The sequence below is a fragment of the Macrosteles quadrilineatus genome, unplaced genomic scaffold, assembly GCF_028750875.1.
Source record: "Macrosteles quadrilineatus isolate MER2022 unplaced genomic scaffold, UCM_ALF_1.0 Scaffold_4__1_contigs__length_99947679, whole genome shotgun sequence".
Taxonomy (NCBI): Eukaryota; Metazoa; Arthropoda; class Insecta; order Hemiptera; family Cicadellidae; genus Macrosteles; species Macrosteles quadrilineatus.
Genome location: NW_026542597.1, coordinates 96,432,884 through 96,690,578, shown reverse-complemented (window position 1 = coordinate 96,690,578; position 257,695 = coordinate 96,432,884). Strand labels below are relative to the sequence as shown.

Sequence of the window (257,695 nt, the reverse complement as noted above, 5' to 3'; positions counted from 1 at the left end):
TAAAACATTTTTTCCTTACAGATTAATGTTCGTTCTAGAGCCCTCATACATGATATATCCAAGAAAATCAATAGTAGTAAGTACAGAAAAATCTTAAATGTAATGTAAATTGGGTCACTTTTAAACCCTAATGAAACTAATTATTTTTCATTAAAATTTTTTTGAGGTATAAGAGCTCTAATATAACTAACTACATTGATACCACTTTTAAAAAAATCGGTTGAAAAATATGTGCGAAACGAGGGACGAAATTAACATGTTTTGTCGGAGGATGCTGCGCTACTAGCCTTTTACAGAACTTGGCTCAGGCGGCAGATGAATCACCGACGTATCGATTTAGTAGTCGTGTGTTTACGAGTGTCAATTTAGTAGTCGTTTGGTTACGATGTTTTCAGAATGGCACCGAGCTACCCGTCATCAACACCTTCCCTTCCAGGGCCGTATTCCCAAAACACAACTACACCGAGGCTGATGAAGACTCTTAAGAAACAGTTGACATCACCTCCACTAGTATTCAGATAGATTTGTACAGGAAGTAAAACATGTTTAGCATTGTGAATTGTTAACCAAAGAAGAAGTCTTCATTAAAAGGATTTTGTCACAAAAAGTGATGGCTTAAGAAGTTCTCATGTTCAGCCAATTGCCTGGTTTTAATTTATTTCAATTTCTTTTTTTATTTAGCGTATTTTGTTATATACGTATAATTTAAATAATGATAGAAGAGAGATTAATTATAAATATTTATTTTGGACAGTATGGAACATTTATATTAAAGGTTTTAGATAATGGAAGGTTTTATAAATATTGCTGTGATAACTATGACACGGTTTTTGTATCCATTGACTCTTTATGGTAACTGATCCTTAAATATAAAATCAGCGCTCTAAAGGTATTCAAGACTTTAAAATTACCTAAATAGATTACGGGTATATAAAAAGTAAACTTTTTATTTTAAGTATTAGAAAGAGGTAAATGAATTAAAGATAGAGTAGAAACACACATTCTTCCATGTTAAAAACAGGTTAACATATTAATCTGACGATGTACAATCTATTTATCTTTATACCCTGAAAAGGAGCAACACAATTCCATTTAAAATAAACAATGCCTTCAAATAAAGTATAAAAAATTTCAGGATTAGTGACTTTGAATTAATTAAAGGAAAGGTGAGGAAGCAGATGTGATGTATTCTCAGCAAAATTACAGTAAAAGCATCGCATCACAGAGTGATTATATTCATCAATGTAGGGCGCCTTCAAAAACATCAATGCAAAATCGATGCATCATTCGAATTGCTTGTGAGCGTTTGAAGGCGCTGTTAAAACGTTCGTACGGTTTTTATTACAGTAAATGTAATACATTACAGATCGTACCCTGTAGTTGTAAAGAAAATTGTTGTTTACTACAGGGTGTCCGATAAATAAACAGCTAAACTCCGGGAAACTGTTTTATGGGTGAAAATAAAACGAAAACTAGGAATAAATTTTTTTAACCTTAGTGAAATATTTTCCTTTTTGTTCTTTCGTGTTGAAAATCTTATCTCTAAAACTATTTAAGATGTCTTTATAAAATTTGGTGAATGATTTAAAATGGCAATAACAAATTAACAAAATAAAATCCATAATGAAATTGTTTGGTTTCAAAATGGTGGTCGTACTAGACAGTATTTTATTGCCTAATATTCGTGGATGTCTGCTTAAATCTACATGAGTCGCTATCGGTTAATCGAATCTTAAGACTAAGAAAGAATCTGAACTTTAAGCCACACACAACCGCAACCGCATACTTGAATGAAAGGTCTTGATGCGAAACTTCCCAGTAAATATCAGCTTTTCAATAAACCCTCTCATAAAGACAGAAACCTCAATTAAAGGGCTATATTTAATCACATATACCAAAGATTACAATCTTTGCATATACCTACGACTGTATTTTAAAGTAGCCGTTTCAGTGTATTCTTCATTGAAAAGTAACAACATCATTTACATTCATAACAGCATAGTTTTACTCATAACAACGCGGGTAACGGACCAATGAGGTTACGGTTACATGATTGAGTGAGAAGGAGTAAAATTGTAATTATTTCGAACTTCAACTAATCAGCTGTCCAGACCAATTTAATTGTTGAGTGGTGCAATCAGTGTTTGATACAATGTTCGTTAGCGTTGCATCTTTGTTTTTTTTGTTTTTTTTAACTTTATTTTATTTTACAATCTGTTCAGTACAACTGTGAACAATTAGTAAAAGGCGTAATATAAGTAAATGGCTTGACCAAGAATCTCCCCAGTGAAAGATCTTGGAAAAATAAATAGTCATATCATGTAACTAAAACTATGCAAATCGGTATGGGAGTTCAAGAACTTCACAATTTTTAGTCTGTTGGGAAATTCACTATTGTCCAGCAAGTTAACGGCTAAATTGTTCTGGTGGGTTTCGAGTTTTTCTTGATATTTCTTGCTAATTCTCGTTATTTCGTCAATCACTGTAGGTATTTTTAAATCTTCATGGATTGTTTGATTCGAGACAAACCACGGAGCATCAATTATTCTTCGCATCGCCTTTGACTGAAATCTTTGAATAATTGCTAAGTTGGATTTGCTTGCCGTTCCCCAGATCTGTATCCCGTACGTCCAAATAGGTTTGATCATATCTTTGTAAAGTGTGAGTTTATTGGTCAACGAAAGCTTTGATTTTTTGCCTAGAAGCCTGTTGAGTTTACGAACCTTCAAGTTTATTTGTTGTCTTTTACACCAAATATGTGTTTTCCAGGTTAATCTTTTATCCATGTGGAATCCTAAATACTTAACGCTTTCCACTTCTGTCAACGCTATGTTGTTCAAAGTAACTGGCAGTTTTCTTGTCTCGGCGTGAATGTAATATGTAAAGATTTTGTTTCATTAACTTTAGTTTTTTTTAGCCACAGTTCGAAATCATTTGATGTAACTTGCAAGGCAATGGGAGGTTATAAACGAAAACATGACCTCTCTTGAAGGAGTAGTAAGTTTTAGTAATTAAAACACTGTCATAGGTAAAGTAGTGTACGCAACTCGCGTAAATAGTGTTGACGACACTCGTAGACGTTTTTAAGGCACTCGCCAAAAGGCTCCTGCCTTAAATTTTATACTCGTGTTGTTAACACTATCTTTACTCAATCGTTGCGTGAACAACTATTACAATTAATACAACAGCTGTTAGATTTGTTTTGTTTTGGTTAGTTTATGTGTGCATTTCCTTGAGTTAACCTTTTTATTCTACCATAGATTTCTATAAAGAGAAGTGTTTCATTGCGTGTTAGAGAAGTAAGTTAGTTGTTCTTATAATGTGGGCAAATGTTGTATAAATAATTAAGTGACACAAGAACCATAGAGTTTGAACGGAGCCTTATGTTTTCCAACTGGGGAAAACCACATCTGCAGACTTTTCCCTTGTGACTTGGACAATCAAATTAATTTACATCAAGAGCAAGCGCTTAATGAACAAGCAGTTTGCATTGGACGAGGCAGGTGAAGAATCACCATCTCTGCGTTTTCCTCCCGTGGCGAGGCACGGCAGAACAACTTTATTTCAGTAGTTATTATAACGTCTTTTTGTTAAATGTGTCGCGTTCAAAGTGTGCTTTGTGTTCAATTTTGCTTCGACGAATCGAATCGTGAAGAGGATAAACCTGAAAATGTAGCAGTCACCACGAAACATGTTTTAACCAGACATCCAAGGATATCGTAAGGTAACAAAATACTTTCTATTAGGCTAATTTTATAAAACAATGTTATGACCACTATAATTTAGAATTTGATAGGTAAATGTCATTTAATAAGAAAATAAATAAACATTTGCTATTTTAATGGTACTCCAGCCCCATCTTCAAATTCTCTAAGTGTCCTCCACTTCTTTCTTGTCCTCCTTAGACACATGCTGCTGGCCCTTAATGTCGCATAGATGGTTTTTACCTTTATCCAGTTCATCTTTAAACTGTAAGGTTCCTTCAATTTTTCTGTTAGTCATTAGGCGTTCTGATTTAACATTTGATATTTCCTATCAAACTACACCAAGCTCAAAAAGATCGAATAACAAATAACTGAAAGCTGTAGAATCGAAATTTTAAAATCTAAAATGAGACGCATCAGACAAGCTTATCCTCATTTTATCCACAAAAAATCGCGAATTGGTTAAAAATATCCCCTATTTGATAGAGTTAATACGGTAATTCAAATCAGCGCACTCCGTCGTTGGATTAGGTTTAGAATACGATAATTTTTATTCTTGAGAATGAGACGCCTTCAATCCATAGTCAAAAGTCGTATACTCATTTTAACCTAAACCCGATTTAAATATTTTGCACCATAAATAAATTAAAGATTCTCCTTTAGATTTATCATACTTCGAGAACAGCTGAAGACAATTTAAAAACTATTAATGTCTGTTTCACCCAGTTCCTCCATTGCCATTAACTTTTCATATTTTACAAAACTGTACGTTTTTTCCACTCCACACACACACGGACGTTGGATTGACACTATCACCTCCAGCGCAGCCCCAGCGATGATGGTTGTTGTCTGTTTCGGGCGTCTGTTTTGAGTTTCACCCCCATCCCCAAAGACGCCGACTTTGCTAAGTGGATTGTCTTGTTGCAACCCATTTCCGGCCGCCATTTTATTTCCGCTTCTCGTGAATGAACCTTCGACCTCTTCAGATGGTGTCGTAATTTTGGGGTTGACACTCTAAGATGTGCCGCCGGCGTCTGGTGTCTCTATCTCGAAGTGTTGAGGGGGTGTTGAGTGTTGCTATATTTTTTATGTTCTTTGTTTGGGGTTTGTTATTCAATCATTGTACTGGAATGGTTTGTGGTACGGTTTATTTTTGTATGTGCTATTATAGGTGGTTTAATTGTTAGAACAATGTACTAGATTTAGGTTCAAATTCCGCCAATGGTAATTTGTATTTATGTAAAAAATTATAAGTTTTATCAGGAGCATATGATTGGAGTCACCTTAATCAGTGAACCCTCTATTAATGTAAAGGGACCTCTTAGACCTGTCTCTTTATTAGAGATATTTCTTCTTACAACTTAGTGGATTATTTTAATTACTTTTTGGTATTTTATTTAAAACTAGCTGTAACCCGCGGGCTTTGCCCCGTTTAACTTCTTAATTTTCAAGATGATCTCGTTCGCATGGCTCAATCACGTCCTGGTTGAAGTTCGTTCGCTACGCTCACTCACCTTTAGGTTGGAGCTCGTTCGCTGCGCGCACTTGCCTTCAGGTTGAAGTTCGTTCGCTATGCTCACTCACCTTTTGGTTGCAAATTAGCTGTTGTCATAAATGTAAAAGAAATAATAGTGCTGCACCCTGTTGGTAATCATTGTAACTTTAATGCTATTGAACATCATAGAACAGAACCAACCTGTTTAACAGCTGTTAAGATTCATTAATTCCATTTCTCATAAGGTTGACATGGGAAATTCAGAGCCACTGGGGCGAAGCCGATTGGACGGATCATGAAATTGATGGTGTATAAACCTATTCCATGAAATTCTACACGTATGTACCAAGTTTCGTGGCAATCGGTTCAGCGGTGTCTGAGTTTATCACTGCCTATATATATATATATATATACAAACATCCTCTTTTATACTTATAGATTGACTCCTAGAGTTTCTGCCATATCAAATCTTTTTTAGGCACGTGCTCACAGTGATGAGTTATTTTTTCCTCCTGAGGTCCCAATAAAGAGTCACTATCGTCTGTACAAAGAAAGACTGACTTCCCCATACCCATTTGCAGTACATTTCAACCTCCAAGTAAATAGAAATGTTTATAAATCCATCCCGATAACCACAATTGCAGACTACATTTACTAGTAGAACTAATTCTATAATTCACTTGTACTAACTTGAACTAATTCACTTGTAAATCTTAGATTTACAAGTGACATGCAGATCCTCAAGGAATAGGCTTGGCTTTAACAAATCAATTTCATACCATGTGGTTTAGTGTAACTTTGTCATGGATTTGAGAGCTGGATCTAGCTCTGCAACGTTACCAACATTGATAACCGGAGAGCAACAATCAGAACATGGAATAAAGGGAAGGGGAGCTTTTATATGTTTTTCGTTTTTGCCAAACTGAACACCACCGATTCAAATTCTTACCACTGATATTCATATTGGGTTTTCCAACACGGTTACAGCTAAGACTGCAAATATTTTGTACTACACCAGTGGTGTTATTTAACATTTTTGTAAGTAATCGGTCCGCACTTTGGCCTAGTTACAGTGTCCCCTTGTACTCCAGTTCCATGGTGATCTGTCTGGGCCGGTCCCGACACGTACGTGCTCGCGGTCGCTTACTATTCCTGCTCTTGTTATTTTTGTTGCACCCGGTTACGAGGAGAGAACGTGTTCCGCTGCCGCTATCAAATCGCTCTACAGCGACTGATATACGAGCTGGCTGTCGATCTGTGCTGTGGTCACTCGTCACTCATTGCACGACCGTGACAGTTCTAACAGCTCGTCTCTTAATCCGTTATGCCAGTTAACGCGATTTGTCACTCATTCCATCACTCGTTGCGTGACCGCCAACACTAGTTCCGTCACTCATTGCGTGACCGCCAACACTAGCTCCGTCACTCGTCACTCATTGCGTGACCGCCAACACTAGCTCCGTCACTCGTCACTCATTGCGTGACCGCCAACACTAGCTCCGTCACTCGTCACTCATTGCGTGACCGTGACAGTTCTAACAGCTCGTCTCTTAATCCGTTATGAAAGTTAACGCGACTTGTCACTCAATCTGTCACTCATTGCATGACCGTTAGGAGTCACTCGCTCCGTTGGGAGTCACTCATTGCGTGACCGTGACAGTTCTAACAACTCGTATCTTATCACGTTATGAAATTTAACGCGACTTGACACTCGTTTCGCCACTAACTCCGTGACCGTCAGGGGTCACTCGTTGAGTGACAATTATTTGTTGCTAGTCTCAACAGTTGTGACACAACTTATCTCTATATTTGAGAATTTTTTTAATATTATAGTTTATGTATCCTTAAGAACTATTTGGTTACTCAATTTGTCACATGCTTCATTACTCCTTCTGTGTCAATTGCATTTCGTCGTAATAAGCTACTGTGTTTTCATTACCGACATTTTTTACCACTAGCCCCTTCCTCCCTTATTCCCGTTGTCTCAGTCGTTTTGTTACTCGCTCCCGCGAGTTAATTGTTGCGGCGTAATCACCTACTGTGTCCCGGATCGTCAGTCACTCAGCTGCGAGTCTTTCGGGTTTTAATTCACTCTTATCACTCACTGCTTGAAAAATTTCTACCTCGTGGATTTTACACAACTAAATAATCCCCGCGATCCCTTGCCCCATACGTTTCATAAAAGAAATCCTCTAAGGAAAAATCCTCTCTCTCATACTTATTCCAAAAATTATACTTTGGATGATAAGTTTATAAGTTGAAGAATAAGTTCGAAACTCATGAATAAATGCAGTAATTATCCTAACAAACATTTATCTTTAAATAAATTAATAAATTATCTTTGACTTTGGATAGAGAGAGTAGACACTCGTATACGCTGTCAGTTTTGGAGTAGACTAACTATTTGGGATAATAAACTAGGACAGATTATGCTTTTGTGCTGCTACAGTGCAATCACTGATTTCTGTCTTGTATGCCAACTTTCAACCAAGCTATAGTTAGAAATTGTAGCAGCATCTTTTATTTCACATAAATGACCAAAGGGGCAAAAAAAGTTTAATCTAAAAGAGGGAAAAGGCTACAGCTGGTTCATAAGATCAAGCTGGTATCCAACATGATATAACTATACCTTAATTTAATTCAATTTACTCAATCCCAAAGTCATCTCACACTCGGTGGTCTAGTCCAACTCGAACTGTTGATATTTCTGGAAACATTATATAGGACCTGTTTAGTAAACCGGGGCCTGGCCGAGTGCCGAGGATTTGGCGGGATTTGGTCTCCGGACAGCTTTATTAGTGAACACTAATAGCGGGTGTTAGTGTTTATTGATGCACTAACACTCAACAGTGACTGGGCGAGTTACAATCGCACTGCTCTTTGTGGATTTAGAGAAATACCCTTTGATCTTGGATTTGTTGTTGTGCGATTATTGTTGTAACTGGTTAGTCGTAGCATAGACATAAAAATAATTAAATATAGACGGTCAGCCGTGCTGCGGTTACCATGGTTACCATAGGTTCTGGCGCACACCGCTGGGAACGCCGAGTTCGAGTAGTTACGTTGCGCGTACGCCGTAAATACATGGTGCTCCCAGTGGTGTGTGCCAGAACCTGTGGCCATAGACCTGTTACCGATTAGTTGTTATTTGGCTATACGTTAGTGATATCAAATTTACATGAGATATGTAGTAACAAGAGCTTAGTGTAAACCTTTACATTACCAGCATACATGTGTCAGTGGAATGGTATCTCAAAAACAATACTAAAATGACTTCAATATTAATTAAACACGCTCCCTCTTTAGTTATCACAATCAATAGTTTTCCTACACCTTTATTGTGGGTTCATTCTTCTATTTGTTATTATATTTCCTGGAAATTAAATGTTGTAAACTACTTTTCTTCTGCTTGTACATATGACGTGACGAAAAAATCTTCAATGAAGACCACACAAAACTCCCCAAAAACCTTTGTAATTATTGAAGGCCATACGATACAAAACTTACTTTGTGGGGATTGAACCCTTTAAACCGAAGTCCAAGACACTGAAAATGTCCCTCATCACCCCATTTATTTATTTAATTTTTGGAGGAAGAAACGTTAATAGGGGATTCCTAGTTGTAAAGTGTATTACGTACTGTAGTTGTCACCTAACATAACAGTTTAACAAACTCAGGGTAAATAACAGTCCCAACTTAAAAAAAAGTATTTTATAACACCTATTACACAAATTTACACAAAAACATACAGTTTGATTTGGAATTCACCAAAATAATCGACTATCAATAGTATACATAAGTACCCTTATAAACACAAAGAACACATTTTATACCTATAATACTGATTTACAAAACCATAATCGTATGCTATATACATAGTTGTGGTGTATTAAATGAGAAAAAGATTTACATATTTGCTGCTATGAAAATTATATGAAAATGGTATTAGTCGAGGGAATGCCTTTAAATGTTATTTTTCTTAAAAAGAAAATACTTATAGTGATGTAAGTTTTTTTTGTATGCACTTTTTAAGCAGTAAAAATAAATGTGGATTCACGCAAAAATCGTCTAAAGTAAGAAAACTCAAACTTAAACATTGAATGGACTGATGTATAAGGGTATCAAGAATGTTATGAAAATAATATACATTAGTAAACAATAAAAATTAATCACTATAACATTATTATCATAGAAGTCTTAAAAACATTTTTATTACGTAAATTTTTTAAAAAAGCTTTACGAAACATTGACTAAACAATATACTAAACTAGTATACTTAACAAATAAATTAAAATGTTACATGATACGAATGTACACCTAAAACATACACTTTACATTCTTACATTAATAAATAAATTATAACTTGTGAAAGCTATCTCTAAAATTAATATTTGGACAGTAAAAATATAATCTTTACACAGCCTTATTGATTTCTATGTTCAATAACTTATCTTGCAACTTTGTGCTCAGTCCATTGCTCAGTTCAATTCTTAAATAGCACTTTTCTAGACGAATTCTTGTTCAACGCATTGCAGAATATCTGATGGACGGATCTGAAAGTAGATAATAAAATTTAAAATTTAAACTTAACAGTTTTTGGTAGCAAAGTAAATTCTAAAATCAGAGGACTTCCAAACAAATCGAATTCAAAATGAAATAAAGACAAGAAATCTTGAACCCAATGTCCTTCTTGTAACAGCTTTTGTTGATGCAAATTTCTAACTGTGAAGGTTTAAGAGGCGTTATTTTATTTTATCCAGTAAAGCACGACTAGTCTGGTGGGGAAACATTGGAGTTTAGCCTTGAGGTCCAAGTTCGACTACCGCAAATCAAAACTTGATTTGACATTTTTGTAAATTGTGTATTCACCTCTTATCAACTTGAGTATATCAGGATTTAAAGATGACAATGATTAATCATTTCCTAAAAGGACTGTGGAATATGGACTCACATACTCTTTTCGTAATATACTTAGTAACCGTTAGTATACGATTCAACTGAAAACTTAATCCTGGGATTTTACAAGATAAAAAGTACTACTAGTACTAACTAAGAAGAAAAAGATCACATGATCCTCTGCTTAGCTTACTATTGTGCTACATCCTATTTTTGTGGATATATTAAAAAAATATTATAATCAAATGACATGTAAATTAAAGTACAATTAACTGTACTTACATCAAATCTAGAGAGAGGTGTAGATCACATGTACATCTTGTGTCTAGAGGCTAGAGAGAACTCCATGGAGGGGTAGGAGAGAGACCCTGAGCTGGGGAGACTCACACTACACACTGGCTCCTCCTTGACTGTCAACACACACAACTGTAGTACAACACTGACATCAGTTCTAGAGAGAGGTGTAGATCACATGTACATCTTGTGTCTAGAGGCTAGAGAGAACTCCATGGAGGGGTAGGAGAGAGACCCTGAGCTGGGGAGACTCACACTACACACTGGCTCCTCCTTGACTGTCAACACACACAACTGTAGTACAACACTAACATCAGTTCTAGAGAGAGGTGTAGGTCACATGTACAGCTTGTGTCTAGAGGCTAGAGAGAACTCCATGGAGGGGTAGGAGAGAGACCCTGAGCTGGGAAGACTCACACTACACACTGGCTCCTCCTTGACTGTCAACACACACAACTGTAGTACAACACTAACATCAGTTCTAGAGAGAGGTGTAGGTCACATGTACAGCTTGTGTCTAGAGGCTAGAGAGAACTCCATGGAGGGGTAGGAGAGAGACCCTGAGCTGGGGAGACTCACACTACACACTGGCTCCTCCTTGACTGTCAACACACACAACTGTAGTACAACACTGACACAAGTTCTAGAGAGAGGTGTAGATCACATGTACATCTTGTGTCTAGAGGCTAGAGAGAACTCCATGGAGGGGTAGGAGAGAGACCCTGAGCTGGGGAGACTCACACTACACACTGGCTCCTCCTTGACTGTCAACACACACAACTGTAGTACAACACTGACATCAGTTCTAGAGAGAGGTGTAGATCACATGTACATCTTGTGTCTAGAGGCTAGAGAGAACTCCATGGAGGGGTAGGAGAGAGACCCTGAGCTGGGGAGACTCACACTACACACTGGCTCCTCCTTGACTGTCAACACACACAACTGTAGTACAACACTAACATCAGTTCTAGAGAGAGGTGTAGGTCACATGTACATCTTGTGTCTAGAGGCTAGAGAGAACTCCATGGAGGGGTAGGAGAGAGACCCTGAGCTGGGAAGACTCACACTACACACTGGCTCCTCCTTGACTGTCAACACACACAACTGTAGTACAACACTGACACAAGTTCTAGAGAGAGGTGTAGATCACATGTACATCTTGTGTCTAGAGGCTAGAGAGAACTCCATGGAGGGGTAGGAGAGAGACCCTGAGCTGGGAAGACTCACACTACACACTGGCTCCTCCTTGACTGTCAACACACACAACTGTAGTACAACACTGACATCAGTTCTAGAGAGAGGTGTAGATCACATGTACATCTTGTGTCTAGAGGCTAGAGAGAACTCCATGGAGGGGTAGGAGAGAGACCCTGAGCTGGGGAGACTCACACTACACACTGGCTCCTCCTTGACTGTCAACACACACAACTGTAGTACAACACTAACATCAGTTCTAGAGAGAGGTGTAGGTCACATGTACATCTTGTGTCTAGAGGCTAGAGAGAACTCCATGGAGGGGTAGGAGAGAGACCCTGAGCTGGGGAGACTCACACTACACACTGGCTCCTCCTTGACTGTCAACACACACAACTGTAGTACAACACTGACATCAGTTCTAGAGAGAGGAGTAGGTCACATGTACATCTTGTGTCTAGAGGCTAGGGAGAACTCCATGGAGGGGTAGGAGAGAGACCCTGAGCTGGGGAGACTCACACTACACACTGGCTCCTCCTTGACTGTCAACACACACAACTGTAGTACAACACTGACATCAGTTCTAGAGAGAGGTGTAGATCACATGTACATCTTGTGTCTAGAGGCTAGAGAGAACTCCATGGAGGGGTAGGAGAGAGACCCTGAGCTGGGGAGACTCACACTACACACTGGCTCTTCCTTGACTGTCAACACACACAACTGTTGTACAACACTGACATCAGTTCTAGAGAGAGGTGTAGGTCACATGTACATCTTGTGTCTAGAGGCTAGAGAGAACTCCATGGAGGGGTAGGAGAGAGACCCTGAGCTGGGGAGACTCACACTACACACTGGCTCCTCCTTGACTGTCAACACACACAACTGTAGTACAACACTGACATCAGTTCTAGAGAGAGGTGTAGATCACATGTACATCTTGTGTCTAGAGGCTAGAGAGAACTCCATGGAGGTATGGAAAGAGACCCTGAGCTGGGAAGACTCACACTACACACTGGCTCCTCCTTGACTGTCAACACACACAACTGTAGTACAACACTGACACAAGTTCTAGAGAGAGGTGTAGATCACATGTACATCTTGTGTCTAGAGGCTAGAGAGAACTCCATGGAGGGGTAGGAGAGAGACCCTGAGCTGGGGAGACTCACACTACACACTGGCTCCTCCTTGACTGTCAACACACACAACTGTAGTACAACACTGACACAAGTTCTAGAGAGAGGTGTAGATCACATGTACATCTTGTGTCTAGAGGCTAGAGAGAACTCCATGGGGGGGTAGGAGAGAGACCCTGAGCTGGGGAGACTCACACTACACACTGGCTCCTCCTTGACTGTCAACACACACAACTGTAGTACAACACTGACACAAGTTCTAGAGAGAGGTGTAGGTCACATGTACATCTTGTGTCTAGAGGCTAGAGAGAACTCCATGGAGGGATATGAGAGAGACCCTGAGCTGGGGAGACTCACACTACACACTGGCTCCTCCTTGACTGTCAACACACACAACTGTAGTACAACACTGACACAAGTTCTAGAGAGAGGTGTAGGTCACATGTACATCTTGTGTCTAGAGGCTAGAGAGAACTCCATGGGGGGATATGAGAGAGACCCTGAGCTGGGGAGACTCACACTACACACTGGCTCCTCCTTGACTGTCAACACACACAACTGTAGTACAACACTGACACAAGTTCTAGAGAGAGGTGTAGATCACATGTACATCTTGTGTCTAGAGGCTAGAGAGAACTCCATGGAGGGATATGAGAGAGACCCTGAGCTGGGGAGACTCACACTACACACTGGCTCCTCCTTGACTGTCAACACACACAACTGTAGTACAACACTGACACAAGTTCTAGAGAGAGGTGTAGGTCACATGTACATCTTGTGTCTAGAGGCTAGAGAGAACTCCATGGAGGGATATGAGAGAGACCCTGAGCTGGGGAGACTCACACTACACACTGGCTCCTCCTTGACTGTCAACACACACAACTGTAGTACAACACTGACACAAGTTCTAGAGAGAGGTGTAGGTCACATGTACATCTTGTGTCTAGAGGCTAGAGAGAACTCCATGGAGGGGTAGGAGAGAGACCCTGAGCTGGGGAGACTCACACTACACACTGGCTCCTCCTTGACTGTCAACACACACAACTGTAGTACAACACTGACACAAGTTCTAGAGAGAGGTGTAGATCACATGTACATCTTGTGTCTAGAGGCTAGAGAGAACTCCATGGGGGGGTAGGAGAGAGACCCTGAGCTGGGGAGACTCACACTACACACTGGCTCCTCCTTGACTGTCAACACACACAACTGTAGTACAACACTGACACAAGTTCTAGAGAGAGGTGTAGATCACATGTACATCTTGTGTCTAGAGGCTAGAGAGAACTCCATGGGGGGATATGAGAGAGACCCTGAGCTGGGGAGACTCACACTACACACTGGCTCCTCCTTGACTGTCAACACACACAACTGTAGTACAACACTGACACAAGTTCTAGAGAGAGGTGTAGGTCACATGTACATCTTGTGTCTAGAGGCTAGAGAGAACTCCATGGAGGGGTAGGAGAGAGACCCTGAGCTGGGGAGACTCACACTACACACTGGCTCCTCCTTGACTGTCAACACACACAACTGTAGTACAACACTGACATCAGTTCTAGAGAGAGATGTAGATCACATGTACATCTTCTGTCTAGAGGCTAGAGAGAACTCCATGGAGGGGTAGGAGAGAGACCCTGAGCTGGGGAGACTCACACTACACACTGGCTCCTCCTTGACTGTCAACACACACAACTGTAGTACAACACTGACATCAGTTCTAGAGAGAGGTGTAGGTCACATGTACATCTTGTGTCTAGAGGCTAGGGAGAACTCCATGGAGGGGTAGGAGAGAGACCCTGAGCTGGGGAGACTCACACTACACACTGGCTCCTCCTTGACTGTCAACACACACAACTGTAGTACAACACTGACATCAGTTCTAGAGAGAGGGGTAGATCACATGTACATCTTGTGTCTAGAGGCTAGAGAGAACTCCATGGAGGGGTAGGAGAGAGACCCTGAGCTGGGGAGACTCACACTACACACTGGCTCCTCCTTGACTGTCAACACACACAACTGTAGTACAACACTGACACAAGTTCTAGAGAGAGGTGTAGATCACATGTACATCTTGTGTCTAGAGGCTAGAGAGAACTCCATGGAGGGGTAGGAGAGAGACCCTGAGCTGGGGAGACTCACACTACACACTGGCTCCTCCTTGACTGTCAACACACACAACTGTAGTACAACACTGACATCAGTTCTAGAGAGAGAGGTGTAGATCACATGTACATATTGTGTCTAGAGGCTAGAGAGAACTCCATGGAGGGGTAGGAGAGAGACCCTGAGCTGGGAAGACTCACACTACACACTGGCTCCTCCTTGACTGTCAACACACACAACTGTAGTACAACACTGACATCAGTTCTAGAGAGAGGAGTAGGTCACATGTACATCTTGTGTCTAGAGGCTAGAGAGAACTCCATGGAGGGGTAGGAGAGAGACCCTGAGCTGGGAAGACTCACACTACACACTGGCTCCTCCTTGACTGTCAACACACACAACTGTAGTACAACACTGACATCAGTTCTAGAGAGAGGTGTAGGTCACATGTACATCTTGTGTCTAGAGGCTAGAGAGAACTCCATGGAGGGGTAGGAGAGAGACCCTGAGCTGGGAAGACTCACACTACACACTGGCTCCTCCTTGACTGTCAACACACACAACTGTAGTACAACACTGACACAAGTTCTAGAGAGAGGAGTAGGTCACATGTACATCTTGTGTCTAGAGGCTAGAGAGAACTCCATGGAGGGGTAGGAGAGAGACCCTGAGCTGGGAAGACTCACACTACACACTGGCTCCTCCTTGACTGTCAACACACACAACTGTAGTACAACACTGACACAAGTTCTAGAGAGAGGAGTAGGTCACATGTACATCTTGTGTCTAGAGGCTAGAGAGAACTCCATGGAGGGGTAGGAGAGAGACCCTGAGCTGGGAAGACTCACACTACACACTGGCTCCTCCTTGACTGTCAACACACACAACTGTAGTACAACACTGACATCAGTTCTAGAGAGAGGTGTAGGTCACATGTACATCTTGTGTCTAGAGGCTAGAGAGAACTCCATGGAGGGGTAGGAGAGAGACCCTGAGCTGGGGAGACTCACACTACACACTGGCTCCTCCTTGACTGTCAACACACACAACTGTAGTACAACACTGACATCAGTTCTAGAGAGAGTCGTAGATCACATGTACTTCTTGTGTCTAGAGGCTAGAGAGTTTCTTCATATGATTGTTTAATATAATGAAGGAGAATAACATAATTAATGTAAATATAATAATTGGTAAAGGCAGTACTATTAAGTAGCTTCCCATAATTTAAATTTAAAATCTAATTACCATCAGTGGGCCAGTAGGGATATCTCATGGTTGAATCCACCATGTCTTCGGGTCGAGGGACACTGCAGGCGGAGAAATTTGGCGCGAAACTTCCCCCATTGGTACCAGCTGTAACAGAAAAACTCTCTGTAAAAACTAACGTAACTTCACATAACCTAATTCCTCTTAACAAAAATTGTACATGCAATACACCATTTCGTAACGTGAATATCTGATTCTTACCTGCAAATTAAGTGTTTTGAAAAAAAGTTGGATGAAAACATTTGTAAATAAATATCTAGTACGTACTTTGATATAATTTGTAGATATATCATAAAGTAGTCATTATGGATCGTCAAATAAAAATTACGTTTATAATTTCGTATTAACCACGAAGAAGTTGTTTGAAGTTTTGCTATTCAAAAACTTTACAAGGAAGCCAAAAACTTTACAGCTTGACACAAAAAAAATAAAAAAATGTATTTCTGCGGAACGATCTATATTAGTGATCTATTGCATGTAATTACGATAAATATATGTCAAGGCATTTCAGAATAATAATAATTTACTTATAAATACGATGAATATATCTACGCGTTTTACAATAAAAAATGCATATACTTCTATGTCCATTTACTTGCATTTTTGGTGGACGAAATAGAAATATGAAGCACGATTTTACCAAGAGTATGCTCAGCATAAAGAGCTTTATAGTAATTTTACTTACAAAATCCTGATTGCAGCTGATTGTATGAATTCATTGTGGATATTTGCATCGACTGCACGGGCTGTAGCTGATTCTGCAACTGTACAAACAATAATATTAGTTCAGTTTTAAGCAGTATACTAGTTGCTCTGCCCGTGCTACGCTACGGGGTGAGAACGCAGAAAAGAATAATTTGGTTTTACTTTAAGATACTATAATATACTATAAGAAACAGTTACAGCACACTTACCAGGAAACATATAGGCAAAGGCTCAATCGTACCTATTGATTATTTAAATGAATATCTCTTAATAGTACCATCATTTTATATAGTGTATATCATCCTACTAATATTATAAATGAGAAAGTTTGGATGTATGGATGTATGGATGTATGGATGTATGTTTGTGACAAGTGAACGCGAAAAATACTGGTCGGATTGGGCTGAAATTTGGCATGATGATAGCTCACATTCCCGATTAACATATAGGCATATTCTTATTTCAAAAATCCTTTCGGGCTCCGCCCCTGTGGCTCTGGAGTTTCCCATGTTAACCTTATAAGAAATGGAATTATTGAATCTTAACAGCTGTTTCAATTAAACAAGTTGGTTCTGTTCTATGATGTTCAATCACTGAGCTATAATTCTAACTGGAGGTAGCACTGAATGTCAAAGATGCGTGTCGCCAGCCGCCATGTTTGCGTGAGGTGTGAGTTATAAGAAGCCATATTATTGCTATGGCTATTATTATACTTGGCTTAAAATACCTACTTTGTATGGTCGCCATTTCAAAGAAAATTATTAAAGTATTAAAAGTATTCAAGTATGACAAAAATACTCACTGCTATACCAACCTAGTTATAAGAAGCCATGTTATTGCTATGGTAAGAAAACTTACTGCTATACCAACCTAACAAAATCAGCGACTCGCTTTTGACAGACTTCTGCCATGGCAGTGCTACCTCCAGTTATAATTTTAGCTCAGTGTGTTCAATAGCATTAAAGTTATAAGGATTACCAACAGGGTGCAGCACTATTATTTCTTTTACATTTATGACAACAGCTAATTTGCAACCAAAAGGTGAGTGAGCGTAGCGAACGAACTTCAACCTGGAGGCGAGTTAGCGTAGCGAACGAGCTAACCTGAAGGCAAGTGAGCGCAGCGAACGAGCTCCAACACAAAGGTGAGTGAGCGTAGCGAACGAGCTCCAACCTAAAGGTGAGTGAGCGTAGCGAACAAACTTCAACCAGGACGTGATTGAGCCTTGCGAACGAGATAATCTTGAAAATTAAGAAGTTAAACGGGGCAAAGCCCGCGGGTTTACAGCTAGTTTAAAATATATGCAAAAGTATAACTCATTGACCACATGGCACCAAGAAACAATTCTCCTTGTAAACAAATTAAATTAAATAGCAGAACAGCATTTCTGACAACAGCTGGAGTTTTATAACAATGTTTGTTTCCCATGTTAATCTTATGGAGAAATACGAAACTTTAAAGGGCCCCAGGGCCTCACTCTCTAATTATTTCTCTACAAAAAAAGTTTCCTGCACAACTTCACGTTACGCTCTTTCCAATGACACCAAAAACATGTCGATCGGTTCAGTAGTTTCGGAGGAGTAATTGTCACAAAATATCTGCTTGCGTATTAAATAAGTATGTCACAAAATATCTGCTTGCGTATTAAATAAGTATAGATTCAATAGTATCATACAACCCCTTCTCGAATAAATATTTCAATTTAATTATAAACCAGTGTAAAATAAATATCCTAAATTTTTAACGGACATTCGATTAGTATATTGGTTACCGGTAACCGAAATTAAATGCATTTTAAATGTTATCCGAAGTACAATGGAAATTCTTTATTGTCATCAGTTGTAAATTAATCGTTATTTATTGTTAATTGGTGTCGATTGACTATACCTAATTAAAATCCTAAACACAATATATTGTTTATCGTAATCGAAAGTAAAATGAATATTTTCTTGTCCATCTGGGACAAATGAAGATTCTTTTTTAAATTGAAGAAAGTACTCGTAATATTATATATCCTAAATTTAATTACAAGTTGATATTATATATGTTTTCAACCGGTGGAAAATGAATGTTTGTATTCTTGACCGATGTGATATTTATTATCTTTATGGTAAACCAATTCAAAATGAATATTCCGGCTTTAAACGTGAATATTGTTTATTCAAAATCTAAGTAAAATTAATATTTTTACTGTCCATCTGTCTGTGTAAAAAAATATTGATGGTAAACCAATTTAAATATTCTTTTACTTGTAAATGAATATTATTTGTTGTCAGTTGGTGTAAAATGAATCCTTAATTTTTTACTTCATTCCAAACAAACACACCCAAAGAACCCTTTTATTATTAAAAACAATTTTTGGATGCATCAAAAGATTTTGTAAACCACTTACCTGTGTCTGCAAGGGGTATGAAGATAACGAAGTAGGGGTGGGTACAACACCTCCCTGACATGAGGGGTAGGCTAGCTGGGGCTGCATCCATGCGTTCCTGTTGGCAAAACATCATCTTTTTGAGTCCTAAATGGGGTAGATATTTATAAAATTAAAATCAATCACAATAAGAACCGATATTCGTAAATATCTCAATTGAACTATGTGTATAATTTAATCGTATTTCCGTAGAAAATGGATTATTCTACTTCCTAACAAGTTTATTGGTTGTCTAAAGTACAAATATCTTAAGATTTTCGTTGGTACGGTTTCATGATAGACAAATGATTTCTTTTACGGTCGAAATCGGGCTCAAAGAGCAATTATTGTAGTACTGGGAGGTAAAAATATATAGGCTACATAACTTTTTGTGAGGGGAAAAGCTTACACTTCTATTCTGTTACGATGACAGTATCATCAAGTTGGCCAAGAGTCGCTAATTTTGTTATTAGTTTAGCGAGTTTCCAACTGAACGATTTCCTTACTTTAGCTCGTGTCGCAAAAATTCACATGTGGTCCCAATAACTGTTCGGCCGCTTAGAAAACGACCTGCGCGCTAATGCTAAACCAATGCTGGAGGAGGTCGCTTTCTAAGCGGCCGAACTATAGTTTTTTCATAGACTAACTAACACAAATAGGGATTAGAACTTTTGTAAAATCTGAAGAATGTTTTCAAATTTGGTTCATGTTGGCAACACTTTTGCGAATTGATAATTTATTTTTCTCTATTGTTTAGGTAAAATGGTAGAACATTATGGCTATGGTAGATGTGTAATACTATAGAATACTGTAAATTTAAAAAAGCAAATTTTATCAAACTGTGTCCTCCACCCATTGCAATCGCAAAGCTTGAGTATAACTGCAATAAGCATTTTATACTTATATTCCAACCCCGTACGAAGGACGGGTACTCTGCTAGTGTCTTTATATTTTTTAGCGTTAAATATTCTTGTGATGTTATGGCTTGTACTTTTTTTTTGTTATAAAAACCAGAGAGTTATTGGTAGTTTTATTTGGTTAAACTAGTGTCGACACTAAAAAAAATGTAAACATAAACACACATAAACACACTTCTAGAGGAATTGGACGGAACTAACATTAAAATCTTCAGTTGATCCATAACAATGACAAATACAGAGTGTGTATTAGTGCATACGGGGTTATGTTTAATCTATGCTATCATCTTAGTCATTCCATCAACTTTTTAGAGCAAATTGAATGTATTTAACCATACTAACGTGTGGGCGTAGGGGTGATATCTGTAAGGATGGTAGGTGTTGTCGTACAACCCCTTGCCGTAAGGTCCTGCGTTTCTGTAAGGCCTCTTCATCCGCTTCCTGCGTCTGTAGTTACCGTTCTCGAACATGTCCTTGTAGTTAGGGTCTGCAAAGAAGTTAATATTAACTATTAGCGTGGGTATTTCGACTTAAACCATTCAATACAAAACGGTAGATGAATAACTTCAGTTTGTCAACTTGACTATTTTTTAACCTGTGCATCGCGTACTCTTGCATCATCGAGTGTACTTTACCCTCACAATACTTCCGTCTAAAGCTCAGCGGATTAATTGTTGACGAATGCAACCTTGACTGTACAAAACCTACGCGATTGATCAGCAAGAATCAGCACTTGTCAATAGTGCTGATAATCAAGGTTAAACGATTACGAACTGACAGAACGGGTGGTGTGACATATAGTCTGTATGATGGGACCTGCCACTTGACCCTACCTGGGGAATGGTTTAATGGCTGGGCCAATCCCAGGCAGATCAGGCAGGTCAGAAGACAGTCTACAGTTACATACAGACTATAGTTTTTCAGGAAACTGTTGCACATAAGTAAAGTCCTAAAGGGATCATACGAATGTGAGACTGAAAATCTGAGATTAAACTATACTGCGAATGGTTCGCACTTAACGCACTTTTCCAGGTGAACTTTACAACGCGGAAGTATCGTTTAGTTTGGTGAGTTAGAGCCCTGTTCTTAACTAAGTCCCTATAGTTAAGGTAAGCGTATTTATTTCTTCATTTTGAGAATTGTGGATTACTTCACAAAACATCTACAATAGGTTAACATAGCTCCAAGTACATAGTAGAAGGTAACTTAACCTCTTGTAGAATTTATTTCTCTTGGCACTCTATGCTGCTCTTCAAACGTGAATTTTCTGCTCACCACCCAGAACCGAATAGTCTTATTTTACGTGTATGTCATGGGACTACGTATCTTTAACACTCTAGTATTTCACATCCAAAATCATCTAACCATCCAAAACCTTACAAATCATAGCATTAAGTGTTTCTACTGTCCTCACTTATCCTATTCCTCACCCAAAGCCCAATAGTTTCCCTTCCTGTCAGCTCCGCCCTCCCGCGGGATCTTCAGAAAACACTCGTTGAGGCTGAGGTTGTGCCTGATGGAGTTTTGCCAACCGGCTTTCTTCAGTTCGGCGTAGTAAGGGAACCTGCTGGTGATGTAGGAGTAGATCTCGCTGAGAGTGACCCGCTTCATGATGCTGTTCTCGATGGCCATGGTGATGAGGGCCACGTAGGAGTAGGGTGGCCGAGGAACGGACGGCTTGGAGGTCGAGGTGGAGGAAGGTGCTGGAGACTCTGCGGGAGAGCCTGCTTGAGGAGCCGACGAGGAAACGGCGACTGTGGAAGCTGACACCGGGCTGGACCTGGAGGTAGACAAGATTATTAAAAGAGAGACAAGTTAAAAAGCTTCTGAAAAGTAAGAGACTTTGCTAATGTTGGACTGAGAAGAAATCACTACTCTGTCTGCTCTCCCGAATTTTTTTGGTGAGGTTAAGATTGTTAGCTTTCTCCCCCAAGGTTGTGCTGAATACCATAGCCTTGTTGAAGAAGCTTCGTTTGACAAGGTAAACTTAGCTTGTTAATGATGGGAGAAAATGTTTCTGCAATAGGTTTGCAATTTCTTTTAGATTTGAAAGAATTAAATCACACTAACTTGAATAGGAATATTTTAATTGCGTGTGGTTGGTACCATGTGCTTAATAGAAAGGATAATGGCATTACCAGTCCTTCGATGATTTAATTAAGATTTATCAATTGATCGGATGCAATTGGGTCTATTGATATATGGCAAAGTGTCTAGAAAATAGAGTCTTATCTTTGTGAGAGGGCGGAATCAATCTTTGGCCTATCGCCGAATTTGGACCACTCTCCTTAAAAATCTTGCAATGTTATCTGTTCAGAAATGCAAAACAAACCAATAAAATCAGGTACTCACGTTGATATGACATTGTCTTTCGGTATAAGCGACTGGTTGATGCTGTGAGGTATGTTGTAAGCTAGGGGTTGTGATGACGTCACTGCTGCCTGAGGTCCAGGGCCGAAGTCCAATCCTGTCCTTCGCAAAGCTTCAGCATCCAATGTGAACTTGGCTCTTTGCTGGTCGTATACTGCAACACAGAGGATGGTGAGAGGTTGGGAACATTTGTTTGTTTGTTGGTGTCTTCGCTTCGGCCACTGACGTTTTGAATAACGAAGACTTTTGACAGAGGGGTTACTTAATGCCTCAATTTGTTTTGGATATGCCTGGATTCTATTAACTCTGGATATGTTTCACTCGTGTACTGAAGTCTGAGACCCTTTAATAGGATAAAAACACAACAAAAAAAATTTAGGTATTATTTAATTTTTTTTGTATTTGACAATTTAACCCTTTTCTGTCCAATACTTAATAGTCTGTAAGATACTACCTGTCCCCCCCGCTACCCCCGCTCACGGTGGCTTAACCCTCCGTCTACCTGGAACTCGCCAATGGTTTAAAATAAAGAGAAGTCCCAGTTCCGCCATACAGACTATAATGACTGCGTCCAACGCAATGAATGAGAAACCGATTATTTTCGATTATTTTTATGACCGGAGGCTCACGTCTTTCCAGTCCGATTTTGCGGTCTTTATAGTAAATAGTGGTGATTATTGGTTGGAAAAGTGCATTACAGTGTTTTTGCTTTATTATTTGTCATTAGAACAGACAAGCGCATCTAACAGAAGGTCAATATCGAATATAAAGAGGTTACATTTTTTACTACTTGGAACTAAAGTCAATCCACAGTTTTGCAGCAATTTTAAATCGATTTCCAACACAGTTCCCTTAAGCCACCCTAGGAAATTCGAGCTGAAAGTATTAACTATCCTGACGAAGCTAACAATGCCTCACTTGAACTCTGATTAATTAGTGAAAAGGTAAGCAAAGATGAGCTTTTAAAACTCTGCCCCGGGCGCGTAGAGCCGCCCCTTGCGCGCGTAAATGATACTTCTCCCTCCAAAACTCCAACCCTCGCTCTCTGCAAGGGGCGGAGTGTAGTTTTTCACCCCTTCGAGCTAATTTGAGATCCAGTAGAAAAATTGGTTTAGTAATATTATTTGTTGTGATTAGTCTGCTAGATCACATCCAATGAATTGACCAGCCTAATAAGTCATTACATTCTAGTCTTGCTTTTGGTCAAACATTTAAATTATTGTGCAGTATAAAACATTTTTACACGATTAAAATTGGCGGGTACTCAACCTAGGCCTTTAATGCTTTACAAGAGGTTCTACCCGCGAATTCACGGGTGTACATAATCCACCCAACTTTGACTTTATATTTCATTTAAAGTTCGAGAAATTGTCATCTGAAAGGATGTTAAAAGCAACAGATCCTTCATACCTTACGTCCAAAGGTGGCCGAGATGGGTACGGCTGTACCTGAACTCGCCGTTCTCCTTCACGACGTCTTTAATACTTTAATACTTTTCAATGAAATGGCGACCTGTTAAAGATCGGTGACAACCTCTTGGAACGAACAACATACATGGTTTGTTAATCTCATATTTATCGTGTTCGAGCACTTTTAATCACTCACTTGTGTCAAACAGCCAGAAATAGCTTCACTGTCCATTCACCACACCTCTTTTAAGATCATAAAAGTAAATAAAAAAATAAGTAAACAAAAATGTAAACAAACTATATTGTCAATTGCATTGGCCAGCTGTTGTTCACTAAATTAATCGAATAACTTCCAAAACATGCAAGGCGTAGCCCTCTGGAAATCAGCCTGTGGGGCAGAGCCCTTAGGGAGTTCGTCCATATCAATACTTTTCGGCAAATCTACACACTCTAAGCTTCATTTTGATATGCCATATGCCTATATTTTTATTTGCTAAATGACCTTAACCATTTACATAAAATTTCATTGTATCACTTTAATAATATCCTAATAGATTCTGGGTAGGTATTTTAAGCCATGAATGAAGATGGTTGTTGGATGAGTGGCGCGATCTTGTAGTCTTGTTAGTGACTAAGGTCGACATATTCTTTAGACACAGTTTTGTTAATTAATAGCCCATACAACCAATGGCAATTAGGGACCTATAGTTTATAGTGGAATCCGAACCAAATATTTGCCTTGTAATTAACAAATTGGTCTAATTATCGGGATAGTACTGCGAATCGTCGTAGTACTCACTAGTGCGGACGTTAATCCACACTAGGGAGTATCGCATCCACACTGCAAACCTATAAATATCCACAATTTGTACATAAGTTTTATCCCAAGTCTGACCAATAGCTGCTTATCCCCCAACATTAAAATACATAAAATATTGTATACATATTACATATTTAATTTGCTAAAGTAAAACAATGTTCAGGATGCTGTAAAACAGAATATTTTCAGCGCAAGTTGTATTCGACCTTGACGTCAAGATTGGGTTTTGTTTTCACAAATCTCTCCCAATCTCAAATCGAAGCACGCGCTCCCCCTTGTCCATAAAGTTATTTATAAATGAAATATTTTCCACGATGTATGTATGCAGCTGCTTTACACGGCTATTTTGCCATGCACACCGTGAAGACTATTGTTCACTTCTCCCTCTCTTTCCCTCGCAATCGTTCCCTCTTTTTCCCTCTCAATACGTCCGTACGTCTCTTACCCACTTATTGTGTTTCTTTATGACCGTATTTGTTTCGCTAAACGATCCGCGATGAATCGATTTCTACTCTTCATGCTGTGGTTATGCGGCTTAACCTCGGTGTAAGGATTATTTAAAGATTAAAGGATAAACAGACTTGATGTATCAGCTGTGAGTTTGGAGTGTAATGTGTATTGTCAAGTTTGCTCCAACAATTGTTTTCATAATTTTTAAAATTTTAATAAGACTCCGACGTTCGCCATTGGTGGACGGTTACTATGGTGATTGAACGATACAAAATGACATCTGAGTATCTGTGAGTGACTAGATATTATACCTGTATGCTAGCATTGCTTTATTTTCTGTCTTAGCATTGCTAAGAGCATGGTCGATATACGATTCTTTTTTTCTATTGAAAATGTTTAAATCAAATAGAACCAGTGACTAATTTGTTGGACCACCATGTTATGTTAGGGATCTCAGCTGAATCTTGTTTTAACCCAAATGTGAGTAGGAAGTTGAATGGAGTAAGATTACATGTTTGGCTTTTTAATAACCCATGTTATTTAACCAGGATAGTTTAAACCCCAATTATCAAGGGCAGTTGGTTACAGTTCCAAACCATCAAAAAGCTATTGAATTTTCTCCCGATCGCACCGGAAAATGTTAGTCCAGATGTTTGTCCAGTGTATGCTTATTTAATGTTGTTTGATGTATGCATCAGCAATAATCTCACTATAAGACTTATATCACATTATTAGGATTGAACCGGCTAACCAACGGTCTTGTGGTTCAATTGGTGTTTACAATGTTTAATGCATGTTTCAACAGTCAAACCTACACTTCTCCCATGATTGAAACGGCTGAACTAAAACGGTCATGTATATCCCATGATGTTCGCGATGTCTAATGTGTGCCTCAGCAATCGTCTATGTGACTTATATCACATTATCGAAGCTGACTCATTGCAGATTCCGCGAAGATGGCGTCAGCAACAATTGTGAGGAGCACATGTTGCTGGCCATCTTTATACACCATTGCTGATTCCGCCAGTTTCAATGCTGATGAACTCTGGATGCTAATTTGTTGGTGGCGCTGGTGCAAGTGGCTAAGATCAATAATAATTGAGATGGATGTTCTAATAGCCACATAATTATTTTCGAAGAAGTACTGTATTATTGTTGTAAGTATTGTTTAGTGTCTGAGGGGACTTATGAGAAAATTAGAAAATCGTAGGAATAAATTTTAAACGCAAGGGGAGCAAATACCTAAATGAAATTACTGTTTTGTTACCTTCCTTCGCTTCGCTACATAATAAGCTTTTAAAATGACACCTTAATCGTGAAAATTGGTCAATTCGGACGGATAAAAAAGGGGATCTTACCGAGAAACCCTTTATTGTATTAAGTAGGGAGAGATGTATTAAATCATGGATGGTGGAAGAGTTTACTTATAGCGAGTTCATCTTAAATGCTCTCTGAGGTTACGAATGTCTGTAGCTCTCTAGCCTTAAAATATAAGGTTATAAGGTATAAGATGGTTTCAACAATTGACTTTTAGATAACAGGATATATATCCTACCTTCATGAACCAGCTTTAACAAAAAATTTCAACATCTGACATAGCTGAATGAATGACCCAAAAGCGAGTTACTTTCAAAATTATATTTTCTCTCTAACACTGAAATCACAAAAAAATTGATAGTTTACAATAAATAGGCTTTTTGTTGGACTGAATTGTTTCGGCTCAGTTTGGTGCTGAGCAAAGATCGGAAATACATTTTGGCCCGTGTGGTGAGCTATATTTTTCGTTTAACATTCTTGCTAATTGACACAAAACATTAAACTCTCATGCATTGTTAATTTTTGTAAATTAGCTTACATTAGCTCACATGTATAAAAATTTAACGAACGGCGTTTTTAGCCTCTGGGGACATCAAAATGAAATAGTAAATCGGTCCCGGACCTAGGTCTTACCGTGCCACCTACGGTAATAGCTACTTCCCTATAGGGGAATTCGCTAACAATATTGAAATGTATGTATACAAATAGTTTAGAACGAAACACTATGATAAACAACTTAAATGTCAATTATATTACTATAATAATGGTACAATACCTCGTCAAGTAGTCCAAATGATGATTGAGGTTAGCAACCTACATGTTTCCAACCATTGGATGGATTGGTTCCTACATGTTGGACTACTTGACGAGGTATTGTACCATTATTATAGTCATATAAAGTAATCCAGGGGCCATCAACATGGAATTTAACCAATTATATTAATAGTATAAGACACTTAATTAACCGTGATAGTCAATTAAATTAATTGGGACTATTTTTGGGGGCAAAATCAACGGGCGAATTCAACAGTAAAAAATTCAACTGATGTCTTCGATTATAGCTTTTGTTCAACAAAAGCAACCTTTATTCTGAGCTAGTTTTTGGTAGCTCTGCGCTGCATGCTATCGCAGTTCTCACTAATGACGAAAATCGAAAAGTAGTTTTCGATTGTCAAAGTTTTTAGTCGTCGACTTGTTTGTTTTCTGCGGGCAGTAGCACATAGTGCCGGGCAGCGGGCACAATGCCCATTGTGTGTTTATTAACACTCGGGCACTTCGGTGTAGACGGCAGTAAATCTTTGGTCCACATCTCAAACCAAACATACAAGCTATGTCAGCTGTCGACATCGATAAAGTCTCCGGACATAGTTTGATATCGATGACATACTTCTGACGTATGGAAACGGTCAAATTCAGTCACAAAACCTGTAATACATTCAGTGTGACGTTTTTGGGGCATATTCCCACTGCTTGAATTAAAAACTTAAGCAAATCGTAGGTGAAATGTGTGTAAAATAGTTAATTTGAAAAATACACATAAAAAGCACACATTTAGTTAGTATTGTCCTTGTACGAAGAAAACGCAAAAGACAGTTTGGGGTAGTGGTTACGTCACCAGCAAATGAATATGTACTTTGATTCTTACATATAAAATAAAATATTTTTGAAAATTGGATTGACATGCGGGCATAGAGATTAATTTGAAGAATGGGAAGTTTATTCCTAAGTTTATTAGTTAGTTTATTCATGAATAAACGTGTTTTATGAGGACGAAACTGAAAATTTGCGTCACGTTGGATAAATATTGGAAATAACTAGGAAAAACAGTAACCTAAAAACTTTAATGAGACAGTTTCACATCTACAACTACTTATCTTGAAATTCTGGCTAGAGGTAACAGTAACACAAGAAAATCTCGTATTTAATAAAAGGTGATATAAACGAAGCTACATTTATGCTAACTTTAAAGTACCGTAGCCTTTTTATATGCTTAAAAACTTTAAATATATTACATGTATCTATATTTATTTTTTGGACATTAACAAATTTTACATTGACGAAAGGTTAAATGATTACATACTTAAGTCGAAGGCTGTATGAAGTGTAACTAGAGTCACTATTTGATTCGATTTCTTTCTGGGCGCGAGATGTTCTATTATTTCTCCGAGGATGGGGGTGGATGTAGTGTTAAACTAAATTAATCGTTAACTGTTCGTTTTCTTACAGATTACTTTTTCGCGACCCCCCTTGACCATTATAGGCATGCATTAATATAGGCCTACAATTGTTATTTTGTAAAGAAAGACTCAAAAGAAATATTGATGAAATTGCGATAGTTTCCCTATATAGATATTAACCATAAATCAATTTTATTTATTTTTATTTTGTAGATGTTTAAAGTGATTACAACTGTTATGTTTAAGCAACTCATATGATGGCATTAGATGAGAGATAGTTTATGAAACTATCTAAGCTATTTACCTTAGTAGCCTTTAAAAACATTTTACTTAAGTCTTCAAATCAAATCAAATAGTTTATTCAATCAGAATTAACAAAATACAGTACTTTGTTGCAATGTCTTCTAACATTCCAGTCAATTGAGTTCAAGTACTATATACGTCAATTTCTTACGTCATCGGTGTTGCTTACGTAGGTAAGTCGGATTAGATTCCCTGATAAAGGGATGATTATCAAATGTTTGTAAATATACTACGAGATTTTGATCGATGAGACAATTTCGGAACATTTCAAAACTAAAGAATTCTGTATCACCGGTGATAGATAATTTTTTGTTTGAATAAAATCACACATTACTGTAACTGATAATTAATCAACAAGACAACAAGATGCGTATTTGGCAAAACATGTGCGTCAGGTACGTCTGCGATCTGCGAAAATTTGATCGAATTTCATCAGACCTCACATCTCTTGGCTTATTGCCTATGGCTGACCTGTGCCTTTTACGCACTTCCTGCATCATCCGGAGGGTCCTGTCAGAGGAGAGACCTCAGTACCTGAAGGTAAGACTGAGAGCTCGCTCAGAGATGCGATCCCGATGCACACGGCAGGATGACATGCTGGAGATGCCCCGTGTGCGCTGTGAGTCCGACCGTTGTGGGTTTTCTTATTTTGCCCCTAAAATCTGGAATATATTGTCATCCAGGACTGAGCCAGGGGTGTTGGACAGTGAAAAGTCGTTTAAAAAATAAACAATATAACAAATGGCTTGAAGAATGGTAAAATAAAAAGGAATAGAGAACATATTTTAATTTTTAATTAGCCTAACTTAAGATTTGAAAGTTGCCTTTGTTTTATATTATTTATGTTGACGTGAGTTGTTTTGAAAAACATATGTTGTAATATGAAAAACGCTCAAGAATAAAGACGATTTTCATTTCATTTCATTCATTTCAGAAGAGGGAATGGTAGTGAATAAGATGTCGGCTTGTTACTGACTAAGATCAGATGATTGTAACAAGGATCATTGAAAAAGCCTCATGATCAAGTTTTGAACCATTAACTTTTCTCATGGTCGACAACCAGTCCGGATATATTCTAGACAGCCAGTGTTACCGCGACACATCCATCAAGTAGTTGGACTGACTGTCCAGTTTCGGCCAACAGGGAACCGTATATCAGGCGAATTTCAAACCTGGGACTGAATGTCCTCCCAAACCTGGCTCCAATCTCGAGACCGAGTACACCCAAACAATCGAGCTCAACACAATCTAACACCCTAAGGTAAATGCACCAGTAGCTGACAGTGCTCCAGAAGCTGACAGTTTGAGTTTCTTTACATTATAATGTGGTCTCTTAAAAATATTTACACATGATTGCATTGTTAGAAGAACATATGTTTATTCTTGATTTGTTTACAAAAAAATCAGTGAAATTTAGCCCATACTCGCTGAATGGTGGTGGTTTGAAAGCGACCCTGTCTGTACACATCACATTTAGTCGATTCCCTTAATGAAATTGTTAAGAAGGTAAGTTTGGTTTTTAGTCATTTCGCTAAATTTCTTAAATAGTATTAATGATTAGGCTCATTATTTTTATCAATTATACCTTTGTTGACAATTTCATGATAAAATTGGGGTGTTAGGGGTTTTGGATTAAAAATTATATCAATGTCAGGCTTTGGTACACAAAAGCCATACAAGTTCCAATAGCTGACAGGGGATATTTGCTACTTGCACAATATTAAATTGGTTTTACCCATCGAAATTTGCATGCTATTTATAATTTATGTGATCTCACAATTTTATAAAATGATTTTAATTTTTTAATTAATAAGCCAAATTATCTAAAAAAATGTATATATGTTTTAAATATAAATAAAAAATATAAAAATTTTTTTTAATCTAAATATTTTTTTATTTTAAAACATGTAAAATAAATTTTCTTAACAACGTTTTACATGATTTTATAATTTAATTATTAAGTTAGATTTTATTCGTCTTATAAATTATAAAACCCTTAGGTTTAGCAGCTAGTACATGTATAGTTCCAGTGTCAGCTACTGGGACAACTGACTGTCAGCTACTGGTACAAGCACTTTTTTCACTGTCAGCCACTGGAACACGTACAAACGTTGAATTAAGTTTAAAAATGTTATAAAATATATTTAAAAAACCCTTTTTGTATGACAAATTTGAAAACTACACTAAATTTAGAATCACATAAAATCCGTAATATCTCTTTAGTTCCTATTTATTCAAAACCACGGATTATTAAGTGCGTATAGTTTCTTATACTGTCAGCTACTGGTGCGTTTACCTTACTTACCACGTGTTATCAAAATAGCCAACGAGATGGAGACATAACGATCTGTTAAACTGATATAAAAGCCGGGTGAAGAGAGCGGCAGGTGGACCCGTCAACATGCAAAGTTCGGCGTTCGGCGCGCTGCCAAGCGGCTAAACGCTCAACTAATGACTCGGTAAATTAGTCGCTAAGTGGGGGAGGGGCGCTATTTATAGGGGACGGGCCGCGTTTGGGCAGTGATATATATCTTTCTGATTCCCTGACAGTGGTTATTTGGGGATGCGCCTCGAGAGACAGGCGCCGTTGCAGAGTTTCGGGGGTGGAGATGCGCAAAGAGAGAAATTGGTTGGATAAAAAGAAGTGAAATAAATCAAAATGCCTACAATAAACGCACGGGCGATGGGGTGGTCATAGTTTCCACACTGATCTCATACAGCTAAACGGTTCGGGTTGTCACCGACAATCTGGTCTGAATATCACCGGGGACAAAAACCTCCGGTGTTGAGCCTCTCCCTCTTAGATATTGGGGTGGGTGGCCGTGACGTCACAAATCCGGAGCATTTTGTTGTTTATGTACATTTTAAATCTATGATCAAATACACTTAAGGACCATTTGCTGTAGATTGTTGCAAATAAGATAAACTCTAACCTAAATTTTATTCGTTCAGTTTTCATTTTGATTGGGAAAAATAAAATTTTGAGAAATCTGCTAGCAAAATAAATCAAGTGAAAAAAATGCCACTTGGTAGGACAACTTTCAACAAAAGTTATTAGATTTTTGCTAGTTAAAAACTGGACCCAGCTTTCCTAATTATCATGACTAAATGGTCTAACTGGTCTAACCTAACTAAAGAAACACTTCACCAGAATCACAGCAACACAAGGCATCTCACTCCAGTCTAACTCATTTTGCAATCCCAACACAGCGTTGTAATTCTATCTAAATGTAGTGATAACGATAATACCCAATAACCTCAATTTAAAATCCACCGTCATCTTACTAATATTATAAATGTACATAATGAAGTTTGTGTGTTTGTTTGTTTGTTTGTTTGTTTGTTTGAAGTTCAATCACGCATAAACCACTGGACGGATTGGGCTGAAATTTGGCATGATGATAGCTTACATTCCCGATTAACATATAGGCATATTCTTATCTCAAAAATCCTTTCGGGCTCCGCCCCAGTGGCTCTGTAATTTCCCATGTTAACCTTATGAGTATTCATATTTAGGAATTAAAGAATTTAGTCAGCTGTTTCAACTAAATAAGTTGGTTCTATGATATGGAAAAGCATTAAAAAGTTATAAGATTTACCAACAGGGTGCAGCACTATATTTTTTTTGCATTTATGAAAACAGCTAATTTGAACTAAGAAGCAACAAAAAACTGTGATTCGCAATGAGAACTGTCAAAGTAGGATTGTTTACAGTTATGTTTATGTTTTTCATTTCATGAATAATTTGTAATATTTTGCGAATTGTTGATAATTTATTTTTCTCTATCGTTTAGGTGAAGTGGTAGAACATTATGGCTATGGTAGATGTGTAATACTATAGAATGCTGTAAATTTAAAATAGCAAATTTTATCAAACTGTCCTCCCTTATTGCAAACGCATAGCTTGAGTATAACTGCAATAAGCATTTTATACTTATATTCCAACCCCGTACGAAGGACGGGTACTCTGCTAGTATGTGTATATTTCACAGATAATCTAAATATAAACGAAGCGAGAAAACTAGCACGTGTGAGAGTGAGAAAGCGGGAGACTTAAAGAGGCGCTAATGTGAGACCTCCGAACTGTCATCTACTGGAGTGCTTCAGTTTTCACCATGTGGCCGCGCGGTGACACCAATGATGCATGCAGCCCACCTGTTCCCGCGCCATATGTATGAAAGTCACACGCGTCGGCACCTTTGACGAGGCTACTGATGATGTTTTAGCAGGACGTATTAATATTTTGGTTTGTGAAACAGTTCGGCGCTCTGGAGAATTGTGACGTTCCTAACGACTTGCTTTCGTTTCTACTAAGTGTAGGCGGTTCGCTTTGAAGTTTAGATTATGTTTGTAGTTGGTTTGTGGATTGCTACATTGTGGTTATCTATGTTTTGGTCAGTTGTATTTATATTCTATGCCATTGTATAATGATGTGGATATTCCAAATGTACCAACTAGTAGCAAATCGGTTAGTTTCTTACACAAAGAGGCAAAGAGTTTACGCATAGTCTAGTCTACCGTTAAGTAATGAATAGAACCATTGATTTGTATATACTGACCTCCTATCACTGACTTTGAATATAGCAAGATGACTTCAAATCTTAAGCGTGATGTTTAAATTATCTAGGTAGGGATCCAAGGCTTATTCAAGTTAGAAATGCAAATGTATGGGAAACCATATTTTAATGGACTGTAAATTACCGTAAACATTTATTTCCAAATCAAGCATGGTGAAGAGAAACTGACAACAGGAATCAATTAATGATCCGATCTAACAAAAGTCCGAAACTTCACATAAACCAGGATTTGGGCCGAACTTCCACTAAAGTAAACGAAAAGACACAATGAAAAGGTATGAAAATCACGTTGAAATGCAACAATGTATGGAAAGCTAGATTTAATGTACCGTAAATTATTAACAAGCACCTGCCTTATCTCTTGGCACTTATCATAAAGCACTTATCCGCCTAAGTGCTTGGGAAGATATAGTTGCAAGTTAACACCTTGCCTAGTCGTGGTGTTGCTACAGTGTATCAAATGTTACACTTCGGTCGGTTTCATCCGAAATTCCTAGCTGTATAAGATGTTTCAAGTTTCAAGTAACTGATGTTTGGAACTACGAATGTTAAAAATGTCTCTAATATCTCTAATTGCTAAAATTCAGACAGTAGTTAAAACTTTATTGGTTGGTTTTCCATCAGTCAAAGAATACTTTGCTCATGTAGGATGGTATGATGTTTTATGGACAAGTTTGAAATGTTAAATTCGTTACTGATGGCAGACTTATGATTCAAATTATCGAGTGTATAAAAATAGGTGGTGTCCCAACTCGTGAATGTTAAATGCAAATCTTTCATAAAATACGAAACACTGTTCTGACGCAACACAGGATTTTTTATACAAGAGTTGAACAAGAAAGATAGCTTCTCACTAACAAACATGTTTTCATTACAGTTAAATAAATAGATTTATTTTAATTATATTTGGTTTTTATAAAAAAAAATATACATATATTCAAAGGGGGCAATGAAATGGGTATATTAGAGAAGGACTTAGCCAGACGATCTGGTATTCTGCCAACATTTTACTGGATGGTTTTGAAAAATAAAATCTTTGTTGGTAGAGTTTAGTTTGGTACTAGTATTTTCTGTAGAAGATTCATCAACTGTTGCATTGGGTAGATTTAAACACAGTTCATTCAATTGTTTTCAAATTTACCAGGGCACACAAAAGAATAGTACGAATAGTAGAATAGTAGCAAAATACGTAAATAATGAGTTGAGGTTGAGGACATAAACCCAAAAAGCTTTACCAAGCAGCTTAAAGTTGGTGGCCAACTAATATAAAATTAGTTATAAAAAATCTTTTAGTTTATCACTTACCAGGAGGTAGTCTGGGAGAGAAGGTCTTGCCCCGGAGGACAGAGTTGTCTTTAGCTTGTATTGCTGCTTCTGCTTCAGTTTCGTTCAAAGTCTGGAACCAAAGAGATTAATTTTACTAAACATGTGAAGCAATGACTTTGAGTAGAGCAAGTAGACTCGTCTAAATCTGGTTGCTTTATAATGCTGAGAAATGATAGTGGCGTTTTGATGTTTTGCTCGCCTAACAATCTAAAGGTTGCCGGATCGGTCCTGAAGAAGTCGAAAAAGTGTTGATGGTTCAAAACTGGATCAGCTGGTTAACCAAATGCTCCTGGTTAACGAAACAGCTGTCGACAACGTAGCTATAAAGATCATCACACTTCATTCTGCACTCATCCTTCACTCATATTTTGGTTAAAACACGCACACAAATGGCATCACAATCTTAAATGATAATGTTGAATATGATGATTGTTCTTAACTTCCCCAGCTGTCCTTAATCATTGGAAGTTTTATCAATAGCAAAAGAAAAAGTGTAACACACGTACAAAAGGTGTGTCACTTCATCAGCTGATTTATTGATTAAATCGTCTGACCAAGCCATTCAAATCTAAACTAATAATCTTAAGTCATCTAAAATTAGCCTTGTATTATTTTATGCCTAAAGTACGCCGATGTACTTTATGTAGTCTTATCAAGATAAAAATAACTTCTTAGATAGGTACGATTTTAACATGTTTTGTTCACGATTAACCAATACTTGGTTGATCTATATTCACGCAAAATTGGTATTTTTAGCCGCAAGCATAAAGATATTTGTTGATTGACTACTTAATGCTTCAGTAACAAATATACGCAGATCATCTCAATCGATTCCATATCCACCCTGCATTTTACACAATGAATATTTAAGCTTGGACCAAAAATGAATACTATTTTCGCAAGACCCATAACCTCCTCAACCTTATCAAAGGAATCCCAACAATTTCAACTTGTAAGACATTGCTACACCTTTGTTCGAGCTACTGTTTTGCGCACTTCTTTGTTGCAAATCCCTACGAGCTCGGCGTTCGCACTCAAATGTGCCATAGGATTGGCGCCGAGCCGTTAAATAGCGCAAACGTGGCTCACGAGCCAGACCGGGTCACATAGGCTGATGAGGTGGCAACTGGCAACTGCAGACGGGAAACTGCAAATTGCAGCGAAACTGGGCTTTATCAACTGGAACTTTGTCAGGTGTCGACTGCGCTGGTAGTTTAGAAACGCGGTTGGCAACTAGATGAATTGTAAAACTTTCTAGTCTAGCTAAACTATACAATATGTTAGTGGTTGTGGTTTAGAATTTGTGGTTTTAGATAAGTTTAGATTTGGACGACGTTGAGACATCAGGTTGCGTATTTTAAGGTGAAGACGAGGGTTCAGGGTTGAATGAATGACAGCTGTTTTGCTGACTAAGATCAGCTGTTTCTTTAGCCAGCCATTAAAAAAACCTAATCATAAAGGACAGCTAAAGCTGAGTCCATCTTAGAACGATGATAACGCTACTGACATTTCTCAGGATCGAACTTCCGAAATTCCAATTTCTAGACGAACACTGGAAGTTGGCCACTGCATTGGCAAACGCTTTCAAACGAGGTTAACTTAAGCATGTAAATCTCAATGTGAATTATTGAGATTTATTGTTTAAAGTTGGCAACTAGATGTATTAGAAAACCCTTTTAACGGAGATGTGCAACATAACTATGTAAATCTCTAGTTCGTGGTCCCATTTTAGGGCTTGAGGATTGCATCTGGATACATTGGGAAAGATTCGAATAGAGAGAGAGAGTTATGCAACTCAGCAATACAAATGTGAATTTTAACGGTTGAGGCAGAGAAAATCTTTATTCAAATTATCTACTGGTGTATCACTCTCACACAGGTCTACGATGTCTGATGAACAGGGTATACAGCAAATACATTGTCTGTCTGTTGTCGTGCGTGCATAATCAGACATTTGATTTGTGTGACGGCTAAAATCACCGCGCAAGTCTTCTAGAACCTTGTCAAGGGGTATACTAGGGGTGTTCCAAACCCCTAAAGAAAGGGGGTGTCCTCCCTTGGAAAAGTTGGTATTTTTAAAGCAGTTTAGTGTATTTCTAAAGCCAGTTTAACTGCTAGTACTGTGTACAATGCCCTCAGTTACGTTTTAGGATGAAATTTATGTTTAAATTGATATTTCCAGAGACAAATCGGAGAATTGATGACCCCTCTTCCACCCTTGGAATAACCACCAAATCAAACACGCAATTCAAATTCCCCTCCTTCTATTCAGACTTCACTTGACCGAAGGGCTTTTGATTGCAGAAATATTGAGGTGAAAGAACGCTGCCACTTCCCAAGCAGATCCGCTAGTATCTTAGCCCCTTGGATGCTCGATTGTGTCATCAGAGCCTCAATGTATGCTTTGGTATACGACAATCGACAACCGATCACTGTAACTTGTACACGTCCCGTGATCGACGTGTGAACGTGTCGCGCGTGTCGTATGACGTGTAGACGTGTAGACGTGTTGCGTGTTGCAGACGTAACACGACCAGCTGGTCAGAACTGCTGACAGGTTGTCTGCGACTGACCTGCCTCACATAGTCTCGTAGTGGCGAGTCGTACAACTGGGCATATACTCAGTTCATACCTAAATTATAATTGATTCTCGTTGTGTACGCGAGAAATCGTGAATCATAAACATAAAGTTGCACAGCAAGGATTGAGTGGGAGCTTTAAAAGGCACAAGACGAAATGATGGGTCCTCAAGTGTCCCAACATTACAGCAACTAAATCGGATGAATTAAATTCTCCCGGTGCTACCAATGCCAGTCTCTACAGAGCCAAAAACAGCGTCGCTACAGTGACGATTCTAAAAAAATCTGTAACCACGCTCTTCTTTAAATAACTTTGTGGAATCTTTCTAAAACATCATAAAATATTCTTTACTTTAACCTTTGCTTGATAAAACATAGATATAACACTGTTGATTTTCACTCGCTAAAACTATGCTTTCTATGTATTCTACTTGGTATTATCAATTTCATTTACTAATGCTAATCCGTTTTCCCGAAGCAAGTTTTAATCCTAAGTAAAACGGTTGAATATTTGTTGTGCCGTCAAATGACCCGTTTTTGTCGAGCGATCATGGTTTCGAGCCTAAAAGCACAATTTTAAGTTGAAGAAAAGAATACAAAGTAGAAACAGCTCTTCTTCATCACTGGTGTAATTAAGTGAACACTCTCGTTCCGTAATTGTTTAAAAGTGGTACCAACGATCAAAAAAGTGTATTTTCTTTGGTTGTATTTTGTCTGATTAACCTGTTGTTTTTATTGGTAATGGTATTCAACCTTTTTTGTTTATATAATTGTGATCCAAAGGTTTAATATTATTAATTCTGATAGCCCCTGGACTACGAATAATGACTTATATAGGCTTACCTCCGTCAGTAGTCCAAAAATTGTGTCTTATTCAACTAGTAGTTGAAAAAGACACAATTTTTGGACTACTGACGGAGGTAAGCCTATATAAGTCAAAGGTTTAAGTTGCCCTTTAGGGCAACCCACTCGATATTTCATTGCAAATATACATGGCAAGATATAAAGATACAGAGAACTGGTTGAACATATAATGAAAAACATAGAGGGAATGAAAACTATATCCTAAACTAGAACACGTTAGTTGGAAATGCAGTATACATGTATATGTAAATGCTGTATTACATTTCTAATCTATACAATGCTGAGCTATCCTTACAACTTAGAAACTTTGGATATGAATTTAAATTTAACAACGGTTTTTAACCTGGCGAATCTAGTTTCTTTTCGCCTGCTAATTCAAACACGTATTGGGCAATTTGTTCAAAATAGGTGGAAAACTGAGAACATACTGGAAAATGTTATCTTTGGGTGGACCGATGCATCTAGGTGTCAAATGAGGCAACTTAAACTGAATTATTCATGTTCACCCCAAAATGATTCAAGTAATGATACTGGAAAATGTTACGACTAAATAGAATTGTTATTGGTCGATGGTCAGGTGAGGTTAGGTTAGGTGACTACTCGGCTGCTTGAGATTTAATAATTTTTGTAAGCCAGCAATACATAATGTGCTCGGGATGAACAATTTTCTGACTCTTAAAAATTACTAAATTTGTTCACTTTGTTTTCTGTCCTTAACAACTCGTTACACGGCAATAACATAATAAATAAAAACATTGACTAAAATAATTATCAAGATATACACTATACAGGCCTACAGGGTAAATTTACCTTCAAAATAAATTCGGTAAACGCCTCAAACGTTATCTTATTCTTCAGTACATCTTTCAGTACATCCATCTTGTAGATTGGCACAACTAATTACAGTAATACGTATAATGTGCTACTGGGAGGTACAGGAGGTATTGGTCCGTGCGTCAATTGATATCAGAAGTACGTAAGCAAAGGTAAGCTGGACTCAATATAGTAAACAGATCAAGAATGAGTTTGACGTAAGCACGAGTTGAGGTCAGCATGTTTTAGCCAGTCCATTGATAAGTTCTTATCAGTATTTGATCTAAATCTTATCAGTAAAATTTTTAAACCCGACCTGGACAATGGTTTCCATTAGAGAAGAGAAGACTAAAACAATAATTATGAAAAAATACTAAATTTTAAAATTATCTATTCTGTGTATGGTTTTAGAGATCTCAATACGGTTCGGAAAAATATGTCAAACATTTTTTGTTCAGCCTTATTAATCCTTAAATATTTAACTTGTTGGTATAAACACCACCTTAAAAGTACATGCTTCATAATTCGGCGTACAATAGCGATTTGTAAATTAAGAGCGCAATGATCCATTCCCGCTCTAGAGCAGCAATGAGCTATTTTGCGCACTGTTTACAGGTATGGCAATGTGATAATTTCCATGTGTGGTAGGAAAATAATTATATCTCACTGTACGTTGTGATGTCTCGTCCCGTATTAAAACCAATGGATGCAATCATTTTCTGTTTTGAAGTCAAAATCTTGTTCACGTACATCGTTCTAAGTTGTATAGAAAGAATGATAAGAATGATCTTTTAAGTTCGAGACGAAGTCGAGAACTTAAAACGATCGAGAGCTGCAAAAACATTTCGGTCCGTGGTACGAACGCTATTTTTTACCACACTATACCCTATTACCACTATTCACCACTATAATAACACACACTGATAGTCAACACAACTACAACTTTAAGGTTTTGGGAAGAAATAATTTGAGGAATCAGCAAAAATAATAATAAATAGTTGCTAGGGAGCGGTGACAATAAAACAATTCTATTGCAATGCTATGGATACTGATTGTGTATTTAATATGCATTCATGTTTTAAGAAAGTAAGTGAGCAGCTGATTTTGCGGCCCTAGGGATGTAAAAACCTGGGTCCCCAAATGACGATGACAGCTGGCATTGCCAGCAAAACGTAACTTTCAGCCACCAATTAACGTATGTAAAACAGCTAAAAACATCATAGTGTGGTGAAAAAAACCTAATATACCGTTAAAAACAGAAATTATTTATTACTTTAACGAGCTATTTACTTTAACGAGTGTTTTTGATCCACAAGTAATGGCCTTAAGTTACGCCTATCAATGGTATAGCGTGGTTGGTCGAGTTATTTACGTAACAACTGCCACCGTGATCCCGTCGCTGTATTTCTACATTGTACATGATCTAAAGGAAAATACAGTAGTAATATTTTTTATTTTACCTTCCAATAATCGAGAATTAATTTACATTAACTCTTGTTGCATAAAAAACATTCTTTCAGTCGGTTAGGTGCAACATCTTAATCTTCAAGCTTCTGGTACATTTAACCTGAATCTCTTAGAGTATTTTTATGTGACAAAATGTTTCAAATATTGTTTACTGATTGGTACAACCCTTTTAAATCGTAATTATGTGTGTAAATTCAACTATATTTTGAGTGATATAAATTATTTGTGTTTGACGCATCACTGCCATTAAAAGGCAAATCAGAGTGATATATTTAATTACTTAACCCCCAACCTATCTCCCTCCCCCATTAATAAACGTCCTTGTGAATATTTTATTGCAGGGGCACAAAATTGTTTTTTGATCTTAACTAATCTTTTCAAACTCTGTTTCTTTTTGCTCGTTAAACTTAAGCTAGTATAAAAAAATATTACTGCAGGTATTAGGTATGTCACTACTTTTTACCACTGAAAAGTGGTTAAAAACTATTAATTGAAAAACAATATCTGTATAAAACTGCTTTGAAATGTTTGAAATAGAAATAAACATCTCCTGCGTACCACGATCCTATAAATATAGAGTTGAATTAAAGTTATACAGTTGTTGAGAACTAAATACTTGTATCTAGTTGAAAATATTACTTGCTTTATTTTTACAAATAATAGTTTTGTGCTTAAACTGTAACTAGGAAGCGGGATATTACTTACAGTAGGCCTATCAGAAAATAGAAAATTTTAGTTTTAAGAAAAAATGGTACAATTTTAATTTGTTTTCTAAAGTCAATTGTGGTTTTTACGTGATTGAGTAACTAACATTGGTCTACAGACGAACACCGTTGGATTGTTAGATAATAGTACAGATAGATTTGAAGAACCAATTTTGTTCTCTCCCGTGTCTTCTTCTCGATGCAAAGCACGGGTATATTGGCTGGTTAAATACAAAGGAAAACTTACCATGTTAGCAAATACTTATAACGTGTACAATCTAATGATAATTTGCCGAGCTCAAACCTGTGTAGCGTAAACTTATATTCACACAAATTAAAAAATGACAAAACTTGATTTCGCGAAAAATTTTGGGGTCTACTCTGAAAAATAACAAATTTCCTGAAAACACAAACCCTTTACGGTAGGAAAAAATTACATTTAGTACGATCATAAAAAATAACCAACGATAGCTTTTTGTAAACTACTTGAAATGTTAACATTTTAGTGGCAGTTTGCACAAAGAAACCCAGCTGTTCGTTTAACTAAAATATATTTCACTGAAACAAACTTAAAATGTTATCGTCAGCTGCTACACGTTTTCCAAATTAAAATTCCACTTATAAAATTACCTTTCTTTAATAAATATAATCCTGCAACAGAAAAATTGTGCAAATCCGTCCAGTGGTCGATTCAGAATCATCGATTAGAAAACTCGTTCCACGTTTAATATACATAGGCAAGAGGTCCAAGTTAAATATTAAAAAGAATAATACAGATGAGATACTAACCTTGGCACAAAGTTACTGGCCGTTAAAATCGTTTTAACACATTATTCAGTGATACGCTACCTCTTTAGGGGGACGGTCCGCACATAATATTAAAGTTAGCTAAATGCCACAAACCCAAACCTTTGACTATCCAAACCCAAACGGACCACCGAATAAAAATGACAGCCGTTTGAAGATTGGGCCTACTTGAATTAACAATTCATTTTTTACTCAGTTATTCTTTTGAGTTCAAATTCGCGACATTGTATTCGTTCAAAATTATTATATGTTTTAAGCTTGATGACTTTCTACAGACTTCTAGCGGTCGCGTCTCTGAGTAGATAATCGTTAAGCGGCTGTCATTTTTGACTCGGTTGTCCGTTCGAGTTTGGGTTTGCGGCATTTACGTTTAGTTTTAGAAATTATAAATTTTAAATGTATTGTAGGGAAACTGCTCGACATAGCATCATAGAAAAACGTCCAGTCCATGTTACGAAAAATGTAATTCAGTGTTTTAGATCAGTTAAAGATCAAATATATGTAAATCAATCTTATAACTAATAACAAAAATAACTTGTAGTGTTTGAGTACTTACATGTACTGTGATATTCCCCCTTACCAAAAATAATTTTAGAAATTTTCCGAAGGTGTCCATACATGTTGTTTGGTAAACGCTATGCTGTACGGGTAGTTGATAAGCATTGCGAATTATATCAATTATAGAAAAGGATTGATTTGTTCGAAAAAGAATATTAATATTCATTAAAAGAGCCATTCAAAAATATAAATACTCGGAAAAGTCATAAGATTATTTCGGTAGAAGACACCTCTTCAGGGTTCCATTCTCATCTCAGATAACATAAAAATACAGTATGTCTTATTAAATACGAGCTGTTGTATCCGTGCTTTGGAACAGAGAGAAGACACGAAATAAAAACAATGGATCTTTACAGCTGTTGTATAAAATAGTTACTCATCCGCCAACGCTTTTAAAATTCAACCTTACCATTTCATTTGATAAATGTTAATGGGTTTTCAATGAGGTTAAGTAGTGGTGATGGACATATTGGTTTTGATTAATTTTAAATCTTGTATAGGCTGATTTGAGAAAATCTCACAATTTTTTTTTAAATATACATATTTTAAACTTATTTACCTTCACTATTTAAGCCTACTTATCTTTTTTCTTTTCATTTAAATAACTTCTTGATTAGCGATCTTTACATTTAACGTTTTAGATCACAATATATTTAATTTCTTTGAATCACCTGTCTGAAATTGTGAAATAAACATTTGGCAGCTCTTTTTGTTTACATTGAAATGTCAAAGCAAAGATAAACATAATGAATTTTCCCAATCTGCCATAGATACCAATCAATATTTACTTTTGAAAACTTTAGCTCAAAACTCCTGACATCCACGGGGCGAAGCCCGAGGGCAACTCAAGGAAGTGAATAGGCTTCTTGACATTCCTAGATATATGGACCATCTTTGCATTAATTTTTCCGATATCGGATTGATATAGTCGTGACAGCCACACAGACAAACAGACACCACCCTCAATTTTATAATTGTATGGATACAAATATAAAAATAACTATTAAATTTTATCAACATTAACATAAGATATTAACATTTGATTAATTAATCCATACACAAAGCCCATCGCATGTCCATGACTTGTTTGCAAAAAACTCACGGACACCTTAGTAGCATTTAAACATAGTAATTTTCGAAGTTATTTCTTTAAATAACAGAGGTTGACTGAATTTTCAGATAGTTTGATAATTCGTTGAAAAACAGCATGTTTTTGTGGTGACTGCAGGCTTTGGTATTTAAAGATTGAGACAGTTCCGTAAAGAATATTAGCACAGTCTGGAGCTTGGAAAAATAATAATGTTTTTTAATAGGGTGTTTAAATCATGTTTATGCAAGAAAAATACCAAATATTTGAAGATTGAATCAAAAACCGTTCCAGGAACTTTACTCAATCCAAATACTAGTCTCAGGTTGTTTTCCTGAGTTTTTTTTTTATTTGATTGGTCTATAATTTAAATTTGTCTTTGTTTTGGATTATTCAGCACCTCATATTGGGACCAAATAGGTCATATTAAATAAAATCAGGCAAAGTAAAATGCAAGAAAAATTATACAGTCAGTAAAATACACATACCTGCAATGGATAAATAAGCCATTGATTATCTTGATACAGACTTCACTTTGTCTATGTGCTCAAAACAAAGTTGTGAATCAATGATTAAACCAAGAAAGCGTTTGATGACATGAATCGATTTTCCTATCACCAAGAATAATGAAGATTTCATTGTTATTTGTGAGCTTGATGTCAATAAAATTGGTTTTACCTACGACAGTTTTTTAAAGTAGCCATTTCAGTCCAGTTCTTAGAATTGAAAAGTTTCACTTTACAGCTGTTTACTTTCATATCCGCATAGTTTCATTTCATATCCGCATAGTTTTCTCATATCCACACAGGTAATGGACCAATGAGGTTCAAGTATTGAGAGAAAAGAATTAAAATTGAAATGCTTCGAACGTCAACTAATCAGCTGATCAGCTGATCAGTTGACCAATTTAATTGTTGACCCGACTTGTTCATGTTGATACTCGCGTATTCTTAATTAAGTTGGTGGAAGTCCAAAAATAAATGAAATATTTGCCGAATTGTACCTGATACAATATTATTTATGGTAAGAATGCTGCTAGCAATGTAATATTTAACGAAGTTTAACAAACACGTAATTACAGGAAATCAGCTGATTATACAACAAGTCGTTGCATCACTTTCAGTGGCAATGACAATACACGAAAACATAACCTCTCTAAAAAGTTATCAGTAGTTATTGTTAGTAATTAAATCCAGATTGATAGTAATTAAAAAACGATCGTAGGTAAAGTAGTGTACGCAACTCGCGTTAATAGTCTTTACGACACTCGTAGAAGTTTTAAAGGCACTCGCCAAGGCTCGTGCCTTAAATTTTCTACTCGTGTCGTAAAGACTTACTTAACGCAATCGTTGCGTAAACTACTATTACAGTACAGAGAGATTATTTTCAGCCAACCAAGCAAGAAACTACTTTGAATGAGCGCGATTTCAAGCAAGATTCAATCGATCATTATCTCTGAAGCAATTTTGAAGAAGTTTCTTAGAATTAAGACTCATTTGGTGCGATTTCAAAATTTTTCTCGCCGCTTCGCAAAAACATGAGTTGTACATTAGCATGAAATGATTTAGGATACTTAATCTAGAGTTGTATACTGTATTCTTGTTTCTCATGCTATTCATGAGGGGTAACTTGGTTTTTGCCGAAACGAGTAAAATTGTAATACATGTCCACTTTACGAACAAGTGACTGTAACAACCAAAAGTGTATTGTTTTTTACAAAATAATATTGAGTATTAACTTAATGTTGTCGGACACGAGTTAATTAGTTATTATTCGTTCTATACAAATTGTTAATATTATCTGTATTTTGTACCGTAGTTTAAAGGACATAATATTATGTTCCTATACCCCGTGACCACGTACAGGTTAAGCTACTGGCTTTTTAAATTAACTTATTTATTGATATAATAAATTATCTTCTTAAATATGCTGCAATTTTATAGAATCGTTTATGAAAATTTATTTTCACCGCAAAATAGATTCATGACAATAGATTTAACCGATATCCGCGTTCAATAGCCGTATAGTATAAATTTGGCTTCTACACTTAAAAAACCGGAGCTAAAAGACAACTTGAGCTAATAATCATTATTAATTTTTTATATCATACAATGTTTTTTATGCATGCTTTGTAAAACTTTCCAATGTTATTCTGTAATGTTTAAATGTGTTGTGTTATTTTTGTAAACTTTGACGCGACCAATTCAAGAATGGTTTAAGTTCTTCAAGTTTGTGACCTGATGATGATGCGAATGCATTGAAACGCGCGTAGTCCAGTATAGGAACAGAGGAATCACAAGGCAGTTACATGTATTTTAACCTTTTTACAATATTATTCTGTAAACTTGTTGTAACATGCTACTGTTTGCAAGTTTCTTATATTGTACTGTAGACTTGTATCATATCCCTGCTGCAAATGCACTTTGTCACTTTCATCACCACGTGGTTTTCCTACTTTTCATAAATGGTTTCATTAATAAAAAATAAAATGGCAGAAAATACCAGATGGAATCAGCACATAAAATAATTACAACAGTGAATCGACGACAGATAAACAGAAATCGACAGAAAAAATGTAGAAAAACGAGTATAAACTGACTGCAAACTCATCCTCTAATCATTAATCTAAATACGAAAAATCATAAATGAATACAATGGATACTGAAATGTTAAACAATAATGCAATTCAATTTAATCTTAGATAAATTTATCATTATAAATTAATTTGAATTAAACATTCTTCCATAGATTTCATTTCGAAGAAACCTCATATTTGACGTACTCCCATGAATTTTTTAAACACATTTGAGTCAATTTTAAAGTGAGTTACTATCTAACGCTAGAAGGTGAATTTCTTTATATGTTATTACACTTCCGGCACACTATATAATTGACATAATACACATAAGTATAACTATACTTTCTACACCAATGAGATGCTACTGGACATTGAATAGATTTGAAATACATTTTGGAAACAATAACTCGCGACAAATGATTTCCGATTTTGAGTTCCGGATCACGTGGAGTATTTAATATTTATAGCGGGGGTTTAATTATTTTTGATTGATTTCAACAATTAATTTTATAATGTTTCGTTTTCGCTTAGCTTATTATGATAAAAATTAACATAATTTTTTCATCTATCAACATTATGTAAATAAACAGATTACTTGTATACTTGAATTCTTACTTGTATACTTGAATCCTTACTTGTATACTTGAATTAGTCATATTTGACAGAGCTAGTCTGATAGAATGCGTTATAAAATAATTGATAATCGACCTGATTGAAACTCCGAAACAATTAAAACCAATATCCTAAATGTATCTATTATAATGTGTGTTCTTTGGTTATAATACAATCCTATTCTTTTTTAACTGTTTATACAGATTTATCTGTTGTTGTTGTTTATCTATTGTTAGTCTACATTCGCTCAGTTTACTTTAGTTTGTTTTCAAGTTATTGCTATTAATTCATTAAGACAATGTCCCATTGCATGTTTGCCTTGACCGTCACTCATAGTCATCTTGAAAATGAATTGTTTATTGTAAATCTCATTTTCTTTTTTGACGAGGTTAAATTAAAATTACCCTTCTACTTTTGATCTGCATAAATATTGTATGGAATTTAAATGAACATGTATTTTGTCTACTGTTGTATTTACTTTGTATATTGTTGTATGTATTTTGTCTACTGTTTTTGCATTTTTAGAGTAAAAGCAGCGTTTTATCAATTCAAGATTATTAATTCTGGTCGAGTTTTGATATTTGAGCGAAATGGAATTCAAAATACAATTCACATACATAAAGTTTTCAAATATTTGCCCTTTCGGTTGAGGTCCGCCGAAGGAGACATTTTCTTAATATTACTGATTAATAACTAAATTGTTTTTACAATTTAGTAAAGTCCCCTAAGTGTGAAAACAGCCCGTTGAAATACAAAGTAAATAGAAATGTTTATGTAAACAATGTAAAAAAAAAATACTTTGTCAGTTTTCCTGCAAAATATTTTCATGTTAAGTATATATAATGAAACAAAATACATAGTCTAGATCACTTACCGAACCCTGCATTAGATGAGAGACCATCACTCTCTGTGGTCGAAGTATCTTCTCTCACTTCACAATATCTTATTAGTTAAAATAGTTATGATTTAGGAAATAATATTTCAAGTTCTATGCATGATCCTTAACTTCGTGCAAGAAAATGACACAATATCTAAGCACTCCCGTTGATGGTAAGGTGGAAAGCTATAAATACAAATGTTATCACTATGTTGGACACAACTTACTGACGTTAGGAATTAACTAAAATTTAAAAAAAATATTGGTTGGTGAATTTGGGGAAATTTTTAACACTTTAAAGCACAAACTTTAAACAAGTTAATGAGTTGAGTAAAATAATCGGAAATCGTATACCGGAATGTTTGTTATAGATCTGTTAGTGGTTAAATTGCATAAACTTCTTCCAATTTCGAACGCGAAAGAGTTGGTTTTAGCGCTAATTTGTAATATTACCTTTTTCGCGCGCGCGGGAAAGTAAACAATTAATTCACCTGTTCCGGAAGTGACCGAATTCGCACGATATCACACGATTGATCGCGGCAATCGCTGTGCGTTTGAATGTCCTAACATGACAACATTGCAAAGTCAACAAGTTCCACGGTTACACAATCGAAACACTACAATCGGTAGTTGTGGCCTAGATTTGTGGGAAAAAAATTCTAGGAACCGGGTTATTGAAGGAAAAAATATTCTTAAATCGGGAACTGATTAAAGCTGTAACATAAAAGCTATTAACACAGAAAATATAGTTTTATCTGTCTTAGGGGGTGGTTTAAAAATTAATACAATCGGAAAAATCCAACATTAAATTCAACCTGTAGTTGAAAAATAAAATAAAATAGAAATACAAATCACAAATCTAAACTCCCTTAAGAAAAAAGTAAAATAAAATTACGCAGAAATCCAACAGCACACCAAGTCACAACTCAAACCGCGATACAAAATAATTAATTGCGAAACTTTACGCGCGAATAAACAAACTCAACCGATAAAAGACAAATTTAGCACCGCTTGTTGACAAAGAAGCTTCGGAAATGTTGAGGAAATAGTGTCAAGCAGTGTTCAACATAGATAACTTTGTATACAAACACTGGGCCACAAATTAAGTACTTTAAAGAGCACTGTTAACACACTCACAGATGTCAAAATATACAGCACATAATCAGAGCAGGACTGTAAACATAGTGTGGCTAGGCTGCTGGGGCGAGGGTAGTGCGCATGCGTCGGACTTAGCCACGCCCCCCGCCTCTCATTGGTCCACGGCCGCCATCCCGCGACGCCATTGGCCCGCTGATTTATTTGTTGGGTAATTTTTTCGCGCAACGAGGTGTAAAGTAGGTCTCGCCCTTATTTAACGGCGTGTTGTCGTTATGCCATCCGATATAGTGTTTTCCTAGAAGAGTTTCCGCCTTGTTTGAATTTGTGGTTAAATTTAGCCTTGTTGAGGTTTTATGGGGCATCGAGGAGTTTTTGTTTTGGTACTGAAACATAGGTATAAAATGTATTTAAAGAATGAAACAGTTGTACCGTGTAGGCAAAATAGTTCATGTATGTTGTGTTTATCAGTTGCGCAGCTGTACTTTCTATCTAATTTTGTACAAAAATAGTGATGCAATTATTATTAATTCAATCGAGGGTGTTGTTGGGGTCAAGGGTTATTTATTTGAAGGATTTTTATCTGAATACATTATTTGTGGGTAATATAAAACACAGATGATTGACCAAATGAAAAGTACTTTAATTCATTAATTGTTGGAAATTCCCTTTTACAGGCTTAAAAAATATGAAGATATTCTACAACATTAACTACCAACTACAAAATTGATAAATTATTAATAAATAAAAGAGTGATCGAGAATTTTCAACAATTGAGTGCTGTCCAACTTAATTAAAATTTAATCCAGAAAATACGCAAACTACCATGAAATACAAGAACAATAAATAAGAATAATAAATTCATTGAAATATTTATAGCCAATAAGTATAATATTTTCTTTCCCGAAACAATCATGTTACTTTGACATTAAACAATGTGTGTAATTTTTATTCAAAAAAATAAAAGAATTTCTCCTGTCTAAAAATGTAAAATATAACTACTCCAATGGTTATACAACCTATAAAAATTGGCACTTTATATAATTGCTCTTTTGGCACACGTAACGTATAAAATTGCAAGTTTAGGTTACTCTAAATTAATGGTGTGAGATTAATCTTTTTTGTAAAATATATTATGTGGATGTACAGCTAGAGTAACCAAAACACACTAATTGATGCAGTTACAACATATAGTAATATTTTGATTAAGATATTCTTCATTGAAATGGACACTCCATGATAATGATACAATAGTTTTAAAATTAAAAATAATTTAATTAAACCGAATCACCGACAGAGTTTGTTGCCGTAAAATACAATTTTATTTCTTATACAACATAATTTTAGTAATGTGAAACTAAAAAACATGTAGAATAGCTTCTTTTAATGATCCCATCAAATGTTATAGTTTGAAAACTAAAAATTCGAAAAGAGCATCAAATAAAACACTACGTGAAAAAAAAACTAGTTCACTATTGTTTGAGTAGAACATTGATCAGTGATGGATGTTTATTTTAATCCAAAGGTCAATTGTATAATTTGTTTAAGGGTTGTTTCATAAGAAGCAGAAGTATTTAGGTCTACCTTTTACAATTTATACGTTTTCTTCCCACATAAGATGAGCTATGAGCTACTTCAGTACTACAGTTTAACTACAAAAATATCTTCATTCTTCCCAAGCCTGCGTCTTCTTATCTGCTCTCAACATTCTTGTGTAATTGACTACTTAATCTGTTCACCTCTTCTTCAGATGTCCAGAAGGCGTTTGGTCCTTCTATATTTGCTCTTAAAACAGCCCCACCCCTATCACACATCTACATGATATTCATATGAGATCCCAGTGCATTTCATATGCCTGATTTTTGTTACAGCAACCGCGTTTTGTGCTTGGAAAGGCTACCTGTTCCCAATAATTGATTCTTTATTGTCTTTAAAATTTGAAATTCCAAAGAAGAAATATCTCACGGACACAAAGTGAATCGCTAATTCTACTAAAAACTAGAAACTCAAACCAGGATAAACTTTTAAAATTGTTGGACTATGGAATAGAATGATGACGACTTAGTCGAAATCGATGGCCATTTCATGATCTTAATTTATATCTATATCATCCATCCTTGTCCATCTTGAACGTTTGCAGTAAAGGTAATGCTCGAGTAATGTAGGAAGGCATTACGTATTAAGTTATATCCTTAAAAGGTATACCTTTTAAAATTTCATCAAAAATGGCGACCATACAAAGATAGGTATCTTAAGTCAAGTATGAATGGAGATGAGTGGCGCGATCTTGTAGTCTTGTTGCTAAGGCCGACATATTCCTTAGACACAGCTGTTAATTAATAGCCCATACAGCCAATGATAGTGGAATCTGAACAGTATTCTACGAATTGGCTTAATTATCAGGATAGTAACTTACTGCGGTAATAAGGAAGTTATTTATTTTAAGGACCTGACCTACCCCAAGCTTCTTGAAGCATTCATTGGGTCAAATGAGGAAAACTTAACTCGAATTCGACCACGTGGTGAGAACTGGGGCAAGTTCGGGCCAGTTAAGTAGGTCTGGGGCGAGCTGACTCTATGACATCACGTGCTGACGATGGATTGAACCATCAGCAGTATGAACAATGGTCACGAGTCTGGCGATTTAAATGTTTAAAGAGTTTTAGTGGACGATATTAAATGACCATGTCAGGTCTATTTGAACAAAATTTGATAGTTTTGTTTCCCACACTTATAAGGTATTCAATAAATTTATCATCAAGGTGAAAGGGTGTCCTAAAGTAATACAGGATTTGACACAGAGGACGGTATCCGGGTAACTGGTGTTATAAAATACCATATTATCGTTGTCAATATAATTATCACTTGAGATGGGGACGTGTATAATAATGTTATCAAACAGGATGCATCCGCGCTTCTAAAACAAATGAATATACAAAAATTGTGATTGCAAGAACTAAGAGAACTTAAAATAAATTGTTATGTTAGTGGAAAAATAAATGATGTCTAAAGAAATGCCGCTTGGTTCCAGGAGTATGAGGAAAAATATATAATTGTTTTTATGACCTAGGGGCGTAATTTTGTAAAACAATTTTTTAGGTGAAAACTACAATATTATTCAAGAATTTCCTGACATTTCCTTGCTTAAGGAATGAAAACACCGTAGTGAAACATTAGGCCTAGTTGGTCTATTTACGTCTTGGAGAAATTTAACTGAATTTGCTCCAAAACATTTTATTTAATTTGCAATTGGAATTATTAAACTAATGAGAAATCTAACGTTCTTTACGAGTAAATAGTACAAATAGAGGGTGCTGTGTATTGTTTGAATACAATACAAAACTTTAAATTTTAAACATGTTTGCTAGATTAAACCAAACAAGTGTAATACTTGGTTTTTAATTTAAGAATGATTAAAGTCTTTGTTGGAAGGAAAATCGACCGCTAAAACGTACCTATGTTATTATGGAAGTGTGTTTTGTTTTTTAAGCCCAGCTGATTTTCGTTTACGGGGAGACATCAAATAACAGATACAACAATGGAAATTAATTTACGCCCCACTACACTATTTTGACGAACTTCCCACGCAAGGATTTAGTCCAGAAAACAGCTGTTTGCCGCCAGCTATGGGGTTTCATTGCGTACTACTGTACTGTAATGAGTTTTACCGGACACCAATCAGCTGATTATACTGTATTTGGGTGGCAATGAATGGTTATAAACAAAAACATAACCTCTCTTAGTGGTTATTGACTAGTGATTGTTAGTCCTTTAGTTGGTGGTGATATGTAAGGATTTGTACAGATTTAGTAGTATAGCGTAAACTATCGTACGTAAATCGTCCAAAATGTGTTTACCGGACTCGTATGGTAATCCCGTACTCGACTTCGTCTCGTTCGGGAACAACCACTCTCGTCCGGTAAACACTTATTTTCAGGACTAACGTAATATACTATATCGTATAATCTCTCATCAAGTAGTTGAAATCGACCTATCGTTTTGGGAAACAGGTAAAACATATATTATTCAGTAATTTCGTTATATTATCCATTAATATAATACTATTATGGATATATTAATTAATATCAATCAATGAATATATTAATTAATGCGTTTATCATCATCCATTAATATTGGAATATAGGAAAAGGACTGTTGCAATTATTAAAATAAACCTCATGAAAACAACTAAATTAAAATATACATTAAATGTTTACTCTAATTTCCCTATGAGGAAGTAGCTATTACCGTAGCCATGGCAAGGCGAAAAGACCTAGTAGACACGGGACCAATTAAATTTTTCATTTTGATGTCACCAGAGGTCTAAAACACCACTTGTTCAAATTAAATACATATGTATGTGTGTGAAATTTAGCATGAATATGTAGAGCTGAATAAACTAGAATGAGTTTTCTAACGAATAATGTAGAGTAATGGGGAGTTTGGGGGTTTGAAGTTGTTCAAAAATTGTTTTTTTTAATATTTGCCCTAAGAACATGGAAATGTACGCTTTTCATTGCATACATCGTGAGAAACAAACGTTTGAACATTGTTGTACAATTAAAGATTACGGGAAAATTAAAAAAAAATTGTTGTTATTAAGGAAAGAAATATACTCTTGTAAGCCTAGTTTGTTTGTTTATGGATTTAATGAAATTTTGCAAATTTATTTATTTTATTATATGCTATTAATATGTGATCAAAAATCTATGTATTCCATCCCCGTAGCACCTAACCTAAGTATTCTTAATCTTAGGTAATTTAAATGATGAATAATATGACTTGTTTATAGATATATTTTAGTTAAAATTCAAACAGACAAATTTGAATTTTCTTAGTCTGAGTTTGATGTGGTATTTAATACTCTGTTAGGGTCTAGTAGTTGGGTAAAATAAGACACTTTTCAATGAGTTTTCCTTTCAGCGTGGTTTTATTCACAGACATTGGTGTACTAAATATGGCATTTTCCTACACCTATTGAACTACGCTAATTCCAAAACACACTATTTGAGAAACCTTAAACCAAAAACTTAAACGTGAGAATGAAAAACATATTTGATTGAAGTTATCTATGGTCAAAACCACCACATTTTACATAAAAAATAGAATGAAGTTTAACATATCCAACCTCAGGCGTCACACTTTTCTAGGATGCAAACTATCTTTTCTAGTATTTTATATTTTTAGTATGTATATTTTTATACGAAATCGTTATATTGTTCAAAAATCAGAAACATAAAGAGTCGTATGTTATTTTTCCTACAGTTACCTAACAATGTACATGTTCTCTCACTGATTTGAGAAAGCAAAGTGGCCAATTCGCTCATCAGTGAGACAATGTTAACATTGTCTCACTCTAATTACTTTGTCTCACTCCAGATTTGCAACGTGAAGTCACGAAATAGTGAGCGCGTAACATGCGGGCAACGTCGTATGCGCGCGAAATACGTTGGCAGCACTGGCTGTAAATCAGCTGGTCTGCTGATGTACTGTTGTATTTGTCTCTTCACATTAAACGTTATATTAAAAGTTCACTTCTGTGTAAAAATAGGTTATGTTTCTTCACAAATTTATTTGTTTTATGGTAACTGTAGGAAAAGTATAATGTGCAACTCGAGTTCAAAGTACAATTGCCTCACTCGAGAAACTATTCCTCACTCGCCTACGGCTCGTGAGTAAGGATTTCTCTCGAGTGAGTCAATTGCTCACTTTTCTCACTAGTTGCACAAATAACTATTTTTTTCTGAATAATCTATGATGAGTAGGTCATATACAAATAAAAATTAACTTTGTGAGCTTGCTGTAAAACTATCCTCAAACATTGTTCGATTTTAATCAGGTAAAATGCATGTTTCATACAATGAAGTTGGTGGAATTTTTAACCCTCGTATTACTCGTCTACATAGACTTCGGGCATTTGCATGCAGCTATAGCACAGCTAAGCACGGGGTGAGCCTGAACAGTACGAGGGTGATATGTACTATACCTCAGAGACTATACTGATAACATTATACATTGGCTTTATCTCATTTCAACTATTAAATCAGCTGTTACAATTGTTGCTGTTGGACCAGCTGTTACATTGGCTATCGGCTCCTAAAGATTCACGGAAAGGTAATCTTATAGTACATGACGGAAACATCTCCCCTTTGACGCAACAATGCCAAGTCAGCTGTTACGACACAGCTGATCATTTGTCACTTACAATCAGCTGATTCGACGGTAACCTTGGCCTTCTTATCTGACCTACTTGTCAAATCCAGGTCTCGTCCTAATATGGGTATTATCCGTCGATTTTTGAATACTGGAGTAGAAATCTCCCATTTATATGAACCTGGAGCAAATTTTCCATTCAAATAGAACAGTCACCCAAAAAGCGTGCTACTGACAAAATTGTATCCCTGTTATAATTATCGATGCTTTAATAAGTGATTTTACATAGGATATGCAATAGTTTATAGCAACTTGACCATTTAGTTTGGCTTCGTTAAGAGTTCTTATTACGATATAACTAAGTATTTGCAAGCATCGCACACTATGAAAGTAGAATTTTATTCTAAAATCGGTTAAACATTTTACATAGGAATATCATACTCACCGTTAAACGTTTAATATTATCCTCATGGTTGTTAGATTTTCACAAATATTCAACTCTAGAATTAAAAATAGAAAAGCTACATATTAAAAATAATTATATTTAAAAAAAAATCAAAATTAGCAACTGCCTTGGTGTATCCTAAACCTTTTCCAGCTTGTATTTTTAGGAGTTGGAATGATATAGCATTTCGATCCCAAAATAAAAACCCCAGCCGCAGCAAACCTACTAAGCGAATTTCCATTTACTGGGCTGGATCTCTACTAAAATATTCGCTTTAAATTGTCAGATTTATTTCCTATTTAAATGACATTATTTTAATGAGTACTTAGGTTTGCTGCTACAGTGAAGGTATTGAGGTGTTTTATTGAAATTTTGATAGCTTAGAATGAAATAAAAGAAAATTGAAAAATTTGATTATTGTAAAATATATCCATAATTAAGCAAACAAAGTTTTTTCCATAAGAATAAGATGGGCATTTTTAATTACAATTGTTTTTAATTATCTCCATAACCGTAAGGGATACAACAACGCTTCAATGTATACAATTATTTATTTTTTTAAGCTCTACAAAATGGTTAGAAAAGAAATTGTGAAATTTTGTGTTTTCAGTGTCAAAAATGGGAAAACAAATTTTTACCCCATAAACGCCAGTACCCATAGTCCGATCATGCTGGTTCGTGAACTCGTTCGAATAAACGTAAGTTTACAAGTTTGTACCAAATTTCATCAAAATCGGATCAATTTTGCTCGAGTTATCGCGCTAATGGACACACATATATAAATAAATGTATATAAAGTATATGAATCTGAGCGGAGGGTGTTTTTGGCCTCTGGGGACCTCAAAACGAAAAATTAAATCAGTCCCAGGTCTGACCATGAGACCTACCGTAAAAGCTTATTCCTTATATGGGCAATTCGCTGTAAATCTTTTTAATAACTAGTTTATGTGTGAGCTAGAAAGCTAAATAATAATGGTTAAGATTAATTAAAAGTTTTAGTAAAAATTACTGGCAAATATCTTTAGTATACAATACATTAATAACTCAAATAATAATATCAAAGTTCAATGACGTCTAAAAAACAAATTTAAGAATCCATTCCCATGTCCATTCAAACGAAAATAAAATTTATAAATTTTGTCTAGTAATTTGTTGTTTTCTTTTATTTATATGACGTATTTGTGTTATTTTTATTGCGGATGTCTTGCATGGACGAATTTAATCTTTTTTACTGTAAGAAACTTGCATAATGCAATTAATCAAACAAATTATAATTGTTATCAATACCTGCTGAAATTACAATAGACACCTTTAAAATACAAACTTAATTGGTGCTAAATTATTTAAAGGTGAGCCACAAATATAATATTGAGTTATCCAAATAAAATTTAACTATAAAATTAGTAGCAATTTTCACAATTTTCTATATTTTCTTTAATGCATTCAGGAGGACCCATTTAAACATAAGTAACACCATAAAAAATCAAAATCATTATCTTATTTGGATCATCAAAGAATTGTGGGAGAGAGCATTTAAAAACTATACGACTTAAAAAAAAAAACTTGTTTAAAATATAGGACTTTCGTTCTAAAGTGTTAATTTTATTTTAAGATCTGAAGATATATTGTTTACATGGATGAATAATCCAATACATTTTTTAAGTTTTTGTTAAAAAAAAGAAGTGTGTCGCTACTTTAGATACAAGTAGACCTTCATCATCATAGGGAAATATGAACGATTCCATGAGATGAGCTAGGATTATAATCACCTTGTTCTGTGATAATATTTAATTAAAAATATATATTTCAGGTTAGTTTAGTAAAAAATGTACTTATTTGATTTTAACTTGTTTATCTACACATTTCAATATGCTGCCATATGCCGTTTTATCGTAGTCTATTGTAAAATCGAGGGGATAATGTTTTATGTCAAAATAATAACATATTTTATATGTATTTATATAATTTATAGTGCTGCAATCCTTATTTTTATCATATTATGTTTTTGAACATTTATTTGCAATTATATTTAATGTTGGTAAATAAAATAAAAATACAAAAAAGTTATTACTACCACAATAGTGTTCATTGGACATGTATACACTGCTGTCCCATTGACACTACTGTATTTACAACTATATTATATTGAATATATACAATTAAATATATAGTCAACTAGCAGAGTACCCGTCCTTCGTACGGGGTTGGAATATAAGTATAAAATGCTTATTGCAGTTATTCTCAAGCTTCGCGTTTGCAATAACGGAGGACACAGTTTGATAAAATTTGCTTTTTTAAATTTACAGTATTCTACAGTATTACACATCTACCATAGCCATAATGATCTACCACTTCACCTAAACTATAGAAAAAATCAATTATCAACAATTCGCAAAATATCACAAATTATTCATGAAATGAAAAACATAAACATAACTGTAAACAATCCTAATTTTACAGTACTCATTGTGAATCACAGTTTTTTGTTGCTCCTTAGTTCAAATTAGCTGTTTTCATAAATGCAAAAAAATAGTGCTGCACCCTGTTGGTAAATCTTATAACTTTTTAATGCTTTTCCATATCATAGAACCAACTTTTTTAGTTGAAACAGCTGACTAAATTCTTTGATTCCCTTTAAATATGAATACTCATAAGTATAATTATTATTTATTATATACAGTTAATTATTTAATTGTTGTATTGAAAAGGGTGATAAGAATACATGGATTTAACATAAAGAGACATTTTATCAGGTTTATTGAGTTGTTTCGTGTACCTTATTATTTTTGGTTAAACTGCATTATCGACAAACAATGTAAAATCCTGGAACTGCCTGCTACCTGGTGGCGACTGAGGGAAGCTTGTCTGCAGCATTGAGTATAAACGTAACTTTACGTCTGCAGATACTTTTAAATAAAAATTAACGTGGGCTCCATGGGTGGCCATGCTGGTAACGAAATGACAACGAAATATAAACAGAAAATCAAAACCAATGAAAGTAAATTACAATCACAAGTTTTTTTTACAGAGTGGGGTGGAAATAGAGTAGTCTGTACCCTACATTAAATATTTTTAGTCGAGTTTACGACCACTGTACGACCTCTTGATTGTAATTCAGTTTTTAGCGTAATTTAGTTAATTTGTAAAAAAGCCTATATGTCCTAAATACAAAATGTCTAAGATGGTTTTTTATTCCTAAGAGGAATCATCATTGTTAATAGCTCCCAAGATGTACCACTCTGACACAAATATGGGGCATTTTTTAAACTCCCTGTCTGTTAATTTTCCTATCAATTTCCTTTAATTTTTATTGGGGGTTTTCACATTCTTTGCTCAATTTTTTTCTGCCCATTCAACCTATTATCCATAGTAAATTTCCATTTGCCGATTTTCATTCTCAAATAACTTCTTGTGTAATATTTTTCATTTTAGCGAATTTCCCTATAGGGAAGTAGCTATCGCCGTAGGTCTCATGGTAAGGCCTAGGTCCGGGGGTGATTTACTTTTTTGTATTGATGTATCCAGATGCCAAATACACCATTCAAAGTCATAAATATGTGTCCGTTAGCACGATAAGTAAAGAAAAATACCCCCGCCGCAGCAAACCTGCCGACTAAGCGAATTTCCATTTGTCTGAATTGATTTTCAGTTAAATTATATTTTAATAACATTAGGTTTAACGAGTACCTAGGTTTGCTGCTACAAGGAAACAAATAAAGTGTGTTTTTGAGTAAAATATTGATAGCTTAGTACAAAATAAATAAATTTGACAAGTTTGATCAAAATATATTCATAAACAAGCAAACTACAACATTTGACAATAATCTCCATAAGAATAACATGGGAATTTTAAATTTACCATTTTTTTAGTTTTCTCCGTAACCAATAACCGTACAAAAACACTTTGATATACTGAATTGTTTGTTTTTTTAAGCTCTTTAAGAAGGTTTAGAGAAAAATTGGGAAACTTTGTGTTTTGAGGGGCAAAAGTGAGAAAAACCAATTTTTACCCCATAAAACCCCCCGTAAAGCCCCGTTCCCATGGTCCGATCGTGCTGGTTCGCGAACTCATTCAAGTTTATCCCGCTTTACACCTTTAAACCAAATTTCATCAAAATCAGACAAAAATTACTCAAGTTATCGCGTTCACGGACGTATATATATATATATATAAGTCTATATATATATATATATATATATATATATAAATACATATATAAAAATTTGAACGAATAGTGTTTTTGGCCTCTGGGGACATCAAAATGAAAAAGTAAATCGGTCCCGGGTCTAGGTCTTACCGTGCCACCTACGGTAATAGCTAGTTCCCTATAGGGAAATTCGCTAAAAATATCCGAATTTGATAAAATTCGCTATAAATGTGTAATTTAGACGAGTTCACGAACCAGCGTGATTGGACCATGGGAACGGGGTTTTGGGGGTTTTTTGGGATAAGAATTAGTTTTTATCGTTTTTAACCCTCAAAAAATTAAATTTCCCTTTATTGTCTTTAAACTATTTTGAAGAGAATAGAAAAATAATTTAGTATATTGAAGTATTTTTGTACGGTAATTGGTTACGGTTAAATTTCAATGGCATGTAAATTTGAAATTCACATGTTATTCTCATGGATAATAACAAAACTGTTATATAGATTGCTTGTTTATGTATGCATTTTGATAAAATTTGGCAAATATATTTATTTTATACTAAACTATTACTACAAAAAAATAAAAACAAGTCATTACCCTCCCTGTAGCAGCAAAACCTAGGTACTCGTTAAAACTAATGTTATTTAAATAGATTACAGTGAAAATCAAATCAAAAAAGTGAAAAATTTTGCTTGACGAGTCCACCATGGTCAAATGTTCCACCTGCGTCGCACTTGAAAACGGAAACCCCAATCTCAACGGTTAAATATCACCAGTTTTGCTCCGACTAACATAAAACTATTGACTATATATACGTACAGGTATATGTAGGTAATAGCCCAGACAACCGAAACCATTAAACATTAAAGTATTATATTGTCTGTGGTAATAGGTATATATATAGTCAATGATAAAACTCAATCCTCATTGGTAGAATAATAAGCCAATCGTCAGTCTCACTCGGGTAAAGACTCGACTCTCGGCTTTTCAAACAAAATATTATTATTGTCTCGTTTAATTGCAACATATAACTGGAAATCTGCGATGTTAGAAGCTATAGCATTGAGTATAAACCTAAAATGGCTATAGTCATGTTCTAGCTACTCATAACTCCCTGCGAGTGTCAACGGACTCAGAGGACTCATATTAAACTACCACGGCTTTGAATCTCAAAATTGTTCTTTAGTTTACAGTTAATGAGGTTAGTTTTCTTTTTTAACTCAGAGATAAATTGTTTTTGTACCTTAATATTATTGAATAATTAATAAAGTTGAAAGGATTTAGATGTATCTGTTTCACTGACATCTAGCGGTGAATAGGTGAACTGGCTACGCTGGGTGGTGACGTCTAGCGGCGATTAGGCGAACTGTTGCGCGCCTGGGTTTAACAATTTTCCCATATGTTGCTAGCGAACAAGAAGAACATTGATAGCAGTATCAAATATGCAAATGAGAGTTTTAACATATTTTTTTAGTAGTTGTAAACTAGAACATTTTAATTTCATTACAATTATTTATTCACTCAAAATCAGCCACGGAAAGAGGTTATCGAACTCTACCATGCTTCAATGGAGAAAATACAATTTTACAGCCATTTTGTAAATATTTAGTACAGCAAAACTGCTTTATAAAACGGATTAGGAAAACATATTTTTATCAGCTTTATAATAATGAAATTTACACTAAAAACCACACCCAGGATAAACTATTTTGGCTTCGTGGGTCTAAGGTTCACTACGACACGAAACTATCGGTTTTAGCGAACTTCCCATATAGGGATTTCCCTCATTGTAAGACCCGGACCCGGGACCGACTTGCTTTTTAATTTGAGGTTCTCAGAGGCCAAAAACACCATCCGTTAAAATTTATATATAGTCTAGGCTATATATGTGTGTGGGTGCGTGTAGCGCGATAGCTCGAGCAAAAAATGATCCGATTTTTATGAAATTTGGTATAAACGTGTAAACCTACGTTTATTCGAAATAGTTCACGTACCAGCATAATCGGACAATGGGAACGGAGTTTTATGGGGTAAAAATGGGTTTTTCTTTTTTGACCCTAAAAACAACAAATTTTTAAATTTCTTTCTAAACCATTCTGTAGAGCTTAAAAAAATGAAATAATTTAGTATGTAGAAGCACTGTTGTATACATGACTGTCACGGCAAAAATTTAAAAAAAGTGTAATTTAAAATTCCCATGTTATTCTTATGGAGAAATTAAAACTGTTGTAGTTTACTTGTTTATGGATATATGTTGATCAAATTTTGGCAAATTTATTTATTTCATCCTATTCTATTAACGTGTGGTAAAAAACACGATTTACCTTCCCCGTAGCAGAAAACATAAGCACTCGTTAAATCTAATGTTATTTAAATTGGGAAAAGTATGTCTTATTTATGGAATATTAGTAAAAATGTAATCAGACAAGTTTAAATTCGCTTTGTCTGCTGGTTTGCTGCGGCGGGGGTATTATTCTATACTAATTAAAGTTGAAAGACGTATGCAAAATCATAGAATAGAATAATGTAGTGATACATTTACCATTGATTATAAAATCCCCCTCCGCAGCAAACCTACAGACTAGATAGCCGAAACCCTCAGACTGGGGCTGTTTGGACCAGGTCCCCTTCGGCCATGAAAAATATTTTATTATATATGCCAGGAATTGAACCCGTCACCCTATACTGATTCTTGTATTGTTTGTTTAAAAAAAAATTAAAAAATAATTGGTTTATTTTATTTTTTTGTAGTGCCAACATTGTTTTTTCATTTCCTTCACTATGTTTGATTTCATTCATATTCTGTATCTCATGGCAGGCAAATGTCGTAGACATTGTAAGTAAAGCTATTATTATCCATTATAATCTAGAAAAGTTAAATCTGTAATTACAATTTGAATCAAAAATACTATTGGACATATATGGGAAAATAATATTCACTGTTGGTTAACCTCAAATACTATTATGTGATTAATTAGGTTACAAGTATGTTAACTAGCAAAGCACATGTACGAAAGAAAATGTTGATTGAAATTTATTTAGAATAGTTATATTAGTAATATTTATGGTTTGTATATTTTTACAGACGAGTTCCTGTTTTAAAATAGAGCTCTACGGCCAAGCCATCATAAAGTAAGATCGTTTCAATTTAATAATTATTAAGAGCCGAGATACAGAGGTATAACTTAACTAAATGAAAAGTATATATTTATTGTGATTTCATTCATTTTATTAATAAAATGTCAGTGGTGTACATGAAATTGAAACGGCTTCTTTTTAACTTTGGCTAAATCCTATTGAAGTTATATTGTTCTGTGGTATAAATTAGTACATTTATACTTTTTTATTGGACCTTACGAGTATAACCCGTGCACCGAAGTCCGGAACGGTAAATTATAAACGGACAACCAAACGCAACGGAACGGTAAATTAGGATAGCAACAAATGAGAAATTGTTTAAAGTACTCAGGCCATCGATCTCTATTAAGGGGGATTCACCAACGAATCAGTGAAAAATCCTAAAATTTAAAAAAAGTCTTTTTGCCTGATTATGTCATTTTGGACCCTACAGAACAAGAATATAGTACCCTAAGACCTAATATCTTAACCCTAAGCATGAAAAATAACATTTTTTGCATACACGTTAATGTCCGAAATTTTACATTTTTACTTTCAAACCGGTTTTCCGAAAGTTTGAATTTCATCAAATTTCCTGACAAAAATCGATATATCTTGAGAACCAATTGAGATAGAGAGTTTATATTTTCACCACATGTTAAGTAGATCTTTTACTAAATATTTAGGTAGAATTAGACTTATAGGTAAATATGTTGCTTAGAAACATAATTTTATATGCATGACTAAAAGTCCAAATTTTACTCTACGATTTTTTATAAACCACTTATGCTACCATGATAAATCTACCTAAATATTTAGAATAGATCATTATTTTCAAAATTAGACCATGATCAGTGCAATATGTTGCATAGTTTCTTAGATATATCACTTTGAAATACGGTCTAAAAAAGTGCAAAAAACTGTTTGTATTCGCTGTAGCCTGTATGTGACAACTTTTTGGCCGTTTGAATTTTTTTTATTTTTTGGTTAGCTCTAAATAAAGTATTTTATCAGTGGTGAATCCCCAACTCGTATTTAGAGATCGATGACTCGACGCGCAACAGTTCGCCTAATTGCCGCTAGATGCCACCACCCAGTGTAGCCAGTTCACATATTCACCGCTAGATGTCAGTGAAACAGATACATCTAAATTCATTCATGTATATTGATTATATTGATTATTTTATAATATTAAGGTACAAAAACAGTACAGCTCTAAGACTTAAAGAAAAACTCGAATTCATACTATCAAATAAAGGACGATTTTGCGATTTAAAGCCGCGGTAGTTTTACTAAGAGTCCCATGTATCCGTTGACACTCGCAGGAAGATTTGAGTAGCTAGAACATGACTAGCTTCTAAAATCATAAATTAAAAACAGTTTTCAAGTTATGTGTGATATAACTGACTAATTGTTTGAAAAGCCGAGAGTCGTGTCTCTTACCTGAGACCGATGATTGGCTTATAACCCAACTGTATGTATCTCTCCAACCACTCACCATCAGCAATGTGATATGGGTGATATGTCGTAATCTAATAATTCAACAGTTCAACAACTGTAACTTTGTTGGTGTCAGACAAAGTATTGTGTGTGTAGCAAAAGTAATGTTTATGTCAGGAAAAGCCAGCTGATCATTATCTGTTTTGGTGTATGGAAATTGACGATTTTCGAAGATCTCAGATGTATGGAAATGAGCTATTTTCGAATACAGAGTGATGAAAAGATAAATTAAGATTTATGTTGGCATAATGAGGCTTCTCAACCAACTCTTATGCCAAGGGAAGGGAGGGAAACAGGTCCACGACGTAGGAAGTGGCAATGGAAGTAGTAAAGGGAGTCAAGGCAAGCAGTGCGGAGTGTGGAAACCGTTTGTGGCAGTCGGATTTATGTATCTGCAATATTAAAATGCTATGGGAAGGGAGGGAAACATGTCCACGACGTAGTAAGTGGTAATGGAAGTAGTAAGGGTGAGCGGTGCGGAGTGTGGAAACCGTTTGTGGCAGTTTGATTAATGTATCTGCAATACAAAGACCAACAAAATGATGAAAGTAAACTAATTATTTTTCTCCGAGCAAAGTTTGGTCCCAATGTACTAAGTAGAATACAATGCCGTAAATTTGTGCTCAAAATAACAGCTGGATAGAAAATTGTAGATTCAGGAAATATTTTACGGTTGCCATTTTGACTTGGTTGTCCGTTTGGGTTTGGGTTTACGGCAATGTATCTAAATAAAACCTTAAATTAGATACCAAACTCAACCTATGCTGATACTATTCGTGGAAACTCATGTACAGTAATAACATTATACCGATTTGGTTGAAATTAAATCTTTAAATAGGCCTATAAAGAACTTTTGCAAAACTTATGACATCTAGCCTGACTATTATTAGTTTTAATTTAGCGCCTTCAAAGCATCTGACATATTCGCAGTACATTAAACTATGTATTGGCATCCAAGAGTTTGAAGGCGGTTTGAGGTCCGGTAAAACAAGACTCAAATTGATGAAAATATTTTTTAAATTAGTGTCAGGTTGTAATCAGTGAATAATCACCTATTTATACTCTACTAGAGGTCGTACAGTGGTCGTAAACTCGACCAAAAATATTTAATTGAGCGGAGCGAAGCGAAGCTCTTTGGACCAACTTCAATGCATTCTTTATAACACTTAATCTCAACTATTTTTAGCAGGCTCATAACAAAAAGGAGTTTACACTAAAAACCACACCCAGTATAACCTATTTTTGCTTCGTGAGTATATCATTTACTAAGACACGAACCTGTCGGTGTGTTTTAAAGACGTATGCAATATCATATGGATACATTGTGCTAGCTGATTTAACCTTGGTTAAAAAATAGAAGAGATTAGCGTGGTTACACATTTACTTTTGATTATAAAGCCCCCGCTGTAGCAAACCTGCTGACTAGATAGCCGAAACCCCCGGACTGAGCTGTGACCAGGTCCCATTCAGCCTTGAAAAAATATGTCGTGAATGCCAGGAATTGAACCCGTCACCCCCACACCGATGTCCGAACAATAAATAATATTATAATAGCAACACATGAGAAATTTGTAAAATTATCCAGGTGCGCAACAGTTTCCATAATCGCCGCTAGATGCCACCACCCAGTGTAGCCAGTTCACATATTCACTGCTAGATGTCAGTGAAACAGATACATCTAAAAATCCATTCATCTTTATTGGTTATTTTATAACATTAAGGTACAAAAACAATTTAGCTCAATGCTAAAAGTAAAAGTAACATTCATACTATACATTCAAGTACGATTTTGCGATATAAAACCGCGGTAGTTCAGTATGAGTCCTTTGTATCCGTCGACACTCGCAGGGATTTTTGAGTAGTTGGAACATGACTAGCTACTAACCTCTCAGCTACACAATGTCCAATATTAATATTAGCTTTATACTTATCTATATATCTAATCTATATATCTAATTCCGTAAGCCCAAAATTTTACAATGAAATTGTGAGCGAACGGGAGGCCGTAGAAAGCTGGGAGAGGTCTCATTTTAAAGGTCTGGGCATGAAGTTTTGGGGAAAATTATTCATTTTTCTTAATTATGCACCAAAAGGTCGTTACGTAATAAAATAATTTACATTTAAATAACGTGGGAATCCAGGTCATGTCTGCTTTGGTTACTTAAAACATGTGGTTTATTTAATTTAAAGCATATGGTAATATGTAATATGTATAAAAATACAACTAGAAAAAAGATAAAGTCACCTGAGGTTACGAAGTTTAAGGAACAGCTGTTTGCCCTATATAACAAAACAAAAAATCTTGATTCGTCCCACTACTTGGTTCACCATTACAAAAAGTTAAAAAATCAGTATAGACGTTTAATAAGACAAATAAAGTCAGAGGACACTTTAAAGAGAATTGAGGGTTCAGACAATAAAGCAAAAACTATATGGAACATAATAAATCAAAGACGACCATCCACCAAAACGAATCCCACAGAAATAATTCTCAAAAATGATAGTGGCGAAGTCATCAGAGACCCCAAATGCATTTCCAATCAGCTTAACAACTTCTTTTCAGATACGGGTAAATACTTAAGACATACTTCATCCAATAATACAGATATTAATAAAAGAGCTGTTGGTTCACTCTTTTTACGTCCAACTAGCGAAAAGGAAATTTTAAGTGTCATTAAAAGTCTAAAAAATAAAAAGTCTTCAGGGGCTGATGAAATATCTCCGTATTTACTTAAAAAGATTGCACCATATCTGATAAAACCCCTATGTCATTTAATTAACACTTCATTCTCTAGTGGATCGTTTCCCCAAGCTCTGAAGGTGTCAGTGGTCAGGCCTATATTCAAAAAAGGAGATCCAACGCTTTGCAATAGCTATAGGCCCATATCAGTAGTGTCTGTGTTTTCAAAGATATTTGAAAAAATCATGGTGATAAGGCTGTGGGATTTTTTCAGGACGAATAATATCATATCCGAAAACCAGCATGGATTTACAAAGGGCAAATCTACCACTTCAGCGATGTTTAAATTAATAAACAAGGTGGTTTGTGAATTAGATGCTGCAAACTATTCTGCTGGTTTATTTTTTGACTTAAGCAAAGCCTTTGACATGGTGGACCATAACTTATTGCTCAAAAGAATGAGCAATGTGGGCGTGAGAGGATTGGCTTTGGATTGGGTCAGGTCATTTCTTTGTGACAGGAGTCAATATGTAGAGATAAGGGCAGTAGATGAGGCTGGGTGTGTTAGATCCTACCCTTCTGCTGAGAATTCTGTTGCAAGGGGGGTTCCTCAAGGCTCCGTCCTGGGACCAGTCCTTTTTCTAATTTTTATTAACAACCTTTCTTCCTGCACAACATCCTCAAATCTATCATTGTTCGCCGACGACACCTCTCTTTCGATTTCTAGCTCTGATTTTCTCAATTTAGAACAAATTAGTTTTTTGGAAGCAAACAGTATAATCCAATGGTTTGACGACAGCTCATTGAAAATCAACACAGAAAAAACACAACTCATTAACTTCCGCTTATCAAATCGCTCAAATGGATTCAGTCTCCTTCTCGACGAAACTGAAGTTCATCCAACACCAAATGTCAAGTTTCTTGGATTGATCTTGGACGAGAGACTTAGTTTTCATGGCCATATGAAACACATTGCAAAGAAACTTAGCTCTGGTATTTTCGTTTTGCGTAACCTCAAGAACAATGAAAATCTGGAGGTACTGCTGACTGCATACTATGGGCTCATTTATCCCCACTTAGCATACGCCGTTCCTATTTGGGGATGTGAGTGCCAGCAGACCAACATTTTGTTTAAACTTCAAAAAATGGCTATGAGGACTATTTTCTCTTTGCAGAAGCGTAAATCATGCCGTAAATATTTTGCTCATTCAAAAATTTTGACATTTCCATCCATTTATATTCTTGAATCCTTAACATTTGTAAAACAAGAACTTGCTCAATTTAACGTTTCTGTCAAAAACCACTACACTTTGCGAAACTCACACACATTACCAATACCTAAACATTCTACGACATTTTTCAAAAGACACTTACAGTACAATGGAATAAAACTTTTCAATTCTCTCCCACTTTCTCTTAAGCTAGAACCAAACCTTCCAAAATTTAAAAAACGATTAAAATCTCTTTTGATAAATTTTACCTCTTACAGCGTCCAGGAATTCATAAATCATATCAGCTCTAGGAATGCCATTGTAAATGTTGATCTATAAGTCTTTGATGCAATTTGTAGTATAATGTAAGCCATTTTGTAAATACTTGTATATATTGTAGATCTATGTAAGGCATCTTTTAAAAATAATGTGACTTAGCTAATGCAACTCGTTTTGTTAAAATTTTGGCTAAATAAATGATTTGATTTGATTTGATTTGATGTACTGTAATATGTATACTATTATAAACTGAAATATAGACTTTTTCCAGGGTCTGGATTAGTTAATGGAATAAGATTAGTTGTGTTAGGTATGTCTGAAAAAAGTGTAAAGTTAGAAGTAATTACTGGAGTAGGCAAAGGGAACATATTTTTCATGCCAAAAATAAAACTAACATCTAAAGATCCTAATATGCCGTTTAAGTTTAGGAATTCAATTCCTATTGCGATTAGCTTTCGATATTACTATAAATAAAGCGCAAGGCCAAACCTTCAAAAAGTTGGCATTTATTTGAAAAAAAACCCGTGTTTACCCATGGTCAACTTTATGTAGCTTTTAGCCGGTTAAAGTTGCCAGATGATGTTAAAATAGTACTAGAACAAAATAAAGACCAAGGATTCGATTAAAATGGATACTATACTCTGTTGTTTTTAGAGAGATTTTGTTATAATTAGCATTATACAATTTGGAGGATGACATTATCTCTATGTGTTTTATTTAAGTGAATTTGTCTATATTCAAAGGAATTGATAAATATTTAATTAATAGTCATAAAGATTATTATTGAAAATCTTCCTTAGACGTATATCATGATTAGAAAGTTTGTATTATAAACACACTACATGAACAGTCCTTTGGAATCTATATTTTAAACAGAACAGACATAAAAAAATTGCATTATGCAGGTATGTAATAACTTTTATACATATTATAATATACAAAAATGTTAAACGATAATTCAAGGTAGGGTAACCCATGAGACTAATAATTTGTACAAAATATTTACTAGAATATATATATATAGGGGCTATTGCCCCTACAAGCCACTAGTTGTTTGTAAAGCCGAGAGTCGTGTCTCTTAACAGAGGCCGATAATTGGCTTATTACTCAACTATCGATTGAGGACTAATTAATTGTAGGTTAGGCCGGACCAAACTTAACTTATAATATTTAACCCTTGAGATTGGGTTTTCCGTGTTCAAGGGCGACGCACGTGGGGGACTCGTCAAGCAAATATTTACAATTGTGTGATTTGATTTCCAATTTAATCTATTTAGATAACATTAATTTTAACGAGTACCTAGGTTTGTTGCTACAGGAAGGGTAATGATGTGTAGTAAATATTAATAGTTTAGTATAAAATATTTGCCATGTTTGATCAAAATACATCCATAAACAAGCAAACTATAACAGTTTACTTGTTCTCCATAAGAATAACATGTGAATTTCAAATTTACATTTTAGTGAACTTTCTCCGTAATCAATTGCGGTAAAAATACTTTTAATATACTAAATTATTTTTCTATTTTTTCAAAATAGTTTAAACAGAATATAAGGAAATTTAATGGTTTGGGGATCAAAAACGAGAAAAACGTGAGTTTACACGTTTATAGCAAATTTTATCAAAATCGGATGATTTTTGCTAGAGTTATCGTGCTAATGGACACATATTTATGAATTTAAACGGTGTATTTGGCCTCTAGGGACCTCAAAACAAAAATTAAATCGGTCCCGGGTCCAGGTCTCTTAATGAGATCTATGGTAATAGCTTATTCCCTATGGTAAATTCGCTAAAACATCTAATCAAACAATAACTCGTCTCCTAGTTATACAAACAGTAAAGCATAATTCGTGAAGTAACCCGTAAAATAATAGAAACAAAATTTCATCGACTCCAGCGATCAGTGTCACCGTACACGAACTAGACACGAAAAACGAGCTTCAAAATTTACAATGGGATGAGATGAGAATTCTACTTTTGTTGTTTAGTCTGTAAATTATACATTCTCTTATATTCCATCAATTGAGCGACAGAATAAATCTTGAAACTAGAATCAAAGACTAACGAAAACAAATAGACTTCTCATCCCGTTGTAAATTTTGAAGCTCGTTTTTCGTGTCTAGTTCATGTACGGTGACACTGCAGTGTCAACGAAATTTGTTAATTTTTTATTTTAAAGTTAATTTGATTTGTGCTTTACTGTTTGGTTATATAACTAGAGGACAAGTTATTGTTTATGATTATATAGTTTCATTTGGTTAAACGGGGGTTTTAAATGACTGAAATAACAAGAAACAAATTGTAAACAAAACACGACCTGTACAGTGCACCGTACAGAACTATAAAATTGACTTGGTTAGCGCTCAAACACTAAGCCTTGAAAATATTAACAAAAAGCAAAACAGTGTGAACTGGAATTTTGAAATCAAACCATTGTAGTAAGTTAAACACAGAAGCAACAATGAATAATGTCATGTACGGCTTATAAACAGCTGATTGTAAAAAGTGCTCACCGGCGATTTGTGATTTGAATTGAACAATCAGCTGATTTAGCAAATCGCAACAATGGTTACTTTCCTGGCCTGCGCATCGTCGCATTCTTAGAACAAGTTATTCACTTTGTCACAATTGGCACGGTGGTAATTTTTATACATTGGTTTTACATTTTAATGCTTTTAGATTGAATGAGCAGAAAGTGAAACAAAAATAATTGTATATGGTGGCAGTTAATGTAATTTGAAACAATCAATTGTTCGATTCATAGAAGAACTTAACTAATGAGTGTCCACTCTGTACAAATACTGATTTTTGGATGGACCGGAATGGAATTTAAACAAAATTCTACAAACCCCCAGCCATTATTCGAAGGCTTACAGACATAACAAGTACTGGACTTAACTTAGCAATGGTAAATCCAAATACCTCCGCCGCAGCAAACCTGCCGACTAAGCGAATTTCCATTTGTCTGAATTGATTTTCAGATAAATATATTTTAATAACATTAGGTTTAACGAGTACCTAGGTTTGCTGCTACAAGGAAACTTATAAAGTGTGTTTTTGAGTAAAATATTGATAGCTTAGTACAAAATAAATAAATTTGCCAAGTTTGATCAAAATATATTCATAAACAAGCAAACTACAACATTTGACAATATTCTCCATAAGAATAACATGGGAATTTTAAATTTACAATTTTTTTAATTTTCTCCGTTACTAATTACGGTTAGTAATTAGATTGAACAAAAATACTTTTACATACTAAATTATTTATTTTTTTAAGCTCTTTAAAAAGGTCTAAAGAGAAATTGGGAAATTTTGTGTTTTGAGGGTCAAAAGTGAGAAAAACCAATTTTTACCCCATAAAACCCCCCGTAAAGCCCCGTTCCCATGGTCCGATCGTGCTGGTTCGCGAACTCATTCAAGTTTATCCCGCTTTACACCTTTAAACCAAATTTCATCAAAATCGGACAAAAATTACTCAAGTTATCGCGTTCACGGACGTATATATATATATATATATATATAAGTCTATATATTATATATATATATATATACATATATAAAAATTTGAACGAATAGTGTTTTTGCCTCTGGGGACATCAAAATGAAAAAGTAAATCGGTCCCGGGTCTAGGTCTTACCGTGCCACCTACGGTAATAGCTACTTCCCTATAGGGAAATTCGCTAAAATATAAAATCACACATTATACTGTATTTATACGAATCAGAACTACTGTACTTTGTTCTAAAAATATGAATGTGAAATTCAAATAATTTAAGATATACAACAGCTTGGCCTCGTTAAATCATCCAACTGATAAACAAAAGTTACAAATAAACTTTACAGGGGGTTTCTTTATTTTAAGTACAACTTATATATCTACTGTAATGCGTTTTGTGGGAGGCATTTTTTAGTTTGATATTTTTAATGATTTGGCTAACAATATCATAGAATAATAAAGTTAGGAAAAATCGCAGAAATCTTCAACTCTTGCTGGTCCTTTTTATCCGCATTAAAATTAAAACTTTAGATTATAGTGGTTATCGTGTAATTTAACAGTTTTCGCTGCAGTTGAACAACAAAATACGTCAGACAGACAGACAGACAGACAAACAGACAGACAGACGGACATACAGACGGACAGACAAACAGACAAACAGACAGACAGACAGACTGGTCGCTGTCAATGACCTGGCAAGGTCATTTGATGTCAGCTGTCTTCAAGATCATCTAGGTCTAGGTGAGGTACCTGACTGGGGATTGCCCAACTCCGCGCAGTGGTCAAATTTAATCCGAGGAAAGTTTTATGGCCCCCGAAGGGTTCTGCCCAACTCCGCGCGGTGGTTACTTTTAGGGCCGATTCCAACTCCGCGCGGTGGCCACTTGTAATAAGGTTAGGTACCCGTCAATTACAGACCCATCAAAAAGTGTTTGAGACAGGGTAAAAAGTGTGAAATGTTAATAGTTAAGTGTAAAATAAATGCATTTGACAATTTAATCAAAATATGTTCCTTTTACAGGAATTTACAACAGTTTACTTATTTGCCATAAGAATAACATGAGAATTTAAAAATAAGAATTCTTTGGCATTTTTTCTGTAACTATTATGGCGCTTTTACGCTTCGATATACTGAATTATTTGTTTTTAAGCTTTACAAAGTGGTTTCAAAAGAAATTTCAAACCGTTATACTTTCATAATATATACATAAGCCCCCGTTCACATGGTTCAATCGTGCTGGTTTGTGAACTCGTTCGAATAAACGGTTTACACGTTCACACCAAATTTAATGAAAATCAGATCATTTTGCTCGAGTTATCGTGCTAACAGACTTACATATATCCACATAAAATATATATACCGGTATATATATATATATGAATTTGAACGGATGGTGTTTTCGGCCTTTGGGAAATAAAAACGAAAAATTCAATCAGTGAGTCCAGGTCTTACCATGAGACCTACGGTAATAGCCTATTCCCTATACAGGGTGATTGATATAAGTGTGCCAGCCGTTTTATTCGAAAACCATAAGAGATATCAAAAAAAGTTAACACCCTGTATTTCATGATGTATTCTGGTAGAAAATGTAATTTTAAGACGATTTTATTCTTGTAATTATTTTCATAAACCTAACCGTTTCAAAGATAATAATGGTTTAAGTTGTGAAATTTTGAATGGTTTTAGAATAAAACAGCTGGCATGCTTGCTTAGGCCTCTATCGAAACTCTTTCTCATGCAGAAATTTCAAAACTTAACCATTATTATCTTTGAAACGGTTAGGTTTATGAACAAAAATTACATGAATAAAATCGTCTTAAAATTACATTTTCTACCAGAATACATCATAAAATACAGGGTGTTCCATAAGAAAAATCAAAGTTGGCGGCCATATTGAAAAAATGGTGGCTAAAATAATTTTTTTGACTTGACTACCATTTTTTTAATAAAAAATCCAAGGCACTTACCATTTAACTTTTTTTTATATCTCTTATAGTTTTCGAATAAAACGGCTGGCACACTTATATCAATCACCCTGTACATGGGAAATTCGCTAAAACGTTCGCCTGGGTCTGGATTCAATGAAAACCCTCTTCATAGACGTAAAATTTGCCAATTTTAATAAGATGTAAAAGAAATATGCTCGTAAACCAATTTCAGCCAATTTTTTCCCCAATTTGAGGTGTATGGAGCTAACTGTTTTATGAAACAGAGATTACAGCCAATTTGTTGAAGCAATCTGTGGTTGTTTACAAGACTAACATTTTTGAATTTGGTACTCAAGTTTATCAGTAAGCTCATAAACCCAGTGCTAATGTGAATGATTGAGTATTGTAGACTTTGGAACATATAAATTTACAGTCACTCTTTCTCACGGGCTTTTTAAAACTTCTTATATTAGTGGTTTTTAAGCTTCGTCTCCTGTTTTGGGTAGGCATATACCTTTTTACTTTCCCTTTCTTATAAATGATTAAAATATATCATAATTTCAAACTTAGAGCACAAACTCTCATCCGTCAGGGCTGTGAGAGCCAAAATTGACCACTGCGCGGAGTTGGGCATGTGCCGCGAGGGACCCGAAGTGACCACTGCGCGGAGTTGGGCAGTCGGTTTTGACAGATTTCTGACCACCGCGCGGAGTTGGGGTAAGCCCACCTGACTTGTTGTTGTACCTTACCTTCAATTCAGGTCAATGTCCCCCTCTGCCAATGTGCCATTGATTTTGGATACTGCAAGTAGACTGTTATAGTGTTTGCCTATCAGAGGGTGCTGGTTAGAAGTAGATTTTTGATGGTTCAAAATTGGATCCAGCTCTCCTCGGTCGTTGGGTCAACGATTAAGGTTTAAATAAAATTAAATGGACCTGGTTACTGTTAAAAAAAAACCTTGGTCCAACGACTACAGCCGCTCCGCAATGACTACAGCTGTTTTGTGCTGTCTTCTACAGACACATCAAAGAAACAGCTGATGTTAGTCGGTAACGATGCTAAATAGATCATTGATAATTATTATGTACATCTTGCATTTATATTTAACCTAAAGTACATATAAAATGTATTGCTTTGTGAAATAATTAAGTGATCATGAGCTGAAAGTGGATAATAGCAAGTTCTTAACACCTCCCTTTTTTCGACAAGATAAGAACATTTTGGTAAATTAAAAAAAATAGTAAAAATTGAAACTCTCCTAAATTTACTGGGCAGAAATGAAACTTGGGGACTCTCTTAAACTGGTTCGTAAATATTATGAATGTATAAGGGAGTAGGTTCGGTCTATAACAATGGGGACTAAAACAAAATATGTCTTTTATTCTGGTAGACTATACGGGGTAAACAAAATATATTATATAATAAATAAATTCAAAAAAATCATTCTGACATTAAGAAATGTACCACCACTTTGTTTATCGGTGTTTGTAAAATAAGAGTATGTATTTCACTTTACAATTTAATTATATTTTTGTATCACGGAATGCTTCAAGCTTCGTCGGAAATTACATTATCTTTAATAGCTGTTGAAGGAATGTGCATAAAGAACAAAGATTGCCTAAGGGATGGACCGTCCGTTCAATTGTCCTTCTCTTTCTCTGCAGATGGAAATATTAAATTAATTTAAAAGAATTTTAATAATACATTTTCCTAGAAAGTTTGATTCACTTAAAAAGTGTTCCATATATATATCCTTAAAAAACGTGTTTATACTGGTTATTGTTTACAATTTGGGAATAACATTGCAATAAATATTTTATCCAAAAGTTTTTAGAAGATAATTAGAAAATATGGTTCAAACGAGTTGTTTTTTTTAAACACAATGAATAAGAATCGAGATCCGCGGGGAAAACCGAAAGGCAGAAAGATAGAAATATTATTTTGATTCTAAAAAAATAAATCGCATTAAAATTTTACTCTAAAGTAATGTTTTTTAACACAGCATCAAACATCAAAACCTGGACCTACGCAACATCTTACTATGAATGGTTACGGATCACCTAAAAATCAATGAAACTAATGTTTATAAAACACTCCAAAAATCCTATTCATCTCTTCATATTAGCATCAAACAATGTAGATCATTTAGAAACATCTCTGCAGCCGAGTTCTCGGTAGAGAGTGGGTGAGAAGTATTGCTGATGCCTGAGTTGTTTGTTGATTGTTTGTGTTGTTGCGGGTCATGAACTAGGAACCTTGGTTCGATGGATACTCTATATATTTACCACCTCGTCTTCATATACTCAGTTCGATCAGTGTGTGACATAGGGGCAAGATGTGGATTGTGTTAGGTAAGTTGGCTCTTGTGGTTAGAATTGTTGCTTTCGAGTATAATAATTTTATTTAATTGCTTTTACATGTAGTGTTATTTGATTTTTTTCTGGCCGTATGTTGTAATAATCTTTAAAGTGATACAGCCAAATATCAATCATCGTTTAAGGAAAAAACTATAGACACATAAAAATGAAACTTAGATTTAGAAAACTATAGTAACATACCGATTTTAAGGGATCTTATATGCTTCAAAAGTTTACATTAATGAATCAATTAAATGAATCAGCTGATCAATGCAACTAACAGCTGATTGTTTATTTAAGCGTTTTTACTGATGAGTTAATTATGTTGAGGACATTTTTGAGCTATTTAGTTATAGGGTCATATTCGGTTACAGAATCGTAATAACAGTATTGTAGACATTTGCTTATATATGTCTTTGTAATTCATATAATAAGCTACAATAAAGAGTCTTGACAAAATTTGGAGTATTAGAAAACACATTTTGTTAAATAAAACACCAATATCAAGTTATTGAATTTATCGTTAAAAGGTATGTTGTTGAATTTTTTATCTATTGACTTAAAATATAAATAGGTTTCTAAAGTAATGATTATAATATAATACTAATTAGTATTCTAAATAAAAAAAATAGAATACTATTGTATGATATTGATTTATATCCATCAAAACATCAAACTAAAATTTTATAAAAAATTGAACAAAACATTCTGGATGATTAATGAAATGAAAAACTTAATAATTATAGTAATTATCTAAATATTTTTTAAGAGCTATGCAGATTGAATCACTATTAATTTGACCTTTCTAACCTACTTTTGAAATCTGGAAAAGGTGAGGTTTAAATTTAAATCTAAGTCTAAGAATGTGGTTGTAACTTTATCTGTAAAGACAGATATTTATTCATTTTATGTTTTAAAACGTTACACCTCATGGGACATGTGACAGTATGTTAGAGCGCTTTAAGAATTCCTCAGTAGAAATATTTACAATTTTACACACTTAAGCCTGCTACTATCTGTAATTGGACTCGTGAAGCCAACTTTTAAACCCAGGTTTTATCCATATAACTGTGTGGAGTCCATCAGTTCACTCTGAGGCTTACGAACACTTGAGCTCGTGAAGCAGATATTTTAAGCCTCGGCGCAAATACCGGTTATTTCCGGATTTTAGACTAAGGTTACGATAAACGCGAGCTCGTGAACCACCTCAATGATTCATAGTATATTTGGTCATTATTTTTTCTGCACACAAAAATTTATCTAACGATGTAACATTTATGAGGAATTAAGAAATATTTTGATTTGAATTCAATGTAAACCATATATAAATCCCAAAGTACCCATGAACTTTTGAGAAGACTAAATGTCATACCCCTATAAACCATATACTTAAAATGTTCGTCATGACGAGAAACCTTGCGCAATCCAATCCATTATTTCATAGATTGCCCTTTAAGGTCGTAATTCCTTTGTAAAGGGAACTTTCCATATACCTAATGTTAAAAATGCTTCAGCTGTACTAATTTTTTGATACCTATTCTTTCAATTTATTATCGGTGATTGTTTGTTTGTATTACTGTATTCAGTTTTGTTTATTTTAGCTTAACTTAACCTTAATAGTTTTATTAATACTTATAAAGTCAAACGGGGTGAAGCCCGTGGGTAACCTGGTCAAGGTAATGTGTATTGGTTAAAACGCCATTTAAGGTTAAACAGCTATGTGATTTAAAAGTAATTTAATATACCTTCTACTATTTTCCAGGATTGACGCTGGCGTTAGCAGCAGCAGAGGACACTTGCTCCTCCGACGAAAAAACACATAAGCTGGAGTTGGACGCGTTTTACCATGATTGTTCGATGTTCAACGATCATAAGTTGTTCAACGGTCCGGTCTGTGGCAGTGATGGCACTACGTACGCTAACTGTGTACACTTGGCCTGCATGAACCATTGGAGAGCCGCGTGCGATAGTGAGTACCAGTTGACCGACATGACAAGTTGATCGAAGTGACAGTTGACCGAAGTGACAGTTGACCGAAGTGACAGTTGATCGAAGTGACAATTGTTTGAACGAGAGTTGTCTTTGGTACCAGTTAATGGAAGTGAGAGTTTTTCGACTTGTCCAAATAAAAGCTTTCACATATATTAAATTGGTGTAGATTACCAGTTAACCAATACGACGAGTTGATCGAAGTAATAGTTCTTCGAAGTACCGTTTGTCCGAACGAGAGTCAAATATTAAAAATGTATGTGAATGTTTATTTATTGGAAAAAGTGATCTTTTTAGCATTATTTTGAGTTATACCGGGTGCTAAAAGCCTATAGACCCATTTAGATCACAATTAAAATTATTAATTGAATCGTGAAGCTTTAGGATTACGTCCTCAGCGTATTGACATAATAGACATTTTACTAGCTTTTTTCCGTGTTAGAAGTGTTAAAATCTTAAATTTAAGCTTACGTTAAAATATGCCTTATTTTAAAGATATTTGTTAGAGTCATGAATTGTGACAACTAATTTTATTCTCACAGTGTATATTGGCTATTTTAGTATAGGTGATCTTTCATAATCTTCTATTAGTTTGGAAATTTAAATATATAAAAAAATGGGGTTGGCATATTTGTTTCTCAAAGGCTGGCGATATTTTGTAATTCATTAAATAGATTTTTTAAATTTCAAACTTGTTAAACTTTGCGTTATGTTCTCTCTCAGGATTTTAAAAGTTAAATTTCATGAGTAATTTTCTCTAGACCTAGTCAGCTATGCCTTTTTTTAAACACACTCTCTTTCAATCGTTCTATCTCATTCTTCCAACCCTATATTATTACTATAAATACCTTGGCCGTCTGTGTACCAAAACTGATGACTTTGTTTGGATCTGCACACAACCAAGGGATTTATTGTAACATAATTATCAAAGTGCAGTTCAGAGACTATACAAATATCTACCCTCTACTGAATCTGATGACATATATAACTTTATTCCCAAATTTTCAACTAACTTAACACTCCCTTGGCCATGTTCCAGAGGTGAAGATAGTCAGTAAGGGTGTTTGCCCCGACTGTGAGGTCCCCTTCAAGTGGGCTCCTGTGTGGGACCCTGTCTGCGGAACTGACAACGTCACCTACGCCAACACAGAAGCTCTGGCTCTGCACAACGATCGTGCTGGCAAAGGTGAGGAACTCTACATCTTCATAACCTGGTTAGGCACTGGTGGAATTTTGGTTTGATACTTCCGTAATAGTTTGAGATTAGTCTTAGCCTCCTCTCATAACAAGGCCTTGGTGAGACATCCCCGACCTTCTGAAACAGCTGTTGTGCTAATTCATAAAGGAACTCTTCCACAATGTTTATATAAAGTTTACTTGCAAGTACTGATGACCTCGTCTTTTTGCAGCTATCAAGGTTTACCACGACGGGGAATGCATCGACCCCACCGTAGGCTGTTTCGGCATAGACTACGCCCCCTGGGAGAACGCCGTGTGTGGCACGAATGGAAGGACGTACCAGAGTGTGCAGGCCATCTCGGACCTGCGCAAAATGGGGCAATGTAAGTTGTAGCCTCTGTATAATGTAACCTGTCCTCTGACCCTGTGTCTACCTGGTGGCTGGCCAATGGTAAAGTCCCAGGTAAACGGAGGATCAAGAGACAGGTTCCATCATACAGACTATACCATCTAGAATTTATGAAGGTGATATGTCAATGTGAGCAAACAAAAAAACTATGGGACGGTTGTCAACATTCTAACTGTCAACATGTTGGTTTGCCTCAAGAATCTCAAGTAAAGAGTTACTGCGATCGTAACTCTTTTTATTTTGTGTCTTTTGGTTATGCAAGACCTTCTTCCAACCCTGTCTGTGGGGATTATAGAGTGACTTGTGCAGGTGTGGACGTCCTCCACGATGGAGGGTGTACCGTGGACGAGGTGATGGAGAGGGTGAAAGGCAGAATGGAGCTGTGGAACCTAGCCAGGATCTTCTACGAGGTCAACCCTGTCTCTGGGGATGATAGATGGACCACTGTCTTAACACATTTCTTGTGCAGGTGTGGACGTCCTCCACGACGGAGGGTGTACCGTTGACGAGGTGAAGGAGAGGGTGAAAGGCAGAATGGAGATGTGCAACCTAGCCAGGACCTTCTACGAGGTCAACCCTGTCTGTGGGGATGATAGAGTGACCACTGTCTTAAACCATTCCTTGTGCAGGTGTGGACGTCCTCCACGATGGAGGGTGTACCGTTGACGAGGTGAAGGAGAGGGTGAAAGGCAGAATGGAGCTGTGGAACCTAGCCAGGACCTTCTACGAGGTCAACCCTGTCTGTGGGGATGATAGAGTGACCACTGTCTTAACACATTTCTTGTGCAGGTGTGGACGTCCTCCACGACGGAGGGTGTACCGTTGACGAGGTGAAGGAGAGGGTGAAAGGCAGAATGGAGATGTGCAACCTAGCCAGGACCTTCTACGAGGTCAACCCTGTCTGTGGGGATGATAGAGTGACCACTGTCTTAACCCATTCCTTGTGCAGGTGTGGACGTCCTCCACGACGGAGGGTGTACCGTTGACGAGGTGAAGGAGAGGGTGAAAGGCAGAATGGAGATGTGCAACCTAGCCAGGACCTTCTACGAGGTCAACCCTGTCTGTGGGGATGATAGAGTGACCACTGTCTTAACCCATTCCTTGTGCAGGTGTGGACGTCCTCCACGACGGAGGGTGTACCGTTGACGAGGTGATGGAGAGGGTGAAAGGCAGAATGGAGTTGTGCAACCTAGCCAGGACCTTCTACGAGGTCATGTAGGGATGATATAGTGACCATTGTCTTAACACATTTCTTGTGCAGGTGTGGACGTCCTCCACGATGGAGGGTGTACTGTGGACGAGGTGAAGGAGAGGGTGAAAGGCAGAATGGAGATGTGCAACCTAGCCAGGACCTTCTACGAGGTCAACCCTGTCTGTGGAGAAGATGGAGTAACCCATGGCAACCCGTACATCATGCGATGCTTCAAACCTAGTTAGTATGCTTTTATACTAGATAGATCCCGTATTTGAGTAAACAACGTGTCATAATTTGTACCTCTCTGATTAATTAAAACACTTTTAATGCAAAATAAAATTATTACTCCTTCCTGATGCACACAAAAATTTTAAAATAAATAATTAAGAAGTACTAGACTGCATGGTTTATCTAATAGATGAAAATAAAATGAAATTAGTATTTTGCTCATTCTGAAGGGTGAATTTAATTTGTAATAAAACAACTACATAACTAACAAGCATTTCCCCCTAGATGTTGATGCCAGCTACATGGGAGAGTGTGACTCCCCGTTGCACCGCGCCTGTCAGGCCGCTGTGGACATCGACAAAGGTCTTGTGAAGTGTCCTGGAGAAGTCTGTGGCAGTGATGGTCTAACTTACAAATCAGGATACCATCTGGACTGCGCTACAAACAACGACAAGTGTAAGTGTTTTTGGACCACTGATTTGCTTATCTACTCAAGCTTGTTCTGTACCTGCTCATTCCTTGTTCTGCTTGATACGTTTCATGCAGATGACCGAGGTCCAGAAGGAAATGCAAGGTCAAAGAAGGCTACAAATTTCTTAATAAAAATCACTCTACGTAGAGAACCTTTGTCTTGAGTAAAGCTTGAATTTGAAAACTTAAGGCCGTGGTTGAGATCTGCCCCATAATCGTCGTTTGACATTTACAAAATGGTGTAATAGTGTTATAACTGTTTTAACAGAAGAAGAAATTTCGTTAATCAATGGATACTAGCAGATATTGGCCACATATAAGTATTAAAATAGTAATGATAATTTCAAAAGCTTGTGTTTAAATTTTAAATCTGTATTTAATGGCCCATCTGTGATTTTTATACTTACATATTTGTATAATATATAAGAATTACTATCACGTAATAGTAGTAGGCTACTATCACGGGTTTATCAACCCGTGATGATCAGGAAAAACAAATGACTTACTGAACCTCTTTTGGGTATATTATAAATTTCATTTCGTAATAAAGAAGACACTCTTATGTCACCTGGACAATACCTGCATTCACAATATGCCACCTAACTCACCCTCATTCTTGACTTAAATATTTTATCCTTCTTTCTATTTCCTCCTTCCATCCTGACTCCCTCGATTCACTCACAAGATTCTACTTACCTCGTCAGTCTTCCTATCCTTCAGCAACCTTCACACAATTCTTGTCTCCTCAACCACCTTCACTCAATTCTTCACACCTCCCATCATGACTACCTTAATAATAAAACCACAATATCCTACATATAGTCTGTATGATCTAACCTGTTTCCTGAGTCATGACCTTTCATCTAACTGGGGACTTTCCTATGGTTTAAGGCCATGGCCAGACACATGTAGATGGAGAGTCAGGAGCCATGTTCCATCATACAGGCTAAAGGTAGGATCTGTATGATGGAACCTATCTCCTGTCCTGACCCACCTTCATGAGTCTGGCCTAGGCCTTAAACCATTGGGAAATGCCCAGGTTGATAGAGGGTCAGGAGACAGGATCCATAATACAGATTATACTACTCCACATGTTATATTCTTGTTGCACCCTTAACACATTCTTCTCTCCTCACTTTGCATCCCTCACACCAACCACTTATCACTCTTTCCTCTGCCAGATCTCTTCATCCTCCACGAGGGCTCGTGCACCCCCGAGGACAACCCTTGTACCAACATGCCCGAGGTGACAGACAAAGCGAACCCGATCTGTGCTTCTGATGGGGTAACCTACGTCAACAGCTGGGCGCTCTGGTGCATGCAGAGGAAGGAGGATCCATGTAAGTACACACACTTTTACTTTCATCTAGCAATTGTATATTTTTTGTCACTGAACGACTAAGTCGTTTGTTAAAGGGCTTGTTGGGATTAGTCGACAATCCAACGTCAAAACGTAATTAATATACAGGATGATCAACTCAATGAGACCACCATTATGGTTTCAAAAACCGAACTAGAGAACTTCCTTTATTTTCCGTGGCAGTTAAAAAATATGAAATTAGTTTTTCGCATTTTGATACTTAACGATCACAATTTTTGAATGTTTGTCTCACTATATTGAAGAAAGAGGAAAGACACTTAAAAACACCACCGCTAGCTTAAGACTCAGGGGACAGTTAACACAAATCCAAACAGGTTCTTTTATCGAAAATTCAATTCAATTCAATTCAATTTTATGGATAAGATGAAAAGGATGAGATATCCACTAGTAGTATCTAAAATCGGCAATACATTTGAAAAAACCTCTCCTAGTTTATCAACAGGTAAAAAATGTTTCGTACAAAGTAATTCTAAAAGTCAAGTTGCATCACCAATTTAATATAATCAAACTACTTAAAATTGAAGGCGAATTTACCGAAACAATCATAATTCTGGGAATTCCCACGTAAAATGAGGTGCCACCGCTTCCGTCACTGCTGACTCAATACCTGCTAATTTCACTGATTACAACAATTTAGAAGGCAGTGACGTCACCGGAGTAGCGCTTATCGTTTCTAATTGCTAGTTTCTGTTATCACTGCTTGTCGTCGCCGTGGTTCACAGCTGTAGGCTGTACGAAGGCCTCGAAAACCTCGAAAAAATGTGTGAAGGCAAAACCTGGTGTCAAGTAGTGATAAAAAACAACTTTGACAACTGATGTACTAGTAAAAAGCAATATTGTCAATTAAGCTTTAATATTTCTCGTTCCATAAGATCGTAAATTAAAAATATTTTGTATGTGTGTGTTTCGTGTTAGGACTAAACCAACTTTAAATTCGTCCTCAAATCAGCTGATCCATAAAGACGACAGATCTAATATAAGGGAATATGTTTAATCTATGGTAAAAATTTAACTTCATGATAAATCACCCTCTCTTCAGCATATTGGAAATGATACGAGAAATTTTGACGAAATGTTCCCCAATTTTTAGTAAAAGTTGTGGTGTAAAACCATTGAATATATACACCATTGACTTTGGATGAAAGTCAAGCAGACTTATTTAATTGTAAAACCTGGAGCATGTTTGATTTCTCTTACATTATCGGTGTGGTTAGCGGGTACTGGTGGCAATTAATAGTATTTTATTTTGTTTGAGAGTAAATTTTACAACTTTGAAAAATTATTTTTTCCTACATAGAGTCATTTTCTAAAGATCAGAGTACAAAAAACAAACAAAATTTTAAAAGAGTATTGAGAATATACACTGGATCTGTCATGTAAGAATATTAGTAGTCTGTATTTTTATTGGCTTCTAAAAACACAATTTCCACTTACATTTTATACTTTCACAAACCTAACATACATGTTAACTTTAGTTACCTTCTCTTAAAACTAATATTCTTTCCAACCATTTTACTTTTTCGCAATACTTGGTTGCATTGGACTTGATTTCCTAATTTATTAATCTTTTACAGATTTAAAATTCTTCCACGATGGCCAGTGTCTAAGGCGATGCATTGAATGTGGACTGCCCAACTGTCGGGGGTGCTGTAAGGCCAAATGAACTTGACACGAACAGTAGACTTTAAACTGCTGTTCCAACAGAACACGGACCAACCAGTACCAAGGTCATAGGAAGGTCACATGAGGAAGAGTCGTTGTAAATACTGTACAAAGACCTAGGTATATTTTTATATGAATTTTTTATAAAAACATTTGTTTAAAGTCTGCATATTTTATAAAACCCTAACTCTTTTAGTAGTCTAAATTTTTGTAAATGCACCATATAACTTGGGGAAATAAAAGTTGAGGAGTTTTTCAAGAAGGTGGAATTGGGTGTAAAATTGTCCTACAAAAGGAAAATTGTAAGTAAAAGTATACGGGAAATTTCTCAAGACTTTGCATAAGCAAAAAATTTTGGCATTTAATAAAAAAAAATAAAAAAAAGCATCGTATGACATTTTATGATTGGATCAAACTGTTCTCCACAATGCGAAAAGCTCAAATTTTTATTTGTATTTCTATGATATGTAAGATGTGTAATTTTTTTAGAGATTGTTATCCTAAAATACTCACAGTTATAAATAATTATATGCAATCCAGATTCAATTACAGGTATTTGAACTCTTCAAACAACAAACGTGTTAGAAATAACCAGATTCAATCTGAAACCAGTTTGCAAAATTACGACTCACCCTGTACAGTTAGCCAGGAATAATGTCAGTAGGTAATGTGATTTGCCAGTCACCTACGGACGTCCTCAGTTGTAAGAACACCTCTGGAGATATTTGTTGTGTGTAGTTTGTCTGGGATTGACTATAAACTGTGTGTAACCTGTGGTGTAACTGTCCATGATTGTCAATAGTTGCAGGTAGTTGTCTATGGTTTTAATAGTTGTGTGTTATAGTCTATAGTTTCTGTGATAATTTATAGTAATTTGTAGTTGTTTTTCACCACGTCAATTATTGCATATGGTTTTCTGTGGTTCCTTATTCTGTCTGTGATTGAATATAGTTGCCTGTTTTCTCTTATTGTCAATAGCTAACTATAATTATTTGTTTCTAGTTATAACTGTCTATACTGTTATTTTTGGTTTTTCATGTTTGTGTGTGTGAGGCAATTCACTCTTTGGAGATAGGTATTGCCTATAATTATCTGTTATTTAAACTCTGTACATGTTTGCTGTCTATAATTGGGATTGTCTTCAGTTGTCTATCGATTGTCTCTAGTTATCTGTGATTATCTATAGTTGTCTCTTATTGTTAATGGTTGTCTAAATTGTCTACACACGTGTGATTGTCTGTTTCTGTCTATAACTGTCTATAGATGTTGAATATAATAGTTCAAACCCATTGCTATCTTCGATTGTCTTTTTCTCTCTCTGATTCTCTATAATTTAAGTTTGTCTATATTTGTCTTTGATTATCCATATTCATCTCTGATTGTCTATAGTAGTCTGTTGTTGTCTGCAGTTGTCTTCATTGAATGCAGTCTTCCACTCTGTAGTTGACAGTTAGCTACTAAGTGTCAAATACAGGAAGTTCCACATCAGTATTCATCATTTAGCTCTCTTCACCTCAGTACATAACCTCTCGAGCTGTTGGTAACACGTATTCCGTGTTTAATTGCGAGTTTCTATCTACAGTTAGGAAGAAGAGACAACAAACTGGTTTTCACTTTTTAAGTTTTGTGGCAAAGTGTTGAAAACGTTAAACTTGTGTTCGAGTTTTACTAAAGCAAGAATTGAGTGAAAATTTAAAAACGTACGTTTTCATGTCCCTGGCCTTTTATTTCGTAGATACTGGATTTGTAGTTTATTATTATGTGTTTTAATATTTTTTGGGACGGGGGCAACATGTTACACACATTTATTTGGTTTTAAATAGGTTCTAGGTATTTTTTTCGTATTTTTAAAGTCTCGAAATTCACGACCATAACGTGTCCCTAGGGTAAATTTTCCAACTTTCACGCTGTTTTTAGACTAATAACTCATGCCAAAATATATAATGCCATATTTTTATGTGATCAATGGTTATTAAACTTACAAAAAAGGAGCATATTATAATTTTATTGTCATTACAAACTGACTACCATGACAAAATAAGTCTGTCCCTCGATTTGGCGTCACGACCATTTGGGAAAAATTTTCAACTTTGAAGCACGACAGTGGCAAGCCTGGCGTCGATGGAGTCAGTTGGTTTTAGAGACTAGTTCGGGGTGTACGTCAGGATTGTAGTGCCGGTCGTTTCGAGTTGAAAGGAGGAATTACAAGATTAATAAAGGAAAGATTGTGTTTTTTGTAATTTTGGTGTGTCCATGACCGTATGTAGTCATTCGATGAAGTGGACATGGTGTTAATTTTTGTTTATAAGATATTTCAATTGCTATTTTAACCTAGAAGTCCACTTTGTATCCTCGAACATGAGGTGCAGGGCTACCGCCAGAACAGAGCCAAATAACACGTAATTTCACGACCAAAGTTTCACGACCATCGCGGGTTTTTTCACGACCAATCCAGCCTTATGGATTATAGTGTGTTTGGTCGTGACAATAACTTTAATATAATTGTAAATTGAACAGTTTAGTTCAATTAAAACACATATTTTTACTATAACTAACAGGATAATTGAAGGATTGTTTAGAAAGATTTAGATTATTCCAGACAATTCACGACCGTACCGCTTGTCCCTGACCATCACGTTTATGATTTCTATCATAAAAATTTCAAAAATTAAAATATCGTCATATTTCAATGTTTTATAGACAAAAGAAGCACACCTCTATACAAATATAACGATTTTTCGGGTCTCAGGTAAGTTTTTTCAGAGTTATACAAACTTAAAAAGATTTTATTGGCTTTTTTTCAATTTTTTGAGTTTTTTTATTTTTTTCTAGAAAGACCAAATATACAAAAAGCTCAGTGACCTTTTTATTGTATAATGGTCATAAAAGTAAATTAGTTTATAGCAAAACATAGTTATAAAAATAATATTAACTATTTTTAATATTCATTTAAACGTCCGTTATGGTCGTGACAGGATTTTGTGTTTTTCCACTTAAGATGCTCTTTTAAAAAGAAACTACCAAAGATATTGCGTTACCATGGACATTTTATGAAACTTCAAATGTTAATGAAATAAAAATAATAATAAAAGTTTTGAAAAAAGGGGAAAAAAATTTGCAAAGTGCTTTTCCTGAAAACGTACGTTTTTAAATTTTCACTCAATTACAGTGATGTAATATTCAATTACACGTTGAAGGTATGTAAACACCGTTTGTTATTGTTTCTGTAAGCTATGATTGTGCTAAGGTTTAGTGTATAGGAATGGGATGTGAGCTTGTTAAGGGGTAGAAAGCATGACTTTGGTATCCGATGTCCTGGGTTCAAACCCTGCCAATCACCAACGGATTTTAAATATGTGATGATACCGCGACTCTCTTCGGACCTGCCTGAAGTCTGTAGTATTGTGTTGAAAACCATTTCAAATAAAGCAAGGTTTGAAAGAATGACTGTATCCTACGGCTTGTCACTTAAAACACTAAGCCACCTCTTTACTCGATATTTAAAACACTGATAAAGACAGCGGGTGCATTTAACAATACCTACTTGTTTGCACTGATTTCATTCCCAGCTATGCTTTGTTACCTGTATTGTATTATATTTCGTTCGAACCTCAGCCTAAAAGTAGTAAGGAATAGCAATAGTATGTAACTTATACAACTCTATGTCCTACCGTCAATTCATAAAAAACATAAAACCAAACATAAATCAATTTATAAAGTTATAAGCTATAATAACAAATTTAAACTAAAATATACCTTATTATATCCATAACCATCCCAAATTGTAATGTTTTGTAATTTTATATTTTCCATAAAGTAACGTAATCAAATACGAATAATCATAAAAAATAATTTAAAATATTGAAAACTTTCCCTAAAACAAATATTAAACTTATTAATTTACTTCTTTATTTTATTTCTTCACATTACTTGGAAGAATAGATTAAGCAACAACCACACCTAATAAATTAACAAATAGATTAGATTACTATTTCTGATCGACAATGAATCAGCTGTTCAAACTCCCGCCAAGATCTGGGCGTCTGCGCGCCAAACAACCGTCCACTTGCACAGCTGTTTCAGCAGATCGAACAGCTGGTGTCCATACGTTTGTTTTGTTCGTTTGCGTGCGCATTCACCGGTCGTAGCTTGTTTCTGTTGATAATATTAACAAGTCTGTAGTAACAGTTTAATGAGTGTTGATAGTGTGGTGTAGTGTTTTGTTTATCTGTAGCTTTGACCTGAAAACTGAGAAATATTTCCAGAAGTGTTTATTGATTCTTCTGACCACGTGTGGTGTGGACCTGCGCAGAAGGAATGTAGGTTAAGTAGCATATTTATAGTTTTGTAATAGTTTATTTATTTTATAAATTTTTTGGTTAGTTTAGGTAATTAGTTTATGCTCCTAAGACTTTAATTGATTACATTTTTACGGTATTTAGGTATAAATAGCTCTAACTGAAAGAACTTAAATAACGTACATAAGTTGCTACTAACCTAAAAAAATGTAATACAAACCGCATCAAAAAAGTATTAACTTGAACTAGGCCTATTCAAAGTAAAGATAACGGTGTCTAGATTTTCAAAAATTGTAATGATAATAAGGTCTAACCGTCTAACATTAGCAATTGTTATGAGCAGCTATAGATATGATGACTAGGAAATAACTACCTTAAACTTATTTAACGAAAAAATTCAAGTATTTTTCAACACAAAAAATTAAGTTGTGTTTAATTTAGTTGAGTTTGGCTGAAAATAACCAAATACTCCCCAGACAGATTTATATAAACCAAACAGCTAACCTATACAAACATTTTTGCTCTAGAGTTAAACCACCGTAAAAAATGCCTTTATTTAGCATTTTTAAAGTTTACACACAGAACTGCTTTTAATAAGGTTGTTAGTTTAAACATTTAAAATCACTTCAAAAGCTACAGTCTAAGTTATTAATAATATAAAAAAAAAATTTTGTTAAGTATTTACAGACAAACCCCCTTTTATGATAAATAAATCGTAATAAAATTAAAATTAGTAATTAGACTATTGTATAGACTTATTCGCCCAAAACCGCCTGAACAATTTAACTGAATTTTTTTCAAAGAAAGCCTTTGTAAAGAGAAGTAAATATTCATTGGACTCCTTGGTAATGAAGTCTTATAACGACACAGCTGTAATTACATTATTTTAGTCTTTGAATCTTACACTGCCACACGGTTCTATATATAGCCACTCAAACCAATAATATATGTATACTACTTTTTAAAATAATATAGTAGGTACGGCTTTCTATTCTGAATGTATTAATACACTTAATGCACTTATCGACTATAAAAGTTGGTAAAACATAGTAAGGTTGCTAATTTTTACAGTTTGTTTTGGTGCGTATATTTTTAAGTTTGTTAATTATTTAGTTCCATTAACCTTGAAAAGAACAATAATAAAGAAAATTTAACGTATGTTTATGACCGATTCATTAAGAAGGGTTTAATAGTTAATTCTTTCTTGTTTATGTAAAATGATTGTGACTATTTAACTAAATACCTATATCAATTTATTTGTTAACTGTTGATTGCCCTTTGTGTCATATTTTTGCATTGTCTGTGGTAAGACATGGATTGTAAAATCTACCTAAAATAAAAGAAATAAAATACAAATAATCGACTTAAGCTTACTCAAACCAAACTAAACATGAAATAATCATAATAACTTTTGATTTTAAAATGAGAAAAGCAGATATATTCTTTCTTTGTAAGAATATAAATAATATCAACCACTTCTGATTTACAGTAACATAAGTAATTGTAAATAATACCAAATAGGTAAAATTAATTCCTCCTACGTATATATAGAACAAAATCAACATACATTCAGAAAATCAGAAGACAAAAATTATGTCTCAGTAGAGAAATTGTAGGCCCAAATGACGTATGACGTATTTCATTGTTGGTTTCTGAGTTGAGATTCCCAGGACAGTAGAGTTTGTTTTCCATTGTTGTTTTCCTTTAGGAGTCAAGTACAATGGGAACAATACACGCAACAATGCTATTGTACTCGCCTCCCCTAGAGGCTAGAGGTCCCTGGCGTGGATAGTAGGTTATTCTTGATTGCGAAAATACCGAACAAATACTCAAGTTTTTCTAAATCATTCGTGGTAAATTTTGTGAATTTCAAAGAAATCAGTTTGTGGTATACGTAGGCTACAACACTCTTAATTATGTATTTATTTTTGGTAATTTTCACATATAAATGATTAACTTAGGTGTCATGGTAAAACCTTAACCCGGGGCCATTTTTTTTCGTTTCGAGGTTACCAGATATCAAAAACACCAACCGTTCAAATTCATAAATAAATCGAATCGACAAGGTAAATATTATTGCACAACTTTTTATATTGCACAATATTATTGAACGTGTGTGGACTTTATTGAACGTGAAAATCAGATTGTGCAATATATTGAGTGAATACAAAGGGTTTGAAAATTATTGCACAATCTTCAGAATATTGAATATTGTGTATGATTGGTATTATTGTGCAATATCCTGTAAGTATGGCCTTTATCTACTCTAGGTAGGTTGTTTATGCGATAAATTGTGTTCAACTTTGTGGATTGTTTAGTATCAAAGGATTTTGCGTATAATATAATTTTTTTTAACTCATTCGATTCACCTATCCGAAACTCAGTCAACAGTCTTTCATGAGTAAAGTCACTTTTTTCAACCACTCCTTCATCCATATCTTCTTCTTCTTCTTCTTCTTCTTCTTCTTCGGCTTCGTCAGCTATCGGCTACCACACACGCTGCAGCCAAATCACACATGATAACCTAAATAAAACGTTTTACTGTCCTAAAACTAAACCAATATTTACGACTATAACCACAAATTTATTGAACTGTGTAAGGTCGCTCTGCAATAAGATTGCGCAATATATGACAGGTACAATTAATATTTGTATTATAGATTGTATTATGTATTGCATAGAGTTTGTGAAGGGGGTTTTGCGTTTTTACGGGTAAAAAATTGTTTGTCCCATTTTCACACTCGAAATATATAATTTTAAAATTTCTTCCTAAACCATTATCCGTCATATATATTTTGGAAATCCCTTAGCGTAATTTAAATTTTTTTATTTACTACAAGAACATTAATTTTTCTTAAATATTAAATCAATTTAACGCTATAAAAACACCTGTTATGAGTTTAATAGGTAAATATTGAAACACTCTTTGTGTAGATAAAACCAACACCCCTTGTCTATAAAAGCGATAATTTCCTACTAAAAGCAATACATTTCATATAGTACGGTCATTACACGCTCATAACAGGAAGGCTGTGGCCATCGCTATCTGTCTTGTGGCATTGACGGATGCAGTAATGGCGGGAGTTACATTCTGGTCACGTGACGCTTTTCCCGCGCCCGCGGTAACGACCCACGTGACACGCCAGCTGATCTGCCACTTCAGGAAACGGACATAGAGTAAATATTTCTGGGGTGGATAAATGTTATACACAGAGTAAGCATGTGTTTGTAAACTTTAGTTTTTGGTATTTTAAAACATATTTTTGAGACTATGAGAAAATAAATAGTTTGTTAATAAATATCTCTAACCTAGTGTTACGATTAGCCTTAGGAGCCCCTAAGGTCTAAATTGATCGCCATTGTAAAATGATTAATTTTTACCGACTATTCGTTTGAAAATAAGCATTTATTCCGTCATTATTATAAACTAGAGGCCGTCCAGTGGTCGAAAAAATGAACAAAAATATTTAATGTACAGAATTATCTATTTCCACCCCACGCTGTAAATAAAACATGTGAATGGAATTTATTCCATTTGTTTTGATTTTCTGTTTATATCTCGTTGTGATTTCGTCACCAGCATGATAATCCATAAGACCCATGTTAAGTTTATAAAAAAAATCCATTTTGTGCTTTTTTAGCCTATTTTAATTTAACAAACTTAAAACTTTTCTCGTTGTCATCAGTTGGTTACACTTCCTAAATTCTTTAATTAATCCACAGATAAAATAAGTAAAAACAAGTAAAAATAACAAATAACAGAATTAATCGTCTAAGCAAAGAACAATCAACGGATAGCTGCGACAAAAATGTTACAATTAATGATCTGACAATTTAAGCTACTTAATCAATTTCCAAATTTTACAAAAAACTCAGACATTTTTAAAGACAACCTCCAGCTAGTTGGATGTTTGAGTCGTACATTTTATTGCCACTCAACCTCTGATCTAGAGGCGTTTCAGTGTGAAGGTCTCCAATTAGAATGTGTGTCACCAATTCCCCATGGCCAATGCAAATCGTAGAGTGCACAATAAAATGTAACCTTGCCGTGTTTGATCGTAAAATAAGTCGTGGAATCTAGCTTTTGCTTATAAGTAATCAATTCCATTGTATAAAAATTGTCTTGAGACGCAAAAAATGGACTAATCGAGATGAAATTTCACTAAATACTAAACCTTGATAACAAGACTCTCATGGGGTTATCAAATATACTTATTTATTAAATGACGACCTTCATATACGGAGATGAATAACGACGCCTTGTACGGCCTGAAGATGATTCCCTGTGAATTGAAACTATAGTTGCCACAAGCAACATTTTGGATTACTGAATGCAGGTATTTAAAGCATTATAAATATTCAAACGTAATCCGGAGGCTAACAACTCTTGAAAATGAAATGATCAAATATGGTTTCTTATCAAAGTTGACTTGTTATCGAGGTTGACTTGTTTAAGTTCTTAAGCTGAAAATAAAATTTGTTTTAAAGGGTGTCTTTTTATCAAAAACGGGGGGGGGGGGGGGGGGGTGGTTTCACTGCAAGTTATCAGCATTGTTTGTAGTGTTAATTTTACGGAAATTAAATACAAATACTTGTAATAACACTTGAAATATATATTTGTAACTTAGTTAAGAAAACAATATATTGTTTTTACTTTCCGCTAAAACTTCATCTAAAGATCGCTATAGTTGCGAGCATTGTACGTCTTTTTTATTGACCTATGGCTTTGCCCTCTGGGAGCTTAAAGGTCTGTGGTGGTTTGGGAAATTTTGATTTGTCCTCGTAGAATAACACATAAATATTGTATTTACAATGTTTACTTTTATTAAATGATATATATATTTTACACTTCCAAACAAAAAGCTGATTTAAAAATTAAGCCAGATTAGTTTTTTGTATTCCTTAAAGATCCCAGGTGTGTATAGAAAATAAGCAATGTTCGATTATCAAGGTGGACACCGTAACTGGTTACGTAAAAAAAAACTCAAGGACTAAAAATGTTTTCAAACTTTGTGCGTATCCCATGAAAAAACAAGGATAACGCTTAGTATTGTTTATTATTGTATTCAGTCCTGTCACATTGAATCATTAATTATGTAAGTTTAAAGTAGTTTAAAATAAAAAAATAACAATCCATCAATAAAATTACTGTTTTAAGTAAAACTAACGATGCCGTTTTACATAAACGGTAATTTTAGTAGCGTCTGCACGAGAAACGTGGGTTTGATAAGGGAGGCAAACAAGGTTTAACGTTTTCTGTTTTATGATCTCGCAAACTCTGGGTTTGTATCCCATTATTCACAACGACCCAGTCTGGTTGATTTGATCGCCGTTACAATGACGCCTGCAGAGAAAGTTACAAGTTTTTTCAACTGTAAGTAAATTAGGAAATTACTACAAATAATACAAATTTTCACACGTAATATTTAATACAACTGTCTAAAATTACTAAAAAGAGAAAGTTTGAAAATAGTAAATTAGCCTACTTTGTAAACATCCTTAAAGTAAACATCGGTTCATAAACATTTCTTAGTAACGAGGTAAAAGAATATACCTAGTTAAGATCATTCCAGTTTCATTGTTATAACATATTTTTGGATAAAAAAAATAAAACATGGAGTTCGAAAGATAGAGTGCATTTATGCTGCAATAGACAAAATGCCAGTTATAAATCAATTATAACTTTTTTGTTTATCTCGACTCTAAAAAATAATAATAATTTTAACAAACATATGAAGGATATTTTTAACAAAATTTTTAACACCATTTTCAAGAACATATTACTCTAATAGAGAAAATAACTTAAACATAATATTTCCGAAAAATCTATCAATGCTACCTGCTAAAGATACTACATACATTCAAGTTATATTTTGGGTACCGGTAATAAATATTAACAAAAATCGTAGTTAATGTTTTGTTTGGCTGTTATCAATTATGTTTTGCTTATCATCTCATAAAATGTGGCATTTCTTTTTGGAAAATGTTTTAGTATAGTTGCTATAGTTGTAAAAAATTGAAAAAAATCATGATTTAATAATATTAGCAATTTTGAAATAATGCCATGAGTAGTAACAGTTTAAATATGTTATTTTGTAATGTAACAAATCTAAAATATTAATTTCATTTAGGTTTGTTATTTTAACTCCCATTTTTCAATAAACGATTTAAAAAGTAAAGTATCCATCACAATCGTTGTATTTACTATAATTACAAACTAATTGATCTGAAACAAAAAAAATTGTAGCTTATAAAAAAAAATTCTACCTTTATATGAAACATCCAAGTAAGTTTACCGTCAACTAACTTTCCTGTTTAGTCTTTAGTTTGCCAAGGGTTAGTTTATCACATAACCTTCGAATTAAAATTCCATTCCGAACTCAAATTTGCGCAGGAAACAAAACGTGACAAGAATGCTTAAAAGTTCGATGAGTTTTACGGCCTTAGTCTTGTAAAAGCTGAGTTTTCACCAAACCCAAACGTCTAAAAGAGTTTAAGAAGAACCTAGATTTAAATAAGTCGATCACTTGCAGAGTAGAACTATTTATAATATTGTGTGATAGGTACACTTGTTTGCCATGTTTGTACCTTAAAAATCTTGTCATTAGTTGCTAAATAATTTTGTATAGAGCTTCTTAAACGATTTACCTCACGTATTTTAAATTTATTTTTGAATAATTTTACAGAATGAGTAAAGTTTCTTTGTATACATTACTGTAGATGCTTGTTTGTAAAGAATTTCTTGTTTAATTGATATATTCACTATACATATTGTGTCTGGTATATGACTGCTAAAAAGTACGTACTCCTGTATTGTTATATATACAAAAAAAAGTCAGTGGTAAAATCATACTACTACTTACTTTATTATTAAAGCTAATTCAAATAAATAAACTTAGAAGCTCTTAAGACAGCTACAATTTGATAAAACTTCAATTTAAGCTATACAAAATTAAGAGAATTTACAAATGATTACACCTTATGGGCAAGAGAAATGTAAAATTTGAGTAACCACTTTGAATGATTTAGGATATTCAATTATAGACACACTTAATTTAAACCTTAGATACACTTTATTTATTCAAATTATGCAACTCTAGGGGAAACTAAAGGGAGTATTTCATTTGGTCCAAAATCGTTTGGTCCACAAGTTGTAAAACAGTTCGTTTGGTCCAAAATCGTTTGGTCCACAAGTTTTAAAACAGTTCGTTTGGTCCAAAATCGTTTTATGATCAAGTTGGGGAGTATTTCATTTGGTCCAAAATCGTTTGGTCCACAAGTTGTAAAACAGTTCGTTTGGTCCAAAATCGTTTGGTCCACAAGTTTTAAAACAGTTCGTTTGGTCCAAAATCGTTTGGTCCACAAGTTTTAAAACAGTTCGTTTGTTCCAAAATCGTTTGGTCCAAAAGTACAGGCAAAACCAGAATTACAATTGTGTATTGTGGAGTAAACTTATGAAATAGACTGTACGTTTCACTGTGGACCATTCGATCGGGTCGTTTTATTCAACACTCTATTACGAGTTCGTTTGGTCCAAAAGTATGAACTATTGCGTCCCTCACATAGAAGGCGTTCAAATAATCGCCGTCACGTCGTCAACCCAACCGCCTGCCTTCCGAGGCCTATTATTTGTTGTTTTGTGATATGTTTCTAAATAATATATATGTTTGCATTTCTAAACACGTACATATACATATATTTATTTATATATAATGTGTTTGTGTAATGTTTACTTTTTATCCCCAGTCAATCTTAAAACAACGCGTTTTAATTCCCTAGATTTGTGGATAAATATTGACTTTGCTTTGAGTTTGCATTTAATGTCAAACAGATGGTTTATTTTTTAATCTTACTAATATTATAAATCTAAAAGTTTGTGAGTTTGTGTGTGTGTTTGTGTGTGTGTGTGTGTTGCTCAATCACGCATAAACTACTGGACGGATTGGGCTTAAATTTGGCATGATAATAGCTCACATTCCCGATTAATATTAAAGCATGTTATTATCCCAAAAATCCTTTCGGGCTCCGCCCCAGTGGCTCTACTGGCGCAGATGCTACTGCAAACCATCTGTCAAGATATAGGTACTACTGTAATTTAAGGTTTCTGTGTTTGGATGTTATTAGACACGATAAGAACACAATGAGCTTCTTCTGCAGATGAACAATCTGTTGGTTACGAGAAATATAAGCCGAATTAATAAATGCCACAATTCAAGCGCATTAAATTGACTTTGGTCTGAGAAACTGTTTATAGTATGGAGTTTGGGCCTTTTTGATGTCACCATCTGGGTAAGTAACTTTGAGAGATCAATAATTTTTGTTGCTGAGTAGCGCCAGTAAACATGCGCATCACTTCTTTAGTTGAATAACATTCACTGACTCCATTGTGTATTCTTTCACTAAGCTGAATGAATGCATCAAAGTAAACTCTCTAAAAGTATGTAATAAACTGGAATTTAGGATTAATAACTTTCTATAACTTATCATGCATTTATTCATAAAATTATGAAAAATGTTATCCAGTTACTGAAAACCACTATTATTAAAAAAAAATATGGGCAACGTGCCTGAATGTTTGTCTCAGACAATTACGCATATCACAAAGAGTAGACCTATAATTGATGTACCTTAATGATATGTCTATGATAAATAAAAGTAGCCTATTTAACATTCATTTTCATAGACTGTAAAAGCCTTCTGCACTTTTATTATTCTGTATCGTATTACATAGCCTAATGGGAAATTGTCCAATGATTAAATGCACATGTATAACAATAATCTCGTGATGATCTGTCAGTATTGAATAATAAGACAAAATATCGGCAAAAGTAGTCAAAAAGGCAGACACCAACCAGTACAATAGATATAACATAATGCAATAAGAAATGATTGAAAGAGTTACTGTAATATTAAGATTATATAACTGTTCGTAATGGAACGTTATATTGCTAAACATGACATTATACAGAAGAACATCAATTTTAAAGTAAGAAAATAAGATCCTTATATATAATTCTGCAAGACAAAATTTTTACCAGGAAATTGTGGACGTCCAGAAAATATGAGTAGGCTAATTAATGTAATTTTCATGTTCTATTTTAACCTTTTGATTAAGAATTATAGACAACCATGATCAATAGTAAACACTCCATTGTAAATAGGTACCGGTACAACAATACAAATTAAGGTGTATGATAAACATTTAAAACACGTTGGTCCACTGAACACTCTGTATATTAGAAGGTCGCCAAATGTGATAAAAACTGTTAATTTATAAGATTTCCAACCGTATGATACACTATTGAGCTTTAAGTTTGTTTATGTACGCTTTAGTGGTTTGAATACAACAAAACATGGCGTCTTTAACGTTAAAAACATAGAAACTCAACATGTTTAAAGCAAAAATTGTATTAATATTATTATTGTATACGACGGCGGATATTTGAATGCCTTCAATGTGAGGGACGCAATAGTTTATACTTTGGACCAAACGATTTTGGACCAAACGAACTGTTTTACAACTGTTGGACCAAACGATTTTGGACCAAATGAACGGCAATATAAACGTACAGTATATTTCATAAGTTTACTCTACAATGCAACATTTTACTTCTAGTTTGGCCTGTACTTTTGGACCAAACGATTTTGGACCAAACGAACGTGTTTTTAACTGTTGGACCAAACGATTTTGGACCAAACGAACGAGTTTTTAACTGTTGGACCAAACGATTTTGGACCAAACGAACGGCAATATAAACTGTGGACCAAACGACTTTGGACCAAATGAAATTGGATAAAACGATTTTGGACCAAACGAACGCGTTTTTAACTGTTGGACCAAACGATTTTGGACCAAACGAACGGCAATATAAACTGTGGACCAAACGACTTTGGACCATTTGAAGATGATCCAAACTAAACCTTATCTATCGACATGGTACGGTTTTAAAATTTAAAGGGACAGCTATGCAATAGAAGAAATGTAAAATTTAAAGAAGAGTGTCAAATCAGTTCCACTGAGCTGTAAAACTACTTTTGAAAACGTTTAGAATATACTAGAACTAATTATAAACTGAAGAAAACACCTTTAGCACAACTGAATATACCTTTCAAAGTATCGTTTCTTTTACCCAATAAAATATGAAAATCTCTAGTTCCCTTCGGGTAAAAAAACTAATTAATGAGTTTTCATAGTCCTTGTGCTACAAATGAAAAACGCCCGTGGAGTTTTCCCTCTTGTAATATGCTCTTTGATGAGAGGTGCTAGAGGCGTTTTTCATTCTGTTTTACATTATCGATTTCCGCGATGCGCACACTTTGTGTGTGTGTGTGTGTGTGCTTTTGTGTTAGTGTGAGAGCTTGAAGCGATTTTCATTGTTACCTGAAGTACATTATGTGGAAACAAGTTCTCCCTTCATCTTTTAGTATTGTGCTTCCTTAAAGTAATCTTTGCTGCAGAAATCTGACTTTTGACGGTTTAAAAAGGTGAGTGCTTAGGGTGAAAATGAAGGCTAGAATGGGAATAGGTACTAGGTATGGGGTTGAACCCACTTAACCCCCAATAAATTGGTACATTGGTTGATTTAAACTCAGAATGAAATTAAAGTCGTCAGTGCCTTTAATAGTGACGTACTTAAACTACGACAGTTTTCTAATCAATACAAATCACAACTCATATCTTCTAGGAGAGGTTGTGTTTTCGTTTGTAATTCCTCATTGACACTGATTGTGATGCAACGACTCATTGTCCCAACCACTAACTCATTGTTTAATCAATTAAATTTGTCAACAGCTGATAATTTGACGTTCGAAGTATTACGATTTTATATATTTTCTCTTAACTCTTGACCCTCATTGGTGCAAACTTGTATCATAAAGTAACAAAACAATACTGTAAAATGGATCTTTTCACATTCTAAGAACTGAATTGAAATGGCTAGTTTAAAAACGACCGTAAAATCGTAAAATTGCCAAATTTAGGGTTTAATTATTACATGAAATAATATTGAGGTAGGAGCACAATTTCCGATCATAAACACTTGATTACATTGCAAGAGTAAAATACGAATAAACAACCATAGACTACGAGGATATTTAATCTATGAATCAGCTGTTGCATACTTCTTGTTCAAACATTGTTGATCAGCTGACAGAGTGTGCTATTGTCACCATTTTATTTGATCTTTACATTTCCAATACTGTGAAATAATATGCTATAGTTTTCCTTCTGCTTTAGGATTGGCTGTTTGTGATATTCTACACACACATGAATGTAAATTTTTTACTTTTATACGGTATTAATTTGTAGAATTAAGTGAGCAGCTTTATCACTATTTAAGACTAGCTATTTCTTTTGCTAATTATCAAAAATACAATAGACAATACAGTACTTCTCAAATTACCTTTAACTACCAACAGCCAATCAGCCAATGTTTTAACATTATTTATTGTAATACATTTAGAGCTCTGTCTTATGTCGATGTGTAAATATTTTTTTAAATTATTTAGAAATAACCTTCTCAATAACCACATTAGCTTGTGTTAAGTTTAATTTACTAAGTTTTGTGAGATAAAAAACAATTACCTATTTATGTATTTCTAGATTGGTGTTGCTCCACTATGCCTGGGCCTCCATCGACTGCTTATTCTTCTAACGGAGATACGAAAAACCCAGGTAACACAAATATGTTTTAAGAAAATATTTTACTGTTTTAGCCTAAACTCATAAGTATTTTCAACCTGTGAATTTTTCTCAATGGCAAGATTAATAATAGATCCATGGTAAATACAGTAAATGTTTAATTTTTTAATTATTGTTGGACAAAATGTTTTTTTTTCATTTGCTATGGCAATTCTTGCGAATGAAGGAATGTTAGAAAAATAAGTTTGTCACGTATAATTTCATTTAAACAAATGCATATGGTTTGCAAGAAACATTACCTAATTAATAACTGTTGTACAACCATACGCTAACTGTTTTCGAATACCCTTTGTGGATATTGTGCATAGTTAACATCGTATTAGTTAATTCCTACGCTAATATTAGCTGTTTCCATCATACGGCGTTGAAATTATGTGTTTTATTTGTCCAATTAATAGCATTATTGAAATGGAAAATACAGTATGTAATGTAATTATGAGAATTATGTTATGTAATTATCTTTGAAAGTCCACGTGGTTAAAGGCCTATTAACTTTGTATACTTTGTTAGCCAAAAATATTCAGTGAGGTTTTCCGTTCATTCAGAACGTTGACACAGTTTTTATTAGTCAACCAACTTAATTACGTGGCTTTTAATAAATATGTTTTACGCCTATAATTTTGTAGCTTTTATAACCTCAATTATAAAAATGTTGTGAAAATAAGTTTCTTAAACGGATTCATCTTTTGACCTAGAATATTTTTTATCTACGATAATCGTAGAACAATCAGCCAAAAGAATCTTAACATTTTGCCTGTGATTTTGTTGACTTTTGCAACGTTACTTAAACTTAAAAAAATTCTTGAACTCCTCCAATTTTCGCTTACTAAAGTTACCAACTCTACAATCAGGCCAAACATTCCACAATTGAACACAACTAAATTTTCATTTAAAGAAAGTTCTGTAAATAATAATGCTGTTGAATAAAATAGCCACATTGCAGTAGCATTGCAGCTAGACAAATTCCCATCAGAACAGCTTTACTAAACAAAGAGCAAACTTGTTCTCTTTGTACAATAATTCTCCGGGGGGAAAGTTATAATACAGACGTGGTCTTGGTGGGTTAATAATGCAATGCTGTGTTCGATCTACAACGTTCTGTAGCTTGATAGTGTAGAGATGTTAGCTTTCGTAACAACGAAATAAGATATTAATTGGATTAAATATTTTTTTAAATATAAGGATACAAAAATATAAGTGTGTTTGGAACAGTTTGATTTTAAGTTGCTTATGGTATACTGTAAAATATTTTTTCTTGAAAATGAGAATTTTTCACTATTTCCGTGGGTGATATGTATTCAGTTTAAAACAGGTTGAACGATCTATAAGTGTTAATTTGATTCAATGACGTAGTATATGTTTAAAGAAATATTATGTCGATAAAAAATAAATATTCAAAAATTGAACCCAATTGAAATAGTATTCTATTTCGCTATTTCGATGAATAGAGATGAATGTAGGATGAGTGGCGCGATCTTGTAGTCTTGTTACTGAATAAGGCTAGCATGTTCCTTAGACATAACTGTTAATAACCTATACAGATAGATAATAGATTTAAATCAGTTTGTTATTCCCTCAGAATATGAAAGAATTTACTCTCCCTACGAAGTTAGATACTTTATTCAAATTTAAATCACTGAAACATTAGAGAGTCTGAATGTCATCGAATATAGTTGTGATGAAATTAATTTTAAACTGAAACAAATATGTAATCATAAATAACACAATGATATTGTAATTACTTACTTACTCTTACTTCTGTGGCCATTGGAAACCTAGGTGGTTTTTGGCCTCGCCAACCATGTGCCTCCAAGCTCTTATATCCTCTGCCAGCTCCAAGTCTGCTCCCATTCCTCTCAAGTCCTTCGTCACCTCATCAACCCATCGCATTCTTGGTCTACCTAATGGTCTCCTTCCTTCTGGTATACCTCTGAGTACCATCTTTACCATCCCTCTCTCACTTCTACGGTTAATATGGCCCATCCATCTCAACCTCCTACTCTTAACTATTCCCACAATATCTGGTTCACCATATATTAACTTTTAACTCTCTATTTTTCCTTATTCCTATATTGTAATTAACTTTTCAAAAACGACAGTAGATGTTTACTTAAGCTAAAAATGTAGAGCTTATGTCATTGATTGCAGTGACTTAATGATAAAAGGAAACCGATTTCACCTTTTGGTATCGACCAGTTTTAGAAAGTATTAGTCTTAAATGCAGATTCAATAAATTACCAAGTCCTCGTATGTTTTCATAGGGTAGCACTACAGTACCGTAATGTTTTAAGTTGTGTAAGACACGCAATACGACTATAAACAGAAAGAATCTGCTTGTGTGTGTCTGTGTACAACCCAGCCAACACTATGGCTGACGCAGCGCTATAGTCAGCAATGCTGAGGCAGTGTCAGACTATAATTGTATTGACACAGACAACGAGTTAATGATGAAAACTGTCGTTTGGGTGTTGACTTTGAAGATTTATGTCGTGTGACATCCTTAGGCGTGAAAAGCTTATAACAGCTGCTCTACAAGTAACAGTGCTTTAGTTCTGCTTTATGAAAATTTTCTCAGGGTTTTAGGCAGATTTTACATTACAATTCAATTTAAAAAATTGTAAGTTGACAATTTAGCATGAATACAGAATGTCCGAAAAAATGTCCCTAGTTTTAAAATTTATTTATTGTACAATATACAAATTACAATGACTGATACATTAAATAAAAGGTAATAAAATAAAGGTTTTTCTAATTAACACTAGTCCACCTAGATAATATGCCAACTACTTATAACCCTGGAGATATACAAGCGTTTTTACAAATTTTTATCATTATTTCTTTATTCGTTTTATTATGATATATTACCAAAACTATGCTAAAGGTCAATCAGATGTACCAAAACTTATGGCCAACGTACGAAACTAAAACTTACAAGTGCACTCTACAGCAACAAAGGATTATTACTCATACATTTAAACTAATACTACCGTGAGGTATTTTTAAAACTAGGGAGTTCTTTTCGGACACCCGGTATAATACACATTGTGTATTTTTGTATTGGGTATTAATCAATATTTATTTTTTAACCTTAGGTTCCTTTATAGTACAGGTAAAATAGGGTTTTATAAACAACAAAATTTGTACATTCATGAAACTTCACCTGTGAGTTACTAATAATACGAGAAATGAAGATCCGATGAGTCCCCAAAATTTTGGGCGTCCTAAGGCCCTTTTTGGGGCCCTTTTTGATCCGAAGGGCCCCCTGTTCCTGAATAATTTTGTTTTTACGTTTCAGGTCGAGTGAGGTGTGGTTTTCGATGGTTTTAGTTAGTTTAAATTGATTGGGACTAGTTTTAAGCGTATTAAACCACTCCATACAGGGTGTTTCGAAATATTATTACTTTTTACGATATTTAAACATTTATTCATAAAGTAATAAAATTAGTTACCTCCATGCTCTATATAAAAGGGGATTATTGAAAATAATTGTAATTCTTTACTACTTAAGGGGAAAGGATCACAATGAGTAAGAGAAAATATTAAATACCCCCCGTCACAGCAAACCTGCAAACCTAGCGAATTTCCGTTTTACTTACTAGATTTTCAATTAAATCTAAAATAGCATTTCGTTTAACGATTACCTAGGTTTGCTGCTACAAGGAGGCTAATAAAGTGTGTTTATAGTAAAATATTAATAGCCTAGTATAAAACAAAAAATTTGACAAGTTTGATCAAGATCTATTAACAAACAAACAAAATCATTTTACACTATTCTACATAAGAACACATGGGAATTTTAAATTTACAAATTTAGTATTTTTATCCGTAACTAATAACCATACAAAAACACGTTATTGTACTAAATTATTTGTTTTTAAGCTATTTAAAATGTTCTAGAGAAAAATTGGGAAACTTTGTGTTTTGAGGGTGAAGTAAATCAGAAAAACCAATTTTCACCCCATAAACCTCGTTCCCATTGTTCAGGACAAAAATGCTTGTACCGACAATGCTGCTCTGATATCTTAGTGCTGTCCTGGTCGTCATAACCACGAAAGACAACCGTACTTGTATTGATTGAAAATAATTTTGAGGAAATTAAGATACAAGCTGCAAACGTCAGTATGTATGAAAGGTGTTTTTGCACCACATTGTTCGTGCTTTAAGATTGGTGTTGCCTGTTCTGCAATATACAAGGTTTGTAAATGGGAATCCTGCTTGAACACAACTTGGACAAAATCAGTAAAGATTGACAAGTTGCTAAGAATAATAAAATTTTTAATGAGTTGTCTGAGAATAATTATTGTGATGATGGATTTGTAAAGGGAGATACTACGGAAATTGTAGAAAAATAGCTTTAGTTTAAGTACTTCATTTTAATATGTAATGTAAGGTTTTATACAAATACAATTGTTTTAATTTTTAATAAATGTAAAAAAAACTTAAATAACTACCTAAGAAAAATACATATAAATTTGAAATTGGTCTTAATAGATTTGCATGAAAAACACATTGACACGACCTTAAAAGTTGAAATTTTTGCGTAGTAACCTATATTATTTTGTTATAGTGTAAAACTTAATCCATCCCCTTTTAGCGAACTTCCCATATAGGAAATAAGCTATTACCGAAGGTCTTATGGTAAAACATAGACCCGAAACCGATTTACGTTTTCATTTCGATGCCCCCAGAAGCCTAAAGCACCCTTAGAGGCTGCTGTTCAGAGGGTTGCTAGATAACTCAAAATATTATATATGTGTTTATATACATAATATATAATATATTATATCCATGTTACATACGTAAACATGATAACTCGAGTAATTCTGGTTCAATTTTAACGAAACCGGCATATACGGTCCTTGGAACAGGGTTTTATGGTATAAATTTGTAATCTTTGACCCTCAAAACACAAAGTTTCCCAATTTTTCTCTAGAGCATTTAAAGAGCTTAAAGAAAACAAATAATTTAGTATATTAACGTGTTTTGTAAGTGTATTAGTTACGAATAAATTTCAAAAATTGTAAATTTAAAATTCCATGACATTCTTAAGGAGAATAATGTAAAATGATTTTGTTTGTTTGTTTTTATATATATGTCTTAATAAAACTTTTCAAATTTATTTGTTTTATACTAGGCTATTCATATTTTACTATAAACACACTTTATTAGCCTCCTTGTAGCAGCAAACCTAAGTATTCATTAAACTCAATGCTATTTTAGTTAATTGAAATTGGGCAATGAAAATTCGCTTAGTCTGCAGGTTTGCTGTGACGGGGGTATTTAATATTTTCTCTTACTCCTTGTGAGCCTTTTCCATTACGTAGTAAAGAATTACAATTATTTTCAATAATCCCCTTTTATATAGAGCATGGAGGTAACTAATTTTATTACTTTATGAATAAATGCTTAAATATCGTAAAAAGTAATAATATTTCGAAACACCCTGTATGGAGTGGTTATTACGCTTAAAACTAGTCCCAATCGATTTAAAATAACTAAAACCATCGAAAACCACACCTCACTCGACCTTAAACGTAAAAACAAAATTATTCAGGAACAAGGGTCCTTCGGACCAAAAAGGGCCCCAAAAAGGGCCTTATGACGCCCAAAATTTTGGGGACTCATCGGATCTTCATTTCTCATATTATTAGTAACTCACGGGTGAAATTTCATGAATGTACAAATTTTGTCGTTTATATGGAGTGTTTTTGTATTATTTTACCTGTACTATTAGGCAAGTTGAAAAATCTTGCCAATCATCAAAGATTTTAAGGTATGTTTTAATCCCGGACGGTCTGGTGTTTTGGAGACCTTGTTAACCTGTCTAGAAAAAGGATAGGTTTTAGGAGGCGATAACTTTTTCTGCGATATAAAACTCGTTTCTAACAAAAAATATTTTTTTATCTACCTTTTATTGTTCAGTTTTCTAACACAGTATGATTAAGCAACTCCAATGCAACAATAGGAAGCAATATGATGGCGTTGACAGGTTCGTTTAACTTTATTAATTTAGATCAAATCTCTCAACGTTCTGCACACATGTTCTCGTTTAACTTTCAAAACTACCGTATCAGCCCGAACCCTTCAGCAGTGGAACAAATTGTAAAACTTGCGGGAAAGTTACACGCGTTGTAACATGGTGCTGGCAAAGTAATAAATTGTTGCATGTTAATCTTTAAATTTGCTTTTGCACTAGTATTTATAAAGGATAACCTTAGGGCCTGGCTGGATAAATAGTAAAAGGTAGGAGTTTCTGTCTGAGAGGCTCAGGTTCAAATCCTACCAATCACTAACGGTTTTCAGCGAAGTGTGTTCGAAGTCCACCTATAGCTGTTGTTCATTCTTACTAGAAAATCAAATGGGATTTCTTTCAAGTGTAAGGAAATTTTCTGTCTGACGATCCTTCCTAGTCCTTGCTATATTAATTCTCAATCATTTTACTTTGCCCAGTTTGTCCAATATTGTTTGAAATTCATTTTTGGTGATGGTGAGTTAATGTTGTTCAAAGGTTTATTGTGGACATTTTCCATCACAAAGGTAAAAAAAATCCAATATTTTTTAACGTCCACTAAAAAAACAACTAAACAGGTAAACAGAACCTTAAGAAACATTCATCCAGAATTTTGTACCACAAGAGCAAACTTATTTTTCCTAAATAACACAAACTTAACAAGTTTTCCAGATGAAATAGACAAAGCGGGTTTATGATGATGAGTTTGCAAATCGACACCCGCCATCTTTAATGCAAACAGCGGGATATTATAATGACAAGGGTAATGACACAACAGCAGATAAGGCCGCAAAACATTGTGATATTTACCCTTGTCTTATTACCTGGAAATAACAACGCTGAATAAATAGGCTGCGTTTACTGTGGGATTCGGCAGCGTTTAGTTATCATTGTTGCTTTTAATTTTGGAACGCCATTTGTGTAAGAGTTTTTTTTTATCACAGTGTATTAGAAAATAACCCATTTCCATACGGCTGATATCTACGAAAATCGTCAATTTCCATACACCAACAACAAATAGTGCTCAGCTGGCTTTTCCTGACATAAACTAACTTTACTTTCTCTACACAAACAATACTTTTGCCAATCAGCTGATATAGCTGCATTGTGTTTAGATTAGAAAAAAATAATAGATTACGTAATATGAGATATTTTTTTCAGTTTGATGAAGTAGTTTTTTCCATCTTGATAAAGAGAATGGTTCAATACTTGTCGCAAAAGAAAAATTTCGGGGCGAGATATTGTTTTACATGCGAGTCTAGTAGTGAAATATACTATCATAGATAAAAGGAGTATAGACACCTTTTATCTATGATACTATTAAAGGATTTGGTGTAAGGGCCTAGCACGGAGTAAGGAAAATGGAAGAGGTAGGGATTTATTTTGTAATTTTTCATATGAGTTAACTTTTAGGCTTCATTCAAACTTGAAAATGCACGTCTTGTCCATCAAACCATGATTGAAAATAATAAGTGCATTTTTAGTGTAAAATTTTTGTGGTTTCAATTAAAATTGGTCTTATGGTATCCAAAACCGTCAAACCATCACTTATGTATGGCAAGTAAAATTAGTAATTCAGTCAAATTAAACTCAATTCAATTTTGTTGGGCTTTAAGTAGTCAACAATGACTGGTATAGTTGGTATAGCGATAAATTGAATTTCTTCAAATCGATTCCACAACCCGATCTGAAGCCATGTTTTTCACCTCTGGGAGTTCATGAAGAATCGTGTGTACGCCTGGCGGAACTAATTGAATTGAGAATAAATTGAATTAGGCATTCGAACAATGATTCAAAATATACTTAGGGATGTTTGTATAAATCATACTAATCTATCACATTTTCCTTTTGAAGTATTTTGCTTACATTCAACACTTAAAAAAAGGAAAAAACTATTACAGTCACTCTTCCGATTGAGGTGTCATTTATAGATTTTGTGTATTGTACAAAAACAAAGCACAATAAAGTCACAAAAGCATGATAACACCGAAGTTAATGTTTATGTATGTTAACACCCTGTGTATTTATCAATGTAGATTTTTTTATTATCTGACAATTGAGCTATATTTTTCTTCCATCAATTCTATCAATGCATATCTATATATGCAACTAACATCTCCATTTCCGAAGAAAAATAATTTTAGTTTCAAATTTTACAAAACCTACTTATCATGCTAGTAGTATTTCACAACATATAATGGGCCTCTATACAAATAGATGGCATAAAAATTTACTATTTATATGTGCATATAATGTTTATGTTGTATATGCAGAAACTCTAACTGTAGAACAAGTAGATTTTTCCTTATACGTTTGAATGGATTTCACTGATAAGTATGCAGGAGTTCTGCGTTGGTGGTATGGAGGATTACAATAACAACAACAACAACAACTGTATTGAGTTTCTGTCAGAGTTCTGTTAAATATGGATGAGCTGTAGCTGTCAGCTGGCACTGTAAACATGTTGTCTGCTAGACCAGCTGATACTGTAGTAGCACCACAGCTGATAGTGGTTAGCTTGTAACAGCTGATACAGTATGGATTGTTGGTAATCAACTGAAAACAGCTGACATTAAGGTAACACCAAATCATACTCTATTGATAAAAGATTTTTGAAAATAATAATTACAAATATTATTACTTATTGAGGTGGGGACGCAACGGAACGTATTTTAAACCCAAATATAAATTAAATGTTAGATATTTGAGCTGCACTTACTAAGATCAGCTGTTTATTTAGGTAATATATTTTATAGAAGTACCAGTTATTTGGACAGCCAAATTAAGTTTCAAACCATGAAATGTTTATGATTTTATTCAAGACCAGACAAATAATATTTGCATTGTTACCAATGTAGCTCATCTACCCATCTACTATGATAAACTAGCCATAAAATGTAGCTGATTTCAGAAGGCAAAAAGTTACGGAAAGTAATCTTTTCACTACTATTTTACTCTGTGGTTGTATGTATTTTGTATATCTCTTCTGTCATTTACGTTTACCAATCTTTCCATCCAATTGCCATTAAATATTTGTATCTGAAGCATGGAATGCTCTTGTACTTACGTTGAATGGACACACTGATTTTAAATTACCCTCCAAAACTTAACCTTGAAAACTCTTATCAACAATACTTAATGATTTTGAATTTATTATAGCGGGTTTTAAATCATTAAAATCGCAAACTATAAAGACAGCAAACTGTAATTTAAGTAAATTTTAAAATCACGAACCACAAAGATCGTGTATTGATATAGTTTACTATTAGGATCGCAAACAGCAAAAATCGTTTACTGCAAAGATCGCTTATACAATTGATCATTGCTCCTGTTTTCATAATCGACCACTTGGTGCGCTAGTAGTTCAGCAATCCACAAACAGCTGTCAATAATTATCTCCACACAAGTTAACCAATGGATTTACATTCAGCTCTTGTGTGTTAGCTTATGTGTTTTGCCACTAAATATCGTATGCGATTCTATCGGATAGGGACTGTTTGATAAAATGTAAGTATTAATTAATTTTCATAATTGGAAGATAATTCGTAAAGTTAAGAATCATTAAGCTAGTTATCATTATTATTGTCATTACATCAAGACAGGGACACAATAAAAAGTACGAGTATTTTAACCTGGCCATGAGTGATAAATATAACTGTAAGTAAAGGGGGATCACTTGAAAGATTCTTTTCGCTTAAGAAACCTATACTTTATAGATAAGTGAAAATATTTAAATTAAATTAGGCTTAGTACCATCGTGTCACACCATTAATGCTTAGCATAAAGTGAATAGTGAATAGCTAGATTTGAACCAGGGCCCCCAGGACCTAATTCTCCCACTCTAACCATTATAAGACTCTTTAGACAGCTGTGTTTCCATAGCATTTATTATGGCCTTGCCAGTGTTTAACAGCTGTGAGGTTCTAACTATCAGCTGATCGATTAAGAGGTCATCTGATGATAAACTTTTGATCTCCGCTGTAGCCAACCGTTATTAGATTTGTATTTTTAGTCGTTTGCGGACAGTAAAATGTTCAATTGTGGATGGGTTTATTTGTTTTGAAAATATTTTACCGCAGTGAAAAGGTAAATTTAGAAACAAGTAGGAAGTTTTTTTCTGTGCTTTTTGAGCTTACATAGTGGTATGCTAATTTTAATTTCTCCCCTACATAGTATGTAGTGACTGTATTTGATTGTATGTGTCAACATTTTACCCTTCATAGTAAAAATATAAAGCAAAATAGTTCTTTCCCGTCTTATTTAGTTGAATCATACACATATTACAACTTTTGTGTATTTACCTAAAACGGAAAGTATTATCGTCAACATTTTATTCCTAAAACAAGTTTTAGCAAAGAACTTTTTTTTTCTCTTCCCATTTTGACCATTAGCTCTTTAAAGCTCAAGAGCCGTGTCAAATGGTGCCACTTGTAGCAATTTGTTTCGGTATTTAACTGTATAGTTGACATCCTGCAACAAACGTTGTTGTTGACTCCTTTCGTCCTGCAATCTACACATAATTTTATAACATTAAAGAAAACTATCAAGTAATTGAAAACTCCATGTCAAATGGATTTGTTGAAAAATTAAATTACACTTCTGTTTATAGTCATTCCTTCAATTGCTGTTGAAATTGTAGCCATTTATTTAGGATTTCCTTAGTAGGAAACTCTCTGGACAGTAATATGTCTCGGACTTAATAAATGAAAAAATAAAATTTAACCGCCTTAAAATATTTAATGTTAAGTCCGAAACATAAATTTTAACAAATGAATAAAACGAATTAATGATGAAATTGATTATGTGAAACGAAATTACAATGGCTATTAAAAAAATATGTGTGGCAAAACTATATGTAATAAATTTAATTATGTAAATGGTTTATCCTTGAAGTTCCCTATCCAAGAACGCTTATAATTGGTAGGGGTAGCAATGCTATTTCATTGTTAAAATTGAAAATATATGGCAAATTTTGGACTGAAACTTTAAAAGTACAGGGGGTTGGACAATTTCGTTTAGAGGTTTAAAGTTCATAACATTATAAATTTTAATCAAAATCGTATAAGCCATTTTTGCTAAGATTTGATTTTTCCGTTTGTATGGGTTATATGGGAAATCACCGTTAAAAATCCAAATTTCAATAATACATAACACTTCACTTAAAAAAGTGAGCTTACCGACAAACAAATGACGGATCTTCTTTACCGACAAAATAAACAATACAATAAACATCAAACTGCTTTACCGATGCCATTCATTAGTTCCACGCTCAGCGTATAGATAGTGCGAGTGAGGTGTGTTCTCCTTGTTTTGGGCGAGTCTAGGATTTATTCAAATCCGCGGGATTTGGGATTAGAAGAGGGATTTGTGATTAGAAAAAGAAATCCTAAGGATTGCTATGGGGATCAATCGTTCCAGAATCCCAGTATTGGGATACTGGAATCAATCTCTATGTTCTGTTACTGTATTTAACTTACAGTAACTCGAGTTATTAAAAATTCCCTTCTTCTTCAATATTGGTATGCTATTCTAAAAGACGAGACCTATGGGTTAATGTTAGTTTATGTTATTATTATTTACTACAATAAACAAACGAACTAAATAAGAATACAAAAAATATAAATTGCCTAAAAAAATCTTTTGGTTTCGAAATTAAACCAATAAAAAATCAATTAAATCAATTATTGATCTGCCTTGTAAACAAATCCACAGCAAATAATTTATAATAAAATATACCTTCAATTTCGGCACCAATTCAAATTGATAAAATAAAGTAGATGCTTTCCAATAGAGAAATTAGTTAAAGAAAACATAGCTACTTCAAATATAGTATTTGATGAACGATGGTTAAATTAATAGGATATAGTAAGCGGTAAAAGTCTATTAAGAGGTTTATAAAGAAATTATAGCTAATATCGTAACTCGAGCAAATAGTATTTAATGTTTTTATTAGAGACTGAATTGTACGCTCATTAATTAAATAACAAAATGAATTACCTGTTTCCCTATTTCACTGTTAACCTTAAAAACTGTACACCTCAAAATCTAATCCTCAAAAGTTAACTTCAAACACATTTTCTCTTCAAATTAAACCAATTGCACTTTTGTGACAATTATGTTTCCAAGATAACCACTCCTTATCACGATTACTCAGGCGGCGGTTTTGTTCAAAGGCAGGAGTTGCAACCGAGGTATGTGTTATCAGTATATCTCGCGTCTGAGTCCCAAAATGATAACAACAGGTGCTATATAAGCGGACGCCTCCACGACTTACCTGACTCGACTACGGGCCCTTCTCTCTGGTAGAAGATCCGTCTTCGAGTCCTTAAAAACCAATCAATTAGTCTTAGTGGAAGCATCACATCACATTGATGCAAGACTTTTACATACGTGATGTTTTGAAACACAATCACAATGGAAAAACTTAATTTGTGTCAAATAATAGGTAAACGTTTCCAAACGCTAATTACAATCAAGATTAATGCATAAGGATATTCATGCAAATGTGAGAATAGTTGTCTCAGTATTTAGGTTAATTTGCTTATACATTGAAACACGAAAAAATACGTACATTATGATAAAAAGGACTTATCACGTAATGTTGGTAGCAAATACCAGACATAAGTAAGCACTATTGGTTTAAAATGATCTAAATTTAGTATACATACATGTTAGTGCATCTTAAGTATTGACAACATTTTACTATACATTGTTGCCATCTTAATTCTTGGTCATCTGTATAGCGATTGGTTTCGACACTCTAGATTGTCAAGCCTTAAACGTGTTGTAGCTCCTAGGAGGTTGTCAAAAAGTCTTCAAATCATATACATGAGAGACGAACAAAAATGTTTACAAATCAATACCGTATGACATTTTACTAAATTTTATGCTAAAAATGCTTGATACTGATTGCTATAAAAGCACCCCATAATAACAAGGAATAAATAAATAGAAGCAAACCCACATAAAATTATCAGACATAACGTCTAAAATCCCGGCTTCAGATTTTAAGATAGGATTAGTCAACTTGTGTTATACAAATTATGGTAATATTTTAACGAGCTATATTCCATTTGCATCAGTTGTTTGATAACAAACATTATTTCGATATATTTTGCAATAATTTCCAAAACACAAGTACCTGGAATTGTAAGCAACGTTATTCAATAATAAAACTAAACGCTTAAATTTACTGATTTCCATTTGTCAAAGATGAAGCAAAAGTTTAAAAGTTAGACGAGGAATTCTCAAAATGCTCCGTTAAGGTTTATTCAATGTAATAACCAAAACTTTATAGAGCTCGTTGCGTTGGTTGAGTTGAGTTTTCATTAAAATTCCTTATGTCTAATGGTGGAAGCTAATGAGAAAATAAATTTGTCTGGAACTTCAGCGGGAAACATAACAGTGTTATAGTTCTTTAATTAAGAAACTAAATTTCTTGGTAGACTATGTAATTACTATGAAGATTACTTTAGAAAATACTTAATGATATATTTAAGTGATTTACTTACTTATTCTAATAAAAGAAATCTAAATTTGCAGATGTTTGGTTAATAGGTATATTAATTTTCCCTATTACACCATAAAGTGATGACTTATTTCATAAAATTTGTCGTCGACGATTTAAAACTTCTAATCATTCATAGGTTTTGAGAAATTAGACAAATTTAGTACAATGTTTCATAACGTTTCCAAACAATAATTGCAATCAAAATTTAATGCATGAGGATATTAATGCAAATGTGAGAATAAATGTCTTTGTTATTTAGGTTGATTTGCTTATACATTGAAACACAAATTTAATACGTGAAATGAAGGCATAGGTGTTTGAGAAATAAAGAAAACCCAGGGAAGTTTGGGTTAGCAGCAAACCTAAGTACTCATTAAAATTAATGTTATTTAAATAGGAAACAAATCTGACAAGTTTCAGGGAATATTTTAGTAGAAATTCTGCCATTTAGTAAATGGCATTTAATTTCCATTTAGTAAATGGAAATTCGCTTAGTCTGCAGGTTTGCTGTGGCGGTGATATTTTATATCTAATTTCATTCTCCGTTATTGTTGGCAATGACGAGTTTAATTTGTTAAAAGGACGCACAGTTTCTATCAATGGTTGATGAAAAAATACAACAGGTTGGAATCTAGAATATGACTATGTTTTTGGTGAGAAGAAACCTAAAACATAATAAGATTACTGCAAATTAATAACTAATTAAATTTTACCATTGTTTTAAACAGCTGTTTTATCCAACTTGTTTGCCAGTTTAATCCTGTTTTTATGCGAACCTTGTTATGCTCCAACTTTTAATAAAGAAGGTGGAACTCAGTTTATTATTTTTAGTTCCTCCCACCTGAATACGGGGTCAGTTTTTATAGCTCGAAACAGAGTGAAATATCTGTTCCAATAATAGAAAATATCCGAATAATGTTATATATTGTGTTGCAATAGCTAAACGTGTTAAAGAGAACCATGTTTTCGATTCCCTTTCTCTTTTGGGTAAACGTCTTGTTATTTATATCACTTTATTGGTGGTTTGTCAAGCACTTCTATATAATGATAACCTATATTGTGTAATGATTATCTGCCGAGTGACGTCACGGCCAGGTGACGTTTAATGACTCATTACAACCCGGTTATAACGCGTAATGAAGTTGGAAATGAAGGTTGGAATGACGCCACATGCTGTCTACCTTTATGGCTATACGGTTAACTATAATGGTATAATACGACCCAAAACTAATTATTTTATTGAATAAGTCACCAATCTTTGCAACATTATATAGTTCGTTTAGTTTTTGGAAGAATAGTAATGGAATTTTCGAAATCAGTGATACTATGTTGCCAAAAAATTATAAAAATTAAAAATGTGTCCAAAAATTTAGGAATATAACTTTTACTTCGAAATTACTAGTGATAAATTATTTACTAACAAAAAGTTTAGTATTTTATGACTTTCAATACAATTCAAGTTATCCTATCTAATATACCTATCTTTCTGTTGTTTTTCCATGTACACTCAACCAAAAACGAATTCCAAGCCATTGGGTTATGGGAAAATCACAAACTATAAAATACAACAAAATATCCAGTAGTAGATTTATAGTCAGTGCTAAAGGTCCTTATGATTGGCTGGATTTGAACCCGAGCTGCTGAAACAAAATGGCCACTCTCCAAAAAGTAAATGTTAAAGCATGTAAATCAATTATTTCACTGAAGTCGAGCACCATGCTTAACCTCAAGTTTTACAATTTGTTCCACTGTTGGAGGGTTCGGGCTGATACGGTAGTTTTGAAAGTTAAACGAGAACATGTGTGCAGAACGTTGAGAGATTTGATCTAAATTAATAAAGTTAAACGAACCTGTCAACGCCATCATATTGCTTCCCATTCTTGCATTGGTAGTTGTTTACTTATACTGGGGTAGAAAACTGAACAATACTTTCAATTTACTTCATTGCTTGTTTATCATCCTTTGGGATCACCTGAAGACGATATTTTAATGTGTTGTTATGTCTGGCAATTCTTGAGTGTTTGTTTTTATTGTCTCTCTATTTTATTAAAGATTTAGTACAACCAAATATGATTTGTAAACTTCTGCTTGTCTTTTAGTGTTAATTTATAATGAAAAAAAGAAGACAATTAAAATGTTTATCTACGACAGTTTTTTAAAGCAGCCATTTCAGTACAGTTATTAAAATTGAAAATTTTCACATAACAGCATTGTTTACTGACTTAACATCATTGTTGTTTTACTTAACAACACGGGCAATGGACCAATGAGAGTCAAGGATTGATAGAGAAGTAAAATCGTAATGCTTAGAATAAATAATCAGCTGTTTAGAACAATTTAATTGTTAATGAGCGGTGTTTGGTACTGATTCGTTGCATCACTATCAGTGGCAATGAGAGGTTATAAATGAAAACATAACCTCTCTTAGAAACTATGAGTAGTAATTGTTGGTAATTAAACAACTGTTGTAGGGAAAGTAGTGTATGTAAAGTAAATAGTCTTAACAACACTCGTAGAAGTTTGTAGAATATTTCTACAAGTTTCGTTAACGCTATCTTTACGCAATCGTTGCGTAAACTATTACGTCCTGAGGATGCATTTTAACCAAATGAAACTATACACACTATTAGGGAAACACTGCTATTAATATAATGTTTTTGTGATAGTGAATTGTTTCTGTAAAATGATAGTTAGTCATCGATGCACTCAAATGGTACGGTACATTAAAGGTAATTATAATAACCTTCATCTAATGAAATAGAAAACACCCCTTTATGAGTGTGTGTATGAATGAAATAGTCCATGGTAAGTAGAAATCTCATCTGTATGAAGCAGTTAAAGAGATTTTCGCAGAAAAGAATATACTTTAACGAATCACACACAGATGAGTTACTGACAAAATAGTTTTTGTTGTACTAAAAGTGGTACGACATAAAAGATAATACAGTTTACAATAGGTCGATTTTTCAATTTATATATTTTTAATACATCGGTGTATACAAAATAGTTAATCTACTAACAACAGCACACTCTGTAATAAATGCAACTTAATATTTTACTCAAAGAAGAGAATTCTACTTGCAGTATCCAAAGTCAATGACAATTATTTTTACGTTGAAACAAAACGTTCACTTTAAACTTAACACGTTGAGAGCCAATTTGATATCACTCAAGCGCTGAGAGGCTTATAACCTGTCTGTTCTTAAGTTTTGATAAGGTTGTCATGAGCAGACGTACCTTGATGCATGTGAACACTTATTTCAACGAGAACTGCTTGTTAGGAATGTCCTCAGGGAAGGAACAAATAAGGGTGTGTGTTTTCCTCAACTTTACAAGGTATTTGTATTTTGCTTGTTACAGTTATTATTTTTATTGTGAAATTGTTTTAGAGTTTAAAAACTTATTTTGTAAACCGAGTATATTAATGTAAGTTTTATAGTTGACGGTGGGATACAAAAATGTCAAGTTAGTATATGTGGGAAATGCAATGTTTAAAAATTAAAATGTAATACTGTAATACGTGAGGATGTGTATACTGTACTATAAACAGTTTTAGATTTCGTATAAATATTAGTATAGAGAAAGTCCTTCTTCTAAGATATCTTAGGGTCCGGGCTTCGAACTGATCCAAACGGTGATCTTAAAGGGAATTGGTACGCCTTAAGTCTCCTGGATGGAAGTCCTTAGTTACCTTTCCGCATGATATAATTTAAATAGCATGGTCCATAATTCTACAATAATAAATCTTTTAACGCAAAAGCACTAAAATGGAGAAACGTAAGTGATTTAATAGCATAAACAGTTTTTAAACTAATCATGAACCACTCTCATCCTACTCGATGCTCAACCCAACATCAACCAGACCAACTGTAGGATCTGACTAAACGTAAGTAGTATTGAAATATAAATTTTGAATATATTCCATGGCATGTCTCTAATTTGAAGCTAAAACTTCTCCATTACAACGCTTCGTAATAGTCACCTGTCAACAATACGTTTATCTCGGTAGTCTAAGTCTTGTTATCACTGAGCACTTATCTCGAGAGGTCACGTGAGTCCCGCCTCTTATCAGTGCGGTGGCTGTGGTGATAGAGGATGCCCGGGTATCCAAGGCCTCCTTCGTTGACGTCGTACAGCCAGACGGAGCTAGGAGCCTTCAAACCGTTCCTGGAGAAACCGAGGAGTTTACACAATAAACATGTGAGAGTCAAGATGAGGAAGAGACGAGGTTGGTGGAACATTAGATTTGTGAGGGTTTTGTATTGAGCTGGTTTAAAAGTATCTGGCTTTTAAGAGTTGACATCTTGTGTGGGATCAAAATTTGACAAGATAGTTTGTTTGCATCAGGTGGTTTGTACTCCCCTAAATGCTGAAAATAATTTTCCACAGAAATTTTTGCTAGAGCTAGTAAGAAACTTAAAAAATATCATCGTCATAATTGGGAGCAGTTTTTCTACTAGTTGATATTTCTATTAGGCTGTTGAAGAAATTCCCTAACAAGTGTTTGCCTTTATATACGTTAAGAGCTGCATTGTCTTGTTGATGATTTTCCTATTTAACTCCATGGTCCATGGTCATTTGATATAAATATCAAATAGGTCTATAGTAGTTTTCACCTTACATTACTTTAAGTAAGGTAAGGTGGAAACAACTATAGTCCTTTTTTCTGTTTATAGACATTATAAAACTGTTAAAATATGGATAGAAAGTAGATTGGATGAAATACACAAGATTGTACGCAGTTATTTAAAGACACTTCTCCAACATCACAACATTTACAGAACGTTTTGAAACAATCGCAATTTATATTGTAGCCTTGATAATGTGGTTGATATAGTCTGTATGATGGAACCTGTCTCCTGACCCTTCGTATACATGAGGACTGGCCCTGGTGAGTCCCAGGTTGACAGGATCTGTAGACAGGTTCCACCATACAGACCATAGTTGATGTTCTTCTGATGTAATGGTCAAAACAATCAAATATCATAGTAACCATGTAATGTTACAGAGATGCCTAGTCACCGCCAGGTGTCAGATCACCACCACAGATGGCGTCACCTGTTCTGGAAGATCCTGGAGGTGTTCCTAGCCGAGACTGTAGGCACGGGGATGTTGTTGTTCTTCGGATGTATGGGACAAGTCAACTTCGTGCCTGAAGTTGAGCAGCATCCACTTCAAGGGGCTGTAGTGTTTGCTGTCGTAGTTGCAACCATAATACAGGTAAACAGGAGAAACTTAATCTGCATCATTTGGTGATTCGATGGTTCAGTCAACAAAACGGACTACGTTTTTTTTTGCAGCGATGTGATAGGTTCGCGTTCTTGAGTCCACCGCTGAATTTTTCAGTACAACTATTGTACTGTACCAACTCACACCTTAAAATAGTTTGGAAGCTAAGTGGTTTTAGTACAGTACTCTCATTCGAGTATGAAAGTTCTTGGTTCTATCAAGCGGGTAGATTTTTGCCCCGGACACTATTTTGTAATTCATACATTATTAATGCTATATGGAGGACGCTAAATAGTCATGAGGTCATGGTTTGGACCGTTCTAATGGCTTGAGAAATTGAAAAGTTCCAATGGCTTGAAACACAAATAGACGATAAAAGAACCCCACAAAACAAATGCAGATGTTACTTTTAAAACCCGTTATTGAGGTAGACACCAGAGATGTAATGCAATATGAAAGTAATCACATATAAATCCCCCACGTATCCAAACCCCCACCTGAGACATGCATGTAACAAATTATGTAGAGATTCTCCATGCAGCCTGTGACAATTTTTGGAAATTATATAGTTTCTAGAGACTTTAAGATTGTTTTTGACAGATTTTTGGACACATCAGTAATGCCCATCTCAATCCCGCTGTCACCATCGCCTTCCTGATGTTGGGGCAAGTGACAGCTCCAATGGCTTTGGTCTACGTTCTCTCAGAAGTTGCAGGGGCTGTACTAGGCTATGGACTACTCATGGTGAGTTTTAAACAGTAACAACTGGTAAGCAGGTAAAATTAAAAAGGTGAAATTCTAAAAATCCTTAAAACATCCGTAACATGAAAAATAAAAAGTACCATTGATTCAAGCGTGATTCCATTGAAACAAACTAAGTGTGCTGACATTACATACACGTGAATTTAAAATGTAGGTCTGGTAATGCTTTGGTGATCTAGCTAAAAACTTAAATAATTATTGCTGTTGACCCTATAAAGACCAAAGACGGACCTTGACGTCAACTATCTTGTAAAATACTATAGAAGAAGTAATATGCAGATTACTTTGTGGACTCAGAAACGTCCTGCTGAGTAGTACGTTAGATAGTTTTAGCTGAACTCAGCTATTTCCACACCAAGCTATACAGAGCATATTAACCGTCAGCAAAATGCTTACTACCTGTCTACACTTCGGCAGTTATGTGTATAACACTACGCTCTTATTATCCTCGATATTGTCATGATTAAACAGTGATAAGTATTTTAATGTGTAAAATAAAATAATAATATAAATAAATAATAAACAACCACAAACCTGAATTGTGGTGTGCCTTGCCCCAGCTTATTAGAAGTCTAAGTCTGGTGCTATAGAAGTCCAGGATGTCACTGAGAATCCTTCCACCCTTTCCTAATGACGTTTGTAACATTCTATTTATCTTGTACTGTTGTTGGCACCTTTTGATTTGCCTTCAGCATCACAAAAACTCTGCTGAACCTTACATGAACCAAGGTTGGTAGTATAGTATGCCGATTCTAGGAGGTGAGAATCCTTCCACCTCTTCCCATTGACGTTTGTAACACCCTACATGTCTTGTGCAGCTGCTGACGCCTCCGGACGTACTGACCTCAGCATCGCCCAATTTATGCTGCACCTTGCCCCACTCGGGTCTCACAGACGTCCAGGCGGTCGCCATGGAGTTCTTCGCCACATGTTTCCTAGTGATGGTCGTGTGTGCCTGTGCTGACCCCAGGAACCAGGATAAGTCAGACTCGGTGCCACTCAAGTTTGGATGCACCATCCTCGCGCTCTCTATAGCTGTGGTAAGTGGAAAAGACGATAATGGTGTCGAAAAGAAATTAAAAATCCTGTATGGTTGAGGATTTACTAAAGGAGGTCCTTGAACGAGATCATTGGTCGTCGAGAGAAATAGAGCAAGGCAACAATAGTTTGTTTACCCATTATATTTAATTGAAGACATTTTTAAAATGTGGGTATAGGATTTCGAAAAAAAATTTTTTTTCGACGTTAACGTAATAAGGGGTATAGCAAAATATGATTTTTTTTATAGCCGTTGTGGTTTAAAAGCTACTCTAAATAAACTGCATCATTTGCTCTAAGCATTAAAATTATTGAATTAATATAATAAATGTTAAGAGACACAATAAGATTTTTTTTGTATACAGCCAACTCTAAAATATGTTTTCAAGATAAATATTTTAACAGTTGTAGCATTAAAAACAGATTTTACAAGTCGCAAAACTGAAAATGGAGTTGATAGAAAACCAGAAGTAAATTAACTGATGCAATAACGCTAACTTTATATTGACACAAAATATTGACTGATAAATGTGAGTTGTCAAATTAGGAAATATCCGTCAGTTAAACCAAGACTTAATTTAAATTGAAAGTTTCTTTACCTTGCCTTGTGCACAGCATTTCACTTTTAGTTAATTTTATATTAGTCTATTTTTCTGATATTTAAAAAATAGAGGTATTCTTATTGGTTTTGTAATTTAATTTCCAGGGTCCCTACACAGGCGCCAGTATGAACCCAGCACGTTCCATGGGTCCAGCATTATTTACTGGAAATTGGACCAGTCATTGGGTAAATATATATTTTATGTCTGGATAACATAATGTCTGTAAACATAGCTCGACTTACAAAAAGTGCTGGAAAACATACAGTACTTCTTATGTTGTAAAAGATTGTGTTAATACGCCATTTTCAAAGAACTATCTTGACATTTCCATACGCTATCCTTACTGTCTTTAAGTATAACCATTGACTATTGGATACTGAAGGTATAACAGATCTTTTGGTGAATGGGTTTTTAAATGGGTATGGGTAAAACAGCTGATCTTAGCAAGGAAAATACACACACTCACAGGGCTGTGGGGAGACAAAAGTGGCAACGCCGCAGTACCGGCTCACTGAAACAGCTGATATACTGATTTATTATTACTGTTGTTACCATGGCAACAGGCCGGTGCGACGTTGCCACACCAACGCCTCGGCCTTGAACTAGAGAAGACCATAGCCGTACAGTCCAAAGCATTCTGCCCTTGAAAAGAGCTTAAGTAAACAATTCCTAATGTTTCAGGTATACTGGGTAGGGCCTTGCCTCAGCGGCTTCTTCACAGCCATCTTCTACCAAGCCATCTTCAACAGACCGCAAGACCCCAATCTTCTCTATGAAGTTGAACCTCTCAACATGGTCAAAGTAAACGACCCTTCGTCCTCCAAAAGGGAGAGGGAAGAGAAGCGATAATGAGCCTAAATACAACACAAAACTGTAGAAATTAAGACTGAGATTCCCGTCCATCCGGCTCACACTTGTACATCACGTAGCTGGCATTTTGAACGGAACTATTATTGTTATTTTTATTTAGAGGATTGAAATAGGTTAATTTGTTTTGTAGTTTTTGTACAAGTAAATTGTTTTTGTTTATTAAATTTTTTTGAGGATATTTTCCTTGAAGACAACAGTTTAACTTATTGATAAGATGCAGTACAACACTTTTAACTGTGTTGTTGCTATTGTAGCCATTTTCTTATCTCAAGAACCAGGTTAGCTGATGACTTAACTCTAGAATGTATTTGTCTGTTATCAGTGCTTTTTAGGTTATCTTAAACCTCCAGACATGATAACTACACACCTACTTATACAATTAGAACTATTGTTTCTGCTACTGTTCAAAATCATACTTTATCAGTTCTACGACTCATATTTCAAGGTATATACGCAAACCCTACCAACTATTTTAATAAAACATGTACAGTACTATAATATTTTAGTTTTGTATCAAGGAGTTTAAAACATAATAGGCCAATTTGGGCCAAACAGAAAAACAATTTATCACTTTACACTGCTGAACAACTAATTCGAACCAGAGAAAGGCTACTTTCTAAACACTGTAGCCTCTGGAGATACCATTGATTATTGGAATTACGAAAAGCTTCATGATCGATGGTAATACTGTACTTTTTCTTCAGTAGTTTTAAGAACCCAATGTTTTTTACACACAGGTCATATTGATATCCCCTTGTAAATTTAAAAATATACTAGGGGTTTAAACAATAGGAATTTAATATATAGGGATAATATATAGGAATTTAATATACAGGAATATATAGGGAGTTTAATCTATAGGTACACTCGGGGGTAAACAATCATATTTGATCAATGCTACTTTATACTCTTTGGTTGGTCAATATTTTCCAAATTATGTCACAAAAATATGAAAAACTTTAACAGTATAACCTTATAGGCTATTTATAAGCTTTATCACCCTTTTACGTAATGACAGTTTACTTAAAAACAGACAAACCAGAACAGGTCAGATACCATTGCGCAAATAAAAGCTCTCTTCCACTTCAAGTAGGCTTTGATAACCTAATAAATACAATGTGTTGTCACTTATAGGATCCATTGATCTTTTAATCACTTGTGTTGTGTTGTGGATCCTAGTGTTCTTGCCTTGACACTAACAATTTATTTACACATCTTTTTAAGTATACCTGAGTTAACCTAGTTATAATTAAAACTATTTTCCAAGCCTCATGTAAGCAAAGATGAATTACCCGTTTAAAAGGTTTACGATAAAATACATAAATACATACATACAAGATATACTTAGTCAAATTTACAGACGGGAAAACTTCTAAGTCTGGTTTTTTGAGATTACCCGCATTAATTAAAAACGGGTTAAAATATTCATCCCGTCAACTGCAGGGGTAGGTGATTTATTTTAATCCTTTACAGAAGGTACTTTTTACTTATAACCAAAGGTTTTTATACATATTACGTATTTTCAAGAAGCAGTAATTTTACCATCCTACTAATCTCATAAATTTATTTTGTAAAAAAAATTCTAGTTAAGATAATTGTTTACAATTTCATACATATTCAAAGTTTTAAAAGCCAATAAGTTTTGAAGGAACAAGAATCAAAATGCTCTCCTCTTTTAAAATATGTTTCAAAGTTGAACAGTTGAAAGTTGGAAAGTTTATCTTTTAAACATGGTCGATTCGGTGAAGTAAAGTGGAATTTATGAAAGCAGCCTTGACAATGGAGAAAAGTCCTGTTTAATTCAATGAAAACTTCTATAAATCTTTAAGTAGCTATGAATTCGATGAAAGCAGTTTTGGAAGGAAGAATTTAAGTTTTATACTTGTTTTAGTTTTATAACTTCATTCTGAAGAAAAAGACTTAAAATAACCAATGTCTTTATGTATTTAAATAAGTTAATATGTATATAAACTATTTTTTCTATTTGCATTAGAAATATGAATGCAGCTGGTATCATATAGGTAGGAAACCTAAACGCCTAATGGGTAAAACGATTAAGTAATGGTATTGATATTGATTGTTTTTATAAATTAAAACCTGTTGATCATTTTATGATACCAAAAAACAACGTAAGCTGTATTAATTCCAAGGATAATGAGGCGTGGTTGATTTATTTACATTGGAAGGTTTGTTAGTTACTATGACACGTTTCAATTTAGACCAAACACCGTAAAATATTTCCTGCAGAGTCAGCTGAGCTTTAACTTTTACAGAGGTAAACAAACCTCCTCTAAGCATAGGGGTTCGTAAATTAACACTTGTATCATAACAGCCACGAATACTAGAACAGACGGTTAACAGCTGATCATTAAAACGATTTGTCCTTTAATTTATACGAGAGGTCGTCCAGTGGTCGAAACTCGACCAAAAAGATGTAATGTACTCAGTTCTCTATTTTCACCCCACACTGTAAATAAAACATGTGATTGGAGTTGCTTCCATTTGTTTTGATTTTCTGTTTATATTTCGTTGTTATTTCGTCACCAGCATGGCAACGCATAAAATCCATGTTAATTTTTTCAAATTTTCAAACTCATTTTTTGTGCTTATCTTTGAGCCTATTTAAATTTATAAAGGGATTCTGCACACCTACAGGAAAATTGCTTTCTAACGGTATGCGCAGATTTACCCAACGATGCACACAAGCTGAGAAAAAAGGTTTTAAAGAAACATGCTTGCCTATTAATATATAGATAGATTGTGTTTCGTGTTGAATTTGAATATTTTAATTAGCGTTAATGAAAAATCTAAAAATGAATAATCTAGAAATGAATAATCAATGTGTTTGATAACATAATGATATTTTTGGGGCAATAATGATAATTTTTCATAAAATCAGCAGTTTTTAGTAATTTTAATTAAAAAAAAATTATGGCCGTCATTTTAAATTATTGGATCACGATATATTTTTTCCTCAAAACGACCTCTTCTACCATACCAAGTTTCATAAAGATCCATTGAAAAAATTTAAAGACAAAAATGTTTATGTGAAAAATACAAAATGTTGGATATCAGAATCGATTTTGGAAAAATTGTTGATTTTGATTTTCTCTTTATTATAATCCATACAAATATTTCCTGGAATTTGGCTGTTTACATGCGAGACACAGTCTAAATCATGTAATCCGTTTGTACAATGTAACCGCATGTAACTGTATGTACAATGTACCGTATGTAATCCTGTAATGTACAATGACATTACAGGAACTACAATGTTAATGATGAGATGGGGGTGTTAATTGATGTTGAATTAAAACATGTTCAATAAAATCGCTCAAACCACTGGAAACACATTTGCAACAAATACGTAGTAAGTTCATAACCAAAACATAAAAAAATCCTGTTAAATCAGTCTTAACAAAAAAACTAAAATTATACAACCTAAAACAAGCTTGTGAAACATCGAAAGTTCCAAAGAGTCTTAAAAGCGACGATTTCCTTAACGACTTCCACACAAACAGAACCTGGAATAGTTTATCTTTGAGTTCCAGAGTCAATTTGGCAAAGTAAAGTGGAATTTGTGAAAGGATTCGACTCGGCAACATCGGGAAAAGTTCAATTTAATTGAATTGAAACCCCAATAAATCTTTACGCAGAAGCTGTGAATCAGAGCGAAAACCAGCGGAAATTCGCTTTCAACATTTCCTAATGTCGGAAGAAAAACATTTTGGAATTTTGTTTTGAGTGATAAATTTAGTATGCTTTTTTTTAGTATGATTAAATTTTTTACGTAAATGCCACCAAAAAAGAAAAAAAAATACAAACAACAAACTATTTTTTACACAGAAGATATAACTGGGCTATCTATCCTGACACATAGATAATTTGATTCTGAGTTTGTTTAAATATTACAATACAGTAATTTGTTTTACATTTGAGCTGTTTAGGTACTTATGTCTCCACATCCACTAGTAGAACATTAACGCTGTTGTGTATTACACATTTTATGGTTGGTTTAATAATGTCAATAGCGTCTTGAATAGCATAACATATTTTTGTTTGTGTTTTTTATGTAAGGAAACTACCCATCTTCTTACTACCTAAAGTCAAAATTTCGTTAAATATCATAATTAATTGATAGCCTAGTCACAAATTGGGTCTTGGTATATAATCGATCTTACTGATTTGAACTAGTGGTCTCTAGATTTGAAGGTGAGCACTATAACCACTCAAAAACAAATACAATTAGCATTAAACCTATTGGTGTTATGGTATATATTCAATGGTATAGGTTACGCACATAAAAAGTCAATTTTAAACACTACTAATGTAATGCTCTATGCGATTCCAAACCACTTCAGCTGTACTCCAATAATCCAGAGCCTTCAGAATATAAATTAATAATAGTTGACTTAAACAAGTTATTGATTTATTTTGAAAACTAGCTGTGTGCCCGTTCTACGCACGGATATCTTATCGTAAAAGCTATTGGCGACGATCGTAATTAAATTTAAGTTTCCCACCCGTATACAACACTGATTCAAGGTCTTCTTTCTTGTTATCAAAACTCAAGAACAATTTCATACACTAAAGAATTTCTGGTTCCTGACCTGGATGATACCAGGTTAATTAATTTCATTTACGGTTACACTATTACACTATATTATTGAACTTGCGATTAATTAAATCCGTTATGTAAGAAAAACGTTTTTAATCTCACTTCGTTGAGATTCGCTTTCAAAACGTGATCGAAAATGGTTGCGGTATTTGTAAACAACATTTGTAAACATATCAGTGACAGCTAGAAAAAATAATCTTGATCCGAACAGCTGTTTATTATTTCATAGATGATTATGTGATAAAAATTGGACGAAAACTTAAAAAAATCGCACAAAACAGCATTTTTGAACGTCCGTAATTTTATTTACAAAGTAGTGAGACCATATTTTAATGGCTAAAGACACTCTTACCAATCCAGTAAATACATTAAAACGACTTGGATCTTGATAGGTACTCTCGTTTTCCTGGAGAAGATTGCGTAAAATGCCATCTTGAGTGTTGCAGACGGACAGACAGACAGACAGAAATTTAGATGAGACTTGTTTCGGCTTCTTTAATGTATAAAACGTAAAAATAACCTAAAAATTTATGATTCTGAGCAATGTACAGACAAAACTCTAATTTTATTTATGTAGATTTTATTTATATAGATAACCAAATATATAATACATAACGCAAACACAAAAATCCAAGCACATTCATGGGCACAAAAAGGAAAAAATAATATAATAAAGTTGAAGATAAAGGAGGTAAAATCAAAACTTATGCTAAGTGCAGGTGGTGCGATCAACACGACTTTAAAGTTTTAGAGAAAGCAGTAAATCCAGAAGAAATTTTAAACAAAGCTCATAAGCCATGTTATGTTTCCTGCAAACTAAAGTAGTTTATCTTCGCAACGCAGATTCCTTGAAATACCTCAGTTTTAAATAACCGCGGGAATAATTGAAAGACTTTGCAGCACTTTTCTTAACTTAGGGATGAGTATTTACGTTAAATAACAATTCGTATATTAACATAATAATATTCTTTGTTATAACGTTAATTGTTGAGGATGTTGAATTATTATGTTTGAAATAATTATTATATACATACCTAGCAGAGTGAGCATAAAATACTTATTGGCGTTATAGGAGACGTTTTAAGAAAATGTGTTTCTTTTAGTTTATAGGGTATACTGCACCTAAACCATAGAAAGAAGTAAAGTTCTCATTGGGTGCCACAGCTTTTTGTTACTAGTTGGTTCAAATTAGCTGTTGTCATGCAAAATAATAATAATGCTGCACCCTGTTGGTAAACCTTATAACTTTCTAACGCTGTTGAATATCATAGAACCAACTTGAAAAGTTGAAACAGCTGACGAAATTCTTAAATTTCTTTTAAATATGAATACAAATAAGGTTTGGAAACTCTAGAGCTACTGGGGTGGAGCCCGAAAGGATTTTTGAGATGAGAATATGTCTATATGTTAATCGGGAATGTGAGCTATCAAAATTTAACCCACCCATTCACAAACAATCCATCCATCCATCCATGGTACATCCAAACGTTCTCACTTATAATATTAGTAGGATTATTTAACTGTAAAACAAATATTCTAGTAGGCCTAAGCTTTGAAACAAATATTATATTCCCTTTCGAGATGACGAGGGGTTGTATACGTTGTGTTCGCCTGTGACGTCATACATATGCAGATTAGTATGTCTAACTTGTAACTCCAGGCTGATGTCAGCGTAACTCTGTTAGGTAGTATGTAATCCCACTTGTTAGACAAAACTCATACGTTACTTGTATATAATTGTACTTTTAAACAATTAAAATAACAGGTTTCGAAAGATACTATTTATTAGGAAAAACTTGTTCATAATTTGGTAACAAACCACCTGTTTTCTTCATTTAATTACCAATCAGCTGATGTACAATGTTGCATTGTATACTGGGATATTTATTTAGTCTTATTGTTGGTTTATTACGAATATACTCTTTTAGTGTTTGTAGAAAAACACAAGTAAATCATTGGCTTTATGTCGGGAAAGGTTTTAAATTAAGTTTCCAGGTTTGATTCCATTATCTAATAAATCAATTAATTTTGTTCTTTAACAACTTAAGGAACCCAGATCTGTAGAAAACAGAACCGCAGGCCTTTAGTCCATACTATTTGAGATTGAGAAAACACAAAGTTGAGTCTTACTCACATAATTTCCGTACAACACTAAACCTTAGACAACAAAACAGCAATGCATATCAGCTGATCGACAATGAAGTCGGTGGAAGATACTGGGCTACCAACTTAATAAGGGCATAGACAAATATAATTAAATATAGACCGTCAGCAGTGCTGCGGTTGGGGTAAGTTCTGGCGTCCACCGCTGGGCGCACGAGATACGTAACTACACGGCACTCGTAGTGGTGGACGCCAGAACTTATGCTAACCGCAACACTGCTGACGGTCAATATTTAATTCTAATTCTATTTGTCTAACTATTCTATTCTATTCTATTGTTATTTGTGTTCTATTCTATTTGTCCTCTTATGATAAGAGCTTGTTTAGCCCTTATAGTGTTCTTGAACTTGTAATATGGATCACGAAAAAACTCCCCTTACGTTGCTTTACGAGGTGTAACATCATTATAATGATTTATACAGAGTTTTTAAGTTATTCAAAATACATTAGTAATATTAACAGCTTGACGTGTGATTTTAAAAATGTGTTATTAGTCAATGTCCAAGCGTTTGAGACTCTAAAGCGAAGGGGTTATTATACCACGACATTGAAGAAATGTATCATGACAAGCTGTTGTAACCGATTGTTTAAGAGTTTACTTTACTTAATAATTTGCTTTAAAAATAAACAAATGTACAACATTTTCCACAATTCAATCCGTGCAATGGGTTGTACAATATACCAAACAGCTGTTTAAGCGCCGCAATATTGGTTACAGTTTTAACGTAAAACCCACCAATCACAGCCAGTTTCCGTCGCTCCGACAGCCAATCAGAGTCATCCATCACTCGACCACGTGACCAGACTATTGTCTGTAATGAACCTTCACTTCTGTCTAAGGCCTTAAGTAGTCTGGAAGTACGTGACTCAATAAGTGCAATATGTTTGGACTAAGCTAAGTTTTATATCGGTGTCTCACATATCGAAATATACAACTGCTCAAACACAAGTAAGCCTGTTGCAATCCCTTTGTGAGAAATATATTAAACCCTCTAAGCACTCATCGACCATCATGAATAACATATAAAAATGATTAATGGTAGTACAACCACAACTCAACAAAAACTTTGGGTTTTAAATATTGCACTAATTGCACGAAAGTGAGGTATTGAAAGTGATATGTTGGCTTTTTGAAAGGGAAAAAATATCGTTAAGAACAAATCCGGCCTAGGTGAGGTATGATGTTATGCTAACAAAAGTGGTTGACTTTTTGTGATAGAATATATAAAATGTTAAAACATTGTAACGACTAACTATGAGCATTTTTATTTGGAATTATCTCTGCCTTGGCAAAAGTGTAGAAGTAAGCTATAATGAAATTATTGGCTGCATTGGATATGGATTTTAAGAGACCCCAATACCAGTAGATTATGGAACTTCAGGAAGTTCGGAAGGAGATGTCGGACTCCTAAATAAGTTCCTGAAGAACCTGGTTAAGGACTGTAGCAGGGTTTGGTGGCAGAGACCCTCTTAAACGTTGGGTAGTTTAGGTATAATCAATCATGTATACTGTATAGTCAATGGTATAAGTTAATAGTAGTAGCTTATTCGAGAATAGCATTTAAAACCCGGCGTATTGAAACTTTCCAGCCATATATTTTGAAATTTTAGCGGACAAAGCTGAGACAATTAACAGACCCTAGCCTACCACTCCTATAAGAGTCACCGATGTTTCTTATCAGTGTTTCGTCTAAAGATAATGAGTTATTTAGTTCACTAGGCGCCTCCTGGCAGGTCTCGGAACAACACAAAGGAATACTCGAATTGAGGTAGGCAATGGAAATAAAATATCAGATGTATATCATTCAGGTTGCATAGAGTCCAAATGGAATATTTCTCTCAATTTGCCAAATTTGGTTTTTATTTTAAGAACTGTATCTTGGTAGATAAAAATGTCCACTGACTATAAAAATGCATCAAAATTAAACGAAGGTTCAGTAAGAGTACGTAAAGCTTTACAATTAAGCTACATCATTAAATTGAATTACGTATGTTATATATTCAATAGAAAAAGGCCAAATATAAATTATGCATAACTGTATGACATGTTTTATTGCAATATCATGCAGTACCTACCTGTACGATATCAACAACTATAACTGCAATTTAGTTGTTTTATATGGATGAAAGTGCTGTCTTTTAAAACGGCAATATAGTAACTACTGCAAACGTTGTTTGCAGAAAAATAGTTTACGCCTGACATTATCTCAATTTCCATAACACTAGTAAACATTTACCAATTTGTTTACGTTTAACTGAACTATCATAACTAATGAGACAACACTAGACATCCAAATATGATCGGATTTTATTATAAGGTTTTGAATATACCCAAGTCAATTCTCATTATAGTTTGCCTACTTATCTTCTACTTGCTGGTAATAAAGCATTATCTAAAGCTCTGAATTTAATCTCGAACGATGTTGATGGGGGACAAATGTCTGTCTTTGCACGAAAACCAAGTAATTAACAAAGGCACAACCTTTTATCTAGTGTTTTAATAAAATAGTAATGAAGAATCTTGTTTGACAAGGGGAATTTTAATGTGTTTCTTCTGAGCGTGTATAGAGTAATACCCTAGGTATGTACAACCTTAAAAATTTAATTGCTTAAGATTTACTGTATTACCATTTAGTAAAATTCTTATAATTTGGCCTAACATGCAAGTTTTTAGTTCTAAGGCATGAATGTATTGAATTGCTAGTATACTGAACATACTACATCCAAGATTTAGAGAAAATGGAACCACATAAAATTCACTTGCTGTGTAAGTTGGGGATTCAATAGTCTTACTTTGTAGTCTAATTATGTATTAAAACTAAAAAAAAATATTCAACTTGTTGATGAAAATGTAACGAAATCCAAACTCCTAAATCAGAAACTGCATCAGAACTGTTCTCAATCTCATGATCCATTATAATGATGAAGTTATTTTTAAATAGTTTTAAAGTAGTCATTTAGTTGACACGTGGTAAAACGGTTTTCTATTCTCTTTAACCCAATGTTAAAACTATAAAACGTTGGATGATTAAGTCTTGCAACCCCTTCTCTTGAAGTACGGTACAAGCTTGAGCCATATACCGATTTTAAGCAACGATTTAAGAAAACATTTTCAGAGTCGGTTGACATCTGGAGTTTTTACTTATGTTTAGACCTTTAAGTAGGCATACACTTATAATATTCCAATGGCCATGCCAGTTCTACTTCCACTTTTCTTCTGAATGAATCAGATTAACATTTTGCAATATTCCCCATGAATTACTCAGGATGTCCAGGACTTCCCTACAATCCAATGACTACAGATGGCAGGTGGCCGAGGTGGTCTTCGCCGAGGTGGCAGGAACTGCTCTGCTGGTGTTCTTTGTCTGCATGAGTCAAATAAATTTCTTCCCAGAAATGCCTTTGCCAACGTTACAACCTGCCATCATGACAGCTGTTGCAGTCGCTACTATAATACAGGTGAGTTTACAACAAAGTTGTTTTGCTTTTGCATACTGAGCAGATCCTAGAAGAACGACAAAATTAATTCTTCCCAATCAAATCCAAAAACGATTTATTCATTCCAAAGTTCGATGTAGTCAACAATGGGCTGCTTGAAAACAAACTTTTCTTTTAAAGAGTTTGTTAACATCTGAGTTTATTCCTGATGGAGCTAGAACGAAACTTTTCCAAAAAGAGAAGTCTTCATTAAACCGGTCAAGCTAAGGAACCATAGTTGATCTTTCCATAGATGGGATTTTAGAAAATTAAAATGCAGAATGAAATTTGATCACTTTTACAAACCAGAGTATGAGACTTTACAGCAAATAAATAGATTATTGTGATTTAAATTATTTTATGAATGATCTGGTAGTATGTACAACAAAAGCATCATGAGACTGTTTGGTCTTCAATAGCTTAGTTTTGGATAATCCTCCGAACCGAAAGTATTTCGTATAACTAACAGGATTTTACCCATTTTCCTTTATCAGGAGTCTTTTCAATGGTTCTCAGGTGCCAGGAGAAAGAAGTAGATTAGAATACAAGTTGAGGGGCAAACATGCTTCAAAATCTCCTTCTCACCTCCTCAAACTCGTAGCAACTTAACAAATTCCGTGTATTCAATTCTCTCTATTTTACAATGTAGTTTTATTTCTCCAGATATTCGGCCACATCAGTCAAGCTCACATCAACCCTGCCGTGACCATCGCCCTTCTCACCCTTGGTCACGTGACTCCGGCCATGGCAGGGGTGTACTGTGTGTCCCAGATAGCCGGGGCACTGCTGGGGTATGGCATGTTGTTGGTGAGTACCTCAATAGGCTATAAGAACGTTTCAGTAAGCCTTCGAAAAAAATATTTGTGTATTGAATAAGAATCTGAAAATTATTCCCAATGCATTGAAAGAAACCACTGTTTTGTCTTTGAAAATAATGTGATTAACCTCAGATTATTTTAATCATCTAGTTGAGTTAAAACGCACATTGTTGTATATTTTAAGATAAATATGAACAAAGGATGAATGACATAGAGCAAAGTGTCTAATGTTGTTAAAAGTTAAGCCAAGCTGTTCAAAATCAATGATTTTCTTTATGTTGAAACCCAATAATTAGATAATTGGTTGACTTTTTTCCTAACCCGGTTAAAAATGAATGAAAGAAGAATGAAAAGAAGTAACGAATAGAAACAGAAAGAATAAAAAACCATTGACAGTTTATCGTCTATTTGATTCTTGTACTTTTTGACAAAAATTTTTGTTTTCAAAAGTCAACTTGGTTGTCAACCTCACCTCTTTAACGATTTAGCTACCAAGTAGGCCTATCATACGCTATAAGATGAAAATGTTCAAACATAACAAACTCGGTTGTTAGTGCCATGGACAAAAGTAGTGCGTTGTAACTTCATTTACTTTATATCCTCATTTCTTTAGGCTGAAGACGATTACGTCTCAGGAAATACGTAATGTAATTTTCCCCACTGAAACTTTACTTTACGCTTTGAGCACAAACAGAAACTGCCTCTAACTGGTCCACATAGAAGATTTTGAGTTAATTACGATACATTACTTGCAGAGCTTCACCCCTCCAGATCTGACCGCCTTCAAGACTCCCGGGTTCTGCTGCACCCTCCCCCACCCCAGTCTGTCAGCTGTGCAGGCGCTAGGCGTGGAGTTTGTGGCGTCCTGCGTACTGATCTTGGTGGTCTGCGCATGCGTAGATCCCAGGAACGCCCACAGGCTTGACTCCGCCCCTCTCAAGTTTGGGACTACGCTGATGACGCTGTGTGTTGGAACAGTGAGTGTCTTAAGTAGTAGTTATATCAGCATAGGTATGTTATCTGTGTAAAAAGTGAATAAAATAAATAACTGACAAACAATAGAAATTGTATACTAAAGAAAATTATAAATCATCGGTGTGCAGCAAGACATAGGTTTGTGGATTTTCAAGACTGAGTTTTTTCACAAAAAAAGATTTCTGAACCTAAACAAGAAATTAGTTGAACACATTCAAGCTGAAGATTATCTTATTTATTTTAAATAAACACCAATATTTTATAAATCCCCTCCCAATAGTTTATAGATAAGATTGCTTAAAGAAGAGATCCGAAAAATTCTCCAGCGGTAAAGCTTGTAATTAGTTATTAACAACTTTTCGTCAAAATGATATATTTCACAAGAGAAACACACACACTTTAGCCTCTTGCGGGTTGGTAAATCTACAAAGGGTTCTAAGCCTACACATGAAGCCACAAAGGATGTAACAAAGGTAAAGAGCATTAAAGAACTTAGTGGATTCTAAGCAGCCTTAAGACAACCCAAGAAATATTTCGTGGTTATAATTTTATACACATTTTAAGGGGTTTGCGTATATCTCTTTGTCCTTGGTATACCTACACGAAAACTAAGAACCCGACACTGATTACATTTTCTACGATAATGTAGATAATCAATTAATCAGCTGGTTAATATAATAGATCTATTTATGTCCTCGATAACTACAGCTGGGCCACAAGATAGGTGTAGCTTTTGGAAGTAAATAATCGGTCTCCATGGCAACGAAAAGAAAATTTACTGTATTTACGTCTGCTTTATTTTTACATTTCAATGAAGTTAATATTAATCTTACTCTGACTAGCTGCTAATGAAATTGACACAAAATAATACAATAAAAGTGGAGTAGAGTATGTTTCTTTTATTGAATTGTAGTGTGTGACATTACTCCGTTGCGAAGCACAAACCAAGCAACAATCTTAAGAAATTTGTAAATAAAATTTACAAACACATACATAACATAAAATACTCTATTATTGTCATTTACCTCTATACAAGTACATTGGTACTTACTTAAATTGTACATTATAGAGTAAAAAATGGTTTAATGTGCTATAGAGTAAAGTAAAAGTAAAGAGGGTTTAGTCCAAATTGTAATTGGATATTTTCAACTTGTAGGGTCAATACACTGGTGCCAGCTTCAATCCTGCTAGAAGTTTAGCACCTGCACTCTGGACAGGTACTTGGACTGGTCATTGGGTAAGCACTACTCAAAGCTTTAATTGATTGAACATTAACGTTTAATATTTATAAGGACCGCTTCGATTTGAATTATTTGGCTTCTGTAATACGACTATGACTACAGCGGGTCCGATGGTGGTTAGAGTGCGAGATGTCTTGGGTTCGAATCTCAATACTCACCAATTTTGATATGTGATACGACTCGGTGGTTTGGAATCTACCATCCTCCGACGGTCCTCCATCTATAAAAAGGATGGGCCATCTAAACGAAGACAACAATGTTTGTTCGATTTATGATATTACAATAATTTATATTAAAACAGGGGTTTTAGTTTTTTTTACCAAGGTGGTAAGCAACAGAAGCCTTATTTCACATGCGTTTGGACACAAATTCTTCGAGAAAACAATAAGGTAACTCTGATTTAATATGTTTTCTATAGCTTGTGCCTCTGTTTCACACTCTTCAGCATTATAACTTAATTTGAATAAAACCAATTGGGGATGGGTGGGATTTGAACCCGCTCTAGAATTTAGACTTCCAATTACATAATATGTCTACCCCAGTTAGACCATGGTCAAGTAAAATTATAGCTTCCGTAGAAACATAGAAGATTTGTTTCCTGCATTACTAATTCCCAATTTAATTTCCACCCAATCTTCTTCACAGATATACTGGCTGGGGCCGTTGCTGAGCGGAGTCACCACAGCGTTGTTCTACAAAGCAATATTCATTCCCCGTGCTCAGCAATCCTACTCAGAACCTGTCGTCAGCATAGAGGCTGAACCGTTGAACCAGGTCAAGGTCAGAGCATCAGCGTCTGACGGGGAAGAGAAGAGAAATAGTAGATAGTGACATGAAACACCAGCTGCTTGAAGCTCAAGAAAATACTCATAGGACACTACAAAAATTGCTACGAAGTGTAGTCTTTTACATTGAGAGAGATTCATTAGACTTTTTAAGGAGTGAACATTCAGGTAGTGATGAGACTTAAAGGAATTCATGTGATTGAAAGAGAAAATTGGAATATATTTTCTTAGCGATAATGTTTAATGATAAACATCAAACAAACCTACTGCGTTGAAAAAATCTAAAAATTTAGTGAAAGAGAAATATTATCATTTTTGGATGTTGTATCATCAATTAGAAAAGCGATCATAAATAGAATAAATGATTTATGATTGAAATAATTGTAACACTTAATGGTATTGCACAGGATTGGGTAGGTATACCCTTTTAATTTAAATCGGGGACAAAATTTGTCGTGTAACTGAATTTTATGGTTTACAAGTTGGGTCATGTGGGTAATGAGTCTATGTGTCAACGATAACAAACAGCAACAACAACAAACATCAATGTTAACAATGTTGTTGGGGGTGTTAAGTTTGCCCTTTTAAAACTTTATCTGATACTTACCCCACAACCTAGAAGGAACAGTGCTAACTTTGGTTAGAGAGCTGAATTTTTATTTGAGACTACAAGGCCGATATTACCACAAAAAGTTTGATTAAAAGTTAACATAGGTTAACACACTTGGCCACAGCTATTTCAATTCAATATGATTGGTAACTATAGTGTCATACTTGAGATTTTATTGTGGCGTAGCTTCTGGATCACTACGATTATTACAATAGTAGTTTATATTACCTCATGTGTCGCCAAGTGATTTAGCTGTTGTATTTTAACTGTCATTGTTTCAAAGGCCTTGATGGCTTCATTTTACATGGTCATTTTGAATAAGATAACTACTGCTTAATGTCCATGTAAACTTGAAAAATGAAGGCATCAAGGCCTTCGAAAGCATGATAACAACTTAGATACACACACAAGATAAATTATTGGGGAAATTAAATGTAATATAACCTAATATTTATTGTTAGCCAATTGATTCGAAATATACACCAACCGGTATTGTAGCATCGTTCTATTTCTACAGCTGATATGACCAAAACAAAAACATCGGTAAAAACCAAATGGAAATGTCAAAAAGTTGCAGTTCATTCATCATTCATCGGAGACCTCCGGCGACGAACAACAATCTCTCAACATTTAATCATTTCTGTAACAAGTTTGTCCAAGTTTAAAATAACTGACAGTGTTTCTCTTTTCCACCAAACTTTTTCTCCAATTTGTACGCAAAAACTCTGTGGCGGAGTGAGCTTTTGCTGTTTTTAATTTTATATTTGATCAAGTATTTTCGTATTCCCAAGATTTTTATCTGATTAATTATCATCAGCAGACTTGTTAAATAATCGACTGTATTGATTCCAAGTAGATTTCTTATCCAATTATGAAATCACAGCTTGTTTTGATACATGTTAAATGTTGGACACGTTCGAGGAGATTGGTAACTGTACTACGGTGTTACTCTCCTTATGGTGATTTTATTATATAAACTGTACTTCTTGGTTATGATAAAAAAAGTAAAAGAACCAATTGCTTCAAATAGGTTGTTTTGGGTACAGTACCATAAATAACCTAAATTATCAGCTGAATTTTTATTCGGATATATACAAATCGTATTGGACACAGTTTTCATGAGATATAAATACTGATGTAGGCTATGTATTGAATATGAATATTGATATTATATCATAGGTTTACTGTTGAACTGTGCCCCTATGGTGGACAAAACCAACATTAAAATACTAATCTAAACTCTACAAGTGATACAAGTATTTTGCTAAATAGGTGCAAATAAGGTGTGTACAGAATGAGTTTTAAATAAGAGTAAAAACTTGAACATGATGGAATTTTGTTGCATAGTGTCATGTTTGTACAAACACACTTAACACTGTCCTACACTATAAATTATAAATCAATAACGATGTCTTAATTTAATCATGTTGCTAAATAAAATAGGCCTACTCATGTTTTTGATCAACTAAGTGTGCATTCGGTGTTTTTATTTTACTAAGCAAGTACCGTACTATTTAATTACATCAGTACATAAATGCCACGGATTTAACCTACTCGAGATTCAGAATTAATTTCACCGTCCCCCCTGACCGCAGTCATATCTTATATACACTGTGGTTGGACTATAACTGGCTTTAAGGATTATGGCCGTGTATCTTTGGTCATGTTTGCATGATTATCCAATGAATAATATCATAGACTAACGAACACGGGAGTATGTTAATTTTATTTTTATTTTTGAACAATAAATACTAAAGTAAAACAGCTGTTTTAATACACACGTTACTGGTCTAAAGTACAATTGTTTACCCCCTAAAAAGCCTTTTTAGTCCCTACGAAGTAAAAGTCAGCTGTTTTAAACAAACTTGTAAACTTTAATTATAAGTAATCGCACGTTTCGAAATTATATATCGATTAATCGGTTGTAGCTTATTGTTGCGTTCTTGTCAGTAGTTCGACATATCGATAGAATGACGTATACTAAAACATTCATAATGGACGAAATGATTGAGTCATTTACTACAAATAAGTGATAGCAGTTGTGAAACTGCTTATTAGCATTAGCAAAATTTAAAACCAGTTAAAGTAATTTTTATTTACGCACCTCTACTGAGTGTATCAATACTTTATTGATAAAACAAAGTTAGATTTTTATTTACAGGCAAGACCAATTTTTAAATTATTTTCCAAACTAGAACGATCTTTTTTAAAGACTTGCCATTTTGCATGCAATCTTATGTAATTTTCTCCTAGTCGTTTTCTTTTAGCTTATTTTATTTTTCACATAAGTTATCTAAACGTTTTTCCAATAACATTTTAGCACATTCGCAAACGAATTGCAAGAAAACATATTATATTCAAACGAATGTTTTCACAAGCAAAATGTTATGTTAAAGATTTACAGTTATAGAGATGTCAGTTCCCTGGAGGAAAGTTTAAATGGGTTTGCATGTTATTCATGTTTCTTTACTATTTTCGTCTGGGAATAGAAATAAGTTTTTGACAGTTAAAATTGCAGTTAGGTTGGACGTAATTGATATTTGTATCTTATAGATTTTCGTTGTAAAAACAGTCTTAAGTGTAAGTGTTTTAAATGTCTTAAGTCTTAAGTTTACAATAACTGAAACCATAACAAAATTGAAAATTAATAGTTATTAATTTTTTTTTATTTAAATAGTTAATAGTAAAATGTTCAAGATAACGGTAAGTATCACATGAAAAAAGATAAGATTCAAACCTTACTATCCTCAATATTAATGTAAAATATTCTAGAAATGAATAATTAAAATAATAGTAAAGTAATATCTAAACCCTAAGTTTTTATTTTGCATGACCGAATATAATATTCATAGAGCTTTTAATGAAGTGTACTGAAACAGATTAGGAATTGAATAATTAGTAAGAAAAATTAAAGAAAATCTAAAACACCAAAAGGTTAGAAGTTTGATCTTGGGCTGGTTATGAGACCAATTATTTATGTTCATAAAACGAGTGTAGCAAAATAAATTCTGGAGTGTTCAAAGTTTACTAAGAAAATTATAGTAAACAAAAACATCAAGTTGGAATTTGGCCTCGACAATTCAATACAAATTTCGGGTTAAACAACAGGTATAAGTTATTTCCAAACTGTTAATAATTTCCTTATCAAGTTCAAGATGTTGAAAATAATATTAGTTCTGTTTAGTTCATCAAATTCAGAAGAAATAAAACTAACTTGTTGCTATTCTTTCTAGCTTAGAGCACCATAGTGGTAGCTTAACTGTAAGCAGCTTATTAATTGTAAACACTGACTGACTAATTGATGAAGTTGATATTGCCTCAAGTCCAGATACACAAATGTCGAGTTTAGCAACAATAATTGCATCCTAGAACGTTGACTTAGCTACTAAAGGGGCAAAACTATCTAATATTGCAATTGATGATATTGAACATTGACTTCTGAAACAATTCCTTAAACTAGTCTTACTTCGAAACATAGATTTCTTCAGTTTAAATCAAAGCTTGATGAAGAACAAAACAACTGAAATATTGAAAGGGTGCCAAATGCGGTAGTCCATTATAAAACCAAAGATTTTTAATACAAATTCAATCCATTTAAATACAGAGATATGACTAATTCAACAAACTATTTGCTGGCCAAGAGATGAGTGAATTAGTGGAAAAAGTATAAGATTGGGAGAAATTTATTAATTGCGGAGATCTCTTTAAACTAATACCAATCTAATAATTTTACAACAACTCTAAAACAAATACAACATAATCTTTCTTAAAAGTAAACTTAAAGTCAAATTTTGGACCATAAAACATCACAGTAAACCATCCAGACCCGCCCCCTTATCATTAGTTTACCGCAGTCTGACTTACCCACTTTGGGCCAAAATTTATTAACTCGGGCCACTGTAGGGTTAGGCCCCACCTAACAAACTTTTGATTGCGTTTTCAAGAGTCGACTTTGAAGGAAGGTGATATTTTCTAAACTTAATTATTAGACTTATTCTATCCCTCAGTAGCCAGATGTGGAAAATATTTTTTGTTGATTGGCATTTATGTATGTAAATTAAGCTTTTTAGAGGGATAAGGTAGTTATACTTTATCTATCAGGCTTTATAAGGTTAATGAAAGATGATGTTTTATACCAATCTCAAGAGGATTTGTAAATTTAACTTTTAATTGAAGATATCGTGTTGTTGAGGATTGTATGAGTGAACTTCAATGTAATACATCAATAAATTATGAAAAAATAACTTCCTAACTAATATTAAAGTAGTACGGTATCTATATATTAAAACGCAAGCATGTTTCTTTAAAACCTTTTTCCTCAGCTAGTGTGCATCGCAAGGAAAATATACGTATACTGCCAAAAAGATATTTACCTGTAGATGTGCAGAATCCCTTTATACATTAAAATATGCTCAAAAATAAGCACAAAAAGGGTTGCCATGCTGGTAAAGAAATAAGAACGCAATAAAAATAGATACTCAAAACAAATGGAAAAATTCCAATCACGCGTTTTATTTACAGCGTAGGCTAGAACTAGAGAAGTCTGTAGATTACATATTTTTGATTGAGTTTTCGACCACTGGACGACTTCTAATTAATTTATAAACAGCTCATGTAAAAATTGTGCTATTTAAACTAGAAAATGGACAAAAACACACAAAAATAATCTCAAACATCCATAAACTCAAAAAGAAAGTAGCCTAAAAAATACGTTTCATACACAATTATTTTCAATATAAACCACAAGAAGAGAAACAATAGAACGGAAAATCCAATACATTCTACGAATTGTGAAACGGTAGTAACAACTTTTAAGCATTTTAGAATGTAGAAAAGTATAAAACGGTGTTTATCATTTTGAGGTAATACAATAATGGGTAGCATTGTGTAAGTCCATGCCACAAATGGCCCGTTAGTCTAAGCATTACCCTTGCCAGCAGTGACTGTAATGGGTTTAATCCCCACAGATCCATAATCTCGCACTACATAGGGACATTAATGCCACACTACGGGGTACAGTATTAGGCAGAGAGACAGAAGTGCAGATCTGTTAAGTAATGGTTTGAATATTAGGATTTAAAATGCTTGGAAGAATCGTAATAGTATTATGAAAACTTTAGACATACTCGTTCTTTGCAATGGGGTGTGATGAAAATAATAAACAGTTAGCTCCTTGAAAATCATTAGTAATATCAGTTGTAGTATCATAATCAATTTAAAGTAAAACCATAACAATATAAAGTATTACCTTGTTTCTATAGAGTCACTAGAAAAAGAACAATCGAATGCGTGCAATTAGGTTGTACCATTTCTGTGTATAGTCAATGGTTGTATGAAGTATTATCTTTGTTTAGTCAGGTAAATGATATATCGTGGTTTGGATAGCGGAATGGATTTTATGTAATGGTATTTAATTTAATGGATGGTATATAACGGATGTGGTGAAAGAATGTGCTTAGTATTGCTTAATATTGCAATAATTTGAATTATTACTTTTTTTTATAAGTTACGTCATGTTAGTAGCCGAAGATTCTTTTAACATTCAACATGTGAAAGGAGTTTAATGTTGATCGGTTCTGGCTTTCCAGGAGTAAACATCGTAAATACATCTTGTGCACCGACAGACAGACAACCGCACAAACAGGGAGACAAACAGGAAGAGATAAATGTAGATAGGAAAAGTTTCAGTTTTCTTGGGGTATGAAACGTTAAATTTTCAAGATGAAACAACACGACTACGCAATGTACAGACAATCAAAAACGTTTACTAAACAAATATTTACTTAAAACAATTTTACAAAAAGGCTGTTTGAAACATTTTTACTGCCTTTTATTTCTCATTGCCCACAACCTACTACTCGGTTTCACTATGGTAACCTCAAAATATTTTTCACAATTGTAATTTTCCTCCCATTTCTTGATTTGTACAGAGCTACAGATTTCCCCTGTTATCAGATTTTGATGAAATTTAGTATATAAACCACCTGCAGATTATGGTTAAACAGTTATAGCAACTTTCATGATTATATCCACAAAATACTATATTGTTACTCCCACCAAATGTAAACCCATGGTTGTTGACAAGCTAATGGGAGGAAACTATGTGTCAGATTGCTTATACAGTTTATTATCATTATGAGAAATAAATTCCCTATAAAGAAAATATTCTCAATATTAGACAAATCACTTGTTAGCCAATCACGTAGTACTAAATTGAATGTAACACATTGTCGGAAGTATTTGTAGATATTGCCACATCTGACAGTTGAGTACGTGTGGATGCGACAACGTGTGATTTATAGCTGTGGATATATACGTGACCATCCTAGCGTTTAATGGATTGTAGGGGGCCACGTAGTTGAAAAACGCGGGATAAAAATATAAAATATTTGGTATCTAATAGTTGTAATAATACTGTGTCTTTACCTATTAGGTGTGATTTAGTAAAAGTAGTGTAAATCCAGTTAATAGTAACCGTCGTATGGTTTATAATATAACACCTTTCCTGTACTTACGTATTATACCAACCAGACCAATAAATCGACTTCCGAATAAGATTTTAATTACTTTAGATAACACAATCTCCTTAACCTAGCATAACCTAGCCTAACCTAGCCTAACCTAACCTAGCCTAACATAACCTAACCTAGCCTAACCTAAACTAACCTAGCCTAACACATTGGTGTGGTCGGTATAGTAAGTGCCACTTTTCCTAGGCTGGGAGATTTACTCACTTTTTTCATTTGATGGTGTAAAACTACACCTTTATACTCTTAACTCACATTTTATATGTATTTCTTATTTATTTAAACAAGTTTGCTTAAAAGAGAATCCATAAACAATAAAAAACTGCGTTTTTATCAGTTAATTAGATAATAATTTAATCCAGTGTAAAATACCATTACGTCTTTAAGTAATAAATTGTTAACATACTTTAAACCAATAAGATTTTCGCAGTATAGTTAGTGTTAGAATTATTCACCTATTGTGTTGGTACAGACTATTACAAGCTACATAACACTAATATGCATTATCACATCACCCTGCAGTGTAACAGCATAATCAGTGTAATGTATGTTTAGCATGTTGCTGTGATAATCTGTGATATGTTTGGTTTATGTAATCCCAGTGCTGATCATATGTTGAGTAACCGTCATATTTCAAACATCATTATTTTGTGTTTCTAGATATTTCTTTATGTATTTTGATATTCCTTGTATAGTAGTTTTTTCTCCTTGTCAGGGACGACGAAACCTTTACTGTTGACTTAAAGAGTGGTCAATTTAAACATTTTTTTGCACAAAATATCTTGAAAGACAACAAGATAATGAAAATGCAATACTCTGGTTAATAATTTGGTGCTGAAACTCAACAAAGAGCTACATAGTTAATGATTGTCCTTTGAACGCTTTACCAAGTAGACAAAATCGACTCTACAAACCAGATTAAACAGCTGACTTTATTTGAGAGCTGTATTTGGTTTTTGAATTACATGATGTTCATGGTTATACAAGTTTTAAACTGCACAACCTATACTACAATCTTAGAAAATATGTCCCTTGTTTAAACAAGGGAAAAATCAAAATTTTATTGATCTCGACCCAGCTATTTTTGCTGTTTTTGGTTTGTCTTGCAGATTTTTAATTAAAAAAATCGTCCTGGCTAATCAAATTCCCTGATTTTAGTCAGTAAAAAAGTCGCAGTCTAATTCATTGAACACTTGTTGTCAATTATTATAAAACCACGCGAAAAAATGTAATGTTTTTATACTATTATCAAATAATAAATACGAATCCTTCGTGTGCTAGCGCAGTAAAAATAATATAATTCGATGTAACCGTACTATTTTATCAAGAACACACGGATTCTTTTTTGAGACCATTTTTACTTTTCTTGACAAGTAAAAAAAAGTTGCATAACAATACATTAATTAAAAAAAACCCCGAAATACAACCCACCAATCATTATCATACAAATGTTTTCATTATTTCAATGATTAAAAAAGAATATGTATTTTCAACATATTCTAGATCAATTACTTTGTATTTCCACCTAGGTTTCTTCTCTTGCAACATTATGCATTGCAGGTAATTAATTCCTTTGCCTGTCCGGCACCACGGGTACCACAAAGGAAGCACCACAGATTGGCAATTACAGCTGCAAAGCTTCCAGTGATTGCGGTATCAAAGCTGTGATATTTATGTAGATAAACCTTGCTTTGAAACCCGTGTAAACATGTTTCCAAATGGGTTTTTAGTTTTAAGCTTCTATAGTGTTCGTTCGGTATTTTTCTTTTTAGACATGCATTTGCATTAAAGAAGTGTGTTTAGTTAGAGCAAAGGATTGCTTACAATTTATCTTGACAAAAATAACAGTTTAGTTTGCATAGATGAGAGCCTTTAAAATCAAGATTCTCCAGTAACCCAGTTCGATCCCATTCATACTAAAACAAAAAATCATTACCTTTAAAATACAGTATGTACGTAACCTCACGTTTTACGGTGACAAAATTGAACTATTCTATGTTTTATACTGTACTTTATTATAAAATGTAATATTATATAAACCAGACCCTCTTTTAATCAAGCACGATCCCAGTCCTACAAAAATAAAAACCATTACCTTACCTTAAAGATACCCTATGTATATAATCTCAAGTTGTACAGTGAAAAATATAACTATTCTATGTTTTATACTGTAGTTTAATATGAAATGTAATATATTACACCAATAACTGTATCTAATCTCTGATTTCTGAATTCTATTGTACCATTGACCTTTTAAAGCCTTTAGCTACTCAAGTAGATTTCCCACATGGAAAAGCTGTCAACATTTCTTAATAAAAAAAACATAGTTAGTTCTGTAAGATAGTCACAGAATGTACTAAATTTTATATTCTACCTTATTTTTTGTTACTGATATACCTGACGCGTCCTGAAAGATGCTGTATCTTACGATGAGTTGTCCTAGTTGTTCGATTTGATTAAATAGTTGGCATATTCGATAGTAATTAGTAATTTACATTAACGCAATCTGTCGGTGGCTAACTTCAGGCTATTTCCATTTTGATTATAAAACTGGTGACAGCTTTAACATGGAGATGGAATAATTATCTACTTATAGTAGTCAACACACACTTGACCCCCTCTCAATGTTTATAAAAAGGCCATTGCTCCAACACTGCTATTGTTACTGTTATAATTTTTTTCACAACATTGTCAGTCTTTGCTCTTCAAGCCCGGCACATAAAACAGCAGTGCATCTAATAAGCGTTTCTATTGCTGTTCACAATTCGCAGGAACTTAGGCAGTCTCAACTACACTAAAGGTACCTCTACTCATAATGGTTCTGTCTATTTCTACGGTATAACGATCATCAGATTTTCGTTTACGCCAACTCTCGAGGTTTTTGTGTCTTAAAAGATGGTCAAATAACAAAATACATAGAGCAAAAAAACCCTACATAAACCAACAAAGCTAACAGTAAAACTTTCTTAATTTTATACAAAACAATGATGAATCAGTAAGATGTTTAAATATGAATAAAACATATCAACAATCGAGTTACCAACATAAAAATGTCTAGTAGTTATCGTCAGCTGATTAATAAGGATAAAACATAATAAAATAAGTCAAAGCTTCGATCTTACATAGTTTTTCAACGACCACTTTGAGCTTAAATAAATATTAATTTGATTGAAACTCTAACATATCCACAGCCTAACGACCATAATCCTCTAAGCTGAAAACAGCCACAGTTTATATAAGAGACGGTTGTGGTCAGGTAAGCCTGCGAAATTAATTCTGAATCCCGAATTTAACTGCGTATTTCCCCTGATATCTGGATTATTATAACTATATTTTACTTTAAGTGGTTTAAGCTGGATTCATACGGTAAATAGGGTAAAATATATAGAAAATTGTGTTTTTATAGAGAATTTATAGATGATTTAGCTATTTTTCGTTTAACGTAGAATCATAAAACACTTACAGGGAACTTTATTACTATGCTTACTCATCTTACGTGATTTGTTAGATTAAATCTAGAAACGTAAACTAATAGAAATCTATACTAAAGTTTTGTCAAAATATTCATTCGTTATTTATAATAAGCTATAAATAAGCTATAAATAAACTATAAATTATAAACTATAATCGATTTTGTTAAAACAAATTTTTACAACAAACTCTTTAATACAAGATGTTTATTACGTTGAAAATACGTTTTTGTTTAGAAACAAAATGATTTAAGTGATGTTGATGATCATGCAATAATATGGGCTACTCTCTTAGTCTACTTGTGCGAAAATTTTTACGGTTACTTAAGTGAACTGATTTTGACCATGGAAAGCCTACTTGCGGTATCTAGAATCAATACTTTGTTACTTTCAATTAGGACGCAAATTTAAAAATGGAAAGTAACCAATCAAGTAATGATCTGAAACAATTGCAACAATGAAACAGCTGATCTTGTTTAACAATCTTTCGATGCTTCATCATCACCCAATTAACTTAACTTAAGTAAGATTGAATGTAAATTGATTTTCTGTTGAAACCATTATATCTAATTCCAACAAATGTGACCATTGACTATAGATTATCGAGGGTCTGAACGCCGTTATCACGTGGCTTATGTTAACGGGGGATTACTGAACGGCTTGGCGAATAGCCGATAACGGCACCCAGCAAATGGTTATAGTCGGTAATGGTTTGTAAGTGCATACCTCGATTGAAACTGTTGTAATAAACTTCACTCGTGCAAACCTATATTGGGGACATGTGTTGTTTTGATAAAAATGGAAGTTTGTTACCCTAGGAGAGAGGTAATTGATGAATTGAAATCCATATATAAATCCCAAACTACCCATGAACTGTTTGAGAAAACTACAAGTCACACCCTCATAAACCATATACTTAAAATGTTCGTCATGACGAGAAATCTTGCGCAAAAATATCCATTGTTTTCATAAATTTCCCTTTAAGGTCGTAATTTCTTTCTAAAGGGAACTTTCCATGTACTTATGTTAAAAATACCTCAGCTGTACTTATGTGTTTGTTATTCTTTCAATTTATTACCTTATTAAAATCAGGTGTGATTATTTGTTTGTATTACTGTATTCTGTTTTGTTTATTTCAGCTCAACTTAACCAATTGATAGTTTTATTCAGCTGGTTATTTATCCATTACAATGTGTGAATGGTAAGTTTAGTTGTAGTGTTGGTAAGTATTAAAGGTAATGTTTGTTGAGCAAATTTATAGGTTATAGACTCTCTAGATATAGCCTAGATATTGTAAAATCTTTTAAAACGGATCCGGGCTAGAATCTAACGTCCTAGGATAAAAATGTGGGACATAAATAATAATAAACAACCAAACATATATTTGAGTAGGCCTATAACAAATGTTAACTTAAAATTCCAAAATATACTTATTCTTAAACAAACTGAAAATATTTCTTCTCATACATTAAAAAGACTTGTCAATTACATTATTTTCTGCAAACAAATCTCACATCTGTAAATGAAACCTATGATTGATAACATCCGTCAAAACCGTCAAAGTGGATTTTTACCAATCAAACCGGTGAAAGATTTTACACGTGTTTCCATTGTGTCGAAACGCAATAACTCGAAATCATTTGTCATTGTTTTACTGGTGAAGCTTCCGTGCGTTGCAATACTTTAAAGTGCGATATTCCATGTTATTCATCCAACTGTTTGTAACTGATATTGAACATTCGATATTGCTTTCAACACTTTTAATCGAAACAATTACGATGAGAAATTCTAGTATGGAACATACATGCACCTCCATACGACTCAGCTAAAGTGTGTGGTATGTTATATTAGTAGTAGAGTTCTATGTGTAGGCCATGTAGTGGAATATAATATTAACGTTTATATTGAAATTCAGAAGATTGTTAGAATATTCATGGGAAATTTCATATAAAAGACTAAAAATGTACAATCCTGTAGTATAGTATTAAGTCTATTTTATTCAAAAGCTTGCTTATGATGGAAGGATTTGTTTAAAGAGCATTATATTCTTCACGCCACTAATCTCGAAACAAGAACATTTTCTCGAATCTTTCGTAATCGCTTTTATTATACTTGTTTACTGAGAATATTATTTGAGCTTTATCTTGTGAAGATTTCAAGCAATTTGGCAAGGTTACGGTTGTAATTTAGGTACTTTAGTATTAGCCGGACCATGGGTTAGGTTAGGTTTGGTTATGTTAGGATTAGGTTAGGGTTAGGTTAGGGTTGGGTTAGGGTTAGGTTAGGGTTAGGTTAGGGTTAGGTTAGGGTTAGGTTAGGGTTAGGTTAGGGTTAGATTAGGGTTAGGTTAGGGTTAGGTTACGTTCTCATAATTACAAAACAACTAACCTAACCTAACCTAACTACCCCAGCAGCTGTATAAGGATGTGGTCCGACTAGTACGTAAATAATGTAATTTATTTGCGTGATTGTAGGATTTATAAAAAAAATAAATAAAGCAGGTAGAATCCAATGTAGGACTTTCTCATATGACTTATTTGTTCTTAGATTTATAATTATTTTGTTTAAAGTTTGAATGAGTAAATTAGAACCGTATCAAGCAGCAGCAATAAAGCAGGGCTGTTAAGCAATAAAGCAGATTAAACAAAGAAGATGAACGACTTTCAATAAATCTGTCAGGGATTTGATGCTTGCGAAATTAATTTCAGTTAGATTTTCTCTAATTTACATTCCGCTCTTAACTCTCTCCTTCATTGGATGGAATTTACGTTACTGATACTTTTACCTAAATATTTTGGTATCCAAAGTGAATTAATGGTTTTATTCTTGACTTGTCGTTTTTAATAAAATAATTGTTTTAAAAATAACATTTTTAATAAAACAAAAATAATTTTAATATGTGTATCGTAATCTTTTCATCACCTAAATGAAATTGTACAGTTGCAAATATTTTTATTTCATGATTCAAAAATCCCTAATTTGCTTTCTTGTTGTAAGCAAAGAGGGCTCCTATCAAAGCTTGCTATAAATGTGATAATGTTCTTTTGCTTTAATTGAACAAATCCAAATCATCCGGAAAACGAAATTTGATCGATAGTTTAGATTTTCCTTAAACTCCGATTAAACTTATCATTTTTGAACGAAGTTTTCCTGGGGTCTTAAACAGTTCTGTAATGACACAACCACAATTAATTACACCCCTCCCAATAGCAAAACAACAAATGCCTACTGACATGGTTAACATGGGTTTATAATAGAAAGGTGTTGGGTGTTTTTGCTAATATATGATAAATAGGAAGTAGATTCACCTTAGGTGGCTTTGTGAATTAAAATAATTATTCGGTGATAAAACGCGTACCTATATTAACTAATCAAAGACGCTATGTCTAAACTTAAACATCTATTAGCGAGTATTAGCTTGAAAAGTCAACTTTTTGGTTTGAAGTTTTGAAGGTAATTTCCTGGTTTGACACAAACTTGGTGAGGGAAAGACAGTCACGTCAAATTTAAACTTTTAGCTTTTACATTGTTATCTTATTTGTCTTTTGATACATGTACGAATGAGCGTCATATGCTAATGAAGTTTGTTTTTTCGAATAAAGTAATTAGTACTGTAGTGCAAAATAAAAAAAGGTTTACACAAAAAGGAAGTAAGTAGAGAGAGAGTATACAGAAAAGATTAATATGAAATCTCTCTAATGTTAAGTGAACTGTATGACAAAATTAAAATATGAAAACTACAAGTTGAAAAAAAATTAAATGAAATTCTTAAAAATCCACAATTTTAACTTTTGATGAAAAAATATTTAATGATAATATTTATATTCAAATACATCGTAGCATTTTAAATCTTACAGTACTTAACTTACTTAACTTAAATAAATTTATTGCATCAAGGTTTGTAAAATAGAGGGATAAGATATATTTTTAGAACTCATAACATAAGCACTGTATTCGGAATAAAATGAGAGTAGTTCATAAGCTACAATATTTATTTGTAATAAAACTGTATAAAAACGTGACAAATTTGTCAAACCATTATTCATTACCTAAATTAGTGAAAGTCTATTTTATTTTATAAATAATTGTATTCAGCGTGAAAAAAACTGTTTAATTGTTATACTCAGACTACTTATAAATTACTTATAAATTTTATACTTTTTATAGAGAAACTCAATAAGCCGTTAAATGTAATCCATTCATGTTTCAGTAAATTGTAGGCGATCAAGTGAAAGAAAACGTGTAAAGAGATTAAAATTACTGAGGTGGAACCAATCAGATAAATCTTTTGGAGATTTGTTAGATGCGAGAACTAATTTACTTCTGATAAAATATGAGGCTATTTACGAGAATGGCGTCTTAAAATTGTGTTTTATTGGTATTTAAACATTTTTAACTATCTAAAATTGTGATGTATATGATCTAAAATATTTTACTTTATATCGATGATATAATTTTTGAAAAAAAGAATCTTGATCCGAACAGCTGTTTGTTATTTCATAGATGATTATGTGATAAAAATTGAACGAAAATTTGACAAAAATCGCACAAAACTGCATTTTTTTACGTCTGTAATTTTATTTACAAAGTAGTGAGGTCATATTTTAACGGCTAAAGACACTCTCGCCAATCCAGTGAATACATTAAAATGACTTGGATCTTGATAGGTACTCTCGTTTTCATTGAGAAGATTGCGTAATTGAGTGTTACAGACAGGCAGACGGACAGAAAATAATGTACAGACAAAACTCTAATTTTATTTATATAGATTTTTCTCATGGTTATGCAGATTATTTTTATTATTATTCAGAGGTATAGGGTAGGTTGGGTTTTTATTAGCTTACGGTAATGTTTCAAATTATGTTCACTTTACTAAGCAGAAACCCGTATTGCTGTGACTTGTATGTTAATTGTTTCGTAATTATAAAATAATGAATAGGCTGTAGAAGATACTTATTGAAAACGGGTATTCACTAAACATAATAAAATAAGGTAGAAATGGACTGCAACCCAACACTAACATACAATAAAACTTCATTAGCAAATGGTGCTAGTTTGTACATGTATCAAAAGTCAAATAAGATAATAATGTAAGGCTAAAAGTTAAAATGTGACATGCCCGTCTTTCCCTCAACAAGTTAGGGTAAAACCAGGAAATAACCTACAAATTTCAAACCAAACATAAGTTTTACAATGAAAAGTAACGTAATAAGTACACTTATTCAAAGGCAGTATTTAATACTGCGATGGCAAACTAACTGTATGACAAAACGTGATCGGAACACTTATGTGTGTATATAATTAACATTAAAAATAGTTAAGATATTCGAACATGTAAGACATTGATTTTGTTCAATGACGAAAGATCGAAAACTACATGGAGTCCCTACATGAATAATTAGTGAAATATACTATTGGCTATATTTCCTCTTACCATCGGCTACTATTGGGTAGTTTCAGGATAAAAACTCTTTACCGAATTTCCACAGAAATTCCTCTTCTGAGTAGGTACAATAAATTAAGAAAACTTATTCAAATTTTTTTTGTCACATACATAAAATAATATAGGTCTTTCAGTTAAACACATTCATTACGCTTTCGTATTGAAAAACAAGTAAATTTTCCTCAAACAACTTTTGGTCCAAAACATTTCCGACTTTGTTTGGCAATAAAAGACCAGAGTTCACCACCATTAACGAGATGGTACGTTGAAACAACGTGTGTTAATGAGCGTACAGTAACGACAACGAGTTCTGGACCAGCTCTAATGTGGGTTTAAATGTGTTGCTGACCACCACAGTTCGTAAATGTAAAAATGTTTCGTCAAACTGCTGTATAATTGGGAATTGTCCTACATTTGGTGCGCCAAAGTTGATGTTTACGATTAATATTGTCATTATAAGGTGGGGGACGCCACCTAGTGTATTTAAAAAAAATATGGGTGAAAGATGAGAGTAGAAAGTTGTGAGATGTGTGTAGGTATCTTACTGACTAAGATCAGCTATTTCATTAGCCAGGATCATTAAATTTAAACCCAATGATCAAGGACAGCTGGGTCAAGTTTCGAACCATCAAAGAGCTACTGACTTTTCTCAGGATTCGGCCGGCGGACTTTTGATTGTAGGCGAGCTCCGTAACCACTCAGCTACCCAGAATGTGTTTTAAATTATTTTAAATATCATAAGGTATACTTTATGTGCAATGCTGAAGTTGCAGAGTGCATATTTTTAGATAGGTTTTAGTGAAGGGTGTAAAATTATAGTTCTGTGACTACCTACTAGCAGATTTTTTAGTGAAATCTGTTTAATAAAGATTAGTTTAAAACGTGAGGAGATTATATATTAAACGTGTAGGCCACTTTGGACAAATTTACTGAGTTGAGGCAAAACTGATACACTCTTGCTATTTAGATACGAGTCTCTAACTATAAGAACTAGAGGTCGTTCCAGTGGTCGAAAACTTGACCAAAAATAATGTAATGTACTTTACCTTCTTTATTTTCACCCCACGCTGTAAACGAAACATAGGATGGTCTTCCATTTGTTTTGATTTTCTGTTTATATTTCGTCACCAACTAACCCATAAAGCCCATGTTATTTTTAAATTTTATTTAATTTTGTGTGTTTATTTTTGAGCCTATTTGAATTTTTAACGGGATTCTGCACTTCTACAGGAAAATATCTTTCTAACAGTATGCGTAGATATTACCTGCGATGCACACGAGCTGAGAAAAAATGTTTTAAAGAACATGCTTGTCTATTAATATTAAGATGATCAGGCTCATATTATTGTATAGTTGTTATGTATTAATTCCTCGTGTATTAGTATAACAGATAAGTTAACCCGTAAAGTAGGTAGGCCTATTTTATTCAATTCAAGTATCAATTTCAGCGTGATTAACTCTAGAAAGGAATTTTAATTTATCAAAAGTCAGAATTCCCGAGTAGCATATTAAAACTCCTCTCTGATATTTGATGCCAAATATACTCAATCTCTTCTGAGTAAATTGAATTTCCCGAGCATTATTGCTGTCTTGTTCTTACAATGGAGTGCGTTACTCAGTGCCAACGATCCCGAGACAGTTTATCTTTACTTTTGAAATTAAATTAAACTGGTTCTGTGAAACAAGTAAATTTCTTTCAGGTTCAAGATTTTTTTTATTATTTTGGGGTAGACTTCCGTATCTGTTAGCGAAAACAACCGAATGAAAATATCGATTGATTTATATATTATTTGATATATCGTTTGGTTAGTTAGGTAAGGCTAACCTAACCTAACTAACCGAACGATATATCGAATGAAACAATCGAACAATCGATATTTTCATTCGGTTGTTTATGCCAACAGATACGGAAGTCTACCCGGATTTTGAACAGGTCATTGTAAGTTAATTCAATAGGATTATTTGGTGCAGATAAGGATGAACATATATTAAAATCACGTGCTCCAATTGATTTCAAGAGCAATTTAGCACAATAGCCTAATCTTTGGTGGATGCAATATTTTTCATTTGAATGTAATTTTCAAAGAGTTGATAATAATTTGAGAAAGATTCCTTTTTATGGTCAAAAATGTCAAAGCTGGGCACATAAGCCATTGTACGAGCAATTTCAGATAGTTCAGTATTATTTGGCTGTATGTTAAAACATTGTGTAGAAAGTTGACTTACCAATGTTGTTATCATGGCTTGTTGCAGAAGAAATGCTTGAATTGTTTTGGATCCATTTTGATGAGATTCTAGTTGAAATGTTTCTAATTGGTAGCTGAAAATGCAGTTAGATGAAAATATTGGTAGATAGTCCTGGCCTAGATTGCTTACAGGTAATGTTCATACTGTAAAAGTCACTCACTTCAGGTTTACTCGCCGCCAATCAACTTGTCGTGGTCTTGTGTGTGCACACGTAGTTTGTTGAGTTTGATAATTGAAAGAGGATGCTTCATTTGAAAAGATTTATTTCACAGAGTTTAATTGATTTAAAAAAGTGTAATGTTGTTGATGACTTATTTAACACTAATATTATTAAATTAACATATGATAGATATTTCCTTGTTGTCAACATAGGATTATTGAATAACTATAAAACATGTGGTTGATATACTATAATTAGGTTAACTTGTATTCGATTAGTGAATAAGTCCTCCTAAATGTAAATTTCTATCACAATTTCGCTAAAACTAACATAAGTATAGTTTATAATTGTGGTATAATTACAGAAACTTACCCAAACATAAGATGCAAGGTGTTGGAGCAAACTCTCATAGACTGCTTCCTCAATTAGCCTTAAGTGACAATTTCCCCTTCAGGAACTTAACGATGCAATTAACATTGATTATGTCTTGTGCTGGTTTGCGTTTTGATTATACCACTTGTCATTGGTCCATTATTTTTTATACCGTTATTTTCTTATCGAGTATTATTGGTACTATTGTTATTGGTTTTAGGGGGTTTATTTTTACCTTAGACTATGGATAGAACTATTGAATAATTGGTTTTCCTTTGGGAATAGAAAGAATAACTACAATATTGAAAGTGGTGTAAAATGGTGAGTAAAACATATCAAAGAAATTAAGGGAAAAATAGTTTACATTATTTATACCAAACAGGGTTACTAGCAAATGATAATGATTAAATAAACATCAATAGCTTTAAATTTAAGTTACTAACTTAACTTAATGAATTCAACTACTAACAACTAATTATAAAATATATAGCTGCCACAAATGGTTTTTTGTAATGAATCAGAAGAGGTTCCATGAATAAACGGTAATTTATGAACTTTTTAACTGAAGCTGTAAAGCAAAGAAAGTCTGTAACTTGTGACACTGACTGATGCGTTTTATTATTAAAACAAGATGGCGAAATTCGTTCAGACTTTAATTTATTTGGAATGGTGAGTAAATTCATAATTGTAATGTTTGTTAGACATTTTTTATCCCCTTGGTTGCTAACTAATGAAAGTAAAAATGAATTTTGATTATAGTTTGATTATATTTGTGTATTCTTATGTCTTGTGTATTGATTATTGATATTCTTTTCTTTGTGAGAACCTGTCCAATTTGTCCAACAACATTTTATCACCATCACGTGATGAAACAATTTTTCTGCTTAAGAGTTTTTGCAATAATTTAGGCTACAGAACTGCATATACACATGTCCAATAAATAGTATCAACGTTAAGACAGATTAAAGTTTTAATGACTCATTTAATCCCTCCCATGCATGATTTATTGTAAACCTACATAGTAATGGTGAAATAGCATACAGTATATACTACAGAATTAAAGTATAAATAGGTTATTTATTATTTTAGCTCCATCAATAAATCCTAGGTTAGTAGTATACTTCTATAGTTTCTGAATTAATTGTTGAGTCCATTTTAAGGTTTATTAATACATTTACAGTAGTTATTCGTGAAAGTTAGGCAGATCCGTGATAACCTCTGCAAAATGCACTTATAAAAACACACGAAAAAAATACGATAAACAAATAAACATACTGGCCAGTACGCTAACACGGTGAATATGAGCCATGAATACATTTGCAATTATGTCACTTCTCCCTTCACAGCTGGCCAATATATATCACCAACAAACAACTTGTATGAAATAATTGTCTTTCAAGGTTAATGATGTCCTGGATAAGATTCATGTTCCAGACCTTTATTACTTCCATTAAGACTTCCTTAATCGTGAACCCAAGACCCCTTCCTATCCATCATTTAACTAAAAGATCATCGAAGATTGTTGATTATAATACCCTGGATACGATTCATGCTCCAGACCAAATGCCTTTACTACTTCCATAATGGCTCCTTTATGGTGAACCCATGCTCACTTCCTATAGACCGTCCCATAAAGCCATCTAAGATGATTGACCCTCTATTTGTTACACGTCAGTTTTCCGAAACATTTGCGTCATTTGTGAACTGTACAAATCGAAATTCTGACGCATTTAGCAAAACCAAACGTTCACCGTTTGCATAATTTTAATAATTTCGACATAGCTTATTTCCTATTTGAAAGTATAAGTCATAAGCTTTCTTATAGTACCACTTTGTATGTTTGGCGACGAATGTTTTTATTATTTAGGTAGCAGTGGATATGCGACGAATTCAGCCCAGCTGTCAGATCGGCAATGTAGTTGTAGTTGTGTTTGATGTCTGAGTTGTTAACGTAATGATTTGTACAAAGTGTAAATATTTTTAGGATTAGACAATAATATTGTGTGTTTTGAAAACTAGATTTTATTTCCTACAGTTTGGCTATATCGAAACTTTCTCTTGGTGAAGTGTGTTGAAGTGGTGACAAAGAAAAGTTCAAAAAATTAAAATTATTTAAAAAAAACGTTGGAATTTAATGCTGGAAATTTTTCAGTACCAGGTTAGTGCCATTATTATTCTCCTGCGTTTTTAGGACAAAATTATATACATTAGTTTATATTTATTCCTAAAATATGTCTAAAAACGTGTAAATAAATGAACCCTAAAATTTCTGGAATCAGTGTGACATTTAAGAGATTTTTTACGACAGAAAAGGTGTCCTGGGCACGTTCATGCTCTAGACTAAGTGCCATTATTACTTCCAAGGTAAAGTATTGCGACAAAATTGAGAACCCATTTTCCCTTATAAGTCTCTTGTTGATTAAAAGACCATATACAATAGTCAGCATAATTTTAGAATACTGTTGGTTGACTCCAACAAAGTAAATTTATCATTTAAACCACCTTACCTTCCTATAAATAATTTTACACACACTGTACATACACTATACTAATTTCTTTGAAGGACAGAACAAGTACAGTTCTACAATACTCTGAATACAATAATAGTATCCACAAAATGCGTAACTGATTAAAAAAATACAATAAATACAAGTTAAATTACCGTAGACTATTTCTTGAATTATACATTAACGATGATGTATTGTTTTCTGATTATTTTCATATAAATATAGCATACGATACAACAATTAATTGTATACAGCACACAGTATGTTGTAGCGTATTCAAATGTTAGCTAGTATACTAACCAAAAACCATTCCGAACTAAACAGCTGATCAGCGAGTCATCTACTCGCATGTTGCTAGTTTGCCATTGGTTCATTGTTGTCATGTACGTGTCGTTAACGAATGTGATTTATTTTCAGGTTACTACTTGTAGTGAGTGTTAAATCTTCGTGTAGTGTTTTTGAGTGTTTATCAGTAGACTACCTAAAGTGTTAGTGTCAAGTGACTTTTTCGGTGATATTTTTGGGCTGATATTCCTGTGACGACATGATTCTACGATGATTCATTCCAGCATTCTGGTTAGTATTTTTAATTACTTATCTTTTCAATAAGGTTAACTTTTTCAAACATAGCATAAGACCAAAGGGTATTGTGCAATTCTTTATTAGCTGTTATTATCTGATGATATCATAGCCTTAATTAGATTACTAAATAGTAGTTCTATGATGCGTACAACATTTTTCATCGAGAAAACTGTTTATGTTATGGAATTTAATGCTTTCTTTACTCAAACAAAATAAAATTTTGGTTAGAGAATGTTGACAATTATGTAGGCTACTCATTTCGGTTACATTACGTTTGAACCAATTTTTAACCTAGGATTAATGGCATCTTGTTCCCTTACATTAATTTACTGCGTTTTTAATGTTCGATTGTAAGAACTATCTACAAATCCTGGTTAGGATTATGTTATTTTAGGTTAGGTTAGAAACAAGACATTACTTACAACATCAATTGTGTACCTACTGTATTTGTATACAAAAGTATTGGTAGGTAGTCAGTAAACGGAAAACATCCTTGTGTATTTTATTGAAAACAGTCCAACAGTTGCAAAAATTAAAAGAAATTAAAACACTCAAGAAGTATTTTATGAGCTTTGTTTTTAAAATATGATTTAGCCTTAAGGTTCGATGGATTTATGAACATAATTGCATTTAATACACTCAAATGAATACAATATTTGTGAGTATATGTTTACGAAACCATGAATGTAGTTATATTTCTTTTGCACGTTTTAAAGTAGGCCTATGCTCTGATCGATATTTTATTAAAAATTCATGAGAATCCTTAAGCTTGAGTTCTTTGGCAATTTAGGAAAAATCAACATTAACTTAAATCTGTGCTGTTACATTGTCATTAATGTCTAAAAAGAAGGATTTATTTTGTAGTCAGTAGCTTTTGTCGCTCCAATTCTATCGGCTCGTGTTGTACTGAAATGTTATTTAGTGTTAACATTTCTATGATTAATTATGAAATACAAAAAATTATTAAATGATTCAGTAATAGGTAATAACTCCCGTATGCTAAATGCTAGGCTTAGACCTCCTGTTAATGTAGAACCTTAAGGATTCACAGTCAACCGTAGAATGTTTAAAGCTCATCTAAGCTCATGAATAACATACTCAATTATTTGCAGGTTAGTGGTTGCAGTCGTACCAAAGGTAAGACTTTATATTTGTGTGCACGCCTTTTATGGTGTTTTAGTTGTTAAGAAACTCCTTGAATCCAGGCTTCGGGTAGGTTTAAAATACGAACCCCTTATGCCGATTTGAAACGCCTTTTACAAACAAAATAAAATAAAACGTTAGTAGTATTTCAACCACGTGAAGAGGAGTGTTGGTCAGTTTTCATTGTTGGAAAGTTAACCAAAGAAGCAACAGAAGACGCGTTAATGTACATTTTCTGACAACAAGACGGACGATTTTAACCACCGATATGTTGTTTGAATAAAATCTGACATGATTATAGTAAGAATTAATATTAGTCGTTGAACTTGTCATATTGTCTCGCGTCTACGCTAGTTTTAAACAATGACACTCTCTTAATATACGAGAATGTTTATTGGATGTATTATGGTGTAGTATGTGTGTTTCCATATTATTGTTTGTATGTTATATCTTATTTGTAAAAGTCCAATATGATGTGAACAACAACCATGAAGTCCTACGGATTTTACATTTTTACAAACCACCACTTAAGATAAGTTTTTGTAACGTACACGTGTATTGGTAAATAAATACAGATAGTAAGAGAGTGACTAAGAACTTGGAAAAAAATTTAAATTTCAACTTAAAAACTGCATCTGAAACTAAATAACTTAGAAAAAAAGAATTTCTGGTTTATATTGGATTAGCAGCTATACCCGTGCCTTGCAACGGGGTCAGTATGCAAAAGAGACAATGTTGGTACTTTGAAAATGTCTAAAAACGGGTTAACTCCTACCATTTAATTTAGAAACGAAATTGAACTGTATTACTTGAGGACGGTATGTTTTGGCTACTAACTTTCACAATTTATAAATGGATTTTGAGTTGACGTACTTATTATATGTATTATGAGTACATAAATATATATATTTACATCATATTGGTCAAGTTTCAGCTGAAGCCAACCAAAGGTAGGAATCACTCAATTGTGTATACCTTAACCCTTAATTTGGCAAACAAATCTTTTTTTAAAAACTACTTTTTCCTTGCAATATTTTTATCAAAAGGGTCCAAAGGAACTTCAAAAAAATAGTTTTAAAATTCTTATAAGTATTTTTCACAATTTTTTCATGTGTGCCATTTTTGGCACTTTACCAAAGATGCGGAGATTTCTCTAGGAATCTTATGTTGAATTAAATACAACAAGTTTATCTGTATAGCACTTTAAAATAAACTTTAGGGTTTGAATAAGTCGACAGTATCACATATTGGATATCAAAATTGTATAACTATAATTATATGTAAGATATAAACAAATCAATTACTCCACAAAAGTTATCAATCCAATATAAAATGGTATAAACGTCATTATAAAAAATGAACTAAAATGTATACACATGTAAAACCTCTACAAAACTATGTGATTACAATAGAAAATACATTATTATATAATTTATTGATATTTCATTAGTCATGCCTATCAGGAAAATCGTTTGAAATTTCATTAGAGTATGTCCATCAAGAAACGTAATCTACTTTTGGTGAAACCCCACAAAACAATTTCTATTTTCTTTCAGTTACAGCCTCGCATTGCACTTTGAACACTCTATCGACGATTTGTTATTTTTGCAAAATCTGCATCGACCTCTTGATGTATACAAAGAAAGGGTGTTGTCCAACACCATCAAAGCGTACATCTTCAACATACATCAGAGCAGCTGGTGTGAGAAGAAGTAAATCCTTGTCTTTTAGCACTTGTCTTTTACTTCTTTAGTTAGCGATTCAAAAATCCCATAACTAAAATTTTTTAGTGACATATTGTCTTGCACTTGCAATGCGTTATTCCACGATATGTCGATACGGTGTAATATTTGTAAGTACCAAAGTCTTTATCGGAATGCACAGTCAACTTTTATATAAGAAGATTCAATATCAGCAGGAAATAAAACTCTTTTTGGTAGATATTTGTTGCCATGGATGGTCGGGATTTTTTGTAAAGCCAAAGTCTTTTCTAAACAGCCTAGTGAAAAAACTTTCGTCACAAAAACATTTTTATTTTACAATTTGTGGAAATAAGAGACATACATTTACAAATATAAATACCTTTCACTATTTTATAAACAGTGTGCCACTTTAGGCGCGCTCAATAAACTAAAAAAAAATAACTGCATCTTTGGTAATGTGCCATTTTTGGCACGCCCAAAAATTTTCATTGTTCTCTGGTTCTTTGGCAATGTGCCATTTTTGTCACATTCAAATTGTTTAGTTTATAAAAAAATCAATATTCATATTTAAGCTAATTACTAACCTGGGTTATGTTTTCTCATCTTTAATCTGTGCAAATCACTTATATATATAAGTAAACAGCCTAAAATATTGAAATAAAAAGTAATTTACTAACCTACTACACTAAGCCTCCATACTTCCTTTTCTATATGTTGGTCTAAAGTGATAGTAATTTCCAAAACATCCACTATAGTGCACTAAACCATAATAGCAATAGGCAAAGAACCTTTGGACGCCGTTTTTTGGAATTAAAAAGTTAACAGGCGAACGTGACATTTTTTTGAATCCTCATGTACCAATAATGGCACGCTGTCAAATTAAGGGTTTAATGTATATGTTTTAATTTAGCCTGGATACAAGGACATCTGCTTACATAGGTCCTATGAATGATGTTTACTAATAACATTTAACAGCTGACTTAAGAGTTAAATTAATGTATGTCGTGCTCATGTATAACAATGTTATACTTTTACTAACTTCGAGACCATGATAAATGACGTGAAAGTTGCAAAGTTTAGTTGATACTAAGCCATGTTAAACTGCACAGCCTGTTTTGACTTCTGCATCATTCTAAAAAAGGTAGGTTTAGATTAAACTAATATACAGCTTATTTTTACAATTAATAATATTTATTTATTGGTATTGTGTAATACATAGGCTGAAACCTGAGCAATAATTGTACATATTTTCTAATAATGTTATCATTAGTTATTTCCAACCATCCTAACTTTGAAAGGCCCAGTAGTAAAGTATCGTAATTTTTCTATTAGGATATTGACTCAATAACATTTTTTGTATTTAAATTATGTTTAATGTTAAAACATGTAGGTTACGAAGTAACATTTCGTTTAAATACTCTAAAAAATTTTCAAAATTTAAAATATTTGACGGAAAATAACTTTGTTTTATCACTGGGCCTTCATTTCATATTTTAGTCAAGTATATACGTTAGGTTAGGTTAGGTTAGGTTGTTAAGTTAGGTTAAGTTAGTACTACTTATAGGTAGGTGTGTCTAAAGAGATCGAACTAACGGTTGCATTGGTGGAACTATTGCATTATGGAGTAAATATTTTTAAGGGAATTACTCGTTGACTGTTTTATTAGAACGTAATCTGATAAGTTGGTAAATATTTATACTGTAAACAACTTATTTAAGACCATGTTACGAGCATCGAGCTCTATTACTACTACGATAAATATCGATAAATAACGATAATCATCGATAAATATCGATAACGATAAATATCGATGGTTACGAGTCTAGGTAACAGCAGCATTTCGTGGCGAAGTAGCCACTGTTAACCCACTGGTTTAGTTTGTGAACTCTCTCTTGGAAGCGCCACTGTCGCACGTCCTTTAACAACACTTAAGTTTTATCTAAAGGGAAGATCACAATGGGTAGGATTAGGGACATTTAGGCAAAAAACACAACTCAATATTTACTTCATCTATGCTAAAAGCATTGAAAAATCTAGCTCGCCCGGAATTACTTCTTACTACATAACTTAAATCTTAATTGACTGTTTTAGTTGTGGCACATATTGCGAAATCTATTTCATGCACCATATATTTTAAATACCATGCGCAATTTAACTGTTACCGTAACATGATTTCAAAATTCAAGTTATTTGACAAGTTTTCGAAACATTTTGTCGTATGACCTCAAATAAATAAGTTATGAGGTAAAGTTCCTTTAAATTAAACTGTAAAAGCGATTTTTTGTTAGACTTTGTCGCAATCCATCTTTTCAATCTCAGTCAATCAATATATCTCAACGAACCCCTTGACGTTTTATTTATTCACAATTTACACGTCTATACAGGGTGAAAACGTGCCATGAATATAATACAAACATTAATGTAAATGTGTATTCGAAAGTTATAAGAGACTAGCTGTAACCCGCGGGCTTTGCCCCGTTTATCTTCTTAATTTTCAAGATTATCTCGTTCGCATGGCTCAATCACGTCCTGGTTGAAATTTGTTCGCTACGCTCACTCACCTTTAGGTTGGAGCTCGTTCGCTACGCTCACTCACCTTTAGATTGGAGCTTGTTCGCTGCGCTCACTTGCCTTCAGGTTAGCTCGTTCGCTACGCTAACTCGCCTCCAGGTTGAAGTTCGTTCGCTACGCTCACTCACCTTTTGGTTGCAAATTAGCTGTTGTCATAAATGTAAAAGAAATAATAGTGCTGCACCCTGTTGGTAATTTTTGTAACTTTAATGCTATTGAACATCACAGAACAGAACCAACAGAACCAACTTGTTTAATTGAAACAGCTGTTAAGATTCAATAATTTCATTTCTCATAAGGTTAACATGGGAAACTCCAGAGCCACTGGGGCGGAGCCCGAAAGGATTTTTGAAATAAGAATATGCCTATATGTTAATCGGGAATGTGAGCTATCATCATGCCAAATTTCAGCCCAATCCGACCAGTATTTTTCGCGTTCACTTGTCACAAACATACATCCATACATCCATACATCCAAAAAAATGTTATATTGTAACTGTCTTGGATTTTTTTTATTTGGCCAAGTTTAAAAAATAATTTTAGCCGTAATTTTTCCAATATGGTCGGCAATATATATGAAAAAATAAAACAAATAAATATAGATGATATGAACAGTGAAAACCCTACAGCATCCAATGAGAGGAAGTATACAGCAATGTTAATCACTCGTGCAAGTTCCCGGGGATATTGGTACTTAGAGCAAACCAAGGAAGGAAGTTATCCAAGTTTCGATGGAGCGCTTCTGAAATTGATTATTACCTTTATCAATATTAATATTCATCTCACTAATGAAACTATGTAAATAAATATCATTCAATAGTTGGACTATCGAATTGAAATTGTTCGAGATTGCTGGAAAAGAAGGACCTTTTTGATCAATAATTTCGTTAAAAGTACATTTTTTTAATCTGTTCTGTATGTATATCTAAATTTAAATAAATGGATACCAAGTAGAAACAGTCTATTTTGAGGACATAAAAAAAAAATCACTTACATATACATATACACATACTTACATATACCTTTAAGGCTATAAACCTAAAGAAAATAGGGAATTTTTATAAAATATGTCCTCCTAAGGAACTATATTCCTCTGTGTTTTTAAAGTTCATAAAAATGTGAAGGATTACTATTTTAAAAACAAAATAGTATCCCTCCCATCAGCTTCATCTATACACCTTACGATATAATGATTCTGGTGATTCTGAGTGCCATGATACATTTTGAGAGCGGCTATAAATAATTTATTACTTTGATTGTAAAAATATTCTTCTTGAGTATCTGAGTATATGTCAAGAGTGATAATATTGTTGTTTGTTAGTTGTTATTTTATCTTTGAACATATACCTGAAGAACGATTCAGAATAATTTTTTAATGCTGAGTAGCATTTCTCGTAACTGAAACGAAATTATTAAATTTAATCCGGATAAAATAAAATATTTACTTCAAAATGTTAATTTTTTTATTCCCTGATTTTATTCATTACATATTGGTCTTGTTCGGATAATATAAAAGCGATGATATAATAATAGCAAAATTTTATATATTACATTCATTAAATAAATATTGTAATCTCTTCTACATAATAATTCCATATTTCAATAATTTCATAATTAAACATAACGTTAAAAAATGCGACCAAATATTTTGGAAGTCTTAACCTAAAACCAATACTGTTTTCCGTATGTGTTCAACAAAATCATTTCCTTACTTGAAATATTAAAGTTACTTTATACATTTCAACATATCAAATTGCGTCTGTCTCATTCAAATCTACTTATTTTAGATGTGAACTAAAGATTCATAAAACATGGACAGAAATGTTTACTTCTTGTTTCGTGTTCTACTTATTCAACTTTTATAAATTAAATTTAAGTAAATAATTCAACATACATTTGGAACTAGTAAACAGTGAAGAACCCATTATCATGAAAATTCTCTTCCAATGCAAACTTGAAGCTTCAAAAAGTCAGTAACTGAATACGACGCTGTCAAGTCTAGTTATATCTAAGTTGGCAAACTTGTACAATTTGTTTATGTTAAACCATCCTCCAACGACACTTTCTTTTGTTACGCATCTTTTAAAACTTTTAACAAGAGTATTCCGAACATATAACATCCTTGTTGATAATTAACCTTGAGGTAATGTAAAATGTGTGATAAGCTAGTTGTTTTATCCGTGATTTTCGAAGGATTAGGAAGTGAAAGAAAGTAATTTGGTTATTAAAATCTAATATGGAAAATACTCAGCTAAATTACTTTGATTGATGTAATTTTTTAATCATTCTGTCTGGAAAGCAGCCGTTTTTAGATCTGTAGATCATCAACAAAATCGTCGTTTTCGGGTAATTTCAATTAGGGAATAAAAAAAACATAAGGTAATTTTTTCGCTAACCTCAATATGTTAACAGTGCTAGAGTTATGTTCGTAACATCAGAAATGTAAACATCAATCACGACTTTGTATAACCTCAAATTATTTGGTCTAATTTTGTAACGATTAGAAGGTTATTTCCACAATGATGAAAATAGGTGTTCATAACATGGAGCGAAAGTGTGTTTTTCGTACTTAATCGTAAAACACGATTGCGTACCAAAAAGTGATTAAAACCACGATAGTACAAGAATGAAATGACAACCCAACTTCAAGTGTAATCTAACAAAGTAGATTATGGATAAAGATAATATACGTTAAAATGGTGTTTTTATTTCGTCGCTATGTTGGCCAATTCCAGAGTGTTTGTGGATTTCATGTTATAAGTCTAGAATATGTTCAACGCATATATTGACATATTGTATAGCCTCATCTTCGGCACACGATAATACAATGGTTATCTATTGTCAGACCCCAATTCAGATTCCGTAAGCTATCAGACGTCTTTAAGGAAGTTTAATCCATTGGAGTGCAAGCCCGGCTAGCTCAGTCGGTAGAGCATGAGACTCTTAATCTCAGGGTCGTGGGTTCGAGCCCCACGTTGGGCGGAAAAATTTTGCTATACTACTGTATTAGTTACCATTTGTATTATTACCATCTAGTGCTGATAGAGTGATAGTATTGATTATGGTTTTTTTTTATTAATCTGAAAGTAAACGTTTCAGACCTGTAGAAAACTTTTTCAAAAAACCATCCTATTTTTGACAATGGATTTATATGGAATGTAAAAAAATATGATGATACTTTTTGCTTTCTTATAAAATTTATGAATTTTTAATATATTTAGTTATAATCAGAAACTCTCCTTTTTATGGTTCATATTTAAACGAATCTCCCTCAAAATCACATAAATACAGTATATTGTTATCCATCGAATTTTCATACTAGACTACAATTACTTAAAGGTAATACAAGGTTTTTCACATCTTGAATTTCCTTATTCATGAAGTTTTTCGAGAAGTGAATAAAATTTGTGGAAGTGGAGTCAATCGTGAATGGTTATCAATATCTGTAATAAATATATGTATATATGTAATAAATAAAAAAAACAAATTTTTGAGAATGAACTCCAATCCGGATATGCTAAAATCATCGATTTAATTGTTTTCTATTATAGTGAGCTTTTACAATGTTGGCCTTACAGTAAAACTAGTCAGCAGTGTTTTCTAGTTGAAACTTGCTCCAAAAATGTAGATAACGCAACCTATTTGAAAAAATATATATGAAAATTTCATTTTAAAATATATAAAAATTACTACCATCAATACATTTTTCTAATCAATAAATATCTTTGTGTAATTGAAATTGTATACATACAGTTTTAATTTTAATTAAAAAATCTTCAGCTAACAAAGAAAAACTTTGAAGATCCTTTGAAACAATAATACGCTATTCACTGACAACTCGAAATAACACGGATTCAGATTAAAGTAAGCGTGAAAATATAATCCAGAGATCGCTAAACTGTTTGTGTCAACAGATCTGAGAGTAGAATAGAACTTTCAGTGAAACTTCAAACTCAGTTTGTCTTTCTTCCAAGCAAGTACTTGAGGGAAAATATTTGTTCTTAATTACACGATCTAAAAATGTACTCAAAGGTAAATTGGTGAGTCGGTGGCGTTATCGTCGCGGACTTCGGGCTCAAGGCAGTAGTGTCGTGGGTTCGGATCCTGGTCACTACCACAAACTTTTATCAGTACAGTTCACCTTCGTACTGTACCGGCTCGCCCCTTGCTTTGCTGGATACGTTCCACGCACAGATCTGTAGTCTATGTGGACGGGCAAACGCAAGGTTAAAAGAGGCCGCCAACCTCTTAAAAAAGTATGTTATGTATCGTGAGCTTTATGTATTATATTGTTTTTACTAAAAGAACATAATTATTAAAGAAAATTATTGAGCTATTAGGGACTGTTGCCTTAACTGAAAACCATCTATAATTGGTATGTCTTTTCATTTATGACTGGAGCAATTGACTACCAGGCTTAAAGATATAAATAAAAGGGTGTTGAAAAAAGGCGGGGACCTAATTTACGTACGCCTAGTAATTCCTCAGGTCAAAATAAAGAGAAAATCAAGAAGAACATTTTTCCAAAATCGCTTCGTTAACCAGATAGGCTATCCACTATTATGTATATTTTACATAAACATTTTTTCTTTGAGGTTTTTCAACCCATCTTTATAAAAGACCAGGTTCAGATGTATGTCAAATCATTTTTTTTTCAATTTTTCTATAATAAATCTCACATAAAGTCTTAAATTTTCAAACACCTTATATAGAGTAAAAAAAAGTTAACATAAAGAACGGCATTCTTTTACAGTAGCTGCCAAATTAAACAGTGACTAAATAATTTTAGCTAAACTGAAATCGAGTGACAAATTAAATCACAATGTATACCTGACATTGAATTAATGAATTTAAAATACGATTTTTTATGTTTATGTTACATAGCAGCCCTTAAGGATATATATGCACCAACCTGCGTTCTGCATATACAAGCTAATAATATTGCAGAGTATCCAAATTCAATTTGCTGGATACAAATCTCTGACGGAACTGTTGGAAGTCATCCATCGCTTTAATTTAATCTACTTTATTTCATGACAGTTACTTTTACAATTGGCTTACGTTTACTTGACTGACCAGTCAACTAAATAAACTAGGTTGAATATCAAGCTAATGAACTCTAAGAAATTAAAATGTTTCACTTTATCAGGTATCAGTAAAACTCCTCCTATATACCTCCATATTAAAGATAAATACAAGATTTCTGCAGGATGAACTCTCATCCATGTAAATCTTAATGTTAAGACCAGGTTCTATACATTATTTTATATACAGTACTTCTAATAAGTATTTACGTGGGAGCGAGCTGGTCTAGTAGTTAAAGCGCGGGATTTCAGTCCCTGAGGTCCCGGGCTAAAATCTTGCCAAATCACAAATGGATTTTATCTAAGTGATAATGCCGCAACCCCTAGGTCTAGCCTGAAGTAATGTGAAAAACAATTCCAGGCTCGTGCCTAGCGTCTCAGGACAACAACAAAAAACTATTTACGCATTGAACACTTATCTAGCTTCTAGGTTGTCTTAAACTCGTGATATTTCACTTACAACCATGGTTTAGTTCAGTACGTAATTTCGAGTCGTATCTATTGCATGTGTAAGGTCAACTTAAGCTGCACTGTTGCCAAGTTGCCAGACATCCAAGATGTTAAAACTTGGACACTTCACCGGAAGTACAACTGTGTAACTCTGTCTAAGTAGAAACCATTTGTGTCACGGCTGAAATGACACGACTCCATCAAAGTACTTAGAAAAACGTTTGAAATCACCTTCTATTAAAGTTTTATGGTAAAAAATCATTGTTCCTAGGTTATTTTATTTTATTTCTAAAAAATAACACGAAAGCAATGAGTCTGGGTGTTTTAAATTTAGTCGTTGATTGGGTTTGTTAAAATTTTCAAATATATTTTCTAGATAACATACGATCCTTTGTATTTTTAAGAGTACAATTAAAGCTTGTTTTATTTTCACTAAATAACCCAAACTCACGAGTATATAAACACTATTACCTTCAGTATCCAATAGTCAGTGCATTGAACGTTTAAGATGTATTTTCTCACGGTAAATTAAATTATAGGTTTAGCCACTAAATTAAAGTAGAAAGCATGCTGTATATTCGTGGTTAGTAATAAAATCCTCGACGAAATAAGAAGCTAAAGCTGCCAATATCTTAATTCTTTTTACTGCGGTTTCCTAGTAGTTATGATTTGCTTTACGCTGCAGCCTGTGTAACTGAATATGTAAAAAAATACAATAACAAGTTTATAATTTTAAAATTCTTTTTGGTTATGAAAAAAAGTAAAGTACCTAACTTCTTTTTCGTAGGAGACTGGTAGATTCTATCTCGACATCTTTAATCAACAATTCCATCATAGACTGAATCAATATCATCTCTTTGGGGACAATGTTTCTAAGAAATTTCTTTTTGGATTAGATGAAGTATAATAAGGGTTTTCAATATCTATCTCAATCTCTTTTGAGCGATAAATTGGGTAAGGAAAATGTTTGAAGTTGGCTTTGTTCAGATTCTGATTACCTCGAATATATTTATATTACATTCAACTTGTCATGTTATAAAACAGATCTTTTATTGAGAGAGAAAACATTCTATCTTTTCCCATGATTTCGATTCCATGCGAAATAGTTTCCTGGCCCATATGTCATTTTGGTATTGGGCTTTAAAAAGGTCGACGTTAGATAGTAACAAGACCAGGGCTTGGACCGTTCCCTTTAAAAACATGAAAATGCCACAGACGCAGAAACAAATAATAATAATAATAAAAAATAATAAATAACTAATCTAAAGAAGTATGGAAGATAATATGTTTAAAGTTTACTACAAAACATCCTAATGAATATTTATCTGTTAAACGGACTAATAAATTACACAAACTAAGCCGAAAGCGTAGCTAGAACCTTTGAAAATATAAATTAGATATTATCTCTGTCAAATATAAATTACCTTTATCAAGTGCTGAGGAAATGAAAGTTGGATGTATTTTACCATTCAAGTGAAAGGATTACAATAAATCGTTAACAGTTCATTCGATATCAAATTTAATTTATATTTTAAGCCTGGCATGTTTTACTAACCAATTAATTAAAATTTTCGCGAGAATACTACCTTACTCGTTATTTTAATACAATTGACGATATCGAATGTTTTGAGAAGGACGTATTTAATTTTTAAAAGTAAGCAGTTTGCTCTTGAGTAAATCATTTATTTAATTTCCCATTCAAATATGAAGAGGTACTTTTTTAAGAATGGACAATTACCATAAAAACAATGCGTTTGAAACAACTGTTTTAATTTTTATTCTTTAATTTTTTAAAGTGTCGTAAGATTTAAGTACAATAAGTATATAGCTAACTAAATTGTCTGGAACTAATTCATGGAGAAACAGAAAGGTTTATTAATAAAACCACCAATAACCATCTGTAGAATGTTCGGGTTATTATATTTTAATTGCACGAATTTATACTACAGTTTTTGTTTTACCTAGGACGTTAGGCACGAGCTCAGGATTGTTTTCCATATTAATTCAAGCTAGACCTAGGGGTTGTGGCATCATCACATAGATCAAATCCATTGGTGATGTGGTGGGATTTGAACCCGGGACCTCTGGAACCGAAGTCCCGCGCTCTAACCACTTTTTTATATTTATACTACAGTAAATATATCCCATTACTTTTGATATTTGAGTACTCTCACATCTATATCACATCATAAACCATGAACGTTAATTGGTCGTAACCCTCTTAAGAGGATTCGGTACAATAATCTTAGTATGAACAATGAACATGACCACCTGCTTAGTGTCGAGATTTAGAATTAATTTTCAAGGATAATCTTACCACAAGCCTCCTTATATAAACCGCCACAGGACTGTAACTTGGCTCTTTTGTAGATTAACGAGTTGGTTGTAAAATCTTCAGACATGAACGAAAATGTCTTAGAATGAATTATTTTAATAGTAGGAATAGGATTGAAATGTGTTTGCAGTAATGGAAAATAAAATAAATATCAAAATGAAATGACCCTATGGTAAATTAAATATTATAGCCCATTAGAGTTAAATTAATATGAAATTAAATATGAAATAATATTAATTGGAAATAAAGTGACGAATCCCCTATGACACAGAGTGTCTGGCAATAAAATAAAAATTCCTAACTTTATAAAAAAAAAATATTTTCGCTATTTAGAAAATATTTAGTAAAAATATTCATTTATCATTTAGCTCACCTATGACTCCTATGACACCTACGACTACGCATCTATTCGATCTTACAATGGTTTCATACTGAACACATAATCAGGGAATGATCCATACATAACATCAATAAACTGTTTACATTTGTAGGGCGTTTTATCAAGGAATGTTGTTGTAAATACAATATAATTAGTAGGCCTATTTATACCAACTTTTTGTTGATGTAGTCAAATACTTCTTTATTGTTGCAATGTAGATGTCTATTTGCAAAAAAGTAACCCAAACCACGTATTACGACGTTTAAATGATGCTGATCAATATACATTTAGTCCATAGTAAATATGTTTTCACCACACTATGATGTTTTTGGCTGTATTACATACGTTAATACTTATTTAGGAAATTAAAGTATAACTAGATTACCTTAAAAACCATCTTTTTGAAGGTATTTTGGCTGTTTGGATTAGTGGAAAGTGAATTTTATATCTTTGGTTATATCATACGACATCTATGGGCGAAATAACCTTGTATATATGTTATTTTACCAACTAAAAAAAATCTTACCTTCCCAATAGGGCATTTTTGTAAACTACTAATTGTCCACATGTATTGTAACAAATAGTTAAACCACACGCAATTTTAACCTAAAATAAGATAATTGGATAATATTCAGGAGATATTTACCACTCTTATTGTTAGTGTCTCGGACTTTTCGAAGGTTCGATCCTCGGTCTATAAATATTTTAGGTGTATTGGACCAACCTTCCTTGAAAGCTTTTTTGATTCCTTTTACAAAATGGCAGTGGTGTAGACACAAACACAAATATAAAGAAAGAATTTAGACCGCATAAACTTACTTAAGCACTTCAGGTGAAACAAAACAAACAAAATTCTAACTAAAATTCGGTATGCTCTCTAATACTCCAATTTCCATAACCATAGGTATTACAAACTGCAAAACGAAAGGCAAAATACATCTGGGTCCATTCCAAAGTGTCTATAAACTACTTAAACTATTTCTTCCACTTTGTCCCAAAAAACTTAATAATCCAATTAATAACTTCATAATTTATAAGAGTATATCCTAGCTCACAACCACAATTTCAGCTTATATTGTTATGACTATTTACAATAATATAAACACAGATACACTGGGAGTCGGCGACCTGTAAATGTGGGTTACTAGAGTTGGCGCTGGGACAGTGCTATTGTGGGACGGGGATTACGATATGTCCGTCTGTCTGTCTGTCTGTCTGTCACTGGCTAATGTATGGGAAGAGGTTTTGTTTTTGGCAGCTATCTTAGGATTTTCGAAACGGAATGATCAGATATGATTGAGACGGAATGAAAAAGAGCACAGTCTCGAAATCCAACACCAATAAGTTAGTATAGAAGGTTGTCGGATTGTCAAAGACGTTGGATTACCCAAAAAAATATTAACCATTTTACGACCCCAACTTCACTATAAAAATGTATTGTGTACTCCTCAATTGTTGGCGTGTTCAAATAAATTAGAAATAAAAAATATTTATTTAGCTGTAAACTACAGCTTTACTTCATAGTCCTGATTTTTCTATAATCTGTATTGCGAATGTCGCTAAGTCAGGTAGGCCTAAGTTATTCAATTGACGAGTCATAATTATCTGTTACTAGCAGAGTACCCGTCCTTCGTACGGGGTTGGCATATAAGTATAAAATGTTTATTGCAGTTATGCTTAAGCTTTCTGTTTGTAATGGGAAGGACACAGTTTGATAACATTTGCTTCTCTAAATTTAAGGTATATGTGTTACACATCTACCATTGCCATAATGTTCTACCACTAATAATAAATTATTAAAATTCGAAAAATATCACAAATTATTAATGAAATTAAAAACATAAACGAACTGTAATCAATCCTTAACATGAAAACATGGGGAACTACAGAGCCATTGGGGCGGAGCCCGAAAGGAGTTTTGAGATAAGAATGCCTATATGTTAATTGGGAATGTAAGCTATCATTATGCCAAATTTCAGCCCAATCCGTCCAGTAGTTAATGCGTGATTGAACTTCGAAAAAAACAAACACACAAACTTTCACATTTTATAATATTAGTAAGATTACTTATGCTATTTTCATTATTTATACATTTCCTTAAACATAGAAAATCCAATCACAATTTAAAACATCAAAATGGTTCATTTCTAAAAACGGTAATTACTGTATAAGCATGTGTATACCAGTGTCATTAGTTTATTATATTCCCGACATGGTATAGTGAAATTTTTACAACACAATACAAATAAATATTTGGTTGTATTACAAAATATCTTTCAATAACTTAGACATGTAAATCAAAGATTCGCGTTTTGCTGTACGATTCACTGTGTATAATATACAAATCCCCAAAACTTCTGATTGGAAATCACGTTCAGATACCTGATGCATACAGGATTTTCGTCGATGCTTTTGTGATGGAAATTGACACAACAAGAACAAAGAGATATCTGTACTAATGGATCTACAAACTACATGACTGCCCTTGTACAACAGGTAGTCTATTGTACACAGGGATGTTTCTGTGTTCTACTTCACAATTAGGGTACACAATGGTACATAGTCATTGACGAATGTGTCTTTTGTAAACAATCAATTACAGTAATTACTGGAAATTGGTTGATTTAATTGTTTCGAGCTTTACGTTGTATTTCTACTCTTAGGAAACAAAAGGCACTTCTATTTAAGTCACTTTTAGAGGGGCCTTAATTCAGTTATCTAAACCATAGGAGAAAATACCATATTCATTGTGATTTTGCAAGAGCAGTATTTTTGAATCATAGATCTGTAATTTTTAAACCGCAGATTAATTTTGATTGCGTTTAATCTGTTCTACAAACCAATAATGTTAGCGATAACAACCCGATAAATATTAGATAATTGTTATTAAAGTTGTGTTAGGTAATCGATAAAGTACCTGTTTTGTTGCAATAGTAAAGTGACGAGAAGACTAGATTATATTGTATTGCAGTTTTCTTCAGTATCAGTACCATCGAAATTGTTCTCAATTAAAACGAGCTTTAATGGACTAGCATTAAAAGAAGTAAAATTAGTTATTAAGGATGAAACAAAAGGTAAAAGTCCTTTTTGTTTTGGAAATAAAAAAAAAATTATTAAATAGATTTTTTGGAAATTTCTATTTGACCAACTTTAAAGAAACGCCAAGTCCTATAGCAGATTTTTTTAAACATCAATGATTATAACTAGCCAAAAGGAAATTTATTTCGGTTTTATAATTTTGTAGAGGAATAGAACTGTGTCTTCTTACTCTTAACACACAGTTTTTTTTTTTACCATGTGGTGAGACAGTTTTCTCCTTAGAAGATTAGGAAAGGACCTTAAAAAGACACTACAAAATTGTAACAAAAAATACATTTATTATCTACAAAACAGATAGACAGTACAGACACACAACTTTTAAATTCAATCAAACTTCATGTTTCTATGTTATAATTTTAATCAACACTAATCTTAAGACAATTATGAACTTTACAACCTTTGTAAATTCTGCATTAAACTAAAATATAATATAGTAAAAATAGTATACTATTGGATTGTACACGAAATACATTCATCTTTGAACTGTTTCTCGACATATTTTTCAGCATATTTAATCAGATTATTTTTATTTTAAATTATACCACACCATGTAATAACGCACTTTCATATCCCTCAGTAAAGAAAAAACATCAAACTATGTTTGTTCTGTACGAAGTTTAAATGCGATAACTAATTACTAAGAGTATTTATTTGTCAAAATGTATTTTATAAAAATAAATTCATATCAGTGAGATCTTGAGTTCGTTAGTCCAAGTGCTTTACAAGGGTTGCATTTCTTCTGTGACCTCCAGGCTGGCGGGTGTGACCTTGGGTTTGACCTCTGATAAGAAGGTCTTGTAGATAAGGGAAGCTATGGTGGAACCAGTCAGAGGCCCGACCCAGTACACCTGTAAAATTACAGTAAGTGATAATTGGGGGAAAGAAGCGTAGGGGAGGGGGGAGAATTGTGGGACAAAGTAGAAGTTTGTTAGGATTTGAACTAGCAAAAGTTATGGGTATTAGAGGTTTACTCAACGGTTAGGTAAAGATATTCTTTAAGGCACGAGTATAAAATTTTAAGGTACGTGACTTGGTGAGTGCCTTTAAATCTTCTACGAGTGTCGTTAGGGATAATTACGCCAGTTGCGTACACTACTTTACCTAAGATTTTTTTTATTTACTACAATCACTACTCATGACGCCTAAGAGAGGAAATGTTTTTGTTTATAACCTCTCATTGCCACTGATTTTTATGCATCGACTCACTTTCCCATTCACCCACTCATTGTTTAATCAATTAAATTGGCCTTAACAGCTGATAAGTTGACTTTTGAAGTATTACAATTTTACTTCTTTTCTCTCAACTCTTGAACCTTATTAAGACTTGTACTGTAAAGTAACAAAACAAAACTGTTGAGTAAATATTTACAATTAAGAACTGAATTGAAAAGGCTAGTTTTAAAAACGGCTCAATCACTCAATTAATAATCGTTTTATCAATCGATCGATGAATCGATGAATTAACGATACAGTACTTACATAAAATCCCGCTGGAGGTTTTTAGAAACACCGATTCATCGCCCTTGTAGTGTAATGTACTATTAAAATTATTATTCCTTCGTCTGTCTGTGCCACAGTTAAATACAGCTGTGCAGGTCTATATAATTTATTGGATACCGTGAGTCAGGCGCCCGCAGTAGCAGTGACGCAGCCCGCGCGACGTACAGGGAGATGGCATTTAAAATTTAAATCCCTCATGAGGGGGGGGGTTGAAGGAGAGGCAAGGTCATGGCGACCGCGGTATTTAATTTATCGCATCGTTATCTACAGGTATGCGCGCTATCGCTCTTATCTCCCATTCATTCTAATTCCTAGACATTTAAATACATAGCAATTTTCATTCTCTTGATTCCTTTTCTTACTTTAATTGCAGAGTGCGTAGCTTCTAGTACTTTTGTATCCTGTTCATGTTACACGTTTGCTATTGCGTATAGTAGAGATCATTCTAAAATTTAATTACAATTCGACTGAGTAATAAAAAGTATGATTAAAGGGAGAACGCATTGAAAAGTATGTCTGGTATTCGGTTTAGGTTGCAGTATAATTTGTTATTGTTGTCTGAAACGCAATTACTGTACTTGTACCTTTGAGAAACAGCTGAGATTCAGTTTGTTAAAAAAACAGCTGTGTTTTCTGAACTTAGAACTTCTGAATTAGAAATGTAAACTAACTAACCAAATCAAATTGACAAATACAGTACTTTTTCGTAGTCTTGGAGTTTAATGGCCAAAATCGATTACCTAAATCCAGTTTGCATCTGGAAACCTAGACGAGTGTTTTAATGTGTGATGTGGAAGTTAAATTTGAAAGCATGAAACTCTATCGTTTATAAAATTGCATTTGGTGTTTTAAATGTGTATGGTAACATGGAAAGATAAATAATCGCCATGAAATATCGTCATCGTTTATATTGTTTTATAAATAAAAGCACTGTTTATGTATTTACTACAAGTACCTTGTATAGAATGAATACAATTCTGTTAAAGGATTGGATCATGATTTAAATGTTACAAACCCAGTGGTCCGTGAAGTTTCCGGCGAGCAGAGCGGGTCCGAAACTTCTAGCAGGGTTCATACTGCCTCCTGAGTATTTAGCCTGTAAATACAAATATCATTGTTCATAAAAACTTTCATTAAATACATTACATGCATTGTAGCTTCAGTATCCAATAGTCAATGATTGTAGCTAAATAGCCATTGGTAGCTTTATATTCCTTGCTAGGTGGACCCGCGGGCTTTGCCCCGTTTAACTTCTTAATTTTCAAGATGATCTCGTTCACATGGCTCAATCACGTCCAGGTTGAAGTTCGTTCGCTACGCTCACTCACCTTTTTTTTGCAAATTAGCTCTTGTCATAAATTAAAAATACCCCCGCCGCAGCAAACCTGCAGACTAAGCGAATTTCCATTTGACTGATTGGATTTACACTGAAATGTCTACTTAAAAATATAACATTTATTCCCGATTTAAATAGAATTAGTTTAACAAGTACTTGGGTTTGCTGCATCAGGGAGGGTAAAACTGTTTTTTTTTTTGTAAAATGTTAATAGTTAGTAAGAAATAAAAACATTTTCCAAATTTGATCAAAATATGTTCATAAACAAGCAAACTACAACAGTTTACTCATTCTCCATAAGAATAACATGGGAATTTTAAATTTACAATTTTTTTGAATTTTCTCCGTAACCATTAGGCGCATAATAACGCTTCAATATACTAAATTATTTGTTTTTTGAAGCTCTACAAAATGGTTTGGAAATTAATTGCTAAATTTTATGTTTTTTGGGTCAAAATTGGGAAAAACCTATTTTTACCCCATAAAACCCCCCGTAAACACCCGTTCCCATGGTCCGATCATGCTGGATCGCGAACTCGTTCGAATAGACGTAGGTTTACACGTTTGTACCAAATTTCATCAAAATCGGATCATTTTTGCTCGAGTTATCGTGCTGACAGACACACACGAAAACAAAATCGGTCCCGCGTCCAGGTCTTACCATGAGTACTACGGTAATAGCTTATTCCCTATATGGGAAATTCGCTAAAAATAATAGTGCTGCACCCTGTTGGTAATCCTTGTAACTTTAATGCTATTGAACATCATAGAACAGAACCAACTTGTTTAATTGAAACAGCTGTTAAGCTATTATTTTCTCCATAAGGATAACATGGTAACTTTGGGAGCCTGAAGGGTGGACCCCAGAGGTCGGGGGGTAAAATCCTTTCTTAGTAAGCGTCTACTCCCCAAAAGGAAGATGCCTGCCAAGTTTCAGGTTTCTAGGTCTTATGGTTTCTGAGATTTCGTGATGAGTGAGTGAATGAGTCAGTGGTATTTGAGCTTTATATACAGATTAGCATCATCACTAGTAATATTTCAATACGTCAGTAGAATCTGTTTAAGAACTTATATAACTGCTTGGATGGTACTCTAGCTTGGAGTGCCGAGTTTTTTTTTTTTTTTTTGAATAAGTCTCAAATGCATTTGTAATCACATTTTACAACAAACGTTTGGTTCAAGTTGAAAATATTATTCATTGTTAAAACGTCTCTTCGTTTTACAAGGAAGTAACTGAAGTACCTATTATTCCGGCCGTTACAATCAGAGAATCTGATATTTACACAACTGGTTTTTAAAGAAACCAACCCTAAACGTTTTACTTTAAACATTTAAAATAGTTAACAACTGTATTCTTTCGGGAAATATACCTTTGTAAAGAAGGTAGCTTTTTAACTCCTAAAAATTATTTCGATTATTGGTGAAATTTAATCGTTTTAGAATGTGTTTACTGTTTAATATATCAAATTTGGTTATAATGAATAAAAAAACATTGTGCTTGATGTAATCTCTACACAGATGAAATGCGTAATACACAGACCCATACGTGAACAGTATGGAACTGACACCATAGACAAAAAGAATTAAATATATACTGTCAGCCGTGCTGCGGTTACCATGGTTATCGGGTTCTGGCGCACGCCGCTGGGAGCGCCGTGTAGTTACGTAGCGCGTACACTGTTTTTGGATGACGTCATGCTTTTTCCGCGTGTGTTGAGCTCTAACGGATCACGACATTCACTTCTTTTATCCTAGAGGGCATTTGGACATTATCCATCCTGCTTTGAGCAAAGCACTACATAAACAGTGGAGGCTACTCCCTTCAACAACCAAGGCAAAAATGTGGTTCGGATTCCACAATAAACTGTAGGTCCTTTAGTTGCCATTAGCTGTATGGGCTATCAATTAACAGCTGTGTCTAAGGAATATGTCAGCCTTAGTCACTAACAAGACTACAAGATCGTGCCACTCATCCTACACTCATCTCCATTCATACTTGGCTTAAAATACCTACTTTGTATGGTCGCCATTTAATAAGAAAGTATAAAACATTCCCTCCAAATACCACCACAGTAACTGCAGTAATGGACCTACGGAAGTTTTATGAACGACATGATACTGGTTCGTTTTCCAATGATACCACTCTCAATTCCAATGCCTGAAGCATCATAATAATTGTATACAGCTAAATTCGGACATAACACACAAATTGAAACAAATCACTCACCCCAGGCAGGACCAAGGCGATGATGACCAGTCCAAACTTGACAGGCAGAGAGTCATGTTTATCCTGACAGCGAGGGTCCCAAGCAGCGTTGACTGCCCAGACCAGGATACCGGTACACATTGCCTCCGCTAGGAGCGCTGCCGACGTGCCTACAGCGGGGGTGGGGGTGGTCACGCAGAAACTACCCTCCGTGCAGTACCAGGGCGAGATCATCTGTGGGTATAAGGGTTAGTTAACTACGTGTTAGTCCTGTTATAGGAGAACAAGCTAGAGTCCGGATCCGTTTTACCATATGAAAAATAAATAAATATAGATTGTCAGATGTGCTGCGGTTACCATAGGTTGTGGCGCACACCGATGGGATCGCCATCTAGTTACGGCGTACGCGCTACGTAGCTACAAGGCGCTCCCAGCGGTGTGCGCCAGAACCTATGGTAACCATGGTAACCGCAGCACGGCTGATAGTCTATATACAATTATTTTTGTCAATGGTTTTACACACAACTTCAGGTTAGGGTAAGAGAAACACCTTATCACATATAAAAATTTCTTATTGGTGGGATTCGAACCCGAGAGCTTGGGGAGCGAGATTCTAAATTTACCACAGTAACTAGTTCGCCCCAAAGCTATTCACTATGTTTTGAGTGATTTCCGGAAAAGTTGTTCAGTCTACGGACCTTTTTTCATACGATACATGGTTTAAACCGATACACAAAGTAGTCTTGTTCAAGAGTCTAATTTTCACTTCGCATTTTTTATTATTTTGGAACCCCCTTTATTAGAGTATGCTTTCAACAAGGGTGTTTGACATCCTATAAACTATTCTACTCAAATGTGGTGAGTTTTATTATATTTTTATTTTATTTGAAGATTACGCATTTTTTCAGTCAATATAAATGCAGCTTAAAATAGTTCTATCGGATAAAAATTTCAATTGAATTAAATTTCACACATTTTTTGAGTTCCATTCGTATCACAGCCCCTTACTAAATCAAGTGTTCTGAGTTTTAAAATCAAGTGGTAAAATAACTGTTAGATATTAATTCAAAATCGTGGTTTTTCTAACATATACACTAGTGGAAGAAGATATAAACTAAACACCCTCACGTTATAGTGCGATCTAAAAGCAACTGTATCGCACTACGCGGGATTGCAGGATGTGAACCTTTTATTGGGGTGTAAACTGGAAGTTTTCCTCCAAGTGGTGTCAAAATAGCAATACGGTTTTATGAGGTGACTCTATTTGCTCTGAGATACACCTTACGATGCTTTTTAGAACCGATTGTAAACGCAGATTGAGAATTGGTCAGCTAAAAGTATACTAATCTAATTATTAATGTAAGATTTTGGTAATTGTGTGTTATGGGTAAAATATTATTGGTTACAGGTTGGTAGAAAACTATAAAACTGGTGATGTAATTGTGAAATAAGTGTTTAAACTGCTACCAAAATAGGATAGGGTTACCAATGATCATGTGATTTCACATATATGTTTTGTGATAAAGATAATCATCACAAAAAAGGTTTCGGAATTTTCCTTGAATGCTTGTTCTTCTGTGTATCAATAGTAAAACTATTTTTAAAAATTGGGTCTTTTTTGCAAACTAATAGAGGGCGTAACATAATCTACCTACAAGCTGTAACTGCAGTTAAGGATGGTTTGATTGGTAATTAATATTTTATCTTGCAATTAACCTCGTCCATGCTAATTTTTTCTTCCAATTAGGTAGGTTTTCTTTGTATTATGAAAAGTAATCGTCTTCAAGTGCAAGCAATGTGGTAAAATATCAGTGATATTTAGGCTGATCTTCTCAGTTTATATCTTGTTTTAAATTAAGCTCGATTCGTTGAAGTATTCTCTTCCCCTTACATCGTCATATAACAATTTTCCAATTATATGGTTTATTAACTCATGGAGCATTTTAAAAAAACTGTACATAGATTTTTTTACAATCTTTAGTTGAAACGTTAAAACCCCTCAAGGGTCAACCAAAGTTTTAAAGAAATTCGATGGAAAACATAATAACATATAGATATACACATGATTTTATGATCGCATGATTTTACCCATCGTTTTATCGTAATTTATGTTGGATCATTAACATACCTTGACTGCAGCTGTTCCCAAAGTCGCTCCCAAACATTGGCTGATCACGTAAAGGAAGAATCTGGGTAAAGATAAATTACCGAATATAACAGCTGATAGAGAAACAGCTGGGTTGACGTGGCATCCTGAGACATGGCCGAACACCTGTGAAATTGTAGACAGTCAATTATTACTATAATAATGATAAATAAATCTCAATGCTAGTTTAGGTGAAACAAAAAAATAGTTGTATGTAGAAACACACCCCTATATGGATCAACTAAAGTTGGGTTTGAAATAGGTTTTTGGGTACAATAAATTTAGCAGTATGACAAATTTTCTGTGCATTTTGGCTATTTTAATAATTCTCAAATTATTATTCCAAACATAATGATGTATTTTGAAACCACTACTTGTCCTATGGTATTATAATAATATCGGAAACAGTACTGTAAAATGTTCTAAAAAAATCAGTCAAAACACTGAAGCGTTTTGTGTATTTTGTTCAAGTGAAACTTATCGAGATTTAGGTAGGCTTCGAACCACCACCTTGTCATATAGCTCAAATCCATTAGTGTTCTCCAGTATTTGAACCCATGTCCCTAGGCAGAAATGACGAGCTTTAGAACGTCGAGTCATATTCAAAATGTCATCAAATGGTAAAATTTAACAATTAATTAATATATTGCTAATAAAATATACAATGATACACTACCAAAACAATTTAAATTGGAAGTTAACTTGATGATTAAACTCTGGACGAGGCTTCACATCACTGGCCCTTCTGCAATTTTATCAATGAGCCACTCTTTTAATTAAATCTACCAGGACCGGCTTCTTTCAAAAGTAATTTGTCAGTGACAAATCGCCTATTTATTTAGGGAGGCTAATTCATTTTACAAGTATCTGGTAGATTGTATTTAGTTTTCTTTTAGAAAGGCTTTGAACGAGAAAGTCATACAAGAATCTAATCTACACAGCATTGTTGAGTATCAATATTTCTTATCACCACCTAGGAAGATCAAATCAAATCAAATCAAAATCCTTTATTTCGTATAAAATAGACAATATTTACAAAATGTAATACATGCAATAGAAATAGGTTTTAAATGTATAACTAAAATAAACGAAATTAATCCCACATGGGATAACCCGTGCGTGGGAGTGAGTCGTATGATGTTTGATTAGAAAGAATTAAAAGGTTTGATAACAAAAAACAGGTACTTCTAATAATTAAAGTGCGGGCAAGACTCCAAAGCGCCAGCGGAGTCATGACATAGTAGATTAGGCCCACTATGTACTTTTAATCTACCATGTAGATAACAACTATCAGTGTCATGATGACCTACCCCATCCCTAACCAACCCGATCACCCCCCCCCACCCTCCCCCCACATACACACACACACACCAACACACTACCACACACTGATACACTCAGCTGTCCTCGGTTCCAACACCAACAAGCGGCTGGTAGCCCTAGGGTACTAGGGCCGTCAATGCTCTGTCCCTGTGGCACAGAATCGAGAACATATATTTGAAGTGTGACAGATGTTTGAAGTGTGTTGACAAATTGATAGTTTAGATTATCAAGATAATTAAAGACTCTGCAGTAAGCCAAGTTCAAGCATCACTGTAAGACACAATTGGCAAAGACTCTCAGGGTCAAGGAAGTAGTATGTAGTTGGCAAGACAAAGCTTACATACCAATGTCATCACCTACACCACAGGATCCATACAAACTTACATTGCAACATCTATTCATTAACCATTCCACCGTATGGAGTAAGAGTAATTTACTATCTCTCCCAAAGGTGTCATTCAATTGATTGTTAAAAAGGAATAGTAAGCTTAAATATTTGCGACTTAGTTTTTTAAAGCGACTTACAAACAAAAGCTAGGTTAGGCAAATTCTTCAAAGCTTAACAATAATATGCAAGCGCACAGCTGATTTCTAGCGTTGAACGTCGTTGGCTCCATAGAGGTATATTTTTAAGTTAAGCACTCAATGTTATTTAAATGGGTTTCATTACCTCACCGAGTGAGTTTTTTTTTTACTTTCCATCACTCGGGAAATAAAGAAGCTGTATACATCACGCTTGGGATAGGGAAGTTTAACATGGCGGGTTTGGTAAAATATTTTACACAACTATGTGGTAGGTTTATTTACGTCATTGATTATGGAAATAAAGAACGATTCTATAACCTTAAGTTATGAAAATTATGTTATTGATACATTTTTATGTAAACAGTAGGACAATTACAATGTAGGTCATACTTTTTTGTATAAATTTGGTTGCTTTTTGTTTAAAAATTCAAACTGCTTTAAAATTGTTTGGTGGTATAGTACTCATATCAAATTGTATTATTGTTATTAATTGTTAAGCTTATATTGATTTGTTTTGTTGTTACTGTTATGTTTTTTTCACTCGTTTTGTTGCTTGCCGCTGTCATTTGTGCCATCTTGTTCGCGTTTCTCATTTTTATTTATTATTAACTGATTCATTTTTTCACTCAACATTATTGTATAAATAGTTTTAAGCAATCAATATCGGTCCAATCTTATCATATTTAAACACATCATATACTGACCAGTATAACCTATCCGTTTATAAAAATCCTTTATACAATTCCTTATATGTGCATTTACTAACCATAACGACGAGGGCAATTCCGCAAGCGAATGTTAGTGCGATGTTGAGATGACTCAAGTGAGACTCTGTCCCTTCTATGTTGCCGATGAGACTGCTGCAACCGAGGCCGACGAATGTGGCTGTGCCGAGCATCTCGGCCACGCAGAGGTTCAGCAGGTTGCGGGCCTTGGCGGAGTCCAGGGGACTGAAGTCGTCACCTCGCAGTCTGGACCATACATCTGAAACACACCGAGAGGTTTACAAATGTGGCTGTGCCGAGCATCTCGGCCACGCAGAGGTTCAGCAGGTTGCGGGCCTTGGCGGAGTCCAGGGGACTGAAGTCGTCACCTCGCAGTCTGGACCATACATCTGAAACACACCGAGAGGTTTACAAATGTGGCTGTGCCGAGCATCTCGGCCACGCAGAGGTTCAGCAGGTTGCGGGCCTTGGCGGAGTCCAGGGGACTGAAGTCGTCACCTCGCAGTCTGGACCATACATCTGAAACATACCGAGAGGTTTACAAATGTGGCTGTGCCGAGCATCTCGGCCACGCAGAGGTTCAGCAGGTTGCGGGCCTTGGCGGAGTCCAGGGGACTGAAGTCGTCACCTCGCAGTCTGGACCATACATCTGAAACATACCGAGAGGTTTACAAATGTGGCTGTGCCGAGCATCTCGGCCACGCAGAGGTTCAGCAGGTTGCGGGCCTTGGCGGAGTCCAGGGGACTGAAGTCGTCCCCTCGCAGTCGGGACCATACATCTGAAACATACCGAGACGTTTACAAATGTGGCTGTGCCGAGCATCTCGGCCACGCAGAGGTTCAGCAGGTTGCGGGCCTTGGCGGAGTCCAGGGGACTGAAGTCGTCACCTCGCAGTCTGGACCATACATCTGAAACACACCGAGAGGTTTACAAATGTGGCTGTGCCGAGCATCTCCGCCACGCAGAGGTTCAGCAGGTTGCGGGCCTTGGCGGAGTCCAGGGGACTGAAGTCGTCACCTCGCAGTCTGGACCATACATCTGAAACACACCGAGAGGTTTACAAATGTGGCTGTGCCGAGCATCTCCGCCACGCAGAGGTTCAGCAGGTTGCGAGCCTTGGCGGAGTCCAGGGGACTGAAGTCGTCCCCTCGCAGTCGGGACCATACATCTGAAACACACCGAGAGGTTTACAAATGTGGCTGTGCCGAGCATCTCGGCCACGCAGAGGTTCAGCAGGTTGCGAGCCTTGGCAGAGTCCAGGGGACTGAAGTCGTCCCCTCGCAGTCGGGACCATACATCTGAAACACACCGAGAGGTTTACAAATGTGGCTGTGCCGAGCATCTCGGCCACGCAGAGGTTCAACAGGTTGCGAGCCTTGGCGGAGTCCAGGGGACTGAAGTCGTCCCCTCGCAGTCGGGACCATACATCTGAAACGCACCGAGAGGTTTACAAATGTGGCTGTGCCGAGCATCTCGGCCACGCAGAGGTTCAGCAGGTTGCGAGCCTTGGCCGAGTCCAGGGGACTGAAGTCGTCACCTCGCAGTCTGGACCATACATCTGAAACACACCGAGAGGTTTACAAATGTGGCTGTGCCGAGAATCTCCGCCACGCAGAGGTTCAGCAGGTTGCGAGCCTTGGCGGAGTCCAGGGGACTGAAGTCGTCACCTCGCAGTCTGGACCATACATCTGAAACACACCGAGAGGTTTACAAATGTGGCTGTGCCGAGCATCTCGGCCACGCAGAGGTTCAGCAGGTTGCGAGCCTTGGCGGAGTCCAGGGGACTGAAGTCGTCCCCTCGCAGTCTGGACCATACATCTGAAACACACCGAGAGGTTTACAAATGTGGCTGTGCCGAGCATCTCGGCCACGCAGAGGTTCAGCAGGTTGCGAGCCTTGGCCGAGTCCAGGGGACTGAAGTCGTCCCCTCGCAGTCTGGACCATACATCTGAAACACACCGAGAGGTTTACAAATGTGGCTGTGCCGAGCATCTCGGCCACGCAGAGGTTCAGCAGGTTGCGAGCCTTGGCCGAGTCCAGGGGACTGAAGTCGTCCCCTCGCAGTCTGGACCATACATCTGAAACACACCGAGAGGTTTACAAATGTGGCTGTGCCGAGCATCTCCGCCACGCAGAGGTTCAACAGGTTGCGAGCCTTGGCCGAGTCCAGGGGACTGAAGTCGTCCCCTTGCAGTCTGGACCATACATCTGAAACACACCGAGAGGTTTACAAATGTGGCTGTACCGAGCATCTCCGCCACGCAGAGGTTCAGCAGGTTGCGAGCCTTGGCCGAGTCCAGGGGACTGAAGTCGTCCCCTCGCAGTCTGGACCATACATCTGAAACACACCGAGAGGTTTACAAACGTGGCTGTGCCGAGCATCTCCGCCACGCAGAGGTTCAGCAGGTTGCGAGCCTTGGCGGAGTCCAGGGGACTGAAGTCGTCACCTCGCAGTCTGGACCATACATCTGAAACACACCGAGAGGTTTACAAATGTGGCTGTGCCAAACATCTCCGCCACGCAGAGGTTCAACAGGTTGCGAGCCTTGGCGGAGTCCAGGGGACTGAAGTCGTCACCTCGCAGTCTGGACTATACATCTGAAACAACCGAGAGGTTTACAAACGTGGCTGTGCCGAGCATCTCGGCCACGCAGAGGTTCAGCAGGTTGCGAGCCTTGGCGGAGTCCAGGGGACTGAAGTCGTCCCCTCGCAGTCGGGACCATACATCTGAAACATACCGAGAGGTTTACAAATGTGGCTGTGCCGAGCATCTCGGCCACGCAGAGGTTCAGCAGGTTGCGAGCCTTGGCGGAGTCCAGGGGACTGAAGTCGTCCCCTCGCAGTCTGGACCATACATCTGGAACAACCCGAGAGGTTTACAAATGTGGCTGTGCCGAGCATCTCCGCCACGCAGAGGTTCAGCAGGTTGCGAGCCTTGGCGGAGTCCAGGGGACTGAAGTCGTCACCTCGCAGTCTGGACCATACATCTGAAACAACCGAGAGGTTTACAAACGTGGCTGTGCCGAGCATCTCGGCCACGCAGAGGTTCAGCAGGTTGCGAGCCTTGGCGGAGTCCAGGGGACTGAAGTCGTCACCTCGCAGTCTGGACCATACATCTGAAACAACCGAGAGGTTTACAAATGTGGCTGTGCCGAGCATCTCCGCCACGCAGAGGTTCAGCAGGTTGCGAGCCTTGGCGGAGTCCAGGGGACTGAAGTCGTCCCCTCGCAGTCTGGACCATACATCTGGAACAACCCGAGAGGTTTACAAATGTGGCTGTGCCGAGCATCTCGGCCACGCAGAGGTTCAGCAGGTTGCGAGCCTTGGCCGAGTCCAGGGGACTGAAGTCGTCACCTCGCAGTCTGGACCATACATCTGAAACACACCGAGAGGTTTACAAATGTGGCTGTGCCAAACATCTCCGCCACGCAGAGGTTCAACAGGTTGCGAGCCTTGGCGGAGTCCAGGGGACTGAAGTCGTCACCTCGCAGTCTGGACTATACATCTGAAACAACCGAGAGGTTTACAAACGTGGCTGTGCCGAGCATCTCGGCCACGCAGAGGTTCAGCAGGTTGCGAGCCTTGGCGGAGTCCAGGGGACTGAAGTCGTCCCCTCGCAGTCGGGACCATGCATCTGAAACACACCGAGAGGTTTACAAATGTGGCTGTGCCGAGCATCTCGGCCACGCAGAGGTTCAGCAGGTTGCGGGCCTTGGCGGAGTCCAGGGGGCTGAAGTCGTCCCCTCGCAGTCTGGACCATACATCTGGAACAACCCGAGAGGTTTACAAATGTGGCTGTGCCGAGCATCTCCGCCACGCAGAGGTTCAACAGGTTGCGAGCCTTGGCGGAGTCCAGGGGACTGAAGTCGTCACCTCGCAGTCTGGACCATACATCTGAAACAACCGAGAGGTTTACAAACGTGGCTGTGCCGAGCATCTCGGCCACGCAGAGGTTCAGCAGGTTGCGAGCCTTGGCGGAGTCCAGGGGACTGAAGTCGTCCCCTCGCAGTCGGGACCATACATCTGAAACATACCGAGAGGTTTACAAATGTGGCTGTGCCGAGCATCTCGGCCACGCAGAGGTTCAGCAGGTTGCGAGCCTTGGCGGAGTCCAGGGGACTGAAGTCGTCCCCTCGCAGTCGGGACCATACATCTGAAACATACCGAGAGGTTTACAAATGTGGCTGTGCCGAGCATCTCGGCCACGCAGAGGTTCAGCAGGTTGCGAGCCTTGGCGGAGTCCAGGGGACTGAAGTCGTCCCCTCGCAGTCGGGACCATACATCTGAAACATACCGAGAGGTTTACAAATGTGGTTGTGCCGAGCATCTCGGCCACGCAGAGGTTCAGCAGGTTGCGGGCCTTGGCGGAGTCCAGGGGGCTGAAGTCGTCCCCTCGCAGTCTGGACCATACATCTGGAACAACCCGAGAGGTTTACAAATGTGGCTGTGCCGAGCATCTCCGCCACGCAGAGGTTCAGCAGGTTGCGAGCCTTGGCGGAGTCCAGGGGACTGAAGTCGTCACCTCGCAGTCTGGACCATACATCTGAAACAACCGAGAGGTTTACAAACGTGGCTGTGCCGAGCATCTCGGCCACGCAGAGGTTCAGCAGGTTGCGAGCCTTGGCGGAGTCCAGGGGACTGAAGTCGTCACCTCGCAGTCTGGACCATACATCTGAAACAACCGAGAGGTTTACAAATGTGGCTGTGCCGAGCATCTCCGCCACGCAGAGGTTCAGCAGGTTGCGAGCCTTGGCGGAGTCCAGGGGACTGAAGTCGTCCCCTCGCAGTCTGGACCATACATCTGGAACAACCCGAGAGGTTTACAAATGTGGCTGTGCCGAGCATCTCGGCCACGCAGAGGTTCAGCAGGTTGCGAGCCTTGGCCGAGTCCAGGGGACTGAAGTCGTCACCTCGCAGTCTGGACCATACATCTGAAACACACCGAGAGGTTTACAAATGTGGCTGTGCCAAACATCTCCGCCACGCAGAGGTTCAACAGGTTGCGAGCCTTGGCGGAGTCCAGGGGACTGAAGTCGTCACCTCGCAGTCTGGACTATACATCTGAAACAACCGAGAGGTTTACAAACGTGGCTGTGCCGAGCATCTCGGCCACGCAGAGGTTCAGCAGGTTGCGAGCCTTGGCGGAGTCCAGGGGACTGAAGTCGTCCCCTCGCAGTCGGGACCATGCATCTGAAACACACCGAGAGGTTTACAAATGTGGCTGTGCCGAGCATCTCGGCCACGCAGAGGTTCAGCAGGTTGCGGGCCTTGGCGGAGTCCAGGGGGCTGAAGTCGTCCCCTCGCAGTCTGGACCATACATCTGGAACAACCCGAGAGGTTTACAAATGTGGCTGTGCCGAGCATCTCCGCCACGCAGAGGTTCAACAGGTTGCGAGCCTTGGCGGAGTCCAGGGGACTGAAGTCGTCACCTCGCAGTCTGGACCATACATCTGAAACAACCGAGAGGTTTACAAACGTGGCTGTGCCGAGCATCTCGGCCACGCAGAGGTTCAGCAGGTTGCGAGCCTTGGCGGAGTCCAGGGGACTGAAGTCGTCCCCTCGCAGTCGGGACCATACATCTGAAACATACCGAGAGGTTTACAAATGTGGCTGTGCCGAGCATCTCGGCCACGCAGAGGTTCAGCAGGTTGCGAGCCTTGGCGGAGTCCAGGGGACTGAAGTCGTCCCCTCGCAGTCGGGACCATACATCTGAAACATAACGAGAGGTTTACAAATGTGGCTGTGCCGAGCATCTCGGCCACGCAGAGGTTCAGCAGGTTGCGAGCCTTGGCGGAGTCCAGGGGACTGAAGTCGTCCCCTCGCAGTCGGGACCATACATCTGAAACATACCGAGAGGTTTACAAATGTGGTTGTGCCGAGCATCTCGGCCACGCAGAGGTTCAGCAGGTTGCGGGCCTTGGCGGAGTCCAGGGGGCTGAAGTCGTCCCCTCGCAGTCTGGACCATACATCTGGAACAACCCGAGAGGTTTACAAATGTGGCTGTGCCGAGCATCTCGGCCACGCAGAGGTTCAGCAGGTTGCGTTCCTTGGCGGAGTCCAGGGGGCTGAAGTCGTCCCCTCGCAGTCTGGACCATACATCTGGAACAACCCGAGAGGTTTACAAATGTGGCTGTGCCGAGCATCTCGGCCACGCAGAGGTTCAGCAGGTTGCGGGCCTTGGCGGAGTCCAGGGGACTGAAGTCGTCACCTCGCAGTCTGGACCATACATCTGAAACAACCCGAGAGGTTTACAAATGTGGCTGTGCCGAGCATCTCGGCCACGCAGAGGTTCAGCAGGTTGCGAGCCTTGGCGGAGTCCAGGGGACTGAAGTCATCACCTCGCAGTCTGGACCATACATCTGAAACAACCCGAGAGGTTTACAAATGTGGCTGTGCCGAGCATCTCGGCCACGCAGAGGTTCAACAGGTTGCGAGCCTTGGCGGAGTCCAGGGGACTGAAGTCGTCCCCTCGCTGTCTGGACCATACATCTGAAACAAACGAGAGGTTTACAAATGTGGCTGTGCCGAGCATCTCGGCCACGCAGAGGTTCAACAGGTTGCGAGCCTTGGCGGAGTCCAGGGGACTGAAGTCGTCCCCTCGCTGTCTGGACCATACATCTGAAACAACCCGAGAGGTTTATGGAAGGTTGATTTTGTGTTGGAGAGTTGTTATGTTGGTAAATATGACGGTAGTTAGCTAAAACTGGTCTGCGATCGTTGATCCTGTCACATCATAGGTTGAAGGTACACTAGGATGAACACTCACTGTAAGGTATTTTAGATGGGGCATATCTTTCAAGCTATGCCTATGTATGGGGCATTTAGGGTGTCAACCAATTATAACTCATCTTATCCAGACCTAACCTATCTAAACGGAATTATAAAACATCTACAACTCTTAAACACTAAACCTCTGCATCATTTCGCCTGCGATTCAAGCTATGGACAATAAATAAGTCCGACTTGTCTCAAGTACTGGAACTGATTGTCTAGCCTTAAAAAGTAGGGAGGTAAATCTCATGTAAATACTAACGCTATAAGTGTCCGTCACTTGCTGAACAACGGAAGGCTGAGAAGGCACCAAAATCTAAGCCATCTTTAAAATAATCGTTTGTCTGACCTATGATGTTTATTGGTTACTTAAAAATTCTTTGAGGAGCTATTTACCATCTCAAAATATTTTTTCAAACACCGCAGCTGTAATTTTAATATCTAGTGCACTGTGAGATTAGACATTTTTATGAGTCAGAATGTCTAGGCTCCAAGTACTATTAAGTGTTGGAATTTAAACTTCCAGAAGCGAAAGTTGTAACCAAAAACTATGTTAAATAAACTCAACTGCATTCTATCAGCGAAAGTTCGTACTAAGACGAAGTTGTCGCTCCTAGTGGTAAAATAGCGAACTGCTCAGACAATCCAAACACTTTAAACGTCAGCTGGTCGTCATTATCTGTAATCAGCTGAGACAGATGCGAGCTGCTCGTGAGATGTTCTTGTAATGAATCACCAACAATCACCCAGTCTTCATATACAGAATAGTTTTGTTCATCTTCGATTCTAATATACTCTTCAGTGTGTATAGACAATTTGGAAAACATCCGGGGCTGAGCTAGAATGTGTGAATAGTTTTGCTAAACAGTTGATTTATAGTGCCACCTATATGGACTAGATAGACACTTTTAAGTTGACATAGAACTTACATCTATGTATTAATAGGCAAGCATGTTTCTTTAAAAAATCTTTCCTAGCTCGTGTGCATCGTAGGGAAAATCTACGTATACTGTTAGAAATCTGTTTTACTGTAGGTGTGCAGAATCCCTTTATAAATTAAAATGAAATCGTATCGAAGGCAATAGCTTTAGGCTTCCAGACTTTACTCTAAAATATTTTCCCTGAAACATCTTCCTGCATCGACAACAGACCTACCAGATATCAATAAGATTTCTCATTCATCTAGACATCATGACCTTTACCATTCTCAAACAATATTTCCAGCAGGCCCAAATCGAAACCCAAACCCACTTTAAAGACTGCAATACCGTACTTCTTGGTTCCTGGTTTCCACGACGCCCATGACGGTCCTCCGCGCATGTTACACCCGAGATATCTGGTCCACGACGTACAGGAAGTTGTGATGTGGCAATTAGGAAGTTAGACCAAACCGCCAGAGCGTTGTTTGATCCGAATAATTGGTTACGGACGGTTTTTTGCAATGTAAAGCTTGCCTTTTATTGAGGGTTCTCTGTAGACGATTTTAATAACCTTATTTATGCTGACCGAATATTATTAAAATAGGACCACAAATATATTAACGAACGTTGAAACACCTAATTCAATAATACAGTATATGCAAATATTTCTTGGGTATTGTTGATGATAATAACTATAGTTCCTTTACAATATACCGTTCTAGTATTAGCTAAAATGTTTCCGCCCAACGTGGGGCTCGAACCCACGACCCTGAGATTAAGAGTCTCATGCTCTACCGACTGAGCTAGCCGGGCTTGTATCTTGGTTGAATATACATCCTTAAAGAATTCTTACACTTCCTACAACATATGCCCTTTGACTATTATGACGAAGAAAATATCATACAAAAATCTTTGAAAATAAACACATCGTTTTCAGGGTTGGTGTGAACTTTACCAGTAGGCTTAGGCGTTATTATACTTATTTAAATCATTTGTGTTAAAAAAATAAGCACAGAAATATTTATGTTGACTAAATTACTTATCAAATACAGCATGTAAGACTGGTCTAACTATAGATTGTTTAGGCATGGTCATCGGGTTTTGCAAATGTCCCCTTGTTTAAAAAAAGGTTGGAATGGAATAGTAAAATTCCATTGATTCATTAACCACTAAAAAATTAAAGTCTAAAGGGTAAAATAGAGTGGATAGCGAAAGAATTTAACATGATATTGTTACAGTAACATTGTTTTTACAAGATTTAAATTAACGTTACGTTTAAGTGATTGATTTTTCTTTTATATGAGTTACCCCGCATACAAACCCTACCCTTTATTAAATTTTTCGTGATTTCTTTTCGGCAATGTGTTTTGGCATTGTTTGAATTTAAGAACAAATCGTTCAATTATTGAATAAAGCTTCCTGTTTATCACATGTCAAACAAAAGAACAGCAATCATTGTAATGACGCAAATTGGAAGGTTCAACAGAGAAAGTTGTTGATAACCTTAAACAGCTGTGTAATATATCCTATATTTTTTGTCAATGTGGTACCAATTGAAAGCCAAATCTTTGCCGATTTTTAAATTCACAATATTCAAATATGACTTAAATATTTTCAGTAGGCGGAAAAATACATAACCTTTATTTCCAATTGAAGTGTCTATTTTAATAGTTTGTAAGAGAGGAAATAATAAAAAGATGTTGGTACCGTATCGAATAAGATTTATATCTTACTAATAATATATTAAGTTTGTCTGTTTGTTTGTTTGAAGTTCAATCACGCATTAACTACTGGTTGGATTGGGCTGAAATTTAGAATGGTGTTAGGTGACATTCCCGATTAACATATGGACATATTCTTATCTCAAAAATCCTTTCGGGCTCCACCCCAGTGGCTCTGAAGTTGCTCATGTTAACCTTATCAGTATTCATATTCAAAAGGAATTAAAGAATTTTGTCAGCTTCACAAGTTGGCTCTATGATATTAAATAGCATAAACAATTTTAAGGTTTACTAAAAGGCTGCAGCCTATTATTTTTTTGCACTTTATGACAACAGCCTAATTTGAACCAACTAGCAACAAAAAGCTGTGATATACAATGAGACCTTTACTTGTTTCTATTGTTTAGGTGCAGTAGTACAACATTATTGCTATGGTAGATGTGCTATACTATAGTTTACCGTAACTTAAAAGAACCAAATTTTCTTAAACCGTGTCCTCTCCCATTGCAAACGCACAAGTATTACTGCAATAAGCATTTTATACTTATACGCCAACCCCGTACGAAGGACGGGTACTCTGCTAGTATAATATAATGTTCACACAATCTAATAGTGTGGACACAATTTAATGGTTTATCATAATAAAATAAATATTTTTAGACAATATTTTAAACAGGGGAAAGTCGTTTCCAACTACAAAAAGTTTGACTTTTGAATGTGTTTTTCGTGTTAGAGTGTTGTAAACCAGTTGAATACGACAAAGAATAAAATATGGCTGAGACCGACTGTAACCATTTGTTGGAACTTTGGCTTCTTTGACACTTGTTAACATTATTTCCGAATTCAACTTCCGTTCTCAGTTTTTCAGCCTGAGCCAATCCCCATTATGTGAATCCATCTATAAACAACTATTTATTGATCTATTGACTTGGGATCCTAATGAGTAAGTTTCTTACATATAAACCTGAAGCATGTTTCATGTTTGGTTTGTATACGGTTACGTTTCGGTTCGTTTCGTTTTTTTCATCGTTTTAGGTACACCGGACATTGTTTAGTTTTTTATTCGGTAATAGCTGAGGAAAATAAATTTGTGTTCGAAGTGTACTTTATCTTGTTGAAAAATAACAATAAATCAAATATTCATTGCAACGATTCTTTGCCTTTACATACTGGAAACCAAGTAGTTCACATACTGTACAATGGTAAAATAAAATTTATTGTTCTAAAATATTTGTATTCTTTTGTAGAACAACATTTTAATGTTTGTAAATGAGATTGTAGTTAGATGCACTAGTTAATCGCATGTAAGACCTTACACATGTGATAATGTTCTAAAATGTTGCCGCCCAACGTGGGGCTCGAACCCACGACCCTGAGATTAAGAGTCTCATGCTCTACCGACTGAGCTAGCCGGGCTTGTATTTAGCTCGAATATACATCCTTTAAAAATTCAGCCCACCATATATAGAATCAAAGGCCACAATGGTGCAATTAATTTAATTTTAATTTCATAAAACCATAAGAAGCTTAATCGTACATTTTTGTATATTTATTGAGCGATCATACAAAATTATGTGATTTTTTTTAGGTAAATAGTTAGTTTTATGATGTGAAATTTGCAAAAAGACTCTTGATTTTATTCAACGATTTGCAAAATTTACACCATCCTTAGTTATTTGTTGATAGATTTGCACTTATTGGAAAAATCAGTTGGGAAAGCTCTCATTTAGTACAATGTTTATGTTTACTTTTAATTTCATGCCGGTTGAAATTGGACAATAAGTTTAGAGTTAGCCTATTAATTAAATTTCGTATTATTTAAATAGTATTAGACTGTCAAAGGTATATTACATCTATTAAAATACAATATTGACTCAATCGAAGGCTTAACTTTCATAACACTAGCTAAAATATTTACATTTCTTATTTGTGAATCTATAGTCAAACGTATTACCAATTTCCTTATGTACATCTTTCAAAATGTACGTACAAATAACAGTTTCTGCATTCCTTCTATACACACTTAGGAACTAAACCCTTAAATATTTTACTAAACAACTTGATTAAGAAACTACAGTTAACCCACTTAACATATTTGCCTAAACATTTCCACAATATCGCACAGGCACACTTTAACTTGAGGGTTCGAGTGTAGCTTATGGGCAAGCTATACAATGAGCTATTGAGAGAAGTATGACTATGCAGCAAGTAGATATACGGATGAGCTCTCTTATTTCAAGTATGTAGGAGCTGATCTTGAAATGGCTTATTGTTGTACATCCGTTATATGCTTTACATGTATTGTTCATGTAATAATACCAAAATTTGCTTGTGCAGTATATGTATTTATGAACAGTTTTCTTATTTATTGTCTTGTGTTTATGGATATGCATGAGAGTGTCAAGCAACTTGCGTCACTTCGTGACTTCGAAATCCGTGATATATTAGAAATATATTTGATATGGGTAAAAACGACTAATTCTCATCATATCCCTATTATTTGCATTGCGTGCTCGATCTCTTTGAGGCATCTTAGGAAAATTTCTAATACTAATGAAACATAAAATGAAAACACAAAATCTAACGTAAGTCATTTTCTTCTTTACATTCTATAAAAAATAACATTACAACATTTTACTTGAATGTGGTTGAATTCACTAAAAAATCACCCCCTGAAACTACAATTATATTTTTTCGTATGGATGTAATTACTTTGGTATGGTCATCTGAATCGTTTAGAGACGTGCTAGAGACTTGAAACTTCGTCGTATTGCAGTATGGTATCTTACATTAACGGTGAAATTCGTAAAAAAACCATTTTAAAATTTCAACTCCCTAAAAAATCCAAAATTGCGGACATGTAAAAACGACAAAACACTTTTTTTTTCGGATATAGCTCGAACACGGTAAGAGCTAGAAAGGATTTGAATGGATTTTCATAAACAGGAATTAAATTTTCTACAAAACCCTCCTGGGCGTTTTCCGAAAATCACACACCTTCAACTTCAAAAATCGCCCTACTTTTAATATTTGGTAAATCTCTATCAAATGTTAACGATTTTCTCTACTTTTCCCAATCTAAGTAAATTATTTTTTCAAATATTATTAATATTTTACATTTACTCTGGTTTACTTAAGGTTTTATCCCCCTATCGTATTTACAACCACCCCCCACAAATATTAAATCCTCCCCTCCAATGTTATTCTTACAGGTGCATAAGTCAAAATAACGTTTACCCATTTCTAGATTAACTGGATATCTGAAATTTGGCATGATTTTAAATATTGTGTCTTTTTCGAAAAGTTACATTTTACAAATATAACTCCCCCCCACGAAATTTAGAATCCCCCCCCCAATGTTATTCCTACAGGTGCATCGGTCTAAATCAATTTTACCCACTTCTAGATTAGCTAAAGATCTGAAATTTGGCTCAATTGTAGGTCTTGCGCTATGGCCCATTTGTATTTACCCCCAACCAAAAAAGGGGGCGAGCCAAAGGCGAGTTCAGCATATACTGTGCCATTTTGAAAGCCTTTAGGACGAAGGGCTTTCACGGGATTTAATTCAAACCCGCAAAAGTAAGTTTTTTTCAAATTTAAGATTATGTTTCTTTCTTAATATTATGGTGATCACAATGATCGTAATGATATTGTAGTCTAACAAACATTCTTAAAGTCTCAAAAACTCACTTTCACAGGTCTAAAAGCGTTGGTTGACTACCTTAAAATCTTATAAAAGGAAGGAAGGATAATGAATTTTGTAAAAGTATAAATGAGCAAGTTTAAGTGTTTACCCATTCGGGGCAGAGCTTTTAGTGAAAGTCGAAGTACAAAACCGCTCTTATAACTTTTCTCATAAAGATTTCAAAATGATCGGGCTCAACTCTTCGAGGTTTTTGAACTTTTGTGTCTAATATCGTTTCTCGAGTTATAGGAATTATCCTGCTTTTTATTAGACGAAATACCTCAGATAGCTAAAAATTGGGAATTTCTAATTTGTAAATAATTATTATTTACAAAGACTTGATTGTATTATTTTATTTGGATCTGGTGATGCAATTTATCCAAATATTGGATGGCTAGAAGGGAGTAAACAGGTTGACTCACAAAATTGCATCATATAAAATTCACTGGTTTTCCATTCGCTATGTATATTACATCACTAGTTTCGTCAGCTTTTTTAGTAAGATGACAAAACACAACCAATGCGAACATGCATACCTGTGGAGTTTATACATATGTTGGACATTATTGAATCATATTAATACTTGAATTGTTAGTTAGGCTTCTGCTTCTATCGGAGGGGATTAACCGATTCAGAAAAATATTGCTTTGCTTGAAAGTTTTAGCCCTTTATATTTCTTATCAAGAGGACCAAGAGTTGAAGGTGGATTCCGAACCCCCGGGTCACATGTATCACATCGTCAAAAACCATTATTGATTGATAGAAAAATCGCGCTCCAACCGTCCAACAAACCAAGCTGTATCCGATAGCTTTTTACGATAAGTTTGTCCTTGAAATGATTTATTTATGCTTGGGCGTAACAAGCGCTCATTTGTAATAATGGCCCCATAAAGTACGAATTTCGTGAATTAACACTCCTTTGCTAGTTAGGTAAGAGTAAAAGGAGAGAGAGAGAGAGGGAATGAGTTGTGTGACAGGGAAAGAGATTGAACTTTTAGGTCATGGTCAAGGCTATTTAACCAGTAAGTAGCAAAGATTCAACATAAATGCAAACATTAAATAAATAAAGGATTAATCAATGCAACTTGTGGCATTCCACATAACTCTCGAGCAATCCTGATATTATCAGTGCATCTGAAAATCACAGTGTTTGAGTATTTTCCGTAACTAAGTAAATTATAAATAATTTTTTGCCTATTTCGAAAAAAGTGCTTTACGATTAATTTATAATGAAATAAATTTGTGCCCTTAAAATACATAAAGAAAGTTTTTTAGTTTTGCACACAAAAGTATTCACCGAAGAACAGTAACTAAGCCAACCAGTAGATTATGTTTTAATAGCAGATTGAGATTCAGTAGTGTCTAGTAATTTTTTCCCGTTTACTAATCCAATAGTTTCCATTAGTAAGTAAACCTATGTCAAATCTCGTGTGTGCTTATGAAGTGTCATATGTATACAGGGTGTTAAATAATCAGTATCAAAATGGTATAGCATTATTATGCACCCAAATTATACAGTAACAAAAACACACAATTCGTACAGTAATATCTCAATCTTAAAAAATATTGCCATTTTTAGATTTTAAAAATTTTTTGGTATTGCCAAAAATGTAATTGTTCAATCCTTGGCCATTACGATGATTTTTTCAATGGTAAAAAAGAAAATATAAATACATTTTCTATCAGAATAAGTATAATTTAGTACAGCCAGCTGATGTAACTTGAATAACGTATTTGGAATAATTAACAAAATGAATGCTATATCAAATGAGATTAAAAAAATAATGTTGTACGCATTACAAAACGGAATTGGGCTATTAGTTAGTTCTATATTATGATGTATCTAGAGTCTTTTTGGCCCCAAGGAAAAGAGTTACTTTACCCTCTAAACGTAAACAACCGATTTACTTATAGGAAAACATTTATTGGTTAGCTCAAGTGCGGAAAGTGGAACACAGTCCAGTTATTTTAGATGGGTTAGTTTTGTAGTAGTTTGTATTGTTTGACGACCTTCACCGAGAAATTATTCATACCTTTTTTTGCAAAGTGTGTATTATGCTGGGACATCAGATATGCTTCTTTAACATAGTAGATTACAAAAAAAAGGACGAATTCAATGCATGGTGATAACGTTATGTGTTTCGTGTATGTCAGTTGAAGTTGTATTACAAGCTTAACACATTGTTGCCATAGGAACTATTGATCAATAAGAGACTATTGAACTTGCAAACTAATATGTAGGACTATACTTAAAAAGTTTCATCATCAAAAAGGATGACAAATCTAGGTTTGATTTATGATGTAATATTGCAAAATGCGATTAATTATTTTTCCAAACGTGCAACCTATTCTATTTTTAACTATTAGTTAATTTTTTTTTAAATCATCAATACATTTTAATTTAATTTTTTTTTAATTTTAAAACAAGCTTCAGTTTATGCAACTAACGCGAAAATAATGCTAATCCAACAAATAGTTCGGTAACGAGTGTTTTTAAATAAATCTTAAACCAAAATAATTTGTTTTGATTTCTGATGGTTGATGTAATTAAATATTTGCTACGCTAACAAGTTGTCCAAACAAGTTGGTTTTAAACGCAATATTTAATCACTTTCTGCAAGTGTACTTTGGTACTTGAAACTGTGTAACTAGTTTCTCAAATAGAGTTTTCAAATTAAAATTCTACTATGTTTGTGCATGGCTTAGTAGCTTCCTGTTGAAAGCAAACGAAAAAAGTGTTTTTAGTATTTAGAATGTTTACTTCAAACCATAAATAGTAAATTCTGTTTACCTTGAAATTTATTGTGAATAACAATCAAATGCCGAAAACAAATTTTGTATTTAAGGTGTAGGACATGAGTTAATTTTTCTGGGTCATGCCAATGTGTGTTGCTTTACTTACATAAACTACCATTGAATAACAGACTCTTTCATTGATTTTTGAATTTTTATGAATGGACCGTTGTTTAATTAAGTGTTCATTAAAAAGTCCATCTATTGGTTTACAACCTATCCCCTGGTATTACAAGCAAAGAGAAAAGTGCACTTTTTAAATTCACCCTGAAATAAGAGACAGTAATTTTAACTGCTATTATCAACATCTATGGTAACCGAACTCATAACACACATCAACACACGTTTTAGACTTTCCAGAGGTTAATATCTACTCGTACTATCCCAAAACTTTGTCAATGCATAATCAATGTAAGTTATCTTCTTAAAATTGACAAATATTCCATTTACTGCTGCAAATTAATTTCACCAATAGTTTTAACAAAACTATGATAAGACTCTTGTAGTAAAACCATTTATAAACTTTGCAAATGCATTCTAAATTTTCCTTACCACTTACAAATACGCACAAATACACAGTATTAAATAGCAAATTCCAAACCTTGTTTTTTCTCGTATTCCTCCCTTTTGCTCGCACCATTGACTATTTCAATTTTCCTCTCCTCCATCGCTATCACTCACACTTCACTGTCCACTCTACGCTACGTATACGCTCCACTATACGCTATACGCTATGCGCTACACGCCGCAGCCGCTACGGTAATGCCCGCTCGGCGAGTCTAGCTAAGTATATAGCGGCTGACGCAATGTCGCCGTGAACTACAGTGGACCTCTAGAGGTTCATTCATGCCAAACTTCTCAGTTATAATCAATAGGATGTAAACATTGAATGTTTTACGTCATGTGGGGATAATCAGGGGAGGTATAGAGGTAGTGGCTTCGGGCCAGAGGTTATGGGTTCGAATCCCATCATTGACTTAAACTTTGGAAGCGGTAATGAATTAAATTCAGGATTTTTGCAGCTAGTAGTTAACATCCAATGCATACGGTGGTAAAAAAAAAATTAAAATTTTTTTTACATAAAATTGCAATCTTTAGTTTGTTTGCGTAGACCTAGATTTCAAAGTAAGAGAGGGTCTGGTCTAGTGGTAAGGCGACGGGGCAAAGTCCTGGTCTCAAATCCCTCCATTAAACATTAATTTTTTTACAATGTAATATATATTGTGAGTTAGTTACCTCGAAGAATTGAGCACTATAACTTAATAGTTCATCACGCTGTCCAAATGATTTTTCGACCTGTGATCATTACCAACAAGATTTCAGGTGCTGATTTTGAACTTTACTTAAAGACGAAAACGAAAAATAAATACGTGCTGTACGTCTATATTCTGACAATGTATGATATACATATGCATTAATAAACTCGTGACTTTTAACTTAACAAAGGGTGCAACCGTTGACTTTATAAACTGAAGTAGACCTAATGTGTGCATCTATTACAGTTCCCTCCTCTATTTAGGTTTATTAAATTACTTCTGACATTAAGTTACAATGGTGTACAATAATTTCTTTTCGGTGTGGCAACAATTTAGTGTACGAACAATAAATATCATATTAGTCTAAAAATGGTCAAAAACGTATATGGTAGTGGAATATTTGTGTACCTAACGTCAAAGATAAACATACAAATTTAATTTTAACAACTAAAAACCTAAATTTGAAAGAGCATTTCAGCTCTGAGACGCATAAATAATAGCTAAGAGAGTTTTATCAATGTAAAAAAGCTCGTTTACACAAACAATACCAGTATTCCCAACACAAATTTGCATATAAATACATAATCCATCAAAAACATCAAACACTCTGTTAATATTCGCGTTCTTTCATCAATACATTATTCAAAATACATATTTTAACTGTCATAATTATTCATCCTTTGTGTCAGATTTGTTTCGATCATATGAAACAGATAAAACAATCCACAGAGGACTGTATTACCAATGCTTTGTGAAATGCAGATGTAGATCCTTTAATTCCGGCTTATGAAAAGGCAAGTACGATGTATAGCGGGGAACCTGTCATTTGTTATTGTTACAATCCCTGAATCAACAGTTTAGAAAGCGTATCCCGATCCCCAGGGACCCTGTACCATGGTGTCAGTGACAGGGGAATAATGTTTGATAAAATCAACAATTTGTTAGTTTTGTTCGCAGCAATGTGTGAAAAGAGTTGTTTGTTTCGTGTGTTATCGGTTGATGAAATCGTTTTGGATTGTGAGTTTTGATATGGTTAACATTTGTGGGAGGTAAATGTTTCATCCAGATTTTGATTCAAAAATAGTCTGCTTATGAAATTTTTTTATAAAAGTTTCAGAACGATTTTAAATATTCGTTTCCCTTAAAATACGGTGTATGAGTTGATAGAATACATAAAATCAACACTCTATTGAATACTTAAATCAGACAACTGCTGGTTGTGATTCTTAAACTTTTGTGATTGTTAGATCTACAAGTTCTTGATTCTAAAACTTTTATTCTGTAATTTAAAATATTGCTAATTAATGAAATTTTTTTTGATGGATCTTGATGGTATACATCGACCTGTGGGGAGAAATAATTAAGGCGAGCCTTCTTCGTATTGAATATACCATTCATAGAACAGTAGTTAAAGAAAAATACTTCAAATTATTACTAAACGCACAATCTGAACCAGTTATAGTTGCTAACTTTCATATTCAACAAATATTTCGTAATACGACCCCCAAAACTTTTGAATATTTTTATTGTTTCAACTAAATTGGTCGGTCTCTCCCTTTAAGATTCTAAATATCATACTTACTGATTTACTATTCTGCCAATGGTGGCACACTGAGATTATTCACCCTTGTATACTTAAAAATACACCCCACCGCGGCAGACCTGCTGACTAAACGAATTTCCATTTGCCTGATTTGATTTTCAATTAAATCGATTTCAATAACAGGATCAACGAGTAACTAGCTTCGCTGCTACAGATAGGGTAATAAAGTGTGTTTGTTAGTAAAATATTGATAGCTTAGTATAAAAATTAATATATTTACTAAGTTCGATTAAAATATATCCAAAGCAAACTACAAAAGTTTTCTTACCCTTTATAACAATGACATAGGAATTTTTAATTTATATTTTTCAATTTTCTCTGTAGCTAGTAACCATACAAAAACACTTCCATTCACAAAATTATTTGCTGTTTTAAGCTCTTTAAAATTGTTTGGAGAGAAATTGGAAAATGTTGTGTTTTGAGGGCTAAAAATGAGAAAACCCAATTTTTACCCCCAAAAACACCCCATAAAATGCCGTTTCCATTGTACAATCATATTGGTTCGCAAACTCATTCAAGTGTATCCCTTACACCTTCAAAAGAATTTCATCAAACTCGGACAAAAATTACTCTATTTATTGCGTTCATGGACGTACATAGGGTGTCCATAAAGTCTTGGTCTTATTTAATAACTTTGCTGTACGAAAATCATTAGAGCCACACTTAATTTGTATGTCTTGTTTTGAAAGAAATTCAATCCAGTTTTATTTAATGACGTTGGTAACACCTAAACACAGCAGATTGAATACAATGACAAATCAGAAATAGTGAGTTTACAAGAGAAATCACAGTGTGTTTTGTTGTTTCACGAAACCCAATCCCCTATAGTAGTTTGACGACCTTTATTTAAATGGGAAGGTTAACAGACACATTAATTGTAGAATTTGTAGGAGTGAAAATCCCAGGTTCATGATTGAAAATGAAAGTGTCAGTCCAAAACTAAATATTTGGTGAAGTGTAATGTATGATGAAATCATTGGATAATTTTTCTTCGCGGTAGAAAATGTGAATTGGGTTTTTACTTGGTTATGTTGGAGTTGTGTGTAGTCCCTCAATTATAGGAACTGCAATCTATGATAATTTTCGAGCAAGATGGTGCTCCACCTCATTGGGCTAAATTTGTGAAGGATTTTTAAAATCTTCTCTTCCCCTGACGCTAGGTCGGGCGGGATGGCCCGACGAAATGGCCACCTCGTTCCCCCGATGTAACCCTCATGGATTTCTTTTTGTGGGGATTTGTCTAGGACACTGTCTTTTCTTCCCCGGTTCCTAATTTACACAAACTGCTGGAGTGATTCAGAAATTCTGTGGCGTCTGTAACCCAGCATATGCTGACTAAAACCTGGGACAAACTGAAAATACGTTTAGAAGATCTGCAGGCCACTTGAGGTGCACACGTAGAGTTGTGTTACGTTTGTACATAGTTATAAAATCTTCTAAAGAAGTTGCCTGTTATATATGTAAATAAATCTTTATCCTCATATTACTCGTTGTCATACTATGCGGTTTCCTTATCAGACCAAGACTTTGTGGACACCCTAACATTTTGAACTGATGGTGATTTTGTCCTCTGGGAACCTCAAAACGACCAAGTAAATCGGTCCCGAGTCCAAGTCTACCATGAGACCTACGGCAATAGCTTATTCCATGGGAACTTCGCTAAAATCAACAACAATGTAAAAGTGCGTGATTATATTCCACACAAACTTCTTACAGATAAACCGTTACAAATGTTTGTAGTTAGTGTTTGTAAAGCGCATGATAACCTTACAACTTATCTTTGTGTCGAGTTCACCGCAGAGTAAGGTCTTGATAGTCTTGTGGTACATGCAGCATGTCTAACACCAACAGTAAGTGGTTGTTTATTACTCTGTGTAATCGTTAATTGTGATCGTACTAATTGGCTAAGTAGTTTGCTGTAAGCAGATTTGAGGATGTTAAGGTTCAATGGTTTGCTGGGAGATTTGAGTGTGATTTTGAATGTTTGTTGGATGGTTTTTAAATGGTAGCTATCATATAGAATAATTATTAAAAAAGGTTCGTTTGTTCTAAAACAGTACCATAATATAACATACAGTGTATGTACGTGTATGTATTTTATTTTCAAAAGTGAGTTCATTGTTGCTGTTGATTAAAATGATTGAAAATATCATACAATAATACATTTTCAAAAGGTAAGACCATATTATAATGAATACCCAAACAATTCAAAATAATGGGTTATAATGTCATGAATCAGCAGATAGAAGTCACTCCTCTCAAGCAAAAAAGAATATTGCCTTCATTGGAAAATACTCGTAATTAAAAAACTTATGACAAATAAATAACTAGGGAGTTCAAAGGTTAGATATTAAATTAAGAAGAACTGTTTGAATAATCCATTTTAGTTTTACTGAAACTTAAATTAAAAACAGTACTTTTTAACGAAAGTGGTTAGTTTTACCTGGATATAATTCAAGAAAATTGTCCCAGTGAATATGAGTTATAAGTAATATATTAGTAAGTAGCCAATTAATTATACAAAGTTGTTAAAAAACTATTCCAGGTAAATTAAACAACTTTAACTTTCTGTGTATCGTGGGTGAGATGGTTGGAATCGAATCCTTGATGGGAGGGTATTTCAAAACAATTCCAAAACCTATTAAGGGATCCGCCACACACCGCTGGGCAGTAGGGGGAGATTGTAGCTTAGATAGAAGGTGAGGGGAGGGGTGGGGGGGGGGGGGTAAAATAAACACACTGCATCCCTGTGTAGGTCGCCTAACTTAAATCAACCTTTAGTTGAAAAGGGAGTGTATTATTTTGTGACTATAATATATTTCAAACATCTTCTTCTGCGATCATAGAAAAACGCGTGTATAGAATATGAGAACTAACAAAATTTCATAATTTATTTTAAACTACATTACAATATAACGAACCAGGTCATATCACAATTTAACACATTAAAATATAACCAACTCTGTATCTTTGGTTGTTTACACTGTGCATTGGGATACTCAAAATGGTATTAAGAAAATGTATTGAGTTTTAAAATTAGCGTATACATTTATCTACACACTTAAAGGGTTAAGTTAGTGACAGTAGTAACAATACCATTATTAAAACTAATTTCTAAGCAAGACTCATTCAAAGATTTTAATGACGTGGTAAAGAGAAGATTGTGAGCCATCTTGCTATAAATATATGTTATTATCTTGCCGGACGATTTTAACAACTAATATAAAAGGGATATTGTATGGCAAAAATACTTGCTAGTCGAGATCAACTCGAAAAATATTCTTTTTATCTCGAGCCTAGATGTTATAAACATTAAATTAGGGGTTTTCCTGTACATAAGTAATAAATAGTTTTAAAATCCCTAAATAATAGGCCAGAACTAGAAAATGTCTTTATACGGTTCAGAATTAGAATTAGATCTTATAGTTTTTACAGTTGAGGTTCAAACGACACTACTTTTTTGGAATTGTTGATTCAATATTCAACATTTTATTGGTTAGTGATGAACAGATTTAATGCACAATCAACGATATGATTATTTTACAAATACAATATTGACTAACTATAATATATTGATGTAATTAGTTAACAAAAACATAATCTTTTGCGCTAAAAATAAACTTATCATTAACTTCTCGGAATCGTCAGTTGAAAAAAATTTAGATAATTAGGATTGGAGCTTTCGTTAGCTTTCGATATCTTCTAATTAGCTTATAGGGTCATTCAGCTCGTAACAGTATCCTATAAATCATCCTATAGTATCCTTTTACTTCTTCAGCACACGCTGTAAAGATAAAAAAGCACTAATAGTAAATCACAAGGATAAAACCTGTTTTCATTAGGCAAATAATTAAAAATAACACAGCATAGGAATTTAGCACTGTGCTAAAATACGAAGATGAATATAGCAATAAAAAGTTGAGCTCGAAGCTCATATAGCTTTACGGGTTTGACGTCCCGGATACGCAAATAGAATATTTAGAGCAAATAAATTGACATTGGACGAGAGTTGGAACGTTTGTCTACTGTCATTTCAGCTTTCTATTTCAGAATTGCACAAACAGTGCATCCACACTGTTTGCTATAGTAATGGAAATGTGAATTTGTGTTTGAAGTTTGGAAATTTCAAAATAAATTCAGAGATTAAATTTAAGTTGATGATTGTGTGTGTTTAGTCATTGATAATCCTCTAGTAACCAGAAGTTTGTCAGTTGAATCCTGAGTTTGAAGCTTTTTGAGAGTCGAAGCTGAAATCAGCTGTACTTGATCATCTGGTTTGAACATATGGTACTTGGCTTATGAACCAGCTGATCGTAGTGGGCAACAAAGCTGTAAACCTTTTTTTCAATACACATTCTGGTATGTCTGCGTCATATAATCTATTTTTATCTGGTAGCTTAACGTAAAAACATGTATGGAAATTTTGTAGTTGGATAATGATGTAATTATTGCAAAATTTGATCAGTTACGAACTATATCTTTAAGCTTGGCGTGGTTGATGAGTTCGAAGTTCGAGTATGCGACAGAAATCAGTGATTGTCGAGGATACGAAATTTGTGGCTTAGCCCAACTACTTTAATGTTTATTATAAACGAGGTGTTAGCCCGTCCTACGTACGGGAATTCAGTAGTCAGTTAAAACCGTGTACAATTCAGATCAGCTAGTTTAAAAAAGACAAAGTTTCTTGCAGTTTTAATGTGAAAAATCATCTTTAAACAAATGTTGTGCGACCAAATATGTTTTTATGCATTTGAAATCCGATAATTTTACAATAAAACAGCAATCTGCAATTTTTACGATGTGAAAAACGTTGAAGTGAGATTTGCAGCCGATTCGCACAGACGCACACTGATTATAAGTAGCATACAGTAGAGAGAGACTTCTTTATCTTATACAACTTCTGTATCCAATAGTCAAAGGTAATAGTCAATTGAGAAGTGTATAGACCTAGTCAACGATACTACCTTCTATAGCATACCTGCCTCTTCCATGATTATTATCACCACAATGCCACAATACAACTAACTTACTATACACAATTTCCAGTAGGTCTGAATAGAAACGACCTAAAATAAAACGATAATATCCAATAAAATTCACAGTACACATAATTTTACTTTGGTGTCCTAACATCAAACTAATCGTCACACCTATCCTTTGTATCAATTTCACTGCATTAATTACTAAATAAATAAGTCTAATCGAAGAAAAGTAAAAACAATAACAATTTGTTTTGAAACAGCTGTTTGGTTCAAATAACATTCATTTGAAAAAAAGAACTGGTCACATGTAGCAGGAATATAAAAAGTAAACACGCTAGTAAAGCTAATGACGTAATTGTCAATGTTTATTATCCATACCGTTATCAGTTTTATCCTTGATAATTACCCACCCTCATTGAATAAATGTACATCGTAATTTCCCATATTAGTTAATTTAAACTACAATATATTCATAGTTTAAATAAAATTGATATTTTAGGCACCCCCAAACGTAACCACAACTCAACACGATTTCATAAAACATGTAAACATTGTTATTTTTCTATTCTTTCCTTGAAAAGTGGAGCAGTAAAATAATTTGCATTTATCCTTTTTTATTAGGCTCGTGTACAGAGCCTCAATTTGTACTGTGGTTTAATTAATTTTGGTCCAAACTATTTTAATCTGTGGTCTAATTATATCTACTAATCTGACTTATTTCCTATAATCAATGAAAAAATAAGAGTAAATAAAATAGCCTCATAGTTCCATAGTTTATATTTAACCAGCTGTTAGTTAAAACAAATTATATTGCTCTAAAACAAATCAATATTATAAAGATTGCTTTAAAAAATATTTTGAACATCCTAGTATTTTACTATGTATATTTAATTAATCCTGTCATCCTCTTACAGAAGAATTGAACGTATCAATGATTAGCATTACACATAGTATAAATAAGTCAACGCTAAGTATGTCTTTACATTTTTATCCAAATGCTGAATTTGTGACACAAAAGCTGAATGTTTACAGCTGTTATATTAAGCAAATTTTTTTATGCCGAAAGCTAGTTTAGAATCTTAGCGTCGGCTGCTAGACTTTTTAAAAATTAAAACTTAATTTATAAAAAACTGGGACCCAAAACTAAAATTATGGCTTCGACATTCCCTAGTTCTCAAAATTATCTTTCTTTCAACACAAAAATCATGTAAATCCGTCGAGTGGTTGATTCAGAATCGTGAAATAAAAAAACACTGTTTCGTTTTAATATTATAGATTTTCAACTTTAACATGTTAACGGAACGTATATACCTATAGTCAACGCGAATACTGATTGCAAACAAATAAATGCTAGTATTCACCTTGATAACTTGATCATTAGGTTAGTTGAAACCATGGGTCGTCCACACAATCAGCGAATCAGCCATAAGCAGTACACTTTAGATATCATAAAAAAGGTTTTGTTGTGTCTGGGTCGATAGAACACAATTGCTAGACAAACTTAATACTATATAACTACCAATAAATGAAAAAATGATACTTCTGTTTTGAGTAATAAAACATTAGACACCACTACCGCTAGTGAAATTGTAATAAAAAAACTAACTCGTTCATCAAACCATTTGACATGAGAGAGAATGAAGTTTAACAAGGACGTAGACAGATTTAAACATTGTCCAGTCATGAAATATTGGTCCACATGAACTTCGGGACAAGCATTTGTTAAAACTTGGTTCGTTTCACATCCAACAATACCGATTTGTGTATTCGTTTGAAGTGTACACAAACTGTTGTTCAATACTAAGAGATACTGTTTGTTCTTAACAATATATTGTATCTAAAACATATTTTAACTCTTGCAATTTAGGATGATCCAAATCTATGGAATTCGATGTCCAGTTGATAAAACTGTAGTAATTCAGGATCATTTCATTTTACACGAAATAATTCAGTTTTTTTTTATTAGGTGGTGAATAAGTCTTTTATACCTGCATCCTTGTTGAAGTAAATGTAGTAGTGAAATATTACTTAGAAATTGTTTTAATTTTTGAGGTGTTGCCTTCCAGATTACTAAACAATATTATTCTAGAGGTTAAATACCTTATTGTTGCCACTGTAATCCCCTGTCGTCTGGATGGTGACCGGTATCGACACTCAAGGTGTCATGTCAAGCCTTAAAAAAGCGTTCTCACTCCTAGGAGGTCGTCATAAAGTCTTGAAAACAAATACACGAGACATGCTCAAACATATTTACAAATAAATAATACAGTATGGCCATACAAGAACACTAATTTTCACGGCACGGCTGTGGGTCAGGATGTAGGTCTAGACTCGAAAGAAATTGTATCAAAACTATAATAATGTGTTTAAAGTAGCATGGTACCTTTCAGCATTTTCTATTCATTGCCTAATCAGTTTTAAAAACCTTCAAATAAACCCTTAAAACCATAAAGTATTAGTAATCAAAAGCTAGGTTGGGCCTATCTGGAAAAGCTGCTGATTAGGCTACATAATTGAAGGTGGATCTCGATAAACTGTGATTAAAAAATTAATTTGATCTAAAATGTTATTTATAAACAAATGAAATCATTGAGAATAAAATGAAATATTTTAATACATGACATATGAAATTTACCATCTATATTCATTCTGAGATAAAATAAGTCGTCTAAATTTGTGCTGGCAATGCTTACAAAAATAATATTTTATGACTTACAATGACCAGATAGTGTTTAAAGAAAGAAATATTTAATCGCACAAACGTATTTTTAGGTGTCTTTGGTATAGTTATTGTTGGATCTGAATTGAGAAGAAAACTAAAAAAATAATAACTTGAATTTGACATAATAAAAATGCGAATGTTGTATTTTTGGGTTCGTATTTGTTATTTAAAATTTGCTAGTCCCATAGTTTAACTACAATGCCAATAAACTTGTAATAAACTAAGAACCAGTAGCGCTAAAACCTAAAAACGTTTCGTCCCAAAACTTATCTCGTTTTACGTTATGAATAAACATTCCAAAGGGCTGTAAATGTTTTACAACCATCCCCCAAAATTTACCCACAAGGAAAAGTCACATAAAATAAAAGGTCGGAACTTTTACGTTATATGTTAGACATAAAAGACTTATATGATCTATATGTCCGACGGAATATGTCTAGAGCTTTGTTTGGGAGAAAATATTTACCCCAACGTGTTTTTTTGTGTTTTCATCGCATTGAAGATGGACTCCAGTAGTCCGAAACTTGAGGTATCCATTTTAGATTAAATAATTTTCCTGAGTCATGTATTTATGTACCACCATATATTTGTGTGACACACCTTAACGAATTTCTTCAAAATGTAACAGGAATCAAATAAACGGTATCAGCATTCTGACACATACTTTCTCCCATAAGTTTATCAACAACCTTTATCATATTTTTTTTTTTTTTTTTATATTGTGTAAGCGGTGAGAGTAAATATACGGAATTGGGATTAGTATAATCTTGTTCAGAATTTAAAGGACTACATACAAAATTTTTATCAAAATCGTTTAGACCAGTTTTGTGAAAATCCGATTTTTCCGTTATTTTATGTTTTTTTTTATGGGAAAATAACATAATTTACAATAACTTTTGAACCGTAATTTTTACAGAAATGGGATTGGTACCATTTTGTTTAGAATATAAAGGACTATAACATACTAAATTTTTATCAAAATCGTTCGGGCCGTTTTTGGTAAAATCCTATTTTTCCGTTATTTTATGGGGTTTTATGGGAATATTCCCATAAAAAATTAATTTTTTTAAAATGAAAAAACTATCAAAACTTTAAGGACCATAACATACTATGTTAAATTAAAACCGGATTTTTTTTATAATATCCTATATTCGTTATTTTACGGGGTTTATGGGAAAATAACATAATTTACCATAACTTTTGAACCGTAATTCTTAGAGAAATGGAATTTGTACCATTTTGTTCAAAATTTAAAGGGCTACAACATACTAAATCTTTATCAAAATCGTTCGGGCCATTTTTCAGAAAATTCTATTTTTCCGGTTTTTATGGGTTTTTATGGGAAAATCCCCATTAAAAATCAAAACTTCAATGAAAAAAACGCCTGGAGATACCATAGATTAGAACCTACATACCAAATTTCATCGAAATCGGACCACAGGTGTAGTCCCTAGCTCTGTACACATCCAGACACACACACACACAGACACACACACAGACATCACTTCGAAAACCACTTTTTTGGGTCCAGGGGGACTCAAAACGAATATATCCACTCAAAACTCAAACTCGAAAATTTTTACGAAAACAATACTTTCTCCATATACTATGGTTATAGGGGGAGAAAGTAAAAGTATAATGATGAAATCCATAAGTATATACTAATTTTAATAATATTTCTGCTCTAACGTAAACTTTGCCTACCTAAAATACAATATTTTCTAAAAAACAATTAATCTATGTTGCATTAAGTATGTAATTTCCGTATTGTATCTGTATTGTTTAAACAAACAAAAAACAAATTCTTTGGAGAGAGTCAATACTGTATAATGGTGCTACCAATATGTATACGGTTAAGTATTAAATACAGTACGAGATAGTAAATGGGCGCTAGGTAGAATTGATTTTGGGTTTGCAGGATTGTCTTCTCATAATACAATCGTATGGTATTCAGTTTGGTAACATGTTGTCATACCTTTTATCATAGAAGATTCCATTATCATGCTAAAATTGTTGCAGGTTTTTGACACTGAAATAAACGTACGGTAGCTGTATTTTATCACCGACATAGTGTGAAACTGTCAATTACTTATTAATGTAGTTTTAATAATTTTTCAACCAACGGAAACTAAAATCATAACTGACTGCAATATTTTGTACATTATGTGTTCAAAGTATCGAAAACTATGTGGAATAGTTATTTGTGTAACTAGTGGTGAAAATGGCACTTTGCTGCACATGAGAGCAATGTTTACGCACGAGCCGCAGGCGAGTGCGGAATGATCTCGAGTGCAGCAAAGGCCTTTTTCACTCGTGTTACACATTATATTTTTCCTACAGTCACTATAAAACATAAATAATTAGTCTTTCAAACACTATACAACACGTTTTTAGGTTCAGCTAGCAACACAATTACACAAATGGTGCCCTGGAGAAAGTAGTACCCGTGGTCCGTATCACTCCGCTATTTTTCCTCGGCAAGAAATGTGCTCCGTCTTTTGAGAATATAGTTCCGTATGTTTTTGTAATTTGAAGTGGTTTCCGCGCCTAAAAAAAATGCTATAAAGGTATTTTCTTGTTTATTTAGACCGTAGGAATGTTTTAAAAACGTTTAAAAGAAAAGTCCAGAAAGTTCAGAAATACCAAAACTATAAACACGAAATGACAGGTTAAATCGTAGTTATAATAGTCAATCAGCTGTTCATAGTATTATTATCTTTAAGTGTTGCCAACCTATTTCCAAGCGTACACGGATTACGTGCATAATAAAACCACGCTGTTTTGTGTTGTTTGGTTGGAATCCTGATGTGCGGCAAAGTATAAACCGTGCGGCAAAGTATAAACCGTACGGCAAAGTATAAATATGCAGCAATTAGCAGCTTTCTGTGCTATAAACAGTACAGGGAAGCCAACTTTGTCGGGTGACTGTAGGAAAATATAATTTTTGCAGTAGCACATTTATTAGCATGTTGATTTGGATGGACTTTTTAAATAGATTTCAAAAGCTTGTCAAATATCTCAGACTGTATTGTAGCGTAATAGAGTCGTTCAACATAAAGCTTCAGTATTTAAATCTGTGTAAATCCGTATTATTTTAATGTGCAATATATATGTTTATAAGTAAGGAGAGCCTAAAAGTTTTGATACTATTAAATAAACTTGCGAGTAGCAAAATCTGCATCCCGCAGTAACCAGGCGCTACCTTAAATTGTTTTGGTTAAACAATAGTCCAGTACAACCATAGATGAATAATTTCCAACAAAATGATTTAGGAGAATCCAACATAAATGTTTTAAAATTAACTCCACTGATGGTAAATAAATTAGTTGAAGAAATACAGTTGTATGATTAAAACTTGATTATACTTGTTGATTATCAAAACCTTCTTTGTTTTTTACCGAAAGTAATTGAAAATAATGCTTTTGATTCAATGTTAAGACAAATATTTCTTTGTTATTAAAAAAATCCAGCAGTTTTTGTTTTGTTATCACCTCTCTATCAAATATTTATAAACCATAGTGATTAACTGGAATAGAACATTTAACACTAATCAGTCACTTTTGGGTCACTACAAACATTCGTACCCTTCTACAAGAAATACAATAACTTAAATTTATAATTGAAAATTTTTGATGCATGGACGTTACCTACTAGATTTTAAAATTTCTAAAAATCACGTTTTGGAAAAGTTGACGAATAATGATCCCACTCAACACATAAGTTTCCAAAAAGTTAAAAGGGGGTTTTGAAATCTGCAAATCGTCAGAACACTTCTGACAGTGTTAAACGGACGGAGACAGGGTTGAACATGTCCAGTCGTGAAATATCGGCTTCACATGAACTTCAGCACAAGCATTTGTTAAAAGTTGGAACACTGAACGTCCAACAACAACGTTTTGTGTTCTACATTCTTCGGAATTTCTCAGAACTTCAACTGTGCCTCTCACAAAGATTAATGATCTGAGGTTTAAGCATTGACTTTGAATACCCCTATTAGACATGTTAGGGGTTAGTTGTCACGTTTTAGTTACAACCCCAGAGAACACGTTATACTTAAACAATTTATATTGTTGTAAATGGTAAACAAACTAAATTTATTGAAAGAAAATAAATAATTAGTAAATATCTAAACGTATTTTAGAGATTTTGTGAGAGTTGTATTCTACAAAATATGTATATTTTGCCAAAGTTTTAGAATCTTACTTAGAATTTAAATTGATATTGTTGTCCACAAATCAGTATTCTACATAATAATTGGATTGATGCAAAACTTAAAATCATATTAGATGATCCATGAAAATTGACCGGCGTTTCAATTGACCTTTGGTAAAATTATTGTGATGCTGAGAATGTTTTTACAATATATAAATGCACAGTTGCCCTCTAAAAACAAATTAAAAAAGACTGTGTTGTATTTGTTCTTATTAAAATATTAATTTTAAAACGCAGAAATAATCTACAATACATACATTTTTGATAAGTATTTATGAGTAAACTATTTGTAGGTTTTACAATTAATTCTCTTTCACTATAAATACTGATTAATTTACATTAAAGTGTATTATATTTTGATGGATTATAGACTATAGAGAGTATAAGATATTATATTAATTGTTGTGAAATCAGCTGTTGAAATAGATCCATGATGACAATCACTGTTTGTTCGAACTGTGTTCGTCATTTGGTAACAGTCCGAGCTTTATGGGGCTAAATTTGATTACTGTGCACAGCTGGACAATTTATTACTCTGTTTTGGAATTATCGTTCCATCGTTTATAAGCGGGAACCCCTCGAAACATGGAAATGTAGCAGAATCATATGAAGTGAAAATCCTCATTTCATTTTGCCATACGAGCTTAGTAGTTATTTATATTCAACGCATTAAAGTGGTATGCTGAAATTATAGTGTTATATAAAAAAGATAAGAATAAAGAGAAAAAAACGTATAAAACTCTAAACATATTATTGTTTGCTGTAAATTAGTTCTAACTACTAGTAACTTTAGGCCCTTCTCAAAATTTGATTTAATTTGTTGATGGAAGAATACTGTAAATTTTATCTTTAAACCATCACTCTATTTGTATGGATTGCAAAAATTCAAGAATATTGAAGTTACTAGTTTAAACTCACATCTTCATTATATTTCAGTATCGATTCCTAATTAATTATCCAAAAACAGTGATAATTTAGCTTTTTGTCTAACTAATTGCAACACTATCACACGTTTTAATGCTACTTAGCAAAGGAAACTTACCTACAACGTAAAGATTATTTATTTTTATAGTTTTAAATTTAGAAAGTACCTGACTGATGACTCATGTTCATCAATAAGCATGTATTTTATCTCGGTCAAGTTGTATATTATATGTTTAATTCAACATCGAAATTGCTTATTATCATTATTTAAACGCTACCTGTTACTTTTACAATAGCACTGTCTATAGCTAAACGAAAAAAAGGCTACATAGAAGGGAAAATCATTAATTTTCGAACGTAATAAATTTTGGCAGGCACTTAAGTGATGGCTTTCATTTTCATGAATGAGCGTCTTAACTCATCGTCAGCTAACACACGCTATTCCCCCCATCACCACCCCTCCCCACTAAGTATGGGGGGTGAGTAACTGTAAATGTGAGATTATATTTCACGTTGACGTCAGCCGTTGAAGGATCTTTGTCGTGAACAACCATTACGAGAGAGGAAATGCGTTTACATACATTTTCCAAAATGTGTTTGATACAGAAATATGTTGAGAGCGTGTAGTCATAATTTATTCTGTAAGTGGGCGATTTTCCATGAGATTGCTCCATGAATATTGACCTTAGACTTTGGTAATATCGGAATAAAAGAACATCTTGAGTGTTAGCAGATGATTTTCCTTAGTCACTAAATGTTGGTAGATGAATGTTAAGTTTTAACATTAAGGCATATATTGAAAGTGGAAACACAAAATTATTACAGTAAGACTAATTAGTAAAGAGTGTCTTAAGCAGCGGCTACACTTACCCGATTCGGTCCGGTCCGGTCTGGTCCTCCAAAATGCGGAACAATGCTTCCCATGTTTTTAAATGGAGGCGGCTACACTTACCCGATTCGGTCCGGTACAGTCCGGTTCGGCGCGGAACAATCGTCCAGGGAGCATTCATCCGCATTTGGCGAAAGCATTCGGGGCGGACCGGACCGAATAGGACAAGTGTAGCCACCTACTCCCGAAATTCGGATGAGGATCGGGTGATTCCGTTAGCACTCGGCTACGATAGTGATTAATTAAATTAGGAAAAATAGTTATTTGTAGGACATAGGCCTAAGAATTTAGGCAATTATGTTCATATATTGACTCGATCATGGAAGACGATAATTATGGCTACACGACCGCGGAAAATAGTCTGAATTTTGCCGCAATATCGGGAGACGATTACAATGTCTACACGGCCGCGAGGGATTATAGGAAGTTTACCGCGATTGCATGCAAATACAACCAAATTTTTTTTAATTTTTCATTTTTTTGGCACCCCCCAAAAAAGCCAAGTGCCTCGCACCCAAAGCACGTGCCTACCGAGTACCGTGCCTATTCGGTTAATCGGTCCTGACTAAACACTTTCTGTATTGCTGTACTTGTGCCCCGTGCTCGTGTGTGTCATCCAAAATATCGTACAAGTGTAGCTACCTCTTCCGGCCGGACCGAAACGATTCGTACAAGTGTAGCCACCTCTCACAAATTCGGGCCAGACCGAAACGAACCGGACCGGACCGAATCGGGCAATTGTAGCCGCTGCTTATAGAGTATTGCATTGCATACATAGGCATTCTTACTGCTTGATTTATATGTACTTATGTAGTAAAACTAAGGTAACTCAATGGGAGCGAGCTAGTATTGTAGTTAGAGTGCAGTACATCGGTACCTGAGGTCCCAGGTTCAAATCCCACCAAATCACCAATGGAATTCATCTAAATGATAGCGCCGCAACCTCTTGGTCTATCCAAGGGTAATGAGAAAACAATCGCGGGCTCCTACATCGCGTCCTAGAAAAAAACCGGGGTTCAAACCCCTACAAAGGAAATATTTATGCACGTGAGAACTTAATCTTTTCGGGTGACCACAGGGACTAGTTCGAGGGAATATTTTAGACGCGAATAAGCTTTTTAAGCTGAATTTTTGTAATAATATTGCAACACCACCTTTCTGTAAGTAACCACAGTTGATTCGGTAGTAGATTTTGTCCACCCAGAACAAACAGAAACCTAATTTATTTTATACTGTTATAGATTTGCTTGTATTAGCATTCGTTGCAAATCATTAAGCTAAGTTAAACAATTTAAATAATTAACACCAAATAAATGTGTAAGTGCATGATTGTCACCAAACAGACACCTACATGTGAGAAATCCCATTTAGAAGACGGTGTGTTTCTCGCTGAAGCTCAACAAAACATGTGAGATGAAATATAACCTCCCATGCTTACAATGGAGCTCTCCAGTAAATGGAGGTTGTGGAATGAATGTGTATGACGCGCAGTGACTGGCAATGAATTAGACTGCGTTTAGACAAATGGCTCTCTTAGCCCAGGGGAGTGTTTCTACCCCAGTTTTATTTTGGTTTTGTCTAGATTCTACATCGAAGAAGAGGTTTTTGGGGGGTATGTTTAAATATTTTGTAACCCTAGATTGGAATTTGTTAAAATATGTGTAGGATGATATTTAAGTAGGTACATAGTTAAGTTTGTCTAGTTGATTGGAATGTTTAAATTGGGAAAACATTACGAGAGAGTATACAATGCATCCAAGAGAATACAATGGGATACAAATATTAATTTTCACTATGTGACAGGGTAAATTTCGAAGGTTATAATAAAATATTACACTCTTATAAAAGCTAAAGAGAATATCATGTAATCTTAAATTAATTCAGTATAACATTTGAAAACTTCTGCAAAACTTTGTACGTAAACAACCTTTAATAAACAAGTCCACACTGTTGATAGAATAATCAACAACAAAATTAAATTATCTTTCCCACAAGGTCATCCAGATTTAATGAAAATGTTATTAGTTAATATGTAATACAAAAAATGCAAATGAAAAATACATAAATACTAATCTGTTATTAGGAGTTATAAAAGTATTTAATTTCAGATTAAGAGACAGAAATTTCATCCAGTTAAAAAAATGATACTTTAGTTTGTCTAGATCCAATTGATTACTCATGAAAAAAATCCACAGGAACTAAGCAGCATATTGGGAACTCATTTAATAAATGTAAAACTATATCACGGTAAAAATAATAAACTCAACATGTGATTTCTATTGTCACAATTTAATTACTGTAGGCACTGTAGGCTTTGAAAAAAAAAACAATGAATTCTGGTCTAAAAACATTTGAAAGATACTAACAACCCTCCTACTAACTTTGCTCATTTGTAAATCTCACTATTTTTATGCAACTATACAACTATACAATTAGAATATACATTCACACTTTTATAAACACTTTTCTTATAGACACGTGGTCTAGGCTGAGAGGAGATGAAGACTTTTACAACCTCGGTCCTGTGGAGAAGAAGAAGCTGATCAGCCAGGCAGTGGCAGAAACACTGGGAACAGCTGTTTTCGTCGGCCTCGGCTGCAGTGGTGTCATTGCTAATATTCCTGGTACAGAGACGTCGGTCAATCATCTGACAATCGTGCTGGGATTCGCCACAGCCATTGCCTTAGTGGTGACGGTGAGTAGAAGAAAATTAACATCCCGCAACTAAAAGATGTTCAGGATTTGACATATTCAGATATACTAGTCATCTTCAGTTATAATATTTTGTTACTTGAATCAATATTTATGATGTTGAATTATTTATGCAATAACTTCTTCCTCTTCCCCAGGTGTTCGGACACATCTCAGGATGTCACGTGAATCCCGCCATTTCGCTGGCCGCGGTCATCATGGAAGTCATCTCCATACCGAAGTTCCTTCTGTATTCAGTTTGTCAGTGTGTCGGGGCCTGTCTGGGAGTAGCAGCTGTCAAGGTATCAAGTCTGAAGTATTACTGTAAAGCATTTATGAGGATATACTACAGGGTACAATTAGTAATATGTTTTATGTGCTGAACATTTAAGAATAGTGCTGAATATCCAAAATTTAGTGCTAGGAAAGATCATAGGGGTTTCTTATATGCATTCAAATTTATTATCTTAACTTATTGGATGTTTTCAATTTTCGACTTAAGTTTAGACTTTGCCCTTAATTTTTAATTCCATAAAAGCGACACGTCAATTATAGTGCGTGAGTTTGTTCCCTTTTACGAAGAAACTATTTGGAATTCTGTCGTGAATATTTCAAATATTGCTCTTTTATTACGTTGTAGCTTAACGATTCATGCATATAGTAATCCTATGTTGCTGATTTAGGCAACTAGTTTCGGTTCTTGTTTTGAACCATCTTCAGGCCTCAAGGTGTCAAGTGATCACTTCATTCGAAGGTCGTTAACAAACAGAGTTCAATAAATGAAACATACAAAACACGTCACATGGAACGGACACACATTACAAAAAACACGAAAAACATGAAGGGACATTGACGATCGATCGTGACCGGGCTGAGGTAAAGCCTAGACTCTTCGAATGAAGTGATCACTTGACACCTAGAGGCCTGAAGATGGTTCAAAACAAGAACCGAAACTAGTTGCCTAAAACAGCAACAAATGATTACTATAAGCAGATTGCAAACCATTTTAAGTATAATACAGTAATCCGGATGCTAACAACTATTTAAAAAAAAAATTAAGATTCAAGTTTTGTATAAGTTGTATATTGTGTCCATCATGATTCACCTGATGAATTGAACTTCCTCAACATAATGTGTTTAGTACAAATACTTGAATCTTTTGAAAGCGAGGAGGCCAGCAACTTGAAATAAAAATCATAATCCTAGTTTTGGAACCAATGAGCGTTATTTATCGAATAGTTTCAAAAGCATGAAAATATAGGGAATAAAATAAAATGATTGTCAGTATGGCATTTTAATCTGCTCTACTGGTAGAACAATACTTTATTTGTACCAAACAATAGCAATGTTTGTGAACTAGTGCAAAAAACCTATGAAATTCCACAATACACACCTACAGTAGAGTATAAGTATTACCGTGGTTAAAAGGAGTAGACATACTCCTGTAATTATCATGTCTATACTCCTTTTATCAATGGTTTTACCCTCAATCCACCAGGTGATATCCCCAGCCTACTGCACAGCTACGGACTTCTGTGTAACTCAGCCCAATGCTGAGGTAGGTGCTGGAGCCGCTACTCTTGCTGAGGGGTTCCTAACCGCCATTCTGATCTGGGTGGTGTGTGCTGCTGCTTGGGACCGCCGCAACCTTGACAAGCACGACTCTTTGCCTATTAAGTTCGGCTTTGCTGTCATCGCCATCGCTTTGCCTGGGGTAGGGTTGTGTTTGACATGTAGATAATATATTTGTGTTGGATTATATTCTGGAGTTGATAATTGAGTTAAGACGATTCCAATTCAGCCAGAATTTGGTTTAAGGTCTTAAGGCTTAAGACATCCTTGATTTGTTTCATACTTGTTTCGTGGAGATTAAATATAGACCTGCAATCACCACAACATCCCAAGATTGTGATAATCAAGTAGGTTTAAGGTATACTTGAACATGCTCTTACCAATGTCTTGGAAATTGGGGGACTTACTATCACCTAACTTTGGGTAAGTCATCTTTTCAATATTCTGGCTACACTTAGTTGTGGAATTGTTACTCCACGTTAAACCACATAGAAGTAACATAAATTATTATAATACGATTATTTATATTACTTATCTTTGGGTAAACGTTTGATTTGGCCCTTTCTTCCGCAGCTGCATCAGGTACAAGCTTTTTTCCCAGTTACAACCATAGCATAGAGTAGAGATTGTGAATTGCACTATACAATGGTGGGAAGAACTAAAATAAGATAATAGACTAGACCTCTCCCCCAACTGACCCTTATACTTCGAAATAACTTGTTTGTGCATATATTTTTTTCTAATTCAAGAATGGACTGAACGTCAAGCGATATATTTAACAGTTTTCCAACACGATCACTCGTATTTATACTTATACTGCAAACCTTTAGAGTAAGTATAAAATATGTTGAAATGGCGATCTGTATCAAAATCACAACTATCATCAGGCCCAATCATCAGCCCACTAATGTGATTAATTTGTTTCAGGCAAAATACGCAGGATGTAGCGTAAATCCTGCAAGGAGTTTGGCTCCAGCTTTGATATCTGGCAACTGGGACTACCAATGGGTTGGTTGTTGTTGTAAACCTTTTATAAATTAGTTCCCGCTATGAGCTATCGTAAAGCAGACACAATCTCTTTACTAAATTGATTTCGATACTCGTAACATTTTACTGTATTCACTAACATAGATTTTATCTTGTTCAAATGATGGAAGTATACTCAGTTTTAAGTTCATGTATTTTAGGAAAGTCAGTCATCTCTGATCAATACATCGTTGCCGTATGGAAACTTCCCACTTATAGAAGAGATCATACTCAAGATATAGAAACGTAATGAGACTAGGGATTATTTGCTTATCATTGCTGTGTACCATTTATTGTAGGAAATGACAATAATAATTTTAACAGCGTGTAAATACTTTTTGTTCTTCACTATTCCTGTAAATCTGAACAATTTTATTTCATATTATTCAATGTTGAACGTTGAAAGTAATTTATAGAAAAACACATATAATAATATAATACATTTAAACCTTGCATGGCAGTTTGTTAGTTTTCTTCTAGTCTTGCGCACCGGTATAAATTTGAAACCCACAGAAAGATTTTAAAACGCCAGTTTTTAGATGCATACACTCTTCCACAAAAACACAGTATAGTCTATTTAATTTTATATTTTAATATTTTAATTTAATGTTTTAGTTTGTTATTTGTTTAGTAATCATTCAACAATAATTATTTAAATGTTTGTTCACTTTTAGGTGTACTGGATAGGACCTTTTGGAGGCTCCATTATAGCGTCTTATATCTACAAGACTTTACTATCAGAAGTAGATCCTCCAATGGCAGTGTCTACCAAGGAAGACCCTCAGGACGAAGAACATCCTTTGTAGAGAATATCATCACAAGAATATCCTTTGTAGAGAATATCATCACAAGAACATCCTTTGTAGAGAATATCACAGAAGAATATCCTTTGTAGAGAATATCATCACAAGAATATCCTTTGTAGAGAATATCATCACAAGAATATCCTTTGTAGAGAACATCATCTCGAGAATATACTTTGTAGAGAATATCATCACAAGAATATTCTTTGTAGAGAATATCATCACAAGAATATCCTTTGTAGAGAATATCATCACAAGAACATCCTATGTAGATAATATCATCACAAGAATATCCTTTGTAGATAATATCATCACAAGAATATCCTTTGTAGATGATATCACAGAAGAATATCCCTTGTAGAAAAGGACATTAAGTCCTAAACATAACTCTAACAGGGAATACAGGCAACTATTGCTTTACACAAATCAATTAAAGTCCACCAACATCAATATATGCAAAAAACTTTCGCAAAGAAAAAAATATGGCATGTCTAACTACCTTATCAAAGTACAAACCACTATTAATTTCCATATTTCATAGTATAAAACTGGTAAAGATTGTTTAGTAATAATGTTACTAAAATATAAAACTGAGGAAAAGAGTATTAACATATTTTATTAAATACAGGAAAGGATAGAACCACGTTTTACTAAATCATTGAAAACTGTTTAGGTTTACTCTCAATTCTTAGTAGTTTAGTACACGTATTAATTTCACATGTTTCATTTACACTGCCAATGTACTGTATGTTGTTGTTTAACTTTAAATAAACAATATATTTGTTAGTAATGTTTCATATAAACTTAATATTTGTTTGCAATGTTTTCACATGTTCTTTCCTACAACTGTATCAGTACATACCTTTACTCAACTTCACCGTATACGTATATTGCTGATAAATACTTTTGTTAATTGATGTTAAGCAGTGCATTCATGTTGGCATTTATTATGGTATAGGTCCATCCAACCCACAGCTGGAGTAACTATAATGCTTGCCTAGTAATCGGTCACCAGTTCAATCCTTAGTACCTTAGTATGCTTAGTGCCTTTTCGATCGCTCAAAACTGGTCCCAGCTGTTCTTGACAGGGGTTTGAAAATTGGTCCTGACGAAACAACCTACTAATATTGTTCGTATCGAAGTTCTAATCCTTCCGTCATGTTCGAATTAAATTATTCACTCTTGAGTTTCAGTGCCTAAATATTATAAAATCTACTGTGACATGTAAATGAAATGAAATGAAATGAAATGAAATGAAATGAAAATACTTTTTTATTGAGGCGAACATTAGGACCACATGGTCCTTTCTTACAGTTAACCTCTTATGTACTAAATATATACTAAACAATGTATTTTTATAAAACTTTTAAAACTATTAACAAAATAATAAGTAAAAACTTAAGTTATAAATCTTTGTCCCTAATATACGCATACACACACACATTCACTCTTTGCCATACCTAGGCCTAACGCACGCCATCCCACCAAGCCACGGTCATCCGATCGAGATAGTACGCCTTCAGCGCCGCCGTCAGTTGGGAACGGGATTCTATGCTCCTGATAGTGCATGGTAGTGAGTTCCAAAGGCGACATGCTGTTACTGTAAATGATCTATTATAAACTGTTGTCTTATGGTGAGGAATTTGGAGTTTGGAGCAAAGTAAAGTAATACTTTAGTCGATAAAGTAATACGAAAAATACTGTACATGTACAATGTTAACTGCTACAATTGTGTGTCATTTAAAATTAAGTTACATGTACAGTATTTTTTATTGTAATAATACGTGAATCACACTATAAAACCGGCACTGTTGTTAGATTGATCTTAAAATCAAAAGAAAGTAGTATTTCTACTAGTTTAAATCATGTTCTAGCTGTTTATAGCAATATGTTCTAGCTGTTTATAGCATTGTAAAAGTTAGATTACACAAACATCCCAGTACAATACCAAGGTAGAACTTGTGTAAACACCCCTTGTTTTATAGTGCGGTGGTAAACCAAGTGTTAATTAAAGTATAAATGGAATCGGGGCAACTTAAATTGGTTGCTAAGTCTGGGTAACCAGAACCTAACCTTTGTATTTGGCGTTGCGGCAAGTTTTACTCAAGGGTTCCCGACTTAAATTGTTTTAATTATCAACTCTATTTAATTAATACTGTAATTACTGTTAATACTGTTAATACTGTTACTGTTACTGTTAATACTGTTAATTACTGTTAATATTGTAATTACTGTACATTTTTTGTGGTTGGTTAACTTTAGGGCAGCGAATGGCTGCAATTTTTATTTATGTAAAGAGAGGGAGGGTTGATGAAACATAATTAAAAATTACGTGATTTTTGTAGAATGTAACAATTTTTTGTAGAATGTAATAATAGTCATTTTAGTACGTAATTAACGCTAGTACATTGGAACCTCAATAGCAAGACCCTCACGCCTAACTAGGTGCTCATGATACAAGGGCAATTTTTCAATACTCTCGATTTTGTATTGCCCTAAATTACATGATTTGCAAACGTCGATTCTAATTCAACCTTAAAAACTAGAACTCTGTGGCAAAAAATGTATTAATGATTTTTTTTAAGTGGACAGAATTACCAAATGTAAGTTGATTGCTATGTAATACAAGTTTTATCTTTTCAAACATAAAGAGACCGTAAACATTATATTTTCAAGTTGAAAAATTATTGTTAACTGAATCAGATCTTTTAGACTAAAAATTACCGTTAACGCTCTTTTCTGTTGGTGTATTCGGTTTTAATTTAGTAGTTGAACCATAGATGTTAAATGGGCCCTTAACACAAAAAATAAATAATATCACCAAAGTCTTTTTAAGTGTAAGAATTACACGTATTCTAGACGTATAATTTGTAGAAAATAATGTTACTATAAGTCGAGATATTTCAATACGGGTTTTTATGCATACTATTCAATGATCGATGGTAATGGTAATTTTTCCCCACCCTCAGAATTACCAATGCTAATACCCCACCCGCATAGCTATAGCTTCATCGACCTTCTACATTTGGATAGCCCACTTAAAACTTCAAACATAATCAGACCCGCTTCCAGAATACAAATTGGAAACGAAAGTCTTAGAACTTCTCTACAACTCATTTTAAAATTAATTTACGTAAGTCTAACCGAAACTATTTCCTGTAAAATGTTTGCTGAGAATCGATTTAATATATCAACAAGCTTTTATCGTTGCCCTCATGTTAGAACAAAACTATTGTTATGTTTAAATTTAAACATAATTTAAGGTACGCTAACATAGTGCTTCGCTGTTTATAGGAGTATGTTTTTAATTTTGAAAGGACTCTTACAACTTATACGAATGTTAAAATTGTAGTTTTAAAATAGCAATGTGAATACAGTAGTTGAAATGAACAAATAATAGAGTTCGCTGATCTTATGACTTTAAAATAAACGATTTACCCAGTCAAACTGCAAGGACAACTTTGTAAACCATAGCTTCTCCTGACCTACATCAATTATTACTGTAATTATTATCAAGAGGGAAAATGTGATCTTAGAAAATAACATACCCTGTGAGTAGTTTATTTAATTAAATTATTATTTATGATAAAAAATTGAATACCGCTGGTCTGTATGTGGTAAGTCTAATTAAATATTTAAGGCAACCGCTGTATTCACACCATCTTGAATATTTTTGCGTTTTTAAAATTCAATAAGTCATTAAGAATCAAAAGATATTCAACACAGATATTATTTAGATTTAATATATTATTGTAGAAAGTCATGTAGGGTGTTTAATATATATTTAATGTCTAATTGGAAGGTCGGAAATCCTTGCGGTTTCTACAGATAAAAAATTTGGGAAAAATGTGTTATATTAATTAATTATAAATATATAAACAAATTTATCAAAATCTAAATGTATTAAATACGCAGTCACAGGTGATTATTTGTACTTAATATAACAACTCTTGAAGTGTAGTAGAAGGACCAAGCCACACGCAGGACCCCAAAGGTTCCCCGATCTAACGATAACAATCCCATTTAAGTTTCCCGCCAAATCTGGCAGACCGCCACGTTCAGCTAAATGTGGCGGGAACTAATCAAGAGCTTTAACTGATAATGGCGCAATACAATCGAAATTTAGCTATTAGAAAGCATTCGTTGCGGAAGAGATTCTACTTGATCACTCTTTTAATCAAAAATAATAATACTGTATGTATAATTTTTGATTAAGTAATGATGTAAGATTGAGTTTACTTTATGGGTAGCTAAGTAGTTACAATGCTATCAGTTCACCGGTTCGTTCCTCGTAAAGTCAGTATTATTTGATGTTTAGAAACTGAACCAGCTTTCATTTAAGACTGTTACTCTTGATAAATAGTTCTAGTAAAAGAAACGGCTAACTACTTATCATATTAGGTAACAGAGTTCCATATGGATTTCTCTCTATTTGTTCCATTTAACCAGTTCTGCAATCGTCTATTGGCCTATTCTAAATAGATGATTGCAGAACTGGTTAAATGGAACAAAACGAGATAAATCCATTTTAGTTTTTCTTAATTTGTCTCTACAATGTCAGATCCAAACATTGATTCTTCTATGTAAAACAGAGTAGACCCACCTTGTTTGAACTTTTGATAGTTCTATAGTAGAAATTTACTCATTTTAATAGTAAAACGGTCATGAACAAAAATATTTTTTCCCATATCGGATCAAATAAAATGTCCAGCCATACTCTCATGATAAATTAATTCCTTAATCCATTGACGTTTCATATTATTCACATAAGCAAGTATTATTCCTAGAATTGTTCAGCGTTCAATAGACTTGGAAGAAAAGAATTCCAAAAACTTGATCCAATCATAGTGTGGAAACATAGTGGGTAAGTCGCACCAAGGAGATGGAAGAGGATTTCTTATTCTTATCTCTGTGACACAGCTTCGCGTTGTGACGTCATGATAAACTTATTGACATCGAGCAGCGGGAGTGACGTAGCTCAATCAGGCGTTGATTATGTAATATTGAGTTATATCAACGAAAGAAAAAAAATCAATATTTTAATACATCATTCCATTAGGTGATAAACAATTTTTTTCAAGATGATTGTTTTTTATTTGCGCAGTACTTTTTTAATTTATTTTTATTTTTTCATTTACCAATTAGTACCGATACGATTTGGCGGTGCTTCCTTTTATTTTGCTGGAAACAACGAAAAAGAAGCAATAAAACAGTTTTGCAAACCTTCAGAAACTTAAGGCAATTTAAAATATATTCACCAGGGTATAAAAATCTCGTGGTTTGTTTTATTTAAGCCAGACATTTCAGTACCTTCACGTTACTCGAGTTTTATGATCCACTTAACTTGACCCTAGTAAACCTGGCCAAAGCCTTCTCACTTTTGTTTAAAACTAACAAACCATAATTCTTAAACAAAGCCAAAATGGCTGTATAGGACGATCAAATACGCATTTTATAACGTGAGTATCATTTATTTTAGAACAAAAGTCCTCATAATAATTCACTTAAACATTTCAAAATCTAAGCTTACATTCCACGTTACCTGGAAAATGTTAGGTAAATGTTTTGGCACTAGAAAATATTACAAGAGAGAGATGGTGATGTGTCTACACCAGACCAAAGTGATTATGACACATAAATAGTTTGTAGATGGAAGTGTCACCTAGTAAGAGAGATGTTACCTTGTATGACAGTGATACATGGAGGTGTAGCTTGTAACACTGTAGGATGAGAGAGAGGTGGAGTGTTGTGTATATCAGACCAGAGTGATTATGACACATAAATAGTTTGTAGATGGAAGTGTCACCTAGTAAGAGAGATGTTACCTTGTATGACAGTGATACATGGAGGTGGAGCTTGTAACACTGTAGGATGAGAGTGAGGTGGAGTGTTGTGTATATCAGACCAGAGTGATTATGACACATAAATAGTTTGTAGATGGAAGTGTCATCTAGTAAGAGAGATGTTACCTTGTATGACAGTGATACATGGAGGTGTAGCTTGTAACACTGTAGGATGAGAGAGAGGTGGAGTGTTGTGTATATCAAACCAGAGTGATTATGACACATAAATAGTTTGTAGATGGAAGTGTCACCTAGTAAGAGAGATGTTAGCTTGTATGACAGTGATACATGGAGGTGTAGCTTGTAACACTGTAGGATGAGAGAGATGTGGAGTGTTGTGTATATCAGACCAGAGTGATTATGACACATAAATAGTTTGTAGATGGAAGTGTCACCTAGTTTTTTTTTTTTCCTAAGGACGCTAGGCACGAGCCTGGGATTGTTTTTCACATTACTTCAGGCTAGACCTAGGGGTTGTGGCATTATCACTTAGATACAATCCATTGGTGACTTGGCGGGGATCGAACCCGGGACCTCAGGGACTGAAGTCCCGCGCTCTAACCACTACGCCAGCTCGCTCCCCCCTGTAGCTTGTAACACTGTAGGATGAGAGAGAGGTGAAGTGTTGTGTATATCAGACCAGAGTGATTATGACACATAAATAGTTTTTAGATGGAAGTGTCACATAGTAAGAGAGATGTTACCTTGTATGACAGTGATACATGGAGGTGTAGCTTGTAACACTGTAGGATGAGAGAGAGGTGGAGTGTTGTGTATATCAGACCAGAGTGATTATGACAAATAAATAGTTTGTAGATGGAAGTGTCACCTAGTAAGAGAGATGTTACCTTGCATGACAGTGATACATGGAGGTGTAGCTTGTAACACTGTAGGATGAGAGAGAGGTGGAGTGTTATGTATATCAGACCAGAGTGATTATGACACATAAATAGTTTGTAGATGGAAGTGTCACCAAGTAAGAGAGATGTTACCTTGTATGACAGTGATACAAGGAGGTGTAGCGTGTAACACTGTAGGATGAGAGTGAGGTGGAGTGTTGTATATATCAGACCAGAGTGATTATGACACATAAATAGTTTGTAGATGGAAGTGTCACCAAGTAAGAGAGATGTTACCTTGTATGACAGTGATACATGGAGGTGTAGCTTGTAACACTGTAGGATGAGAGAGAGGTGGAGTGTTATGTATATCAGACCAGAGTGATTATGACACATAAATAGTTTGTAGATGGAAGTGTCACCAAGTAAGAGAGATGTTACCTTGTATGACAGTGATACATGGAGGTGTAGCGTGTAACACTGTAGGATGAGAGAGAGGTGGAGTGTTATGTATATCAGACCAGAGTGATTATGACACATAAATAGTTTGTAGATGGAAGTGTCACCAAGTAAGAGAGATGTTACCTTGTATGACAGTGATACATGGAGGTGTAGCTTGTAACACTGTAGGATGAGAGAGAGGCGTAGTGTTGTGTATATCAGACCAGAGTGATTATGACACATAAATAGTTTGTAGATGGAAGTGTCACCTAGTAAGAGAGATGTTACCTTGTATGACAGTGATACATGGAGGTGTAGCTTGTAACACTGTAGGATGAGAGAGAGGTGGAGTGTTGTGTATATCAGACCAGAGTGATTATGACACATAAATAGTTTGTAGATGGAAGTGTCACCTAGTAAGAGAGATGTTACCTTGTATGACAGTGATACATGGAGGTGTAGCTGGTAACACTGTAGGATGAGAGAGAGGTGGAGTGTTGTGTATATCAGATCAGAGTGATTATGACACATAAATAGTTTGTAGATGGAAGTGTCACCTAGTAAGAGAGATGTTACCTTGTGTGACAGTGATTCATAGAGGTGTAGCTTGTAACACTGTAGGATGAGAGAGAGGTGGAGTGTTGTGTATATCAGACCAGAGTGGTTATGACACATAAATAGTTTGTAGATGGAAGTGCCACCTAGTAAGAGAGATGTTACCTTGTATGACAGTGATACACGGAGGTGTAGCTTGTAACACTGTAGGATGAGAGAGAGGTGGAGTGTTGTGTATATCAGACCAGAGTGGTTATGACACATAAATAGTTTGTAGATGGAAGTGCCACCTAGTAAGAGAGATGTTACCTTGTATGACAGTGATACACGGAGGTGTAGCTTGTAACACTGTAAGATGAGAGAGAGGTGGAGTGTTTTGTATATCAGACCAGAGTGGTTATGACACATAAATAGTTTGTAGATGGAAGTGTCATCTAGTAAGAGAGATGTTACCTTGTATGACAGTGATACACGGAGGTGTAGCTTGTAACACTGTAAGATGAGAGAGAGGTGGAGTGTTGTGTATATCAGACCAGAGTGGTTATGACACATAAATAGTTTGTAGATGGAAGTGTCATCTAGTAAGAGAGATGTTACCTTGTATGACAGTGATACACGGAGGTGTAGCTTGTAACACTGTAAGATGAGAGAGAGGTGGAGTGTTGTGTATATCAGACCAGAGTGATTATGACACATAAATAGTTTGTAGATGGAAGTGTCACCTAGTAAGAGAGATGTTACCTTGTATGACAGTGATACACGGAGGTGTAGCTTGTAACACTGTAGGATGAGAGAGAGGTGGAGTTTTGTGTATATCAGACCAGAGTGATTATGACACATAAATAGTTTGTAGATGGAAGTGTCACCCAGTAAGAGAGATGTTACCTTGTATGACAGTGATACATGGAGGTGTAGCGTGTAACACTGTAGGATGAGAGAGAGGTGGAGTGTTGTGTATATCAGACCAGAGTGATTATGACACATAAATAGTTTGTAGATGGAAGTGTCATCCTGTAAGAGAGATGTTACCTTGTATGACAGTGATACATGGAGGTGTAGCGCGTAACACTGTAGGATGAGAGAGAGGTGGAGTGTTGTGTATATCAGACCAGAGTGATTATGACACATAAATAGTTTGTAGATGGAAGTGTCATCCTGTAAGAGAGATGTTACCTTGTATGACAGTGATACACGGAGGTGTAGCTTGTAACACTGTAGGATGAGAGAGAGGTGGAGTGTTGTGTATATCAGACCAGAGTGGTTATGACACATAAATAGTTTGTAGATGGAAGTGCCACCTAGTAAGAGAGATGTTACCTTGTATGACAGTGATACACGGAGGTGTAGCGTGTAACACTGTAGGATGAGAGAGAGGTGGAGTGTTGTGTATATCAGACCAGAGTGATTATGACACATAAATAGTTTGTAGATGGAAGTGTCATCCTGTAAGAGAGATGTTACCTTGTATGACAGTGATACACGGAGGTGTAGCGTGTAACACTGTAGGATGAGAGAGAGGTGGAGTGTTGTGTATATCAGACCAGAGTGGTTATGACACATAAATAGTTTGTAGATGGAAGTGCCACCTAGTAAGAGAGATGTTACCTTGTATGACAGTGATACACGGAGGTGTAGCGTGTAACACTGTAGGATGAGAGAGAGGTGGAGTGTTGTGTATATCAGACCAGAGTGGTTATGACACATAAATAGTTTGTAGATGGAAGTGTCATCCTGTAAGAGAGATGTTACCTTGTATGACAGTGATACATGGAGGTGTAGCGTGTAACACTGTAGGATGAGAGAGAGGTGGAGTGTTGTGTATATCAGACCAGAGTGGTTATGACACATAAATAGTTTGTAGATGGAAGTGCCACCTAGTAAGAGAGATGTTACCTTGTATGACAGTGATACATGGAGGTGTAGCGTGTAACACTGTAGGATGAGAGAGAGGTGGAGTGTTGTGTATATCAGACCAGAGTGATTATGACACATAAATAGTTTGTAGATGGAAGTGTCATCCTGTAAGAGAGATGTTACCTTGTATGACAGTGATACATGGAGGTGTAGCGTGTAACACTGTAGGATGAGAGAGAGGTGGAGTGTTGTGTATATCAGACCAGAGTGGTTATGACACATAAATAGTTTGTAGATGGAAGTGCCACCTAGTAAGAGAGATGTTACCTTGTATGACAGTGATACACGGAGGTGTAGCTTGTAACACTGTAGGATGAGAGAGAGGTGGAGTTTTGTGTATATCAGACCAGAGTGATTATGACACATAAATAGTTTGTAGATGGAAGTGTCACCCAGTAAGAGAGATGTTACCTTGTATGACAGTGATACATGGAGGTGTAGCTTGTAACACTGTAGGATGAGAGAGAGGTGGAGTGTTGTGTATATCAGACCAGAGTGATTATGACACATAAATAGTTTGTAGATGGAAGTGTCATCCTGTAAGAGAGATGTTACCTTGTATGACAGTGATACATGGAGGTGTAGCGCGTAACACTGTAGGATGAGAGAGAGGTGGAGTGTTGTGTATATCAGACCAGAGTGATTATGACACATAAATAGTTTGTAGATGGAAGTGTCATCCTGTAAGAGAGATGTTACCTTGTATGACAGTGATACACGGAGGTGTAGCGCGTAACACTGTAGGATGAGAGAGAGGTGGAGTGTTGTGTATATCAGACCAGAGTGATTATGACACATAAATAGTTTGTAGATGGAAGTGTCATCCTGTAAGAAAGATGTTACCTTGTATGACAGTGATACATGGAGGTGTAGCTTGTAACACTGTAGGATGAGAAAGAGGTGAAGTGTTGTGTATATCAGACCAGAGTGATTATGACACATAAATAGTTTGTAGATGGAAGTGTCATCCTGTAAGAGAGATGTTACCTTGTATGACAGTGATACACGGAGGTGTAGCGCGTAACACTGTAGGATGAGAGAGAGGTGGAGTGTTGTGTATATCAGACCAGAGTGATTATGACACATAAATAGTTTGTAGATGGAAGTGTCACCTAGTAAGAGAGATGTTACCTTGTATGACAGTGATACATGGAGGTGTAGCGCGTAACACTGTAGGATGAGAAAGAGGTGGAGTGTTGTGTATATCAGACCAGAGTGATTATGACACATAAATAGTTTGTAGATGGAAGTGTCATCCTGTAAGAGAGATGTTACCTTGTATGACAGTGATACACGGAGGTGTAGCGCGTAACACTGTAGGATGAGAAAGAGGTGGAGTGTTGTGTATATCAGACCAGAGTGATTATGACACATAAATAGTTTGTAGATGGAAGTGTCATCCTGTAAGAGAGATGTTACCTTGTATGACAGTGATACACGGAGGTGTAGCGCGTAACACTGTAGGATGAGAGAGAGGTGGAGTGTTGTGTATATCAGACCAGAGTGATTATGACACATAAATAGTTTGTAGATGGAAGTGTCACCTAACAAGAGAGATGTTACCTTGTATGACAGTGATACATGGAGGTGTAGCGCGTAACACTGTAGGATGAGAGAGAGGTGGAGTGTTGTGTATATCAGACCAGAGTGATTATGACACATAAATAGTTTGTAGATGGAAGTGTCATCCTGTAAGAAAGATGTTACCTTGTATGACAGTGATACATGGAGGTGTAGCTTGTAACACTGTAGGATGAGAGAGAGGTGAAGTGTTGTGTATATCAGACCAGAGTGATTATGACACATAAATAGTTTGTAGATGGAAGTTCCACCTAGTAAGAGAGATGTTACCTTGTATGACAGTGATACATGGAGGTGTAGCTTGTAACACTGTAGGATGAGAAAGAGGTGAAGTGTTGTGTATATCAGACCAGAGTGATTATGACACATAAATAGTTTGTAGATGGAAGTGTCACCCTGTTAGAGAGATGTTACCTTGTATGACAGTGATACATGGAGGTGTAGCGCGTAACACTGTAGGATGAGAGAGAGGCGGAGTGTTGTGTATATCAGACCAGAGTGATTATGACACATAAATAGTTTGTAGATGGAAGTGTCACCCTGTTAGAGAGATGTTACCTTATATGACAGTGATACATGGAGGTGTAGCTTGTAACACTGTAGGATGAGAGAGAGGTGGAGTGTTGTGTATATCAGACCAGAGTGATTATGACACATAAATAGTTTGTAGATGGAAGTGTCACCCTGTTAGAGAGATGTTACCTTATATGACAGTGATACATGGAGGTGTAGCTTGTAACACTGTAGGATGAGAGAGAGGTGGAGTGTTGTGTATATCAGACCAGAGTGATTATGACACATAAATAGTTTGTAGATGGAAGTGTCACCCTGTTAGAGAGATGTTACCTTATATGACAGTGATACATGGAGGTGTAGCTTGTAACACTGTAGGATGAGAGAGAGGTGGAGTGTTGTGTATATCAGACCAGAGTGATTATGACACATAAATAGTTTGTAGATGGAAGTGTCACCCTGTTAGAGAGATGTTACCTTATATGACAGTGATACATGGAGGTGTAGCGCGTAACACTGTAGGATGAGAGAGAGGTGGAGTGTTGTGTATATCAGACCAGAGTGATTATGACACATAAATAGTTTGTAGATGGAAGTGTCACCCTGTTAGAGAGATGTTACCTTATATGACAGTGATACATGGAGGTGTAGCTTGTAACACTGTAGGATGAGAGAGAGGTGGAGTGTTGTGTATATCAGACCAGAGTGATTATGACACATAAATAGTTTGTAGATGGAAGTGTCATCCTGTAAGAAAGATGTTACCTTGTATGACAGTGATACATGGAGGTGTAGTTTGTAACACTGTAGGATGAGAAAGAGGTGGAGTGTTGTGTATATCAGACCAGAGTGATTATGACACATAAATAGTTTGTAGATGGAAGTGTCATCCTGTAAGAGAGATGTTACCTTGTATGACAGTGATACATGGAGGTGTAGCGCGTAACACTGTAGGATGAGAGAGAGGCGGAGTGTTTATGAGACCGTTAACATAACGAACCATTAGTTGTATTTATATACAATTTCAGCAACTTGATCAAAGGATTTTAGTCAATATCCCTTAATTTTCATAAGAGGCGATTTAACTTGCATATATATTTACTTATTGGATTACCAATCAGAACATACCTTATATTATTCCATAATATTTTAATTTTATATCATTATATTAAGTTATATTTGCTACAGTTTATACTTTATACTAACCACGGTTTTGGTTTAAGTCTGTGGTTGAGGCTGATTCCAACTAATTATTCACCTTGGTAGACCACAGTTGGATAGCTTACAGTTGTGTTGTTCCAGTTGTTGTTGACGTTGTTATTATTATTATTGTTATTATTATTGGTATGGCTGCATACGCATTTGAGGTAAGAGAAGACACATTTTTAATTGCAAATATATGACCAAATTTTATTTTATTTTAAGTTAATAAAAAATCAAGAGGGTGTTATTATGTACAATAGTTTTTTTATATATTTTAAACTTAGTAAATACTATGCTTTATTGTATACTTTGACAATAAATTTATGAATTTGTCTCATAATATTTTGTAGATAATAAATATTATGTTTCATTGTAGAGTTCGAAACTTAACTGATCAAGTTAAAAAAGAAACATGAAATTTCTAAAACAAAATTGTTTATAGAATATGTAAAATACACTTTTAATATTAAATACCAAACAAAACTAACTTGATTTATGGCTAATTTTAAAACAATGAATATGGCATGACCGATAGGTTGCAAAATTTTCAAATAGTTTAACTTGTTATTTATTCCTCTTCTTAATAAACAAAGATAAGATGTAGGATTTGTAACAAAAAATAAAAATGTTTTACAAAGTATGCACAAATAAAAAAGGAACAAGTGGAAATGTTATTTATTAATTTAGAGTATCTTTAAACTGGGTGAATGAGTTAAAGAAATAAGTTCAAAGCAATTTACTTTTTCATTTTTATGTTCATTTACTATGTTTTATTTTAAATATGAACCAAGGAAAAGCAGCAAAAGTGAGAGTTTATCAATTTGGAGTCAGTTTCCGTGTACGCTTTAATCAAGCCACTAGTCTATTGTCCAAACTCCTTTGTTCGCCTGCATTGTCCCGAGCTTTAGTCATGGGTGGTGTTTTTAATTTAAGAGTTTGTAACGGTTTTTAATCATGGTTTTGTCAACACTTCCCCACATTATGATTACAGTTTACAGATGTTTAAATTACTATTGAATGATTATGAGAACTCATGGTGGTTCACTTTCAAGTTCGTCTTATCAAGGGGTGTTTTTAAAATATATGTTACCAGGTCTCCTTTTGGCACCGACTCGGTTACGTTTGGTACTGCCTTTAATTATAGCGTATTGTAAAATTTGATGATAATCCAAAACGATGTAGAGTCATAACTTAACAGTAGAAGGAAAATTCCATTGACAAGATTTATATAAAATCCAAACCACACAATAGAGATAAAAAATATTAACACAGGGTTGAGGCTAAGTTGGCAACACTGTTTTCCATGCACCGTTAAACTGGCTTGCCGGAAGCAATGCTGGCAACCTTCCGCGCCCAATGATAATTAACATCATGCAAAACATTTGTTTAAACTGCTTCCAGCCTTTATAAAGGGATCATTTATTTATTACAAACATGTTAGCCATAATAGGGTTCATATCCAAATATTTAGAAAGTAAATTTTTTATGTTGATAATCATGCAAAGAAAGGGACATGTATTTTATAGGATACTAGTTTGCCCGACAGCCGTCGTCCTGTCCTAATGTGGTTTTATGTCAAATGCTCATTCATTTTCAAGATGATCTCGTTTGCATCGCTCAATCACGTCCTGGTTGAAGTTCGTTCGCAACGCTCACTCACCTTTGGGTTGAAAGCTCGTTCGCTGCGCTCACTCGCATGTATTTTATAGGATATCGTGTGTTTGGCTTAGCATGAAAAATCTAACTTCCCTCAATCCAAATCAAATTTATCTCCTGAAGACGCGGAGTTTCCCGGAAGGCTATACAATAACGTTCATCACGTGATTTGGAAAAGACGTGCACCAAATAAAGAGCAGCAGCTCATTCATGCTACAATATATTTAGTGTTTTTATACGGCCTTGTAATATACTGATTTTTACGATGTGAAAATCATTAATACTGATTAGCACCAATTAAATTAACACTGTTTTATGACGTGTGGTTAGAGCATGAGACCTTTGCCCCGAAGTTGTGGGTTCGAATCCCACTAATTACCAATGGGCATAATCCAGTAGGTAGTAACGTTATCCTGTGTTTTGAAACACCAACCACATGGATTTTCTCTGTGCTAAACAAAAGAATTAGTTTTCTTCACTATACAGTAATTTTATCTAGACACCCCAAGAGTAGGGTTGTCAGACTCCGTTGTTTTGTAAGATTAAAAGAGATTTCATAAAGATTACTAAGCCTTTAATGGTGTCTATTATTTACTTTTCAGAACTGTTTGCAATCACGAAAATTGTTTAGTGACGTCTTTAATTAAATTAATACAAATGTTTAATGTTTTTCAGGTGGTGTGAACTTTTCTATACTTAATATTTTCCTTTCCGTAATTCTTACGATGAATTAAATAAAAACTCGGGCAGGTTTCAGCAGAATAAATGCATTATATGTGATAAGTTTTCCTGGATATATTAACTGTCACATACAATACACTATGTTCTTTATATCAGTAAATTTGATCAGCGCTGAACAGATTTCTGACGAAACTAGTTTTCAACGGCAAATTTGATTTTCTTCGACGAAACCCTTCCCAGGATTCGTATTATTGACTACTTCAGTAGTCCTACATTTCATGTTAATTCAATATATTCATTGCCTACAGTTCCTCCACGTTATTATGTCTGTTAAAATAATATTCTATTAATGTTAATACAGTAGAACCTTGATAAGAATACCCTCATGGGGATGATAAAATATGACTTGTTATCAAGGATGACTCCTTATAGAGGTTTGCTATAACATTCATTTAAAGGCAATATAAAATCAAGGGTACTCGAAAATGACACTTGTTATCAAGGGCCACTTGCTATTAAGGGTCTTCTTATCAAGGTTCCACTGTATTATTTTTTTATGATTTGCCAAACCAATGAAATTATACTAAACTTATTTTGCGAAATGTTTTTAGTATAATGGACTTGTATAAAACTTCAACGAATGTTTCTCTCCGTTATAGCCTACTTAGATTATTTGTAAAAATTCAGTTGGATTTGTTCTTATGTCTCTAATGTTGAAAATTATTTAACCAAATACAGGCTATTTTTAACAGGTGATTGTCCTCTGGTAGTTGTTTAAAGATTAAAGATAAGGCCGTTGAGTGTTTTTGAAGGTTCGGAATGCTTAAATTTTTATATACATGAAACAAATCTACAACAACTTTAGATTAAGTGTTAAATAGGGTAAGCTCTATACTCTAAATACCCATAGTTAACGGATATCTTGTTCGGCTCAGGCTGACACCATAAAACAGTTGAAAAACAATTGTTGAGTTAAAAATAAAAATAATGTCTGCAAGTGACAAAGAAGGCAGGTGTATAGGTATCATAAATAAAAGATTACAATCATCAATTATAACATAACATATTACTAATAAAATGATTTCCATAACTCTTTCATTGAATATAATGATTTCGATTGAAAATAGTTTTTCAGTAGTTATTGTAATTATTTTCATTGAAAATCTTTTTTGGTAGGCTAAATAAAAATTTAAATGTATATACAAACTATTATAACAAACCGTTCCCATGCCTTATCTTACTGGTTTGCGAACTCATTCAAGGGTATCCCACCTTACATATTTATGCCAAATTTAATCTAAATTTTACAAAAATTCAAAATTTTTTCAAACAATTCGTGTTTTCACCCCTGGGATCATCAAAATGAAAAAAGAAAATCGGTCCCGGGTACAGGTCTTGCGATGCTGGTGCCAACTACGATAACAGCTTCTTTCCTATACGGGAATTCAATGAATTTATGTAAACATTAGTTCTGCGTTGTTAACTGTTAGTGTGAAAGGTTAACTATTAGAAAATCTTCCAATAAATATATTGTAGCATGAATGAGCTGCTGCTCTTTATTTGGTGCACGTCTTTTCCAAATAAGATGATGAACGTTATTGTATAGCTTTCCGGGGAACTCCGCGTCTACACCAGATAAATTTGATTTGGATTGAGGGAAGATTTTTCACTTTAAGCTAAATAACTGTAAAATAATATTGAGAATTCCCGTATGCAAAGTTTTTTTATTAAAATGCCATGCTTTTGTAAAGACTGTTGAAGTGATTTTGAATATGCATCACACTCTCCTTCACATCAGTTAATTAAAATGCGACGAAATCAAAGTAATGGAAAGGCTACATAGATATTTCATTCACCTTAATTAAATTTATTTTATGACACTGCAAAATAAAGTAAATAGTTAAGAGTGGATTTTGTTAGCTGAAAGTGTAGAACTTTTACACTATTTTGGTGCTTAAAATACGCAATTAAATGAATATAATTGTTCGATTATATTTTTGATTTTGTAGGTGTATGTTCTTTATTTTGTGTTCTTAATCATAAGTGTAAACCGCCTAAACTGTTTTGAAAGGGTGTATCTATTTCATAAATGTGGACTTTAATTAATTACTATACAATATGTTGAGAATATTGTATTGTATGCTTGGTGTAAAATGTTTTGATGCACTTATTGTAATTTATTTGTGATGTTTAAAACACTTTAACCAAGCATGAGTTAATTAGGAGTGTTTAAATTATGCTCAAATCATATTTTCACGTAATATTTACTTAATAAAATTAAAACTTGTACTTTACACAATAACAATTTTTATACTAAGATGTTACTCAAGCAAAAGTAAATTCACTGCTTGCCATAACAGAATTCGAATATTGAACCAATGCTGGAGTTTAAACAATGTCTAATCATTGTTTAAACTCTAAGTATACTTTAAAAGATACTATACTTTAAAATCAGGTGTGGTTATTTGTTTGTTTTACTGTATTCTGTTTTCTTTATTTCAGCTTAACCAATCAACAGTTTTATTAATACTTATGAAGGCAAACGGGGTGAAGCACATGGGTAACAGCTATTATATACACGTATACCTCTCCTGCTACATAAACAGATATGTTCACAAAGTGCTACACTGTTTGTCTCTAGGGGATGATGAAAGGGTTACAGAATGTCCCAGAGGCCTTGTATGTTAGTTTATGACTACAGGGACGACATCTATGCTCAGATACGCGCTAAACAGAAGTAAACAAAGCTCCAATGAGAGGAAATTACACACCGAAAAAATTAAAATTGTATGAATATTTTCTTATGTTACATGAAATGCATTTCGTTTAGGTTATATAAATAAAATTTTAAGTAATAAGATTTTTTATTGAAATTAAATTATGTTTTGTTATAAACGTCAGCTACGTGTTGCTTAAACTATTTTTATAAACAAATTGACTCCATCAATTTTAATTTTTTTCTACAACATATTTGGAACATTTTCTAAGATGTGACATAACTACATGCTTGAACAACGGATAACATGGACAAAACATAACCCATTATAATTTTATATTTATGGATAATTTAATAGAAAGTGTATAATTTAATAATAATAATAATTTTGGTATTTACAATTATTAATTTCAGGTTCAAATCACATAAGTATCTATAAACTATTGCGTGACCTTTTGCATTACAATTTAACAGCTAACCAAACGCACGATTATTTTGAAAAAGAGGGAACATTTTAACTACTATCAAAGCTACATACCCTTACTAGACATAAAACACAGAAGAAACATACTTTAGGCTTTGCTATAAGGATTGAAGGCGTACTTTAAGAATTTAAAATCAATGCTTAATTTAATAACTAACTAGTGTCTAATGTATTCGTCAGTTGGCACCACTGGGAATTGAATCAGCTGAGATAGTAAAACTAATTAAACTATCCAATCAGAGATCTGGGAAGGTGCCAATTCAATTAATGTTCTCTTAGATACGTTACCCCGAAGTGAATCAGAGACGAGGTTTAACTAAGATTCAATTAAAATCTGGAATACCAAATAACATTTTACCTTGAGTGAAAAGTGATATGGTTTATATACTAAATAGTTTGTTTGGGGAAGACTGAAACAAGAATTTCACATTTATACAGTTTAAATTAGTATTATTTTGTTTCATAATAATTTACAAGAAAAGTTACTAACTATTAAAAATTACTACTTTAAATTACTAAGGAATTATCCAGTGTATACAATTTTTTTTTTATTAACTGCTCCATAAGTATATATTCAAGTATAGTATGAGTTTTCTGATAGTTCAAAGCTTATCATTGCTTAATATCAAAACGCCATAGAATATTTTAAAGTTTTATATTTAGCTTATTAAATGTCAGTAATGCAATTTGTTAATACGTGTATGCAATATATTATGTTTGTAACAATAGCTATTGATACCCAATTACATAGATAATTATTCGATACAGTTATTAGTCGCTTGTGAATAGCTGTTGTGATCACTTGTCAATTGGTCTGTAATTATTGAATCAATCCATCTATGTGAAAGGATAGGTGGTAGGATAATTAACAGCCATTTTATACCATGTTTATGAGTTTACGCCGAAAACATTCATACGATTCTGCAAAATATCCAAGGTTAGATTAGCCTACGACATTAAATTATGTTAGGTGACATCAGGTTAGACTAGGTTAGGTTAGCCTACGACATTAGATTATGTTAGGTGACATCAGGTTATACTAGGTTAGGTTAGCGACATTAGATTATGTTAGGTGACACCATGTTAAGTTAGGTTTGGTTAGTCTACGACATTAGATTATGTTAGGTGACATCAGGTTGGACTAGGTTAGGTTAGCCTACGACATTAGATTATGTTAGGTGACACCAGGTTAGGTTAGGCTACGACATTAGATTATGTTAGGTGACATCAGGTTAGACTAGGTTAGGTTAGCCTACGACATTAGATTATGTTAGGTGACACCAGGTTAGGTTAGGTTAGGCTACGACATTAGATTATGTTAGGTGACATCAGGTTGTTAGTCTACGAAATTAGATTATGTTAGGTGACATCAGGTTAGACTAGGTTAGGTTAGCCTACGACATTAGATTATGTTAGGTGACATCAGGTTACACTAGGTTAGGTTAGCCTACGACATTAGATTATGTTAGGTGACACCAGTTTAGGTTAGGTTAGGCTACATTAGATTATGTTAGGTGACACCAGTTTAGGTTAGGTTAGCCCACGACATTAGAGTATGTTAGGTAACATCAGATTAGGTTTAGGATATGCTACGTAAGGTTAAGTCAGGTTTTCTTATGCTAGGTATGGTTTAGTCAACACTTAAACATACAGCAAAACAATAAATAAGGCTTGCATGTTTACTTCAGTCCCACAAATTAATGAACCATATGAAACTTGTTCTTGCATTATGCTGTTATTGATTTCATTGCCGATAGGGATTTAACCATAGACACATGCCACTCATTTTATCGATATCATCTCAAACATACAATATGCATTGCAGGTGCGTTTGAAAGTAGTCGGCTAATTTCAGACCAGCTACCGCAATAATCATGGCTATTTGTGTTTTAAAAGTAATATATTTAGTTACATTAGGTGTGGTATTGAATGTGACGTTTGCTGTGTAACACATTTTTTGACAATATAATTCAATCTGTAGTTTGTCTTGATAGGCCACGTTCATTCAGAAATGTGCATTTATTTTAAATAAATGGAGTGCAGGACTTATGTTCTTGTGGCTTAGGCTCAAGCCCCACCAATGACAAATGAAATTAAGCTATTATAGAATAAACCCAGTGGTTATGAAATAACCTCAAAATGCATGAACATTTTTTAAGTTAACCAAAACGTCATTTTCCTCTATCAAGAAGTTATGACTGTATTAAAAAACCTTTACTGAAACCCAAAAAGTAGGAGTTTCCCTAATTTTTCATTGTGGCATACTCCTGAGTTTTAACTTTGTCGATTTTTTAAAATATTTTACAACAAATAATTTTTTTTAAAATTCCTAGTCAGTCATTTTAGCGAATTTCCCTATAGGGAAGTAGCTATTACCGTAGGTCTCATGGTAAGACCTAGGCCCGGGACCGATTTACTTTTTCATTTTGATGTCCCCAGAGGCCAAAAACACCATTCGTTCAAATTTTTATATATCTATATAAAGATATATATATATGTATATATATATATATATATATATGTCCATCCGCACGATAACTTGAGTAATTTTTGTCCGATTTTGATAAAATTTGGTTTGAAGGTGTAAGGCGGGATAAACTCGAACGAGTTCGCGAACCAGCATGATCGGACTATGGGAACGGGGGTTTACGGGGGGTTTTATGGGGTAAAAATAGGTTTTTCCCATTTTTGACCCCAAAAAAATAAAATTTTGCAAAATCTTTTCAAACCATTTTGTAGAGCTTAAAAAAACAAATAATTTAGTATATTGAAGTGTTACTATGCGCCTAATGGTTACGGAGAAAATTCCAAAAAACTGTAAATTTTAAATTCCCATGTTATTCTTATGGAGAATGAGTAAACTGTTGTAGTTTGCTTGTTTATGAACATATTTTGATAAAATTTGGAAAATGTTTTTATTTCTTACTAACTATTAACATTTTACAAAAAAAGTTTTACCCTCCCTGATGCAGCAAACCTAAGTACCTGTTAAAATAATTCTATTTAAATAGGAAATAAATGTTAAATTTTTAAGTAGACATTTTAGTGTAAATCCAATCAGACATATGGAAATTCGCTTAGTCTGCAGGTTTGCTGCGGCGGGGGTATTTTTTCATGGCGTAGTAGCCTCTGGATTTAAAATTTAAGTTGGATCCTTCAATGAATGATCCTTTGTATCTTTGAGGTCCTTTGGTTGTCGATGTATCTGTCACACATGATGTTGCATTCCAGGAATCTGAAACTACAGTAGTGTATTACTACAATGGATCACTCGACGTAGCAAAGTGTAATTCAGTTTAGTTATATTATTGGAGGCAAAGAAAATTGAGACCCAGTAGAAAAAAGCTTGAAGAAATTGCATAATTAAATTGCCTCTATTAAAGATGGCACGTTTAATTCCTTAGCTAGCTAACAAAAAGGTAAATAAAACATCTAATTTCGTCGATAACAATGTTCAAAAAACTTTTATAGAAATTAAATGTAATATTTTCTGCAACTATCGCGCAGTGGATAAATCACGTTGTACTAAATTGAATGTAACACATTTTCGGAAGTATTTGTAGATATTGCCACATCTGAGAGTTGAGTACGTGTGGATGCGACAACGTGTGATTTATAGCTGTGGATATATACGTGACCATCCTAGCGTTTAATGGATTTCAAGAGGTCACAATATTGAAAAACTAACTTTAAAGGCAAATACATCTAACATAAAAATTTTACTTTTGGTAGAAATCCTACTTCTATGTCAAAGCTGGACCTATTTTCAGAATGAAAATTTACGTAATTGAATACAACTACTGATAGAGAACGCTGATTTGAATTACTCACTTCAGTCGAAAAGCAGTTATAAAACCACCCAAACTCGAAGTACAGGTATAACTAGTTAATTTTGCATATAAATGTTTTTAAGTCGAACTCAAATCAAAACTAAGGGAAAAATATAAATTTTACTATCACATTCTTCAAGTGAATTCAACCGCGTTCTAGTTGCTTCTAGTTGAATAACAAAATGGCCGTGGATGGAAAATGGAATAGGGTACTTCAGTATCAGATAGAAAATTTATTAACTGCTAAAAAAATTGAATACAATCTGGCAAAAATATCATAATATCAAATTAGTAAATTGAGTACAGGTTGTTTACAATAAAACAATTAAAATTATTGATCTATTGCAGTTTAACACGTCTTTTAAAAGAAGAATACACCATCTATTTTGCAATATTGCAATAAAATAGTATGACTTTTAATTACTTTAGTTACCGACCTTTGAAAGATGAAATATTTAAACGATGTAACAGAATCTAACGGGGTGAATCGATTTCATATGAAAAATAAAACGATCTATGGTGGATTTTTACTGGTCTAAAAACACAGCATTTTACCGACATTAATGCAGACATGCAGAAAACGTAATAGTTTTAAATAGCTTTTCATGTCGCATATTCATAAACAATTGCTTACCCCGAACACGTAAGGCCACTATATGAATAATTGATTATAATTAATTTACATTGCATATTATTTTATCGTTTGCTTGAATAATGTAAATGTAGTAAATCTAGTTAGCTCTGTGAGAAAAGCGTTTTAGGTGAATTATAGTTTTAATGCATGATTTTTGTAGAAAAAATCAATTGATTCATGTTAAAAGTGAAATTAATTAACTGCTAAAGAGAACCTCACATTTGAAACTAAAACAAACCAACTAAGTTTCAACAAATATTTACCATATTAAAAATATAACTATATAATATATTTTTAAAATTTTACAAATAATATACAAATGATACAATCAAAAAGGGAAATTAATTATTAATACTGTTGAAGCAACATATTAAAACAACTCTTGTTTTACAAACTAATCTAAGTAAGCACTTAGTATGCAGCACATTTTCCTAGTATTCGTGGTATGTAATAAGTAGTTAGTTGTTGACCAATTTACATACATTAATTCATGACACAATTTAATTTATTATTAACAATTACTATAAATATAAATGTAACTGTGTAATTTAATGAGGGTTCTGTTTCAAATACTCTTTATGAAACAGGAGTAGGAAATAAAATATAATTTTCTCCAAAATTCAGTAGGTTTTGTTTTACTTTATATACATGCTGGCACTAACTGGAAGGCAATGTATATAACTTACATGAACAATGGTAACTTTGACAATGCATACCTATTGGTCTTTGTAGTTTCAGCCCTTTGTAGATAGTTTTGTTATTGGCTTGGGGCTCTACGTAATTGATTCAGTTGAAATTAGTTGTACATAAACACATGCTTAAAAGTTTATGTAAAGTTTTGTAAGTGTGAGTCACTTAAGGCATCGTGAGTAATACTAGGTAGTAATAGCTATTCCCGACTACATGTATTTACCCTGTATGCAGCAACCCTGCACACTTAGCGAGTTTGTATGTTTTCACTGACTCTTAATGGAAATAATCGCACCTCATGGGACTTGCTGAATATGCAGTATTGGGTGGATGAGTACGCAGGCATGCTGCTACAAGGAAGACAACATTGGTGCATTGATTTAACATTAAAATAAACCAATGAAATTCACGAAGATATCTCTCCAAACATTTTGTAAAAATTACCAAACAAATAAATTTATGTTTCCTCTTATAAAACAGCGTAAGAGACAATGGACATTAAATATCTTTGTGACAAAAAGTGGGATTGTCATGTACGTAAATCAATGAATAAAAAATGATTAACATTCAATTTAAGGATTTTTAGTCAAAAATAGTAACTACATCCAATAAAAGATTTAGATAACTTTTTAGTACATGTATATAACAATTATTAAATTACTAGAAAAGGTTCATCGACCGATGTTGAAAATTGTGCTACACTTAGGTATTAATACTTAATTGTGTGCATTTTTAAAACAATTTTTTTTTTAAATTTAAAAATGAAAATTATATTTTGATCCATATATTATCTTAATCGTAGCACATGAATATGCCTACCTTGCGTTATTTGCATGCTGCACGATACAGACAAGTATTCCTTTGACACAAGAGAGGCGCTACACATAAACAAGGGTATTTGTACAATATGGGGTTGTCTTTTGTACACAAGAAATTTATCCTATCAAAGGCTTATGCTGAAATATATTATTTTCTATTTTAAATTATTTAATGGTTGCAAAAAGATTTGTTTTGGTTATAGATATTAATTTTTTTTTTATATTTAGGCCAACATAAATTTCATTGATAATAGGAAAGAAATGCTAAGTTTTATTTTGAAATTTGTAACTGTAATAAAAAAAAACCCTGAACATCTTAGTCAATTAAATTAGCGGTAAATTGCGTTTCGGAAAGTTTTCCCGCAACAGCGTATCTAAAGTAGGCGTTTTTAAGCTTGTAACTTTGTCCGATAACGAAACTCATTTACCTATCCACTCAGCACTTTGGAGAAGCGCCAGTAATTAAGTTTTACGTAGAGGGACTTAAATTATCAAAAGAAATTTTTGTAGTACAAAACTTCAGATTTAAGATAAAACATATTAAAATATTTTAAATCACTAATTGGGGCTGTGTGCAAATTGCAAATTTTAATTGTGTTCAAAATTTGTTAACGAGGATAAACTAACATTGCTTTACGCTTTTGAATTTTAAAGATTATGTGGTTTACAGTAAGACGTTTTAGTGTTGAAATGACACCACAGTTGAAAAAATCGGTTATTTAGGAAGTCTGGAAAAGGGGTGTAACAGAGAAACCCCTTATTGTATTAAGTAGATAGAATGAACACGAGATGGCAAAATTTTCCAATATCATTGATTTTGCACGATCAGTAACGTAGTATTTCTTAGTTTTATTGACTGTAAATTTCGACGATTCTTAATATCACCTGATTATTTTAGTAGTTGTTTGTGTTTCGATTGTTGTTAATTTAGATTAAAGATTATGAATCGCTTCTTCACCGGGGACCTAAATTAATTTGTATTTCGATACATTTATTCGAGCATTCTTTTATAAAATATTTTCGTTGTATAATTGAAATTCTAACTAAATTAGAAAACTTGGCTATTTTGATAATATAGTACAAATTACTGAATCCATTGTATATTTCATAATAATAATTATTGTTGTTTTATTTTACTATATTTAAAATCAACATACATGAATTTCATGTTAAGGAAGTTTAAGTAGGATGATATACACACAAAGGTACATGTGTTGGTACACTATGGCACTTTGTACATCGTAATATGCTTGATGAGGAAGTTTTTAACGACTCAAACTCCAAGTTTTGACTAATCAAATTACTTCGTTACATGAAAACCAGAAGTACACGAAGTTGTTAAGATCTTATTACTACTATACGACAGTTGTAAGTTTGACTGTGTTCCAGACTTCTCATAAATTGAATAATCCTAATTACATACTTTTGTTTAATTGTATAAAAGTTATCCATATTGTTAAAACAATTACTACATTTTCATCATTGAAGGAGCCACATAAAAAACAACGTTTTCGAGCAACTAAGGAGTAAAACTAAAGATTATGATGACAAGGATCACCTACGGAAATAGTCAGGGTGACCTAATAATTATTACAGTTTTTTTTTTTAAGTTTGGAGATTATTTTAACGATGCATTTGCCCGATGCCATAGGCCTTGGCCCTCCCCGATGGTAGGGATTTATCTGATGGTTTACTCTTTTATTTATCTTAAGGTTTAGTTACTCTTTTACTGGTTTAGTTGACACGATTCAACAGTAAGTAAGAAGTTGGGGTTTCAACAACTTTGAAGGAGGGCGGGGATACAAATTAAAGGTTTAAGATTCAATATAAACGAAAAGTATGCAACTAAAACCAAATTATATTTTACACCACATTAACATAGTATGGTTTATATTTATTATTATTTATATTAAAAATATTAATTTAATTTTTTTATTTTATTTAAAGTTATTAAAATGTTTTTTCTAAATCTGGTACGATTTACCGTTATAATAACACTTTCTAAGAGACCGAAATATTAATAGCAAAACTCGAAAATTAGGACTTATCGAAACCAAAAAAGGCAGGGATTTAATTGTTCTCCTATTGTCGATTTTTTACAAGGGCCTTATTTTATTATAACTTTCTAAACATTAATTTGTTATCGCTTTATTTACCTACTGAAATACACTAATCTGTGTAACAAGTAAGCTCATCGTAAACATTATGGTTGTATTCGGCAGAATAGTACATTTATTAAAAAAATCCCCCCTCAGTCTTGAATCCTTTGAGGTTTGAGACTGGGAAATCTCCGGAGACATTGTCTCGCCATAAACTATGTTATGAGTCTCCAGAGATATCCTTGGATCCTTTCATCTCATGAAGCTTCAGAGGCTGCAAAACACTAGTTTACGTTTGAATTCAAGTTGCTAATATTCATGGTACCTTCATGGTACCTCATTGTACCTTCATGGTACCTTCATGTTACCTTCATGGTACCTCATGGTACCTCATGGTACCTTCATGGTACCTCATGGTACCTCATGATACCTCAGGCTACCTTAATGAACTTTCATAATTATGTCGGAATTGACTATTTCGTGAGGTATTACATACTGAAATGACGATATGCACCTTAGGAATTAGGTTTAAATATTAGGATGCACACTAGGTTCAAAGCAAATTGTTGTATTACAATGCTATGTTCACAATACCATATGTTAGTCGTATAAAATAATGTGTTATATGTTAGTTTCATATAAACAAGATCAGATAAAACAGTTCATGTTTCAGTTTTGAGTTGAAAATAAATAAAAAATTTTAATTTTAGACCTTGAATTTGAACTAGATTTTTTTGATTTTGGAGCTTGAATTTTTTTTAAATATTTTCTAGCTAAAACTGTTGCAAAAAAATTTAATTTTCTAAAACTAAATAAATTGTTGATTGAAAATATAGTGCATTTACAAAGTGTACCTAGTTAAAAAAATAAAAGAGGGTTTAAGAAAAAACATTAACGAACCCTATAAATAATATAAATTTCTCTTTAAGTAATTTCCTTACTAGTTTAAATGTGAAACTCAAATCATTTGGATTAAAAACTAAATTTTATATAGTTATTTCAAATTAAAGATAAATATTTTTTATAAAGTTTGGAGGTCATTCTATATGCTGTTAAAAACCAACAATCAAATAAATCACTAATTCAAGGACTTGTGAAGTCATGAGTTTAATACTTTTATTTGTTACGTTGTACTGTAGTAACCTGATCGTTACTACAAACTAAATTAACAACTTAGTACGGTTATCAAAACTAAATTGTTAATTTAATGCACTACTTAATATGCAATCTATAAAATACACAGTAATAAATCAAATGTTATTTAAGGGTTGGCATCCCTGTTTTCAGTCAGACAGTTTAACGAGGAGAAGTGCAACAGTCGTGCCAACTGTTACAATCTCAACCCAGATAGAAATTTTATTGTTATTCCTTGGACCTTTGGGTCATTTGACTAAGTAACAAAACTAAAATACAGTATTTGTGAGTTTGTATTCTCCTAGATTGTTCTATATTGTCCCACTATTTTTGGTTTAACTACGTATTTATTAAAAACTCTATTAGATTTGATAAAATTTTTATAGGAAACATTTATTGCTATAATTTGATTGAAATACACTAAAACCGATTCTTAGAGCGTCAGATCTTGCAATTAACTACTATGTCACTGCACCATTGTAATGTTACTAGATTTAAAAAATTTTGGACCTATTTTAGTTATTGAAAATAGTTTATGCCTAAATAAATTGCACTAAATGAAAGAAAAACAATTAGGCTGCAACATTTATATAACTTTTTATTGAAAATCCACACTAATAATATAAAATTACCCGTGTTATAGAAAACTTCATAACGAGAACTTGTATTATTTTCTTATCAAGTTATTGTTATCAAGTTTATGCAATGTAGATGTGTTTATTCGTGCTACCAAGAGGGGAGATGGCACTGTTTCCGGTCGTTGATTTTAACGAGGTGACCTGAAATATAACTTCCGGTGCAGCAGTGAACGTCTCGTAAATTAGTGTTAAGTATTCTAGCTGCTGAATTACAAATGGTTCCAACTAAATATTTTTCTTGTAAAGAAATAAGCGTAATTATTTGTTCACTTAAATGTTTGGTTGTCCCCAACAATTGTTCGTATTAGCTAGGGATAGAAACCTTAGGTAAAGGGATGACATTATAGCATTGAAACGAATTTCAACTAAAATTTTAAAATCATATGCATTTATGAATCAGGAATCAGATAGACGATTCGGTTGAAATAGTTAAGGTTTGATAATATCTCCTAAAATTAGTTTAATGACAATAAAGTGTAAGTTATTTGATATACACTGAAAAACGGACGTTATTTTGAGTTATTCAAGTAGGGTATTAAAATTATAGTAAAATTCAAAAACTAAAAATGCTTAAAAGCTTAAATAAAAAAAATGCATCTCCAAAAATTGTTTTACCTAAAAAATTACTATTGAACACAAAACAAAAAGTGGCCTGCAAAGCAGTTTTTAGCCATGAGAGATATTTTATGTAATTTCACGTACGTCCATAACAGTTGGCACGGAAGTTGTTGTTCTGGCCACCTCGTTAAAATATATTACCGGAAACAGTCCTTCCAACCCCTCTGGGTATGGAAATAAATATATTCATATTTCTCGTACGATTATCGTGGATTATATTGTTATTTAAACTGGTAATAAAGACAATTATTTGGGACATATACTATTTCACGGTTAATCTTTTCCGAATAACAGAAAAATATTTACCATCTTCAAATTGTTTCCACATAGTGACTTTTATTTGTAAGTATTATAATTTGTTAGGATAACATTAATTAATAACATTTGTATATAAATAGAATATGAAAAAAGCTGACTGTAACTATCAGTGCAGTATACTCGTATGTAATAATTTCAACACAATCGAAAAACAATTTTCAGTTATGTATCTAACTTCCCAAAATTTCACCTATAAATTTAAGCATGTTTAAAAAAAATCCAAAATCTCTTTTTTGGAAGGAGTTCAATATCAAGCATACAAAAGCACTACCTGAACCTTCTCTATGAATACTTGCGGCTTTGGAGTAGCAACATAAGTTAAAGTAGAACTGATATGTGTATTAAGATATAATGTAATTTTTAAACTTAAATTTTATTACTTTGTTCAGTTTGACATGACTTTTCATACAATTTAGGATAGCATGTGTATAAAACATAATTATAATGCATAGCTTATGTTATAATAAGCTATTTCAACAATTTTATTGTTTCACTCATAAATCTTACTTGATGTAGCCTTCGGTAGAGGTGTGTATAAGTGCGCAAAGTAAAACTTAACAAACATTAGTGTAATATGACATGGCAGAAAACGATGTTGGTACCCGCATACACTCAACATCCTTTGTGGAATAAATATTTCTTTCTGTTCAAATAAAACAGTATATTTTTTTCTATATACTCAAAACAAACATTAAATAAGGGAAATGGAAGTTTAGTGAGGGTGTGGATTTCAGCTGCTAGAAACTCCTTGGAACTCTTGGACTTTATATTCTTTACCTGAGATTCCTATTCTTATTTAATATAGTCTGTATGAACTAACCTGTATTTATCCTCTTAACTCTCCTCCTAGAGACATCCTAATGGTTTAAGGTCCGGGCTAGTCCAGGTAGACGAAGGGTCAGGAGACAAGTTCCTTCATACAGACTATAAGTTGTTTTAATTAGTTGGTCCTGCAGTATATTGGATCAAAACCACCAAGTGAAAAACTACATAAAACCATTAGTAAATGAACGCGAGGACATAAAAACCATTGGTAATGACCATGAGGATATAAAAGCCTTTAGTAATGACCATGAGGACATAAAAACCACTAGTAATGACCATGAGGACATAACAACCATTAGTAATGACCATGAGGACATAAAAACCACTAGTAATGACTATGAAGACATTAAACCCATTAGTAATGACCATGAGGACATAAAAACCACTAGTAATGACTATGAGGACACAACAACATTAGTAAATTACCTCGAGGACGTAAGAGTTGTCACTGATGTGTTGAAAATATTAACACCTGATCCATAAAGCAATACATACTCTGATACTGATACTGATACATACACCGTTTACTACAGTACTGCCATTTTATTAAACACTAAATTACCAACAGCGCAATGCTAATAGTTAGAGACCCTGTAAGAAATACTTAATGACTGGCACTCCTTCAGAGTGCTGAGTGGATAGTTAGAGTTTTGTCATCGGACAAAGTTGTACCTTAAAACAACTACAGTACTTTTGGATATGCGTTGCAGAATAACTTTTTAAAACGTATTCAATTCAATTTAAATTCATGTATACTCTCCTGCAATTTAGCAGATTTGTTGTGTAAGTAAATATTGTTAACTTAATTACTCTTATTGACTACTAAATAATCACTGTTTTCAGAGCACATGCTGATATAAAATTATATGTATGGTATACAAAACCCGTTATATGACCCGATAACAACATTGTAAAACTTTCTAGTTATATAAATTCTGGTTTATCAATAGATACGTTTTTCAAAGAACCATTTGATTGGATGTGTTGTTGAGTTTAAAAAATGCAGAATAACAGTAGAATGGAGTTACGTTCTAGCTTAGTTACCAAATGGGATCACTGTCTTAAGTCAAGGTGATTTATTATAATAAAAAAAGTCAGCTGGACAATGTTGTTAGCAATTAAAAAGCGTCTGACCTGTCCCATGACCGTACCAGGGATCCATTGTTAGTGACCAATAATAGCCCCTCAGCTAACCAATAATATTTTATTAAAAAGATTTACTAACTAGCTATTTATCGCAATTATTTTTATATAAGTAGTTTCTATATAAGCTATTTTCTTTTATATAAGTAGTTTTTGTGTTTCTTAAGTTTTAAACACTTAAAGGGCCGCCATCTTAAAACTTAACAATATTAAACAATAATATGTTTTCTCAAAAGTGCACGGTGTTACTGATCTGCGTACCAGATTTCAATTATATTTAAATAGTGGCTGTGCGGTAAACTTTTAAGTTTTAGAAGTTTTTAACGTATAAACGTCTATAAATAATGATACCAATGTCACTAGGGAGTTCGGGTACACCCTGTATCGATAAACTAAGTACATACCATCCAGAACCCCTTGAATTAAACATGTAATTATTTACTTTATTATTTGTAGACAATTCAACATAAGTCAGTAAATAGTATTTATTTAAAAACAACAAACCCTTATATAAGCCGTATAACCTATAAAACCCACCATTTCAATATTCAGGAGGCCTGCTCCAGGTAGTAGAGAAGATTTATCACTATTTCAGGATCCTTTTACTAAAGCACTTTCCAATATGCACAGATGCGTTTAACGGCCTCTTGCTGCTCAACTCAATTTTGAAAGATACTATTATTTAAATCCTGTGATTTTCATTGAAAATAAAGCATATTCCACAACTTTTCATAAGTTACCTCGTAATTTTGAAATCGGTATGTGTGTTCTCTTTGGGGGAGCGAGCTGGTCTCGATTGTAAAGTTTGGGACTCCGGTACCTGAGGTCCTGGGTTCAAATCCTGCCAAGTCACCAATGGATTTTATCCATGTGATAATACCGCAACCCCCAGGTCTAGCTTGAAGTTATGTGAAAAACAATCCTGGGTTTGTGCCTAGCGTCTTAGGACATAAAAAATGCAGTATTGTATTACGGGAACGTTGCGACAACTGCACTGACCAAATAAACAGATTAATGAGCCAAGTCCAGTCCTTCATCTTAATATTTTACCTGTGTCATAATACTGTGAGATTGGAACCTAATTTGGCTGTATTTCCACCTCATCAGTAAACAGAAATAGTTACATCACAAACTTAAAAAAATTTCAAAGATTCCCAGTAAAGCATTAGAGTAATGTGTTTGCCAAAATCCACACCAAAATAAACAAAATATTCATATTAATTATTAGTAAATATACAACAAGTATATAATACAGTTTAGGCCCTTAACCTGTACAACAGTTAACCATTTACACGGATTGGCTTAAGCTTATTACAGACTACGTCACATTAACTAGTATCACAATACACCACGGTATTGCGATACAGCATTACTGGTAATAGAGATCATGTCATATCGACAATGTAATATACAGGGCGTTCAAAAAGGTGGGGACATAATTTACTTAGTGATTTATTGAGTCAAAATAAAAAGAAAATCTAAAATAAAATTTTTGCAAAAATCGCTTCGTTAACCAGATATTTGCCCTTTTCTTTACATAAACGTATTTATCTTTGAAAATGTTCAACCAATATTTATGAAACTTGGTATGTATGTTGAGATAGAAGAGACCCTTGTTAGAAAAGATATTCATCTTGATTCAACTTTAAATTTCTAAATTGCCATTTTAATTATTTAAACTTAAATTACTCAAAAATGGCCAATTGTATGAACAAATGTCAAGTACAATTTTATTTAGAATTTTGAATTCCCTATTAAACAATACCAAGTTAAAAAAGATCGAATTAAAAAATAGCTTTGATATTACGATTTGTGGTTGAAAAATGGGACAAACCTGACTATATAGCTTCTGCCTTATTCTAATTTAAAATTGTAAGTTGAATAAAGACGGGTTTTTTTCTAACATGGGTCTCTTATACCTTAATATGCAAACCAAGTTGCATAAAGATCAAAGATAAAAATGTTTTTGTAAAAAATACAAAATGGCAGATATATTTTTAAGGAAGCTATTTTGTTAAAAATGTTATTCATGGTTTTCTCTTTACTTTAACCCAAGAAATCAGAACTTAAATTATGTCCACACCATTTTTGAACACCCTGTATATTAACTTGTTGGAGAATTGACCAGTGATGTGTTAGATTTTCATACTAATCATAGCAAGCTTGAAATGTAAATAAAAAATAAAAAAAAAACTAACTAAAGCGATGGCTACTATAAGGGAAAAAAGTTAGTCCAACTAGACCCGAGCAGAATGCACTGCTACAAAATTTTGTTTTTTTGCACGTTTCAATCCAACCAAACTTAATGGTTAATGTAGAAAACAAAGAGGGGACCAAGTTGATCTAGTCGCATTACGTGGTACTTTGGTCCCCGAGGTCCCGGGTTCTAATCCGACCAATAACAAATGGATTATATCCCAGTGATTAATGCCACAATTTCTTGGTCATCCTGGACTGATATGAAAATAAATCACCAAACTAGAGCCGAATAAAAAAACTTTGAAATTTTGAACTTAAAATAGTTGAGGCTCTCATTGTTTTTCATCGTGTGAGAAAACCCAAAAGAAAAAAATAGCTCCATTATGTATGAAAGGCTTAATAAGCTATGTCTAGATGAATATATCGTCTTGGCAAACCTGGATACTGCTGAAAAGATAATAATAAACCTTAT

General features: G+C 34.5%; 4 protein-coding genes and 3 non-coding genes across 12 annotated transcripts; 5 read left to right on the top strand and 2 right to left on the bottom strand.

Annotated features, from left to right (window-relative positions):
- The first annotated feature begins 39,226 nt into the window (after positions 1 to 39,226).
- On the top strand, positions 39,227 to 84,833 carry LOC128993176 (serine protease inhibitor dipetalogastin-like). The gene is made up of 9 exons (XM_054416938.1): positions 39,227 to 39,250; positions 72,513 to 72,681; positions 77,989 to 78,195; positions 79,255 to 79,401; positions 79,625 to 79,777; positions 81,065 to 81,235; positions 81,512 to 81,682; positions 82,879 to 83,037; positions 84,653 to 84,833. The coding sequence occupies exons 1-9, from the start codon at positions 39,227 to 39,229 to the stop codon at positions 84,739 to 84,741; spliced, it is 1,290 nt and encodes a 429-aa protein (XP_054272913.1). The 3' UTR covers positions 84,742 to 84,833.
- Positions 84,834 to 87,920: 3,087 nt separating this feature from the next.
- On the top strand, positions 87,921 to 122,924 carry LOC128992077 (aquaporin AQPAe.a-like). Of its 6 annotated transcripts, none has more exons than XM_054415477.1 (7): positions 87,921 to 87,937; positions 100,641 to 100,712; positions 119,268 to 119,479; positions 120,089 to 120,232; positions 121,069 to 121,290; positions 121,995 to 122,075; positions 122,572 to 122,924. In XM_054415477.1, the coding sequence occupies exons 2-7, from the start codon at positions 100,658 to 100,660 to the stop codon at positions 122,737 to 122,739; spliced, it is 882 nt and encodes a 293-aa protein (XP_054271452.1). In that variant the 5' UTR covers positions 87,921 to 87,937; positions 100,641 to 100,657; the 3' UTR covers positions 122,740 to 122,924. The 6 variants fall into 6 exon arrangements, with proteins under 6 accessions (XP_054271452.1, XP_054271451.1, XP_054271453.1 ...); XM_054415476.1 differs by lacking the exon at positions 87,921 to 87,937 and adding an exon at positions 88,927 to 89,059; XM_054415478.1 differs by lacking the exon at positions 87,921 to 87,937 and adding an exon at positions 100,298 to 100,310.
- Positions 122,925 to 131,253: 8,329 nt separating this feature from the next.
- On the top strand, positions 131,254 to 136,916 carry LOC128993366 (lens fiber major intrinsic protein-like). The gene is made up of 6 exons (XM_054417223.1): positions 131,254 to 131,310; positions 132,808 to 133,000; positions 133,682 to 133,825; positions 134,592 to 134,813; positions 135,968 to 136,048; positions 136,698 to 136,916. The coding sequence occupies exons 2-6, from the start codon at positions 132,809 to 132,811 to the stop codon at positions 136,878 to 136,880; spliced, it is 822 nt and encodes a 273-aa protein (XP_054273198.1). The 5' UTR covers positions 131,254 to 131,310; position 132,808; the 3' UTR covers positions 136,881 to 136,916.
- A 30,165-nt stretch (positions 136,917 to 167,081) lies between these two features.
- Trnak-cuu (transfer RNA lysine (anticodon CUU)) lies at positions 167,082 to 167,154 on the top strand. The gene has a single exon. It is a non-coding gene; the product is annotated as a tRNA-Lys (tRNA).
- Positions 167,155 to 193,712: 26,558 nt separating this feature from the next.
- Positions 193,713 to 193,785, bottom strand: Trnak-cuu (transfer RNA lysine (anticodon CUU)). Its single transcript has one exon. It is a non-coding gene; the product is annotated as a tRNA-Lys (tRNA).
- Positions 193,786 to 196,036: 2,251 nt separating this feature from the next.
- On the bottom strand, positions 196,037 to 196,109 carry Trnak-cuu (transfer RNA lysine (anticodon CUU)). The gene has a single exon. It is a non-coding gene; the product is annotated as a tRNA-Lys (tRNA).
- Positions 196,110 to 205,824: 9,715 nt separating this feature from the next.
- Positions 205,825 to 224,618, top strand: LOC128992759 (aquaporin AQPAe.a-like). Its single transcript, XM_054416496.1, has 6 exons — positions 205,825 to 205,880; positions 220,234 to 220,454; positions 220,609 to 220,752; positions 221,949 to 222,164; positions 222,950 to 223,030; positions 223,723 to 224,618. Exons 1-6 carry the CDS (start codon positions 205,865 to 205,867, stop codon positions 223,852 to 223,854), a joined length of 810 nt encoding a protein of 269 aa, XP_054272471.1. The 5' UTR covers positions 205,825 to 205,864; the 3' UTR covers positions 223,855 to 224,618.
- Positions 224,619 to 257,695: the final 33,077 nt, after the last annotated feature.

What these genes read in the sequence shown, in the direction of transcription:
- LOC128992759 (XM_054416496.1), top strand. An exon ending in TGGGAGTAGCAGCTGTCAAG is followed by an intron (nt 220,753 to 221,948) that starts GTATCAAGTCTG and finishes TCAATCCACCAG; the next exon opens with GTGATATCCCCAGCCTACTG. An exon ending in GCAACTGGGACTACCAATGG is followed by an intron (nt 223,031 to 223,722) that starts GTTGGTTGTTGT and finishes GTTCACTTTTAG; the next exon opens with GTGTACTGGATAGGACCTTT.
- LOC128992077 (XM_054415475.1), top strand. Translation starts at nt 118,355, where the DNA reads ATGCCCGGGTATCCAAGGCCTCCTTCGTTGACGTCGTACAGCCAGACG. An exon ending in CAAGATGAGGAAGAGACGAG is followed by an intron (nt 118,488 to 119,267) that starts GTTGGTGGAACA and finishes GTAATGTTACAG; the next exon opens with AGATGCCTAGTCACCGCCAG. An exon ending in TAGTTGCAACCATAATACAG is followed by an intron (nt 119,480 to 120,088) that starts GTAAACAGGAGA and finishes TGTTTTTGACAG; the next exon opens with ATTTTTGGACACATCAGTAA.
- LOC128993366 (XM_054417223.1), top strand. Translation starts at nt 132,809, where the DNA reads ATGTCCAGGACTTCCCTACAATCCAATGACTACAGATGGCAGGTGGCC. An exon ending in TGGGGTATGGCATGTTGTTG is followed by an intron (nt 133,826 to 134,591) that starts GTGAGTACCTCA and finishes CATTACTTGCAG; the next exon opens with AGCTTCACCCCTCCAGATCT. An exon ending in GTACTTGGACTGGTCATTGG is followed by an intron (nt 136,049 to 136,697) that starts GTAAGCACTACT and finishes TCTTCTTCACAG; the next exon opens with ATATACTGGCTGGGGCCGTT.
- LOC128993176 (XM_054416938.1), top strand. Translation starts at nt 39,227, where the DNA reads ATGTGCTACTGGGAGGTACAGGAG. An exon ending in GCTACTGGGAGGTACAGGAG is followed by an intron (nt 39,251 to 72,512) that starts GTATTGGTCCGT and finishes TTTTCGCTGCAG; the next exon opens with TTGAACAACAAAATACGTCA. An exon ending in CATGCGATGCTTCAAACCTA is followed by an intron (nt 81,236 to 81,511) that starts GTTAGTATGCTT and finishes ATTTCCCCCTAG; the next exon opens with ATGTTGATGCCAGCTACATG.